Source organism: Lepidochelys kempii, chromosome 10 (genome assembly GCF_965140265.1).
Source record: "Lepidochelys kempii isolate rLepKem1 chromosome 10, rLepKem1.hap2, whole genome shotgun sequence".
Classification (NCBI taxonomy): domain Eukaryota; kingdom Metazoa; phylum Chordata; order Testudines; family Cheloniidae; genus Lepidochelys; species Lepidochelys kempii.
This window is the reverse complement of record NC_133265.1, coordinates 51119919-51395324: the sequence shown is the minus strand read 5'-3', so window position 1 is coordinate 51395324 and position 275406 is coordinate 51119919. Positions and strand designations below refer to the sequence as shown.

Genomic DNA, 275406 nt, shown 5'->3' with positions numbered 1-275406 from the left:
TTTTCCAAAGCTATCTTCACATCCTGCATTCTGTTACTGTTGATATCACCACCATGTTCCCTGACTCTCAGGCTTTTAATATGGGGGTCATGATCTTCGACTCTTCCCTCTCATTCTCCCCTTAAATCTAGGCAGTGTCCATTCCTCCACAATGTTTCAAAAGATCCATCCCTTCCACTTCTTGCTGACAGCTAGCATTCTCATCCATGCCCTAATAATCTTCTGTCTGGATTACCGCAGCCTCCTCCTGCCTCACATCCTCTATACCCACATGACCCCCGCACAAAACATGTAGCCACAATGCCTTCAAGCTTGTCATTCTGACAATTTACTTAATTCTGCACAGGCTCCCCATTCCATGTTATATCACATGGAAGTTTTCCCCTCCCCCCTTACTTTAATCTGCCCCTTCCTGATTTTTACCTGTTTCTATCTCTTATCATGTGGCCACTTGGCCCCTTCTACTTCATCAATGACTACAGACATGAAATGACATTTCTTCCACAAGCATCTTGGTGCCTGCTTTCACCCCTTACATGGAATGAAGTCCCTAATCTGATCTGCAGGTCACTACTCTCCCCTCATTTAAATCCCTGCAGCAGACTCACCTTCTCCAAGATGTGAGGCAGGATGGTCTTACAGTTAAGGAACTGGACTGGGGCTTTGGAAACCTGGCTTCAGTTCCTAGTTGTGTTGCAGAGTTCCTGGGTGACCCAGAGCAAGTCACTGAGGACTGACTTAGCTCCCACTGATTTCATTAGGAATTGCAGCTGCTTAGTGCCCCTGAAAATCAGGTTCTTAATCTGTGCCTCAGTAAAATAGGGATAACACTAGTACCTTTCTCACACTCTTTGGCTGTCTTGTCTATTTAGATTATAATCTCTTTAGGGCAGGAGCTGTCTCTTATTACATATTTGTACAGCACCTAGCACAATGGGGTCTTGATCTGATTTGAGGTCTATAGGGGCTATTGCAATACACGTGATACTAGTTCTGCTCAAGAAGTGATTCAGTGTAACCGGGTCAACCACCTCCCAGGCACCCAGTCATACCCCTGCAGTGCCCTGCTAACAATTTCTCCTATACATTGCATCTTAAACTCCACACAGGCTTTTCTTGTTCATTCACTATCCTGTTTCAGGAGTCCAAGTTTATTCACATAAATAAAGCTCCAAAATAAAACTTAAAAGTCCCCCCAAAACACCCCATTGGCTTTACCCTCTTGTCAGGTCACTCCCAGGCTTTTCCCATGTGGGGCCTTTCCTGGTTGAAGCCTCAAGTTTCTAGCTGTAGCTCCAGCTTCCAAACCCCCTAGTATTAAGGTCTCCCTGCAGAAGCCTTTCTTGCTTTCCCCCTTGCAGCGCAGCCACCTGCTTCCCTTTATTGGGAGTTACCTGATTCAACCCTGGTGGCCTATTTAGTAAACCAGGTTTGCTAGCCCCAGGCCTTCCAGCCCTTAAGGGGCAAGCCACCATGTTACACTCAATATTAATATATATATTCAGAACATGTATTTGAATCTCAAAGATGAACACATACCTACACTGGGTATCCCCACTGCCTACTGCTGTAACTCTCATTGTTCACCTTCTTCATCCTCTTTATACCGTGTGCCACTTTCACATCTGTAGTATAGACTGTGAGCTCTTTGGCAGGAACTGTTTTGTTTGATGTGGTCTGTGAAGCATTTAGTACAATTATGAGTGCTACTTAAAAATGTAATTATAATAAGCAGACTGGTTCTGTACAATCCAGTGTCCTTCAGAGCCCTTTACTTACTAGCTCAATTCTCAGGTCTGTTAATTTCCTTTTCAAAAAGAAAGAAAGTGGGTGTATTTTGGCATCTCTGCTTTGGTCTTGGACGAAATCAAGAGGCACATTCAAATTCTGGAAAGTTCAGATCTGGATTTATCAGTTGACTAATAAAAATATCAGATACTAGCACTATGTGTTAAAGCATGAGGGCAAAATTCTCCTATCATATCCATATTATGGATGTACATATTTGGTATGATATGGGCCAAATCTGGCATTACATTACACCAGTGACACTATATTGGTTGCACAAATATAGCAGACTTGTATTTGAGCCACACTGCATGCATAACACCACTGATATCTGTACTCTGGAAAAAGGTCCGCAGTGCAGATGATTGAGGAAAAATTCCCTCAGACTTTTAATTAAGATCTACGATTTTCCTGTCATCTGTTCAGAACTGCTTGGGGAAAGTTCCGAGCAATTTGGGTGATTGAAGTCGACTGCTGCTTATTGTATGTGTTTTCCCCCAAACTGCTGTTGCTATATCAGCACTCACATGTATAGCAATCTCCTTTTCATTATCAGCCCCTTTCTAGGACTGTAGAAAATAGCAAATATGTAAAGTGTCCGCATAAACAGGGCAACTAATTATATTCCTAACTGCAAATATTGTAAATGGTGAGGGTAGCTATCTGGGGAGTGCCATCTAAAACATAAGTAACTGTTATGCTGCTTGTCATTTGTGGAACCTGTCTTGCTGCCCTAGTGCTCTGAATTCTCTGTTTAAATCAATGGGATATTAAGGCCTCATATTTAGTGCACACAGCAAGTGTTGTAGGCAGTCTATCTGGAATGTTTTAAGGGCATCAATCAGTTAATTTAAATATTTGCTACACAGCTACCCAGTCTCAATACTGCTGCCTGTTGGCATTTCCTGGAAGTGGGATAGGTGCATAAAGCCAACTATCCACCTCTCCCCTGTATCCAATGCTCTCTCTGTACTCCCAGCCCTCCTGGCTGTTTATTAGGAAATACATTGTTTGCAGCGAGGGTTAATTCCCCTTAACAAGTGGGGGAAGTGGTCTGGGTCTGGTAAGTCAAGACAACACTGTATCTCTTTTATTAAGATCTCAGTCTTTAAAAGCTCTCATTGAAAAGACAATTTACCTTGAGAGAATTATACTGTTCAGTACTAACAAGTAACATGGGGTATGGGTTTTGGGGGGTAGGGAGATGGAGGTGAGGAGGATGGTGAGAGCAGAACTTTTCTGAAATGAGGATGAGTCAGAGATGATAATGATGACGAACATGATCTGCTCACTGCCAGTACAGTATACTGGGTCAAGTCCTTCAGTCCTTATTCAGACAAAACTCCCACTGAAATCAATGAAAATTTTATGCAAGGAGGGACCAGAAGATGCAGGATGTGGCTCACTGCTGCTCAGCTCATGGTTCAAAAGATCTCTTGTGAATAATAAACTGTAATAGTGGGATCAAATTTGATTAGAAATACACTGAAGGGAGAACATGTCTCAGATTCTAATAACTTACTGTATGCAACTCAAGTCTTTCTTCCAAAACTCGTAAGAAATATTGTTTTGTTTACCTGGGAAAAATCCATTCAACAAAAAGCACTTCTTCATAATGGAAAAATAATGTACAGACAGACATTTATTAACTGTGCAGCCAGTATCACACAACAATGAGCAGCAGTCACCTAAGAGCTGTGAATCACAAGAAAGCATTACCACTGCTCAACATGAGCTCTTCACCCACATTCTAGAAATTATCTCAGCATCAGTGTTTATATAGAACAACAAAGACTCACTAAAGCATTAGGATACAAACAATAGCATTAATTTTGTGATATGCAATGAGAAAATACAAAGAAATGCCAAGTGAAGGCTGATGCTTTGTGGTTATCACACCCTGTTTTCCCCAACTATTGCAACCCTTATGAGATGGAATAACAATGGGCCATATCCTGCAATCATTGTTCATCCTTACTCAGGCCAAACTCCCACTAAAGTAAAGGTACAATGCAAGAACTGTACAGTTATTAAAGGTGATCTGCAAAGAAAATAAATATAGGCATTTGCCCTTTTTGTTTCTTTGTGGTGCATAAAGATCTGAAGTTTTAATGCTGCTTATTTTACATTAAAAATATCATGGCTTGATTTGTTTTAATTCTGCTAGAAAATTCCTTGGAAGACAAAAGAGCTGGAGTGAGCTTTTTCCAACCCTCAGAAGTAATACCGTCTGGCACAGAGTATCCATATAGGACCTGCAGACCCACAGTAAAGTGTTAAACAACAGAGAAGAACTGGCAAGAAGGGGCCTTATCCTTTGTGGCCTTGCACCTTTTGTCATCATTTACTCCAATGCAAAATGGATGTAAAATGCTACCAAATTAGAATGGTACCATTTTTCTCTCACTTTGCACTGTTGTAAATGACTACAGAAGGTAGAAGGCCATGGAGAATCAGGTTAAAGGTTTCAGAATCAACAGCTGGAAAAATCAAGTTGCTTGTGTTGGAAGCACAGTGGCTCCCTGGAAGGAGAATTTGGAAGAGTCTGCCTAGAAATTAGGTTTCAGAGCAGCAGCCATGTTAGTCTATATACGCAAAAAGAAAAGGAGGACTTGTGGCACCTGAGAGACTAACAAATTTATTTGAGCATAAGCTTTCGTGAGCTACAGCTCACTTCATTGGATGCATGAAATTAGCACCATGTGAAGGTTTGATGGGGATTGGGTATGTAAGAGAAGACCCAGAAACTGAGAAGAGACAGAAAAGCAGGTAGAGGCAAAAAGGAAGAAAGCCAAGCAGTAGGTTGTGAGCATAGTGGAAAGAAATAGTGTGTGCTTTTGGGTCTGTTGGCTAAAGAGGCTGTAAGCCAGGAAACTGCTCCTTTTGTTCTTGGTTCCGTCTGCATTCAGACACAGAACTTTGTACACTCTTTGTAAATAAATACAACCGCATCAAAGAACAACCTGACTATCACCAATTTCTACTCCCATCTGGAACATCGCAGAGCCCTGAAATCAGAGAAGCCACTCTGCTTGAAAAGGGACAACAAAACATTGTGATACATTGATGTGATTATATATACTCTGTGAGATCAAGTTATTGTTGTTATTAATACTCAGCCAATCACTTTTAAAGATTAGCAATTTTTACCTGGTTTATCAGCATTCCAAATCAAAAGTTGTGAAAAACAGACGGCAAGAATTTACAGTGCTTTAGAAAGCAACCTGTTTTCACTGGAGCAGTGTGCTCTCCTCTCTCTACTGTTTCTCACACAGAGAAATCCCTGCTGATTGAATGAGAATACTGCCTAAAAATCTGATGTAAAGCAATGATTGTTTAGATTATGTAACCATATGAAAGAAACATGAACACAACAGAGTTCTAAACATGCTTCTGCTGATAGCAGTGGCATTACAACGAGGGTGAGGTTTTCACCCACACACACACCCTTTGTGTAAGGAAACCCTGATACCTGTAGATCCAGCCATGGGAAAATTCCTCTTGTGAAGATACCGCAGAAAATAGGCAAGGGCTGTCCTCAGAGGACCTCTTTGCAAGCTCTCGCATAGAGGGAGTGAGGCTGGGGGAAAGAGATGTGTCTGGAGCAGGACTGCAGCATGGAGTACTATGGTTTTCTGGGCAGTGTTTTGACCCATAGGACAGCTCCAGGGAGGCTCCTGCAACTGCAACTATGATAAGTAAGCCCTTTTGATGGTTTACAGTCAGGGCTGCTGTGGCCACCAGATCGCCCAGGTTTGGGGGGGTGCAAAGCCAGGCAGGTAAAGTCACCTTATCTTCTCCTCCCAATGGGGTGTGAATTCTTTGCAGCATCTCTTAGAACCCCAGCACAGAGTCTCATTCCCAAGTTTCACTAGGTATAAGATTGGGCCCTGTTCCCAAGAACTTTTAGTTGGAGTCACAGGAGATTATGGGCCTGATACACTACTGCCCTGCCCCTTATATAGTCCTTTGTACCTGTGCAGAATAGGTGTAAACATGCTCCCAAATTGTACTTGTAGTGTTTCACACCCACTTTGCACAGATATTAATGACTATGCACAGTCCAGGCAGGTCAGAATCAGACCCTATGCAAGTGTTTATACGGTCAACTGTCCTCCAGGCTTGTTGGAGGGTTCATACCTGTTGATTTGTAGAGCTGCCTCATTTCTAGAGTTCTGGCAGAAACATGGGCCAGATCCTGGACCGAGACTGAACTGTACAGAGCACAGTTAGGGGGTGATGTGCAAAGATGGATTAGAGCTCTACTCTACAACCCCGGATCCTGATATTGCTGTGTACTGGGTCAGCCCCTTTTAACCCAGGCAGTACATAGTGAAGGAGAAGTTGCAGCTGCTTTGTAACCTCTTCCCCAGTGGATTTTCTGTTCTGGGGACCCCAGACATAGATTTATGCTGGCAGAGGCTGATATAAACTCTAGAAGAATTTGACCCTTGTGTTCCTAGGGAAGATCTTATTTGGGGCTTGGCAGTAGGCAAAGGGACAGAATAACTAGTCCTGCTGTGTAGCATTGCATAGAGAAATGTAAAGTCTCAGAGCTCTGTTCCATGCAGCAATCTGCATTATGTATTAGGGAACAATAATAAAAGGCATCCCAGAAGACCCACATACAGTGTTAAGGCCAAAATTCTCAAAAGCTACATGCACTATCAGTTGTCTCTGGTTTTGGGTTCACAAGTTAAGACAATTCTGGTTTGATTTTCAGAGGTGCTGGGCACCCATAGCGCCCAATGACTTCATCTGGGATTGTGGGTGCTCTGCACTTCTGAATAATCAATCAGTCCCAGATAGCTCAAGTTTGGCATCCAAAGGTCAGTGACCACTTTTATAAATTTGGGCAAGTTTTTAAACTTAAAACTGCAGGAAAACATCTGATGATGAAAGAGCTGATGACATTAGCTCTAAACAAAGTCCAGATCATTTTTTTCACAGAAATGCAAATTAACACCTACCAGTTTGACATTCCTATTTTTAACAGTTTGCAAATGAACGAACAAAAGCGTTTGTTCCCTCATGCAAAGTGTAAACGGCTCTAGTCAAATGAGAATATTATTTCTTTCCACTTATAAAAAGAAATGGTAAAAGGTCCTCTTGTCGAAGGTTTTAAAAATATTTTTATTTACCCAAGGGAATGGAATATTGAAAGACCAGCATGTTCAGTTCCTACATTAAAATGGCCATACTGGGTCAGATCAATGGTCCATCTAGTCCAGTAACCTGTCTCCCAACAGTGGCCAGCACCAGATGCTTCAGAAGGAATGACCAGAACAGGGCAATAATTGAGTGATCGATCCCTGTCATCCAATCCCAGCTTCTGGCAGCCAGTGGTTTTGGGACACCGAAAGCATGGGGTTGCATCCCTGACCATCTTGGCTAATAAGCATTGATGGACCTATCCTCTAACAATTTATCTAATTATTTTTTTAACCGAGTTATACTTTTGGCCTTCACAACATTGCCTTACACCGAGTTCCATAGGTTAACCGCGTATTGTGTGAAGAAGTATTTCCTTATGTTTATTTTAAACGTGCTGCCCATTAATTTCATTGGGTGACCCTGGTTTTTCTATTCACTGTCTCCACGCCATTCATGAAGTTATAGACCTCTATCATATCCCTCCTTAGTCATCTCTTTTCTAAAATGAACAATCCCAGTCTTTTTAATCTCACTTTATATGGAAGCTGTTCCATCCCCTAATAATTTTCGTTGCTCTTCTCTGTACCTTTTCCAGTTCTAATATATCTTTTTTAAGATGAAGAGAACAGAACTGCATGTAGTATTCAAGGTGTGGGCATTCCATGGATCTTATTTATCCCTTTCCTAATGGTTCCTAACATTGTTAGCCTTTTTGACTGCCAGTCAAATTGATCAAATGTTTTCAGAGCACTATCCACAATGACTCCAAGATCTCTCTCGAGTGGTAACCGCTAATTTAGAGCACATTTTGTATGTGTAGTTGGGATTATGTTTTCCAATATGCATTACTTTGCACTTATCAACACAGAATTTCATCTGCCATTTTGTTGCCCAGTCACCCAGTTTTGTAAGATCCCTTGTAACTCAAAAATGACAACAACGACTTAAGTAGATACATATTTAAAGCCCCTACTGTGATTAGTAGTGAAGGAGAACAGATCAGCTCAATCTAATTTCTTAGTTAGATATGTATTTAGATAGGTTTTTAAGATGCTGTCTTATATAACATTTTGTGCAGGTAACGTGGAAGTGAAATACTGACAAAGACAGACTGAAATGGCTGTTTGATGTGGACAGAATACGGACATCAGGATGTGCCACATAGTTCTGAAAAGCAGCTCATGTGAATGCATAGGAGCCTCTATTCTAAGTGTTTACCCCCCCAAGAGAAAATTTTGACAGGTTTCTAGTCTGTGTTCGCAAAAAGAAAAGGAATACTTGTGGCACCTTAGAGACTAACAAATTTATTTGAGCATAGGCTTTCATGAGCTACAGCTCACTTCATCAGATGCATGCAGTGGAAAATACAGTGGGGAGATTTGCAACTCACTTTATTAATTTACATTGTTTCAAAATTAAAACCAAGTAGGATTTATTCAAGTATGCATCTTAAATGGGTATATATCACTGTTTAACTCCACACTGACTATTCTGGAGGAGTCAGCCTTCTGTAAAAACTATGTGCTGTGCCCAATCCAGGCTGCTGCTGGCCCTGACATAGCAAGAGGGAAAACACTGCAAGCATTTAGCCCCTTTCTATGCAAGTGAGAATATTATACACATATGGTTATATTAACAGAGCTGCTCCAAATAGAAGGCCATGCATTTTGGAAGCAAAATGTCAGGAACATATGCTGTATATACCAATGCTATACTTGTCACCAGTATGCCATATTAGTCAGCAAGAGGATGGCATTACACCTGCACAGGCAGGAAGCCCCTCTCTATAGTTGTTTGGATGACTGGCTCACTAACGTATCTCACATGAAAAGTGTACACACTGGCATTTCTGAATCTTGGCATTTTGCTCTCCCTAAATGGGCCATCATAATCTTGAGGCTCATTTTTATGTGAGCTCTCACAGCTACCTCTTTCACCCTAACTTCCTTTCTTTGGAGAAGTCAAGCTCCAGATAGTTTGCCTCTCCCCCGGGGGATGCTGCAACAGCGGAGGTCAGCTGAAATGCTTTCACTTTCTCCCCACTCTAAGTATAAACTAGAGGGTCTAATTGTAGGACATTCTTGGTAAGAGGGTTTTGGTTCTGGAATCTGCTTCCTTTCCTGTAAGAGTCCTGACTCAGTCACCTTTAGGACACTCTGCAAGACCTTTCCAGGGCCAAGGAAGGTCTGCTGGAGCAAGGGAATGGTACTATGAGTGGGAGATGCTGTTTGAGATTGGGAACTCATTTTATTGAAACTGGTTTAGATAAATTATGTGTACCTCACAGGCAAATGCCTGTCTTGAAATATGGTGGTGTGAGCACCAAAGCAGTTCTGTTAATGTGTGTCATGCTGCAGCATCATGAGTGGATAAAAATATCCAATTCTTGAGTGACGGTCATTGCCACAGATAATGCTGTTGTAAGGCGCAGGGCCGGAAGATGAAGCCAGCACACTATTGGTGCTTGAGGCCTGGTGCACTTTCCTCTTCACTCTCCTCTCTCTCAACCACCTCTCTTCAGCCTCTTTGATTCCCTGGTGCAGCGCAGCCCTGCAACGTAGCCAGTTGCTAGCTGCATCTTCCATCTTTGCAGTACCAGCTTTAAAGTTTTCAAGTTCCTCTTGCAAATGCCCTTGACATTGAGCCTTGGTTGGCACAGTGGCCTTGGAGCATCCACTAGTTCTCCATACAGGAGATCCTTTGGAATGCATCCATCGTCCATCTGGTTCAGATGACCAAGCCTACAGAGACATCTGTGTTTGAGAAGAGTGATTAGACTTGGCAACTTTTCTTTCTCAGATACTTTGATGTCAGGAAATTGCGTTTCCCACTTGATATTTAAAATTAGAAAGACCGAGGGTATGGAAGATGTTTAGCCTTCTCTCCTACCTGCTGCAAGTGGTCCAGGTCTTGCCACTATACAGTAGCATGCTCACAATGCATGTATGGTAGACCTGTATCTTGGGAATTGGTGTCAATTTCCTGTTATCCCATACATGCCTTGTCAGGTGGCTGAATGTGGTAGCTATTAGCCAGGATGGGCATGGAGGGTGTCCCTCGACTCTATTTGCCAGAAGCTAGGAGTGGATGATGGGGGATGGATCCCTTGATGATTACTTGTTCTGTTCATTCCCTCTGGATCACCTGGCATTGGCCACCATCAGAAGACAGGATACCTGGCTAGATGGATCTTTTGTCTGACCCAGCATGGCATTTCTTAAGTTTGTATGTTAGCTCCCTTTCCAATGTGAGAATTATGCTAGTCATCTAGAGATAAGGTATCCAGTACAGTTGATCATAGATAGCAGAAATTGTGCTACTGAAACTTCAGGGAAAGACAATACATCTTGTGCCATAATCATTGTCTTCTTTAGACTGATGGTTACTCCAAATTCATCAACAACTATCACAAAGCTATTGCAAAGTTTCTGGAGCTGCTCTCACAAGCACTGTGCTGTCAGAAAAAGAAGTTCTCTTAACAGCAAATGTTTGACTTTACTTTTTGCTCTTAGACATGCAATGTTGAAGAGTTTTCCATCTGATCTTGCACAGAAATGTACAACTTCAGTGCTAAATGAGAAAGCATGATGAAGCACCAGAAAGAGTACACAAAAAGAGTGCTGGTGCCAAAACACATCCCTGTTTGACACCGCTGCAGATTTTAGAGCTGTCAGATTGATCACCATTTTATTGGAATGTAGCCTTTATCATGGAAGGATTGAATCAGACTGAGGAGGACTGAGGGGCAGCCAGTTCCCTCTAGCAACTGGAAAAGTCCCTTTCTGCTGACAAGGTCAAAAGTCCGAGATCTATGAAGGCCAGGCAGAGAGGTTTTCCTTGTTCTTGACACTTTTCTTGCAATTGCCTTAATTTGAAGCCCATCTTGATAACTGATCTGTTGGCACGGAAGCTGCACTGACTCTATATATATACACATATGTTCAGCCAGAACTTGCAGTCTTGAGAATGACCTGTGCAAATGCCTTGCCCACAACATTAAAGAGAGAAATTCTTCTGTAGTTGTTACAGTCACTCCAATCTCCTTTGTTTTTATACAGCATTATGATGTTGGCATCCTTCATGTCTTGTGATATCCCTTCTTTTCTCCAGCAGGCAAGCAAAACATTGTGTGATACTGAAGCACAACCTGTCGCCCTTGTTTCAGTACTTCAGCTGGAATTCCATTGTTTCCTGCCGCTTTTTCTGGTGCTAAAGAGGTGATTGCCTTTTCAAGATCATGTATAGATAGCTCTATATCAAGCTCTTCAATTTTCTGGAGCCTGGAGATTGCAGCTGGAGCCTCCCCACCTCTCCCCCGGGGCTCACAGCTGGAGTCCCCCAGCTCCAGGGTCAACAGCCAGAGAACAAATGTTAAATAGCAGCACTGTGAAACTATCCATTTCACTGCTGGTAGGCTCCCTGCTGTAAAATTAAGCCTGGCCAGGCTCATAGTTCAGGCTGTCAGCCCAGGCAGGGAGGGCTCCTGCTGTGAGCCCTGCACCTGGCTGACAGCTTAGGCTGTCAGCTTAAGGTGGTGGTAGGGAGCTCCCTCTGTGAGCCCACGGGGCTCTTGCTGTGAGCCCTGCTGCTGCCTCCCAATGATGGATTGCAAGGGGGGCGGGGAGGGAAACCTGGACCTTATGTCAGCCTAACTCTGTAGTGTAGACCAGGCCTCAGGTGATTCCAAAGTAAGGACAGCCTAAACACTCCTGTGTGCTGTTCAGCTCACTCAGGGGTATATTGAACTCAGACATTTGGTTATATCTAAACCAGGGTAGTCAACAGGCGGCCCATGGTCCAAATCCGGACTGCCAGAGGCTTTTCAGTGGGGGGTGGGGCATGCCAGAACCCGGGGCTTCCAGCCCCACAGGAAGCATAGTGAGACTCAGGGTTTCAGCCTCACCTGGAATGCCAGGGCTTGGGGCTTCAGCCCCTCCCAGACATGCCAGAGGTTGGGGCTTCAGCTTGGAGCTTCAGCTGAAGCCTGCAGCCTGGCATCTCATGTGGGAATGAAGCTCCAAGCCCCAGTGTTCCCTGGCACACCCGGTGAAGCTCTATTTAGAGAGGGTGGGGGAATACCTGCCCTCCCTGAGCTACGAGTCAGCCCAGAGCATCTGCCAGGGCTCCATTTAGAGAGAGCAGCGGGAGGGGCACCTGTACCCTGAGTTACATGTCAGCCCAGGCGCCACCTCCCCCAATCCTGCCAGCATGCAGCCAGGTACTCCTCTACCTGCATTAGCCCCACCCGCACTAACTGCCCATGGCCCCCCAGAGTTTCATGGTCCCATCAAAAGCCTTTGGCAGCCTGGATTTGGCCTGCGGTCCACCTATTGACTACCTCTGGAATAGGCAGTGGGTATATTACACAGCATCTTATGTGTTCATTGAACAGGGGCACTTGGGGTGTGAAAAAATGTTCTTCTGGAGTCCAGACCTTGACCAAGAAATCTGGATCTTGACAAAAAATAATTGACTGCCCAGATCTAAATGCTAACCCACTTCTATAAAAAGAGGTGAGTAGATAGATACACTGTAATGAATATGGATATTTGTGTAAGGATCAGCAACTCCCCATACATTTGTGTAACAAAAATATAGTTGTAAAGAGCAAATAATAAAGAGATAATATATACACATGATAGAAATGTTTAGAATTTAAACTAGCATTCTTGCAGCATTCAACCAGTGTGGACTGGTCTCCTGTTTATTTTTTTTTTCTTATTGATGTTTGTAAGCCCATCAGTATGCCTAAGCGTAACTATATAGGTCTCCATTTAACAGAGTTAATATCTGTGTTAATCTGCATAAAGCTTTCTGCTAGATCTTCTTTACTGTACATATTCCATAACTGATTTTAAAAAATTGTTTGGAGCAGTTTAGATGTTTACATTCCTTTACAATATGCCTAAATTATAATAAAGTAGGTTCCTCAGTGACTATGGTTTAGAAGTTCCAATATTTAACATGATTTAGTTAATCCACTCAAAAGGCAAAACACCTTTTTGTAAAAGTGTCAGGGGAAAGTTTTCCCGTCAGACCTGTGGTATATCTAGATTGGTGTTACTGCAATACAAATAATAATTTTCTGCTTCCTGTTACATACCCAAAGCTTGCACTGACATCAGTTTTGTTCCAGAATACAGAGAAATATTGCATATTGGGATCAAATTCTATTATATGGATCAGAAAGGAAGATTTTGCATTAAAGTTCTTGCACAAGGGGAAAGCACCATATAGCCTTTGCAACAATGACAGCATTGAGCATATGTTATCTGGTTAATGAGCCAAAGGGAAGAGTGTACAATAAGCAAATGAGATGTCATATTCCCCATAATAAAGACAGTAGTGGAGGTTTACACGTAGCATTGCTCTCTTTTTTCTCCCTTCAAATGCTTCAGATTCAACCTCAAGACAGCATGGAGAATAAACAGCTGCAATTACTCTTAGGAAGGGAAACTAACCCAGCAACTGAAAACCAGTCCTTTGAGATGCTAAAAGATCTAGCATTGAAGTGGTTTATGGAGACACAGGTTCCTCTTATATTACAGAATGGTATTTTACCTGAGTGGTTCTATGGATTCATTACAAGAAAGTAAGACAGCCTATACCTTACTGTATAGCATAAAGTAGATTAAATAAATATGCTTGTCAAGTGCCTCTGTCTTCACAAATCCTCTCATATTTCAGACTAGGTTTTAGCTTACTTTGCAAAAAAACAACAAGTCACCAACCTCTGCTTACTTTAAAGTCATTGTTCTTCTAGTGAGAAGTGTTTAGCAGGATGGCATTCATATAGAGAAAGCAGGTTTTAAACCATGTCACTGTGTTTCATCACCTACATGTTGGTGTTTGGCATGTGTTCTGGAGAGGCGAGAATGCCTGAATGCAGTTTTGCATCAGCTTGTAATGTATTGTACAGTCTCTAGTCATCCAGGTATCAGTTTTAGAAATGGATTAAAATTATATGAATTATCAGACTGTTAAAATCAATCTTAATTTTTCTAACCAGAAACTTTAAAAATGAATGTTTTTGTTTGATGGTGGTATGAGAAGTGCTTTTCCGGCTGGAAATAACTGTAATGTCCATTGACTTGAACAAGTGTCTTTAGTGTGGCAATACACTGCATTTTGTGTCCCTAGGCGTCACTAGGAATTTTAGTGTACTACCTTGAAATTAATTGTAATCCACTCTTTTTCAACAGGCAGAGTGAAGAGCTGCTTAAAGACAAAGATGTTGGCTGTTTTCTTATCAGATTAAGTGACAGAACAATTGGTTACATTCTGTCATATAGGTAAGAACATGGAACATAAAGCTGCTGACATTTGATTGGGAAATGTCACCATTTATAATTTGCTCTTCTTTTTACATACACCCTTCTTTGATTCATGAACCCTTTACACCTTTGAGTTTGCTTCCTGACCTGCTCAGGTGATTAGTTTATACCTTGAGTCATGAGGAATGAGGATCCTCTCTCTTACACTTTCTAGCTAAATATCCCAAAAGAATAAAGAGGTCAGTAATCTACACAATGGCATGAAGTGTCATATTTATAGCTATTGGGAAACCAAGAAGAAATATATTACCAAAGTCTATGGTAATGATTTTATCTTTTGGATTTTTTTATTCCCTAAGAGCCCAGTCCTGAAGTTCTCACCCCATTAAATGAGTAGGGACTTCAAGACTGGGCCCTTTATTGGGCTAAAAAACCAAGGCCTATTTTAAACTGATCATTCTGGTGAAGAAAGGATCATGAAACCCAATTACGAGGGAAAACTTTCATGGGCTAAAACCCACTTCATCAGATACATGGAGTGAAAAATACAGTAAGCAGAATATATATTGTAGCACATGAAAAGATGGGAGTTGCCTTACCAAGTTGGGGGGTCAGTGCTAACGAGCCAATTCATTTAAGGTGGAAGTGGCCTATTCTCAACAGTTGACAAGAAAGGCTGAATACCAAGGGAGGGAAAATTACTTTTGTAGTGCAAACGAGGCCAATGCAATCAAGGTGACCCATTTCCAGCAGTTGACAAGCAGTTGCCATCATGTGCCAACAATGCCACTCTGCCATGTACATTGGCCAAACTGGACAGTCTTTACGCAATATAATAAATGGACACAAATCAGACATCAAGAATTGTAACATTCAAAAACCAGCAGGAGAGTACTTCAATCTCCCTGGACGCTCAACAACAGACTTAAAAGTGGCAATTCTTCAACAAAAAAACTTCAAAAAAAGACTCCAACGACAAACTGCAGAACTGGAATTAATTTGCAAACTGGATACCATCAAATTAGGCCTTAATAAAGACTGGGAGTGGATGGGTAACTACAAAAAGTAATTTTCCTGTCTGCTGATTCTCAGCCCTTCTTATCAACTGTTGGAAACGGGCCACCTTGATTGCATTAGCCTTGTTAGCAGTACAAAAGTAATTTTCCCTCCCTTGGTATTCACCCCTTGTCAACTGTTGAGAATAGGCCACTTCCACCTTAAATGAATTGGCTTGTTAGCATTGACCCCCCACTTGGTAAGGCAACTCCCATCTTTTCATGTGGTATAATATACATTCTGCTTAGTGTATTTTTCATGCCAAGCATCTGATGAAGTGGGTTTTAGCCCACGAAAACTTATGTCCAAATAAATTTGTTAGTCTCTAAGGTGCCACAAGGACTCCTTGTTGTTTTTGCTGATACAGACTAACACGGCTATCACTCTGAAATCAATTATCAGGAAGGGTCTGCCTATCTGATCAGTATAGGAGATGGGGAGAGGCACATGCAAAACACTTCTGCTGTCCTTTCACAGTTGTTAGATATTGTGTGTGCAGCAGCAGCAACATGACTCATTGTGGTCAAATGCAAAACTGCTTTTCGGTTCAACCAGCACGTCATGGGAGTTTCTCCTCTCCTTTTCTCACACTGACACCCTACCTCAGAACTCAGACAACATCTCCTCTTCCTCATTAGACTCACCATGAATTCACACTGCTTTTCAGCTAACAGGTTGGTGCTGAACCTCATACTGCTGTTTACCAAAAGGTGTTGGTGCTTAGCTCAATAGCTGGTCACTGGTGATGATTTTTTCCTAGGTTTGCTGCTGATGCAATGGATTTTCAATCAAGTTCATGGGTAATGTGAGATGGTGCCAGAAATCTGTCATCAGCTGCTCCTGTGGAAAAAACCAACACCACATTTTTACCTTGTAAAAAGCCTTTGAAAAAAAATCTCAATTTACACATTTTCGGTAGAAATTTGTTGGAGTGTGACCACTAAATTCTTCAAATATTCTGCCTGCACTGAACATGTTTCATCGCAGGGCTTCAGGGTCTGAGCTGGACTTTCCCTGCAACAGCCACTCCTGCCTGCCTGCAGCCACAGTGGCCCCAGGCACCAGAACTGAGAGCAGGGAGACTGCCTCTCCTGGGCTCAAAATGCTCCCCTCAGTGGTGCCCAGGCAGGGAGAAGGAGACGGAGAAATAGCCTGACTGTACTGGGTTGGAGAGGAGCAGAGTGGGAGGTGGGCAGGAGCCAGGATTGGGCGTAGTGGATAGGAGCAGAGTAGGAGAGATGGCAGGAGCCAGAGGGTTGGATAGGAGCAGAAGAGGAGGAGGAGGGCAGGAGCCAAGATTTGGCATGATGGATAGGAGCAGAGGGGGAAGGAGGCCAGGAGTGGGTGTGGTGGATAAGAGTAGAGGGAGACAGGGCAGGAGCTGGGATTAGGGGTGGATAGGAGCAAAGGGGAACAGAGACAGGCTGGGGCACTGGGACAGAAGGTCTGTCCACTAAAGCACATTCCCCTCCAGGGCCTGGCATGGAGCCCATTATTCCTGGATCTCACCATTCCTCCATGGTCAGCAAGTATCTGTGAAATCCACTGCCAGAGTAAGTTTCTCATCCCTTACTAGTGGCTGGTCCACATGGAGAATAACAGCCTACTAATGCTACAAGTTACAATCTTGCTGAGGACCCAATTTGAAGTCAATATGGTTCCACATGATGGAATTTCTATTTTTTTTTCCAGTTTTTTTTAAATGTAGGAAATTACATTTAAAAACTACACTAAAAGAATATTATGGTTGAAAGTCAAGCATTCAAAAGTTAGGACATTCGAGAATTAAGACTGTCCATGCAACAATAGGCCAAATCCAACCCTTTCATTCAAAATCTCTTCCTTTATAGTGTTTCAAATAAAATGGAAGCTGGTTCCAAACACCCTCAGGTTTGGGTTTTGCAAACCTGAACCATGAGTGCAAACACAGAACAGTCTTCTCAGCCTGTTTGTTGTGCTTGCTATTTAAGTCTAAACTATGTATTTCAATTGCAGAGGAAAAGATCGATGTCGGCATTTCGTCATTAATCACCTACGGAATGGACATTATGTAGTATCAGGGGATACCTGTACCCATGAAAGCCTCGCAGAGCTGATAAGCTATTACCAGACTTCAGAAATCAACCCTTTTGGAGAAAATCTTACAACAGTTTGTGCTCAGGTATGTTCAACTCTTCAGAATTCACTTAGTTCCTGATGAAAGGAGATCAAACGTAGTAACTATTGCCTTTTGCTCAGGCTAAATATCAGAGAATCATAGGACTGGAAGGGACCTCGAGAGGTCTTCTAGTTCAGTCCCCTGCACTCAAGGCAGGACTGAGTGTTATCTAGACTATCCCTGACAGGTGTTTGTCTAATCTGCCCTTTAAAAATTTCCAATGATGGAAATTCTACAACCTTCCTAGGCAAGTTATTCCAGTGCTTAGCTACTCTGACAATTAGGAAGTTTTTCCTAAATGTCCAACCTAAACTGCCCTTGCTGCAATTTAAGCCCATTGCTTCTTGTCCTAGCCTCAGAGGTTATTGAGAACAATTTTTCTCCCTCCTCCTTCTGAAGAATCTTTCATGGACTTGAAAACTGTTATCATGTCCCTCCCCCCGTCAGTCTTCTCCTCTTCAGACTAAACAAATCCAATTTTTTCAACCTTCCTTCACAGGTCATGTTTTCCAGACCTTAATAATTTTTGTTGCTTTTCTCTGGACTTTCTCCAATTTGTCCACATTTTTTCTGAAATGTGGCATCCAGAACTGGACACAATGCTTCAGTTGAGGCCTAATCAGTGTAGAGTAGAGCAGAAGAATTTTACTTCTTATGTCTTGCTTACAACACTCCTTCTAATACATGCCAGAATTATCTTTGCTTTTTTTGCAACAGTGTCACACTGTTGACTCAAATTTAGCTTGTGATCCACTATGACCCCAGGTCCCGTTCTGCAGTACTCCATCTGAGGCAGTCATTTCCCATTTTGTACGTGTTCAACTGATTACTCCAACTAGGAAGGAACACTTTGCATTTGTCCTTACTGAATTTCATCCTATTTACTTCAGACCATTTCAACAGTTTGTCCAGACCATGCTGAATTTTAATCCTGTCCTCCAAAGCACTTGCAAACCAGACCTGATCCCTGTGGGACCCCACTTGATATGCCCTTCCAGCTTGACTGTGACCCACTGATAACTACTCTCTGGGAATGGTTTTCCAACCAATTATACATCCATCTTATAGTAGCTCAATCTAGGTTGTATTTCCCTAGTTTCTTTATGAGACTGTCATGCGAGACAGTATCAACAGCCCTACTAAAGTTAAGATATACTACATCTCCCACTTCCCGCCCACATCCACAAGGCTTGTTACCTTGTCAAAGAAAGCTACTAGGTTGGTTTGATATGATTTGTTGTTGGCGAATCCAAGCTGACTGTTATCACCTTATTATCTTCTAGATGTTTGCAAATTGATTGCTTAGCTATTTGCTGCATTATTTTTCTGGGTACTGAAGTTAAGCTGACTAGTCTGTAATTCCCTGGTTGTCCTTATTCCCCTTTTTATAGATGGACACTATATTTGCCCTCTTCCAGTCCTCTGGAATCTCTCCCATCTTCCATGAGTTTTCAAAGATAATCACTAATGGCTCAGATAGCTCCTTTCTCAGCTCAAGTATCCTATGATTTATTTCATCAGGCCCTCATGCCTTGAAGACATCTAATTTGTCTAAATAATTTTTAACTTATTTCTCTAATTTACCCTCTCATCTTACCTCATTTTCACTGGCATTTACTATGTTAGGTATCCAGTCGCTACTGTTTGTTGAAAAAAAAGTCATTTAGCACTCCTGCCATTTCAACAGCTTGTTATTGCTTTTCCCCTCACTGAGTAATGGAGCTATGCTATTCTTGGTCTTCCTCTTGCTCCTAATGTATTCGTAGAATGTTTTCTTGTTATCCTTTATATCTCTAGCTAGTTTAATCTCATTTTGTGCCTTGGCCTTTCTAAATTAGTCTCTACATACTTGTATGATTTGTTTATATTCATCCTTTGCAATTTGACTTAGTTTCCACTTTTTGTGGGACTCTTTTTTGAGTTTCAGATCATTGAAGATATCCTGGTTAAGCCAGGGTAGTCTCTTGCCACACTTCCTATCTTTCCTTCGCAGTGGAATTGTTTGCTCGTGCCCTTAATAATGAAACTCTGAAAAACTGCCAACTCTCTTGAACTGTTTTTCCCCCTTAGACTTGCTTCCCATGGGATCAACTCCCTGAGTTTGCGAAAGTCGCTTTTTTGAAATCCATTATCTTTATTGTGCTGTTTTCCCTCTTACCATTCCTTAGAATCATGAACTCTATCATTTCATGATCACTTTCACCCAAGCTGCCTTCCACTTTCAAATTCTCAACCAGTTCCTCATTTGTCAAAATCAAATCTAGAACAACCTCTCCCTAGTAGCTTTCTCCACCTTCTGAAATAAAAAATTGTCTCCAATACATTCCAAGAACTTGTTGGATAATCTGTGCCCTGCTCTGTCATTTTTCCAAAGAGATGTCTGGGTAGTTGAAATCCACCATCAACAGCAAGTCCTGGGCTTTAGATGATTTTTTTTTTTTAAAAACAATTAAGAGCCTCATCCACTTCTTCTTCTTCCTTGTTAGGTGAGCTGTAGTAGACCCCGACCACATCACCACCCTAGGTTTTTACCCCTTTAATCCATACTCAGAGACTTTCAACAAGTCTGTCTCTTATTTCCATCTCAACCTCACTCCAAATGTGTACACATTTTTGATATACGAGGCAACACCTCCTCCCTTTTTTCCCTGCCTGTCCTTCCTGAGCAAGCTGTACCCTTCTGTACCAATATTATCTCCCCAAGTCTCTGTGATGCCAGCTATGTCATAGTTAGGTTTATTTACTAGCATTTCTAGTTCTTCCTGCTTATTCCCCATACTTCTCGTATCAAATCTAAGGTACTGATTTGATCCCCCCACCATTGTTTTCTCTTGTTGCCCCCATGTCTTCCCACCTATGTGCAGGAAGCAAAAAAAGTGTTCTCAGCCTGGTAAGCTGTCTTAGGTATTGATGCCAAATTAGACAAGCAGATAGAACTTGAAATGTGTGAAAGAATGCATTGGACACAATATCTTCAAGGAGCAGCTGTTGTAGAAGGATGGGGCTGCACAACTCGGATTAGATCAGGGAGCTGCAGGCTTTAGCCAACACCAGACTCTGGTTTTTGTTGTGTTAGAATTATGTAACATGAAAAATAAAATTAAAATACAAAGAACATGTCATACTACAGGATGGATTTGAGACCCATCATCAGAAAGAATTTCCACAGTGATTTCAGATGCCAGAACTTCACACACCCAGCCAGTAAAAATAAATGGCCTGAAGCCAGCAGTAGACCTAAATTTGCTTAGGGACCAGGCTAAGAGTCAGCTGTGCCCGTTATGTATGATTGCAGTGGATGCAGACAGAATGGGTGGTATCAAGAAAATTGCCTTATTAGGTGTTGCTGGCACCGAGGTCCCAGGTATTCTTAACAGCTTCCAACTCTGGCCCCTGGACAGTACTGATAGAGTGATCTGGATAGGATTTTAGCAGTATGGTTTGAAGTTTGTGTACCTAGAAAGAATGAAATATTTCTCTTCCATATGAAAGTACACTACAGACTTGAAGCTCTAGGATCAGGCCTGCAATTTTGGCCCCTTAAGATATTTAGATTTGAGACAGAGGGTGATAAGTTGCAGCAATGTAAAGGTGCATGAGCTACTACTGAGGGAATTCTGTGCCAAAAAATTAAAAGTTCTGCACCAAAAATAAAAATTGTGCACACAATATTTTAAAATTCAAATTTTATTTGTCAATAAATAAATGTGGCTCCAGCATGGCAGTGGGGATCACAGGCCAGTGGTTGCTTTGAGGTGGGAGATCACCCTGAAGCCCCCACCTCCTGCAGTACAGGGGATTGGCAGTGAAGTCAAGGTTGCAAAGATTTTCCATAGTTGTGTCTATGAAATGCCATTTATCATAAATGGATCACAAATCCCCCTTAACTCTCTCAGAGAAGGGTCTATGAGAAGCCCCACCCAGAACTGAAAGCCTGCTACTGAAGCTCCAGAAATATGACTACACTATGGAATTTACTTAGCAAGTTGTTTAATTGTAGCTGACACTTTGTCCATCACCTGGCATGAGATCCATTGAAGCCAGTCAAGCAAGTAAATCTGACAACATGGAAAAGTACTCAGGTGCCGTGCCACACATGGGAAAAGTTACACGGTATTACAAACCACAGGATGAGACACGACAGTCCATGCGCCATGCTGAACATTCCAGAGGGGAAAAATAGTTCATGGCCAACCACTGTATATAGTGCAGGCATGATCTCTCAATGATCGATTGTGTTCTTCTTAGAAAGGGTTTCATGATTCCATTTGTACTCAAAAAATATGAAGGCTCATTCATGAAGGTGTATAGAAATGGAAAATGCAAAAGGAGGGCATGAGAAGCAATATATTGGCCAGGAGTAAGCATAGTTGTCACTTGCATAGTAAATGACTGTGGCACATGCCAAATATACAGATCATCCCTACCTTAAAAAAATTATAGGCACATCAGCTGGAGTCTGGGATGCAGGGGATATTTTAATCCTAGAGGACAGATAATACTTAATTGGCATTGATGCCTATTCAAGCTATGTAGACGTAGCTCAGCTAAAGGAGGCTACATCAGTCCAGATGATCTTAAAGCTTAGAGTTATTTTGTTAGATCTGGGATTTCTAAATAGTGAAAACTAACCGATCTCAGTTTGCCAGCAAAGATTTTAAGGCCGTCTCAGAAGATTTGGGATTTCATCATATAACCTGCAGTCCTACATATCCTCAGCATAATGAACTGGCAGAATAGGGAATTAATTTTTTTAAGAAGCTGTTAAAGACTAGACATACAATGGAAGTTTCTCTCATTGTGCTAAATTACTTAGCAACACTGTTAAAAAGTAACATGCTAAATTACTGCTGGGATATCAGATCTGGTTACGGCTCAAAGAGAAAAACAAACGAGAGTTAATAAAAAGGAAAACAAAGAATATCACTGACAAAACTGCTGTATATCCAAGGATGTTTAAACCAGAAGAAAATTAGAATTTGGACTGATGGCAGCTGAGGAGACGGGTGAGGGTAGACACCTGCTTGCCCCAAGATCATATTAGATTAAGTGAGAGGACACTTGCTGAAACAAACACCTGTTGCTGCTTCCAGAGATCCACTGAACAAATGACTTACCGAGTTTACACAGAAGAATGTGTCTGAACTCACCCATCACACTATCTGTAGACTTGTCTGGGGCCATGCACATCTGCACAGAAATGATGCAACAGATTGAGAACCACCATCTGGCACAGAGCCACTGGGCTCATTTACTAATGATGTTGGCTATATCAAGGCCACAACGGAAGCAGCAGCTATATCTTCAGTATAGTCAGCTGACTGGCCTGTTGCCACTTCCATAAAAAACTCACTGAACATTGCCGATTCTTTGAGGAATAGTTTGATGGAGAAAGAACAGAAGTTTATTTACTAATAAAGGCAAGGATAAATTAAGTAGCTGTTATTATGTAATCACATGGGTATGGCTAAAGAGTTGGGGGGGGGGTCAAGGCAGATGAGGCAGCTGCAGGCTTTGGTTGCTGTTGTGTTAGAGTTCTGTAATGTTTCAAGAAAAGAATGTTAAAATATAAGCACTGTTGCTTTAGTGCAGAGACCACCACAATGTCTCAATGATCAGAGGCCCATCAGGAAACATAACCAAGTCAAACTGAAATGAAAGTGGCAAAATTGTATAAACACACCTGTGTAATTTTTCCTTCTCTTTTCACCGTGGATGTTGCTGCTAATTTAGCACGGTCAAAGCCTCTTGCCCATCTAAGTCCATAGGTAGTTATCAGACATGGAGACTAGATACACTTTAGTCCCAGTTCTGCTCTCATTTTCACCAGTGTAAATCATAAATAGCTCCACTGAAGTCAAGGGAGTTGCTAAAAATTTGCACTATCATACTTGAGAGCAGAATTTGGCCTTTTTTGGCTGTAATTTTAGATTACCTGCACATCTTATTTCTCCAGCACAAAACAAAAAGAAGAAACATCCCCCAGTGCAAATAGGTGCATCTGAGATCTAGTCTACTAGGAGTGCTATATCAGCGCAGCTGCACCAATGCGGCTATGCTGCTGCACCATATCTGGTGAAGACACTATGCCAATGGGAGACTTCTCTCCCGTCAGCATAACTACCATGAGAGGTGGTAGCTATGTTGGCGGGAGAAGCTGTCCCGCCAACATAGCGCTGTCCACAACTGTGCTTGAATTGGTGTAATTTATGGCACACAGAGGGATGGCTTATTCACACCCTTGAGTGACCTATGTTGCACCAACATAAGTGGTAGTGTGTACAATTCTTGACACTTTGATTCTTGAAGTATCCCACCTTAACTACTGTCAGAGATAGGGTACCAGACTAGATGGACTATGGGTCTGTTCTGGTACAGCAATTTGATGTTCCTAACACTCCTTGTGGAGTATTATATAAAGCTATTTAAGAAGGTATTGCCTTATGCAGAATGAATAATTCAAGATTGCTAACTGAACTTATTGATATTATTAAAAAGTAAAGATTTCATGCTATTGCTCTTTCAGGAAAGGCATGAACATCCCAGTTACCACCATAGTACTTATTCACATGTTTTAGTAACTACTAATTTTTTCCCCCACAGCCTATTGAGAATAGTTTATATGATGAGATCGCTTTGGATCAGCAAACCTCTTCAAAGCAAAGTAAATCAAACAGTGGCGAAGTCAATCCCTTGCTGAAAAGGCAAGCGTCTGGCAGCTCACAAACCACTGTGCTAATGAAGGAAGCCACCTCTGTACCTCCAAAGTCAAAGACAGAGCACAAGAACTTATCAGGAGAAAGAAAGAACTTTAACCCCCAGGTAGGTTTTATGCAGAATGCAAAAGTAACAGCCCACTGTTGGGGACTTGTCTGAAGCAGAAAACAGGTATCTTGAATTAGTGTTGTTAGGGTGACCTGCTGTGCTGTGACCATGTTCCAGAAAGTGCCGTACCAGTTTGGTGGTGTTTCAGAATCAGAAATACAGATTCAGTAACATTGCCCTTGGAATTATTTTCTGCCAACATAAGAATGGTCATACTGTGTCAGACCAAAAGTCCATCTAGCCCAGTATCTGGTCTTCCGACAGTGGCCAGTGCCAGGTGCTTCAGAGGGAATGAACAGGACAGGTAATCAAGTCATCCATCCCCTGTCACCCATTCTCAGCTTCTGCCAGAGGTGACCTTACTAGACAAAGGAAATGTAATCATATTTTTGGCCACTAGTGAAGAGTGAAATTCACTCCATGCAGAGGTCCAGGTACAAGGCCTGGACACTCAAAATAGAGCGCTAAGTGGGACTTAAGTGCATAGGCCTTGTACTGGCCTTTCATACAGTGAGGAAATTTAATCCTATAAACACATATCCCCTGTTTTTCCCAGAAGTGTCACAGGAAAGCAATAAGGAGTCCAGTGGCATCTTAAAGGCTAACATATTTATTTGGACATAAGGTTTTGTGGGCTAGAACCCGCTTCATGGGATGCATGGAGTGAAAATTACAGATGCTGGCATTATTATACTGACACAAGAAGAGAAGGGAGTTACCTCACAAGTGGAGAACCAGTGTTGACAGGCCAATTCAATCAGGGTGGATAGTCGACACCTCCTCATCTATTATTAGGAGCGCACTACAATCCACCCTGATTGAATTGGCCTGTCAACACTGGTTCTCCACTTGTGAGGTAACTCCCTTCTCTTCTTGTGTCAGTATAATAATGCCCACATCTGTAATTTTCACTCCATGCATCCCATGAAGAGGGTTCTAGCCCACAAAACCTTATGCCCAAATAAGTCTTAGTCTTTAAGGTGCCACCAGACTCATTGTTTTTGTGGATACAGACTAACCCTTCTGATAGGAAAGCAGTGATGCAGAAAGATCTAATAGTGATTGTGGACAGGTTACATATTAATTTTTGCAATGTGACTTGGCATCAAAAAAGCCAGTGCAATCTTGGGCTGCATAAGCAAATGCATCAAATCAGAGCAAGGAGGTGATTGTCTCTTCTCCTGTATGACTCTGGTGATCCCTTACCTAGAGCAGGACATTTGGTTCTGTGGTTCTCCACAGTGCACTAAGACCCATGTCTGAGCTCACCTTCTGCCAAAAAAAGGAGGTAAAGAGCTGCTGAACAGCTGCTGCTTTTCAAGGGTGAGGAACTGACTTCTGAAGACAGGCCCAAATTCCTGCTGGTTGAGATTTTCAGAGAAATACTGAAGAGAATGTAACCATACATTCTCCTTGAAAATTAATGGGCTAAGTTCCCTATGTTTCTTTGAAAATCTCAACCACTGTCTTTATTCTGAATCAGGCCAAATTCCCCATTGCTTCAATAAGAGTTCGAGTAAGGAGTTGGATCTAAGTAAGGATGTAGTAAGTGCTACAGGATTTGTAAAATACCTAAGGATTCTTTGATTTCTGTAAAGTTGCCTGGGAGTAACCACGGTCTGAATGTATCACCACCTTTTGTGGATGCATTGTATTTTACAAACATTACTGACCCCTGAAAATTGTGTTCCTCTCTTTCCTACCCCCACCCCCTCATATCAGGATCCAGACATAGCCCCACCACTGCCGGATAGGATCAGCTTGCTTATGCAGGAGACATTCAAGCTAGACTTAAACGATCAAGGAAACACTATATATGCAGAGCTGAACAAACATCATCTGAAGAACGGAGGCCTTAGTTTGGAGACCCACTCTGCCACTGACAAAGTCCTCATTGAGAAACCAGCCTGTTCATCACAAGGAGACACCCAGCAAAAACCAGGAGAACCAGACCAAGCAAACTACTCTCCTTGCAAAAAAATCAGCTCGGTGTATGCTTTGGCTAAGCAAGCCGAACGTTTCTATGACAAAAAAATTGACCTTATAAAGCTATCGCCTCCAGAAACTGTTTATTCTGAAGTTAAGCTTGAGCAAGGTAAAAGCCATTCCACACTTCCTTGGGGTCAAAATGTCCATTCTCTATCACTTTGTCCATCAACTTCTGCAGACACAAAGAAGTTGACATTAAGTACTCCTGCTTCAACACCCCCTAAGTTGTCTCCTAAGTTACCTATTAAAGCTAGGACCTCTGTGGAGTCCCAAAGTTCAGAAGAGCTATTTGCACCCTATGCAACCTTCCTCCAAAGCAATGAAAGGCTTAGAAAACCAAACAAGATCCTTTGTGATTCACCTACACATAGCACATATGGGCAGATTGAGAAGGTGAAAACTTGTAAGCCTTTTGCTTCTGGCTCTGATAGTGGGAACAATACTTATGAACAGATTCCTGTTGGACAGCCAAAGTCATCTACTCATGACCAAGCTTCTGAGAGACATTCTAAGTCTCCTCTAGTACAACTCAATGATACTTATGATGAGGTGTCTTCTTTGACCATAGGATCCTCCAGAACAGAGAAGTGTACTGAAAATACGTATGAAAAGATCCCCGAGAATCTCCAGAAAGGCTCATCTGCAAAGCAAATTCCTGCTACTGATAACACATATGAGCAAATTTCCCTAGATCTTGTGAAGGGAGCAGAAGCAAAACCAAACCAGAAGGTACAGTACAGTTAATTGACTTTAAAAATAAAACCTGAGTACCATTCAGAATCATTCAAAAGGATCAGATCCTGTTTTCCTCAGGCAAATTTCTAAAGTCCTAAACTTCTAGGCACTTAAGACATGATTTCAGTTGTTTAAAGGATACTATTCAGGACAGAAAGCTCAAAGTTATAAACATCTTTAGCTTGTTATTAGATATCAAAAGCAAGAAAAAAAAGTCAGGCATCAGGATGACCAAAGATGAACATTTCTTGTAATTATAGCTTGCTGCTATAGACAGTATTCCTAGTACAGGGCAAGATAAAGGCAGAGAAATCACCATACATCCTGAAAACAGAACTTTTTGGCAGGGAGATGCATTAGGCTGTAGAATATTCTCGAGAGAGGTAGTGGACCTTAGTTTGGACATACAAAACTACAGTGGTCAAGGCATTAACTAAACTACTGTATAAAACACAGTCAGGACTGGATGGACCAGATGGGTCTAATAGAACTTTTTCATCTCAGACATGATTCTATGGTTAAGTAGATAAAAGTACATTTAAATGTTTAACATCTGGAGGTGGTTTGTTCCAGTCACTGAATCTGTATTTGCTAGTTTTCAAGTATTAATGACCGTAAATATACAGAATATTCAACTGTGCTTCAGAGACTTGGGAACTATTTCTTTCCATCTAAAAAACGTGTTCTTTTTTATTGGCAGATGGACAAGCGAAGAAGATTTTTTTTTTTCTAACAAGAAGAATAAATTCTGAAGGAGGAGTTTTAAATTTGTTCCATTTAGCCTAGACTAAAGATCATAGAAAAATATGCAGACAAATTCATCCCTTGTGTAATTTCCCCAATGGCTGTGGTAAACCAGGGACATGTTTAGCCTGTACTGTCTATAATAGCACAAACAGAGATAATGCTGGAAAATGAATACCTGTTTGTCAAATAGTTATAAAGGCCCCAGCTCATAGAAATCTGCACAACTTCAATTTTCTTTTCACTTGAACCATGTGAATTTAGGACCAAATTCAGGCACTGACCTAGAGTCCTAAGCCCAGGAGCATGAAACATGGTGGAAGTTGGCCACCCCATGCCAATTCTCCCCCAAGCTTGTGGGGAAGCAATCCCTCCATCACAGAGGGTTTTAAATTGGAATAGGGGAGACACACAGATTGTGTGGATCAGCTGAAAGTTTGTATCCATCTTGCCTTGTGTGTCCCTGGTTGGGTAGAGAAACAGGGATAGCACTGTTTTGATATCTGTTTAAGGAACCACTTTAGAGCTATTCAGCTAGGAAGCCATCCTGGACCTGCAGTGCAACAACTTTATTGAACATACAAATTCATGAACAATATTGCAGACCCTGTTGTAATAAGAACTACTGGCATATATGAACTTGTGTTCCCTGTCTGTAGAAACTTGTAACCCTTATTCTTAGCCTATAAGCTCTTTAGAAGCAAGGACTGTCAGTGCTTTTGTTCTTTGCACAGTGCCTAAAACAATGGGGTCCTGGTCTTTGACTGGGGCTCCACAATTCACATCACACCCACCTTTTTATTAGGGTGGTCAAGAGATTAAATAAGTGGTATTCTATTATTGTTTAACCACATGATTAATTTTTAAAATTTTTTGGATGCTTTCTATATTTTCAATTATATTGATTTCAATTAACAACAGCGCTCACTTGGCAGCGCTCACTTTATATTTTTGATTAAAAGTGTTTGCACTGTAAAAAGACAAAAGAAATAGTATGTTTCAATTCACCCAACACAAGTACTGTAGTGCAATTGAGTGCAGTTATGTAACAAAAAAAATCTACATTTTTAAGTTGCATTTTCAGGACAAAGACTGCATTACAGTACTTGGAGGTGAACTGAAAAATACTATTTTTTCTGTTTATCATTTTTACAGTGCAAATGTGTAATCAAAATATACACTGATTTCAATTACACCACAGAATACAAGATATATGAAAATGTAGAAAAACATCCAAAATATTTAATAAATTTCAATTGGTAGTCTCTTGTTTAACCATGTGATTAAAACTACAATTAATGTTTCAGAGTTAATCACATGAGTTAACTACAATTGACAGCCCTTTCTATATACAACTCTCGACAGAAGTAATTGAGTAATGCTACTAAATTATTTCAATATGGTATTTTTCCATTTTTAAAAAATCCTCAGCCTGATTCTAATCAGACATCAGTTTTACATTGGTTAAACTCCATTTGCGCAAGTTATTCCTGATTTGCAGAGATGTAAGTAAAAGCAGGATAAAGCCCTTTGAACTTGAGTTAATGTAGTTATTTTGAAATCATCACACTGAATGTTGATGACAGAGCAATACTTTCATACTTTTTGTTTAGGACTTAGAATTAAATGCCTCAGATATGCATAACTGTAACAGTCCCACCTCACCACTGTAGCACTTCCTGCTGGTCAGTCTGGGAATTAGCTCAGTCTTTTCACAGGGCACCCACCTCTGGTAGTGTCTCACCACCATCACTTCTGCTTCAGACACACATCATCTCAAGGATCGCAACATTCTCTTCCATTCTCCCCCACTTCCTGGGGAACAGTAGTCTTCTGTCAAGCCACTCACCTCCATGGCCAACTGCAGCCAAGGTTCTAGCTACTTGCTAGAGTGGCAAACTGCAGCCCTTCACTGGCCACTCCTCCCAGTGGCAAGTGTGGGGGGCAGAGAGGGGAAGAACTCCCTCCATGCATTTCCCTTGGCCACTTCCATATAGCCCTAGCACCTTCTCTGCCTCTGTATCAGGGCTTCAGTCTTTCCACCAGTCAAACTAAAGTACCCTCTTACTCCCCCCACAATTCCCTCAGCCCTTCAGGAACCCAGTCCTTTCTCCCTGGGCTCCTAAGAGGGAACTGCCCCCTTTGTCCTGCAGCTCTCTTTATATATGGGCCTGCTCTGCCCTGATTGGCTGCTCATTGCAGCCCCTCTCTGATTGGCTGTCTGCTGTGCTGCCTCTCCAGGACTGCTTTTAACCCTTTCTCCACCAGTATGGGACAGACACCGTATCACAGTAACTAAAAATAAATTATGCTGCTATTTGTAGCTTATTTGGAAATGTGCCCTCTTTCCTGCATGTATCTTTTCAATCAGAGTTATAAAGATTGAATCTTGCAAAGATCTGAACACCCCCAAAACTTTGTGAGATTCAAAATCCAGATCTAAGCTTTGTACCTTGGGCTTGTCCATCATAACAACCCATCAGAATCTTTGCCCAAAAGTAAAAGCAAAAGTTTGCATCTCTCTGAACTTCTTCATTTCAGCAGGGACTGGAGGGAGAAATATCATGAAAAGATACATCAATTCTCATCCAGTCTAGAAGCACTGGGAATCTTGCAAGAAAGCATGTTCTTGTATAATTTCTGGCCAGTCTGATGTATTGACCACATTTGTTCAAAGACATAGCAAAGCCAAACTCTCATCCCTTTCTTGATGTTTTCTCAAGCTTGCCTACAACTATTTTTTATATTTTTGAAGATATATTTTACAATCTCAAAACTCACAGCTAGAAGACTCAGAAGAGTTCAGGTTATGAGTCACTACTATGCCTTGCAGATGGCTATAAACCATAACTGAAAACAGCAAAAGGTCAGAGGTTAATTTTCATCCAACAAGAATCATTAAACTAAACAAAGTCCGGGTCTTAAATATATACGTGAATTTAATCATAAAGACATACATACACAGTCAGCATCATCTACAGAATGCTTAAGAGTAAAGGGGATATTCAGAGAATTAAAAACAACACTAGGTGGGGGAAAAAAATCCCTTGCAAGAAAAAAATGCTCTAAAAATCTTGATTAAAAATGATAACCCCAGCTGACTTTTCTTCCTGTACTTATAATGGCTTTTTAAACTGAAAAAGAGTTTAGAAATTGGCTGCCTCAGCAGCCATGGAGGTGATTAAGGGTCCTAGGTGGAGGCAGAATAAATCTGTCATGCAGAGACCAGGGAAGTGTTCTTGACTCTACTCCTCAGCAGACAATGCATCATTTCCCCTCCTCAGTGTGATGGAAGATGGAGATTAATTAGAAGCCAAAGCCCCAAACACAGAAGTCACATTATTTGTAATAATGACTCGATTACAGTCTGCAGCAACAGATTAGCTAGTAATTCAGAAATTCCACTCCCTCTACATTTTCCCCAAGGTGAAGGGGATAGGGGGAAGAGAGGATGTTTTGCAATGGTTAGAGCTGAGGGACAGAGAGTCAGGATTCTGGGTTTCTAAGTGCCAACAGCCCCCTGTGAGGTGCTGAGCACCTTCAACTCCCAATGAAGGACTTTGCAAGAGCTCAGCACCTTGCAATATCAGACCCTTAATCTCACAGTCTCCGTTTAGCCATCAGTTTAGTACATCACTTATACACTTTAATGCTAACAGTATTCCCACCAATTCACCTATCATAATGGCTACAAAAGTAGATATTCTTTTAGATTTCCTAACTCCAACCTCAGGGATGCAAGAGGCTGCTCCCACTGTTTTTTCATCTTTAAACCCATCAGTATATATTGGCAACGCAAAAGTGACTCCATTTACCATATGTAAACTCATAAACCAAGGGTATCGGAGCCTTCCCAAAAGTGGGGGGCTAGGGGGCCTGCCCCCCTGAGACCCCTTCCCTCCCTGAGGCCCCGCCAAGCTGGAAACCAGAGCGAGACTGGGGAGCCCACCTGGGGTGAGGCTGAAAGCAGCCCCCTGCCTGTGTCCCCATCCCCCAGGGCAGGTGGAGGGACCCAGGCTCCCCACAGCTGCCCTCTTGGCTCTCCCTGACTTGGCTCCAGCTGAAGGTGGAACCTTGGAACCACAACCTGGCCATGATAAGAGCCGTTGCTAGCTTTTGTGACTGTATTATGAATCTTGCCATATTTGGTATTTTTCTTAAAGCCCCAGTTCTTGTGTGTCCTCTGATGATGTAAGAATTTTTGCTTTCATTTAAAAACCTGTTTCTAGCCCCCATGATTGTAGAGAAAAGCTTGAAAATGTTAAGGCTAAAAGCTCAGAAGGGAAAAAAAGAATCCAACATTCTTTTTTTTTTTAATCTCATAATTTTTTAAAGCTAAATCTGATTCACGACCTTTGAATGTTTGAGCTTGGCCATATTGTACTAAGGAAGTGGAAAATAATATCTGAAATCTTTTTGTGTAGTAGCTGGCTGCTAACAAAATACTTGTATTCATTTAACTTGGGTTGCATATGCTGGATGGGCCAAGAATTTGTTGGAGGGGAATCATAGAATCATACAAATGTTGGGCTGCAAGGATGTCATGAGATCATCAAGTCCAGCCCGCTGCACTATTAAAGGCCTGATGTATTTTTGTAAAGTATTCTTATTAGTCATGGCTTTAAAATTGAAACTGGACAAGTTGGCAGTGTTTGCTTGAACCACCTAACCTCTGAGCCAATGTTCGTTCTGCGGGGGAAAGGGTTAAGTGGATCCTGATGACTCATTGAGGCAGGTGACTCATTACCCCACTGTATATAAGGGAGGAGGAAGTGGCTGTCAGAGGAGAGAGGATTTAAAGTATAAACTGATCAGGCCTGAAATCAGAATCCTAGGAGTAGCCAAACCTAAGGAGATAGTTGAGATGAACTATGTGTTACTAATTTCTTAATAAAGTCAAGCCAGAGGAAAAATGTGGAGTTTTGACTCTATACCATGCGTGGACTTTGTTTTAGGGCAAGCTGGGAAAGACATTTGCTCACAGGGAAAATAAAAAGCTGTCAGCTGATGGAATGCAGATACTACTTGTCTTCTCAGCTCTTTGGGGCAGGGATTATCATTTTGTTCTGTGTTTGTACAATGGGGCACCCGGTGCTGGCCTGTGACTGGAACTCCTAGGTGCTACTGCAGTACACATAATAAATCAAAATAAAATATATAAACATACAGACAATGGATCTGAGTCTCCTCTAACTTATATAACTTTTACACTAGTACCAATCCATTGAGTTCAGGGGAGTTACTCGTGGGCTACATCAGAATGATCAGAATCAGACCCAAAAGCAAATTCCCTTTGTAGCGCCTGAAAAACATAATGTGGCCCAGAAAGACAAGGATATTAACGCCAGACCTATTCCACTAACTCAATCCTCTGACTGGCTCTAAAGAAATGAGAGTAACTAATGAGTAAACCTCTAAAGCAGCAAATAAGAGGCTGAAATTCTCAAAAGGCTGGGTTTCTAGTTGGGGTGCATTTGTTGATGACAATTTCAAAATATTGTTCATTATTTTATATATTTCCTAGTGAATATTTTATCAGCACACTTTTAGTAAATGCTCATTCTGTAATGCCAAAGGATAGGGAAATGCTGGCAAGAAGCATGCAGCCGCTATATGTACAAGATGTACTCATCTCAACCAGGGGCATGATGGTAAATGCTAGACAAGTTCACTGTAGAATGTTACAGGAAATGAGAATACAATGCATACTCAAAGAACAGTGCTCTTCATAAAAACCGCAGTGCTCATTGCTGTGGGCAGCGTACACTCAAGAAAACTCAACTGGAAAGGTGCACCAGGCACAATGAGGTTAGACAGCTCCGGTTTCAGTTTCATTTCACACACACTCAGGGCTTTATTCTGTCTTCCCTTTACCAACATTGATTAACACCTTAGTCTGCAACTGATCCAGTGAAACAAATGGGACTTCTTGTACAGAACGATGCTACTCTTTGTGAGTAAAAGGGAAACATAACTGGGCCCCCAATGGGCAAAATTCAGAGGTTTTGTGTACATCTCAATAAGGTAGCTGAAATTGGTATAACTTAAAGAGAGAGCATAGTAGAAAAAGCCACTAACAGAAAATTATTAATTTAATAGCCTCCCTGCTACCAAGAAATGTATGGCTGGAGTTTGGAAAAGGCCTCGGCACCATTTCATCAGACATATCAGTCTCCAGATGGCACATGCCCGATTCAGAGTGGCCTGCGTACAGGAGCCAGAACACTGTGCTAGGCATGATGCACATTTGTTTTGTGCTGTGTGGTACTCGCAGAGCACATGAGCGCAGCTCAGCAGGAACATCTCTCTGTGCTGAGTCCTGGGCTTCAGGACCAAGTGCAATGTTCCTGGGAGAAAAGGGTGATGATTTGGTGACTCACTTGTCATAACTATTAACATTATAAACCTGAATGCCTAATGATACCAGAAATTATGGGGTTCAATAGAAAGTTTGTTATTTTCTTCTGAAGGAAGGGATGTGATTAAATGTGAGCAGGCCATAACAAAGAAGTGTGCTTTGAACAGATTGAGTGAATTCTTTCATTGTAACTATGTGACAGATTTAGGGTACCAGGCCTCAGCAGTGCTGGCTCATGGGGTATTCAGTAACTCTCCTTATTCATTTTTCATGTATAGGGTTCACACTTTGGCAGTTTTGCTTTGACTTTTGAAGGTGCTGGCTGGAGAAGCCAAAGGGGAACTTGGCTGAAACTGCTGAGTCTCATGTGGATACCAATTGATACTGGAAATCCCTTGCCCAGTGAGTAGAATGTGAGTTGCCTGAAATCCAGTCCCACCTTACCTAAAAATGGTCCAAGTTTACCAGACTGGTTGTGAACCACAAAAGTTCACTGCTCCCCTCAGTTCTAGTGCCTACTACTATCCAAACCTTCTCTTAACATATTTTCTAAATATAAGTCTAGCGTCTTTACTTCTCTTCTTGCACCTCACCCACTGAACAGTGCAATGAGACAATAATGAAGGTTGCTTGGCATTGCCTCGTTTCATACCCTCTTTGAGGGGGGAATCCGTACCAATGTTCTACAGAAAATAGAGCCCATTTGTCATCTGCCCTCTTTGGTTCACCATATGCTTGAATAAAGCAAGATATCACTTGATTATCTGTTCTGTTCACTCCCTCTGCAGCACCTGGCATTGGCCACTGTTGGAAGACAGGATAGTGACCTTTGGCCTGACCCAGTATGGCCATTCTTATGTTTGATGTCTATGTCTTCTTATGCCCACTAAGACCTTTGAATCATGCACAGAGTGTTTAATAAATCTGAGTCCTGGAGGAAAGGAGATGGAGCATGGGTCCCTGATCTTGGTGTAGTGTCAATTGACATTTTCATCATGCAAATCTAAGGGAAGACCATTTGTATAATGACTGACTATGGTACAATCAAAGATTTTCAGTTCCTCCTCCTGCCCATGAACAGTTTCAGTGATGAAGTAATTAACCCCGAGAGGTCCAAATCAGATCATTCTGAAACTTGTAAGTGAAATATTTTTAATGACAACTTACTTTTCAGTAATGACAACTTCCTAAAAGTACCAGGGGGTTTGAATCCATATCTATGTTTTTTAAATTTCAGAATCACAATTAATAAGGTGGTAATAAAGGATAGGAGAGGCTGCATTATATATTCTTTTAATCTAGTGCATTTCTGAAATCTGCTTTTAACTTTTCACACTATATACAGTCTCTCTCATTTCTCCTCTCTTCTTCTATTTCCACATAGCACTTTCTTTTTTACATATCACAGGCACATGACCACCACTCTGGCAATTGTGAAATCCAGATGGGGGATTACCAAATTACACTTCATCTTTAAACTACAGGAGTAGAAAATTTTCTTTGTAAATAAACTTGATGGATGTTAGTATTTTGAATAATGATAGAAACAGGATAGCAAAAGATTCTTAGGAATTTAGAAACACATGCATCAGTGCTTAATGCTCTGGACTTTGTGAAAATATCTTCCACTGGAGCTGAAAGACCGGGGAATAGTGAGAGAGGGACTCTGGTGGTGGTTTGATGGGTGGGACACATTCCATTTTTATTATATTCATGTTGCTGCCGGGATAGTGTTATTATCTGTGGGTAATTGCCAGAGTCTGTTTATGTATGAAAGTAATTTTAAGAGCTTGTCAAAGGTGCCCAGAGCTAGGGTTGGGTGCTCTTATGTCAGGTAGCATGAACAGACAAAATAGATTGTGCTTTCTGCTGTTCCAGGAAAGTAAAGCTCCACCTGTCTTTAATTCTCATTAACAGGTTCAACTAACCCCCAAGGCTTTTGAAATTAATTCCATCAGTTTAGAAGGCTTATCGTTCCAACAGTTTCCAGTCTGTCATTAATCCTTAACCACACATTACTCAGTAACATTGGCCACTGTGACTCAGGAAGTACAAGACCCAGGAGTGTGAATGCTCCAGGCTGCTTGCACCTTCTCCCTAAGACCTGGCTCTATGCTTTTTCCATTGATTGGTATATGGAAGGTGCAGCCTTTCAACCCTGCACCCGCATCTAACAGGGAGAGTCATCTTCAAAGAGACGTTTCTCCTTCCACTGCATCGTTTTGTTTATGTCTCGAAGTGGCTTGTTTCCTTACTTAGTAGGGAACAAGGCTGTAAACATCGGCTGATGATTATCAAAATTGGTAACATCCATACATCATAATACATCAAGAGTCTAATAACCTCTCTTGTATGAAAAAATCCTCTATTAGCCAGTTGCCTCTCCCAACCCTTTTCTCTCTGAAAGTTAGCTCAGTTACAAATTCCCTCTGGCTGGGCATGGACCTTCTCTGAGCAATTGCTTTTTATTCATCTCGATGGAGAATTATTTGCTTGGAAACTATTCCAGACTTTTCCATTACTCTGTTGGGCCCAATGCTGCAAGGTGCTGAGCATCTTTTCCAAGATGCTGAGCACTTGTAGCTCCTGCTGAAGTCTTTTTTGTTTTAATTCACTCCCCCACATAGCAGCTGACATGCATTTTAGCACATTTACTATTGTTTACTCCCACTTTTCTTTGTTCCCTGTCACCCTCTAGCTTTCTTTTCCTTACAGAGGAGAAACCACTGGATCTATTTCAAACTGATAAGAGGGAGGAACTCCCTGAGTATGTGAGTGTAATAGAGAAGCTTAGAAGTAGTGGCTATGAACTACAATACAATATGAATGCAGAATAGTGAGGAAGGGGTTCCCTAGAGGCAGCGTGGTGAGGAAGGGGTTCCCCGGAGGCAATGTGGTGAGGAATGGGTTCCCAGGAGGCAGTGTGGCAAGGAAGGGGTTCCCAGGAGACAGCGTGGTAAGGAATGGTTCACAGGAGGTGGCATAGCCAGGAATGGGTTAATAGGCGGCAGTGTAGCAAGGAATGGGTTCACAGGAGGCAGCATAGCCAGGAATGGGTTAATAAGTGAATGGGTTCACAGGACAAAACAGAACCAGGGGATTGGATTTCAGCAAAACAAATATTGAGAAATTAGGATTGGGGCCCTGTCCAAAACCCACTGAGTCACTGGTAAGACTCTTTGGCTCTATGAGGAGTTGGACCAGGGCCCTTGGGTGTAAATATAATGGGAGGAATGACTAAAATCCATCTGTCTAGCAAAGGCTGCCAAATCCTAAAATGGAGCATGAGTGCTGTGGAGGCTAATGTGCCCCCCCTCAAGCTTATGGGGGGCAGGGCAGCTGTTCCAGGGGAGTCATTCAGAATGAGGACAGGTAGAAGGATCATGGACATCCCGCCACAGGTTCTCTCTGCTAGTAGAGTGCAGCTTTAAGTTCAGGACAGGTGTCTTTTGGAACTTTGCTAGGGGAGAGTGCCCAAGAGACATGGTGCCTTGGCCCAAACCCTCCTTGCCCAGTATTGCTCACGCTTTGGGCTGTCCTAAGTAGCTCCAGTTGCTTTGTGTCCTCCCCTGCAGGTGGACGTTCCATCACTGGGAACCTGCAGCCTGGAATCCACCATCAAGGCCAGCCAGAATGAAGGCACAACATATTAATTTTCAAAAGGGGAAAGGAAAGGGATGCCTGCCAATGTTTGCCTCATAAGCCTGACTTCTGGTTCTAGAAAAATGACAGGATAATTATTCAAAGAAAAATGACCCACTCGACACCTGGAGAATAGTGGAACTGTAAGCAGCACTGGGTTTCTGCAGTGTTAATCTTCCCAGATGACATTGATCACTGTCTTTGATAGAACAATTAAATCAGTGGCCAAAATGAAAGCAGCAAATGTAATGGGTCCAACTGAGGCTGGCATTTGTGTCGGGGGAAGAGGGAGGAGCACTTCCTATACTCTGAGGGCAGGGATTGCTCCCACCTTGACCCTCCTCCCCCTGGAGGGGACTTGGGGGAAGCAGGCTGCACCACCTAAAGACGGTGTAGGCTATGTGCAAGCCCCTGTGCACTGAGAAGCTTGTGCCTGAAATGCAGCTCCCTACCTGAATACAGCTCGGTATCAGCCCCAGCATGTTTCAGGGCCTAACTGGCCCAATTTGGCTCAATGTGTTTTGACTTCAGTGATGCCTTTGTTACACTATCTCCCAAAAACTCACTCTCAGAACTAGTCCCAATTGGCTCAGGTAGGGGTACAGTCACATGGATTAGTTACTGGTGCAGAGGCCAAAGATAAATTGTGGGGAGGGGCTTAGTGGGTAGTACAGGGAGCGGGGCTGGTCCTGGTCCTGTCTAATATCTTCTTTCATGATCTGGAAGAAGGAGTTAGCGACACATTTGTATAATCTACAGAAGATACTAAAATGCACTCACTCATGCTGGCTTTCAATTGGGCAGTTCCACTCTGTCCTTTACTGTTAGTGTTATGGTGGCTGGTGGTGTCTCCTTCACTGAAGAGTTATTATTTATTATTTGTATTGTGGTAACACCTAGGAGCCCCAGGCATGGCCCAGGACCCATTGTGCTAGGCACTGTACAAATACAGAACAAAAGGATAGGCCCTGTCCCAAAGAGCTGATAATCATTTAATATTTGTGGTTCTGTTTTAGAACAAACTCCTGTGACAGTGTTTGAAGCACTGTCATAGCAGGCAGCTCTTATTTTCATAAACACATGATGGAAAAGCCCTACTTGCCCATCTTCTGCCCTAGTGGGATTGTTCCCTGCAGTCCACTGTCCATTACATTATTGCATGTCCCAAACGATGGGGCTTCCATCACTTTGCCTAGGAGACCATTTCTCAGTCTAACAGATGGCCCTGCTAGAAACTCTCTCCTGATATTCAGCCTTAATTGAGTCTGATGAATTTAATAACTATGAAAATTTTTTCCTACATCCTAAATGGTTGGATTGGCTTCTATAACAGAAAGGGAATGAAAGTGCTAGATTGAGAATAAGGGGTCCAGGATGGAGTAGATAGATCCCATGCTGGCACTGAGAGCATTGAGGAGAGCTTGTGGATTCAGTCAGCCCCATCCTGCTACACCTGCAACAAATGACTGCCATGGAGAGAGGAGTTAAAAGAAGGAGACCTAGTCCAGTTCAGGGCCGACCAGGAAGGAGAGCAGAGCTCTGCTTCTTCCTTGACGAGGGAAGCCTGGTTCCAGACAAGAGCCTGAGCCAACGTGGTACCTGAATGAACCTCCCCGTGGATGGCATGTGTAGGCCAAAGAAGACTGACTAAAAGGATTAACTGCATAGTGACAAGCCCTGAGTAGAAGGGCAAGGTCCTCTTGACTAATCCTCGGGTGACCCTGATTTTAAGTTCACTGTTATCCTTTTATTTTGGACTCTGCTACCCTGGAAGGGGTAGGATTCAAACATGCCATAGCTGGAGGGGCAGCATCCAACAATAAGGAGCTGCAGCTGGGTGCACAAGGGAGTGTGTGTGTGGGGGGGGTTGCCTAGGCAACCTGCTTACAGGGCTCGATCCTAATATCATTATTTTATTGTAGCCACAGACACACACACATAGATGACAGGTTCCTGCTCCAAATAAACTTACAATGTAAACAACAGATTTACTATTGTCTTCCATGTGACTAATTTCATGAGTCATATGAGTAAAGATTGCACAATCAGGCCCTCAGTCTTTTCTGACAAAGAAACAATTAAGATTTTTGAAACTCCTATAAAATCACAACTGGAAACAATCAGCCACCGAAGTGGACATTTCAATTATGCAGACACCATAAAGGCAGCCAGTCGGGCCCAAAATATTTACATGCAAAAGCATACCCGAATGAAAGATAGGATTGCCTAGAGGTTACAGTGTGAGATTGGGAGGCCAGACGCTTGTGTTCTGTTTCTGGCAACCCCTGACTTGCTAAGTAGCTTTGGGCAACTCACTGTCTCCATTTACCCATACATAAAACGTGTATAACAAGCAGCTATTTATTTATGTTGAGGGGAATATCTGGATCTATTGACCAGATATTGATTGAGGAAAACATGAACACAGTGGTCCAGACTGATCCCCAGTGTATTCTGTGGAGCTCCTGAACTAACATAATGTTGGCTTGTCACTAGTCTCACAAACATGGGGCATGTCGAGAAGGGGGTGGCAGTAGTGAATTTGCCAGGAGCTCCCTCTTCGGCTTCCTCTTCTTCCAGACTGTGGAAAGGTTAGGAGCTCTTTTAGAGATAAGAACGGAAGAAAGATAGGCACTTTACCCTGTAATACTGATACCCTTTAAATTCCAACCAGAGCAGTCTCCTCCTCTTCCCCACTGGAGGGAATTTGATAGTCACTTAGTGTAATTTATCTCTCTCCATGAATACTGCGTGCACACACATAAGTGGAACCAAATTCAGAGAGGAAAAGCAGGACATTTGCTCAGCCCTGCTTCACTGTGCCCTTCCTTTCTGTCTCTATCATACATATTTTGAAGGGCAGCACCAATAATCATAATCCTGTTATCTTTTAATGCCTTCCTTATCTCATCATCAAATTTCATTCCACTGTCTGTCCTGCAGAGAAGGTGCATAGTGCACTAACATTATAAGTCCTCTAATCCTTCTGTTATTTCAATCCAAATTGATTCATTATGGCTCTCTTGCGCTGACAAGTGCAATTCCTTCCACTATACATTTTCACTGACATACAAAACTACACCTCCGGCTTCCTTTCTCCTCTGTTATTCCAGGATATCAGGTGGCATTGAAATCTGAATTCATTCAGGTCTTTCATGCTACTGTGACTCTTGCTTTGTGCATAACACTATAAGAATTTTTAACTTATATTTCAGAGTTTCAAATATTTTACTTGCAATATTACTCTAGCCAGAATCTAGAAAAGCAAAAATATTGCATGAGGTTCTGGCTACTCAGGGGACAGGTAATGTGATATGGACCCTTTCATCAAGAAGACCCCAATTCTGGAAAGCATTCCTATTCAGGACAGTACTTATGCATGTATAACTTTAAGCATGTGCTTAAGTCCCACTGAAATAAAAATTTTGCAGATGACACAAACTTATTTAGGTCAGTGACGACTGTGAGGCACTTCAGAGGGACTTAATGCAGTTGGTGAACAAGCAACACAAAGCAGATAAAATTCAATGCACAGGATAATGCACATCTAAAAGATTAATCTGAATTACTCCTTCACATTAGCAGGCTCTATATTAACCGTAACAGTGCAGGACAAAGACATGTGGATCATTATAGACAGCTTAATTAAGACCTGTACTCAATGTGCAGCAGTGTTCAAAGGTAACCAAGATATTACGATTTGTAAAGAACAGTATAGAAAATATTGAAAATATTATGCAAATCAATGGTTTGCTCACACCTGGAATAATATGTTTTGTTTCAGTCACCATATCTTCAAAGGATATAGCAGAAATAAAAAGGGTCAGAGAGAGATGACAAAAACTATGAGAGGCTTGCAAAGATTTGTGTATGAGGAAAGACTGAAAGACTCAGACTTTAGAGAGGAAATAAGTAAGAGGGGACATGATAAATACATACAAAATAACAAATGGTGCAGAGAAGAAAAAATGGGTGCTTGTACTTACCCTTTCTCATAATAAAAGAATCAGGGGACATCCAATGAGAGTGAAAGTTAACATATTTAAATTGGTAAAATTACACACACATACACTGGCATAATTAACCTGTAGAATGCACTGCCACTAGATATTATTGTGGCCAAGAACTTAATAAGATTCAACAATAAATTATATATTTACAGTAACTCCTCACTTAATGTCATCCCGGTTAACATTGTTTCATTGTGACGTCGCTGATCTGTTAGACTCATTTAAAGTTGCGTAATGTTTGCTTATAACATTGTTTGGCCATGGGGGTTTGGAACCAGGCTGGGCCGACAGCCCCCCATCAGCTGCCCTCCACCCCCATCCCCACCAGTGCCTCCCGCTCGGCGGTGGCCCCACGGATCAGCAACTCCCACATCCCTCCACGTGCCTCCTGCCTGCAGCAATTAGCTGTTTCAGGAGGCTGGTGGGGAGGGGGAGGAGCGAGGACAGGGTGCGCTTGGCGGGAGGCGGTGGAACAGGGCCGGGAAGAGGCAAGGTGGGGGTGGAGTGGGGCGGGGTCTTGGGGGAAGGGGAGGAGTGGGGGTGGGCCTGGGGCAGAGCTGGGGGTTGAGCACCCCCCCAGCACTTTGGAAAGAACAGCAAGAGGAGCAGTCGGATGATCCACCCTCTTTCACCCTCTGACTCCACCACCTCAACCAAGCTTCACAATCATCATTGCTGAGTACAGTATTACATTGTTTTAAATTGTTTAAAAATTATACTGTATATGTATATAATGTCTTTTATCTGGCAAAAAAAAAATTCCCTGGAACCTAACCCTCCCCCTCATTTACATTAATTCTATGTATGGATAATCGTATGATATAAATCCTCATGTATTGGGGCATAACCCAACCTCTAAATGTCAGAAGGTTAGAAAAATACTTCTCCTGTGGACAAATTTTTCTATAAAATTGTCTAGTATAAGTTTTCTTGCACTTGCCTTCAAAGCACCTGGTACTGGCCAGTATCAAGAGGCAAGATACTTGACTAGGTGGAGCACAGACCTAATCAGGTACAGTATTCCTATGTAACTCTCTGTAGTACTGTGTCTCTGCTGAAACAACAATTTTCCTCTTTTAATGTAGTCTCATACAGACCACAGGGACATCATACATGTCAGAGGAATGTTTAAATAATGACCCGCTAGAAGAATTCTGTTCTGAGAAAGGACAGGCGATAGTGTTATGATGCCATCCAGTGGTAGTGTGTCATCAATGCTTCTAGCATGCATAATGACATGATGAGCCAGCCAACAGGAAGTGGGAGTATGAGCCTGGTTCCGGATGACAGGAGCCATGTGTAGGATATAGTCCTGGAGTTCCAAGAAGTGTCAGAGAAGTCAGATGACTGTAGCATCATACACCTGCTGACACAGAGGAAATTGTGACTATCAAGCAGCAGAAGAACATACAGCAGCAAATGTCTAAATAAAAGAAATAAGAAGAGGCAAAGCAGGAATGGAAGCACTGCAGCAGAGGATCATCTGCTTTCCTCAGGCCAGGCACAGAGGTTAACCTCAGGTATATTGATGTAAATCTGAATTTATTCCAATGGAGTTACTCTATACCACTATACCAGAGATCATGCTCCTAACTCACTTAGGTATTTTTGAACATTTTACCCCCCACCTCTCTTCTTTAAGGAGCTCTTTAGGTCAATATGCAACAGAAATTTCGGACAGTCACACATTCCCTGAAAGATTTAAGATTACACTGATTGGAGGAAAATACTGACAGAAAAGGGAATTAATGTTCATATTATAGCTCAGGACAAAAATCCTCAAAGCATGATAAATCAGTCAGCTGTTTTAATTGTAGTTGACTTTGATACAGAAGCCATGTAAATGACAGAGCCCTTCTATTGACTGTTAGAACAGGTATACAAGTATGATTGTCGTCATGCTCCAGTACCTAACCAATAGTGGAATTTAAAAAAGGAATGACAAAGCTGATTTTCAGGAGGGATAGGAGAGAGAAATACAGAGCTGCATTCATGCATTTTATGAGAAAAATTGCATAGCTGGTTTAAAAAATGTCTTTTTTGTGTCCTTGGTACTGGTGCTGTGCTTCTTGGGGCTACAGATGACAGTATTCTTCTATCCAACAGTATCCGCCCAAGACATGAGAAAAGGAAAGACCTACTTGAAGAACAAAGACACAAGTTAAAGTTGGTCTTGGGAAGAAGTGAATCACTTATGCAGATGTCGTACAAAAGGCAGATACTTCAAGCTTCATACGGGACATGACAACCCATAAACTATTGGTTGCGGGTTAAGCACCAAACCCAGCAACCTGGCATTTCTCTGGCTTAGATGGCAAACCCAGTATGTGGGTGTCTTCAACACCCTGAACTTGACCTTGACTGCAAATTTTAATCAAATGATTTCCATGCATGATCCCCAGCTGTGTAACACAATGGTGGAGGCATCTTGTTATTTTAAGGCCAGTGCTTTCTTTCAGTTAATAACCTCTGGGAAAGTCACTGTAGCTTATATCTGTCTTTCTTTTTTGCTTTGAAGAACAATATTAAATTTTCATAAATATAAAAACTACAGGGAAATACATTTAATAGTATTCTCTTTGTTTAAAAAAACTCAGTCAACCACGCTTTTCCAGAATGCCATTGTTGGACAACACTGAAGATAAAAACGTAGACATCCCAAAGGTCTTGTAGATCAGTGATGAGTCTTTCCCCCATGGGCCAGAATGATTCCAGTCCTTGTTGCCAAGTTCTAAGAAGCCATAATAAGAGGACAAAAGCCCCCAAAGTGCCTGAGATTCAGAGAGGCAGGACTGATGTCAAGTCATTTCTGATAATAGTGGCTTACACCAACATCTTCAGATTCTTATGTGGAAGGTACTGCAAAGAAAAAAGAGATTAAGATGTATCAACACATGTTGTTATATAAGATATTTTTTCAAAGAGCCCATTTTAATGGAGAAAAGTGGGAAGGGATGGATCTGATCACTGGTCCATCATGCCCTTTATCCAAATATGGATGTTTCAGAAGAAGGTGAACTGTGCCAACCACACAGTGCTGTATGTGAAAGGGAAATCCCTTCCTGACTCTGTGGTAATCAGTTTATACCATGAAGCATAAGGTTGGATTATACTTCTCTTAGAATGCCCAACAACTAAAGGGATCAGGTACCAAATGATGAATGGATGCCAGGATTAAGAAGTGTATGCCATGTTGAAAGTTTCTACTGGTTTGAGAAATATTCCCTATACTTAAAATAGGGCGTTTTACTGTAAGCTCTAATATCTTCAATTGTTTTAGAAATGACCCTCATAGAAAGATAGTGAGAAGCAGTGCTGGCCACAAAACTATTCAACCCTTTTTAAAATCCAGACACAGTATTTGACTTGCCAACCTTCTGCATCAGGGAGTTCCCTTTCCAGTTTCAATCAGTGTGTGACAGGAAGGTAATTCACAGCACAAAACAATAGTTTATCTAAATAAATATATGGAGATATACCTGTCTCATAGAACTGGAAGGGACCTTAGAAGGTCATCAAGTCCAGTCCCCTGCTTTCACAGCAGGACCAAGTAATATCCCTTATTTTTGCCCCAGATACCTAAATGGCCCCTTCAAGGATTGAACTCACAAGCCTGGGTTTAGCAGGCTAATGCTCAAACTATTAAGCTATCCCTCCCTCCTAAATATAGTCCTGGGGAAGGAAGCTGAGATTCAGATCTGAACTCTTTCAAAACTTGGACCTGTCTATATACAGAAGGAGTTTGACCTCTCAGAGATCGGCCCAAGTAGAAAGCTTAGCCTTGGATATTGAGAGTTCAGTGGCAGAAGGTTTTGAGATCTGCTGTTTCAGTTTGGATCTAACTCGTTGTTGAGCCTCAGATGAGGGGTGTCCATATGCAAATTGCATGCATTTAATTGTAGTGGCTAATTTACTTCTTCAAAAAAGTACTTAAGCATGTGCTGAAGTCCTATTTTGCTCAAACAGGTGCTAAAGTGCTTTGCTGAACTGGGGCCTTGGTCATTAATGACTGCCAGCATGGAGACCCAGAACACCGCAGTACGGCACTATTTTTCTACCTGCTGGTAGGAGGATCTTCTAGGAAAAGCTGTGTCGGATGTTACATTGCCTTTCCTCTTTCTGCAGGTCAGTCAAGAAACCATGGGACGGATTCATCCCAGGTACAATTTCACTAAGCCACTGGAGATATGGCAGGGAAAACTGTTCCCTGTTCTCTTCTCTGCTTCGTGTTGTGTGCGTGTTTGAGGCTGGTGGGAATGTTCTGGCAGTTCTGCTGAATGTGGAGAAGTTTTTATTTGGGGCAATCTCAGGAGGTCATTATTGGTTAGATCCTTTAGGTGACTAATATTCAGCATTGGGTGGGTCTGGTATTGTCTACTGTGGCTAGACTACAGGACAGCATGTTAACTTATTTGCCACTAAACAGTACACAACTCCACAAACCAAGAAGCTACCAGAGCTATAGTGGAGCCATAGTCTGGTCCATCACTGTGTCTAGCTTTTTGATGGCATAGTTAATAAAGAGGTTCAAGAGGTGCTCTGTCTTGTTCAACCCCCTGTCCTTTTTCAACAGAGGGCCACAGACTGTGTGGGTTGGGAGTGGGATGGGAAGGGACAAGATTTTGAGAGGCATAGAGTCATGCTCTGCAGGGTCTCCTTGTACACTGCATTGCTCCTCGTTCCCTGTCAATCATGCATGGGCCAGGGGAGGTGCAGGAACAGAGCTGGTGGATTCACCACTACACTAGGAAGCTTCTGCAGCCTCAGGACAGTAGTAATAATAACTAACGCTTATATGGCACTTTTTATCTGCAGATCTCCAAGCACTTTACCAAGGAGGTCAGTATCATTACTCCCATTTTACAGATGGGGAAATTGAGGCACAGAGAAGTGACATGCTTAAGGTCACCCAGAAGGCCGGTGACACCCAGGTCTCCTGACTCCCAGTCCAGTGCTTTTATACACTAGGCTACACTGTTTAGTAATGGCCATGAAATGGCCTGGAAAAAGATTCTTTCTCTTCGCCTCCACAGAGAAACCCAACTACTCAAAATGTGTGTTAAATGTCAGTACTTGGGGCATAGTGATGCTATTCTCAGGAGGGAGAGTACTGCCCTTTAAAAAGGTTTTCACCATGTTATCATGGATGAACAACTCTGGAAGCCTAACTTGACAGGGACACATTTACAGAGGTGGGATGGATAGAAAGCAACACACAGCACAAGTTCAAACTCAAAACCCTCAATGTACCTCAATAAAAAAAAATTAGATGCATTTCCTAGTAGTAGTGTCATATTTTCCTTTCTCTTTGCAATAAAGCTAAGTATACACAGGGTGGTAATATGTCTTTAAAAACACAATCAGAGCAGCTTCAGTTATGGAGTAACATAGCAGTAGCGATTTAGTTCAATATTGTCACAACTATGATTTCTAGAGCCCCTTTCCAGTGTACTGCAGTTGACCTCCAGGAGTTCTTCAAAACCACTAACCCAAGGCTCAGTCTACCGAGCTGTTCTTTAGAAATTTTAATTAAAGAGACTTTTCGTTCTGGTTCTGGCTGTAAACCAGACTACAGAGCTATGCACATGAATGGATGACAAGGTCAGCCAGGTTAGAATGCTTCTCTGATGCTGGAAGATTTCATTAGTCTCTCAGCAAGGAACACTGCGATGTCTTAACACTGTCTTGTGTGTGTAAGTCCAAATCCTGCCTTCAGATACACTCATATAAATCTGGAAAAACTCAGCTGATTTCAGTGGTTTTGATCTGGATTTATACCAGTGAAACAGAGAAGAATTTATTCCAGAATACAGTGTATACAATAAAGTAACTGATTCATTCATAATTATGGTGTTGTGGAGGGTGGAGTTACAAACCAAGACCTATGGAATTCAGGGGCATCTTATATTCAAGCTCTGATTCAGAAATTTGCAATGGCTTCAATCTTTGTGCTATACTGAATCAAGACCCTAGAACTGGATTTGAATGTTGCCACCTTAATTTATCTCGAACAGAGAGATGAGAAGAATGGAAACTTATTCTGGAGTTCATATGACATCAGCAGAATATAAGCAAGGTACTGAGACCTGAGGTTGATGGAGCCTTAGCATCATGCTCAAGTTCTGAAATGACATGTGGACTTCCATTCCCTGGGATGGTTAAGATCCAGGGCTGGACTCTGCATTAGTACTTGCTAGTTATCTGTAGGACAAGTCCTGTCCTGTCAAGTCCTGTTTTTTTTGTGTTTTTTGTGGGGTTTTTTTTGGGGGGGGGGAGGGGGAGGAGGGAAGGAGGGAATGTCCATATTCCCAGAAATATCTGTTCAGTGAGCCAAGTTCAGTCCTGGAATAAGACAGATGGAACTGCACTGACCTCACTGGGGGAAGGCCTGTTAATAGCAGTGCTTAATTTGGCCGAGTAGGTCCTATGCAGCTGCAGAACATTTCTGGATCCCTGAAAGGCCAGTTGAGACATGTCTGTTTGTGTTTCCATGAGGACTGCGTGATTGGGACCTTTGGGTCTATCATCAGCCCTGTATTTGAAGTGTATTGAGTGGTTCATCCCCGCTGGTAGCGAGAGAGTAGAGTTAAGTAGCAAGGCTTAGTACAGAAGTCAGTTGCCAGCGAACTCAGCCGGTGAATAGGAGCAGCAAACAGGGGAATTTAGAGAATGTGAAAGGTTTTCTTTCTCGGTACAGTTCTACATTCAGTACTGTGATGGAAACAATGGAACAACCTCAGGTCTCAGTACCTTGCTTATATTCTGCTGATGTCATATGAACTCCAGAATAAGTCTGCATTCTTCTCATCTCTCTGTTTGAGATAAATTAAGGTGGCAACATTCAAATCCAGTTCTAGGGTCATGTGAAGGTTCTGGAAACAAAGCGCTGGCTATAAGGGGGAAAGTTTTGATTTGGTGGAACATTACCCATAGAAGATGGACCAGAAGGGGCTGTATAGTTTGGATGGCCTACATTCAGAAGAAGAACCAACCATCTAGAGCAGGGGTTCTCAAACTGGGGGTTGGGACCCCTCAGGGGATCGCGAGGTCATCACATGGGGGGTCGTGAGCTGTCAACCTCCACCCCAAACCCCGCTTGCCTCCAGCATTTATAATGGTGTTAAATATATTAAAAAGTGTGTTTAGTTTATTAGGGGGTGTTGCAATGTGGTTGCGATGTGAAAGGGGCTTGCCAGTAAAAAAGTTTGAGACCCACTGTTCTAGAGCAGTGGTCTCCAAAGTGGGGTGCGTGCACCCCAGGGGGTGTGCAAGACTATCCCTGGGGGTGCGGCAGGAGGAGCGCCGCTGAAGGAGCACTGCTGGCACGGCGGCAGCAGTGCTCCCGGACCTTTGATTCTTCAGCGGCATGGCTCTCCCCGCTCCGTCTTCGGCAGCACGCCGCTGGCAGCTCTTTTTTTTTTTTTTTTTTGGTGCTTCCCTAAAGCTGGCCCTGGGGGTGCGCGATCCAAAAAGTTTGGAAACCACTGTTCTAGAGGACAGTCTGGGTAGAATATCCAGGAGGGCATTAAACTAACAACAAAACAGGAGGATGAAAAGTAGGAACAAATGAAAGCTCATGTGGTAGAAAATCCTGATGTCAAGAACAAAATTAATCAACCACTGAAGAGAAGAAATTTTTTATATGGCCTATATCCCAAAGCCAGAAGCCTGGGCAATAAACAAGAGGAATTGGAATTGCTCATTTATGAGCATTAATTTGATCTAGTTGGTATTACTGAAACTGGGTGGAAAGAGTCATATGAGTGGAATAAAGGGGACAGGAAGTGGCACTCATAAAAAATGTTATTACCTGTTTCCAAGTCACTGACAACTCAGAAGCAAATAATCTTGTGCTTCATATAAAAAACAAGATGGGATACTAGTTGGTGTCTGCTGCTGAGCACCAAATCACAATAGGGAACAGGATGACTGGCTCTTTAAGCACCTATCTAAAATGTGTAGGAAAACAAAGTTGCATTATCATGGAGGACTTTAACCTGAATGATATGTGCTGGAGGTCTCAGGCTGCCAGTACAATTCCCTCCCCCTCCCCCAACCTGGAATATTATAGATGACAATTTTTTAACTCCAAAAGTGTTGCATCCAACATGGGAGAGAATTCAACATTAAACCTCTTGACAGATAAAGAGGAAGTGATCACAGAATTAAAAGTTAGTGCTTGCTTAGGTGAAAGTGATCATGACTTGATTACATTTATTATGTGCAAACAGAATAAATCCCCAACCAGTAATATATATACTTGGTACTTTAAATCAGTGTCTCTCAATCTTTCCAGACTACTGAACCCCTTTCAGAAGTCTGATTTGTTTTGCATACCCACAAGTTTCACCTCACTTAAAAGCTACTTGCTTACAAAATCAGACATAAAAATACAAAAGTGTCACCACACACTATTACTGAAAAATTGCTTACTTTCTCATTTCTACCATATAATTATAAAATAAATCAGTTGGTATATAAATATTGTACTTACATTTCAGTACATAGATCAGTATAAACAAGTCATTGTCTGTATGACATTTTAATTTATGCGTACCCCTAGTAGAGAACTGTCGCTATAAAAGGGCAAATTTCACAAAGCTGAAAATAATTATGAGCCAAATCAAATGGGAGAAAGAATTTAAACAGAAAAATATGAATGATAATTGAGAGCTGTTTAAGAACATTTTACTAGATACTCAAAAAGCCACAATTCCAGAATTGGGAAAAAAGGCCATAATAATTAAAAAACAGGCTGGCTTAGAGGTAGTGAAAGCAAAAATAAAAATTAAAAACAATATAACAAATGAAAAAAGAAGTTGATAGCAATGAATAAAATTATAAGATAGAAACTGTAGAAAACCAATAAGGGATGCAAAAGGACACAGGGACACAGGGAGAATCTATTGCCAACAGAGTTAAGGACAGTCAGAAGGAAATTTTCAGTGTATCATGTAGCATGAATAAATGGAACCCTAACAATGGTATTGGTCCATTGCTAGCTGGAACTAGTAGAACTGACAATTGTAATGCAGAAAAGGCAGAAATGTTCAATAAATATTTATATTCTAACTAGAATATTTGAGAAAAAGCCAGATGATATATTCATATCAATTGAAGATGAAATATTTTCCACTCCAACAGTAGCTAAGGAAATGCTAGACAGTAACTATTAAAGTTAGACATTTTCAAATCAGCAGGTCCAGTTAAGCTGCATCCAAGAGTTTTTAAATGAGCTGGCTCAGGAGCAAGCTGGACCACTAATGTTGATTTTTAATATCTCTTAAAACTGGGGAAGTTCCAGAGGATTGGAAGAAAGCTAATGTTTTGACAAATAGCTTCAAAGGGTAACCAAGGTGACTTGAATTATTATAGATCTATCAGACTACATTGATCCCAAGTAAAATAATTGAATGGCTGATATGGGACTCAATTAACAAAGAATGAAAGGAGAGCAATATAATGAATGCCAATCAACATGGGTTTATGGAAAATAGATCATGTCAACCTAGCTTGATATCATAGTTGATAAGATTACAACCTAGGTTGACAAAGGTAATAGTGTTGACAGAAGCTGGTCCAATAAATGATACTTCATCCACCATGTCTGTCTAGATGCGTCTAGTAAGGCATTTGACTTGGTGCCACTGAAGCTAAACAAATTCAGACTAGAAGTAAAGAGCAGATTTTTAACAGTTAGGGTAAGGAACCACTGGGACAATTTATCAAGGGCTATGGTGGATTCCAGAATTTTTAAAATCAAGATTGGATGTTTTCTAAAAGGGATGCTCTAGCTCAATTACAGCTCTTGGATTTGAAGCAGGAATTAATCCAAGGAAGCCCCATGGGTGTTATGCAGTAGCTCTGATTAGATGATCAAAATGGTCTCTTCTGGCTTTAAAAATCTAAATCGATGGCACAGGCAGATATGGTGCACCACAATCTGGACCGTTAGCCTGGAGATTGTAAGATACGGATTGCATTTGTCAAAGAGCTTCCCAGTTATTGGGTTTTAAAAAAAGGGGTGTTAAACCAGTTTCAGTTAAACCTCTAGGGCTAGCGTGTCTAGTAACTCCCCTAACCCCAATCGCCTTTAGCACTCTAAAATCCAAGTGCCCAGAACCTGCAGTTTCCATGAACAAAAAACCCCATCTATTGCTTGTGAAATCATTTTTGTTAGGGCTGGTCAAAAATTTTCCATTACTACTGTTTTTGATGGAAAACAGGGTTTTTGAGTAAACTAAATTTTGCACTGAAAGTATCTGGTTTCCAGGGGAAAATCTCAACTTTTGTCAATAAAACAAAAACCAAAAAGTTTTTGATTTTAGAGTTTTTGGGTTTTTTTAAATGACAATAGTGTTTCCTCCCCCATTTTTTCAAACTTTTCTGCAGTAGCCCTCCTACTCCCCCAGGTACCTGACTAGCTTTAGTCTTAGGTCTTAAGATCTGAAAAATCTGCATTGTGGGGAGATCCTGTGAGATGCTAAGTGCCTCTTGTGAGGTGGCTTCAATAGAAGCTTAGAGCCCTCAACCTCAAACTGGATTGGGCCCAAGGTGCAGACTGTTTGCTTCCAATGGATGAAGGCAGATGATGAAGGTTCAGAGATGGTACATCTCCCATCAGGATATATACTTTTTATCCTTTCTATTGTTTCCCTGTCCGGTTTTGGCAGCTCTGGAGTGTTGCTAATGTCATGTTTTTCTCAAGACCTGTTTCAAATTGCTACACTGTGTATCATCCTCAGGCCTTAAAATAAGTTTAAGCTTCCATGATGATTTATAAAACAATTTCCTGTGGAAAACGTAACCAGTCTTGTAGAACAGAACACTTATCCAGTGCCAGTTCAGAGTGCTAATGCTTCCATTAAGCGACAAGCAGGCTCTTAATAATAACATTTTTGAGTGAAATAAACCCAGTGGGATCAAATTTTCTGAACTAGCAACTGTCACTATCATTTACAACTTATTCAGCTTCTGGGATAGTAGCCAAGAATGCATATTTCCTCTGCCCTGGTCAGTGATTATAGCTGACTTTTCTCAAAGTATTTAAAAAAAAAGCATTTCCTCAACACAGGAGTGCAAATCAGGCAAAAACATTTTACTGCATCTTCATTTCCTTGACAGCAATACAAAGCTTGGCAGACTGTCTCTAGGAGATTAAACCCACTCAGTATCATTAAATAAAGGTTTGCAAAGGGAGAAATGAGAGAGAAAAAAGTCACTATTCTATGAGTGAACTACAGCAGGTATCAGGACAAATGCTGGGCCAAAGATAATGACTGTACTATACGTACAAGTGCATAGCTGTGTGACATGGCTTAAAAAATCCATGGTTGGTTGTACATGCAAGAGCAAATATGTAAAAACAGCTTTCTCTATCTGAATATGAAACTGGCCTTCATCATTTTCCTAACAGGCAGCATGGGGATGATATAACCATCACTTTTATAATTATGCATTTGGCTTCATTTTAATGATAATGATGCTTTGTACTTAGCACCTTTCATAGGAGGTTCTCAAAGTGTTTCACAAGTAGGGTCCCCATTTTTCAGAACAAGGAAGAGAGACAGAAATTATGAGACTTACCACAGGCCACACAATGAACCAGTGGAAGTGTCAGGAACAGAACCCAGGAGTCTTGAGTTTCTGACTCTAATCACCTGAAGGATTTGCTTTCATGGGGGACGGGAGGAGAGATAGGAGGAGGGGTCCTTTGTCACTGACACCAGATCAATAGATGAAACTAGTATAACCAGCATTTTCAAAAGGGATCAGATATTAGGTGCCAAACTTGAAATACCTTGTGCTAGATATTCAGAGATGCTGAATGCCCATAGACTCAGTGGAAGTCACTGAAAACTGGAGGCACTTAGGACCTCTGAACATCAGGTTCAAGAAGGACCATGTTGGATCATATTAAAGAAGTTCTGTATTAAAATCACAAATAAGTTTGATTCCCCAGAGTTTAAATTCCAGGATATTACTAATTAAGAGGTCTCTTGGTTTTTGGTATTGTTTCTCTCCCTCTATGTGTGAAACTTGCAAGCTGCTAATTGTGTTAGTACATTCTAAGACAGAGTCTGTTCTCAAAGCAATTCACAGAGAGAGAGACTCAAAGCAATACTCTAACAACAGAAACAGCACCCAGAGACTCCCCGCCCTTTTGTTGTATTAACCATTGTGATTAAAATAGAGATAGAGGATGTATGTGGATGGATGCTTGGTGTGGATAATAACTGAATGATCAGGGAGGTGCCAGCCTAAGAATCCAGTGTCCATCGGCTGAAGAAGGCGTCAAGTGGAAATAACCAGAGGACCCCCCCCCGGAGGGCAGACTGGAATCCACCCAACAGCCTCAAGAATGGGAGAACCAAAGAACAAGATAACATCTTGGAGCTGTCAGGAATGTGCTATCTGCTGATTGATTCAGCAACAGCATGATGAAGCAATTCCCATAGACTGGCATAGGAAGAAATTCCTATAAAAATAGACTCTAAAAAGTGAGAACTTTGGGGTCTGATTCTGCAAACCAACTTCCAGGAGCATCAGATGAGCATCTGACAAGGCCCTGCTCCCTCCTCATGTCCAGGCCACCTGGCCAGTGGCTTGGCATGAGCAACTCTAAGGCTGGTAACTATGATAACAACCTTGCAGAACCTGTGTGTGTGTGTGTGTGTTTGTATGAATGAATGTGTGACTAAATATGAGATTGAATGGCATGTTATAGCTATAACTAACTGCTTACTATGATTCTTTCTGTATTCACAATAAATGTGGTATTTTGCCTTTTTCCCTTTAATAAGATCCTGCTGGTTTTTATTTTATTGGTACAACATTTTGGTGGAGAATTGCGAAAGGGGGAATATTGGTAAAAAACCTCAGTTATTGTAAATATTGGTGTGCACACCGCCAGCTCTATTGAGCTAGGCATTTCTATTAGGTTAACCAGACCTGCTGGCCTCCGAGAAGGTAGCAGGGAACCTGCTGGCCTCCGAGAAGGTAGCAGGAAAAACAGATTAAACCAGACCTGCTGGCCTCCGAGAAGGTAGCAGGAAAAACAGATTAAACCAGACCTGCTGGCCTCCGAGAAGGTAGCAGGGGACCTGCTGGCCTCCGAGAAGGTAGCAGGAAAAACAGATTAAACCAGACCTGCTGGCCTCCGAGAAGGTAGCAGGGGACCTGCTGGCCTCCGAGAAGGTAGTAGGGAAAACAGATTAAACCAGACCTGCTGGCCTCCGAGAAGGTAGTAGGGAAAACAGATTAAACCAGACCTGCTGGCCTCCGAGAAGGTAGCAGGGAAAACAGATTAAACCAGACCTGCTGGCCTCCGAGAAGGTAGCAGGGGACCTGCTGGCCTCCGAGAAGGTAGCAGGGAAGAACAGGTTAACCGGACCTGCTGGCCTCCGAGAAGGTAGCAGGGAGAAACAGGTTAACCAGACCTGCTGGCCTCCGAGAAGGTAGCAGGGAGAAATAGGTTAACTGGACCTGCTGGCCTCTGGGAAGGTAGCAGGGGACCTGCTGGCCTCCGGGAAGGTAGCAGGGGAAAAACGCATAGATTAAGCTATGATTTCAGAATCTAGGCTGTGTCACTTGCTAAGTAATACCAGCAGTGACAAAGAGATTGAAATATCCATGTTAAGATGTTTAAAAGAAAACAGGGTAAGCCAGTACTAGAGGGAGGAATGGAGTCAGAAGGAACTCCAACCTCACCTTTTGTTAAAGAAATTACACCTTTTAAACAAATCCTTCAAAAATTTGGGCACAGTCCTTGGACTAAACAAGCCCTAGCTGATGTCTGCACTATTTCGGACCTAGAGGATAGATTGGCTCAGTATATCCTCATATACAAACCTTCTAGTGCTGCCAAAAGAGATGCAGCAGCAATTTGGTTGTTGTGGGAGGCATGTAAGGATTCTTCCCTCCGCTTGTCTTCATGTAAAGAGGAAAAGGCACAAATGGAAAAGGGAGCAGACAATTGGAAGGTGCTGGCTACAAATACCCAAAGCCAGCTGAAAATAGTGAAAGAGGCACTCCAGGAATACAAAAAGAGTGAAAAAGTTAACTCTGCAGAGGCTGGAGGGAGGCAGGTAAAGGGGTAGAAGGTCCTATGTACGGCACCCCCAGGCATAATTACAAAGAGAAAAGAGAGTAAAAAAAAAAAAAAAAAGTTAACTCTGCAGAGGCTGGAGGGAATTAAGCAGTTAAACTTTGTATTTCACCCAAACAACTTTTAACCGAAAATGTTAAAAAGGAAAAGTGTTAGAGCATTCTTGGTTTCTTTGCAGCCATTCTGAAAGAAAAATGGGCCCTTTTCCAAAGGAATGTCTGTAAATTAGCCAGGCAAAAATAAACTATCTGATTAAAATCATTTGACTGGACAATTTAGTCAAATTTGCTAAAAGAACATAAGAGGGTTCTATTGGAACTTAACTGCCTCAAATGTATAAAGGGAATGTAAGATGTAAAAAACAGAGCAGTGTGGAAGGGATGTTAAGGAAAAGAAAATGTGTATGTATCTGTCTGTGTGTGTGTAAATATGTAAAGTTCTAAGGACCAGTTAGTTTTGTTTTTGTTTTAAATAATGCCACTAAAAATCCATTTGACTCTTTAATTCAAAGTTGCAAAACTGACAGACCTTTTTGCTAGACACAGGTAATTAGTGTTGTTTGGCTTTGGGATTTGGCATTTAACCCTTAAAAGGTAACTCAATGCTTTACAAAATTTAAAATGTTTTTAAGTTGTGGCTGCAGCAGGGCAGTCAAAATCAGGAGAATATAAAAAAAAATTTTGGATTCTTTTTGTTTGTTTGTTTTTGTAACAAAATAGCAGATGAGAGTTGTAGTAAAAAAAAAAAAATTAAAAAAAAGACAGTGCCTCTCTGAAGCAACAGCAGGGGTGAAGTGCACAAAACAAAAAGAAGCAATGTTAGAAACACTGAGTCTTAAAATGGCTCTGAGTAATCAGACTGTCACTTTGATAAAGGTACATGAAAACTCTGTAAGCAAAAAAAAGAAATAGTGACACCTTATGTAAAAATGGATCTGGATAATGTTATAGAAGTTAAACTATGGAAGGAATGTGCATTTGCCCCAGAACATGTGCAGGATATATTGTAGAAGGGGCAAAAGAAATGCAAACATACCATGCTACTTAATTAAAATGCTATTAGGGCTCCAAAGGGAGCCACAATAGGTTGGGTTTTCTTTTTCAGATTGCTGTGTGTTTTGGAAGCAGAAGTTAAAAGTAATCAAAACTCTGGTGAAAGTTGATTGTGTCCCTTTTAAGACAGAGTCTCTGAGCTGCTGATGGCTTTAAATCCAAAAGCAGGAAGTTTCTGTGAAAATGCAAATTATCTAAATGATAAAGGAAGGAAAGAACTAGCAGCACAAAGGAGCTGCAGATAAAGGACATACCTGGTCAGCAAACAAATTGTCTAAATAAAAGGCATGGGATAACAAGATAATTTTAATAAATTTAATGATAATAAGTATCCCTGTAACAACATATAGTGTGTATGATTTTTGGAAAAATCCTTTAAGGTCGTATGGTAATGATGCTTCTCAGTTATTACCTGTAAATAAAACTTAAAGCTTAACACAGCAGGAAAAACATTATAAACTTGGTCTGCTGTATAAGAAGGAAAACTCAGGGATTTAATGACTAAACAGTGGGATAATTTCCCCATAACCCTTAAAAGATAAAAGCCTTTGAAACCTGGCCTGCCTATAGAACAAAAACAGGAAAATATGGGGGCAATTTCTCTGTTTTGCCTGCAATCAGCAAGGGTATTTGTAAAAGAAATATTTTAAGCAATAATCTGCCACCCCAAAAGGGGTAGAAACATGTTCTTTTTGTCTTTCAGAAAATCAGGAAAAGCTGCCAGCTGAAAAGCAACCCAATACCATGAATCTACTGTCACAATAGAAATTGTGTTCTGTGTTCTATGTTTTGTCTTGTGTTTTGTGTTGTTGCTAGCACTGTTGTGTGTTTAAAAAAAAAAATACTGAAGACCTGCAGGAACTTAAAAATAAATTAAGCTTTCTGTCCCAGCTACAGGACAGCCTGATACAAAAACAAGTACATGCCAATGTAGACTTGGTCCAAATTGGTCTGGGTAACCTAAAAGGCCGATGGAATCTTTAGTAATGGCTTAATACTACCACGTGGCTTATCCATAAGAAAAAAAATATATTAGAAATAGGATACTACACAGCCATAGCTATGGGATGCACTGAAATGCAGATACTTGCACTAGCTACTTTGGAACACAAAATGTTCTGGGTCATATTGGGAAATATTAAGGGTTTGATGCATTTGTCAAAAAAGAAAGAGATCATTGTTTGACACTTATCAATATGAATGGATGCAACATGTTTCCACTATTGTAAACCAGACTTGTTAATGGGAGAAATTGTTGTCAAAATTGCACACCAACAGTCCCTGGAGGCAAAGGTATTGAAGGTTAACCCACTCCCCATATTACACATGGGATCCTTTTGGCTACCCTGGACCTCGAGCCAGTGGGCTGGGGAGGGAGGGAAGCTATTGGACACTAGAGGTTGTACCGAATGGACTCCTCAAAAGTGGGTGTGCCTCACCTTGCCTGTTGCCCCAGAACCTTGTAGTAAAGATACATCACTAGGATCATGTATGTGGCATGAATTGGAATCACAAACTCAAATTGCCTCACAGTACTTTCTCTTGAATAGGCTACATAGAAAGTGACACTGACGATTATAAATCTTAGTGTCAAAAGGGGGATTATGTTGGATCATATTAAAGAAGTTCTGTATTAAAATCACAAATAAGTTTGATTCCCCAGAGTTTAAATTCCAGGATATTACTAATTAAGAGGTCTCTTGGTTTTTGGTATTGTTTCTCTCCCTCTATGTGTGAAACTTGCAAGCTGCTAATTGTGTTAGTACATTCTAAGACAGAGTCTGTTCTCAAAGCAATTCACAGAGAGAGAGACTCAAAGCAATACTCTAACAACAGAAACAGCACCCAGAGACTCCCCGCCCTTTTGTTGTATTAACCATTGTGATTAAAATAGAGATAGAGGATGTATGTGGATGGATGCTTGGTGTGGATAATAACTGAATGATCAGGGAGGTGCCAGCCTAAGAATCCAGTGTCCATCGGCTGAAGAAGGCGTCAAGTGGAAATAACCAGAGGACCCCCCCCGGAGGGCAGACTGGAATCCACCCAACAGCCTCAAGAATGGGAGAACCAAAGAACAAGATAACATCTTGGAGCTGTCAGGAATGTGCTATCTGCTGATTGATTCAGCAACAGCATGATGAAGCAATTCCCATAGACTGGCATAGGAAGAAATTCCTATAAAAATAGACTCTAAAAAGTGAGAACTTTGGGGTCTGATTCTGCAAACCAACTTCCAGGAGCATCAGATGAGCATCTGACAAGGCCCTGCTCCCTCCTCATGTCCAGGCCACCTGGCCAGTGGCTTGGCATGAGCAACTCTAAGGCTGGTAACTATGATAACAACCTTGCAGAACCTGTGTGTGTGTGTGTGTGTTTGTATGAATGAATGTGTGACTAAATATGAGATTGAATGGCATGTTATAGCTATAACTAACTGCTTACTATGATTCTTTCTGTATTCACAATAAATGTGGTATTTTGCCTTTTTCCCTTTAATAAGATCCTGCTGGTTTTTATTTTATTGGTACAACAACCACAATTTTCAGAAGTGGCCATGGATTTTGGGTGCCTCCATTATTGGGATCCTTTGGACCTAATTTTCAGAGATGCTGACCACCCAAAACTACAGCGGAAGTCAATGGGTGCTCAGACATCTCTAAAAAAAAGGGCTAATGTGTGTCTCAAATTGGGTATCAGAAAATGGAGGCACACAAAATCAGTGGTATCTTTAAAAATGTGGCTGTATCTGTACATGATTGGGTAGGTATTTCCTCCATAGATCTGGAGACCTTCACAGGAGCATTTTTATAAAGAGAAAAAATATTTTACTACCACACTCCAATATTATGAAGATAGTTGCCACTTACAGGACCATTACTGCCTTTGGCACTGGATAGACAAGAGAACCAGAGGCCATAAATGGAGCTTGAGATAAATTCAGTCCAGACACAGGAAATGTTGTTCCATTCAGTGAGCAGTAAATGTTTGGAATGGCCAATCAAGATTGTTCCACCAGAAATAATTGAGATCAATGAATAAGCAAACTTATTTAATGTTGGGGAAAATCGAAGGCAATGCTTCTTAGGGCAAATTGCTGTCTTTCCTGTGTGTTAGCCCACACAGAGAGAAATGCCTCACTGTCGTAGGTGTATTGTTACCTAAGTGATTAGTCAGAGTGTTTTTTTACATGGATTTAGGGTTTGGACTGTAACTTGATAATCCAATCCAAGTAATAGGCTGCACATAGTTGAGCTGCCTGTGACAGGATGACTGGCCCCTTGAAGAGGGAGCAGGGCCCATACACCTATGACTGTTCAGCTGACCCCAGTTAGGTTTAAAAGAGTACATCTGGGCCTAGTGAGGCCCGGTGAGTTAGAGCCAGGGAGCTGCAAGAACCAGGAGCAACAGGAAGGCCAGCCAGCAGAATCCCCTGGAGGGGAGGCAAGACTCCAGGTATGGCAGTGGGTTCTCTATGAGCTGGGGAGAAGGCCAGCTTGTTAAATGTGATGGGAACTGTGGGCAGAAAATTGGCTTCTGGAACTGAGGGGAGATTGAAGCCTTTGCACACTGACTGATGCCCCACCCAGTTTGGGTGACCAGGCAAGGTGGAGGAGGCGATATAACTGTTGATAAGGACACAGTGGCAGCAGAAACAGCCCCAGCCCAGGCTGCTGCAGTTAATGGAGAGCCTGCAGAAACACCAGGAGGCACATTTGCCATTCTACAGCAGTGGCAAGAGGCTCATTTCTAGCAATAAGAATGGTTACAGAAGTGACTGGCCCAAGAGACTCTGGGGAATTTGGTTGGTATTAGAGAGAATAGCTTAGGGTTGCAAACTGTCTAATTGCACAAAACCGAACACACTAGCCATGCCCCCTTCCCTGAGGCCATGCCCCCTTCCCTGAGGCCCTGCCCCTCCGCTCACTACATTTCCTCTCCCTCTGGCTTGCTCTCCCGCACCCACTTTCACTGGGCTGGGTTAGGGGGTTGAGGTGTGGGAGGGGGTGAGGGCTCTAACTGGGGGTGTGGGCTCCAGGGTGGGGCCAGAAATGAGGGGTTCAGGGTTTGGGATGGAGCTTTGGCCTGGGGATGAGGGATTTGGGGTGCAGGAGGGGGCTCCAGGCCGGGAGATGGGATAGAGGGGTTCAGGGTGTGGGGGGGGTTCTGGGGAGGGGAGTTGGGGTGCAGAGGGGCTGTGGGCTCCATCTGCAGGTGCTGGCTCTGGGGTGGGGTTGGGGATGAGGGGTTTGGGGTCTAGGAGGGGGCTCTGGGTTTGGGGGGCCTCAGGGCTGGGGCAGGGGATTGGGGTGTGGGCTTACCTCCGGCGGCTCTCGGTCAGTGGCGCAGCGTGGAGCCAGGACAGGTAGGGACTAGCCTTAGCTCCGCAGCACTGCCAACTGGACTTTAATGGCCCGGTTGGCAGTGCTGACTGGAGCTGCCAGGGACCCTTTTCGACCGGGTGTTCCGGTCAAAAACCGGACACCTGGTCACCCTACGTACCTTCGAGTTAGTGCCCAGTGCAGTGGATTGGGAAGAATTCACTGGGTCATCCCTCATAGCACGGTTTGACAGGTGAGGGGCTGGCAGCCTACCAAGCACTGAGCAATAAGCAGGCGTTCCTATCCTGTGGTGAAGGCTGCTATCTTAGACAGATTGATACTGACCCTGGAGACATACCAGCACTATTTTTGGGCTGAGTCATTCCCGTGGAGGGCATGAACATGGGTAGTGGACCTGGCTGCCCAATGGTTATGCCCAGAGACTAGTTCCATAGAGAAAATTATGGACTGAGTGGTCCTGGAGACATTTTTGAAGGCCTTTCCAGTGGGATCCCAGAGCTGGGTAAGGTGGTTCCAGACTGGTTTAGTGGGCGAGGCACTCAAAAGAAGCCTTCTTTGAAGCCAAAGAAGCTGAACAGTGTGGCAAAGTAGGGGTGGCCTACTTTGGGGTGAAAACTCGTGGCGAACCAGGGAAGTCCCGGATGACTGGAAAAAGGCTAATGTAGTGCCAATCTTTAAAAAAGGGAAGAAGGAGGATCCTGGGAACTACAGGCCAGTCAGCCTCACCTCAGTCCCTGGAAAAATCATGGAGCAGGTCCTCAAAGAATCAATCCTGAAGCACTTGCATGAGAGGAAAGTGATCAGGAACAGCCAGCATGGATTCACCAAGGGAAGGTCATGCCTGACTAATCTAATCGCCTTTTATGATGAGATTACTAGTTCTGTGGATGAAGGGAAAGCAGTGGATGTATTGTTTCTTGACTTTAGCAAAGCTTTTGACACGGTCTCCCACAGTATTCTTGTCAGCAAGTTAAGGAAGTATGGGCTGGATGAATGCACTATAAGGTGAGTAGAAAGCTGGCTAGATTGTCGGGCTCAACGGGTAGTGATCAATGGCTCCATGTCTAGTTGGCAGCCGGTATCAAGTGGAGTGCCCCAAGGGTCGGTCCTGGGGCCAGTTTTATTCAATATCTTCATAAATGATCTGGAGGATGGTGTGGATTGCACTCTCAACAAATTTGCGGATGATACTAAACTGGGAGGAGTGGTAGATACGCTGGAGGGGAGGGATAGGATACAGAAGGACCTAGACAAATTGGAGGATTGGGCCAAAAGAAATCTGATGAGGTTCAACAAGGATAAGTGCAGGGTCCTGCACTTAGGATGGAAGAATCCAATGCACCGCTACAGACTAGGGACCGAATGGCTAGCAGCAGTTCTGCGGAAAGGGACCTAGGGGTGACAGTGGACGAGAAGCTGGATATGAGTCAGCAGTGTGCCCTTGTTGCCAAGAAGGCCAATGGCATTTTGGGATGTATAAGTAGGGGCATAGCGAGCAGATCGAGGGACGTGATTGTTCCCCTCTATTCGACATTGGTGAGGCCTCATCTGGAGTACTGTGTCCAGTTTTGGGCCCCACACTACAAGAAGAATGTGGATGAATTGGAGGGAGTCCAGCGAAGGGCAACAAAAAATGATTAGGGGTCTAGAACACATGACTTATGAGGAGAGGCTGAGGGAACTGGGATTGTTTAGTCTGCGGAAGAGAAGAATGAGGGGGGATTTGATAGCTGCTTTCAACTACCTGAAAGGGGGTTCCAAAGAGGATGGCTCTAGACTGTTCTCAGTGGTAGCAGATGACAGAACGAGGAGTAATGGTCTCAAGTTGCAGTGGGGGAGGTTTAGATTGGATATTAGGAAAAACTTTTTCACTAAGAGGGTGGTGAAACACTGGAATGCGTTACCTAGGGAGGTGGTAGAATCTCCTTCCTTAGAGGTTTTTAAGGTCAGGCTTGACAAAGCCCTGGCTGGGATGATTTAACTGGGAATTGGTCCTGCTTTGAGCAGGGGGTTGGACTAGATGACCTTCAGGGGTCCCTTCCAACCCTGATATTCTATGATTCTATGGCCCATCCAGGGAGACAAGAGAATCAGAGCCAAGGAGCTGCAAGAAGCAAGTGCAGCAGGAATTCCCTTGCAGAGGTTGCCAGATTCTCTGGGGAAGCAAGGTGGTGGAAACCTGCTGGGGAAAAAGGGCCCCCAAGGAAAAAGCCCTGGTTAGCAGTGTTCAGTAAGCAGAGCATGGAAGATTCCTGCATGACGCCCTGAAGCAGAGAGGACTGAGAAAAGAGGGATAATCCCCTGGGAATGGTAGCCCAGATTCAGCTGAGAAACTGATTTTGTTCATTTAGCCTATATTAGGAAAATAAAACTGCCTGGGGGAAAACTGTGTGTGGGAGTGGATCCTATGTGAGCTGGGGAGAAGGCTAGCTTGTTACACTGCCCCACAAACAGAGCAGGGTCCCAGTTTCCCCCTCTGTACCCATTCAGTTATGCTAGTCAGTCTGTTGAAAGGGTGGAGTCTTGGCTTTGCCCATTCTCCACCCCTGCCTGCCCACTCTCTGCCCATGTGTGTGGGAGAGGTACCGGCAACCCTATGGTTTCTCCTTACCACGCGGAGTTCATGATTGAGCCCTTGGAGATTGCAAACAATGGCAGAGCAAAAACACTGGAAGCTTTGTAATCAGACCGCAGATGTAAGAATTGCAAGCTTCTGCCGCACTGCTATCGAATAGCAGGCTCCAGCCCAGGTTCTGAAGGGACCATCAGAGAGAGCTGTTTAGTCTCAGTGATCCATTCAGTTCTTGGTCTCCCTATTGTGATGGTAGTTTGTGAAGTAGATCCCTACCCCATTGGGGGTTGAACCTGAATGCCTCATATTAAAAATATTTGCACAGATTTTCAAAACCAAGGGTAAACAACTGAAAACACAGAGTTCAGTATAAGACTCAAGTATGACCAGGATACAGAGCACAAAGGAGGCAGGTAATAAAGACCTCTAATAAATGCCTTCTGTAGTATAAACAGATCAGGTACAGACCCTGAGAACCAGGCAAGACAATAAAAGAAGTAATGAAGGTAACAAAGGGATATACAGAGGCATCCGAATGGTAACTTAGAAAAGGCAAGCCACAACAATGCCAATTTCTCTCTCTTTAAGGGGCAAATGATACCTTCCACAAAATGTGCATTGAAAAAATGACAAGGGCCATACTCAGTGGTTAGCTGGAGCTGGTTTGCACCGGTTTGCGTGAACTGGTGTTTAAATTTTGAAGACTGTTTAGAACCGGTTGTTAAAGGGGTGGGCAAACCATCCTGTCCGTCCCGTCTGAGCTCTCGGCTGGGGAGGCTGCCCTGTGAATTTTTACTCACCCGGCGGCACTCCGAGCCTTCGGCAGCACTTCGGCAGCGGATCCTTCAGTGCCGCCGAGGACCCGGAGCTACTGAAGTACATGCTGCTGAAGTGCCGCCAAAGGCTCGGAGCGACTGAAGGAACTGGTTCTTCAGCTTCTGGCAGCTCATCACTGGCGATGTTAATCTGAGATACATATGACTGAGTATGTAGAATAGCAGCCTTAGGCCCAAAAGCAATCAAGGATTTTTTTGAGACCTTCTGTGTAGTGATGATACACTCATGCCACAATATATACAGTACAAGAAGTGTCAGTGAAGTATTGCACCATGGTTTGGTGACAGCAGAGAAGGAGGAGCAGCTGGCCACCCAATGTTTTATAAGATCTTATACAGTGTCAAAGAACCAGTCCAATGGAATGCTACTGTATTGTACACAGAAGGTGCAGCAGGTGTCGTCTGTTAAATAAAAAGCTTCCTTACCACTGAAAACCTAGAATAGAACTTGATCTTTAGTCAATGAAATGGAAGTCGCCAGTCAACTTACTATCCACCCTGTCTATCATTAGTATACAAATTCTGAGTACTAGTCCCTATTCAATGCACATCTACATTTATTGTGAGATTCAGAATGATTGGTCATTGCATTTCAATAGGAGCTCCAAGGTGAGACTGGGGAGGATGTGTAGTTTGGGACAGAGGTGCACTAACAGGAGAGGGTAGGATCAGTTGGCCAACATGTGCCTGCAGTATGCTTTGCTGTGATTAGTAATAATATAATTCCCTTATTTCAGTGGATAATTAAACATGCCAAATCCAGCTACAAAAAATAATGCAAACAGGCAGTAAGGTAGGCACAGCTGTTAAAAACAATACTAAAGATGCATCATACTCCTGTTCCCACAGTCTTAAAAACATAGCCAGATGAATTTCATGGGGTGTGAATGCTCAACTTCCACCTTTGAACATGCCCATCAATGTGTGTTCCAGGTTCCATTTAAAACAGAAGGAAACTATTTTCCAGTTCGGATGCAGACCGGACAGCAGACGTCTCATGAACCCCTATCCTATGCTGGATTCATCCTCATGTCTGAATCCTGAAACTTTCAACCATCTCTGTTGATAGTGTAACCAAAGACTTGTGAAGCTGCTGAATGTCTCTTAATGATCAAACAATAAATCAGCAGATAAAGGCGACTCATCAAGTTCAGAATGCAGCCTGGCTTGCTTAGAAGAGGCTCCTGGGAACTGTCTGTTTCATTTCCTGTAGCCATTACATGGTGGCTCTAAGAGAAACCACGGAGAAAACACAGCATGCAGCCTCCTCTTGGCCCTGAGGCTGCACAGGCATTTGTACCAGTGTTGCACAACAGAGGATTGAAATGTGGAAGAGATCAGTTGCAAGGCTCAGGGTCAGAAGCTATGAGCCAGATGGCTTTCAGTGAGAGACTGGAAGGAAGCCCATCACTTCAGGGCATGCCTTATCAGGAGCACTTCAGTCTGAGCACATCAAGACTCTTTCTACAGACTCTTCCCTGGGAAAAGAGAGGATCCTGTGTCTCACTCAACCTGCAATCAAAGCACAACCAGAGGGGCAGCATTAAGTCATCTTTATGCTCCCCGGAGGCCAGATGGGGCCAGCCTTGCCCTGGAATAGATTTACAGCTGGCTGCCTATGGCTCTGTGAGGCCATCGTGGTAGCAGCGGATCACTGGGGCAGAAGTGGTTATTAAAGTGGGGGTTGAGATGGAAAGGAGGAGGATTGCTAACATAGTCCTTTGAGTCATCCGTATTGTCAGAGATCCCTTGTTCTCTGCTAGCTTTCTCTTTATATCTCCTGTGTAACTGTTTACCAGGTCTTCCATCCATATGCTCTCTCACCTACGTCCACAGTTCAAGTCCCCCCACTCACTCCCTTGCCACCGTCCCAAAATGTCACAAGTTGTGGGGGAAAAAAAGAAAGGGTGCAGGGACTCTGTGGCTGCAGTGACAAACATTCCACTGCCTCATCCTCTCTCAGGAGCTGCTGAGTTCCTGCGATTGTATAGCATCCTCAGCTGCCTTTGAGTTCTAGGACAGCAGTTTGCAAGTCTCCTCTGCACAGCCATAAAGAAAGGGGTGGCACTATCAGCCTATAAAACTACAGCCTCTACAGAGCTCTCATGCCTACCCACATCCCTTGCAGCTGATCCATTCTCTCTACCAGGTTTCCATGTATAGTTGCAGCATTTTCTACTATAAGGAAAAAAACAACAAATCTACATGGAGAAATTTAAAAGGTGTTTGTTTTTTTTAAAACTGATTTAAAAATTAGAATGCTGCCTATTATTTCAGAGGACATGCTCAACTGCCTGAGGCTCTGGTACTACAACTGCTGAAACTGACTCACTTGACTAATCAAAAAAAGAAAAGGAGTACTTGTGGCACCTTAGAGACTAACCAATTTATTAGAACATAAGCTTTCGTGAGCTACAGCTCACTTCATCAGATGCATATCGTGGAAACTGACTAATCAAGTGATGTCTGACATGGAGCCTTTAATATATAGGAAACTCTCTCACTGACACTGTGGCAGCTCCTCTTGAGTTGGTACACTGTCAATGACCTTCTTCAAGTGATGTCCCTGTGGGCATGCAGCACTCAGTTCCCACTCAGCATCAGTGGAATATAAAATTTCATTGCAATGTGACATTTTTCAAATTTTGTGTGCTGAATAAATGCATGTAACTGCTGTGTGTCCTCCTGGCTACTTACAAGTCATAAAATTAGCCAGTGGTACCAAGATTAACAGTCCAAATTTGGTTTGACCTGTTTTTATCTCTTTACAATACAAGTGTTTGTAAAGTCCATGTAATTCTCTAGACATACATTTTCTCCCCAAGTTCCCTTGTTCTGTTCTTTTTAAAATCAATGCCACCAGTCCAGTGCATGCTAACTAAATGCTCTATGTCTGAACAAAGAGTTGTGGGGAAAACATCTCAGTTTCAAGTTAACAAGGGGCAATTTTTAGGGACAGATGAGCCCACGCCTCAAGTTCTGAGCCAGAACAAAACAGAGGGAGACTTTGAATCTGGAAGTTTGGTTATACAAATAGAGTCTGGATCTAAATCTGATCTTCCTCAAAATTTGAGGTATTTAGGTTTGTGGTCTTATAGAATCATAGAATATCAGGGTTGGAAGGGACCCCAGAAGGTCATCTAGTCCAACCCCCTGCTCAAAGCAGGACCAATTCCCAGTTAAATCATCTTAGTTCAGTCCCCTCTGAAACATTACTGGTATAATTCAGTCCTCCCTGCACAAAACCTGAGGAACTAGGGAAGGTTGGAATTTACCCATCTATAGGCATTTGGGGTCACAGAAGTGCAGATCCTATGGCTCTATTTCTAACCTGCACCCCCCCCTGCCCCACAGGCCTTTTTAGCAGTGATTATTTGTGTAGAGGACACTTGAATGGATGCTCCACTCACACCCTCTCTCTGATATGCAGCCACACAAAGGTAGGTGGTGAATTTCACAGGTTAAACAATAGTCATCATGGAAATTTCTATAGATGAAATCTAGTTTTTAAAAATCCGTTTTAATATACTCAGTGTAAATTCATGGCTGATGGGAACTAGTGAATTGAAAATAGATCTCTCTCCTTCACTAACTATACAAGAGACTCCTGTACTGGAGTGGACACCATCCTTCTGTACCATAGTACCTGCTGTGACACTGTAAGCAAAGCATAAAATCTTTGCATGATAATGAAGTATTCCCCTTCCATTATCAGGGAAGATAATGCAATTGAAATGCATGAGACTTTCCAATGACTGGAGAGTATGGCAAATGAAATGTAATGTGGATAAATGTAAAGTAATGCACATTTGGAAAAAAAAAACCCAGCTATACATACAATATGATGGGGGCTAATTTAGCTACAACTAATCAGGAGAAAGATCTTGGAGTCATCATGGATAGTTCTCTGAAGACGTCCACGCAGTGTGAAGCGGCAGTCAAAAAAGCAAACAGGATGTTAGGAATCATTAAAAAAGGGACAGAGAATAAGACAGAGAATATCTTATTGCCCTTATATAAATCCATGGTACACCCACATCTTGAATACCGCATACAGATGTGGTCCCCTTATCTCAAAAAAGATATACTGGCATTAGAAAAGGTTCAGAAAAGGGGCAACTAAAATGATTAGGGGTTTGGAACGGGTCCCCTATGAGGAGAGATTAAAGAGGCTAGGACTTTTCAGCTTGGAAAAGAGGAGACTAACAGGGGATATGATAGAGGTCTATAAAATCATGAGTGGTGTGGAGAAAGTGAATAAGGAAAAGTTATTTACTTGTTCCCATAATATAAGAACTAGGGGCCACCAAATGAAATTAATGGGCAGCAGGTTTAAAACAAATAAAAGGAAGTTCTTTTTCACTCAGCGCACAGTCAACCTGTGGAACTCCTTGCCTGAGGAGGTTGTGAGGGCTAGGACTGTAACAGGGTTTAAAACAGAACTAGATAAATTCATGGAGGTTAAGTCCATTAATGGCTATTAGCCAGGATGGGTAAGGAATGGTGTCCCTAGCCTCTGTTTGTCAGAGGGTGGAGGTGGATGGCATCAAGAGAGATCACTTGATCATTGTCTGTTAGGTTCACTCCCTCTGGGGCACCTGGCATTGGCCACTGTCGGTAGACAGGATACTGGGCTGAATGAACCTTTGGTCTGACCCAGTATGGCCATTCTTATGTTCTTATGAGAGGATTTCCTGATCAGTGGACTATCTGCCTGTGGTAGCTATAATGTGGTTATGACTATAGTATCTAGGTACCATGCTAGGCTGAAAGGCTATGTAGAATATTTTATTAATATGTACAAGTGGAAGCTCTGCCTTTTCACAAGGTTCCTTTAAATATGAAACGTGCAAGGGAAAACACGCATGGTTTTTAGAAGTCCAATATGTTGGAAAAATTGGTATGTGTGGGCTGAATAATTGATTTTGATTCTGGTTTTAAGCTCAACTTTCCCTTCTTTGCTTAGAGGGCATCTTTCTTGCTCAGTAATAGGCCCAAGTAGCATTTAGAAAACAAAAGAAAATCAATCGCCAAAAAAACAAAACAAAAAACCAAACTAACTGCAGATTCAGAAAAGATTGCAGTATTTAGTTAGTTTAATTAGTTCTGTATTACCAGTATGAATTATACAGTTGCTATAGTCTCTGGCTTTAATTTCATGAGGACAAATTACCCAGTGTTTTCATGTGTATTCATAAATTATGACTAAGGCTACGATTTAGTCACGGGTATTTTTAGTAAAAGTCATGGACAGGTAAACAAAAAGTCATGACCTGTCCATGATTTTTACTAAAAATACCCATGACTAAATCTTACCTACTGGGAGCGGGGTGCTCCTGAAGACTCTGCGGAGGAGAGAAGGGGGGAAGACAGAGTAGGGCGATGCTTCTGCAGGGGCGCAGCCAGGGGCCCCCCCGCTGCCACTGGAGGGGGTGTGGCCTGGGGCCCTCTGCTGCTGCAAGGGGCGGCCTGGGGCCCTGTTGCTGCTGTAGGGCAGGGGAGCGGCCCGGGGCCAGGCGGGGGGTAGCCCAGGGCCCTGCCACCGCTGGTCCGGGCAGAGGGCGTCCTGTGGCCCTGCTGCCGCCAGTCCGGGCAGGAGGTGGCCTCACAGCCCCACCACTGCTGGTCCAGGCAGGGGGCATCCCAGCATCCCACTGGTCTGGGCAGGGGGCGGCCCAGGGTCCCACCGCCACCAGTCCCAGACTGCTGCTCCAGGGCAGTGCAGGGGACCAGCTGCCTGGGACTGCCAGAACAGCAGCCGGTGAGGCTGGCCCCAAGGCTTTACCAGCTGCTGGGGTGGTCCTGGGGTCAGCTGCACCAGTGCTGCAAAATTCACTGAGGTCATGGAAAATCACAGAAGCCGTGACTTCCGTGACCTCTGTGAATGATTCGCAGCCTTACTTGTACTATATACCCCTCACTAAATCTTGGTGTTCTGGGAAGATCTGGGGGCACCCGCTGGTGCTGGGGGGGCTCAGGGCGCCTGCTGGTGCTCATGGGGTGGTTCCAGGGAGACTTCTGGTGCTGGAGGGAAGCTAGGTGCCCACTGGTGCTGGGGGGCGGCCTGGGACTGCCATTACTGCTTCTGGTGCTTCTGGCAGGGGTGACCCAGGACCACCGCTTCTGCTTGGGGGCAGGGGGTGGCCCAGGACTACCGCTCTAGCTGTGGGGGCTGGAGCAGCTGGCCCCAGGGCTGTCCAAGCTGCTCAGGCAGCCCTGGGGTCAGGCACACCAGCAGGCTGCAGAAATCACGGAGGTCCCAGAAAGTCACAGAATGCGCAGCTTTAATCATGACTTATATTCAATAAATTATGCCAGTGAATATAATTCCTAATTCCATTAGGTGCTGGGCATTCTTATCTCCTCATGACTACAGTGGGAGTTGAGGGGTATCAACTTTTTTGGCCTTTTGTTAGCCAGCCTTCCCTCTCCAAAAAGTCTGGTCTTTTCTTATCAGAGTAAGCGCTGCCCTTTCAGATCCCAGAGTATGTTGTTCAGATAATACACCATTTTGCAGGCCCAGTGGGCTTGGCAATGCTGAGAAGAGATCCCTCTGTTAAACAAATGAGTTCCATTTCATTTTAAAGGCTACTGTGCTCAGAGCAGGATTTAGACAAAATGTCTGTACTCTGCTAGCGCTCTCACTGTTGATTCCACTGGGGAAGCAGCAGTGGTACTGGTGCACAGTAGGGAAATATCTTTTATGCATAGGTTTTATGGTCCCCCTGTTATCAGAGAGGACCAGCATGTTGTAAAAGAGTTAATAAATTGAGGGACCTCTGGATAGGAGATCATTCTCTGCTAAAGGGCTTACAGTCTTGTGTCTCTGGGCTCACATTAGCTGTGCCAGCAGTGACAGATCCACCTCCAGAGTGGGGGAGAGGGAGGAAAAGAAAGGAAAGGAAAAGAAGAAAAAGGTCAGTGTAACTCTTCTGCAGGGAGAGGAAACAGTCTGAGTTCCTCACCTGCCAGTACTAGAGCAGGCCCAGAACAAGCTGGGGCTGAACACAGAGAGAGCAGAGAAGGCTTGAAGAAGGGCTTTGAGAGCAGGAAAAGCTCCAGCCTAGAGAAGAGGTGACAAGGACAAAAAGAGGGAGAATACAGAAAAATGAACTGCAGCATGGAGCCCTAGAGAGAGCCCATGGAGAGCTGCAGCATGGAGCCCTAGAAACAGAAAAGGGGGGCCATCTCTACAGGAATAGAAAGACAGATCAAACTACCTTAAAGGATAGAAGCAGCATAAATAGAGTCTGAAGAGGAATAAGGACAATGGAGCTAATAGCTTCCATAACAACTTCAGATGCTGTAACTGCTGATAAATCAGTACAGCCAAAATGGATACGCCATTCTGAGCGGTTTCATGTGGCATCAGAATGTGTAAACAAGAAAGGGCCATGACAGACAGGGTTACAGAGTTGCCAATTCCCCGATTGTGACAGTGCTGAAAGTGATGAAAACGAATCCAGAAAAAGGAAAAATCCACAGCAGATTGGACAACCGAGCTGCCAATGGCTGATTATGGCAATATTGAAAAAAGGTAAAAAAGAGCCAGAGAAAGTGATGCCCATGATAGTCATGACTGTGGAGTAGCAGATATTGGTGCATGGTACTGGTCAGAATGAAGTTTCTGCTCCTCTGCTGCTACATCCTACTGAGGAGCAGTTCAATGAAGATCATAGACCACTATTGGGTTAATCAGCAAGTTTAACAGTTCAGTGGTTAAAAGTAGGAACTTTGATGCCAGCCATACTACAGGGGAACCTTCATATTCAGAACCTCAGAAAAGAGTGAATTTAGGGATTCTCCCAGTTAGGCATCTACTCCTGATGGAAGATACCACTTGGGCTGCTTCCAGCCGACAATTTTTTATAACCAGTACTGGAATTTCAAATGGTGCTGTATAGTAGAAATCTATCAGGAGGAAGGGAAGGTGATCTCATACATGGCTGTTGCTGGAGTGGAAATCTGGTTTGCCTGTATGTCTGGAGCTACACTCCACATATTCCACAATGAAACACTTAATCATCTCCAGGACATTAACATTGCCATTCCTGTATACAATATGTCATGAGGACAGCAATGTGTTTCTGTGACTGTTTTACTGTGCTATGGATCATGTTATTTGGAACAAATCTGGGCATTTTAGTAGCACTTCCAGTTCCTTGTTAGCAGAGAATTCCAAGAGGAACTGGAAGGGACTGATATCCATTTATGAACATAATGGCTAAATTAAATTCCTTATAATGGCTACAGCTTTAAGCAACAAAAACAAATCCAGAAACAGTCTGCCCTCTAATTCAGGATCTAAAGATGACGACGAAAAATTGTCCTGCACAATGAAAGACCAAGTTCCCTTAAGTAATACAATTGTGCTAGGAGTTTCCACAGAGGTCCATTACACAAAGAAGGAACTTGTCTACATCATCTGGGTCTCTAACATTGTCTCATGGATCAAATACCCTAGAACACAAGTGTCACAGGGTGAACTGGCCCTTTAAGGGGATTGGGGGAATCAGCCTCACCTGTGGCAGGTGTAGCTTACCTCCCCAGCTGGAGGGAATGAGAGAGCACAAGGGTCATGTAACTAGGAATCAGGTCTGCTGGGAGATAGGACAGACTGTGGTCATGCAGAGAGAACGGAGCTGGAAGTGAGCAAACAGCGAGCCAGGGAGAAGGCCAGTCTAAGTATACAGGAAGAGTCTGAGAAAGGAAAGACAGAGCTACAGGGCTCAGCTGTTTGGAGTCTCAGGGGCGGGAACCCATAGCAAAGGATTGGCATAGGTTCCCCTCATGCAGCTGCCTTGTGAGATGGTACAGCCGTCCCTGCCAACAATGGGATGGGGATGAAGGAATTGATTGGAGCTCAGGAGAGCGAGAAGCTGAGACCTGGGGAAGGGACTGTTGTGAAACAGGATAGACCCTGAGAGGAAGGCTGTGCCAAGCATGATGCTGGGACAGAAGATCTGGGATGGCCTTGTGATTAACTCCAGAAGGGATGGGCATTTGAAACTTAGCCAAGGGAAACTGAGGCAGAGGATGGGCCCAAAGCCAGATTGGGTAGGTACCTGATACAACAGGCCTGAGGACAGGCCCACTGACAGGAGGGGGGAAAGGGGACAATTGCCCAGGGGCCCGGGCAATTTAAAAGGACCTGGGAGCCTCTGGCTGCCACCACCACTGGCAGCACAGTGGGGCTAAGGCAAGCTTCCTGCCCGCCCTTGCTCTGCACCGCTCCTGGAAGCGGCTGGCACATTCCTGTGGCCCCTGGAGAGGGGGGTCTCTGTGCGCTGCCCCTGCCCCGACCGCCAACTTCGCAGCTTCCATTGGCCACAGTCCCCGGCCAATGGGAGCTGCGGGGGCGGTGCCTGCAGGCAGCAATGCACGGAGACCCCCCAGGCATCTCTGCCTAGGAGCCTCTGCCAGAGGGGTGTGCCAGTCATTTTCGGGAGCCACCTGAGGTAAGCACCGACCCCTTGATCCCCTCCTGCACCCTAATCCCCTGCCCCAAGCTAGAGCCAGCACCCGAACTCCCTCCCAGAGCCTGCACCCCACACTCCCTCCTGCACTCAAATTCCCTCCCAGAGCCTGACCCCACACCTCCTCTCACACCCCAACCCCCTGCCTCAGCCTGGTGAAAATGAGTGAGGGTTGGGGAGAGTGAGCAGTGGAGGGAGGGGGTATGGAGTGAGCAGCGGACAGGACAGGGGCATGGTCTCAGGGAAGGGATGGGGCGGGGCAAGAGTCTTTAGGTTTGCGTGCTTAGACAGTTGGCAACCCTACTGAGCGGGCATATGGAAGCCCTGGTTGTGCTGGAATAGCTCGCTGGGCACCAGCAGCGCAGTTGGCAGCTTGCTGGGCACCAGCCAGCGCAGGCACAGCACTGCCCAAATGTCAGGCAGACGCGGTTTGTGCGTACGTAGGGGCCCATTCATTGTTCTGCCCTGGGGCCCGGAATTGCTGTCAGCAGGCCTGCCTGAGGACAGTATCACTTGAGCTTTTAAAAGATCAAAACGTCTAAGAAAATACCTAAGAAGATCAAATGCAGAGATAATCAAAACTCATTGAGTTCTTGGTCTTCAAATAGTCAGTAAAGTAAGGGATTTCTGGGTAGAGGTCATCCCTTAGTTTGCAGCTGAAGGACTTGGGTTCAGATCCTCAAAAGGTATTAGTGCGTCTAACTCCCATTGAAATTAATAGGAGTTTGGCTTCTAAATAGTGCTGAGGATCTGAGCCCAGGGGTCTGGTGTCTTTCCGCTTACACTACACTTTAGGAGATCTTCCAGAATAATTAATAATAATAATTAATAATATTAAAAAGTAGAGAGAAGACATTGATCTGGGAGAAAGTGCAGAGACCTTGGCTGAACACCAGGGCAGAAGAGTAAATAAAAAACCCTAAGCATTGCTGCTTGCCTGTCCTCAAAAGAGGATAAATTGTAACTCAGCCTTAGAGCCTGTCAAATGTTACTCCAGCATGTCAACATTTGTCAAGGCCATCATCTTTCCAACTGGAACAAAATATGTAAACAAAGAACATTTGATACTTTTTAAGGCAATTCTGATACCTGAGAAAGTCTGGTGCTTTGGAAATCATATTTTCAAAGTCTGCAAATGCTAATTTCCCATCACCATCCATATCAGCTTCTTCTATCACCTTCTCACAAACTAGAGTGATTTCTTCTGCTGTTAGCTCTTCTCGTGTCAGCTTGTTGAGGGTTTTTTCAAGGTCAGATTTACAAATGAAGTTATCTGTGTTAAAATCTAAACAAGAAGAGGAAGAAAGAAAAGAAGATTGTCAATACCTCTCTCCAGATTTTGTTAGAGTAAATTAATGTGTACAAAAGAAAATAGTTTAAACAAATGTTTATGTCTGTCTTCAACCGCAGCAAACTTGGGACCAATTTCTCTCACAACAGGTAACTCCCATTTATTTCAACAGGACTTGATTCTGTACGGTACAAGCAAACACTAGGCCAGCATTCAGAAGATCCCATACTTGCTTGACCAAATACGGAGCATTTCCATCTAACTCAAATCCAAAGCTCTTGGTCAACATCTGGATTCTCCCAAATACACTTGACCCAGTTTCTGTGGCAAGTGACAGCCTGCATATCTGTTTAGTAGAGCTTATATTCTCTGTAGGTCAACCATAATCAGGCAACGTAATCACATCCATACTTGTAGCCTGAACTTCCAGAGGAGGTCATGGCATGGAGCAACTCACAGAATCAAGGCCTGATCAAGAACACAGCAGTCTGCTTCCCCACCCATAAAACAAATACTTGGGAGGATCAATTAAGGTTTAGAAAGTGCTTTGAAGACAAAGCACTCTATCTGCAGAGTACTATTTTTAGTGTTACCATTCAATCCGGGTTTCTGCTAACATTGACATTTTGAGACACCAACCACAGAAGTGATGGGGGAAACAGTAAATTACAGTACTGCTCCATACAACGGTACTAACATACAAACAGCTAATAAGTTGCCAATAAATCTCCATGGAGTACTTCCATGGTCACATGAGCGCAGAACTTAGTTGTCCACTGAGCAGCAATATTCCAAGCCTGATGGAACTGTCAGATTTGCAGCCTTGTATGCCTCAAGATTTAGTAGGTTGTCTGGCAAGAAAATGTACACATAGCAGGTTTGTTTCCTGCTTGCTTTTTTATAATGGGTTATAGCTAAGCGGTTGCCTTTCTTTGCTCTCACTAAGGAAACCCTAAGCAGCAAAGCAGGCTGTTCACAAGGTGATGGCTGTTTTTCTTGGCTTGGCAGAAGTATGCTCCAGCAGGGGGTTGGTGAATATATGCATAGTATTAGCTGGGGAAATGGTGTGTGTGCAGCTACATGGCATTGTGACAAATGTCTCTCGATAGATTAGTGAGTTCCCCCCCCTTTAACCCGTAATCTTTGAAAGCAGCTGTGTGAGATGATCTGACTGGCTAGTGGCCACCCCACTGATTAGATAATAAAACAATAACCAGCAATTATACAGGCTTCTCCATCCATAGATCCCAATGTGCTTAACAACAAGGTCATTACCATTTCCAGCATCTGATGAAAGACATACAACAGGGAAGTGACTTGCCCAGCATCACAACACAGATCAGTGGCAGAGTCAGAAACAGAACTCAGGCCTCATGTCTTATGGCACACGCATATGGCACTAGCTAAGTAATCACCAGCCCTTATATAGCCAACAATACTCTGACTCTCACCAGAGAAGATAATGGCTGATGTAGGGAACTCGGGTGGCAACACATCCTAAAGGAGTGTAATGGGACTGGAAAGTTTCCTGCAAAGACTCCATCTTTCTATTTTTTTACCTGGTGCCTTGCTCTGTTTTTTATATTTGCTAATATCAAAATACCAGCATCAAAAACACAACTGTTGTGAGCAAATCACGAGTTTTCTGTTTTATACATTTCAGCTGATGTCACAATCCATTTCTTGGTGGAGATTATGAAAAGACACTAGGGTGATCAGGTGTCCCGATTTTATAGGGACAGTCCTGATTTTTGGGTCTTTTTCTTGTATAAGCTCCTATTACCCCTCACCCCTTTCCTGATTTTTCACACTTGTTGCCTGATCACCCTAAGGGATACTCAATTTAGAAACATTTCACCCATCGATTTTGCAATAACAGGTTTCAGAATCTCACACATGCTTTCATTGTCACTGCCGACTGTTCCATTTTACATGGGTATGGATGTAACACACACTGACAAGAAGGTTACACAGACATCTACCAATAATGCAAAAGGGCAGTATTTACAGACCAGCATTTGGTGATTAAATATCTCTATCTAAGGTATTTTGCAATTACTTCTGCAAATGTATAACAGAATGCCTGTTAAAAGACCATTGTGAGCTTTTTTTTCCTAATCAGCCTTTGAAAATAGGTTGAATTAGCATAAGTTAATTTAATTATAAATTCAAGAGGATATTTAGCATGCTGTATTGAAGGATTATAGAATAGTGATTCAGTAGGTATGAATTTATATGTAAGGTCTGTGGCAAGTGGCAGCTGATTTTATGCTACAGAAAACATTATGGGAGGCTTGGTTTTGCTCTAATTGATTGGAAAAATATGCTTTCAGCAACCCTGAAAGCAGTTGTTACTTTAAACTAGATACTTTAAACATAGCCTAAATGATCACCGTGGTCCCTTTCTGGTCTTGGAATCCATGAACTGTTCTCAATGTCCATTGAAGGTAGGAGAAAAAAATGGGCTTAATCTGGAGCAAGGGAGATTTAGGTTAGATATTAGGAAAAATTCTAATGATAAGAGTAGTTAAACTCTGGAATAAGTTTCCATGGGAGGTTGTGGAATTCCCATTACTGGAGGTTAAGAACAAGTTAGACAAACACCTGGTTAGGGATGGTTTAGGTTTACTTGGTCCTGCCTCAGTGCAGGGGACTGGATTCTATGACTTTGAGGTCTTTTTCTGCCCTACATTTCCATGATTCTATTAATCTAAACGGTTATGAGTAAGGCTGTAAGAAAGGTCTGACGTTTGTTTCTTCAAAAGTTGCGGTCACAGTTTGTTCAAGTTGAGGTTTCAGTGCAGTCATGCCAAAACTGCAACTCCACCTGCCATAAATATAAAGGGAAGGGTAACCACCTTTCTGTATACAGTGCTATAAAATCCCTCCTGGCCAGAAGCAAAGTCCTTTTACCTGTAAAGGGTTAAGAAGCTCAGGTAACCTGGCTGTCACCTGACCCAAAATGACCAATGAGGGGACAAGATACTTTCAAATCTGGAGCGGGGGGGAAAGGCTTTTGTTTGTCTGTGTGATACCTTTGCTGGTAACAGATCAAGGATGCAAGCCTTCCAACTCCTGTAAAGTTAGTAAGTAATCTAGCTAGAAAATGCGTTAGATTTTCTTTGTTTTGGCTTGTGAAATTCGCTGTGCTGAAGGAAATGTGTATTCCTGGTTTTGTGTCTTTTTGTAACTTAAGGTTTTGCCTAGAGGGATTCTCTATGTTTTGAATCTGACTGCCTGTAAGATTTTCTTCCATTCTGATCTTACAGAGTTGTTCTCTTATCTTTTTTTGTTCTTCTAATAAAGTTTAAGTTTTAAGAATCTGATTGGTTTTTTTGGGTCTTAAAAATCCAAGGCTGGTTTGTGCTCATCTCAAGCCTCCCCAGGAAAGGGGGTGTAAGGGCTTGGGGGGATATTTTGGGGAAATAGGAACTCCAAGTGGTCCTTTCCCTGTTCTTTGTCTAAATCACTTGGTGGTGGCAGCATACAGTTCAAAGACAAGTTGAAATTTGTGCCTTGGGAAAATTTTTAACCTAAGCTGGTAAAAATAAGCTTAGGGGATTTTTCATGCAGGTCCCCACATCTGTACCCTAGAGTTCAGAGTAGGGAGGGAACCCTGACACCACCCAACAGATGTTAGAGACTTTGGGAACAGGCTGGTCTAAGGAGAGGAAGTCATAAGGGAAAACAAGGAGCCATAAGCAGAAGGCTCAGAAGGGGAGGGTCTCGTGTATAGCTGCTGGAGATATTGCTTTTTGAGACCTTCTTAGTAAGTGAGACCCCAGGAGGGGAGACCTTGCTTTGAACTTGGAAAGGTGTGATCCATTTCAAAGACAGGGCAAGCTAAAGCAGAAATTTTGTACTGACAGTGGGGAGTAAAGATATGCTGTGTTGGCCACCTTTGCATCTACCTTTTTTCATTTGTGCTCAATGCTTCTTGGCTGGACCCCGGAATTTAGACACTAATCTCTAGCTAATAAAGAACTTTCAACCATTTGATTATTATAGAAATTAGCAGTTTGTTGCCTGAGCTCTGTTATTACTATTTTGCAAACATCCTGGAAAGCACATGAAGTGGATTTCTCCCAGGAAATTGTTGTGCAAAGATGCAACAACAAGAATATTTTCTACAAAAATGTTGCCAAAGTGCTAATATAAAAAGATTCGCTTCACGTTTTCAGAAACATTAGTGCTTCATTTAGCATTCTTCCATGTGTCTAAAATTAGAAACACAAAATGAGAATTTCCTATGAGCAAGAGAGAAATTCAGAAAGTATCTTTGTGTGAACATCATGCTCTCTGATGATCCTCTGGTTTCTAGAATTTAATTGATATTGGAAGTCTGAAACAATCTTATTTATCATCTTTGCTGTTGTCACAATGACATACCACAAGATCTTTTGACTTTTCAGTGGACTAAATAATACAGTATATCTAGAGGGGAAAATCCCTGAATTACACTAAAATAATCTCAAATACCAAAACATCTCTTCCTAGGGTTTGATCCTACATGTGCTTAACTTCAAGAATATAAGTAGTTCTGTGGATTTTACAGCTAAGTGCATGTTTGCTGATTGGCCAGAATGCTCAGCACCTTGCAGAACTAAGACATTTTGCTTTTTGGCTAAGCACAGAGCTGATAGTGAACATCTCTCCTAGGTAGACAGTCAATCTGAATTAATGGAGCCATTTATCTACAGCGTCCCCACACATTACCATAGATCTTAAAGGCATAGATTGCTTTGAGCTCTCTGGGAGCCATTTCACTGAGCACAGAGAACATGTCCACGAAGTCATTGAAGCTGAGGTTCCCGTCTCCATCCTCTGAGAAAGCCTCCACAATCCTCTCCTTGAAGGGGTTCTCCTGCATAAAACACATAGGCTCATTTTTAAAACCTGGGACTTCACGAAAGCAGCAAGCACAGCAGTCACATAGTGCAGCCTCCAGACTCCCCCCTGCAAACTGCAGCCTGGGAGGTAAAATAGGCTGGTGTGGAGAATAGGATGGGGGCAAGGCAGGTAAACAGCCACACAGATACACTGATCTGGGTGCCAAATCCTGCTTACCTTACTCCTGAAAATAGTCCCAGTGAAATCAGTGGAGCTACTTGTGTGAATCAGGCAAGGAAAATTTGGCCCTGGATGAATTAACTAAAATAATCGGGAATTGTAAAGATTGTATGCAAATTGTTTAGTTTTTAAAAATCTAGATACAGTAAAAGCTGTGTTATCCAGCACTTTATCAACCAGAAAGCTCTATACCAGCATTTCTAATATCTCCCAATACAAATCTTCAATCTAGTAACCGGGACTAGTATACTGCCTGGGAGGTTAGGCAGTTGCACTTTCCTTTTATGCAAAAGAGATGGAAGACAAGTAATCAGGGATTTATTCAAAAAAGCCGCTTCCAGGGTGTGTCATAGGCACAGGTGCCAGAACTAAGGGTGCTGGGGATGCTGCAGCACACCCTGGCTTGAAGTGATTTCCATTATATACAGGGCTTAACGTCTGATTCAATGGCTCTCAGCACTCCTGCTATAAAAATTGTTCCAGCACTCCTGGTCATAGGGTCATTACAGATCAGATTCAGCCCAGTCTCCTACACCTTCTACATCTACTATGATCACTGATGTTGATAATGATGACCCTGAGGCACTGGAAGATCCTGATGTGCCTTCTGAATCATCAAAGAAAGATTAAATTATGTTCAATGTAGTTTTAGTGTTGTGTATTTTTAGTGACCTGGGTGTACGCCATGCGCTGCACATAGTGATATGTGGTATCATAAGATAACCCTACTGGATAGAAAATTTTACCCATATACACCTAAGTGCTTCAAGAAACCAACCACTCTGCAGTGCAGTATTACTACTGGATTGGTGAGTACCTGTATATTATTTTATACATTATTCATTTTATTGTATTCTAGTTCTTTGAAAATTGGTATTCCATTGGTAAGTATAACTCTTAGTAAACCAGAATTTTTGACTAACCGACACCCCCATCCCCCCAACATGCTGGATAACAAAGCTTTTACTGTATAACAAAAACCCAACACTGTAACAGATACTAAAACACTTCTATAAGATCACTCCCATGCCTACCAGCATGTGTCAGCTGGTCATTGTTGACTTAAGAGTCAATGTCACTCCCAGAAGTATGGCTTTTTATAGGGGGTAATTTCAAAACTGACTCTGACTTTGAAATAGTGCTGCTCAGCGCGTGGGTCACAGTCAAATGAATGACCTTATATTTCACTAAATTGGGCCTTGACTACACTACCACTTATGTCAGCAAAACTTATGTCACTCATGGGTGTGGGAACCCCCCAAGTGACATAGTTTTGCTGGCATAAGTGGTAATGTGCACAATGCTATGTCAGTGGGAGAGCTTCTCCCGCCAGCATAGCTAGTGCCACTCGTGGTGGTGGTTTTATTATATTGACGGGAGAGCTCTCTCCCATCAGCACAGAATGGCAACATGAGCGATCTTATGATGGTGCAGCTGCATCAGTACAGCTGTGTCACTGTAAGCTTGCTAATGTAGGTATGGCCTTGGTATCTCTGTGGTCAAAAAGAAAAGGAGTACTTGTGGCACCTTAGAGACTAACCAATTTATTTGAGCATGAGCTTTCGTGAGCTACAGCTCAAAGAACTTCAAAGTTTGCCAAGTCAGGCATTTTAGTGTATATATATTGCTGAGTGTATATTTTCAAACAAATCACATGAATATATTTATGTATCTTTGTAAGTGGAAAATGAAAGTGACCAAGATGGGCTGTATCATTTTAAAAAAAAAATCGTATTGCCTCTAAGTTCCAGGCAGCAAATGAATTGAACAGAAAGTCTACAAGGAAAAATATGAATCCATACCACCCTTTTTATTCAAAAAAGAAACAGAATCATAGACGTGTAGGGCTGGAAGGAAGCTCAAAAAGTCATTGAGTCCAGCCCCTGCACTGAGGCAGGACCTAGTAGCTCTAGACCATCCCTGACAAGTGTTTGTACAATTGTTCTTAAAAACCTCCAATGATGGGGATTCCTCAACCTCCCTATGAATCTGTTTCCAAAGTTTAACTACCCTTATATTTAGAAAGTTTTTTCTAATATCTAGTGTAAATCTCCCTTGCTGCAGATTAAGTCCATTACTTCTTGTCTCCCTTTAGTTGACATGGAGAACAATTGAGCACAGTTCTCTTTATAACAGCCCTTAATGTATGTGAAGAACGTTATCAGTAGGGCCCTACCAAATTCACGGCCATGAAAAACGCATCACCAGCCGTGAAATCTGGTGTCCCGCTGTGAAATCTAGTCTTTCGTGTGCTTTTACCCTATATTATATAGATTTCACAGGGAGACCAGCGTTTCTCAAACTGGGGATCCTGACCCAAAAGGGAATTGCAGGAGGGTTGCAAGGTTATTTGGGGGTGGGGGAGCAGTATTGCCACCCTTACTTCTGTGCTGCCTTCAGAGCTGGGCAGCTGGAGAGCAGCAGCTGCTGGATGGGATCCTGGCTCTGAAGGAAGGGTAGCAGTACCGCCACCCCCCCTACAATAACCTTGTAACCCGCCCACAACTCCTTTTTGGGTCAGGACCCCTACAATTACAGTACTGTGAAATTTTAGATAGCTGAAATCATGACATTTACGATTTTTAAAATCTTATGACCATGAAATTGACCAAAATGGACCATGAATTTGGTAGGGACCTAGTTATCAGGTCCCCCCTCAATCTTGTTTTCTCAAGACTAAACGCATTCATTTTTTTAACTTTTCCTCATAGGTCAGGTTTTCTAAACCTTTTATCATTTTTTGTTGCTCTGCTCTGGACTCAAATTTGTCCACATCTCTTCTAAAGCATTGTGCCCAGAATTGGACACAGTACTCAAACTGAGTGCCAAATGTCAAGTGGAGTGGGACAATTACCTCCCATGTCTTACATACAACACTCCTGTTAATATACCCCAGAATGATATTAGCCTGTTTCGCAACTGCGTCATATTGAACTAACACTATAAGTTTTACAAGAAAATAAACAGTACATTTTGGAAATCAAATATATATAAAAAGGGACGCTCCAGATTGGTAAATTTGAATTACAGCCTACTACTTTGTTATGAACTTGCACAGATTTTTTTAGAATCCATGTGGTCCAAAAAGGACAGTAGTATTGTACAGTCATGGGCCAAATATACTACTGGTACCACACTTCCATAGTACCCTATTTCTTTAGGAGCAATTCATTATATGATGTATCTGGCTTTCATACCTTTTTTTCCTAAGCCAAACAAAAAATACGATGCCAGCAGCAGCCCTACCTTCCTAAATCACTCCACAACCCCCAGCTCAGTGCTTATATACAATGGAGCAAAATCAAATATGGGGAAAAAGACACAATAACACAAGTCATGACAAATGGCAAATAAAAATTAGTAGCACATTAGGGAAGAAATCTTGTGTGTCATTTTTAAAAACTCAGTGACATTATTTGAACGGTAACAATCGTTCTGTTGATGTTGCTCTCCTGCCAAGACCGAATCACTATGCATTTCTACGGCAATGAGTTTAAGCAATCCCAGCGGCCTTCAAAGGAAAACACTGCAGGCACACAATTGTGGCATTCTGCTGTAAATGATTGATTCCCACTTTATATGAAGTTGACTGCATCTGAAGAAGTGGGTTTTTTACCCATGAAAGCTTATGCCCAAATAAATCTGTTAGTCTTTAAGGTGCCACCAGACTCCTTATTGTTTTTTTTTTGGATACAGACTAACACGGCTGCCCCTCTGATACTTCATTACAACTGGATCTTATGTAAGTACAATTTACGGTCTGACACATCAGAGGGAGCATTTGTAATGAACTAGTGCTGGAGAGATACAGGTACCATTAACATCAGTGAAGATCAAACCTTGGACCTCCGGCAGCACAAGTGAAAGACATGGTCATACTTACAGAATAAGTTTACTGCATAAGACTACCAATTTAACATGTCAGACACTTAGAAAAGACAAATAATCCAAGCATGGATTAATGGGGCCTCAGTATGTTTCTTAAATAATTCTGTATATTCGTCCAATCAATCTTTTAAATTTGAGTAAAAAAAATTAAATCTTTCTTATCTATTTCTTTCCTTTACCTTCCCCATATTACATATACAAGGAGGTAGAGCTTTAGCTTGCACAATGGAAAGTATTAGTTACTTTAACAGATACTTCTCAAATCCTTTATGTAATTCCATTACCTCTGCTCTAAAGAGCACAGATTAAGGTTTCATAATATTTAAAGGAAAAAGCATTTTCACATAAACTGTGGGATTGTGTTCCTTCCTAGCTTCTTGTGTTCCCTTCAGCATTAATTGTTTAAAAAAGAGCCACTGTAAAATTCAAAACCTGGGTTTAGCTTGTTAAAAAAGCTTTTTATGTCCTCTCACAATACAAATTAAGGGAGAGAGAGAAGCAGGAAAGAACTGTTAATGCTGAGAATTTTGCAATCTAATAGACTGCTTGAACATTGGTCTGGTGGGTTGAAATCATCAGAACCCCTTTGGATGGGCTTATTACATTTGTCATTAATCTTCTGATTTTTGGACATGCTACAATGTATATTATGAAACGCAGTCCTGGAATACAATGCACCAAGGCAGCACCTGGCTATTACAGTATGTGTAATTAATTATATGTAAGCTTTTCTGCTGTTCTAGTTATGAATCCTGACATGCAATTTGTTGTTTACTCCTCTGTTATTTTTCTCCAAAGCCTTTTATAAAACATTCATGTTCTGCTTTAATCCCATCCATTTTGTATTTATCTGTGGTTCGATCAGTGAATTCAGAATACTGTGTACTGTGAGCATGAGCTGATTGCGTGTTGGAAATATGAGGTTACTAGGCACAGATAAGTAAAGTAATACTCAGGGCTGTGAACAGGTCAAGATAACCAAGCAGGAGTGGCTTGGTTGTTATTAAGAAATGCCTTTATATCAAAACAAATCTTGAGACTATTCTCCCTTCAGTGTTTGCACATAAATCCCCTTTGACTTTAATGGAGGAGTTTCACTGCATCAACAAGACAATAATATGCTATGTGGACTATTGAGGTTGTGTTAGGATGTTTTAAACAGAAATGGACTTGGCCTGAACTGGTCAGAATGAGAAGTTCCCCAAAATTTGGGGTGTTTTGGTGTGGGCCCAGCTCTACTTTTAGCTTGAGATGTTCATATCATGGATGGATGCTTTAAACAGGTAAAATGTTCACTAGCAGATGTGACCCATCGTCTGCTGATTAAAAAAAGTTGTATAACCAAGGGCAGGGGAGATAATTATTTTTAAAACTTCTGGGTCCATCCTGTCTGTCTTTCTAGGTATGCATAAGGGAGTTTTATAGTCTACAATGTGCAATATGACGGCAATCAGTGTTGACATATTAAAAGCAATGCACATTGGAAAGAAAATTTTAAGTAGATGTCATTGAGGCCAATAACTTAGCAAAATTAAAAAAAGGATTTATATGGATAACAAATATCCAGAGTTAAAACATACACCTTTTCAATTAACAGTATCAGCTCAGGGACCTGGACATCACTGTAGACAGCTCAATTAAGGTGTTAGCTCAATGCGGACCTGTGGTCAAAATATCAAATAAGATGCTAGTATGCATAAGAAATGGGATAGAGAAAGAAGGCATTATAAATGTTTTTGTGTTATGTAAATCGATGGTGCAGATTCATCTGGAATGCTTAAGACCCATATACTAATGCCAAGAGGAGTCATACTTGTAGACAAGGGCACTATGACTAAGATTTTCAGAAATCTAGGAATTACATCCCCATCTCACACTGATACGAGCTGGACTCTTAACATCCTTCGATGTAGAGAGTCCCAGCCTCTATGGCCCTAGGTCTCATTGACCCTTTTTTTGCTTTTATACTAAATCTCCTGTGTTTCAGCTTTGACATTGCTATTCAAAGACTTGCCACTCTGTGACTAGAGAGCACATATTTTAGGAATGGTTTATGTGAGCACTTGGCCTATAATATAGTATGGAAGAGAAGAAATGTCTTGACCCCACTTGTGTCTACAATAATAAGTGCAATAATTGATGTAGAAGCAGGAGAAAAGTATCTCTGTAGCCTTTAAAAAGGACCCTTATCTACTGACATCCCTCAAAATACTAATTTGCTCATGTGGATATGGATTCTAGTAAAGCACTTGACTAGAAAGGGAAAAGTGGAATTGCTAGAGCCTGATGATTAATTCTTAAGTAATTGGACAAATTTCACCTCTGGTCATGTATTGCTATTGAGCAAACTGCAATTTTTTCAGCTGTATTCACTTATCAAAATGAATTTACCACATATTTGCTGCAAATAATTATTTTCTGTAGTTTGTTTTACCAGTTTTCTGAGAGACATAAATGAATATTTACCAAATATTGTTTGTGGTCTTACCTAATTCTAGTAATTTTCTTTACACTTTAAGGTTCTCTAGGGAGGGAACTTGGGACAAATTCTGCCCTAAGAATACCTGTACCTCCAAATTGATTTCAATATGGGTAGGTGTGTAACTAGCAGAACTCAGTCCTTTGTCATTTTATTTTTGCCTGTAAAGCACAATACACCTGCATGATGCTAAATAAAGATAATAATATCCTAGTCGCCTGAGTGACACATGGAACAATATAGTGCATGCATACCTTTGCCAGACTAAAGTCTCTTTTGTTTCTACTTTCCTCTTTTATAGATCTGGATGATCAACTGTCTGTTTGATTATCAACCAAGCTACCTCCCCTACATAATGAAAAAGAAATGCCAAAATTTGAGACTGAGCTCTTCACAGAGTTCTTAGATGCTAGCTAAGATCATGTTAGGTATCAGGTTAATATCTGATAAGTTCTTTAGCTAAGGCAGGGGAATAGATGCAATGATCTAATAGACTTTTTCTATTGCTAACTCCAATGACCTATTTTAGCCCAATGTGCAATCATTTCACCATAGGAGCAAACAAAAGACATTGGGGACTATTGTATCCATAGCTCAACACAGTGTCTTTCCAGATCAAGAATTGCTCCAGTTCTCTGGCACCCTAACACTCTGCTCAAAAATCCAGCTCATGACCAGCTAAGGGCTTTTCCTTATTGTCTGTGCTGCTTTATCCAGTGGCAGTTCTTGGGTTTCTGTTTTACTACCTGCCACATTTCAGAAAGGAGCAAAATGTTTAAAGATGCGAATGATCCATGGACAGAGCACACAAGCCACATCAACACCAAGAGCTCAGACGAAGAATCAAAGGTGTAAAAATGGCATTGAGCAATCCTGCACTGCAACCCCCCCGTCAGCGAATGGTGCAGGGGACCGTGGAGCCAACACAGAGGGATGTGGAGGTCCAACCACCCTCAGTGGAATGGTCCAACGAGGATGCTGTAGGACTCCCGTGTGGATGTTTCTGCAGGAGCAGGTTGATAGTATTGCCAGGGCCTAAGGCAGTGTGGACAGCAGGTGGAACAAAAATATAAGCGAACTCCAGAAAGCGAAGTTGCCAGTGGCTTTTCAGCCAGGAAGCTCCCGTCGGGCATGGTTTGTATAGGACAAGATGATCATGTTGGATGCGGCCATGCGGTCGTAAAGGAAGACCTCAACTCGGCATGTGTCAGCTGAATGTCAAAAACCCTCGAGGTCCAGGCTATTAGTAGTGCTGCCCATTTAGAACCAAAAAAAAAGCCCCCTGGTATATTAGCACTGTGTTTACGTAATGGAACTGTTAAAATCTAGAGAATCTAGAACCTAATTTAACAGCTGTTGAAGTGGGATAAATTGGCACAGCTCTATGACTTCAATAGAACAACACAGATTTACATCAGCTGAGCATCTGGCCTAATACGTTTGTTTATTTTCCTGTCCCAACACTGAAACCTCCTCAGGCAATAGAAGCTCTTCTGTCACTTTATCATTCATTAATGCATGATTCCTGGCAGATTAAGGTTTGTGACTGTCAGCAAACTTTCTCTCCTTGAGTCATGGAAGTTGCATTTAAATTCAGCCTGGCTCAACCATTAGCGTGTGTAGTAGTGATCTGTCTTCCTCTACATCTAATTCCCTCTGAATCTAATTTAGAAAAGTGCATTATTGATTCTATCTATTTATCAGATCCTGCGGCTGTGGTGCTGAGCTCAGTCTTGGAAGTAACTACAAATGATACAAAAAGAAAAAAAATTGCAGGAGAAAAGCCAGGTATACTGGAAATCTCTCAAATTTACTTAGAATTCAATAGATATTTTTTGTTTGTTTCTTTTTAGAGAGACTCCGATGTTCGCTTTATCTTCAACTCTATGATGCTGAAAAGCTACTGATGGGAAAGACCACTACAGCAATCTCTTTGGCATTACGTTTGGAAAAGTTGCAAATGCAGAGCTAGATTATGCATCTTTTCTTTGCGCATAAATCAAAGGGACCACAGCTGTTAGACTGTAAGCTCTTTGGGCAGGGACTATTTTTGTTCTATTTGTATGGCCCCTAGCACAATGGGATCCTGGTCCAAGACTGGGGCTCCTACATGCTGCCACAATACAAATAAATACAAATAATTTTTAAGACGGCCCTAGCAAAAATAGGAAATCAAATCCCCTCCTTCAAACCAAATTCCTCGCGGGAAGCAAATTCACCAGCCACTGAAATAAAGGTAATCGCATTACAAATAGTCTGAGAGTCAGTTTCTCAATCAACAAAAATTTGCAAGCTGACAGCAATCTTTTCAAGAAATCTACAAACTCTGATGAAACTGAAAAACAAACTGTTGTGTAATAACCAGAAATTTGACACTGAGTTTTGTCCTACTGTTTTCACAAAACCAAGTTCCAAGATTTTCATCCCGTTCCTTTCCCCTATAAACCCCTTCTCAAAGCCAACCAAGAAGCCTTAAAGGTTTTGCATATTCTCACTGAGAAGACCAGATAGATTCTGCTGAATTTAAAGATAGTTATGAGAACTCTGGCCCATAAAGAAATACAGTATAACACTATTACATCCTATTCTTTTCTAGGCAGCCTGCCTCAATCTTAGGAGGGGAAGTCTTATTCCTGCATCTCAAAATCTGATCACATTTTAAAAAGAAACTTCTGCTTTGTGCTTCATTAGTAATTTAGGAATAAGTATGCTCTATTGCAACTATACCTAATCTATGGATATTCTCTCAAAGTAGGTAGCTTCCTAAAGACTTCATCATTTGGGGCCTGTCACTGGATGCACCACTCACAGTTGAGCTGGTGACTCCTCCTGGTCACTCTGGGGATTAGTTCTCAAGGCCAACATCCCCATCTCATATGACTGGCATCATATGGGAGCAGCACTGAGGTTTCTCAGTTGTCCTAACAACTTACTTCTTGTAGGGCCACTAACCACCATTTGACAGTTACAATTTTTGTTGGTGCCATCCAGTTCTGGATTCATATCATTGAACTAAAGCCAAAGGGTTTCATATCCCATTACCAATACCCAGAGGTCTTCAGTTACCCCACTTCTTCCATTTTGGTGCTTATGTAAAATGAAAAGTGTGGTGACTCTTCATATACACTCCACAAGCCCTTAGATACTGCCATGATGGGTGACCTGCCAGTATGACAGATTAGAGAGATACATTTCATATCTATGTAAAATGTCCTTGCAGGGGATGGATGAGTCAAAGAAACAGTTTCTAAATCAAACAGCCCTGAGTGATGACTGGATTTCTAACGGGCGTAATTCAGTTTGCATGCAATGTTTCTGAAAAAGCAGCAGCAGGTAGAAGGCTAAATACAACTGGGGACATATTTCCATTCTGCAAAAGTATGTTAAATGTGAAGAACATGCTGCTTTACCCTCCTATTTACCAAGTATGTGAGCTGGTTAGTTTCTTCAGATAAACCATGTTTCACTTTGTGTCAATGTAGATATGGCAAGTGGCACTGTCTGGTGTATAACATAGTGTCCCAAACAACAATACTTTGCACTTGTGTGTAGCACTATTCATCCAATAATCTGACAGCAGTTCAGAGCAGTGAGTAAGTATTATTCCCATTTTACAGATAAGTATACTTATCTGGTGTACACAGATATACAGGGGCCAAATCCTTGGTCCCACTCTAGTTGCCTTGCACCACCTGAGAGACACACAACAACTGGAAACTCAGTGCATCTGGCCCCCTCGTTATTCCCCCAGCATCAGGAATACCCTAGGAATAACAGAGCCACCAGAGAGGTGTTATGCCATCCACCCTTGCAGCCAGAGGGGGAAGGTTGTGTGGACAGGTTACTTTTGTAAATTAAAATTAAAGCAACCTGGGTGTTGCTCTAAGTTACACTAGGGGTTGGCTGCAGGGCGGGGGAGCAGCAAAAGGAGACTTGAAACCACCTTTGTTTTGCCTCCCCTCTCAGCTGCACTGCATGTATCTTGTCACAACTGAGGATCTAGCCCAAAGATGTAGTTGGTTCTGCAGGGTGCTGGCACTTCTGATCATCAGGCAATTGATTTAAGCGCTGAAATATGGATTTAGGAGCCTAACTTTAGGCATTGAAGTCAGACAGTCTTAGTCAATATGTCTAAAGTTATCCATTAAAAAACTGAGACATCTAAAATTAAAGGCCATATTTTAAGAATGTGGCTATTAATCTCTGTGCCTGTGAAAAAGGTGGGAAGGGTTATTCCTATAACACATGCTTTGAGATCTATGAAAAGTATTTTAGAGATTTAATAACAGGATATTTTACGTAAAAGGACGTAGGTGACTGATTAAAAGGTTTCTGAAATAAATATTTACTGCTCCAAAATAGTCTATTCATATTATGAGCTATTAAAATGTTCTTTACTGTGACAAATGATATAATTAACAATTCAACATTATGTTTTAAAACATATCATTTCACAGAATGTTTCAGAAGAATAATGGTTCTTGGAATATTGCAGATATTATAGGTTTGTAAATAAGTAATAAACCTTGAATTGCCCTCATTTTGTCTTCTGTTCCTACTGTCATGCTATATATCATGGTGAACATGGTAGGGAATCGTTTTGTATTCCTTGATTATCCACATGTTGTCTCACATTGTTAAAATATCGCTCATATTCTGAAGAGATGAGTTGTGAGGTGCCAGGGAATGTTTGTTTGGATACATAGCATTATCATGGCAACCAAGGGTACAGGCTTCCCGTATAGCTGGTATGCTTAATTAGTAAAAACCATTCTGGGGCTGGATACTGATCTGGGTGGAATTGAGTTGCCTACCTTCATGAGCTAGGGGCTGAACAGCTGTACTTTAGGGTAGAAAGTCCATTTGTCCTAATTTTAGAGTAATGAGTTAAATCACACATTGTGACTTTGATACAATATAAGGTAGATAACCATTAATGTCAAAAAAGTGAGGTGTGATCAAATTTAATAACATAGGAATAACATACGAATCTAGTTAAGGAAATGACCCTACCAAAATATTAATAATATAACATATTTAATATTAAATTTGAATATCAGTATGTTATAATGCTGGTGACAGTGGTATTTATGATACTGATGGCATTCAAAAGTTTGATTCACATGAGGGTTTTTTTCTGCACTTTTTGGTAAAGTGTTTGTTACATTTTTGTAACAACTTTTGAAAGCGTGCTGCATCTTTTTGTACCCTCTCTATGCCTTTTAAAGGGTTAGCGCATAATGAGAATTTATAAATACTACAGGACTCATGTTTTGATCTTGCCAAAGAAATCAAAGTATCCCAGCACAAAAGAACCCTTGGTTAACCTCCAATTTTCTTCCTGAATCCCACTTCTGAGGGATTTTTTAGGCCCCCAGCAAATCATAATTATGCCAGAAGTTCTCAAAAAATTCTTCAAAGATCTTTTTATATAATAAATCCTTACGGGCTGAAAGCCCTTCATTTCTCTATTTACATTAAACAAATTATGTATTTCTAGATCTGGTCAAGTCCTCTTCAATAAATACATTTTTCTGAGTCAAATGGGCTCCTGGGAACATGTAGGATGTTGCCCCAGCCCTGAGCGTGCACCAGACATGGTAGGGGGACGAACAATGCTGAACTTCAGTTTGAGTTTGGCTTTAAATGCCTTTCAATGCATGCTGACTTCAGGACTGTACATTTATTTTTTCAGAAAAATACTGCATTTGCTTTTGCTTCCATTCAGGTGCTGATTGCTGTGCTACATTATGGAGATTTTTTAAACCATTGAAATGAAGATCACCAGTTACAACATTTTTGCACTATTCCCTTAAATATTTGGGTGACACTGCCAATGATGGTAGCAGTGAGTGGACTGTGGTTTTTGCATGATAGTACATAGAAACTCTATTAACCTATTTTATATTACACAGAAAAACTAACAAACGTATTATGTCATAACTGGTACAATTCAATACTTTGCTTCAAAAGGTTAAATGGTATCTAACAATCCATACTTGTCCTGTTAAACTATGGTACATTTAGTTGCTGTACTGGATAAAGGATAGATGTGCGGACTCATATTTCTCACTCCAAATTTTTGCATGTTGTGAACCACATTTTGATTTTCTTATGGACACCCTCTCCTCCCACTAAGATGATGTGATATCCCTGTAGCAACACAAGCTCTTGCTTATATGGAAAAGTAATATGGGGAGTAGTTAGTGTGTTTTCAGCTTCTTTTTTAGGCAAGTTAGCCTCAGGAAACAAGGAAGAGGAACCAGCACCTGTGATAAGCCAGCTCTCTGAAGACCACCAGCAAGTTCTCCACAGATCACAGTGAAAGACTTCCTGACTCAGTGGTCTGAGCAAAGAGCTAGGAGCCAGGAACTCCTGGGGGCCCTATCAGTTGTTTGCACACTGCTTCCATCAATTTCAACAGGAGTTGCATACATACAGCTGATGTTATGATGAGATACCCCCCAACACCTTTCAAGTATTGGTCCTGGCTCCCTTGGTGATGGGGAAGTCTGTACTTCATGTAGTTACATAAATCACTCCAGTGGCTGACATTGGTTTTGCCTGGAATAGGAAGGGGAGGAACTCAGTTTCTCGCATTACTTATCACTCAACCATGGTACTTCACTTCCTTGAAGCAAATTTAACATGATGCCATTTTTAAGCAGTTAGAAGCAATACCTTTAGTTCAGGCATGTTAATTATAAGCTGTATAGGTAGTTTAACATCTGGATCCTTGGTGTAGTCCATGGGCACAATGTTCGGTGCCATTTCATGGTATCGGCCATGCAACCTGCAAACAAGCAAAAAAGAAGCCATTCCATTCAGTAAACAGGCTCACATTGTTTTGCTGCTCTAGGCCCCATTTACTTTTATTAAAACACGAGTCTTGCCACTTGAGTCACAGCATTTAAGGCCAGAAGGGATCAACTAGTCTGACCTCTTGTGTATCACAGAGTACACCAACAACACCCAGCACACTAAATCCAACAATAGAAATGAGACCAACAGAAATGAGACCCACCAGAGACTAAACTATCATGCGCCATAGGCAGAGAATGGGAGGGACCAAAGTGCACCAGTGCTCGAGGCCCCTACAATGGCAGTGAATTAATTAAATGAGATATACCCAGATAATCCTGTCAAGCGACCTACTCCCACACGCTGCAGCAAAAGGCAAAAAAACCCCAAGGTCACTACCAATCTGACCTGAGGGGAAATTCCTTCCTAATCCCACATATCGCGATCAGTTAGACCTTGAGCATATGAGCAAGAACTAGCCAACCAAGCACCTGATAGAGAGAAAGCTAGGTGCCACCGCAGAGCCCTAGCCCACCCTGCCCACTGTCCCATCTCCAGCCACTGCCATCCCAGATGAGACAGAGGAAGGAGATAAAAAACTTCCCAGAATACACTGGGGGAGGGAGGGCAATCTCTTCCTCATTCCTGCCAGTGGCTGGCTCAAACCCTGAAGCATGAGCTTTAGGAATATAAGATAAAAACCAAAAGTGAGCCCCATGGCTGTTGATCCCTGCACCTCACCATCACAAGCAATCCATCATACAGTTGCACTCAAATTTGTCCAGCTCTTTCTCAAAAATAATTAAGTCGTTTGACCCACAACTCCTGTGAGAAGGCTGTTCGAGAACTTCACTCCTCTGATAGTTAGAAATATTCTTCTAATTTCCAGCCTGAATTTGGTCATGACCTCTCTCACTTCCAACTGATAAGCCCTCAGCTTGTAGCAGAAATTCTTATTATTAGACCCTAAGTGGATGACCTTGCACTTTGTACTAATGAATTTCCGCCCATTGTTGTTAGTCGAGTCTTCAAGTTCATCCAAATCTTCCTGCATAATATTCCAGTCCACCTCTGTATGGACGATACCTCCCAGGTTTGCATCAGCAGCAAATTTCAGAGCACACTCCTACTTCTTCTGCCAAGGTCATTAATAAAAATACTGAATAAGACTGTTCCCAAGACTGATCCTTGAGGAATTCCACTTGTAACCTCTCTCTGATACAATAATTCACCTTTCAGCACAACCTGTTGTTTTCTTCTCTTTAGCCAATTCCTTATCCACCTTACAATGTTTGTACTGACCCCACCTTCCCTAATTGAATTAAATTAATTTAATTGAATTAATTGACATTAGGTACTGTGTCAAATGCTTTACTGAAGTCCAAATATATTAGATCTACTGAGCTTCCCTTATCAAAAAAATCATTTATTTTCTCAAAGAGGGAAATCGGATTAGTCTGGCATGATCTACCTTTGGTAAACCCGTATTGCAATACATCTCCTTTACTGTTTAGATCTATGAATTTAATTATTCTTGCTTTCATAATTTTCTCTAAACCCTTGCATACTACTAAGAGAGCATGATACAGTACCTGACATGCAAACAGCAAGTAATGTCCATTAGACCCCTATTAGGGTGCAAAGCAGGAGTGGCATTCACAGGTGTCAGTATACAATAAGCTAGGTATGAAACTGGTGAGTCCGTGGGTGCGTGAGACCCAGTTTATATAATATGTCCACACAGCAAATGTGGCCCAGGGCAATTCATTAGAGTATTTGCTGTGCAGCTATGCAAGAACAGGATCACCTAGGGTATGTTTACGCAATTGATCTGCAGTGATGCAAGAACAGGGTCATCTGGAATATGTCTAGATTGCTTCTGGGAGCAAGACGCCCAGCCCAGCTCCACAAACTTATGCTAGCAGGGCTTACGCTGATGTTGTAGCTGGGGGCTGGAGCTTGGGCTGTCAAGCCTGAGACAGCGGTGTTCCAGTCTGAGCTGCAACACCAAAGCAATGTCTATACAGCTATTTTTAGCATCCTAGTGCGAGCCCCCCTAACCCTAGTCTGTGGATCCAGGCTGGGAGGCTTGCCCCGGGTGCAGCATAGACATACCCCTCGAGGGCCAATGACTGGGGCAAAAAGGTATTTAAAAGACACAGAATACATGACTGCACTTGTAGTCACCCCGGCAAATACCGGAGAAAGCACTTGTCAGTATCCCAGTATCCACCTGCAATAATTCAGAGGAGCCCTGGTCTCGCACCAGTGCTGCACCTTATTATTAGTATTGTGGTAGTACCTATAAGCCCCACTCTGGGATCAGGCCCCACTGTACTAGGTGCTGTACACAAAGTCCCTGTCCCAAAGAGCTTACAGATTAATGAAGATGAGAGAGAACAGGTGCATACAAACACACACAGGGGAACAAAGAGTCAGTTATAATTAGTGTAATAAGCAGTGGGCACAGTGCACCAGCTGCCTTAATCATTGCCAGCAGCATGGCATAAATGTGTTTTAAGGACAGGTTTAGAGGAGGATAATGTAGTAGCTTTGCCACTGACATTGATTTGCTATATGTTCTAGTGAGATAAAGGAAACTTAACCTTGGGCTGTACTGGAAAATACAATAAGGTTGCTCATGTGGAAGTATAACATTGTATAAGTATAACGTTGTATAAGGGGACATGCTGGATACATTGTATATGAGAGGGCATGCCAAAACATGTTACAAAGTATCTGAGGGAGCACACATAGGGACAGTTAGCTTTTGAATGGAGAAGCAATTAAGATAGAGCCAGCACGTCTAAGAAGCAGGCATCAGAATGGAAGGTGTGAAGGGCAATTAGTTAAGTTAACTGGAAGCTGTTAAAGGAGATTGTTAAGGGTGGCAGGTAATTGAAGATACGTGACTGGTCTCAGGGATCTCGAAGGGTGGTGACTAAAATCTTTTTCTTCTTTTGTCTGTAACTTCTCTGTAACTTCTTCTCCAAAAAACTGTATAAATTAAGAGACACAAGCCCCACTCGGGGGGCTCACTTCTAAATGTATTAGCAGAGCAGCTTTGCTAATAAAACAGAGTGGTCTGATAAACTGTGAGTCTTAGTCAAACTTTGACACTCAGTAGCTACTGAGAGCATGTATTCAGTTAACAACGCCAAAGGCTCTTTACTATTGACCTGCCGTCTGATCCTGCACACCCTCACTCATCGCTTCAGACTGGATGATCACAATGTTCCCTTCTGGCCTTGTAATCTATGAATAGGTAGCTCCACTAAGTTTAATGGCATTATACACCTGAGTAAGGACTAGTCTCATGGGAAGATAAGGACAAGTCTCATTCTCTTTGCAGGATTTGGCCCCTAGTTTGGATCAGTATCAATGATCTACAAGTGAAAGATTGCATTACAGTACCAATTCCATATGCCATCTAGTCAAGTGCCCCTTGAAATGATTTTATACAGCTATTTGTGCCTAAATATTTTACATAACCTAGCTATACAGCAAGAAATATCTGAAGGGTCTCACACAGGCTGATCTGCATCAACATTGTAATTTGTCAGCTGTCTCTCTGCAGTTCTCCTCAGCTGCATTCAGTGCGGTTCACAGTACAGCTGCGTCAAGCTGTGATGTGCTTTTTAGTGTCATAGAGAGGCCAGACTGTTTTACAAACGTTTCCAAGAGCAAAATGTTAAGAGAAGTCAATTTCCCCACAGCTATCAAATACAGTTAATCACTTCTAGCTCCCTTAAAAATCTCATTTATGCTTCTAAGATTCCATGTGTAACGTTTTGGCTAAAGTCATTTTTTATGCATTTAGTAGAAAAATGAAAGTCATATTTTTCCTTTACAGGTTCAATTTATTGGAAGGTTTCTATAGGATGTTCTCAGTACTATATGACAGTATGATATAGCCTATCTATGTGCATTTACAGATGTAATTTCATCAAGGGAATCTAGGTACATTATATACAAAGCATTTATAAACCACTGCCGGATTAGCTTGCTGATAATCACCAAACCCCAGAGGACAGAATTATACATCTTGGCTTGGAGACTTGGCTATGGCTAAGGATCATAAAATGTACCTCAGGAGGGGGTACTGCAAAGATGCCTGACCTGTCTATGCATCTCTTTGCTCGCCGTGTGTAACACAGAGCAGCCTAAGAGCTGCTCTAAATTACATTGGCTGCCAAAAGGCACAAGGGCCTGATACAGACACCAAAGTTTGCTGGAGTATAAGGAAGCTCCAGCCACGTCTCCTTTCTCCTCCAGTTATACCTGCTGCACCAGGAGCAGGAGAAGGGGAGGTAGCATAGAAGCCTCTACACTAGCTCTGTGTCATAAACTCATAGATTTTAAGGCCAGTAGGGAGCAGCAGATCATCTGATCTGACCTCTTGTATATCACAGATCATAGAATTTTACCCAGCAACGCCTATATCGAGCCCAATAACTTGTGTTTGACTCACTGAGGGGCCCCTACACCGGGTCAATCCCCATGAAGCTGCACTATTGTGCATAGTTATTTAAAAACAATAATAGCTACTGAGAAGATACTTATTGTCTCCCAGTCTATAGGCTTGTTTAAGCAATCCAAAGGGTGCAAACATCAAAGAACCACAGGCTTGACCATCATATTCAGAAGCACACCAGAAGGTTCTCTAAGCTTATTTGAATCAGCTTCTGGCTCATATAACCATCAGCACCTATTGAAATAACATTTCTTTATCACCATTTATTAATTTTGTTAATTTCAGTTTAGATAACATTTTCTTCAGTCTCTAAGGTGCCACAAGTACTCCTATTCAAGGTAGAGTGGCCTGTTAACACCTCTGCAGTCATAGGACAAAAAGAGGGGGTTAATGGGTTACAGATTGTTGTAATAAACCATAAATCCAGTGTCTGTTCAGGGTATGATTTTTAGAGTCTAGCAGAGAAATGAATTTAAGCTCCCAAGTTTGTCTTTTTAAAGTGCTGTGAAGGTTTCCTTCAAGGATGAAGACTGATGGGTCACATAGAGACAGCAGTGTACTGAGCCCTTGCACAACAGAATTAATTCAAACAGCCAGTAATTCAAGCAGCAAGACCCCACTAAAACCTCTTCCTCCCGAGGCCTCAGCCTGCCCTCAACACCGCAGCCAACAGATATGCTTTATATAAGAACTGAGCTGTTTCACCCCAAGATGAGGGACCACATTCTGGAGTCAAGGGGTCTTCATGGAAAATATCCTGCTGACAGCTCTTTCTGGAGTTCCCCTCTCACTGCAGCTGTGGCAGTATCTTAAAGAGCAGATTGAGCTGAACATAAAAGGAGTGTCCAAGTCTTGCTACCATTTTTTGCCTGCATCTTAGGAAAATAATGTCTTCAACTATGATGCACAGCAAGAATTGTGCCATACAGGAAATTAAATATCCCAGTGACCTCATCACATTTCAGCAGCACTTGGTATCACACAGGTAGTTTGCTGACTCTGTCCAATATGCAATTTCATAAATACTGTGCACTTTGATATAAAGCAGCCATTTCTCACTTTAAACAGCTCTCTAAACAGCATTTGCAAGGGCTTCTCTAAATGCCCTGGGAAAAGCAGTTGAAAACAAAACCTCCAAACCAATATTAATTTTTAGGATTAATTAATCTTTTAACCTTTTTTAGCCTTCAGAGACTGGAATGGTGTTTCATTCTACAAAAATATGGTATTCCCTTCCCTCCAAGCCTCCCTACATGTATTGTCAATGGGATAGCTGGGCATCATTCTGGACTCCATTCCAAAGCACACCTACAATGAAGTGTTCCTATTCATATTGCTTAGATTTCCTCTTCTCCGTTTCTCTCTTTAGTCCCCTCCTATCTGGCTTCCATGCTGTCCATCCACCAGAACTTCCCTCAATACAGCCACTAATGTGACCTCCTAGGTAGCCATAGAAAAGTAGCATTTCCCCATAGGTCTTTTCAGGATGCTTTGCTGGAATCAGAGCAACAGTTTGTGTTTCATAGATTTTCCCCCGGGAGAGAACCATTAGAATCATAGTTTGACCTGCACAACACAGAGCATAGAATTTCACCCAGTCTTGAGTGAAATTTTGATAGAGATACAAAGGCGTCTTGTGCTGCTCACCAAATTAACTGGTGTCACAATGATTGATGTCCCCCGTGCAAGTAACATTCTGCTAGGAACAGCACACTGGGCAGGTATGTGAGAGATGGCAACGATGTATCCCAGCTGTTGTGGACTAGTGTTTGTGTGCAGTATCTGACTTTTTAAAATAAGAGCAATGGATGAGGGCTCAATGAGTGGTTGGTGGGAAGGGTTAGGAGGACAGCAGCAGTTGGAATAGCCATTATTTTTGCTCAGTATAAAGACCGAGACTCAGTCTTTTTGTGACACATACAAAGCACAAAGTAAACACAGCCCAAGAGTAATAAAAGGACCTTTCCTGCTAATGAACCCTCTATCCTGTCCAGAGAAACCAAATCAATCCATTTATATAGAAATGGGTCCAAATTCTGATGTGGCTCATCAACGTGATATGTGAGTTTCAAATGGAAAATAAGATATGGTGTTGTTAATCTCATCCCATTCAGAAAAGCGACTGGGTTTCATATTAGATTACAGAACTACTTTTGTTGTCCCACAGGATACCAAGCAACTTGTGTCTTCCAGTGTAAGGCCAACAGTTGTTCTCATCTTATTTACCATGGACACTTTCACGTAATTAGCTTCCTTGTAAAGCACTTTGGGAAGTAAAATTGTGCAAGAGCGGTGTGCCTCCTTGACCAATGCATCCTGTCTCCTTGTTTGTGCTTTTCTCATTACTTAAACATTTAGCTGTTGCAACTGTATAAAGGAAAATGATATTCCTGCAGCACATTTGCATCTCTTTGTGGCATTTCAGCAGTCCACAAATGTTAGGAGGCATCACCAAGGGAACGTTACAAGCAGTGTTCCTTGGCAGACTATTAAAATGATTAAGCTACACAACAAGGCAGAAAGACATAGAAAGTAGTATGTTCCGTGTGGTTAGCTTATCAGAGATTGTAAATAAAACCCATTCCACTTTGCCCTACTGCAGGGAAGCATGACCAGAATTTTAGAATTGGACAACACTTCTGATCAGAGAACTAAGTTCGGTTTTTAGAATCAGAAGAAAAATGCATATTCTTAGGTAGAAAAACACAGCACCATGTACCTGAATATCTGTCCTTCCTATACTTGGTAATAATGCACCTATGTGTTTTACCTGGAAGTTTCTCTATGAAAACACACAAAGGTTTATTTTTAAAGAAAGTTGAACTAACAACAGGAGCTTATCAGAGCCCTTCTGCAAATGCTAGCTGTGAAAGCTGGGACGGGCAGGGTGCTCTATAAATGGTTTAATAATTAACCGTCATTTTGACTGAGCTGCTCACCCATCTGATTGTCCTCCCTCCTCCCATCCTCCCATCAAAACACCAGGGAGTTAGAGACAAGAGAGGAATTGTGAGGTAAAGGGAAGAAAGGGTTCAAATGCCACCATCCCAATGGTAGAAAAATCATTTTATTCTCTATTGCTTGCTTTGTTTCTTTGTTACCTCAGAGCAGATCTCTCCCTTCTTGGGCCCATCCATCTACTAGCTAATGGACCAGTACCTCAGGTTTTACCAGCTGAGAATTGGGCCCATTGGCTTTAGTTCTAGCTCACTCACAGTTGAAGGGAGAGGCAAGTCTGACAATCTAAACTGAAACTCAGAGTCACAAACTTCTCCCATTCAGCCCTAAATTCTATCTCTTCTCTCACCCAGGTAATTGTCTGATCACCTGGCTTTTTATCTCACTGCCATGATGTTTTTACTAAAACATATCTATTGATTTTTTTCTATGCTTTTTCATATACTGTTTATTCCGGCATTGATCCTCGAGCACGGAGAGCTGGGAATATATCCGTTGAAGTGGAATAGGATTTCCAGCTACTTCCTGTAAATAATTAACCTTTTAGACAAAAAACAAAGGCTGTTCCTGTTCTTTTCTGGAGTCTGACAGACAGGACGTATTGACAGGTTTCTGAGAATCTTTGGAGATGGGACCAAGTGAATGAATAGCCTGCTGCAATGATATTCATGGCTGAACTGTACAAACAATTGCTTTACTGTAAAACATTTCATTCAGGATAATGGATGACTGCACAAAGTACAGGAGAAGAGGGAGCAGAATTTTAGCTAGAGTAACAGTCCCAGTTGTGATTAAACACTGTGAGCTGAATAAACAGTTAAGGCAGGATAATGCCATTGTGCACAGGCTGAGAATGCACAATTTGAGTGGAACATTTTCCCTATAGCAGCGGTTCTCAACATGGGTCGCAAACCCCTTTGAAAGGGGTTGCCAGGGCTGGCTTAGATTTGCTGTGGCTTGGGGCTGAAGCCTGAGCCCCACTGGCCAGGGCTGAAGCCAAAGCCCAAGGGCTTCAGCCCTGGGTGACAGGGCTCAGGTTGCAGGCCCCCTGCCTGGGGTAGAAGCCCTTGAGCTTCAGCTTTGGCACCCCGTACTCAGAGCGGTGGGGCTGAAGCTTTGGCTCCCCCACCTAGAGCACTGGGGCTTGGGTGGGCTCAGGCTTCGATCCCCCTCCTGGGGTTGTGAAGTAATTTTTGTTGTCAGAAGGGGGTGCAATGAAGTTTGAGAACCCCTGCCCTATAGGAAAAGGTAATCTCAGTTTCTCAGGGCAGTTGCCTTGGCTTGGGGAGGTAAGGAAGAGATTGCAGGAGGCTCCTTGAGGTACCCACTGCATCCTTATGGGATGCAATCTCTGCTGAAACTGGACTGTGTCCACAGACACACCCATCTAAGCTCCTGCTAGAATGTGGAGACTGATGCGAGGGGGAGAGAACGCAGACCTCTAAAAAGTGTAGGAAGGTCCATTCCTGAACATGTGACCTGCTTTACTCCACCAGTTTTGTCTCTGCACCTACCCTATGTACACCTATGTAGTCAACTCTGCACCTCTCCATTAGAGCCACTGGTTCATATTTTAGCTGATATCTGGAATTAAAGTTGCATTCTGGTGTGTATTTAGGGAAATAGGAGGTGGTTTATGTGGTGCTGGCAGCTGGCTAGCTCAGGTCAAGACCTCAAAGAAGTGTTAAGTGTACCAGTTCATTGGTGGGTGAATTTCAAAAGAATGTTAAAAGGTACTATTGTATATATAGGCAATTCACTCTTTAGAATAGATGTTAATTGTATTTGTCTTCATCTACCTGCATTCTGTTTAACGTATATTAATGTAACTCAAGTAAGCTGTTGTTGCTATATCCTTTTTCTGTGTCCTGTAACTCTGTAATTACCTTTACATTATGTATGCAACGCTACTTAATTAACAGGTTTCAGAGTAACAGCCGTGTTAGTCTGTATTCGCAAAAAGAAAAGGAGTACTTGTGGCACCTTAGAGACTAACCAATTTATTTGAGCATAAGCTTTCATGAGCTACAGCTCACTTCATCGGATGCATCACGAAAGCTTATGCTCAAATAAATTGGTTAGTCTCTAAGGTGCCACAAGTACTCCTTTTCTTTTTACTTAATTAACATTAGGTCAAAAGGCCTGTAGTTAAATGTTTAGTTGTGAAGTTATTTGATTTGTAAAATCTAATGAAGAATTGTTCCTGGCCGTCACATTGTGTTTCCTTTATCTCTAAATAGCCTATCAACTGGAACTGAAGCCTTAGAACTTTGAATGATAAGGTTGTTGACGTCTAAGCATGGGTCATTATATGAAAAACAAAGGAAGATCCACAGACTTTATCTTCCTTTAGTCAACAAAGCAAGGCCCAGGAGGTGATGAAAACACTTTCTAAAGACTGTTTTCAACTATAAAAAGGCACAGTGGGAATGATTCTGCATCTCTAATTCATCTGAATTCTGTCAGGGGGCATTCCAAGATACCAGACAGAGGTCCCCAAAAGACATTTTGGGAAGCCCTGAGGAATTTACAAAAAGACTCTAAGAGACTGGCAGATTACTACATCTCTCCTATCATTTTGGACTTATAAACTTTAACTCACCTGTTACATATTTTATTTGCTTTAACCTTGTAGTAACTCATTTATTTTCCTAGCTAATAAATCTTTAGTTTATGAAAGAAATTGGCTACAGTGTGTCTTTGGTGTGAGATCCAGAAGCATCCAATGACCTGGGGTGACTGACTGATTCTTTGGGGTTAGAAGAACCTAGTGTATGTGATTTTGAGTTTTAATAATCTTTTATCACAAAGTCCAGTTTGTTGGGGTGATAAAGAGCAGCTAGAGAGCATAAGGGGACTGTCTGTGACTCCATGGTAAAATTAATACTGTATAGTGAGCCACAAGTACACTTTTGTTACTGGCCAAGTCAGGGCTGGCTCCACGGTTTTTGCCACCCCAAGCAGTGAAAAAAACTGCCACCGCGGATGGCAAAAGGGAGAAGCTGCCGCCGATTTGCCGCCGCAGCCGGAGGAACTGCCGCCCCTTTCTAACTGCCGCCCCAAGCACCTGCTTGGAACGCTGGTGCCTGGAGCCGGCCCTGGGCCGAGTGAAACCTAATGATAGAATGTACCAGCAGTCTGGGAGTGTCTGCCCTGGTTTCTGACAGTCTGACTAGAGTTTGGCACTCTTAGCTGCGAGCCACTCCAGGCACCATGACAATTACTGTAGTCTTTTCAGGATTCAAATGCCACAGGTCAATTGGGCTTTAAGATCAGAACCCAACACTAATTAAAGTTTAAAGTTTTATATTGAGAGTTTTAAGGGTTAAAGATTAGTTACAATGGGTGAATCACAAACATATGAGGGTCTTGACAGAAAAGACCTTAAGCAATTGTGCTTTTTAAGAAAAATACCCCTCAGATTAGGAGCTGAGAGCGTTGCTCGTGGACTATGACCAAAACGCAGGGACTCAGCCCCTTCTCCCCCATGTCCCAGATGCAGAAGTGATCCAGATGCAGATCCTGGTAGATGAGAAATGACACAATCAGGAAATGATGGAACTCCGAATAAAGGAGAAGAAAGATACAAGAAAGATCTAGCATAGCACATCTGTTTCTGTGTTTGTCTAATATAAATAGCAAGTGTCTAACCCATCCCAGGATAACAATTCACCATTAAGTAAAGGATCTTTTAGAGGAAGAGAGGGCAGCTGCTCAGTCACGATCAAGGATACTGTATGTCTTTTCCATTCATTTTTATTTCCCTCTCTATATATTACTATCTTATTCTAGCATAGGCCTGCTTCTGTTGCCAAAATAGGGCACATATTAGGTACCACCTAGCTTTATTCAAGCTGCAAAGATGAACTCCATTTTCAAAATCCCCAGCAAACTTGTGTTGTTGAGCAGACCAGTTACTCTCTAAAAGGCTATTTCTGGTAATCACACACTGCTTTATGGGAGCTGAGTGTTGTATCGTCAATCTCTACAATTGACATTAATGGAGAACTGGCAGACAGAGTACAGTGTATGAAGGAGTAGAATAGCTTTGATTATGCAGCATGGCATCATTAGATAGTCATTCAGGAATGTGCTTTAGTAACAAGCTGCAGTTTACCTGGGTTACTGCACTAGCTTTTCACCTCTGCAGACTTGGATTCAGATTTGATTTTGACAAGGGAGCTGAATGCATTTCTAATCAATCTTACACAGTGTAAAGACCAAAGTATAGAGGGGCTATTTCCTAAACTGAATACTTGCTTCATTTTAGGGCCATAATCCTCCTATTTTTATGAAGCAGATAATCACAGTCAGTCAGTCATGCAACAGCCACTATTTGGAACAAGTATAGTTCTCAGTGCTGAGAGTCAGATTCAGCTACCAATTCCCAAAAGTTGCAGTGAATGGCACTGCATGGAATATTATCTGCTGAGAGTCATCTCTTGCTGAAAACTATTATTAATCACAAATTAATACAGAACATCACTCGTCCTCTATGCTAAAGGCTAGCAGCTCTAACACTTGCTGTGTTCTTACAGGAGCAGAAGACACTTCATCTTTCATCTGATGACCTCTGGTCATACCAGCCTGAGTTGGATCAGTGACCTGGAGACGAAGGTCTCTCTTGCATTACCTAGATTTGGAGCTCTCCATGCCCTTCAAAGGAGGAGGGGTATTTGGAAATAACTTAAAATTGCTTTAATTACTCTGGTCCTTTCCCCTTTCATGAAAAACTCCATATCTTGTCAGAAGGGGGCAGTGTGGGGTTTGCCCCCTAGAAAAGGTTTCAGGGTCTGTCCCAACCCTTGGGATCTGGAGGGAAATTGGGGCCAACCACGTGGAAGCCCCCTTCATTCTAGCCCCCAACAGCTCCCACTCCCCTTGCAACATGGCTCCATTGGCTGCAGCAGTCCTGCACGCTATAGTATCTTCTCCAGGGAATCTCCAAGGGACCAGAGAGGGATAAGCATCCATCTACTCTGTACTCTGACCTGTTCAGTCTTGACCCTGTGGAGATCATAGAATCATAGAATATCAGGGTTGGAAGGGACCCCAGAAGGTCATCTAGTCCAACCCCCTGCTCGAAGCAGGACCAAAACCCAGTTAAATCATCCCAGCCAGGGCTTTGTCAAGCCTGACCTTAAAAACCTCTAAGGAAGGAGATTCTACCACCTCCCTAGGTAACGCATTCCAGTGTTTCACCACCCTCCTAGTGAAAAAGTTTTTCCTAATATCCAATCTAAACCTCCCCCACTGCAACTTGAGACCATTACTCCTCGTTCTGTCATCTGCTACCATTGAGAACAGTCTAGAGCCATCCTCTTTGGAACCCCCTTTCAGGTAGTTGAAAGCAGCTATCAAATCCCCCCTCATTCTTCTCTTCTGCAGACTAAACAATCCCAGCTCCCTCAGCCTCTCCTCAGAAGTCATGTGTTCTTGACCCCTAATCATTTTTGTTGCCCTTCGCTGGACTCTCTCCAATTTATCCACATCCTTCTTGTAGTGGGGGGCCCAAAACTGGATACAGTACTCCAGATGAGGCCTCACCAATGTCGAATAGAGGGGAACGATCACGTCCCTCGATCTGCTGGCTATGCCCCTACTTATACATCCCAAAATGCCATTGGCCTTCTTGGCAACAAGGGCACACTGCTGACTCATATCCAGCTTCTCATCCACTGTCACCCCTAGGTCCTTTTCCGCAGAACTGCTGCCTAGCCATTCGGCCCCTAGTCTGTAGCGGTGCATTGGGTTCTTCCGTCCTAAGTGCAGGACCCTGCACTTATCCTTGTTGAACCTCATCAGATTTCTTTTGGCCCAATCCTCCAATTTGTCTAGGTCCTTCTGTATCCTATCCCTCCCCTCCAGCGTATCTACCACTCCTCCCAGTTTAGTATCATCCGCAAATTTGCTGAGAGTGCAATCTACACCATCCTCCAGATCATTTATGAAGATATTGAACAAAACCGGCCCCAGGACCGACCCCTGGGGCACTCCACTTGACACCGGCTGCCAACTAGACATGGAGCCATTGATCACTACCCGTTGAGCCCAACAATCTAGCCAGCTTTCTACCCACCTTATAGTGCATTCATCCAGAGATCCCAGACGCAATATGTGTTCTGGTGGCTGAGGGGGGAAAGGAAGAAGTTGGTGCTGTGGAGGTGATTGGGTCCTCCCTTCTGCATAGAAGGGAGCAGACCCATTGAGGGTTCTCTTCTGGCGACAGATCTCAGGAAGGGAGCATCCCAGGCCTCTGACCTCACATGTGTGGACTTAGAGAGCCTATTATTTCAGTAAAATGGCCAAGTGGATTTCCAAGCTCTCACAACTGCAGTGACTGTTTTCATTTGCTGTCAAATTTTTATCGGAGCGAGGCTCAGATTTTCCCAAGGCAAGACCCAAAGGCAAACTCTTCTTTGGCCTGGTACCCATAAATCACCACCAAGCTAGGCAATGACAACACACTATAGCTGGCTACACTGCCTTTGTGATAAGAACTCCACACACAGAGGAATGCTGGAAACAAAAGATAAAAGCTGATAATGGCTCATTGATTAAAAATAAGTAGAAGCTTTAGTGGCCATTTGACCCTAATACATTAAATATCTCATTAACTCTGCAGTGCTTTCACAATATCATAAGCTAGCAGTAGAGGCAAGGTAAGAATAGATTGCACATATTTATTCAGCAATATTATATATTCTCTTATACATCAGGAATTTATTCAAACACATTTGATAGTGTGAATCATTTAAATAAAAAGAAAAGGAGTACTTGTGGCACCTTAGAGACTAACAAATTTATTTGAGCATAAGCTTTCGTGAGCTACAGCTCACTTCATCGGATGCATTCCACTGAAAGCTTATGCTCAAATAAATTGGTTAGTCTCTAAGGTGCCACAAGTACTCCTTTTCTTTTTGCGAATACAGACTAACACGAATGCTACTCTGAAACCTGTCATTTAAATAAAAACATCCGAAGTTGAATTCTAGATTACTTTGCATATTTATAGAAAATTACATGCAAAATGGCTTTACTAGATTTCAGTGACAATGGCGTGTCTTGGAAAGAACTATCAGTATCAAGTGAAATGCTGATTAAAGTCACATCTTCTCATTATAAACCAGTTCACCATTCACTAGTGACTCGTATCAGCCCATCACCAACCCAAGATAATGCAACAAAATCAGCATAGCTCCTCTCAATACCATTTTCTTCCAGTGCAAAATATGGCTTCTAGCTTATGAAAAAAACATTTCAGAGATGGATTGTGCTCAAGTGAGAGTGTGCCATTCAAAACACTCATTTTTACACATTATTTTCACTCCATTTGTATTATTAGTAATTAATTTAACATATGAACTAGCTGTTTACTTCTGAGGCAGGTTTCTCTGTGCATTAGCTACCCTATGCGGGCAAAGAAATTCTGTGTTTTACTTTAGGGTCCAATCCTGCAAGGTGTTATGCACCCTCACAGTTCCCACTGAAGTCCTTATGTGGTCAGGTTAAATCACAGCAGCAGCCAAGTCCACTCCTGATGTAAGCAGGCACTATTCCACTGGCATCCATGAAGTTGTGCTGCTTCACTCCAGTAGTGAATTTTACCATAGGTCAGTATTGTCTATCAGACAAGACAAAGAAAGATCTCAGCCCTGGTCTACACTACAGGGTTAGGTCGAATTTAGCTGCGTTAGGTCGATTTTAAAATGAATGAGTCTACACAACCAATCCTGTTCCATTGACCTAAAGGGCTCTTAAAATTGACTTCTGTATTCCTCCCCGGTGAGGGGAGTATCACTAAAATTGACCTTGCTGGGTTGAATTTGGGATACTGCAGATGCAATTTGATGGTACTGGCCTCTGGGAGCTATCCCAGAGTGCTCCAATGTGACCACTCTGGACAGCACTTTGAACTCTTATGCACTAGCCAGGTACACAGGAAAAGCCCCAGGAAATTTTGAATTTCATTTCCTGTTTGGTCAGCATGGCAAGCTCAGCAGCAAAGGTGACCATGCAGTTCCCCCAGAATTGCAAATGAGCTCCAGCATGGACTGAAAGGGAGACACTGGATCTGATTGCTGTATGTGGAGAAGAATCTGTGCAGGCTGAACTCTGATCAAAAAGAAGAAATGCTAATATATATGCCAAAGTCGTACAGGGCATGGTGGAGAGAGGCTACAACAGGGACACACAGCAGTGCCGCGCAAAAATTAAGGAGCTCAGGCAAGCCTACTAAAAGACAAAGGAGGCAAATGGTCGCTCCAGGTCAGAGCCCCATACATGCCGCTTCTATGATCAGCTGCATTCTAGGGGGGACCCTACCACTACCCCACCACTGTCCGTGGACACCTGCAAGGGGGGAGTCTCACGCAACAGGGAGGAGGATTTTGTGGAGGAGGTAGAGGAGGAGAATGCTCAGCAGGCAAGCGGTGAATCCGTTCTCCCTAGCAGCAAGGACCTTTTCATCACCCTGGAGCCAATACCCTCTCAAGGCGGGATCCCTGACCCTGAAGCCGGAGAAGGCAACTCTGGTTAGTGCACATTTGTAACTACAGTATAGGGTTTAAAAGCAATAGTGTTTAATGTTTGATTTGCCCTGAAGAATTGGAATGCATTCGCAGCCAGTACAGCTACTGGGAAAGTCTGTTAACATGCTTTTAAAGGAGCAGGAATCCTCCAGGGACATCTCCATGAAGCTCTCCTGGAGGTACTCTGAAAGCCTTTGCAGAAGGGGAGCCCTGAGGAGGGCTACCTTATTTCATCCTCCACGGTAGGACACTTTACCACGCCAAGCCAGTAGCAAGTAGTCTGGAATCACTGCAGCACAAAGCATGGCAATGATTGGTCTTGGGTTTTGGACGCATTCAAGCAACATTCGGTCTTTATCTTTCTGTGTTAGCCTTAGGAGAGTGATATCATTCATGGTCACCTGGTTGAAATAGGGGAATTTTTGTAAGGGAACAGTAAAAGGACCCCGTTCATGCTGGGTTGTTTGTGTTTGGCTAAAAGGGATCATCCCGGAGAATAGCCACTAAGCGGGGGGTGGGGGGAGGTGTGTGCTGCACATCCACCTGAAAACCGCAGCCCCTCCTTTTAAATGTGAAACCCAGCTGGCATTGCTTGCTATGGGAAAGGATAGCGCTGCAGTTTGAAACCATTCCCACATGTTATGAAGGTGTAAGAAGCCAACCCCTCATACCCTTTGGCTTATCATGGCTGCCTGGAAACCGAATTCTGTTGCCCAGCCATTTGTGATGTGTCACCATACCGGCAGGCGCTCAATATAAAAGGCAAAATGCAGCCTTGTACCTAAAGCACATGTGCTGTCTGCTGTGAATTGCTTGATTCACTGTGAAAGAGTTTCCCTTTTGTTCTCAGAAATGTATCATCTTAAATTTTACTCTCCCTTTTTATCTCCCCCCAGGTGCAAATGTTTCTATGCTCCCCCTATCATCTCCGTCCCTGAGGTTACCGCAGATTAGAAGGTGAAAAAAACAAACTCGCGATGACATGTTTTCTGAGTTCATGCAGTCCTCCCACACTGATAGGGCACAGCTTAGTGCATGGAGGCACTCAGTGGCAGAGGCCAGGAAAGCATTAAGTGAGCATGAAGAGTAGAGGCAGGAGGTGATCCTGAGGCTAATGGGGGAGCAAACGGACATGATGAAGCACCTGTTGAGCTGCAGGAAAGCCAACAAGAGCACGGACCCCCGCTGCATCCATTGTATAACCGCCTGCCCTCCTCTCCAAGTTCCATATCCTCCTCCCCAGATGCCCAAGAATGCGGGGGGGGGTGGGAGAGCCTCCGGGCACCCAGCCACTTCACTCCAGAGGATGGCTCAAGCAACAGAAGGCTGTCATTCAAACAGTTCTGATTTGTAGTGTGGCTACAATAAGCAATGTGGCCTTGTCCTTCCCTTCTCCTGCACCCCACCCCATTCAGGCTACCTTGTCAGTTATCTCACTTTTATTTTAATTAATAAAGAAAGAATGCATGGTTTCAAAACAATAGTTACTTTATTTCCTTTGCCAGCTATGATTGAAGTGGGGAGGGTGGTTGGCTTACAGAGAATTAAAATCAACAAAGGGGGCGGGTTTACAGCAAGGAGAAACACACACAACTGTCACACCATAGCCTGGCCAGTCACGAAACTGGTTTTCAAAGCCTCTCTGATGCGCAGTGCGCCTAGCTGTGCTCTTCTAATCGCCCTGGTGTCTGGCTGCTCCAAATCGGCCACCAGGCGATTTGCCTCAATCTCCCACCCTCCCATAAATGTCTCCTCCTTACTCTCACAGACATTATGGAGCACACAGCAAGCAGCAATAACAATGGAAATGTTGGTTGTGCTGAGATCTAACCTAGTCAGCAAACAGCGCTAGCAACCTTTTAAACATCCAAAGGCACATTCTACCACCATTCTGCTCTTGCTCAGCCTATAGTTGAACTGCTCCTTACTACTGTCCAGGCTGCCTGTGTACGGCTTCATGAGCCATGGCATTAAGGGGTAGGCTGGGTCCCCAAAGATAACTATTGGCATTTCAACATTCCCAATGGTAATTTTCTGGTCTGGGAAGTAAGTCCTTTCTTGCAACTGCTCAAACAGCCCAGAGTTCCTAAAGATGCGAGCATCATGCACCTTTCCTGGCCATCCCACGCTGATGTCGGTGAAACGTCCCTTGTGATCCACCAGTGCTTGCAGCACCATTGAGAAGTAGTCCTTGCGGTTTACGTACTGGTTGGCAAGGTGGTCTGGTGCCAAGATAGGGATATATGTTCTAACGCCCCACCACAGTTAGGGAACCCCATTGCAGCAAAGCCATCCAGTATGACCTGCACATTTCCCAGAGTCACTACCCTTGATAGCAGAACATCAGTGATTGCATTGGCTACTTGGATCACAGCAGTCCCCACAGTAGACTTTCCCACTCCAAATTGAATCCTGGACTGACCGGTAGCAGTCAGGCGTTGAAGCTTTCACAGGGCTATCGCCACTCACTTCTCAACTGTCAGGGCAGCTCTCATCTTGGTATTCCTGTGCTTCAGGGCAGGGGAAAGCAACTCACAAAGTTGAAGGAAAGTGGCCTTACGCAAACAAAAGTGGCCTTTTGCAGCCACTGTGAATCATCCCATACCTGCAACACTGTGCAGTCCCACCAGTCTGTGCTTGTTTGCTGGGCCCAGAATCAGCGTTCCACTGTATCAAGCAGCCCCACTGCCACCATGATGTCCCAAATGCCACAGCCTGTGCTTTCAGGAACGTCTGTGTCCATGCCCTCATCACAATCATCCTCGTGCTGGCATCTCTTAGCCCAGTTCTGCACATACTCCAGGATAATGCGCGAGGTGTTTACAATGCTCACAACAGCAGCGGTGAGCTAAGTGGGCTCCAAGCTTGCCATGGTGTGGCGTCTGCACAGGTAACCCAGGAAAAAAGGTGCAAAACGATTGTCTGCCGTTGCTTGCATGGAGGGAAGGAGGGGCAACTGACAACATGTACCCAAAACCACCCTCAACAATGTTTTTGCCCCATTAGGCATTGGGAGCTTAACCCAGAATTCCAATGGGCAGTGGAGACTGCAGGAACTGTGGGATAGCTACCCACAGTGCACAGCTCTGTATGTCGATCCTAGCCATGGTATTGAGGACGCACTCCGCTGACTTCATGCTCTTAGTGGGGACATACACAATCGACTGTATAAAACTGATTTCTAAAAATCGACTTCTATAAAATTGACCTAACTTCGTAGTCTAGACATACCCTCAGTGAAGGCTTAAACCCTGAAGGAAACAGAAAATATGCATTGCTACATGGCTATTTGAGACTAGGGTATGAAGTGCAACTATGGAAGAGTTGGTCACTATAAGCCTGATCCTTTGGTCTTGCTGAAGTCAGTGGAGTTATAGCTGCTTATGCCAGTGGTGAATTTAATTTGTGCATATAAAAAATTTTAACTACTTCTAGAAAACTGGAGGTAAGAATGAAGTCTCCAAGTTCTAGATCATTGTCAGGAAGTTAATCTCCTTCCAATACAACAGGCATATGAATGGGGAAAATATTGGCCAAGGAGTTTGGACAGAAAAGATAATGGAACTGGTAGCTAACTATTCCTTTGTAGCACTGTTTTAAAGTGGAGGGAAAGATACACACTGTAGTGGTCTGAGCACAAAAAAACTGAGAGCCAGGGAATCTAGTGTTCAGAACCAGGATCTGACCTCAACTCTTTCCCAAGGCCTAGAGAAATTCACTGGAGTGTGCAATATATAGGAAGCCTTGTGTAGGGGACAGTGTGGAGCTCCACTGCCCTAGGGGAAGCTCAGAAGAGGGTGGCAGAGTAATGGCCTGGGTTGGCATAAGCTGCACAGACTGTACTCACCATCTTTTGTAGCGGCAGCAGGTCCAAAGCAGTGGTTTGTTGCTCTTCTTGGCATTCTCAGCTATTCAGTACAATCAAAGTGATGGGTTTATTGGGACACTAATAGGTGCACAAGCTGAGCACAGAGTGGCCTAGATGGAACACTCAAGAGCACACAGGCAGCTTCTCTCCAAGGTTCTTCAAGAGGTTCAGATAAGATGTTGCAGCCAAGGTGCCCAGGCAAACGGGATTAGCCTGGGAAACATCATTTACCTGACTTGGTGTTAGGCCCAGAGGAAATGAAGGAAGGGGGAAACTGCGCTCAGGAAGGGGTAGGTGTAGGGCATACATTAGTGTGGCCTGTAGCCCAATTTTTATCCATATGTGAAGCCCTCAATTCCACAGATCAGTAGCAGACAGTACTGTGGATACTAGCCGTAGCCCAAACCCCAGGCTGGCCTCTCCAAATCCCCAGAGCCCTGGTTGGTTAGAGAGCTGGCAGAAAATCCTGCCCTATTTCTTGCTCCTAGTCCTCCTCTGATTAGAGGGTGGGACTGTCATTTGAGAATGGACTGCATGGGCTGGAGGAGAGGGCATGTGCTTCTGCTGCCTGGACATAGCAAGCCAAGAGTCTGAGCTCAGAGCTGGACAGGCAGGCCCAAGGAGCACAATTTGAATGTGGTCCCTAGGAGCCTGCACTGAACCACAAATCAGCCACAGCCAAAAGCGAAAGAGGCACCTTAACCTGGGACTAAGGAGCCAGGGCTGGAGGGGCTGTCAAGATTGTGACTGATGGAAATAAAGTTCCTTTTAGGCATGTGGGAATTATGTCCTGCTCCCACCGATGATTCTGTGCAATGTCACAGGGGTTCTGTATCTGGTATTACAGGCTCTGGATAGATCTGTGGATTGGAGCAACTCCTGGGTGAAGTCCTGCCTCCTCAATGGTTGTAAGTAGGGCTGTCAATTAATCACAGTTAACTCACGTGATTAACTCAGAAAAATTAATTGTGAGTTGTCAAGGTTCCTTCCCCACTCTGAACTCTAGGATACAGATGTGGGGACCTGCATGAAAACCTCCTAAGCTTACTTTTACCAGCTTAGGTTAAAACTTCCCCAAGGTACAAAATTATTTTACTCTTGGATTTCCACTGCTACCACCAAACTTTATCTGGGTTTACTGGGAAAACGTAGTTTGGACACGTCTTTCCCCCCAAAATCCTCCCAACCCTTGCACCCCACTTCCTGGGGAAGGTTTGGTAAAAATCCTCACCAATTTGCATAGGTGACCACAGACCCAAACCCTTGGATCTTAGAACAATGAAAAAACATTCAGTTTTCTTACAAGAAGACTTTTAATAGAAGTAAAGGAATCACCTCTGTAAAATCAGCATAGTAGATACCTTACAGGGTAATTAGATTAAAAACATAGAGAATCCCTCTAGGCAAAACCTTAAGTTACAAAAAAGACACACAGACAGGAATAGTTATTCTATTCAGCACAGCTCTTTTCTCAGCCATTTAAAGAAATCATAATCTAACACATACCTAGCTAGATTACTTACTAAAAGTTCTAAGACTCCATTCCTGTTCTGTCCCCGGCAAAAGCAGCATACAGACAGACACAGACCCTTTGTTTCTCTTCCTCCTCCCAGCTTTTGAAAGTATCTTGTCTCCTCATTGGTCATTTTGGTCCTGTGCCAGCGAGGTTACCTTTAGCTTCTTAACCCTTTACAGGTAAGAGGATTTTTCCTCTGGCCAGGAGGGATTTTAAAGGGGTTTACCCTTCCCTTTATATTTATGACATGAGTAAAAAAAATTATCGCGATTAATCGCACTTATAACAATAGAACACCAACTGAAATGTATTAAATATTTTGGATGTTTTTCTACATTTTCCATATTGATTCAATTACAACACAGAATACAAAGTGCACAGTGCTCACTTTATATTTTTATTTTTGATTATAAATATATGCACTGTAAAAATGATAAAAGAAATAGTATTTTTCAATTCACCTTATACAAGTACTGAAGTGCAATCTCTTTATCGTGAAAGTATAACTTACAAATGCAGATATTTTTGGTTACATAACTGCACTCAAAAACAAAACAGTGTAAAACTTTAGAGCCTACAAGACCACACAGTCCTACTTCTTATTCTGCCAATTGCTAAGACAAACAAGTTTGTTTACAGTGACAGGAGATACTGCTGCCTGCTTCTTATTAACTATGTCACCTGAAAGTGAGAACAGGCATTCGCATGGCAGTTTTGTAGCCAGCGTTGCAACATATTTATATGCCAGATATGCTAAACATTTGTATGCCCTGTCATGCTTCAGCCACCATTCCAGAGGACATGTTTCCATTTTGATGATGCTCATTAAAAAAATAACATGTCAATTAAATTTGTGACTGTACTCCTTGGGGAGAGAACTGTATGACTCTTGCTCTATTTTACTCACCTTCTGCATATATTTCATGTTATAGCAATCACAGATGATGACCCAGCACATGTTCGTTTTAAGAACACTTTCATAGCAGATTTGACAAAACGCAAAGAAGATACCGATGTGAGATTTCTAAAAATAGCTACAGCACTCAACCCAAGGTTTAAGAATCTGAAGTGCCATCCAAAATCTGAGAGGGACGAGGTGTGGAGCATGCTTTTAGAAGTCTTAAAAGAGAAATTTCAGAGTAACAGCCGTGTTAGTCTGTATTTGCAAAAAGAAAAGGAGTACTTGTGGCACCTTAGAGACTAACCAATTTATTTGAGCATAAGCTTTCGTGAGCTCACGAAAGCTTATGCTCAAATAAATTGGTTAGTCTCTAAGGTGCCACAAGTACTCCTTTTCTTTTTAAAAGAGAAACACTCTGATGCGGAAACTACAGAACCCGAACCACCAAAAAAGAAAATCAACCTTCTGCTGGTGGCATCTGACCCAGATGATGAAAATGAACATGCATCAATCTGCAGTGCTTTGGATCGTTATCAAGCAGAACCCATCATCAGCATGGAAGCATGTCCTCTGGAATGGTGGTTGAAGCATGAAGAGATATATGAATCTTTAGTGCATCTAGCACATAAATATCTTGCAACACCAGCTACAACAGTACCATGCGAATGCCTGTTCTCACTTTCAGGTGACATTGTAAACAAGAAGCAGGGAGCATTATTTCCTGCAAATTCTAACCAACCTTATTTGTCTGAGTGATTGGCTGACCGAAAAGTAGGACTGGGTGGACTTGTAGGCACTAAAGTTTTACATTGTTTTATTTTTGAATGCAGTGGTTTTTTTTGTACATAATTCTATATTTGTAAATTCAACTTTCATGATAAAGAGATTGCACTACAGTATTTGTATGAGGTGAATTGAAAAATATTTTTTTTTGTTTTTTACGGTGCAAATATTTGTAATAAAAAATAAATATAAAGTGAGCACTGTACACTTTGTATTCTGTGCTGTAATTGAAATTAATATATTTTAAAATGTAGTAAACTTCCAAAAATGTTTTAAATAAATGGTATTCTATTGTTGTTTAAGAGCGCCATTAATTGTGATTAATTTTTTTAATTGCTTGACAGCCCTAGTTGTAAGAGTTAGGGACAACCTAGCAGAGAAGGGCGCTCCCACCACACACCTGAAGCAGTCTCATAGCAGGAAACATGGGGCAACTGCTACATCTGGACCTCAGGGTGACAATAGGGAGAAACCGAGACCAGAGACTACAGGACTGAACCCCGGCCAGTGGGACCTGCAGCTCAGTACTTAATTGTTCTCTAATAGAGGGATGGAAGGCTAGAAAAATTAGTGAGGAGGGGGATTGTACCCACAGGGGCATTTTAGAAGTTTAGGAAGTTTGTATGATATCAATCACTATGCTGATGTATTATGGATCCAGACTCTCTTGCATCCTGATTTAAATCTTCTCTACATTGAATAGAAATACACTGGAGAACTTCTTATTGTTTTTAAAAATTAGGTTTACAATAAAATAGTATAAGAAAGGGAAAGGAAAGAGAAGGGGCAGGTAGATGGGCATGTAGCCAATTTTTTAGTAGACATGTCAAATGTAGCTTGATTCCTTCTATAAATTCAGTAAGTAAATTGTAGAGCCACTCAAACCAATGTTAAATATTCTCTCACCAGCCTCACCAACACTTCCACTTCAAACCACACACTGAATCATAGAATCATAGAATATCAGGGTTGGAAGGGACCTCAGGAGGTCATCTAGTCCAACCCCCTGCTCAAAGCAGGACCAATCCCCAATTAAATCATCCCAGCCAGGGCTTTGTCAAGCCTGACCTTAAAAACTTCTAAGGAAGGAGATTCCACCACCTCCCTAGGTAACGCATTCCAGTGTTTCACCACCCTCCTAGTGAAAAAGTTTTTCCTAATATCCAACCTAAACCTCCCCCACTGCAACTTGAGACCATTACTCCTTGTCCTGTCATCTTCTACCACTGAGAATAGTCTAGAACCATCCTCTTTGGAACCACCTCTCAGGTAGTTGAAAGCAGCTATCCAATCCCCCCTCATTCTTCTCTTCTGCAGACTAAACAATCCCAGTTCCCTCAGCCTCTCCTCATAAGTCATGTGTTCCAGACCCCTAATCATTTTTGTTGCCCTTCGCTGGACTCTCTCCAATTTATCCACATCCTTCTTGTAGCGTGGGGCCCAAAACTGGACACAGTACTCCAGATGAGGCCTCACCAATGTCGAATAGAGGGGAACGATCACGTCCCTCGATCTGCTGGCTATGCCCCTACTTATACATCCCAAAATGCCATTGGCCTTCTTGGCAACAAGGGCACACTGTTGACTCATATCCAGCTTCTCGTCCACTGTCACCCCTAGGTCCTTTTCCGCAGAACTGCTGCCTAGCCATTCGGTCCCTAGTCTGTAGCGGTGCATTGGGTTCTTCCGTCCTAAGTGCAGGACCCTGCACTTATCCTTGTTGAACCTCATCAGATTTCTTTTGGCCCAATCCTCCAATTTGTCTAGGTCCCTTTGTATCCTATCCCTACCTGCCACCGTATCTACCACTCCTCCCAGTTTAGTATCATCCACCAATTTGCTGAGAGTGCAATCCACACCATCCTCCAGATCATTTATGAAGATATTGAACAAAATCGGCCCCAGGACCGACCCTTGGGGCACTCCACTTGACACCGGCTGCCAATGAGACATGGAGCCATTGATCACTATCCGTTGAGCCCGACAATCTAGCCAACTTTCTACCCACCTTATAGTGCATTCATCCAGCCCGTACTTCTTTAACTTGCTGACAAGAATACTGTGGGAGACCGTGTCAAAAGCTTTGCTAAAGTCAAGAAACAATACATCCACTGCTTTCCCTTCATCCACAGAACCAGTAATCTCATCATAGAAGGCGATTAGATTAGTCAGGCATGACCTTCCCTTGGTGAATCCATGCTGACTGTTCCTGGTCACTTTCCTCTCGTGTAAGTGCTTCAGGATAGATTCTGGGCTACTTGTGTTGACACGCTCCTGAGCCAGCCATGATGACCATTTTGTTTTAGAATAATTAAACTACTGTGAACATTGTGTTCATGCATTAGGGAGGATTTGTTCTTTATCTTTCAGCGAATGTAGTGTGGCTATTCCCAACCTTACAGTTACAGTTACAGTTATACTTATTCACAGCACTGTTTAAGACTCTCATATTCCTCTTGCCACAATGCACCCTGCCCACACTCCCCATCTTGCCACTGTGTCTCAACTCTGACATCTAGGAACCACCCCTGGAAAGCAGAACAGTTCAGTCCCTGTCTCAGCTGAGACTGCCAGGAAAGGTGCATCCCAACTGGAATATTAAAGGGAAAAGTTTTGCCAAAAGACGCACCTGAATGGGGATGCAGAGGATGAAAACGTGTATGGAAGCCACATTTTCCATGCATCAGGGAACTAGAAACATTAGTTAAAAACTAGAACCACCAAAAACTAGAGCCAGCACTACGGACTTTTCAGGTTATATGCTATTCTCATGTGAGTTAGAAAGATCTACAATCTACTAACAGAGCTTCGTCAAAATCAGTCTGTTAGGCACAATCTCATGAGTTTCCCCATAAACTGAACATACAGGGGGTTTCTCCCCTTAATTGTGTGGATCTCGAGCACCCCATGTGGGGCGATGGTGTAAGAATGTGTGTATAGAACAAGAGCCATTGTACTATTTCAGCTCTGCATTTTTCGCATTGCAGCTTGCTATAGTAAGAGCTGCGTGCTCCCTCATCAGTAGTTTGCTGCATTTGCTCCCTTTACATGGAGGATTTCCAGCCCCTTAGATGGGGGTCGCTGCTGGTATGGCCAGGATGACTCCTAGGCAGATTTCTGCTTGGAAATCCACTCTAAGCTGAAGAAAGCATGCTATGTTGAGCAGCTACTTCCCATCGGTGCACATATCTTTCACCCCCTGGGAGGCAGGAACAGAAGGGATCCTGTAGTATACAGGGCAGAGAAGAGAATGCACCAGTTTCTCCCTCCTTTGCAGCCTTTAAAGCTTGTTGGGTGCATTTGCCCACCCCCTCTGCAGCATGCTGTTTGGCACCATGTTCCCCCACTAATTTGCTGGCCAGGCTCAGTCCATCTCAAGAATTATAACTTTTATTTACAAAGTTGCTGTGTTCTGGCTGGGAGAGCCAAGCATTCTTGAACACCTGTACTTGCAGGGTTGGGTATTTGCCAAATTATACCAGTCTAGAGGGAGAAATAGAAACAGACGGGCTTGCCAACAAAAACATTATTACCGGAATAAAAACTTGTCTGCTGGAAAATTAGATTGACAAAACACATAACAGAAATACCATAGCTCGCCGGCTGCCTTACAGGGGACAATTTAACCATTTGCCACCATGAGCAATTACAGGAGAGACAGGTTGTGCACATATCTTCACTGCTGTGCTGAGCTGCACAGAATCTGTGTGGTTCTGAGGCAAGAAGACAATAAAAAGGTCCAAACACACCCATGTTCCTACCGGGTTCTGTGTAACTGTTTCCATTTTGATCACGACCAAGGATTGAGCTAGGGCAGGGATCAGCAACCTTTGACATGCAGCCCACCAGGGTAAGCCCCCTGGCAGGCCGGGCCAGTTTGTTTACCTGCCGTGTCCGCAGGTTCAGCCGATCACAGCTCCCACTGGCTGCAGTTCGCCACTCCAGGCCAATGGGGGCTGCAGGAAGCAGGGTGGGCTGAGGGACGTGCTGGCTGCCGCTTCCCGGAGAACTCATTGGCTTGGAGTGGTGAACCGCGGCCAGTGGGAGCTGTGATCGGCCGAACCTGCGGATGCAGCAGGTAAACAAACTGGCCCGGTCCTCCAGAGGGGCTTACCCCTGGGGGCCACGTGCCAAAGGTTGCCGATCCCTGATCTAGACTTTAAATCGTTCTCCACAGTTTATAGGTCTGGGGGAAGTAAGTGTGCTCAGTCATCTTTCAGTGGAAAATGTGCATTTAGTATAATTTAAGTAAAAGTGCGATTGGAGAACTGAGACATACTCAGTGATTACAACACCTAACAGTTGTATTCAAAGAGTTTCCATCCAAAGACCTCAGAGCACTTTGCAATTCATAGTTAATTCAACCTCACACTGCCCTGGGAGGCAAGTAAGTATATATATCCCCATTGTACAGATGGCAAAACTATGGCAGAAAGAAAGATGGTGTCAGTTGCCCAAGATCATACACTAGCAACAGGAAGTTAACTGACTCCCACTCTGATCTATTCTGCAGATAATACTCTGCACTCAATGAAGACAGTTATTCAGTAAATAAAATGCCACTGATTGGGTTACTGTTTGTCAGATAATGTATGTTGGTTATAGATAAAGTTTCTCAGAACCATCACACTAGTAGTAGGAGGAAACATGAGGATCTGAAGAAGCCTCCATTCCTTCCTTCCTCCTTCCCATGATTTTCAGCCTTTGATAGTGCTATTCCCATGTTTTTGTTGTTCTAGACATTGTGCATCAGACACGAGCATCTTTTCAGCCCATGGAATAACCCATTTTCACTAGGTTTAGCCCCAACTTTAACCCCAAGAATGTCTATTTTCACAAGACTTTTTTATTATGTAATGCAAGGATCTGAGATTCACACTCTGCTTTCTCTCTCTCATGGAAATGTGCTCTTTTCTCTCTCTTTGGCCCAGATCCTGCAAGGGGGTTTTTTAGACAGGGGTTCCCTCACTCCCCACATGGAGTCCTATCCGAGGATCAGCTCCTTGTTTTCTTTATGTAACCAAAGTCATCGAGGCTGTAAGAGTATGTTTTGGTCTGTGTATCTAGGGAAACATAACAGCCTGGTATGAAAAATTGCTTCCTCACAACTGTTATGATACTCAGGATATATTAGGGTTTTGAGGCAGTCAGACTGTGATGTATCACAATAGATAATTGCCACAGGACAATGCAGCGAGTTGAATTTCATAATAAATTGTTACCATTTCTGTTGTCATTAGTGCCATCTCTTATCCCCAGGTGTCTTACTGAATTGATAAGAGCACGCCAAGACAGTGCTCTGTTTACATTTCTGTACAGTTTTTTTTTCTGTTTTCTAGAAACATCTATTTCCCTGTTTTATTGAGGGGTTCTAAGTTAAATACATTTGCAACATTCAGTACATCCCTTTCCCAGTTCTTTAATCACTCCACTTGTAAGGCCAGGTTCACTCTTGCTGGTGAATTCCACCTCCTTGAGTTAGCTAGGCTCCATGCACCCGAAAGAGTATTCACCTAAAGGGAGAGCAGGGAGTAGTACTATGTGCAATTCATGTTACAGCAGAGCCTAAAGGCTTCAAAAAAGATCAGGTCCCTACTGCACTGTATATACAGACAGCAAGAGACTCTCCCTGCTCTGCAGCGGTGCTGGAACAATTTGTATAGAGGGGGTGCTGAGAGCCATTGAACCGAACTGTAAACCCTGGATATGATGGAAATCACTTCAAGCCAGGGGGTCGGCAGCACCATCAGTACCCCTAGTTACTAGCACCTATGTCTGCAGAGTTTGCAATCTAAATAGAGAAGCCAGACAGAGCGAGTATTATCTATCCCCGTATCTATAGGTGGAGAATAGAAGCAAAGAGAGATTCAGTGACCTGTTCAAGGTCACACACGACATCTATGGCAGACACAAGGATTGACTTCCTTAGTCTCAGTTCAGTGATCTTCGCTATGAGATAATCCATCCTCGCTAACTCCTGACACCTTCCCGTAGGTTCTCTGCCAGGCAGGTAACTTTATCTGTGGCTGGGACTGCCCAGGAGCTCCAGTGGAAAGTGTTGAGAAGTGGTGCCCCAGCCTCATCCGTTGTCCTGACCTGACCTTGTCTCTTGTCCTGCCCAAGCAGTTACTGTGAACTTAAGGCCTTCTCCTCCAATTCCTTTACTCCTACCACTGCTTGGAATGATCTTGGTGAAACTGCGGAGGGATGCATCAAGGAGCCTATGAATGAGCCAATCTTGTTCCTTCTTACCAGCCATTGCTTCATCACCCACAGTTCTAACAGCTCAGCAACTGGTTTAACTCCACAGTCCGAACAGCAGAGAAACTGTAGAGCTTGAACTGGTTTTGATGAAGCCAGAAGTAGGGCCCAGAGTACCCCGCACTTTCTCTCCAGGCACCCTATTTTGGGTTATGCGTGTGCAAGAGGGGTGGTGTGAATTTGGCCCATCGCAAGTTGTTGCATGAATGAAACTGGAAAGCACGTTGAATCCTCTTGTATGGAGTAAATGCAAGCATAGCCATGACAGCTTACTGCAAGTTAGCCTAGCAGGCAAGCAAGGGAGCTGATTCCTGAGCATTCCCAAAGACTTTCACATGGACAAATTCAGCTGCTAGTTTATATTCAATTTTAAAAAGAAGTCATGTTGGTGTCACCATTGGCATAAATGATAGGATTCTGGAAACAGAGAGGAACTGAACCCAATGCAACCAGAATGAAAACTAAGCAAGGACATCAATGGTACTGCAGAATCCATTAGCCATTTCAGCAGAAAGAAAAAACCTCCATTAGCTGATTCAGTAAGAGTCTTATTGATTATAAGCCCTAGATTTGAAGGGAGAACTTTACACCCTAGTGTACTATCCAGATAGGAGAAGATTCACCAATAGGCATAGAAGGCCCTGTTCTCCACTGTACAAGAGTAGACAGCTCCCTATTGTTGGGAGTGAAGGTGTATTTAAGCCTGACAGAAGCCTGTTGTGATTTAACAGGTTTACAATTTGACCATATGTAGTGGGCTAGGGTGACCATATTTCCCTATGCTGAATATGGGACACCTGGTAAAATTTCTCATATTCAAGCAAGTTCAATGGCTATCAGAGCTATGCAGTAAAAACATTCAGATTAACATCAAGTTGACTGAGCCTCTGTTAAAAAGAAATACTGCATAGTTGGATTCGTTTTACTTACCTTTTTATCTTTAAAGCTTTAGGATTCACATGGGGAGACAGGACACGCACGCTCCCCTACACTCTCTCACACAGGGGTTGGGGGGGTGACCGACCGATCAGACCCACCCTGCCTGGTGCTCTCCGCCCTCCATGCCTGGCTGGGCCCCCGGGATGGACCCACCTCTCCTGGTACCTGGCGCCGTGTCTTCCCAAGGCAACACGTCTTCCGCTGCTCCCCAGATTTCTGCCACAATTCATATCAGAATGTGGCCAGCAGCAGCATTTTGGCACTGTGGGGGAGGGAAGGGATGGGAGCTGCTTCCAGCCATGGGGCGGGAGGGGGAAGGGAAGGGATGACCTAGCCCGTGTCTTTGCAGAATTCATCTCTTCCCACCCATCCCCCACTCCCCTGTGGCTGGAAGCAGTTTGTCCCTTCCTGCCCATGCAGTATCAGGAGGCAGCTAACACCTCCAGGCTGCTGCAGGCCACCGACAGAACCCAGCTGCCACCTGTTCCCCAACTACAGCATGGGCAGGAAGGGGTTAATCCCTAAGGATGCATTTTGTGCACCAGGGCCCAGGGAACCTGACTGCAGGGGCTTCAGCAAACCCAGCCAGAGAGGTGGCTCAGCAGGGGAGGGTGCCTAGGGAACGGAGCAGGTGAAAAGGGTGCTAAGCCCCTGCCCAGGGGGCTGCTGTGGAGCCTGCAGGGTCGTGGCATGAACAGGCGGGAAATCACTTCCCCCCCTGCCACTCCAGAGCTTAGCTGAGGGGCGGAGAGGCTTCCCTGTGCCAGTGCTGTGCTGGGCTTTAGCATACGCAGGGCTTGGCTCCTCCTGGCCAGAGCCCCAGTCCCAAGGGTCTTGGGCTTTCCAAGGGCGCCAGCCCAGCCAGAGGCAGTGAGGGAAGGAAGGAGCCTGCCAGCCAGGCTGTTGGTGAGCTTAGCACTCCAACTAGGGGCTGGTTCTCCGCACAGAGCTGGGCGCAGGCTGCACCCTGCCAGTGGGGATATGGAGGAGCAGCGGGGCTGTGGGCTGTGAAGGGGCAAAGCAGGGACACGACAGCAAGAGGGGGAGCACGTAAAGGGACAATAGGTGGGCAACAGAGGCAACATATAACTAGCCACCCCCTGGCACTACCAACACTCATCGGCCACCGCAGCTCACAGCCAGTGCCGTCCAGAAATGGGATGGGGGGCAGGGTCCTGCTGGCTGAGAGCCGGCATGCAGCAGGGGCTGCACTGATGGAACAGCAGGGGGAGCAGCCAGCCCCACACGCTGCAGCTTTGCCCCGCCATCAGCATTGCACACCCATCCCCAATCACTGGACCCTGCCACTCACTGCTGGTGGGCAGGCAGCTGGCGAGCAAAGATCCGCCCAGCAGCAGGTCCCAGCAGCAGGACCCACCAGTACTCACTGTGGGAGACAGAAAATACGGGACAATTTGCCCGTTTCTAAGAAAAAGTTGGGACACCTGCAGGAGGGCTTAAATATGGGACTGTCCCTTTAAAAATGAGACGTCTGGTCACCCTAAGTGTGGCGCATGTGTAAGAAATTGCAGAGTAATCAAGTCTGTGAGGAAAACAGAAGATGCAAGCAACTACAGAGCTAGAAAAGACCGGCATAAAGTTGGAAGTTGGCACAATAATTTTACTGACAGGGCTAGAGAACTGATAGAGAAATGAGAAACTAATACATATGTATTAAAAAAAAGCTATATAAAATCAGCTTAATAAAGGGAAGCAGAAGCTGTTAATTGTCCAGTGCTGGAGAGACAATGGTGAGATCGTCCTGATATGCTCCCAATTGTAATGAACTGATCCCTGCCTGTGGTGTTCTGCCTTAACAAAGATTTGTTAGACCCATCTGCTGAGTGGTGAATTTCAATCCAACACCTATCAGGTGCACTTTGCACCCCATGTCAGTGGCTTAGCTGGGTTCCACACAAGCTCCACTGGGGGGAGGAGGGAAAGAGTTTGGGCAAAGGGAAGGGGTGTAGCCAGTGGTCCACCATAAAAGCAGATCTGATGTCCACAAACCATTATCTAGTGGATGCCTAAGAATCAGAGCTCCTATTCCAGCCTGGGGATTTTAGGGGCTGCAGAGCCTATGGATCTAGGTGATAGGTATTTTAGAAATAATTCAACCTAGCTACTATAAAGCCCTTTCCATTTATATAATTCAAAGCACTTTACAAAGAAGTACACGATTCATTATTTCCATTTTAAAGATGAAAAGCATAGTGATAAAGTGCCTTGCCCAAGGTCATATAAGCAAGTCAGTGGTAAAGCAGGGAGCAGAACCGCCATCTTCTGATTCCCATCTAGTATTCTGCCACTAGATTAGATTGCTTCCTCATACCCTGCCCTGGGGTTCGGAGATGAATTCTATCCCCCAATCTGCGTGTAGATCCCTGAACAGAGCGCCTGTTTCTGTTGGAGCAGTGACTCATAAGCTCCATGAGCCCCTCTATACCATATCACAATATGTCTTACAGGGGGAAATACTACTAGGTATTTTTCTTCAAGAATAAGTGCCAAAATTATAAAAGTTTGAAAAAGGAAAATGTAATATAATGTTTCCAGAAGTGGGCCACTTGGAATACTGTGGACTATGCCCAAATCAGAGGGGAAGAAGATCTTTTGCCCCAGAGATCCCCTAGGGGTGATGGAGTAAAAAGAAAGAACTTGTGGCTCTTATTTACAAAATTAAACACCTAGTTATTGCCATCAATACCAAGGGCCCCATATTCAGTGAGGTCCTATCTTGTTGATACTGCACACACACAACCCTTCCTCCCCCAGAGTACTGATACATAAACTGCTGCCTGTCAGCTTTTTGTAGGAGTCTGTTCTTCATCTTCATCCATTATCTGTGACTATGTATTACTAATGTGCTATTAGATCACCATATATTTTTGCAGTGCAAGAACTTGTATGTCATTTTTCCTCATTATAGTTTTCAAATTAGTAGCAGAATAAGAAGCAATACAGGCCACAGATTTCTTCAGGGTCAATTATCCTTGATAAATTAGCCCTGAATTTTTAACCATAGCACTGTCCAGAGCAGATTGAGTAATTTGCTACACAAAGCTGTACATGTGATATTGACAACATACAGTGCTAAGACTTATGTGCCTTTATACATGTTGTGAGAGAAAATAATTCTGAAGCCCATAGATTGTTTCCATATAATAATATACAAATCCCAACTTTGGGGTTCCCTAATATTAAGGAAGGACTCTGAGCACTATGCTATTTTAAAACAATTTTCCTTCCCTGTACTACTGACATCTTACCTTATTCTAGATGAAAGGATTTTAAAGATCTATTTTAGTTCTCACTGCTTGTTTAATTTTTGCATTTCACTGAGCTTGGACAATGAAGAAAAACTAATAAAAAAGACTGGACATTTATATGGCTAAGGATGTCCAGAGTTATAATAAGGATATTTAAAAGACCAAGAGTTTTGGGAGGGATATCCGTGTTGCTAACTCATGATTGTATCAAGAGTCTCACAATATTTGTTGATTTTCTTAAAGCCCCAGCTCCTGGAGTCATGTTATTACATGAGCATCTCAGCTTTCATTTTAAAAACAGTTACTAGCCCTCATGGTTGTGGAAAAAGCATGAAAATGTAAATTCTAAAGGCTCAGAAACCAGAAACCAAATTAAAAGCACCCAAAAAACCTTATTTTTAGAAATCAAATGATCTTTTAGGCCCTAACTCATGATTTTTCAATGTTTGGGGCTGGCAATATTGGAATATAAATCCATGCTTCAGATCGCAAACCATCCCTGTTAGACTAAATTAGGCTGACCAGATAGCAAGTGTGAAAAATCGGGACGGGGGGTGGGGCATAATAGGAGCCTATATAAGAAAAAGCTCCAAATATCAGGACTGTCCCTATAAAATCGGGACACCTGGTCACCCTAGACTAAATGCAGGTTACAGCTAGTGAAATTGTAGGGACTGTGCTATGAAGGAGGTCACTCTAAATGGTCATAATGGTCTCTTTTGGCCTTGAAATCTACAAGCATCTAAGTAATGTTTTATTTCCCAATCTCCTTTCCCTGGGGCCAAGTTATTCCATAGCTACCCACTGCGGGGTTTATTGCACCTGCCTCAGCAACAGCGGACACCGGCACTGTTGGACACAAGATATTGAACTAGAGAGATCACTGGTCTGATTTGTTATGGCAATTCCAATGTTCCTAATATCATTACTATGTATCATTTGTGTCGCTGTAGTATTTAGGAGCACCACTCAGAGAACAGGATCCCTTGTGCCAAGTGCTGTATAAACAGAACAAAACAAAACAAACAGACAAACAAAAGACTGGCCCCTGCCCAAAGAGCTTACTATCTAATCAAATACAATGTTTTTGTTACTCATATATTCAAAAGTGGCAACTAACTTTGAATTCTTCATAAGTCTCAGTTTTAGGTTCCATGCTCTAGCACAAGGCTTCATCATTTGGGAAGCAGACACCTCTGAGAAATGGTTTTGGTTTTAGTTTTTTTAAGAAGACAAAAGTTTTCCATTGGAATTTCAAAAATCACACCCATATTCCTAGTGCTCTTACATTTGGTAAAGGTTTGTTGACACAAAATCTAAATTTTGGACCACATATGTTACTGGATATGTTGCTGTAAGCTAAACATAAACATGTTGCATAACCATCTCTGTTACAGAGGGGGAAATAGAGCACACCCCCGGGTTTACTCACGCTAGTTTAGTCACGCTAGTTTAGTCGTATTGAGAAAACTCCACAAAAGAGAAGAGAGCGCAAAGGATTTTTCACAAAACTAACCATGACAACTGTGCTTTTGTGGTTGTCTTTTACCTGCCTCACTGAGTCTTTTTGTGTGTGCCTACCTCCCAGGTAAATAGCCTGGATTAAACAAAACATAAAACTGAAACAGAGCCTACATTTTACAGGATCATCACATACCCTAATACTAACCAACCCTGTGAGCACACAACAAAGTAGAGAGAAAGAAACTTAGGGAATTAACTCTTTGCCTGCTAGCTTCTTAGAAGGAGAGATAGGAGACCCATTGGTACTGTGCCTCCCTAAGCCAAGGAGACACTTGATTTTTGTTCCATGTAACTTTGGTGGCTCTTCTGCCTCTGTAATGCTAGGAACATTGAAATGAACTGCTCCTGTGTCTCAGCTGACGAGAGACCACTATTAAAAACTTGACTTTTGTATAATAAACCTGTGCGGTGCTATTCCCCTGATGCAGTCTCTTAAATCCTGATTCTGCAAACACTTATGCACATGCTTAAACTTTAAGCCTGAGTAGTTCCATTGACATCAGAGGCACTGCTTGCCTGCTTTATGCCCCCATAACAAAGTGATTTGATCCTGACGTTACAACAGCACAGTCTGAACTGTAGGTTAAAACAATATAGCTGAGTAATTGGATGAATCAGGGAAGTGATAATGGCAAAGAGAACCTGTTTCCTTGGGTCGCTCATTCATATCTGCTCCAAGTCAGCAGTGACCAATAGTCCCTACCAGTTGTAAAGGTTGTTCTACTGTTTATGTGAAATAAATTGATGGTCTCAGACCAGTTCTCTGTCATAGTGCACATGCTCCAGATCATACAAAACACCATTACATTTGCATTCCTTCTATCAGTCTCAGTGAACGGGCCAATGATTAAATGGGTATAATTCCAGATCCTCAAAGATATTTAGGTATATAACTCCATTGACTTCAATAGGAGTTAGGTGCCTAAATACCTTTGAAAATCTGAGCCATAGTCCCTGGGTTCCCGTCTAGGTCAGTGATCAGGGATCAGGCACATTAACAGGGCAGCATGGGGAAGCTTGCATTGCTGCTGTCTGCTCTCTAACTGTGGACAAAGACCTCCTGTCCCCAGAGCCGTCAGTCCATCACCGTCCACAAGCTAAATTCACTAAATGAAATACTGTAGGGAAAAGTCTCCAAACAAAACTTCTGCTTTAACAAAAGTGACGCAATTCATCGGCCTTGGCTTCAATCTATCTCTAGGTTGTACACTGAAATATATGTTTGCATATATAAAAAAGTTTTTGAGACAAACAATGACCACAATAAGCAGAAACCTATTTTACCTTCTACAAATGATCTTTTAGATTTTCCTTCTGTCAGATGGCTTAGGAAGATCAAACACACTAGCTAATACTTCCCAGCTTGTGAGACTAAGATCACAAAATGTTAACAGGGATCGTTGTGAAGGGGCCTTGCTAAAATCAAAGGCTAAGTAATTTTAAAAAAATCAAGATGATTAAGATTCCCAGGAAGTAGAATATTATTAATTCAGAGTCATCGGGAGGAAACCTCCTGAGCCTAGAAACTGACAACCGCACAAATCCATTGCATGATGAGACCCAGCCAGTGTAATAGGGACTAGAGACCTAGACAATGCCATAAGGCAACCAATCTGGCAGTGAGCCAAAGAGATAAAAACACTAATATGTGGGAAGATCCTGTTGAACAAATTACTTCATTGCCGCTATAGAGATTCATCACCACTGACAAGTGCCTGTCAATGCAGTTAGATCGGCTGTGGTTTCAATCAGCCAGCTGGAGTAGGACAACATTAATCAGTTAGGCTTACTTTCATAGAAACAAAGGATGGATTCAATTGCTCGCCACGTCAGAAAGTAGCACATAAAATGGACACGTGCTTGGTAATCAATAATAACCCAGAGAATTGCTCAAATGAGCTTGTAAATCATATAAGCATCTGAACCTATTCCATGTTAACTATTTCTGCAGCTGTTTAGTTGCTATTGCAGAAACATTTTCTTTGTACAGACACCTATCAGGAGTTTTAACTAGGGTTTCCCCTACAATAACATATTAATCATGATCTCTACTTGGAAATTTGCTCTCTTATATTGTCTCTTTCAAATCCAGTTAAATGTCATTAGCGTCTCAGTCATTACTGTGCTTGTTCAAATTTCATGAACCCATTTATTACACAGACTTGTGCCATGCGGAGCAATGACACCACACAAGTTGTTCTAAATTATGTATAATAGCTACAATTTGCCAGTTTTTAGATTACTGTGATTACCCTGGGATGGCTATAGATGGCATAGTTTAGAACAGCCCATAGGCTGCTCTAATTTATGCTGGGGGTCATTTTGACCCCACAATAGCCCAGAATTGGAAGCACAAAGGTGGCCTTCCCTTCCCACACTGCAGTGAGTCTAGACTTGGCACAGCTGAGATTCTAGCCGAGAGTACAGACAGCTGAAGTAAGCTGGTCACTGGTGCAGGGCTGTGAGGGGGCTGGGTATAAAGCAGTTTTTCTCTGATAAGAAAAAAAATTCTTCTGCATGTTCAGCTTTAGCAGTTTGGGAATAAGAACTTTAATGAAGAAAATTAAATCCTTACTTCCTTTCTTTGCTGGGATTCCACATTTTTGAGCCTACATTTGTTTTTTCCAAATATTAAATTCTTGCCACAAATTTAGTCGACACATTAGTACTGATTGTCACCCGAGACATATTCAGCCAGGCCTCCAATGCAGGTGTTCTGAATTCTTCATTGGTCTGTAATTTTTTCTCTCTGGACTGCCTATCCTGCATATTTCAGAGTAGCAGCCATGTTAGTATGCATCTGCAAAAAGAACAGGAGTATTTGTGGCACCTTAGAGACTAACAAATTAATTAGAGCATAAGCTTTCGTGGGCTACAGCCCACTTCATTGGATGCATAGAATGGAACATATAGTAAGAAGATATATACGTACAGAGAAGGTGGAAGTTGCCATACAAACTGTAAGAGGCTAATTAATTAATATAAGTTATTATCAGCAGGAGAATCATAGAATATCAGGGTTGGAAGTGACCTCAGGAGGTCATCTAGTCCAACCCCCTGCTCAAAAGCAGGACCAATCCCCAATTAAATCATCCCAGCCAGGGCTTTGTCAAGCCTGACCTTAAAAACTTCTAAGGAAGGAGATTCCACCACCTCCCTAGGCAACGCATTCCAGTGTTTCACCACCCTCCTAGTGAAAAAGTTTTTCCTAATATCCAACCTAAACCTCCCCCACTGCAACTTGAGACCATTACTCTTTGTCCTGTCATCTTCTACCACTGAGAATAGTCTAGAACCATCCTCTCTGGAACCACCTCTCAGGTAGTTGAAAGCAGCTATCAAATCCCCCCTCATTCTTCTCTTCTGCAGAATAAACAATCCTAGTTCCCTCAGCCTCTCCTCATAAGTCATGTGTTCCAGACCCCTAATCATTTTTGTTGCCCTTCGCTGGACTCTCTCCAATTTATCCACATCCTTCTTGTAGCGTGGGGCCCAAAACTGGACACAGTACTCCAGATGAGGCCTCACCAATGTCGAATAGAGGGGAACGATCACGTCCCTCGATCTGCTCGCTATGCCCCTACTTATACATCCCAAAATGCCATTGGCCTTCTTGGCAACAAGGGCACACTGCTGACTCATATCCAGCTTCTCGTCCACTGTCACCCATAGGTCCTTTTCCGCAGAACTGCTGCCTAGCCATTCGGTCCCTAGTCTGTAGCTGTGCATTGGGTTCTTCCGTCCTAAGTGCAGGACCCTGCACTTATCCTTATTGAACCTCATCAGATTTCTTTTGGCCCAATCCTCCAATTTGTCTAGGTCCCTCTGTATCCTATCCCTGCCCTCCAGCGTATCTACCACTCCTCCCAGTTTAGTATCATCCGCAAATTTGCTGAGAGTGCAATCCACACCATCCTCCAGATCATTTATGAAGATATTGAACAAAACCGGCCCCAGGACCGACCCTTGGGGCACTCCACTTGACACCGGCTGCCAATGAGACATGGAGCCATTGATCACTATCCGTTGAGCCCGACAATCTAGCCAACTTTCTACCCACCTTATAGTGCATTCATCCAGCCCGTACTTCTTTAATTTGCTGACAAGAATACTGTGGGAGACCGTGTCAAAAGCTTTGCTAAAGTCAAGAAACAATACATCCACTGCTTTCCCTTCATCCACAGAACCAGTAATCTCATCATAGAAGGCGATTAGATTAGTCAGGCATGACCTTCCCTTGGTGAATCCATGCTGACTGTTCCTGATCCAGAAAATAATTTTTGTAGTGATAATCAAGATGGCCCATTTAGACAGTTGACAAGAAGGCGTGAGGATACTTAACATAGGGAAATAGATTCAATATGTGTAATGATCCAGCCACTCCCAGACTCTATTCAAACCCAAGTTAATGGTATCTAGTTTGCATATTAATTCAAGCTCAGCAGTTTCTCACTGGAGTCTGTTTTTGAAGCTTTTCTGTTGCAAAATTGCCACCCTTAAATCTTTTACTGAGTGGCCGGAGAGGCTGAAGTGTTCTCCTACCGGTTTTTGAATGTTATGATTCCTGATGTCAGATTTGTGTCCATTTATTCTTTTGCGTAGAGACAGTCCGATTTGGCCAATGTACAAGGCAGAGGGGCATTGCTGGCACATGATGGCATATATCACATTGGTAGATGTGCAGGTGAATGAGCCCTGATGGCGTGGCTAATGTGATCAGGTCCTATGATGGTGTCACTTGAATAAATATGTGGACAGAGTTGGCATTGGGCTTTGTTGTAAGGATAGGTTCCTGGGTTATTTTTTTTTATTGTCTGGTGTGTGGTTGCTGGAGAGTATTTGCTTCAGGTTGGGGGGCTGTCTGTAAGAGAGGACTGGTCTGTCTCCCAAGATCTGTGAGAGTGAGGGATCATTTTTCAGGATAGGTTGTAAATCTTTGATGATACGCTGGAGAGGTTTTAGTTGGGAGCTGAAGGTGACAGCTAGTGGCATTCTGTTACTTTCTTTGTTGGGCCTGTCCTGTAGTAAGTGACTTCTGGGTACGCTTCTGGCTCTGTCAATCTGTTTTTTCACTTCAGCAGGTGGGTATTGTAGTTTTAAGAATGCTTGATAAAGATCTTGTAGGTGTTTGTCTCTGTCTGAGGGGTTGGAGCAAATGCAGTTGTATCGTAGAGCTTGGCTGTAGACAATGGATTGTGTGGTGTGTCCTGGATGGAAGCTGGAGGCATGTAGGTAAGTATAGCAGCCAGTAGGTTTCCGGTATAGGGTGGTGTTTATGTGACCATCACTTATTAGCACAGTAGTGTCCAGGAAATGGACCACTCGTGTGGATTGGTCTAGGCTGAGGCTGATGGTGGGATGGAAATTGTTGAAATCATGGTGGAATTCCTCAAGGGCTTCTTTTCCCTAGGTCCAGATGATGAAGATGTCGTCAATGTAGCACAAGTAGAGTAGGGGCATTAGGGGACGAGAGCTAAGGAAGCATTGTTCTAACTCAGCAATACAAATTTTGGCATACTGTGGGGCCATGTGGGTACCCACAGCAGTGCCACTGACTTGAAGGTATATATTGTCCCCAAATGTGAAATAGTTGTGGGTGAGGACAAAGTCACAAAGGTCAGCCACCAGGTTTGCCGTGACATTATTAGCCTCTTACAGTTTGTATGGCAACTTCCACCTTCTCTGTATGTATATATATATATCTTCTTACTATATGTTCCATTCTATGCATCCAATGAAATGGGCTGTAGCCCACGAAAGCTTATGCTCTAATATATTTGTTAGTGTCTTAAGTGCCACAAGTACTCCTAACCTGCATACTGTATGTTTAGCAGAAATTCATCCCATCTCTAACTGTGATGAAGTCAATGATTCTCTCAGGCTGTTGGTTCTATTACTGAGTGTTTCCAGCATGCCCTTAGAAATGAACTAATAGGAGAGAGAGAGAAATTACTCCAGAGAGAAAGGCTCTGAAATGACTCCAGAGAGAAAGGCATTGAATCAGGCTTGGCAAATCACCACATCTAAAAAAGGTTCAAACATTCTGACCTTCTGTTAACATGTCTCTATGAAATTGGAACTCACAGCCAACCAGAACCTTGACCGTAAACCACTTAATTTTGTGTCACCTAAGAGTGCATGAGAAGGATGCCTGCTGTAAGAAACTTTAGCTTATATGTCGAAGACTCTAACTTATTAAAGAGTTTTATAACCTTCTCCCAGATCAATATTTCTTAATAGATTCTCCTCAGAAATTAAGTCAGATTTTCTGGCCTTTTGTTCTCCAGATCCTATCCACATACCACTTTCTTCAACATGGGAATGATCAAAAGCATTCTCCACCCTTGTGCTGCTGAGAATGCTCTTGAGATTAAAGCCCAGGAGTGGAAATCAAGAGAGCTGTGTGTTAGTCCTAACTCATTCCTAACTACAGACTCCCTGTCCTATCTACAGATTCGGTCCTAACTACAGACTTCCTGTATGAAACATGGCAAGTCGCTTATCTTCTCTGTCCTTAAGTTTCCCCTATCTAAAATGGAGATCATCATAATTACTTCCCTCACAGGAGTGCAGTCCAGTTACAATTAATTCATTAATGTTTATAAAGTGCTTTGAGTTCCACAGAGGAAAGGGGCTTTAGAAGTTCATTTTAAAGATGTGTATAAAAGTGTGTGTGTGTGTGCATATGAAAATCAAAATAACCTGTGCAATAGGAGTGCAACATCAGCTGATTTTTACAGAGCTCTGGATGGATACACTGCTGCCATTCAGCATAAACAGGCTGAATTGTCACAGGAAACTGTATGCTTTCTCCCAGTATCAAACTCCCAGGAATATCACTGAACAATTTCTAAAAGTTATATTACCATTTGTCCATTAGTTTGGTGCCCACTTCACTCTTCTGTACCAATTATGACAAATTCTGTTATTGTCTAAGTTGCTGTTCTTCAGCAGAACTGAGAGTCCTGCAGCCTTGACTGGACATATAATTATCATTCATTTTTATTTTATCTGCATGGCTTTTTGTCAGGTACACTGAACACAGAAATGACATGTCTTTCCAGCTGTAATGATAACATATCATTCCTGGGGGTACACAACTGGGGAGGAGCGCTTTGTCAAAGAAGTTACAGCCAGGCCTACAACAAACCACAAACTGTGGGATAATTTTTAGCCACAGCCTTTGGTAGGGAATGGTTCAGAGCTGCCTAACCACAGCAGGAACTCCTGGGGGGTGTGTGACATTGCACTCCATATGTTTATGGAAATATGCTTATGAGTGTGAATATAAGGTAACTGGAATATGCTTTATGCAAAAGGTCTCCTGTAAGGTATCATTACAAAGCTTATAATCTACTGAGTGTGTTCATCCTATTTGTATGAATGTATCATTCTTGTATCCGAAGATAGAAATATGAAGTATTACTCTGAAATCCTTTGTAATTATGCAAAGTGTGGGCCATTAATAGTGGTTTAGAATCTTGATCGCTCCCATCGACCAGGACAATTGGTTGTAAATGGCTCTGTTTACTTGTAAGCCTTCCTGCATATGTGGGTGCCAGCCAGTGAGTAATGAAGTCTCACAGGACATGTGAACATGTCACATGACACTGGAATCCATCTTAAACCTGGTGCTTTTCCATTTAGAAGGAAGGGTAGGTACCTAGAGAGAGACAAAGGATTCCCACCTTGTGCCAAAGATATAAAAGGGGGTGGAACAGAACAAAGGGGGCTGTAGTCATGAGAAACCCCTAGTTACCACCTGAGCTGGAACTAACAAGAACTGTACCGGGGAAAGGATTGGGCCCAGAATAAGAAGGAGTCTAGTCTGTGAAAGAAGCTTATTGGAATATCTCTGAGGGTGAGATTTACCTGTATTCAGTTTCTTAAATGTATTAGGTTTAGACTTGCGTATTTTGTTTTATTTTGCTTGGTAATTTACTTTGTTCTGTCTGTTATTACTTGAAACCACTTAAATCCTACTTTTTATACTTAATAAAATCACGTTTGTTTATTAATGAACCCAGAGTAAGTGATTAATACCTGGGGGAGAAAACAGCTGTGTATATCTCTCTATCAGTGTTATAGAGGGTGGACAGTTTATGAGTTTACCCTGTATAAGCTTTATACAGAGTAAAATGAATTTATTTGGGGTTTGGATCCCATTGGGAGCTGGGTATCTGGGTGCTGGAGACAGGAAACCTGCTGAGCAGTTTTAAAGTCTGCAGGTTTGGGGGTGTAGTTCAGACCCTGGGTCTGTGTTGCAGCGGAGTAGCGTGTCTGGCTCAACAAGACAGGGTTCTGGAGTCCCAAGCTGGCAGGGAAAATTGGCTCAGAGGTAATTTCAGCACATCAGGTGACAGTCCCAAGGGGGTCTCTGTGACCAAGTCACAGTATGCACCTGAGAAAGGTTCAATGTCTGGGGGCTTAAGGTGAGAGGGTAGCAGCTGCTTCACATACATTTGAAGAGGTTAGTGCCTGTCTTGGTGCTGGCTTGGAACAGCTTTTCACACCTTGTGTTCAGGGACTGGGTTTGTCTGGCCCTTGCACCCATTCCCACCCTTGCACACATGCTCAGAGTTAGCACAATCTAGCCAATTCACATCACAGAAATGCTCTCTCACAGCCCGGCAGTATTTTAGATAATAAATTACAGATAGTAGAGACCTGGGACACATTCAGCCCCCGCATAAGTGGATGCATCTCTCAGTGGCTTTGAGGAAGCCCAGGACAAGACGGCATCCTTTCCTCTGTGCACAGTGAGATAATCCAAGTTATTGGCTTAAACTCACCTCCACTTTCCCAATAACTGTGTACTCACCATGGAGCCATTTAGTCTTTTGTGGACAGAACTCATTGAACATTTGACTCACAGAGTTTTACAGACACAAAGGCAAAGGCAAATAATGTTTTCCACACAGACCACATTTATTCCTGAGCTCAACACAGCTCCTAACATTTGCAAAGACAAAAACCTTTTACCTGCCATTTCTCACAGATGATCGATCGCAGTATGGCTCAATCCTGCACTACTGATGCAGGCAAAACACCTCCACTGAAGTCAATGAGATTTTTGCCCGCTTCAGAAGGATGGGATTAGGCCCTAGTATCTTCATGAAAATTAAGCTGTCCATAAACCAACACATTTTAATGTTACTGCAATTTCGGCCCCATCTGTCCTGCTCACGCAAAACTTTCACTAACAAGAAAGGATGGGGCCTTTAATGGTTTAACTGAGCAGGTGTGCAAGGGTATAGCAAATACAAAGTTCTTTTAGATGACAGTACAAGTTGGCAGGCATTCAACAGAGGAATGACTTCCCTGAGTTTCCCTGCCAGGATACTACAAGAGTTGGTTTTTTGCTCTCGCCTGTCTTGCCAATGTAACAGTATTACAAAAAGAACAGTAGCAGAACTGATTCCCTAGCTAGTAGAGTATTGGTGAGTTCATACATTTGCGTATTATAGGTACATTTTAGGACCAAATCCTGTGCTCATTTACTCACATGAATAATCCCATTGTCTTTACTGAGTTTCCTCACATGAGTGAGGAGAGCATAATTTGGCCCTTTCCATACAAATTATGAAGGAAGAATGGAGTATGATCTGCTTACCGAAGGATTTCTTTCCGAGTGAAGAAGGTACAATCCTGTTAAAAAAGAAAACACGTTATTGTACTAGAGAGATACAGCTATCAATTGTAAGAAAATGGCTTCTACATTCATGGAAAGAAGATAAGTTTATGCACAGAATCACTACAAAAGGTTTTCTTCCCCCTTCTCCTCCCCCCACTCTCCTGCTGGTATTAGCTCATCTTAAGTGATCACTCTCCTTACAGTGTGTATGATAACACTCATTGTTTCATGTTCTCTGTGTATATAAATCTCCCCACTGTATTTTCCACTGAATGCACCCAATGAAGTGAGCTGTAGCTCACGAAAGCTTATGCTCAAATAAATTTGTTAGTCTCTAAGGTGCCACAAGTACTCCTTTTCTTTTTGCGAATACAGACTAACACAGCTGCTACTCTGAAACCTGTCATTATGCAATACACTGCATTTAGCCGTATGCAGTGGAAATCTATCAACTTCATGAAAAACTCGTACAGATACAGACAGACATCATCTTCCTTTCCAAATGCAAACAAATGGACATCATACCAAAAGGACTGAAGGTAAAAAATCCATTACAATCTACATACCACACAGACTATGCTGACAGCTTGTGCCACACGCTCTCAAAGAAACTGCGGAACCACCTGATCAACATCCTCTACAGCAAACAGGGAAAGATTAAGAATGAGCTCTCAAAACTGGATACTCTCATAAAAAACCAACCTTCCACACAAACTTCCTCGTGGCTGGACTTTACAAAAACTAGACAAGCCATTTACAACACACACTTTGCTTCTCTGCAAAAGAAAAAGGACACTAAACTATCTAAACTACTACATGCCACAAGGGGCCACAGCAATGGTTCCCTTAACCCACCCAGCAATATTGTTAATCTATCCAACTATACTCTTAGCCCAGCGGAAGAATTTGTCCTATCTCGGGGCCTCTCCTTCTGCCCCTCCACCCCCATGAATATGATACAGTTCTGTGGTGACCTAGAATCGTATTTTCGACGTCTCCGACTCAAGGAATATTTCCAACACACCTCTGAACAACATACTAACCCACAGAAACCTTCCTACCAATATTACAAAAAGAAGGATTCTGGGTGGACTCCTCCTGAAGGTCGAAACAACAGACTGGACTTCTACATAGAGTGCTTCCGCCGACGTGCACGGGCTGAAATTGTGGAAAAGCAGCATCACTTGCCCCATAACCTCAGCCGTGCAGAACACAATGCCATCCACAGCCTCAGAAACAACTCTGACATCATAATCAAAAAGGCTGACAAAGGAGGTGCTGTTGTCATCATGAATAGGTCGGAATATGAACGAGAGGCTGTTAGGCAGCTCTCCAACACCACTTTCTACAAGCCATTACCCTCTGATCCCACTGAGGGTTACCAAAAGAAACTACACCATTTGCTCAAGAAACTCCCTGAAAAAGCTCAAGAACAAATCCACACAGACACATCCCTGGAACTCCGACCTGGGGTATTCTATCTGCTACCCAAGATCCATAAACCTGGAAATCCTGGACACCCTATCATCTCAGGCATTGGCACCCTGACAGCAGGATTGCCTGGCTATGTAGACTCCCTCCTCAGGCCCTACGCTACCAGCACTCCCAGCTATCTTCGAGACACCACTGACTTCCTGAGGAAACTACAATCCATCAGTGATCTTCCTGAAAACACCATCCTGGCCACTATGGATGTAGAAGCCCTCTACACCAACATTCCACACAAAGATGGACTACAAGTCGTCATGAACAGTGTCCTCGATAATGTCACGGCAAACCTGGTGGCTGAACTTTGTGACTTTGTCCTCACCCATAACTGTTTCACATTTGGGGACAATATATACCTTCAAGTCAGTGACACTTCTATGGGTACCCACATGGCCCCACAGTATGCCAACATTTTTATGGATGACTTAGAACAATGCTTCTTCAGCTCTCGTCCCCTAATACCCCTACTCTACTTGCACTATATTGATGACATCTTCATCATCTGGACCCATGGAAAAGAAGCCCTTGAGGAATTCCACCATGATTTCAACAATTTCCATCCCACCATCAACCTGAGCCTGGACCAGTCCACACAAGAGATCCGCTTCCTGGACACTAAGGTGCTAATAAGCGATGGTCACATAAACACCACCCTATACCGGAAACCTACTGACCGCTATTCCTACCTACATTCCTCCAGCTTTCACCCGGATCACACCACACGATCCATTGTCTACAGCCAAGCTCAACGATACAACAGCATTTGCTCCAACCCCTCAGACAGAGACAAACACCTACAAGATCTCTATCAGGCATTCTTACAACTACAATACCCACCTGCTGAAGTGAAAAAACAGATTGACAGAGCCAGAAGAGTACCCAGAAGTCACCAACAAAGAAAATAACAGAACGCCACTAGCCATCACCTTCAGCCCCAAACTAAAACCTCTCCAATGCATCATCAAGGATCTACAACCTATCCTGAAGGATGACCCATCACTCTCACAGATCTTGGGGGACAGGCCAGTCCTTGCTTACAGACAGCCCCCCAACCTGAAGCAAATACTCACCAGCAACCACACAACAGAACCACTAACCCAGGAACCTATCCTTGCAACAAAACCTGTTGCCAACTGTGCCCACATATCTATTCAGGGGACACCATCATAGGGCCTAATCACATCAGCCACACTATCAGAGGCTCGTTCACCTGCACATCTACCAATGTGATATATGCCCTCATGTGCCAGCAATGCCCCTCCGCCATGTACGTTGGTCAAACTGAACAGTCTCTACGTAAAAGAATAAATGGACATAAATCAGATGTCAAGAATTATAACATTCAAAACCCAGTCAGAGAACACTTCAATCTCTCTGGTCACTCGATTACAGACCTAAAAGTCGCAATATTACAACAAAAAGTCTTCAAAAATCAGAATCCAGCGAGAGACTGCTGAATTGGAATTAATTTGCAAACTGGATACAATTAACTTAGGCTTGAATAAAGACTGGGAGTGGATGGGTCATTACACAAAGTAAAACTATTTCCCCATGTTTATTCCCCCCTGCCCTGCAAGTGTTCCTCAGACATTCTTGTCAACTGCTGGAAATGGCCCACCTTGATTATCACTACAAAAGGTTTTCTCACCCCGCCCACCCCCCGCTCTCCTGCTGGTATTAGCTCATCGTAAGTGATCACTCTCCTTACAGTGTGTATGGTAACACGCATGGTTTCATGTTCTCTGTGTATATAACTCTCCCCACTGTATTTTCCACTGAATGCATCCGATGAAGGGAGCTGTAGCTCACGAAAGCTTAAATTTGTTAGTCTCTAAGGTGCCACAAGTCCTCCTTTTCTTTTTAATGAGGTGTCAGGAAATGTAGGCTGTAAAATAACTGACCTATAACTGAGGATATGACTGTCAGAAGGGTTTTATTTATTGATGGACTGAAACATCAGAAAACATATCATGTCTGCTATACATGCTATGTGTGGCATTGCTCAGGCTAGCCCCAGAATTGTGAGATGACCAGACTAGAAAGGGGACTAAGGCCAATAAGAAGAGCTCTGTGCCAAAAACATGCAGTAAATGGACTTGGGGGAATCTGTCTTTTAACTTTTAAAATTTTACTGCAAAATATATACAGCAATCTAAATAGCAAACTATTATTATTAATACTTATTTATATTGTGGTAGTACTTAAGAGCCCCAGTGATGGATCAGGACTCCATTGTCGTAGGCACTGTACAAACACAGAACAAAAAGAAGAGCCCCCTCCAATGAGCTTACAAATTAATCCAGTTTCCCAATGGTATTAGGAGAGACAAGCCATTGCATAGCTGGAAATAATTTACTAAAGTTCAAAACAGAGCTGGCTGACTACGACCAAGCACAGCACCCAGACCTCATGGCGATTCTGAGTGCTGTCTGGTTCAACCATGTCTGTTTCTTTTTTTAGTCACTGTTTACAAACATTCGTATGAATGGGGTTGTTGTTTTTTCTGAGGATTGGCACTTCCGACCATACCGCAAAAAGCTCATCATCATTATTGCTTCTAGTTGATGCCCTTGGTGGAGGTCTCAGTAATGGCTAACAACTGACCAGACCATGGAAAATTCACACCTAGATCAGCAAGCTCCCCAGGGATTCAGTCCTGTGAGGTTCTGAGCACTCTGGCCTGGATCTATCAATACACTTGCTAAGCACGCGTCTAAGTGTTTTACTGGATTGAGGCCAGACTGCTCAGCACCTTGCAGGATCCAACATGAGGTGAAGGATGAGCTACATTGTCAGGCACTGTGGGGAAGCATAACCTGCCACTGTCCATACTGCAGTATGCAGTTCTGTGGATAAAGAGAAAATTCCTCTTCACCAGCTCTGTTAATCCAGCGCCTTCCTCCAGCATAGACTCATAGCAAATTCATTGAGACCACGTTTCCCTAGTTTGCTTATGAGAATGTTATGTGGGACTGTCAAAAGCCTTACTAAAATCAAAATATATCACATCTACAAAATATATCACAGCTTCCCTTCATCCACAAGGCCAGCAACCCTGTCAAAGGAGGATATTAGGTTGGTTTGGCATGATTTGTTCTTGATAAATCCATGCTGGCTGTTCACTATTCGACTCTAGGTGCTTACAAATTTATTGTTTATTAATGTGTTCCAGTATCTTTCCAGGTATCAAAATTAGGCTGATTGGTCTATAATGTTATTCACTTGGAGAAAATCCCACCCCAGCCTCCACAGCTGGGAAGGGTTCCCTGGTAGCAGAATTGGCACGGTTCTCCTGGACAAGAGGTTAGGGGCAATGTTTGGGGAGCAAACACAGGGAATGGGCATCCTCTGGTCTTCCAGTCTGTTGCCAAGGCACGTGAAGGGAGCTGAGCCTCAGCAGCGCAGCTCCATGGCCTGGCAGGAGGATACCTCCTGCTCCACCCCACCATACTCCTGTGCCCAGCACTTGCCCAGTTTAATCAGGCTGGCACGAGGATTTGGCCCTTAATTATTTTCCTTTTAATGTAAATAATGTAAAAATATATTGCATTTTCCACAGTCAGTTAGTGACAAGGTAATAATGTTTGACCTGTTAGATGTCCTGATTAGAGCAGGTGGGGGAAGCAAATACTCTTGCTCTTTAGATCTCTGAAGAAAAATCATTTAATTCCTGCACTGAGAATCATTTTGGCCAACTGCCTGTTCCTTCCAGGAAGGGCAAAACAGATCCATCATAGCTGGTTGAAGCAGCATCCTCTAGGTTGTCTCAGGTTTCCAGATAGGCGATCACGCCTGCTCCCATCAATTATTAAGTTGTCTTGCTCCTCTCTATATGAAGTGGTAGGAGAGGCCGCTCCTCCTTTCGCATATTGTGTAACAGAATATTGTTACAGGGGCACAATCGGAGGGCTCCTTGTGAGCTGCTGACAGTGATGTCACATTGTCTGGAACTGCACAAAGTGAAATAAGAGCCAGCTGGTTAAGTCTTCATTAATTCCAGCACATGTAACACCTACTGTCAAGGTATCGTTTAAAGACACTTCATTTACCAACGAATGGCTGGTGTAGTTTGACAAATAAATGTGATGCTGTCACTAGCAATCTTCCTGTAATTATATAGACTCAGGAAAGCAATGGAAACTGTTATTTAATGAGTGAGCTAATGTGGGATTTATGTGCAAGTGGATGAAAAAGACAAAATTACCTTTTAAGAATGAGTTAAGCTGCTCTACATTCTAGAAATAAACACATTTAAAGAAGATTTGGAAACACAGTGGTGGACCAGCTATTTTATAACAGTTTCTTTTTGAGCGTGGTGACAGAAAAAAGCATGGTTGAATCATGTTAGGGAGTCATGTTTTAATCCTGCTAGAGCCAAAGGCTAAAACATAGTGACATAGGACATAGGATTGGAAGGGACTTCCAGGGTCATCATGTTGAGTCCTCTACTATTGTAGGCAACCCTGTCACATAATCCTGCTCACTAATTTATCAAGTTCAATCTTAAAACTAGTTAGGATGTTTGCCCCCACTACTCCTGTTGGGAAGCTCTTCCAGAACCTCACTCTTCTGATGGTTAGAAACCTTATTTTAATTCGCACCCTGAATTTATTCATGGCCAGTTTATATCCATTTGTTCTTGTGCCATCAGTGTCCTTTAGTTTACATATCTCTTCTCACTCCCTGGTGTTTACACCCCTCCCCACACACACACAACGTATTTATAGACAGTAATCATATCCCCTCTCAGCCTTCAATTTGCTAGGCTAAACATGCCAAGCTCTTTTAGTCTCCTTTCCTAAGATAGGCTCTCCATTCCCCTGGGTCCTTTCCATAAGTGAATCTCAACCTTTGCCAGGCTGTGACCCCAGGTTAAAAAGAAAAATATTTCAGGACTCCCCAACTGGCTATCCAGAGGTGGTGGTGCTGATCCCCAGATTGAGAACCCATCCTTTACATGGCTCTCCACAGTGGACCCAGGAAAAAAACCATCCCTGGTTATAAAAAGGGTGGGCCATGACAATGTCCCTCAGCCAATTCTGAACGTGATTATTTTTATAATACCAATGGGGTCTTACAGTGGTATAGAGAGGCAAGGTGGGTGAGGTAAAATCTTTTATTGGACCAACTTCTGTTGGAGACAGAGACAAGCTTTTGAGCTACAGGGAGCTCTTCTTCAGGTTTGGGAAATGTACTTAGAGCATCACAGCTATATACAAGGTAGAACAGATTGTTTAGCATATGTAGTTAACATATTTCAAGGGACCATTCAAGGTGAAGTGACCCATTAACATCTCACCAGTCATGGGAGGGAGGGAAGGGGGAAAAAGGCAGTGGGGGGGGGGTTAAGTGCTTTACAGATTATTGTAAGAAGCCATAAATCCAGTGACTCTGTTCAGTCCATGATTTTTAGTATCTAGCAAAGTTGTGAATTTAAGCTCTCAGGCTTGTCCTTTGAAGGTGTGCAGGTTTCCTTTGAGGATGAGGACTGAGAGGTCAGACATAGAGTGATCACTTTGTGAAAAGTGTTCACCCACAAGCGATAAGATATTTTTGTCCTTTATCATTTTTCTATGTAAGTTCATTCAAGAGTGATTGTCTTGTTTCAACCAGATAGTTGTTATTGGGGCATTTAGTGAATTGGAAGAAATACACCATGTTGTTAGATGTTTGGCTGTGTGTGCTCCCTCTGTGTGCCGTCCCAGCTCTGTGCTGGTAGCTGGCACAGCAGACCTTTAGTGAACCACCCAAGGACCACAAGATCTGTTAAGGTATGAAGGCACTTGGTCAGGTTTATTGTCAACGAAGCACAGTCCTAGCTCCCCAGATCAATGCCTATAGTTATACTAGCACATGTATGCCCGTGACAATGGAAACAGCTCAGTGAATGGTGGGACTTTCCATTCCCCCCTCAGCTGGCCACAGACACTCCCTCTGAGGTACCTCTTTATACACCGATACAAACAAGTTACTTATTGCCCCTCTGATGGGGCTAGGTGCCACCCATTACCTTGTATTTGTTGGTTCAATCAAAAACATCTATATCCATCACGCTGTCCTCCTGACCTTATCTTTAGGATGGGTCAGCCTGTTCCTGTTATCTTTGGGAAATGTGTTGGTATTGAAGTGTTCTGGTACCATCCTCTGGAATGTGTGTGCATGTGTATTCTTGTGCCTAGCACTACTTAGGAAAGAGCATTGGCCTGCTAAACCTAGGGTTGTGAGTTCAATCCTTGAGGAGGCCATTTGGGGCAAAAATTGGGGATTGGTCCTGCTTTGAGCAGGGGGTTGGACTAGATGACCTCCTGAGGTCCCTTCCAATCCTGATATTCTATGATATGTGTGTTTTTGCAATATTGGCCCTGTTCTCGCCAGGTTCTGTGAGCAAGCCCTGCCTCTAGTCATAGCCTGACTTTGCTTTAAATTAGCAAAGCTTTGACCACTATTTTAGTCCAGGCCTCAGGCCTCATACTAGGCCTCTGATACAAGGGCTTATGTTTCAGGCCCTCTTCCTACTACACACCACATTCTGTGATATGCATCTGTAGACTCATGGATCTTAAAGGTGTGCTGTGGGGGGTATTGCATCATCATAGCAGTGGAGATATGGCTACAGGTTTTGTATCTGTTCTTCTGTCAGGGTCTGGTGCCAGTTTCAGTTCGTGAGTCTTGGTCTGTGGGGAGCTTGCTTCTAGAGATGAGCCTGGAGAGGTTGGAGGGATTATTTGAAGACCAGAAGAGGGGGTTTAGGAAAGATGTCTTTTAGGATGTGGTCCCCATCAAGTGTGGGTTGTAATTGTTTGATGATATACCGTATAGGTTCCAGGTGACAACAAAAGGTGTGCGACTGGAGGGACTTTTATTTTTGTATTGAAGCAGGTTCTCTCAGGGTATTTGTGTGCCTGTTCTATGATGTGATGACCTATTTCTCTGGTGGAGTGTCCTTGTTGGGTGAAGGTGTTTTTAGGTGAACTAAGATGTATATTCCAGACCTTCTTGTTGGAGCATATTCTGTGGTACTTGAGTGCCTGGCTGTAGAGAACAGATTTCTTGGTGTGTTTGGGGTGGTTACTGGATCTGTGAAGGTAGGTGTGATGATCCGTGGGTTTCTTGTATATAGTTGTCTGTAGGGTTCCATTACTGAAGCTGATCATGGAGTCCAGGAAGTTGATGCTGATGTGAGAATGTTCTAGAGAAATTTTAATGGCTGGGTGGTGGTGGTGGTGGTTGAAGTTGTGGTGGAAATCTATGAAGGAGTGTAGGTTGTCTGTCCAGAGGATGAAAATGCCATCAATGTAACCATCAGGAATTAAGGCCTGTAGCAAAACTAGTCTCCAGGCAGCCTCATCAGTACAGCTGGCCTGCAACACCAGTCTGATTAGCCATGCAACCTGATTGGCTGCTGAGGCCAGCAGGGTGGCTCTTAAGCCAGCAAGAGCAGCAGCTTGCTACCTTCTCAACACTTATGCCCACCACTGTACCTGCTCCTGTGCTACCTTGCTCCTGCTGCTCCTGCCTTGCACCTAATCTTGCCATGGTCCTGTCCCTGCCTTGAGCCTTTCCTTGCCTAATACTCTACTTGCTCCACTTTCTGACCTCAGGTTTTGACCCCTGGCTCTGGCTCCTGACTATGGACTCTGGCTTTGACAAGTTGCAAAGTGTGGATAAGATTAAAACTACCCCAAAGTTTAGGCATGTTGATAGCTGCAGTTTTGGTTTGTTCCATCACAGAAACTTCAAGGATGTTCGCATCCTGGATTTTGGTTCAAGCTTCTCTCTAGTAACAAAGGCATCATCCCTTTATATAGGCACTTTAAGTAACATGCTGTCTATAAACTCATTTCAGGACTGCATGTTCAAATGTAAGCCCAAGGTCTAAAAAGTGTTTTGCATTTGAGAAGATTGGCTGATCCCACCTGGCATATAGTAAATAATTTTATTACATTTTGTAGTGGCTGGAACTCTGGCAATTTAATTCCAATTTAATTAAAGACTTTTGGCCAGGATAAACATGGAGGTGAATCATCTGATTTTCATCTGGCAATTTCATTCATACAGAAGATTATATAATGAGAAAGAATAAGTAGTAAACTAGCACTTTATATTACCTCCTTTATAGTGGAGGGTGGATGGGGCTGGGAGAGATATGGGTTTAGTGGTCTATGTATTAGATTGGCACTACCTATCCTCCCTCAAACTAGAAGTTCAAATCCCAGTAGAATCACCCCATCTTTCTAAGAGATAGAACATTTACTACCATGTACATTACTGCATGTGAGTCTTCCTGATCAGACCTTAACAACCACACACCTGTCTATGCTGCATGGGTATTGATGCTCCCATGGCATTTTTCATAAAAGCAGGGGCCAGATCCTCAGCTGGTGTAAATGTCCATAGTAAACCAAGTTAAAACAATTTGCGCAAACTGAGGATTTGCCCTCAAGAGTTTATCCCCATGACCCCAGCCAAAATATTCCCTTCCTTTTTGATCCCCACTGTTATACAGATGGCTGAACTACCTTCAACCTACTAGAGGTGCTCTCTGTGTGTGAAAGCTTCTGGAACTAAGATCCTGCTCTCCAAGTAGGAAATGCACAATGTTACATGTTTTAGCCACTGAGATAATGTCTCCTCCTTTTATGTAGATCTAACGTTCCATTTATGATGTGCCAATGCCCTTAAAAATAAAAGCTAATTAGATGTCTGTTGAAGGGTCATTGATGTCCTTAGAAGTTAGATGTCATATAAGCAAAGGTGTACTTTATCTACTAATGCACCTTCACCATTAAATTTCTTTTTTCTGTTTACCTGACTGGGGCAGTAGAAATATAATGAGCTTCTTTTGGTCATAAACCAACCACAGTCCAATTAACTCTTCAGGATTCTCCTTCCCTCATACCCCATCACCTTTACACTGAACACTAGGCCTAAATGTCAAGAGTCTGAGTCTGTTCAAATGTGCTCAGAATCTAAAATTTGTTCCAAGTAGTATTATGTGTTGCCTTAATTAGCAAGGGTGAAGTACTGGCTTTTCAGCATAGGCGATCAATTCTTAAATTTAACCCTAATTTGGATGATTTTTTAAAGAGGTTTTTTGAGGGCAGAAGATTAAGAGAAAGGGGGGAGGGGCTCTCTTCCATTCTCATGGGAGGATTAATAGCCATCTTGTGCTTTAAGGGATAAATTACAGCCACCCTTTTCTGGGTGCACAAGGTTGAGACAAGGTTGCAGCAGGAAGTTGAATTGCAGTAGAGCAATAGTCCTGAGGTCAGAGAGGTGCCTTTTGCTGCCCCTATGAAAATCTATCTAGATTTAGCCAAAATCTAAGCCACAGAAAATCATCATTTGTGCATATGCATATGCACAAGTTTCTGGTACAATTTGATCTCCTACCTGGCTGTACTGTACATGTTCTCAGGCCATAATGAGCATCCCACAGCTCTTCAAAGTGAACACAGAATTCTAAATGCTCAGAACACTGGCAAAAGGGTGCCTGCTCCTACTGTTCTCACCAAAATGCCCTTTGGCCTAGGAAAAAGTGCATAGACTGAGAGCCAGGCAGCCAAGAGCTCCAATCCCACCCTCTGCACTATACAACCCTTACTACTGGGCAAGGCCTCATTCCCCTATGCAATGAGGGAACCAAGTATCATTTCCACAATTTTATAGATTAGCTCTGGCAGAGCTAGGATTAGAAACAAGATCTCTAATATAGCACACCAAACTCTCATTCATTAAGCCAGAGGTTCTCAACCAGGGGTACGTGTACCCCCAGGGATATGCAGAGGTCTTCCAGGGGATACATCACCTCATCTAGATATTTGCCTAGTTTTACAACAGGCTAAATAAAAAGCACTAGTGAAGTCAGTACAAACTAAAATTTCATACAGCCGATGACTTGTTTATATTGCTCTATGGACTATACACTGAAATGTAAGTACAATATTTATATTCCAATTGATTTATTTTATAATTATATAGTAAAAATGAGAAAGTAAGCCATTTTTCAGTAATAGTGTTTTGTGACACTTTTGTATTTTTATGTCTGATTTTGTAAGCAAGTAGTTTTTAAGTGAGATGAAACTTAGGGATATGCAAGACAAACCATACTCCTAACTGGGGTACATTGGTCTGGAAAGGTTGAGAGCCACTGCATTGAGCCATACTGCTTCTCAAAAAGAATATGCCAAATCTATAGGCTTGGATATGATTTCAGTAAAATTGGGCTACTTCTGCATACTTACTTTTATGATACCTACAGATTAAAAAAAAAAAAAAATACCCCAGAGTCCTAACTTTAGTCCCTTGCTCTAAATGCTGGAACATATTTTTCTTGTGGAACTATAAATAGAACTCAGGAGTTCTAAATTTCAATCCCCTAGTCTCATCATTAGAACATGCTCTCCTCCTAGAACAAGACAGAGTACCCAGGAATAAGCATAACCCTATAAGCATATATATATATATATATATATATATATATATATATATATATATATATATATATATAGTCTGACTCCAGTGAAGACACTGGAACTCCTCACATGCTTATTTTAGGGCTTATCTAAAATAGGGCTATTCTAAAATAACTCCATGTGTGGATACTCTTATTCCAGAATAAGAGTGCCCTTTTCCAAATTAGCTGTAAAAAGTGGAAGTGTTCTGGAATAGCTACTCTGCTTTAAATTCAAACCCTACCTTATTCTGGAAGAGCTTGCATGTGTAGACAACTGCCCACAAATGGTCTGAATGAAATCATGGGGGCACCCACAAAGTCATGTCAGGTACGTAATACTCAGTGTGAGTAAGGGTGACCAAATCTGGCTGTTAGACACAGAGAATGGGATTTTCAAAGCCACCAGGAGTTTAATTTGAATGGAAATTGCGTGTTCACTGCTCCTTAAGAAGCTTTTAAAAGCTCAATCTTAAAATACACTGTTAGAGAAATGTTTCTTTTCTATTGATTAATGTTTACTCTTTTCTCCTCCAGACATTACTTCTATTTTGCATTTGTATGTTAAAATGATTTCACTAACCTGAGCATAGGGAAATGGCAGTAGAAAGCAGAGAGCCCTGGTAGGATTTGTTTTCCTACTAGTATATAGTTTTTAACTGACATAAAGTTCTGCTGGGAAACCAATCTGTGCAAAAGCCCATTTCCTTTGAATTTCCAAAGCTTTTCAATGTGCTTATTTAAAGAGCTGTCAACTGGTGCGCTACACTAAGGGAATAAAGGCTGCCAAATGATAGGAGAAGGTATTAGATTTGTAGCTTTGTAGAATTTTGATGGTTAATTTGCCTCCATCTTTCACTAAAATAAGAGATGGAGAGGGTTTAAATATGATCAAGTCTCACTACATAGCTCTCTTACAAACAGTTTCAGTCAAATATTCATCTCCAGACTTACAAAAACCTCTCCTTAAAATACATTATATAGTGTAATGACACAAGGATCATCTTGTGGATGATTGAACCCAAAATTTCTGGGTCTAAATGCAAGAGCTAAAAGACCAACTCCTCAAGCCTATATGGTATAGATCTATTGAAGTACCATGTATAAAAAGGCCATGTCTCGGTTGCCAAGGAGTCATTCAGATGCCACTGTGATGAGTATGGTACAAATGCCTAGACAGATATAAGCGGGCAGGGGGAAGCTACCTAATTCCAATTACCAAAAGTGCAAAATAAGGATTGATCAAACTGCAAGGTCCATTTTAAACGTTTTTACATTTCATGAGTAATGTTTTTAATTCACAATCCTGATGTTGCTGAGGTGAGTTCTCTTTCATAAAGACCATCTGTGAGTTACATGCACACAGGTGCATATCAAGTGTACTCTAATCTATATACACCATATACTATAAGGAATTGGTCCTTTAGCAAAAATGATCGAGGCTCTTTTAATTTAGATCTGGAAGTCCTAGACTCAATGGATTTGGCATCCTAGCTCTCTTAGGCCCCTTTGAATTTCCCACCCATTGTTTCCAAACAATGGAAAGTCCATATTTTAAACAGCTGTGGGCCCAGTGCTCTATGCTCCCCTTCCTCCAGCACAACAGAGACACCCTTGAAGAATTTCAATGGTGGAAAGGGGGCAGGTGGGTTAGCAGGTCTCCAGCCTATTCTCCACCTCCCCAAACCTACACAACATCACATGTAAGTTACTGCAGCCAGGGGGCCACTGCTAAGTACATGACAGAAAAACACCATAACTTACTACATACTCTTGGTCACATCTTGTCCTACTTATGCTGGTGTAAATCTTCAGCTTCAATGGTATTACTCTGGAGTATGCAGGGAGTTATGTCACCTCTTCCTCATCTCTGTGGAACACTCCACATGGCTCCTGTGGTTCAGGGGTCTAGGGTCAGCAGGAAGCCAGGGTGAAGAGTGGGAGAACACATGCAGTGTGGAAGAAAGAGACTTGGTGCAGATGCCCCAGGGCTATAATGGTGCTTCCAAAATCCTTACATATCTAGAGGATCCAAACATTGATCCCTGAATCTGCCCTCAAAGAAGAATGGAAAGGAAGCTCTGAGGTGGGTATCACAGAAGTCCTTCACCCACAGATGGGAATAACCAGCACAGGGGGATTTTAGCTTTTTTGCTTGAGTAAACTGGAAACTGCAATTAACTTACCCAAGTTGGGATATTCAAAGAAAAAGGCTGAAACTCCATCCTTAGGCTAAATCTTGTTTGCCTTACTCATGCAGGTAGCCCTGCTACCCTCAATGGGGCTGCTTGTGTGAGATAAGCAGGATAGGGTCTCCTGCTCCTTCACTTATGCTGCCATCAATGTACAATAATTGATGCTCCAGAGAAGGCAAATAAGCAGTAAAACACTTTGCCTACTTTGCCACTTTGCCTGCACAGTGTATGTGGGTAATATTCCTTCCTGACCCATGGGGTGATTAGCTGATGTCCTGAAGCATGAAATTCAATTGCCCTTATCTTAACATGCATAAAAACAAATGTTATTACTGGTCATAAAATTATCCAGCCCTTTTAAAAATCCAGTGACTCTAATTAATTTTATGACCTCCTGCAGAAGAGAAATTCCATAGGCTAACTCAACCCATTGTGCCTAGCTACTGCAAGGGTCTGAGATAAATTTCCCGATGTTATGAAAGGTATGGGCTGCAAATTCAAGATGAAGTGTAATGAATTAAGGATGGCATTTCAGCTCTAACATTTGCCAGCTTGTGCCAAGATGTTAATGTTAATTACATTCAGATCTTGTTTTGTTTTACTGCAGCTGGGTCTCCGCTCTGTGTTCACTTTTATTGGTAGTAGGAATATAGACATTTGGGTGTTTTACAGATCTCTGATTTCCCTCTCCACAACATGTTGAGCATTGCTATAAACATAACCTTGGTTAAGCTTGCGGAGGTTACAGAATGTACTACAATAACCGATGGCAGGTTGGGGTGAGATCAGCAACTAAGTAAGGTTAAATGAGCCTTTCCCGCATGCTGCTTGTGATCACTATATGAACATGACAAAGCACATGTCTGTGACATTATGAAAGGGAGGAATCCAGTCAGCATATTGGATCGTGTGTGAATGTATTTATTCTTATATTGTATTATGAAACTATCCTGTTTTCATCATAGGAGAGCTGTTTTAAGGTGAGAAGTAACAGGCAAAGTATAGAAGAGCATTGCCTTTTGCCTACTTCAGTATTTGTTAAATATTAAGAAATCTGAGAATGTCCCCATCTGGGGTTGTTCTAAATAAATCTTAAATAAATAAGTTAAATAAATAAACTTGTGCCACAGGTGCCACAAGTACTCCTTTTCTTTTTGCGAATACAGACTAACACGGCTGTTACTCTGAAACCTAAATAAATCTAGTTTCTGAAATTAGGCATTCCATTTTAAAGCCTGATTCAAAGCCCACTGAGGCTAGTGAAAAGACTATTGACTTTAGATCAGGTCCTGGGTCAGGAGAGAAGCTGAATGTTGCAATGTTATTTACTGCACTATTCACTCTACTGTCATTTAATGCTTTGTGGAAGAGAACAGAGCAGCCAGCCCCCTATACCTCTCGGGATAGTTATATAGCTCCCTCTTTTCTCTGCTTTCTCCTATTTTACATTTTGTCATCTTTTATTCTCTTGGATTTGTGCAAGATGCCAGCTACTGCAGGCAGCTCCCCACCCTGCTTCAGGCACCTCTGCAGTGTGCTGAGATGTTGAGAATGGAGATGGGGAAAGACTTTGGTGGGCAGAGAAAAAATGCAACAGAGGTGACATGTTGTATTCAAAGAGATATAAAAAACCTGTCACTTCTGGAGAGTGCTGTTCCCAAAATGCAGATCTCTCTTTGTCAGGGGGAGAAGGACAATCTCCACCCAGAAGTGTGAGCAAACCTAGGGCAACCATATCTAATGGATTGAAACTGAAACACCTCTCTACGTCTTTGAAGAGCAGTGAGTGCAGTACATAGTTGTTAGGAGACATGAAACTGACCTGTCTATAAATTTCCTTGCCACTGAAGGGATCAGGGACATGAAGTGCAAGTGTGTCTGATTGATACAATCTCTTCTATAAAACATGCTAAATGCAAGGATCACTCTAAAACCTCCCATTTATCACAGTGGTCACAAACTTTAATCTCTGTTTCCTCGTCTTCCGTGTCTGGGATTTGATTCCCCTTCCTGGTGGAGGGGAAGAGTTCTTTTTGCACCAGGATAGGGGACTGGACTTATTTGCATGCGCAAACACACACTAATTATCTAATTAACAGGTATAAGAGGTGAGGGAGAGAGACAGTAAAGTATAAACATGTCCCTACAAGCTAAGTTGGATCATACATCAAAAACCAGAGCAGCATATTCAGATCACCCCCTTAATGCAAACTTAGGAATCTTACCTGATAGGCATCTAGCTGTTCATCAGTAAATATCGTTTGCTTATTACCCATCTTAAATGAGGAATTCTCCCTTTGTGCAAATGCATCACATAAGAAGTTGCAAGAGTTCTCTGTACTGTAGGCATTTAGAGCATATACACTTCGTGATCGTGCTGAAGAAATCCCCAAGCCCGCATTGAACTGCACTTGCCTGCACCTGTCCGGCTAGCAAGGAGCAATGAAGTCGTTTCTGGGAACCTTGGCAAAGGCTGCTTTTTGATGTGCCAGGAGGGATAAGGTTAAAATCCCAGGCAGGTATCACCCAGAAATGGTGGTGCCATCGTCCTTTCCCCTGTTTTCCTCGAGTACAGTACAGGGCTTGTGTGGCGTGAAAACTGATGAGGAACATCCAGTGTCAGAAGGAAACGAGCTCTCTGCTGCCCCAGTCTCTGTCTCCGCGGCACTCCCTCTCTGTAACTTCCCGGTGTGAGAGTAGCTCTGCACCACTAGGTGTCGCCCGACAATCCATTTATCTTCCGCAGGAGGCTAGCAAGAGAGGCTGGCTGGGTTGCTCCAGTCCATCAGGGACAGGACCCCAATGTGGATTTTTATTGCGGGGAAATGTATTGCTGCCATGCGCTGGGTTCAGCTAAAAGCCAAGGGAAATACAGGAACAAGGTGTAATGAGGAACATGAGGGGCTGCAGGCAACATGCTGAGCGTGCCAGTAAGAACAATAACCCGAGGTAAAAAAAACCCCATGGCCATGTTATTGTAAGTGGAATGGGCTTCCGGACAAACTACAACTGGCTTTTCTGAGACTGCCGTTGAACAATGACGCCCCTGGACGCTCCAGCAGCATGGCATTTTCCTTTCCCCCACCCCCCTCCCACCACACACACACACATATATACACCCACACTCTATCAGAGACCATAATCCAGCCTGCTTCAAATCAATCTTAATAACTGAATGAAGACTGTATAGAGACAATGTGGATGAGGCATTATTTTGTATTGGACCAACTTCTGATGGAGAGGGTGACAGGCTTTCCAGTTTCTCCCTGAAGAAGCGCTCTGTGTAAGCTGAAAAGCCTGTCTCTCTAACCAACAGAAGTTGATCCAATAAAAAATATTAATCTAATATCCTGGAACCTACACAGCTACACCACCACTGCATACAATAATTTGCATAGACAGGCAGCAATGCCTAGTGGTTTGAACAAGGCACCAGGGCTGACCCTAGACCACATGGCGCCCCCTCCATTTGTTAAACTTTTGGATACCTTACTTTTGTTGCATTTATAGCCCATTTCATGACTTTGATGCATGATTTGCATGCATGATTTATCCCTTTCACATAAGACAATAAATTTGCATGCAAATCATGCATCAAAGTCATTAAACAAAAACCCCGAGCCCAATGCCCCTGAAGCCTGGCACCAAAGGCAGTTGCCTGGGTTGGCTGCCCCTAAATCTGGCCCTGCAAGGCACTAAGGGAACCAAGGTATCTGAAGTCAGAGTCTCCCCCCACTCAGGTACAAATCCCAGTTTATCCCTGGTTCAGGGTGTGACCTGTGGCACATCACCTATGCTCATACAACATTTGGCAGCCAGGAAAGCTATCAGGGCTGCTCTAATCTGCTCTGGAAGGGGAAGGCATTGCCCCGTGTGCTCACCCCCCAATGTTGGGGAAAGCATGTTGCATCCCCTACTGCCTCTGAGCACAGTACCAATACAGCACAGAGAAAATCAGGGCCTTGGTGGATAGCGAACAGAATTTCTCTGTCTGGTGGCCTTATGTGAAATCCTGGTCACTCCTTAATGGACACCAGTTCATAGAAAAAAGGCATCTTGGCAGTGACAGCAGAAGCCAAGGACTGAATTCATTATGGAGGCTGAACCCTTCTCTCACCCTTGCAGAATTCCCTCCAGGTCGTGGTTGAAATACACTGGTTAGGCAGTGGGGAGCAGGTTGCACACATACTTCCTTTACTACATTTATTTTATTGGTCAATATAAAACCTCAGTCTCCAAGGCTATTAATCCAGCACCTTTACCCAGCACTGCAATTCACTAAACTATATTTAACAGATAGCAGTGAGAGCACATTGCATATCATGACGTCTGACTTCATGGGCCCAATATTAACAATGTTCCTGACCCAGACCCCTCCTAGAGCTCTTCCCCTCCCTGTGGAGACCCATTTACCCAGGCCTGACAGCTGGGCTGGGTGCTGGAAATAAGATTTGCCTTGGTATATAGCAACTGGAAATGGGAAACTATCTATAATAGTAGTATTGAAAGTAAATGTATCAAATCTGTAGTAAACAAGCTCTGGGAGCTACTGAACCATATGATGTTCCAAGGCAGACAATTAATTCAGATCATAATGAGTAGGAATACAAGATTAGATTCACTGGAATACAGTATCAGTCTATTACGGTGCTCTAAAGGTATAAGACATTACAGCATTTTTACAAGTTAATGGTTTGAGTTTAGCAGATGGCAATGCATTTGCCAAAACTTATTAATGAGAGAACGAAACAACAGTGGCAGACATCTGAATTTTAATACTGAAAACATAGCAGTCTTATGATCAACAATATATAGTTGGGTTGTTTGAAAATATTAAAGGAAGAAGCTAGAATAACATGACCTATTCTCTGACCTAATGTAAGTGCTGAGTTAAGTGCTGCTGCTATCTGGCATGTGATAAAGACCCACTAGAAGATCAGAGGGTTGAACCTGCTGCACCTGGTATATAGCCAAACTGACCTTTATTTTTCTGACTGAAAATTATTTTTATTTCTTCAAGGTGCAATGAGATCAAGTCCTCCTTCTGTCCCAAAAAAATCACCAGTATCAACAATAAATGGCAAGAACAAAGATTGTAAAATACATTGTCGGGGTGGCCTAGCTTTAAGCCACATCAGTAAATTGAAGTTGTGGGTGCTCAGCATTTTTTAAAAGCAGGCCCTAAGAGACTCTAGCTGCCTCAAGTTGGGCAACCAAAAATTAAGGCACCTAAATTTGGTGAATACTTCTGAAAATCTGGGTCAGTTTAATCTGAATCTCTGTACCTCAGGTTTCCCCTTCTATAAAATGGGGAAAATTATACTTACCTTATAAATATCTTTGAGAACTATGGATGAAAGCACTAAGTATCTCCAAGTATACCTGTTAACCTCATATCTAAACATCCTGGTTGAAGTATTAGCAAGAAAAGTGTCTGTTAATCAGATAGTGTTTTATGGAGGCCGGGAAGAATTTGTTAGTAGGTGCCGCTTGCCAAATGATAATGTCTGTTCTCTACCTGGTCTCATTCAGAGGTCTCAGAATAACAGCTGTGTTAGTCTGTATTCGCAAAAAGAAAAGGAGTACTTGTGGCACCTTAGAGACTAACCAATTTATTTGAGCATAAGCTTTCGTGAGCTACAGCTCACTTCATTGGATGTCTGTATTCAGAGGTCTGTATTATGCTTGTAAACTAGTGGGCATTTCTCACATATGTTTGGAAAAGTTGTAAAACTGGCTCTGGTTGAGAATTATATTTTGAGGATAAATAGCAACCAATATAGCCAACTCTGACCTTCTATAACAGTTTGTGAAAGGAGATCCAGGAGAGGAAGTAACTAGGAGGACAGCCATTTTAGATTTGATTCTGATCAACAGGGAGGAACTGGTAGCAAATCTGAAGGTGGAAGACAATTTGGGTGAACTGATCATAAAATGTTAGATTTCATGATTGTAAGGAAGGGAAGGAGTGAGAGCAGCAGAATAAGGAAAATGGATTTCAAAAAGTCAGACTTTAACAAACTCAGAGAGCTGGCAGTTTCTCAAGGAGATAATATTAAAGGCATAACTGCAAACTATCTTGATGTGAAGGAAAGATAGGACAAATAGTAAGTGACCAATATGGCTCCATCAGAAGCTCTTTTATAACCTGAAAGTCGAAAGGGAATCCAACAAAAAATGGAAACAAGGACAAATTGCCAAGGAAGACTACAAAAGAATAGCACAAGTGTGTAGGAACAAAATCTGAATGGCTACCTCGCAAGGGACATAAAAGGTAGTTAAGAGGAATAAATACGTTAGGAGAAGAGGAAAAAAAAGGAAAATATAGGTCCTCTACTTAGCAGGGAAGGAGAGCTAATAACTGATGACATCAAGAAAGCTAAGGTGTTTAATGCCTATTTTGTTTCAGCTTTCACTAATAACATTAACAGTGACTAGATACTCAAGACAATGAATATCAACAACAGGGAGAAGGAATTCAAGCCAAAATAGGGAAAGAACAGGTTAAAGACTATTTAGATAACTTAGATGTATTCAAGTTGGCAGGGCCTGATGGAATTCATCCTAGAGTACTTCCTTAATTAGCTAAAAACAATCTCAGAACCACCAGCAGTTATCTTTGAGAACTTTGGAAGGTGGATGAGGTCTCAGAAGACTGGCGAAGAGCAAACATAATACCTATCTTTCAAAAGGGTAGGAAAGAGGACCCTTTCAATTATCAACCAGTCATCTTAACTTCAATACCTGGAAAGATACTGGAACAAATGAATAAATGAATAAATAGAATAGAGCTATGAAGAATAGCCAGTATGGATTTGTCAAGAACAAATCATACCAAACCAACCTAATTTCCTTCCTTTACAGGGTTACTGGCCTAATGAATAGACTGGCGAAGAGCAAACATAATACCTATCTTTCAAAAGGGTAGGAAAGAGGACCCTTTCAATTATCAACCAGTCATCTTAACTTCAATACCTGGAAAGATACTGGAACAAATGAATAAATGAATAAATAGAATAGAGCTATGAAGAATAGCCAGTATAGATTTGTCAAGAACAAATCATACCAAACCAACCTAATTTCCTTCCTTTACAGGGTTACTGGCCTAATGAATAGGGAGGAAGCGGTAAATGTTATATATCTTGTTTTTGACAGTCCCACATGGCATTCTTATACACAAATCATGGAAATGTGGTCTAGATGAAATTACTATAAGGTGGGTACACAACTGATTGAAAGACAGTACTTAAAGAGTAGTTATCAATAATTCACTGTCAAACAGGGAGGGTAGATCCTGTGTGGGCCCATCCTGGCTCTAGTACTATTCAATATTTTCATTAATGACTTGGATAATGGAGTAGGCTTATAAAATCTGCAGATGACACCAAGATGGGAGGGCTTTGGAGGACAGGATTAGAATTCAAAACAACATTGAGAAATTGGAGAATTGGTCTGAACTCAACAAGATGAAATTCAATAAAGACAAGTGCAAAGTACTTCACTTAGGAAGGAAAAATCAAATGTACAACTAGAAAATGGGGAATTAATGGCTAGGTAGTAGTACTGCTGAAAATGATCTGGGGATTATAGTGGATCACAAATGCAATACAAGTCAACCATGTGATGCAGCTGCAAAAAAGGCTGATATCATTCTGGGTGTATTAATAGGAGTGTTGATTGTAAATCACAGCAGGTAATTGACTTTTGTTTCATTTTTCCCCAAAAAGGTTAGTAATGATTATATATCTAACACAGTGAATGCCAGTGAAAATGAGGCTAAAATAGGATCTGACGCTAAAATAGGGAAAGAACAAGTTAACATTTAGACAAGTTCATAGGCGCCAACTCCGTGGGTGCTCTGCGGCTGGAGCACCCATGGGGGAAAAATTGGTGGGTGCTCTGCCAAGCTCCCCACCCCGCCTCAGCTCATCTCACCTCTGCCTCCTCCCCTGAGTGCACCACATCCCCGCTTCTCCTCCCAGCGCTTGCCACCACAAAACAGCTTGTTTCACGGTGTAACAAGCTGTGAGAGGGAGGGGGGAGGAGTGGGAACACAGCATGCTCAGGGGAGGAGGCAGGGAAGAGGCAGGGCTGGGGCGGGGATTTGGGGAAGGAGTCCAATAGGGTCAGGGAGGGGGCGGGGACTTTGGGGAAGGGGCTGGAATGGAGGTGGGAGGGGGCAGGGCAGGGGTGGATTCAGGGCGGGAGCAGCAGGGGGGAGGTCGAGCACCCACCAGCGCCAGCAGATGTCAGCACCTATGGACAAGTTAGATGTCTTTAAGTCAGCAGTGCCTGATGAAATACATCCTAGAATACTCAAGGAGCTGACTGAGGAGATATTATCTTTGAAAACTCATGGAAGATGGGAGAGATTCCAGAGTAATGGAAGAGGGTAAATATAGTGTCAATCTATAAAAAAGGGGAATAAGGACAACCTGGGGAATTGCAGATCAGTCAGCTTAACTTCAGTACCCGGAAAGATAATGGAGCAAATAATCAAGCAATCATTTTGCAAACACTTTTAGAAGATAATAAGGTGAGAAGTAACAGTCAGCATGGATTTGTCAAGAATCAACCATGTCAAACCAACTTAATGGCTTTCTCTGACAGGGTAACAAGCCTTGTGGTTGGGAATGGTATATCTTGACTTTAGTAAGGCTTTTGATACTGTCTCCCATGATCTTCTCATAAAAAAATTAGGGAAATACAGCTTCGATGGAGCGACTATAAAGTGGATGCACAACCGATTGGAAAACTATTTCTAGAGAGTAGTTATCAGTGGTTAATAGTCAAGCTGGAATGGCATATTGAGTGGAGCCCCGCAGGAATCGGTTCTGGTCTAGTTCTGTGCAATATCTTCATCAATGATTTAGATAATGACAGAGTAAACGTATAAAGTTTGCAGATGATACCAAACTGGGAGGGGTTGCAAGTGCTTTGGAGGATAGAATTAAAATTCACCATGATATGGAAAAACTGAAGAAATTGTCTGAAGTAAACAGGAAGAAATTCAATAAGGACAATTGCAAAGTACTCCACTTAGGAAGGAACAATCAGTTGCACACATACAAAATGGGAAATGACTGTCTAGGAAGGAGTATTGCAAAAAGGGATCTGAGAGTTACAGTGGATCACAAGCTAAATGAGAGTCAACAGTGTAACACTGTTGCAAAAAAAGTGAACATAATTCTGGAATGTATTAGCAGGAGTGTTGTAAGCAGGACATAAGAAGTAAGTCTTCCACTTTTCTCAGCTGGAATATTGTGTCCGGTTCTGGGCACCACATTTCAGGAAAGGTGTGGACAAATTGAGAAAATCCAGGGAAGAGCAACAAAAATGATTAAAGGTCTAAAAACATGACCAATGAGGAAAGGTTAAAAAAACAGTATGTTTAGTTTTGAGAAAAGATGACTGAGGGGGAACTTGATAACAGTCTTCAAATATGTTAAGGGCTGTTATAAAGAGGACAAAGATCAATTGTTCTCCAGGTCCACTGAAAGTAGGACAAGAAGTAATGGGCTTAATCTGCAGCAAGGGAGATTTAGGTTAGATAACAGGAAAAAACTTTTAAACTAGATGGGTAGTTAAACTCTGGCTTCCAAGAGAGGCTGTGGAATCTCCACCTTCAGAAGTTTTTAAAAACAGGTTGGACAAACACTTGTCAGGGTTGCTCTAGGTTTACTTGGTACTGTCACATCAGGGGGCTGAACTTGATGTCTTCTTGAGATCCCTTCCAGTCCTATATATCTGATTCTGTGATCAAGGACTTTTTAGCTGAGAAAAGGAACTGGCCAAAGCTGCCTTGTCTCCTCTGCTATCTACAGAGGTTTAATTATTATTTCTTGATTCTTAAATAGCACATTTTGTAATTATCATAGTGCCGTGTGGAATGACAGATTAAGTATTGGTACATACATGGATCACTTTATCTACTGAAGAAATGCATCCATCTCTAAGGTGTAACATAGCAGCTTTTATACTATCAGCAACACTCACACAGCAGCCTTAGATACAGAAAGTGAAGAAGACCACTGCATCTAGTTAAAGCAAAGGAATTTGTGCCAGAACACAGGCAGAATGTAACAATCCAGACTGAAATTTGTTCAGGATACTAGGTCTTACATACTCATGTTACAAAAAGTGCAATAGGATCCTAAATGGCCAAGATTTTGCTTAGATGTACAACTCAAAAGATGGCAGCCATTAGCAGCAAAAGGCCACCTTGGAGGGATTTTTCTTAGGGTTTTCTGTAGCCCCATCACCACTATAATTATGTGCTTTTGGATACTGGTCCAATTTGGGCTCAGCAAGAAGAATGCAACCCATTGAATCAACAACTTCACTTTCTGAAGAACCTTGGTGGGTTCCCATTTATCTACTAAATAGCCTGATCCTTCTTAGTCTGTAAGATCTAACAAGACAGCAACCTGAGACATTATGACTATGCCTAATTAGGGGCTTGCCCCTTAAAATAAAACAATGTCTCCAGGATTAATAATGGAACAAATTGTCACAAATTGGAAAGTCCATTATGAAAAATGTATATATTTGTAGCCAAGTTGGTTATTTGGTGCAATAATGATATATATATATAGTTATTTGCTGAAATATATCCAGCAAATCCTAGCCCTTTTTGAAGAGCAGATTTTTTATTTTTACCAATTTGTTCTCATACAGATCATGTACTGCTTTTGCAGTGCAAGTTTGAAACCTTAATTACGGGAACTTCATGATTTCCTTTTAGGTTACAAAGATATTCTAGGCTATAACTATAGTCTTTGGGTCAATAGGTACAGCAGCCAATGATGGCCATTTAAGGTAGGACTGAGGTCCCAGTCCAGCAGATACTTATGCATATGCTTAACTTAGTATAAATTGTCTTATTGACTGTAGAGGGACTATACTCACATGCTTAAAACTAAAGAATGTTTTAAAGCTATCCTAAATACATGAGATCCTGTACCACTGAAATGGATGGGAATTTGCTATTGATTTCAGTGACAGCAGTGTAGCTAGCATTGAGATGGCTTGTGTTAGACAGAAATCCTCAAACAAGACACGTATTTCAAGCTGTCTGCCTATGCAGAAGATCAGACTAGATTTAAAGGGACAATTCCATCCCCAGTGCAACTACAAGGAAGTAACTGGAATTACACCAGGGACAGACTGGACCCAGTGTCTTTTAATCTTGTGATTACTTGGGCTGAGAGGATTATTATAGTTAAAATAGTGATGTCCTCATTTGCTCACTTCTTACCTGGCTTAATATGCCTGATTCATGTTTTTAAAAGCTTAGGACAATTAGCAGCTAGAGTAAGCATTATCATCAGAAGAAGGAAACTACAGGAGATATTTACTGCTCCAATTTCTCCCCAGTATAGGGGCAACGTTAGTACATAGCCAAATGACTGATAAATGATCTGGGAGGCTACTGAGGACTTTGCAGCCAAACACGGAAATAAGATGTGAGATGTTCCATTGTCTGTGCATTTAAGGAGAGAAAGGATCTAATCCTGCTCCCCTTGAAGTCAATGGGAGTGCTTGCCTTTGACTCCAGTGGGATCAACATAAAGTTATAATGGAAGTTTGAGAATCCTAGCAAAAAACTAATGCCATGGATTCTCATTCTCCATTGTGCTGAAAAGTGTGTATATAATCCACTGGTCTGTGTGTGTTACCCGTCCCTCTCTGTGCCCGTTGCACCACAGAGGGTGTATCATGTAACACACACTGACCAGTGGGTTACCTATGGCATTCAAATACAGTGCACCAGAAGAGGTAGCAAAAGCTCACAGATGGCTTTTTTGCCATAGACAGGTTCCCCTTAGTGGTAGCTCGTTAGCTACAGAAGTCACTGGCTGAATCCCTGGTGTATCAGCCAGAATGGTAACAGGCATGTAAGTGGGGGGCTTGTCCACTATTTAAACTGCTCTGGACCTCAGGTGCTTGGCACAAGCTTCCTCAGACATGAGTAAGTATGGAGCTCACTAGTCAGTGTGGTTTAGGTATCATATCCCGTTGATTATTCAGAGAGGAGGAAGGGTAACACATACTGACCAGTGGATTACATATACAGATCAGTTTCCTATTCTACATGACAGGTATATTCCTATCTGCTACTGGGCAGCACTTAAGGCTTGTGTACATGACAAGTGATAGAGACTCTTTGGAGCCCTCATGCACTCCCATTCCAATTTCCACAATAAAGTAAAATATTAGCATAGAAGCCAGGATAAAAGGACTCCAAGGGAAGCTAGGCCCCAGGGGAATTCCCTGCAAACCCAAGGAAACTTGATAGAGAACATCTGAATCCTTTGGTTTACAGTACACTGTCACAAAGGGCTTCCAAAGGGATGTCAGGCTCTAAGGAATGGGGTTAACTCTCTGTATTTTTGCAGGAAGTTTAAGGAGACCTTCTTGTGATGGGTTTGCTCACAGAGACCCCCTTGGGACTGACACCTGATGTGCTGAAATGACCTCTGAGCCCATTTTCCCTGCCAGCCTGGGACTTCCAGAACCTTGTCTTGTTGAGCCAGACACTCTAGTCTGCTGCAACACAGACCCAGGGTCTGGTCCACACCCCCAAAGCTGCAGACTTAACTGAAAACAGCTCAGCAGTTTACCTGTCTCCAGCACCCAATTCCCAATGGAATCCAAATCCCAAATAAATTCGTTTTATTGTGTATAAAGCTTACACAGGGTAAACTCATAAATTGTCCACTCTCTATAACACTGATAAAGAGATATGCACAGCTGTTTGCTCCCTCAGGTATTAATCACTTACTCTGGGTTTATTAATAAACAAAAGTGATTTTATTAAGTATAAAAAGTAGGATTTACGTGGTTTCAAGTAATAACAGACAAAAAGTAAGTCACCAAGAAAAATAAAACAAAACACGCCAGTCTAAGCCTAATGCATTAAGAAACTGATTAGAGGTAATATCTCACCGTCAAAGATGTTCCAATAAGCTTTTCTCACAGACTAGACTCCTTCCTAGTCTGGGCCCAATCCTTTCCCCTGGTACAGTCCTTGTAAGTTCCAGCAGACATCTCAGGTGGGAAGCAGGGGTGTTCTCATGACTGGCAGTCCCTTTTGTCCTGCTCCACCCCCATTTATAGCTTTGGCACAAGGCAGGAATCTTGTCTCTCTGGGTCCCCACCCCTCCTTCTAAATGGAAAAGTACCAGATTTAGGATGGATTCCAGGGATATGAACTTGTCTTCTAAGGGTGCAAAGAATGTGGTCCTTGAATCAAGTACAGAACTGGCAAAAGGGGTGCAATTCTATTGACTTCAGTGCAGTTGCCCCACATACAGCAGGCATGAATTTGGTCCTTAGGTGAAGGATGTTCCAATAGTTCTCTGCCTTCAGATGAAATGCATCCTGGGGTTAATTCATGAAAGTTAGAGAAACTGTATCTCTAGGGCTTCTTTCCCCAGTCTGAAGAGTCTCTTCATGTATGCAATAATAAAATAATAATATGTAGATAATTATTTAAACAAAAGAACACACAAACCACAGAAGTGGTGAGGTCCTATTGTATTAGCCATCTCTTCTCAAGTATCCTATAATACTGCCACCTGTTTCATCACTGCATAGTTATTTTGCTACATTAACTGGGTAGGTTTTACAGACTTTGGCATAAGGCACAAACTTCTTATCACTCCCTCTGTCTGTATGTACCTAAGAGTGCTTTAATTGGTCATTTGGACTATTATGCAACATTTATCTCTATTTGTAATATGAGATACTACATGAAATCAACACACTTTTATGTACATAAGGCTGAGTCTGCATAGTGTTATCAATACATGTCTTTCATCACACACTTTATTTCAGTTTACTATCTTTAAAACATTTGTCAAGTAAATTTAAACTATCTAGCAAGGTAAAGTTTATCAACTACAATCAAACTTGGAAAGTGCCTTCAGCAAACTTAACTGAAAAGAATGGGTACATACAATAATCAACTTACTAACATTTATACTGCAGAGTACAGAGCATTAGTCATCTGTTTTAAAAGTTTCACTCATTCATTCAGGGAACAGAAAATATACTACTTGTCTGCACACATACCGTGAATAGCAGATAACTAAAGTTAATAGCAAGTAATTCATGTTCTCTGATTGTACGGTGCCTACAATTGAGTCCCGCACCATGATCAGCGCTCCTAGATGATACCACAATACAGTTAATAAATAATAGTAAAATAATTTAAGCAAACAGTTACAAATAACCTAGAATTTGAAAATTATTCATCCAAACTATTCAGTAAATACTAACAAATTCTGATGACAGTTGCAAAAGTTAGGATCTGTTTGTGATTGATTTGCAAATCCATCAAACTCTGGCAAACCTTGATGCTCTTCAGTCTCACTCTTGTTACATTATAGTTGGTCTTTTAACAGCCTGTATAAGACAAAGCCATGCTGGGGTGCACTGGCTTGTGGGTACTGGAGGGAACACACTGAGCAGTGCCTTTTGCTACACCTTTAGAAAAGGTGTAGCCATTTACAATTTGAGTTAATTACATATATCATGCACCCCTAGCTAGAGCTAAAACTTGAGGTTCTTTTTCATAGTCTAAGGCCTTGTCCTCACTAAAGAAAAAAAAATGTTTTTAAATTGAATTAGCTAATCTGGTAAAATTAGCAAGGACAAGACAGTTTGTAGTTTTCACACAAGTTAGCAGGTCAACCATAGGCTCCCTCATAGTCTTTATAACTTGATCTACTACTAACTTGTCTAAACAAACTGCCTTATCTTCAGTAAGATTTTCCAACCTGTTAGCTAATTCAAGGTAAGATCACATCTTTGTTCCTAGTGAAAATGCACCCCTTCAGCTTTAATTCCTTAATAACCATGTGCATAGTTTAACCTGGTCCCTTCTATTACACTATATTAACATAAAATTGCAGGTTACAACAACAGCTTTTCCATCTTCAATTATGCTGATGTATTCTCAGTTTTCTCACAAGCTTAGTTTTATCATGCAATTTTCCCTGACAAACACATAAAAGAAAAAACCAGGAGAAGGAAAAATAAGGCTTCCTTTTCATGGTAAGAGATACCATGAGCTACCATGATTGGACAAAGTCTCTTTCTCTCTCTCTCTCTCCTGGCAACAGAAATCAGTAGAAGTGTCAGATGAGCAGGTGAAGTCAAATCCAGGTGCATCTAAGCTATGTTGTTAAATGTGAAAACCTCAGAACCTGAGGTACTATAGGATATAGGGCCATTAGACCCACTATTCCATGAATTTCTCTCCCATCCTTCTCTTCCTTGCTGAATTAGCTCTTCCATGTAAGGTTTCACCCTGGTGACAAATTCTGTTAGGTGGCCCCCCGAAAGAATAGTTTTGATTGAGAGAGACATTTTGTATATTTATCCTGTCTCTACTTTACCACAGGAGAAACAGATCACAGACAAGTTTGATATTCTTTGATGAACAGATGGCATTGGGGTGATAACATGAAACATTACAGTTCAGCTAGGGATGACTCTCCACTGACGCACTGTCCACTAGCACAATTTACAGGGCAGCTAGAAGACCTGAAATATGTACAGTATATCTGGTAATGATTACGGGATTTAAGAACTAAATTACACTTCTCATACTATGAAGCAGGGGTTCTCAAACTTCATTGCACCGCAACCCCCTTCTGTCAATAAAAATTACTACACAACCCCAAAGGGGTGGGGGGGACTGAAGCCTGAGCCCACCCTCATTCCCTCCGTCCTGTGGGGAGTGGGGCAAAGCCAAAGCCCCACCAGGCCAGGTGGAGGGTCCAAAGCTGAAGCCCAAGGACTTCAGCCCAAGGACTTCAGCCCAAGGCAAGGGGCCTGTAACCTGAGCCCCACTACACAGGGCTGAAGCCCTTGGGCTTTGGCCCCAGGCGGTGGAACTCGGGCTTCAGCACCGGGCCGCAGCAAGTCTAAGCCAGCCTTGGCGACCCCATTAAAATGGGATCGTGACCCACTTTGGGGGCCTGACCCACATTTTGAAAACTGCTGCTATAAAGGACACTACTAGTAAGAATGCATAAACAAAAAAATTCTGGAGAGACAAAGCAAGATCTAGTGGATGCACTGAAGAAAAATAGTGTTCTCTCTTTTTAAAAAGCTGAAAAGGAACAGATGGCATTTTACTATGTATTAATGCACAGTAAGGAGAAAGAATAAAAGGAGACATAGGTGTGAGCTTTGTCTGGTGGTTAAAAGAAGACTGGAGTGGAAGGGGGGACACCCAAAACCCTATTCTTCCATTACAGCATCCACTCCAATCTTACTAAAGTCATACTGACTTACTGAAGTCAATGGGAGCTACTTGTATCCTGTGGCAGAGGAGAATAGGGTCCTTAGGTTCTACTCCTGTCTGTCTATGTGACATTGGGGAAATTCAGTTAACCTCTTTAGGCCTCAGTTTACCTAGTTGTCACTTCTCTATGCTGCTATTTGCCTAGCAGTAATTTGGGGATAATGTTTATCTCCCACAAACAGCTTTTGTGGGGCTTAATTTATTAAAGTTTATAAAGTGATTAGGAGTGTCTCAGAAGGTGCTACAGAACGGCAAAGCATTATTATTATTTTTGTACAATACATTATACAATGTCAAAGTTTGCTTGCATTCATTAAATTATATCATAAAGTAATTTTAGAAACGGTGTGTGCACAATCAGAAGCATTATTATCAAGGGTCTTTCAGTCTTCTAGGATTTAGATACCAAAACAGACTTTTATGACTACATCATCAGTTGTGGAGCGATTTCCTTGGAGAAAACTGAAAAAAAGGACAGTAAAATTTGTAAGTGAGCAGAAACAGAGGATAAGTGAAACAAGAATCTTCCCAGCAACTACTGGGGGGGTTGCCATTGATCTCAGTGGAGCCAGGACTTCTCCATGAATGATTTATTTGAGCATAAGCTTTTGTGAGCTACAGCTCACTTCATTGGATGCATACTGTGGAAACTGCAGAAGACATTATATACACAGAGACCATGAAACAATACCTCCTCCCACCCCACTCTCCTGCTGGTAATAGCTTATCTAAAGTGATCACTCTCCTTACAATGTGTATGATAATCAAGTTGGGCCATTTCCAGCACAAATCCAGGTTTTCTCACCCTCCGCCTTCCCCCCCCCCCCCAAACTCACTCTTCTGCTGGTAATAGCCCATCCAAACTGACCACTCTCCTTACAATGTGTATGATAATCAAGTTGGGCCATTTCCAGCATAAATCCAGGTTTTCTCATCCTCCGCCCCCCTCACTCACAAACTCACTCTCCTGCTGGTAATAGCCCATCCAAAGTGACCACTCTCCTTACAATGTGTATGAAAATCAAGGTGGGCCATTTCCAGCACAAAACCAGGTTTTCTCACCCCCCCCCCCCCAAACACACACACACACAAACTCACTCTCCTGCTGGTAATAGCTCATCCAAACTGACCACTCTCCTTACAATGTGTATGATAATCAAGGTGGGCCATTTCCAGCATAAATCCAAGTTTAACCAGAACATCTGGGGAGGAGGGGGAGAGGAAAAAACAAGGGGAAATAGGCTACCTTGCATAATGACTTAGCCACTCCCAGTCTCTATTTAAGCCTAAATTAATAGTATCCAATTTGCAAATGAATTCCAATTCAGCAGTTTCTCGCTGGAGTCTGGATTTGAAGTTTTTTTGTTTTAAGATAGCGACCTTCATGTCTGTAATTGCGTGACCAGAGAGATTGAAGTGCTAATAAACAATGGTCACATAAACACCACCCTATACTGGAAACCTACTGACAGCTATTCCTACCTACATGCCTCCAGCTTTCACCCTGACCACACCACACAGTTCATCGTCTACAGCCAAGTTCTGCGATACAACCGCATTTGCTCCAACCCCTCAGACAGAGACAAACACCTACAAGATCTCTATCAAGCATTCTTACAACTACAATACCCACCTGCGGAAGTGAAGAAACAGATTGATAGAGCCAGAAGAGTTCCCAGAAGTCACCTACTACAGGACAGGCCTAACAAAGAAAATAACAGAATGCCACTAGCCGTCACCTTCAGTCCCCAAATAAAACCCCTCCAATGCATTATTAAGGATCTACAACCTATCCTGAAGGATGACCCAACACTCTCACAAAGCTTGGGAGACAGGCCAGTCCTTGCCTACAGACAGCCCCCCAACCTGAAGCAAATACTCACCAACAACCACATACCACACAACAGAACCACTAACCCAGGAACCTATCCTTGCAACAAAGCCCGTTGCCAACTGTGCCCACATATCTATTCAGGGGACACCATCAAAGGGCCTAATAACATCAGCCACGCTATCAGAGGCTCATTCACCTGCACATCCACCAATGTGATATATGCCATCATGTGCCAGCAATGCCCCTCTGCCATGTACATTGGTCAAACTGGACAGTCTCTACGTAAAAGAATGGACACAAATCAGATGTCAAGAATTATAACATTCATAAACCAGTCAGAGAACACTTTAATCTCTCTGGTCACGCAATTACAGACATGAAGGTCGCTATCTTAAAACAAAAAAACTTCAAATCCAAACTCCAGCGAGAAACTGCTGAATTGGAATTCATTTGCAAATTGGATACTATTAATTTAGGCTTAAATAGAGACTGGGAGTGGCTAAGTCATTATGCAAGGTAGCCTATTTCCCCTTGTTTTTTCCTCTCCCCCTCCCCCCCCAGACGTTCTGGTTAAACTTGGATTTGTGCTGGAAGTGGCCCACCTTGATTATCATGCACACTGTAGGGAGAGTGGTCACTTTGGATAAGCTATTACCAGCAGGAGAGAGAGTTTGTGTGTGTGTGTTTGGGGGGGAGGTGAGAAAACCTGGATTTGTGCTGGAAATGGCCCACCTTGATTTTCATACACATTGTAAGGAGAGTGGTCACTTTGGATGGGCTGTTACCAGCAGGAGAGTGAGTTTGTGTGTGTGTGGGGGGGGGGGGGGGGGGGGGCGCGGAGGGTGAGAAAACCTGGATTTGTGCTGGAAATGGCCCAACTTGATTATCATACACATTGTAAGGAGAGTGATCACTTTAGATAAGCTATTACCAGCAGGAGAGTGGGGTGGGAGGAGGTATTGTTTCATGGTCTCTGTGTATATAATGTCTTCTGCAGTTTCCACAGTATGCATCCGATGAAGTGAGCTGTAGCTCACGAAAGCTTATGCTCAAATAAATTGGTTAGTCGCTAAGGTGCCACAAGTATTCCTTTTCTTTTTGCGAATACAGACTAACACGGCTGTTACTCTGAAACTTCTCCCTGAATGTTTACGGTGAAAATTAAACTCATTGGAGAGGGGAAAAAATACTATCTAAAATGAGATGCAGAGACACACTTATGCTACAAATGGCACACAAAAAGCAGGCTTTAAATACACATGATCCCAGAAAACAAACTCAAAAATATGTAAAAGAAATGCTAAAATATCAAGGAATGCTTCACAGAACTGAATCCTGGTTAAAGGTACAGAAGGAGAATCTGAAAGAAAAAAATCTTGCACTGACATTGTCTTTTGAAAATCCTTGCGATATAGTCCTTATATAGCTATTGTAAATAACGGATGAATGAGACTACGAAAGGTACTACACAAGCAATGCAAAAATCATCACTTCTAAAACAAAGACATAAGATAACTGACTGAATCCACAAAAGAAACTGAAGAAAATAAGCAGCTTCTCACTCTGCCCTACATTGATAAAGGCAACAGCCATACATGCTTCTCGCACACTGCCATTACAATGTGCTTCAACATTGATTGGAGAAACCATGTCAAAGAGTGAAAGGCTAATTCGAGCTCCATTCAGATACTTGACCTTTCTGATGAGACTGCTACCAAAGGTTAAAATTGTGATGGCTATGTCTGAAAGTGGAGACCTTTCCACTGGAAATTGTACTGCAACCTTCAAATCCATTTCACATAGGCAGGGTGCTTACCAAACAGGCATCACATGAGAACAACTTTCTGTGACTACTGATCTAGGCTGCATTTAAACCAGTGACCTGCAGGTGAAAGACCCTGTTCCATTACCAATCCCCTGAGCCCTGCTTAAATCAAAAAGAAAGAAGCCAAAATTTAGAAATTTAATCCCAGAAAACTCTCCTGAATTATGTAAAAGTGTTTTACTATTGTAGTACTTAACATACTTGTATAAGGAGATCCAGGTCTCCCACTCCCGACCAACGATACAAAAGTAATGAAACTTTATTTTGCTGTTTGAAATTTAGAAATTCACTGAAAGCAATCAGCACAAGAATTTTATAGGAATAGCATGATGCCTCTTTACATGTACTAGGGAACAGGGTAAAAAAGGTCCTAATTCACCAAAGTCAGGGTGTGACATTCCTCAGGGTGCAATCTGAACTGCTAGACTGCTGTGTCCCCTGAGCTCTCCAACCTGTGATGCCTTTTACTCTGCTCTGCTGGTTAACAGCAACCGCTCCAGGTTCTGCTCACACCCAGCCACTAGCATCTGAAATCACTCTAGCCGAACACATGAATGCTATGCCCAGCCATCCATAAATTACATACAAGGTGACATGTGTATATTCTCAGTCCCAACCTTGTCCCCCAGAAATGTGCGCCTTGTACTGTCCAGTGCACTACTGAACAATGCAAGCTCATAATAAGTCTGTTATTTCAACAAAGGAAAATTATATGTACCAGCTTTGTTGACCTGAATAAAGATTCCCAAACACTTCAGCCAAAACAATCTTAGATTTTTATTTAGATATTATCTAATATTTGTATTAGATAAAACAATAAAACACGTTTATTAGTTAGAGAAAGAGACTCTAGTGATTACAAGCGATAAGGCATAAAAGTTAGCATTTGTTACAAAAGAAATAAAAGGATAAACACACAAACTAATTCCCAAACTTAACCATGGCTAAGAGATTTAAATGCAAAAAAGGAGTTTTTTGCCCTAAAAGCTTACAGCAGTCTGTACTGGCTGGGAAACCTTCAGGCAAGGACCACTCCCCAAGTTCAATGATGCTTCTTTTGTCTTTCAAGCGATCTTGCTGCCGTGAGTAGAGATGGAGGGGAAGAGGTGAGGATTACCTCCCACCTGAGTGCAAATAGTCTCCCATGTACATGAGGTTTGAAGAATTTCTGGGATGAAATGTAAATTCTTTGTTATACCTTCCCTCCCGCCCCCCACTGGTGGATGACCAGTTAAGCAGGTAATGGCTCTTTAACACCTTGCTGGCATGCTAGTTTGTCTTTGTCTCTAAGAAAATAGTTTGTGGGCGTTACCCAGAATTACAGCATATTTCAGTAATAATCATAGCAAAATCTCATAATTTGACATACAGTGATATTACACACATTTCAGCAGGATAATAATATTCAGCAGATAATGAGTTTTTAAATACCACCTCACAATGCATACTTTGTACACAATATATAATAACTATATAAAAATGGTGAACATAGCGTACAGGGTGTCACACAAGGATGTAGCCTATCAAGACAGCAGCTAGTGAGGAAAAATCCCAATGTACCAAACTTCTCAGATGTGGCCAGTTCATGGTTCTGTTGGAGGGAGGCTTGCCAATAATTTCAGTCAGACTAGGATCTGACGCATAGTCTGAGTTTAAGTTAGCAGTAACCAGCTACCATAGTGAAAAAGAATATATTACAGATTCAGAACTGAAATCATGGGCCAAATATTTATTCACAATTTTAGAAACCATTATGGATTTTAAGGCCATAAGGGGCCATGATGATCATCTAGTCTGAGCTCCTGCATAACAGAGGCCATAGAATTTCACTCAGTAATTCTTATATTAAATATCTAGAAACATCTTGCTTCTCTCAGTATTCTCTCTCCTGACTGGTTGCTTTGTTTGCTTCTTCCACTCTCTACAAAGGGTTTTATTTTCTAGCTGTCTTCCACATCTGGAACTTTCTCTGACCCAAAGTCTCCCTTTCCTCCTTGCAATCCATCCATAAAATTCACTTCTCTTTTAAAGCTCTCTTATGTTAATCTACTTATTGATGTCTCCTTGTGTTGTTTCCCTGCCTCCTTGTCTTTTACAAGGTTTATAAAGCACTATGTACACTTTAAGGTGCTCTATAAATAATAAATTAATGATTGATGTAAAGCAGGGGTGGGCAAACTTTTTGGCCTGAGGACCACACTGGGGTTCCGAAACTGTAAGATGAGCCAGGTAGGGAAGGCTGTGCTTCCCCAAACAGCCTGGTCCCGCCCCCATCCGCCCCCTCCCACTTCCTGCCCCCTGACTGCCCCCCTCAGAACCTTCAACCCATCCAACCCCCTCTGCTCCTTATCCCCTGACCGGCCATCCCGGGACCCCCGCCCCTAACCGCCCCCCCAAGGCTCCACCCCCATTGTCACGGAGTCCCTGGGCGATGCTCTGGAACTGCTCCCTACGAAGCCGGTCAGGACTCTGGGGAAGTCGCCTTTCTGTGAGCAGCCTGTCTGCAGGACACACAGCTCACCCAGCTTCCACCTTCCTGGGTCTGACCTCGGAGCATTCAGCATCCTCTGCCCCTCCGTGCGCTTCCCACAGCGAGTCCGCCCAGGTGGGCTCCTGGGGAAGCCAGAGGGTCCTGCACCCCAACTTCGCAGTCAGACATGACTCTCAACCAGACAGTAAAACAGAGGTTTATTAAATGACAGGAACATGGTCTAAAACAGAGCTTGCAGGTGCAGAGAATGGGACCTCTCGGCTGGGTCCATTTTGGGGGACAGTGAGTCAGACAACCACATCTGCACTTCACTACATGTCCCAGCCAGCCCCAAACTGAAACTCCCTCCAGCCCCTCCTCCTCTGTGCTTTGTTCCTTTCCCCGGGCCAGGAGGTCACCTGATTCCTTTGTTCTCCAACCCTTCAGCTCTCACCTTGCAGGGGGGATGGGCCCAGGCCATCAGTTGCCAGGAAACAGGGTGTTGGCCATTCTCTGTGTCCAGACCCCTGCACACACCTGCCCTGTAGGGCTCTACAATGATCATACACCCTTACCCCATCCCCTAGATACTTAAGAACTGCATAGGAGAAACTGAGGCACCCCCACAATATTCAGAGGAAACAGTCCCACTTCGTCACACCCATCCAACCACCCCATCCCCCAACTCTCCGACCCCTATGCACACCCCAGCCCCCTGACAGGCACCCAGGACTCCCACACCTATCCAACCCCCCTGTTCCCCATCCCCTGACAGCCCCACCGAACCTCTGCCCCATCCAACCGCCCCCTGCTCCCTGTCCCCTAAGTGCCCCCCGGGACTCTCTGCCCCTTATCCAACCCCCACGCTCCCTGCCCCCTTACCACGCTGCTCAGAGCAGCAGGAGCTCGCAGCTCCACCCCCTGGCCAGAGCCAGCCACGCTGCAGTGCTGCCCAGCAGGAGCAGCAAGCTAGAGCACTGGCAGGGCTGCGAGCTGAGGCGGAATGGGAGGGGGATGGGGGGAAGGGGCCGGGGGCTAGTCTCCCCTGCCAGGAGCTCAAGGGCAGGGCAGGACAGTCCCACGGGTCGGATGTGGCCCGCGGACCATAGTTTGCCCACCTCTGATGTAAAGTATGCAAACAAAATAAGCTAGGCAACCTCCCACTAGGAAGATTTCAGACTGAATCTGCTGTGGAAAATGCTTCATTGCTACAGCATGTGCTACATAGTGGGTATAAGATCCCAGGCTTCATCCTGCTTAGTGGCCATATACAGCAACTAACTTTCCAGTCATATGGCACTGTGTACTCTATATATCTAAGGAGAGAACCAAGTCCTTACTGGGTGTCACGTACGAAAAAAAAATCTAATGGTTATGAAAAGGAAGTCTAGCTACATTTGTTATTCTCCTTATACGGATGGAAAATATTTACTACGTAAACTCTACTGCAGTTTCAATGATTTGGAACTTGTATATTGGCCTTATATGCTAAACAGATATCGAGTAAGTAGAATGGTAGATTTTGTGCCAAGCTTTTTGGCTTTCACAGTAATTCTCATCTGATCTAATAAAATTCACTACATTATCCTGGAAGATGTGGGCTGTGACTGCACTTCATTAAGCCTAATTCAACCACAATATTTAATGTAAAATGTAACATTATGTTTTGTCCCTAGGGCCAAACACTGTCTTGTGCAAAATATCCTTTAAAAAATTACAGATAAAGTCAATGGTTGTCCAAAGCAGACTGAATTTGTTAGAATCATAAATTCCCCAGCTAATGATGCCCTGAATGCAATGGTCATTAGAAGACACTATAGCTGTCTCTCCACTGGGATTTTTTTCCCCCAGGGAAACTCCTTCCACTGTTGCACAGCACTGCCATTGGTGTGGCAACACCAATGCCAGCAAGTGTGGGAGTACAAGGGCATATGAGCTGCTGGAGCTTTTTCCGCTATGTTGTTTAGCCCTGCTCAGAACAGATATGCTGTTTTACACTAGAACTCCTGCTGTTGATGCCATTGCAAGAGCTCCCCAACAAGAGCTGCCAACATAATAAGGCCTTATGGTCAATTCTGCTCCTAGTAAAATGCATCGTTGTCAAAAAAACAATTGGATGCACACTGAAAATAATAAAATTAACATGTAAAAGCCTGTTTTGTTAGCAGGAAACTATTTGGATCCCTACCGCTGCTCTGCACCTGAGAGAGAGTAGCAACTGGCTTTCTTTCCCCATGAAGGCGGGTGAAACCACAACGATATGTTTGAAGACAGAACCCCTTTTGGGAGTGTGAATGAATAGAAAAAACACAAATAGCCCTACTTCTTGCAGGGATCAGCAAATTTAGGACAGAACTTCAAGGCCGATTCCTTAAGCACATGTAGGATGGGGTGGGGGAAAAAAGAATTAAAAATGCTGATAGTCTTCCCTAGGGTGACCAGATGTCCCGGTTTTACAGGGACAGTCCCATTTTTTGGGACTTTTTCTTATATAGGCGCCTATTACGCTCCCACCCCTGTCCCATTTTTTCACAGTTGCTATCTAGTCACCCTAGTCTTGCCAAGCCCAAGCATTTAAAAATCATGAATTGGACCCCAAAAATATGAGATTTTTAAAAAATAATACATTTTAGGTTCTTTTTGTTTGCTTGCTGGTTTTTGAGCATTTAGGATGCATTCTGATAATGTTTTCAGGCTTTTCTCTCAACCTTTGGGGCTAAATACATTAAATGAAGGCTGAGATTCTCACATAGTCACATGGCTCCAGGACTTGGGGCTTTGAGAAAATAACCAAATATCATGAAGTCTTTATAAAATTCCAAGCAGTGTGAACATTATTAGATCAGGGACTATGTTACGCATTGTTTATACACATTGTAAAAATTGGCCCCTGGCCCAAATAGCTTACAGGTGCGAAGGGACCCTGACCTGGCTGTAGAATCAGGGTGGGGGGATGGATCCTGGTCTCACCCTGATCCCCGCACCAGGGCAGGGCCTCTTCACACAGCTGTTCATGTTCCAAGTGGTGGATCCCAGGCTCAGTTCCTTGCCAGGGGTCAATGTGGGGTGGACCAGGAGGCAGGCAGGGGCTCCTAATCATTACATGTTGTCCATACAGTACCACCCCATTTTTCCTGCTAGCTGGCAGGAAAGCTAACTCCCTACAAGCAGCTGAATTTGCCCCATGCAGTGATTCTTTCAACAACAGCAAGGCAGAAGGTGGAATCCCCCCTCCTGACTCCCCACTGTCTGAAAAAACACCCCACATCATTAGACTAATTTAACAATTTCCATATAGTCTGTCAAATGGTGATTTAAACAGAACCTTATCCATGGTTAAACCCTAGCTCAGGGCCTTTCACAGGGACCATGTGCAAGGCTGAGTAGTGCTGCTATCTGATATGCCCAACAACCACCATTCAAACCCCAAGTTAGGCCCCTTAATATTGAGAGTGTCTTAAAAATTATGAAGTTTAAAAAATACATTTGGATTGTTTTTGTGTGCTGTCTGGATTGGGACCCTGTAGGACTTATGTTTTCAAACTTTTCTCACACCCAGGAAGGCTTGAAACTCACTTTTTTGTTGTTTTAAATGAAAGCGGAGATTTTGTGGTAATAAGCTGACTCCAGGAGACAAAGACCAGCTGTTGTGAGGCTTGCAATAAAGTCACAGCAGATGGCAACGTAGCAAATCCCTGAGCCTGGCCCTGGTCTCTCACAGCCCATAGCAGTCCGGCACCGCCTGGGCCCGCTCCCTGCCCGTGCGGGCCCCGCTCCACGGGGCAGAGGCTCTCTGACTGTAGCTGCACCTTGCGCGGGGGGAGGAGGTCGCGGGTGCTACTTGACAAAGCTCCCTGCGCAGAGCCCCCGCGGCGGTTGCTGCGGGCTAGGGCCGCCATTCTCTACGGCCAGGCCGCTGAACGTCTCTTGCCCACCCCGTGCGAACCGGCTGCTGCTGATGCGGGAGAACACCCTGCGCTCCCACCCCTGGTTACCCCCACGGCCCGCCTCACGAGTGCCTCCGGAGCCCTGTCCCCTCAGCCCCCAGCCTCGCTCTGGGCCCCTCGCCCTGCCTAGGCGATGCGGGGGGTGGGACTGATGCCCTGGGTCAGGGGAGAGCAGGCCCAGCAGCCCTGCCCCGAGCCCTTATTTCTTTGTACTGCGGCGGCTGAGGCCCGGGTGCGCAGGAATGGCGGGAACACCCAACCTCCCCCGGCTCTGCGAGAGGCGTTGGCCGGAGAGGCCGCAGGCAGCGTCACTAGCCCTACCCGAGCATCATCCATTGTCTGACTGACAGCCTCGCTCTAGGCGGGCGCAGTTGCGCTGGGCGGGTCAAGTGGCGGCTGGTGGGCGTGTCCTCCGGGGCGGGGCCGGTGCTATTGCGCGTGCCGGTTCTGGCCGCTGGCTGCGGGAGCGAGCGTGAGAGGGGCCGGGTCTGTCAGCGCAGCCGGAGAACGGAGTAGGAGTCGCCATGGCCGCCACCGCATGGATGCCCACGGTAAGCGGGTCCCCTGTGCTTGCCCTTGCCGGGGTCTGGCCCTTCCCCCCCGCGGGGGCTGGGATCCCGGGGAGGGACCGCCGCCCTATTGCGTCCCGAGGCTCCCCTGGCTGCTGCCGGGCGCGGGGGGCCTTGTCCGGGTGTCGGGGGGCGCGGCCCAGTGCCCGCGCTGCGCTGCTCCTCCGCCCGCTGCCCCCAGGTGACCGCAGTTGGGGGAACCGGGCCCCAGGCCTGTTCGTGCCCTTGACTCCCCGGTGCAGGGAGCTGGGAAGCCGCAGGCCCGGCGGATGGGAGGGGGAAACGGGCCTGGCTGCTCAGTGGGGTGCACGGTTCTGAGGAGTCAAATGCCACTGCCCTTGGTTCAGTCTAGGCAGACCCTGTTTAGTGCCTTTGAATCCCCTCGCCGCTCCTCTGGATGGAGGGAGCTAGGACAGTGGTGACCTTTCCTTCCTGTCCTGTAACGCCTCCCCCTGAGGACAGAGGGAGCCAGGCAACTACCCCGGCTGCTTGCTTCCCCACAACTGCAGATCTTAAAATATCCAACTTACTGTAATTTCATAATTATTTTAGCACTGGGAAGAACATTCTTACTTTCCTGTTGAGCTGGATTTGCTTTCCTTACGCCTCCTGTTTGTATCTTACAGTACTTACATTTGTAAGACATTTGTTCTCAAGTTACTGACATTAGTATTTTCCATTCTTTATCTACTACATGCCAAGGTCCTATTCTGTACTCTTTGTGTCCATTAGCTAATGGTTTTCTGAGAGGCTGCCACACTTGGATTGTGTGGGGTTTCTTGAGCATGGTGGTGTTGTCCATGGACACACACTTGGTTCTTACCAAGGTTAAATGTTTTGAGGGCTCCTGTACCTAGGAAAATTGCACATTCTGATTATTTCTTGTAAATGTGCATACATTGGTGTTTGCACATAACAGAGCAGTAAAATCCTTATTCTTCAAACTAGCAGCAATGCAAATAGAGTTCACCTTACCCCTGCTGTCCCTCATATTTTAGCAATAAAACAGGAGATAATTAACTTTTCCTGAAGCTCAGTAATGTGCATTTTTGAATGCATTTACTGTTACTTGTGTTTTTGAATAAGCTACTAACAACTTGCTCCCATATACTCCTTTTATTTAATATTTTATAGTTAGACTAAAAATGGATCCTAATGATAGGATCACTTTCACAATGAATTAATGGTATCTCTTTCATTCTGGAGTCTGGAAAAAACAAGCTTCTTAATACTTTGTATTTATATTCTAACTAGCAGTCCTCTGCACTCGTGTCCACCAACACTTTGTTTTTTGAAAATGGTAGTTATTCTGGAAGTTGTTCCACAGACATGGTCAATTGTGTTGGATAAACAAGAATAAAATTCTTCTGCTCTGCTTGAAAGATGCCTAGCCTATACTTAATAGCATCCACTTACTGTCCACAACATAGTGAACAATACTTTTCAGTATTTTCCAGCGAACAATAAACTTTTACTTTCAGACCTGCACTCGACATAGCATATGTCAAATCATTGAAAAATTCAACCTCTTTGAGCCCTCTGTTAAATTTTTACTAATTTGGACAAAAACAGTTTTGATTCATTGAAACCTAATTAAGGCCATAACAGAGCAATCTGATCATCTAGTCAAAGGCCCTACATAACACAGGCTATAGAATTTCAGTGTTTGAATCCTATATCAAGCTCATAACTTCCAGTAAACACAGGTCTGATTCCCAGTCCCCTGTTCCAACCACTATACTACACTAGCAGTCTGTAATACAGTCCCCTGTCTATAATTTTCACTTGTCTCCAGAGTTATCCCTTGGTACCACAGGCAAGAACTATGCCATGAAGACCCCCAGGTGTTTATGTAGCTAAGCCAGTTCACCTTTTCTGTTGTGTCTGCTTCTCTCTCAAGTGTGTAGCTTGTTATGATATGCAGCGCTTGCTGTTATGACATTGTACGTTTCATGTTCAGTTACAGGTCAGAATGAATCTTAGCTGTAATTAACTTTTCTACAGCATTCATTACAATATCCTAGATGAGAACTACATAATTTCTAATCATCTTGCCTACACTCTGTCCTCCTTGTCATACAGTTATGTTAATGCCAACTCCGCATAAGTGTCAAAGACCTATGGTGGGAGGTTACAGTAGTAAGTTTCAGGTGAAATGTGTCCGACTGTCCTTTATCCAGCCCTTCCAACTGGTACTTACTTCAGTATGACATGATGTATCTATAGTTTAGTCTGCCCATATACAACTTTTTACTGTATATGGTAGAATGGGTTATAATAAACTAGTTGGTTTTCAAACTAAAAGCATCTCTTTAGTATACACCCTTCTTAAGAATTGTCTAAATATCATTGCATCAGGTACTTTACTAGTAATATCACCACATTTAAAACAGACTAGTAGTTAAAATTCCACCATATTCATGAATGCAATCCAGATATGAAAATGCCAAGAGTGGTATTTACAGAAGGTAAATCTGCCATGGGCTTCAATGGTAGTAAGACCAATGCTGAGTGCTTTTGAAAATCCTATCCCAGGTATTTAAGTGCCATGAAAGCTGCTACTAATCAAATCTTGCAGCAAAATCCTTGGAGTAAATTTTCAATACTTGTAAAGACAGTGTTTTCATATTTCATGACTTGTTCTGTTTGTCACAAATTTGCTGTAAGTTTCTGTGCAGCTTTATATCAGCTCTCCATGTTCAGCTTCTTGTCTTATTGTGTCCTTGTACTTTCCTGTCTGTATCCATCTGTTGTCTCTTTGGGGCAGGGATCATCTTTTTATTCTGTGTGTGCACAGTACCTAGCACAATGGGGTCTTGGTACTTAACTGGAGCTATTGGGTAATACAGCCATAAACGTAAAAAAGTTAGTCAACCATTAGCCATATAACTGGACCCAAAGATGCAATAATTTTAAAGTGTAATATCTGTGTGTGTTCCCTTCATTTCCATGGCTTTCATGGACTGTGCCTCTACAAATTTTTGTTCCTATAATAAAACATTTCTTTCTCACCACTTATTGGACACAAGGACAAATATTTAACGGAGACTCCAAAGTTCTCTTATTTTAGACTTCAAAATCCACATAGTGTTTGTGGTGGAATTTACTCTTTTCCTAACATTCAGTCAATATATTACAAGCTCATTGTCAAAATTCATAAAGAATGGAAGAAATGTTTGTTGGTAGCAGAGTGTACATTTAAAACTCTTGAAAGTACAAGACAGAATAATTAAAATGTTTGCAAACTGAAAGTTTTGGTCATCTGAAGAAAATATTTATATACTAAATGTATGACAACTAATGTTAGCAAAGATATTCCTAGTATAAAATGTGACCTGAAATAAGTGTACTATAAAATGAAAACCTGCTGCAGTATTAGAAATTAATATTGTCTTGCTTTCTGTTCACACACTAAAATATCTTTAAAAACAACGAGGAGTTCTTGTGGCATTTAGGGACTAACACATTTATTTGGGCATACGCTTTTGTGGGCTATAACCCACTTCATCAGATGTATGGAGTGGAAAATACAATAAGCAGGGATAAATATACAGCACATGAAAAGATGGAAGTTGCCTTACCAAGTGGGGGGTCAGTGCTAATTAGGGGAATTCAATGAGGGTAGATGTGGCTTATTCCCAACAGTTGACAAGGTGTGAATATCAACAGAGGGAAAATTATTTTTTGTAGTGACCCAGCCACTCCCCGTCTTTATTCAGGCTTAATTTGATGGTGTCAAGTTTGCAAATTAATTCCAGTTCTGCAGTTTTATGTGCTGTATATTTATCCCTGCTTACTGTATTTTCCACTCCATGCATCTGATGAAGTGGGTTATAGCCCACGAAAGCTTATGCCCAGATACATTTGTTAGTCTCTAAGGTACCACAAGGACTCCTCATTGTTTTTACTGATACAGACTAACATGGCTACCACTCTGAAATAACTTTGTTTTTACAGGTATCTCGGTTGCTGGGAGTTTTCAAAAACCAAAAACAGGTGACCAGATGTTTTAGTAGTGCTGTGAGTATAATAGTATTTTTTTTTCTTTTGAGAAGTTTCTCAATAAAAGTACAGGGCAACTTACTGAATAAGATAGGGTTGCTATATTACCTGTCCACACACTTTTAAAGATAAGCTGCAAGTACAATGGCCATATGCTCTTATGCCATGTTGGATTTCTATTGACTAACTTTAGCACCAATATCTTTTGACAATTTCACATTCAAAAGAATCATATATTCTTAGACAAATAATTTGAATAACCGCTTATGAAAAATTATAGCAATTGCATCAAAAAATCACATAATTGGGTCACATTAATAGGATAGTGATTGGCTTAGAAATCAACCCATCTGAAACTGCTACAGAAACTTCAATGGCAACGTTGTTGAGAAGCTTCTAAGCATCTTTTTATTTTGCAAACTTTTCTATAAGCAGTAGACTTACTTGCTGTTTAGCAAATGTCTTGTAGCTTTATTCAAATCTATACCTATGAAGTCTTTAAAGAATTCTGTAAACACTTTTATACCAGTATTAACACTGACATTTTAAAACTGCTGCTTTTAGAATATCTAGACACCTGTCCTTTTGAAGTCCCTCTGTAATGCTTCATTTTAGCTTACAATATGATTGTGTGATTTTTCTCTTGAGCGTGTTTTTGTAAGTGATTTGTTTATATTTGGGTTTCTTACCCTCTGTGTGTATGTACAAAATGCACACAAGCATGCTCTTGAAGCCTCATTTAAAGAGGGTTTTGAAGAATGCTCTGACTGATGTATGTATCAAGGCTACGCCTACTCTTTTTATGGGTGGTGTGCATTTCAGGAGAGAATGGCTTTTAATGCTATCATTATAGCTCTGCACTGTGAGTTATAAAACATTTGGGAAAAAGAGAAACCAAGAAGTTGTCCATGGCTTGTATATTAGTGAAATAATTAAGAATGGGTGTTGCACCTCAGGCTCCAGGTACACTAGAGTTAGCATTTCAGACTTAATGCAGGATCTTACATCCTACTTTTGAGTGTACTATAGCCACACATTGCTATGTAACCAGTTATATCAGTGGGGGAGAAAGAAAACACAAGCATAACAGCTGAGCAGTCAGCCTAAGTGTCAGAGGACATGGCAATTCTTGAAGACATTCAAATAATTATGTATTTAACATTTCTGATGAGCCTTATAAATAGCAGTCCCCACATCCCCATTAGTTTGTTTCCTTTCTCTGAATCTCCACTTTCTCTTTTCTTTATAGATAACCTTAATGACTGTTTCATTCAAAAGAAATTCAGATACTCAGCATTTCAATGTATATTTTGTATCTTGTGTGGCCAATTGTGAAACATCTTTTGTGTTTTCACAGTGATCCTAATCAGGGCTTTTTCAGATAACATTGTATCTGGGGCTGCTTTTATTGATATTAAAAGACTCCTATGGATGTTGGTCTGAAAACTAAACGCCTATTTCTAAGATTCAAAATGAATAGTAAAAGTAAACCTGGAGTAGCAGTTCTTAGATCTTTAAACCAAGTTTGATCATGTACTTCCCTAGACACCTGATGAGTCCAAGCTGTGCAGTCAGTTTCCTCTGCTTCAGGGATGACATCAGAAACAAAGTGCTGGGGAAACTCAGCAGAAGTTATGGTGGAAAAATAACTTCATTTTGCTAAAAATAAGTTAGCCAAATAAGTGAAGCTTTTTTAAAATGAATGTTGGACTTCACAAAATTAAGAAAATAACCTTCAAACAAAATCTTCTCTAGGAATAAGTTAGCATGACTGGAGCCTGTTGTAGTGTAGGATAGGTCCTAGTATACATGACATAACTGGATAATGCTGTGTCCTGTACAAAGTGCTAGGAAGAAATAAATACCTGTATTGTACTGGGGAGGAATGTGAATAGCAAGGCTGCTTTTCAATTAGGTTAGCCACTTCTTCTGTATTTCAGAAAGACTGAGGCACCAGGTGGATTCTTTGGAACACTATGCAAGCTGTTTGTCTGGGAAACAGACTTCCTGCTTGCACTCCTCTCTAGTGCAGTGCCTTCTTTAAAGTGACTTTGGGAATTGAGTGATTGTTTTCTGTTCTAGCAACTAGCTTGATTTTCACCAAAACACTTGTAAATGCTCTGATGAATGCAATGTTCCTGAGGTCTACTATCTGACTTCTTGCATAGGTACAGACAGTAACTTTAATCCCAGGAGATGGCATAGGACCGGAGATTTCTGCTGCTGTTATGAAGATTTTTGATGCTGCTAAAGTAAGCAATTCATTTGCCTTGTTAGTGTACATTACAACTTGAAGTGAGTGTTTGCATAGGGATTTTACTTGTGACTTCTGTTTAAGTTTGTGGGGGTTCCACTTTGGAATTTTTCACCGAATTGTCAAGTGTCTGGGTTGTATCTCTAGCCAGAAAAAGAAAAAATACTGAAGCTCTGTATATAACATAACGGAGTGGTTAGGGTTGCAGTATCAGGACAGAGCCTGTACTTCTTGGGCAAAGGAATGGGAAGCTCACAGCAAATACTGTGTTTTTAATTCTTAGAAATTTAAGCTACAGTATTTTGTGTGAAATAATTATCTAATTGAGTAAATATGTAGCAACTGATCGAAAGGTGTTTTTTTGTCCACTTTGATTTGTGGATACAAGTAAAAGAAAAACGTACATTAAAAACATTGGCTTGTTCTTAGCAATGTATCTGAAATTAATCCACTATTGCTTTAAACTAGGGCTATCAATTAATTGCAGTTAAGTCATGCGATTAACTCAAAAAAATTAACTGTGATTAAAAAAATTAATCGCGATTAATCACACTGTTAAAACAATAGAATACCAACTGAAATTTATTACATATCTTGGATGTTTTTCTACATTTTCAAATATCTATTTCAATTACAACACAGAATACAAAGTATACAGTGCTCACTTTATATTTATTACAAATATTTGCACTGTAAAAATAAAGAAATAGTATTTTTCAATTCATCTCATACACGTATTGTTGTGCAATTTCTTTATCATGAAAGTGCAACTTACAAATGTAGGTTTGTTACATAACTGCACTCAAAAACAAAACAATGTAAAACTTCAGGGCCTACAAGTCCACTCAGTCCTACTCCTTGTTCAGCCAATTGCTAAGAGAGATAAGTTTGTTTACATTTACAAGAGATAATGCTGCCCACTTAATTACAATGCCACCTGAAAGTGAGAACAGGCATTTGCATGGCACTGTTGTAGCTGATATTGCAAGACATTTATGTGCCAGATGTGCTAAAGAATCATATGCCTCTTCATGCTTTGGCCATTGTTCCAGAGGGCATGCTTCCATGCCGATGACACTTGTTTTAAAAAAAATAAAATAAAATGCATTAATTAAACTTGTGACTGAACTCCTTGAGAGAGAATTGTATGTCTCCTGCTCTGATTTACCCACATTCTGCCATATATTTCATGTTATAGCAGTCTTGGATGATGACCCAGCACATGTTCGTTTTAAGAACAATTTCACTGCAAATTTGACAAAATGCAAAGAAGATACCAATGTAAAATTTCTAAAGATAGCTACAGCACTCAACCCAAGATTTAAGAATCTGAAGTGCCTTCCAAAATCTGAGAGGGATGAGGTGTGGAGCATGCTTTCTGAAGTCTTAAAAGAGCAACACTCTGATGTGGAAACTACAGATACCCAAACCACCAAAAAACAAAATAAACGTTCTGCTGGTGGCATCTGAATCATGGTTATGAAAATGAACATGCATTGGTCTACACTCCTTTGAATGGTTATCAAGCAGAACCAGTCATCAACATGGACGCATGTCCCCCGGAAATGGTGGTTGAAGCATGAAGGCACATATGAATCTTTAGTGCATATAGCATGTAAATATCTTGCGACACTAGGTACAACAGTGCCATGTAAACACCTGTTCTCACTTTCAGGTAACATTGTAAACAAGAAGCAGGCAGCATTATCTTCTGCAAATGTAAACACACCTGTTTGAGCAATTGGCTGAACAAGAAGTAGGACTGATTGGACTTGCAGGCACTAAAGTTTTACAGTGTTTTATTTTTGAATGCAGGGGTTTTTTTGTACATAATTTTACATTTGTAAGTTCAACTTTCATGATAAAGAGACTGCACTACAGTATTTGTATGAGGTGAATTGAAAAATACAATTTGTTTTTTACAGTACAAATATTTGTTATCAAAAATAAAGTGAGCACTGTACACTTTGTATTCTGTGTTGTAATTGAAATAAATATATTTGAAAATGTAGAAAACATCCAAAAATCTTTAAATAAATGGTATTCTATTATTAACAGAGCGATTAATTGCGATTAATTTTTTTAATTGCTTGACAGCCCTACTTTAAAACTATTTACCTTTGCAATATGGAAACCTAACATGTCCAAAGATTGATATAGTACATATGCAGAGAACTTACTCAGAATTTAAGAGAAGATGCATACAAAATCAAAATGTACCTCTTCTGAAATAACCTTGGTAAGTTAAAATGGTTTCCCATCATTGGTACCAAAAAGGAGTTTATCCTTAAAATTCTTCTTCCCACTACAAGATAGCTTTTTCCACAGTTGGCTTAGATTAACTACTTTTAATTATAGGGGGTATAACTTTATATTAAAGAGCTCATGCATAGTTCAGTTTTGAGAGGCAGGGAATAGACTTATCACTGTTGTATTTAACACCTGAGAGAGATGGAAAGGGAATGTTTAGTTTGGATTACTCCTGATAGGAAATCAACTCATTCAAGATTTAAAAAAAAGCATGTTAACATTTACTGGAAATTCTCTAATTTGTTCAGTTTCAAAGATGGTAGTTATTTAAGGAGCATAGAATACAGTTATATTGTTCTTCTCTTACACTCCTTCCTGAAAAAAATTAACATGTGGCAACCTTTCGTAACAGGGAGATTCCCTAGGTAAATGAAAAATTAAGACACTGGTGATGAGTGGGACTGACTGGAACATTCACAGCATTCTATTTCGGCATGCAGCCCAGTCAAATCTGTTCCTGTCTGTTAAACAGGATCAACAAGAGCAGCTAATTACAAAGTTGAATTTTAAAAGTCTTTTAAAATTCATTTTGTATTTCTTGAAAATAACATGAGATAGATCACCATACGGAAACCACAAGCTTGAAAGTGTAGATAGCATGGTGCAAGTAGTTCTAATGATATAAGTCTGGAAAAATATTATAGTAGGCATCTCATAGTGCCTTAGTAGTTAGTTACATTCTCCTTTAAAGAGTTAGGCATGTGAAAACAGGAGGTTATAAACAGTTCTCTGTGGGCTGAAATATCCTGTGCTTGTCAGCTCTGAGATAAATTACTTTGGGAGGTTTGAGCAAAATCAAATCCAAAGGGATTTTGCTGAAACCTCCCAAAGTAATTATATGCACACACACGCTTACAAAATTCCTAATTCAGAAGATAATGTGGAACAAATGTGTTTAGGTTCCTATTCAGTGGGAAGAGAGAAATGTTACAGCTATCCAGGGACCAGGAGGAAGGTGGATGATTCCTCTAGATGCCAAAGAATCCATGGATAAAAACAAGATGGGACTGAAAGGTACTGCAGAGGTTAATGTTGAGCTATTAAAAGCAACTGTTGCTTGTATTGTGTGTGTGGGGTGTTCTTGGAAGTATGTGTGGCGATGTAAAAGACAAAGTACTCTACACCGTACTAGAATGGCTAATTCTAGGGTACAAACTGCATGACAGCAGTCATATGAAACTTCAAAGCATGACCTTTATTTCAACTTTTAGTGTAGCTTTCTTATTTAATGAGTGGATATTCCTAGCCAGAATCAGCCAGTGTGTAGGTAAGTATCCTTGGAGTTTCCCCGTGTGAGACCTATCCACACCATTTCATAAATGGCATTGCATTTCAGTGAATGAATATAGCAATTGGGGTGTGTTGAAGGGTTGACTCACTGGTGGCATTACCCTTCGTGACTGGGCATAGTGTACCAGGCTTTCTTCCTCTGGTGCCCCCTGCCAACAGCTGCTCCAACTCGAGTGGTCTGCCGCTTCTCATGACTTAGTCCTGTGACCAGGTCACTTATAGTGCACCTTCCAGAGGAACAGTCCAACAAACAAAAGTCCAGTGTCCTTCCATCAGGTCTTTCTCCCCCCAGCTCTGGGCCCTGAGGTCCTTACGCTCATCTCAGGGTTTCAAAAGTCCATATTCCCTTAAGGGGGCTTGACACCACCTTCCCTTGCAGCTGGTAGGGGAACCCAGGCACCTTTGGGTTCCAGCTCAGGGACTGTTTAGTGAGCAGGCAAGGTCTGTCAGTTCTGACCTGCCACCTCCCTGGGTTTCTTTCTGCCTCAACCTGTCAACAGCCCCTTCCTGGGCCCCTTGGTACCTGTATTTGTCTCAGGTGCCACACCTTTTCCATCTCCCTAAGCTCCATGACCTTGCAAGGTGCACCTTTTTTTAGGGCCATGGCTCATAGGGGTCCCTCGCTTGGAGTCCCCCAACAAATCTCAACTGAAAAAATAAATGTAAGCCAACTTTTGCCCTCCTCGAGCTTGACCTTTTTATTCAGTTTTCCCTGTACTCCATTCCCCAGTTAAATGCCTCCCAGGGGTCTGTTCTGGGAAATCTAGTCCCTGCCTTTTTATCAGAGTTGCTCCACCCTAGTGGCTGCACCATGTCTCTCCTTGTCCTTTACCAGATGTTCTTAGGAGAGGATCCCAAGACCATCTGTTCCCCCAGGTCTCCTCTTCCCTCTACTGCCCTGAAGTCCTTCCCTGGCCCATCAGACCTCTCTATATCTCCGAGACGGATTTCTAAGTTCTGCCCTGTAGCCCTCTTCTGTTCTGGTCTTCCTCTTTATATTAACCATTCATCTCTTTCCCATCTGGAACTCATCTTTCATTGAACCTGACCCACCCTGCAGGTACATTGATTAAGCCCTCTTTGGTTAATGCTTTTAGTCTCAGTGGAGGTATACCCCCCCTTACAGGGTGACATTTTGTGAAAGCCCAAACGAAGGCGCATGCCACATGTCAGTCAGAGCTCTGTGGAGGCCCGAAAGCTTGTCTCTCTCCCCACCAAAAGTTGGTCCACTAAAAGATGTTACCTTGCCCACCTCTTCAGTCTTTAGTGTCAGACTTTTCATGGGTTCACTAGGAGGACTATTAGAGATGGGAATATTATTATTAATAGAACCCTGAACTGGAGCCCATATCTAAAACAGCACAAACCGGTTCCCCTGCTGCTGGAATACTTCGTAGCCAGAATGTGATTCCTTCTTATTCTCACTGAGTAACACCTTACTCCCCAAGTAGTCCTATTGAATTCAGTGAGAATGCTTGTGGTGTTAATTGCTACTCAACATGAATAGAGGGGTCACAAAGTGGCTCTTAAACAGTAGAATAACTTCACTCTTTAATGGTCTACAGGGAGAGTTCTTCACCCTTTCAGCTCTAGTCAACACAAGACCCTAACAAGGGAACCTAGGTCTCCCATGAGACTGTGCCTAGACCTATCTCCCGGATGGTTGTAGTGAATTTAAACTCTAAATTGGTGCTTTTCTCTCACTCATTCCTGTTGTATATTATAGGACCTTTAAAAACACCCATAGCTGCTGGGCACCCTTCGATGAATCTGCTGTTGCGTAAAACCTTTGATCTTTATGCAAATATTCGTCCCTGTGTCTCGATTGAAGGATACAAAACACCTTACACAGATGTAAATATTGTCACAATTCGAGAGAACACAGAAGGAGAATACAGTGGAATTGAGCATGTGGTATGTTATTGGGAAACAGTTAATTTTCTGGCAGGGTTTTCTCTTCTCTGCAAATTGCAAACTTGTATGTCAAAATTAGGAAATTTGTTTTTTTTTTTAAATTAACTCTGATTCAGAATTTATTTTTAATGTGAAATGCCTTGTGTACAGTGCTTTTCAGATACTTGCCCATCAGAATTATATGATGCTGTTCCAAATCTCCACACTATCAACTCCTGCTTTATAAATCAGCTTAAGTTTTAACTTGTGATAACTGTCTGTTTTTCAGATTGTTGATGGTGTTGTACAGAGTATCAAACTCATCACAGAAGAAGCAAGCAAACGTATTGCTGAATTTGCTTTTGAGTACGCCAGAAACAATCATAGAAGCTATGTTACTGCAGTGCACAAAGCAAACATTATGTATGTTGACATCATAAAGTAACAAACTCTTACGAATGGATTTAAAAACTATGGATTTTGCAGTTTTCAAGATGCAAAGTAACTTGTGAAATCTCCCTCTGTTGTGTAACACCCATTAATGCTAGTGGGGAAAACCATAAGCAACATGGGGAAAATTGACCCAGTGTTGGTGGGACTGCATTAGTTACATACTCAAATCACTGACAAGTTAGTATGCTCCTTCTCTCTGTACTCTTACCTATTTTAATAGTAAACTTAAGAATAAAAAACACAAAAGTGAAACTTGCACATATAGGCCTGGTCTACACTTAAAAATTAGATCAACCTAGCTATGTTGCTCACGGCTGTGAAAAATTTCACCCTGTGCAACGTAGTTAGGCCAGCCTAACCCCCAGTAGAGGATGTGGTTAAGTTCACAGCAGAATTCTTCCATTGTCGTAGCTACCACCTCTTGGAGAGGTGGATTACCTACTGCAATGGAAAAACCCCTTCCATAGGAAGCATCTGGGCTACAGTGGCACAACTACAATGTTGTAGACTGTGACTTTCACCCAAGGATTTCAAAGCACTTCACAATAAGCCTCAGAATTGAGCCACAGTATGTATGGAATTGCATGACACTTCTTTGCCTGTTTTTATATACTCAGGCTTTAATTACAAAAGTGTCACTTTTGTTGGTCTTAGTAGTGCATACCATAGATAGATATTAAAGTGTTCTGGTCAAAAAACACTTGCATAGTACAAAATGTGCTTGTTGGGAGGATGTACTTTTCCAGATCTGATTTCTGGTTTACTTTGTCAGTCTCACTTCTGTCTTTAATGCAATTGACAAGTGCAGTTTAACTCACTGAGGTGTCAGTTCAGATCAGTTTTGTGGGTTCTGACAACATAGCTCTCATTCTGTAAAGTAAGCATTGAGAAGTTCGACGTATATATTAAAATAAAACAAACCTTTGCTGTCCAAAGATAAGGACAAAGACTTTGCTCTGAACATATGGTAAATTGTAAGAAGGTTTTTAATGCAATGAAATCAGAAAAGTTAATGTATGAAGTAATTTTTTGCTCTATTGCTAAATTAGACTTTTAGGGCCAGATCTTGGCTTCTGGTGAGGCTGGTTTGTCATGACATAAAACAGCCTTATAGTTGCTTTAACCAGGCAGCTGGGAATTCCCCCCCCCCCCTTGTGAGGGGAATCCCCAAGTGGTCTAAGGCTGGCAGAGCCAATTCTGCGCCATCCTTTTCATACATGCACATTGGGGGAGTGTTGGATGCAGGAGTGGGCCATGGTCAAACATACTTCTCTCTGGCAATTTCCTGCCCCTGGGGGGCCATTACAGGCCAGCCCAAATTAGAAATTGCCCTAATTTGCTCCAACAGTTGAATCAGCTCTTGGCTGATCCCACAAACCAGGAGGTGAAAAGTCACCTTTGGGTTCCCCAGTGTATCTCCAGTGAGAATCTGGCCTATATTTTTCTATTTATTTGTTTCCAGAGGTGCATCCATACTTACCTTGATGCAGTTGCTTTTTAAAACTTGTTTACTCAGTCATGCTCTGTAACATTCTTCTCTTTGTCTAATTGCAGGCGAATGTCCGATGGGCTTTTTCTGAGAAAATGCAGGGAAGCTGCAGAAAACTATAAAGATATTAAATTTAATGAAATGTACCTTGATACTGTGTGTCTGAATGTGAGTACCTAATCTATTATATCCAGCTTTTTATAGTTATAAAACATGACCTTAAAATTAAAACAGTTTTCTTCCTAGATGGTACAGGATCCATCACAGTTTGATGTGCTTGTTATGCCAAACCTGTACGGTGACATCCTGAGGTAAGCAGAAGTGAGCTGGTTATAATTTAACCCTTAAAATACCATCACTTTCAAGATTACCATTCAGATTAAATGTTAGGCAAGTGGGTGTCTGTTTTCAGCATCCAGAAGGTTAAAACATAACCCTTTCAGATTCTCAATCCTAGAAAAAAAAAAGCCGCAATTGAGAACCAAACACAGAATATCTTAGTATCGAGGGAGCTGTATGATGAGGCTGTGCTTCATGGCATCAGAAGGGATGGTGTTTGTCCATATACCATGTAAATGTGATTCAGATATAAAAATGGAAGGATGTGTGTGAAATGAACATCTGTAAAATACTTACTAAGGTACCTTCAGTTACTGTTTCTCAGACAACTTTGTTTTTGAAGAATATTGTCAGTAGCACTCTGCCGTCAAAACAATTAATTTGACTTGTGAAGTCAACTGCCAGACCCATTTGCCATAAAACATTTACTTAATTGAATTTGATACTGTTCTAATCACGTAGCAAAAACTAGTGTCTTTAATCTGGAGTCTTAAATGTGTGTGCATATAACTAAGAATTTGGTCCTTGCTTCTCTTGTATCATCCAGGAAATCCTAAAATGTTGTTTCTTATTTTGATTCAGGCCAAACTTTAAAAGAGTACCTTTCTATGGTTCTGGATGTTAGAATGTATTTTTAATATGTGATCCTAATACAAATAAATAACTGCAGTCACCCCAAAACCAGGAAGGTGGTGGAGAGGGAGGAAACCCACTCCAGTTACAGCCTGCAGTGCACACTCCCACCCCAAAAGCCTTGGAAAAGAGAGAGGTTTAGTACAGAATAGCTTTCTTCCAGTTGTGGGTGGAATATGTACTCATGTGCATGCACTTTAGAACTACAGATTTTCTATACTACAACTGACATACAGTAAAGTGCAAAACACTGAATGGAGGATTTTAAACTCCTTACCAATCATTAGATAAGATAAATAAATGAAAATTATTTTAAAAACAATGTGTGTATGTAAAATACATGGAGATAAAGTCCTAGGATTGCAGGGATTTCTCAGATTGTTGCTATTTGAGTTGCATGTGGCTTCATAGCCTTGTATTGGTTCTCTTCTAAAAGGTTAAGAAAGGAGTCTCATGGGCTCAGATTCATACAGGTGTTTAGGCTCCTAACTTCCATTGAAATCAATGGAAGTCAGAAGCCTATATACCGTTGTGGTTGTGGGCCATGATGTCTTGATTGTTGGGTGGCTGTTGCCTCGGGAAGAACAGAAATACCCACACAGGTGGCAGTAGCCCGATTTCTCGGAATTGGTATCAGGTTTTAAACTAAGGGTCCCTCCATGGATCCTAGTACTGCTCTGACTGTAGTTTTGCTTTAGCTGTGTAGATGAATGAATTCCTTAATTTACAATGTTTATTACAGGCATTTTTGCATTTTAAATAGGTTTAATTCTTTTTGTGGCTCTTGGCATCCCCCTGCAATGACGAAGTGGCTTTTGGCTGTTGCAGTTGAGTAAATCTGGTATAAATACCATTGTGAACTAATTCATTGTAGAATCATCTTTCACATTCTGTACAGATAATAGGGAAAAGACCGCTTAGCTCAACAAGCAGCTCTCCTTTTGGTACCCAGAAGCACACCATTCTTCCTTTGCTACTGTATTCCCTAATCACCTTCTGGTTGAACAAAATATAGAGCTCAAACTAACTATGTGCTTTAACAGCTGGTAGTGTTTTCTCTGTAGTTGCTGTTGAAAGTTCTGCCTGATAGCTCCGCTTATTTTTCTGATGTTTAGCTGGCATCCTAGTTTGATTCTCCTCCACATTGTTGCTTATGTTCTTTTTCCCTAGTATAGATTTCCCCGCCAATTTGAGTTCTAATGACAGTTCCTTAAAACATTTTACATTTGTGCTCAGTTTTGATAAAGGAGAGTTTCTTCATAAAGGTAGGTGGCCCCAACACACTCCCTTCCCTGTAAACTGCCTCTCTGCTCTTATGGCTTTTTGAAAGTGCCTTATGACATACTGCCCAAAATGTTCTACTCTCTGAACAGATATTGGATGACATTCCCTACCTTGAAGTGTGTAATGCCCAAAGTGACAAACAAAGGATGGAGGAGGGGGATACAAAATACAAGCAAAGCTATTCCCTTTATTTTAAATTTAAAAAACGGTTATATAGACTGGTTTTAGAGTAGCAGCCGTGTTAGTCTGTATTCGCAAAAAAAAGGAGTACTTGTGGCACCTTAGAGACTAACAAATTTATTTGAGCGTAAGCTTTTGTGAGCTACAGCTTGCTTCATCGGATGCATTCCCCACTTCCTGTTTGTTCAGCACTTATTGGGTGGCTGATTTCTTGTAGGCATTGGTATAAAAGTGGGTTTTGAATAGTTTTCTAAATATCAACATTTGATGATGCTTGTTTAATGTCTTCCCCTTTCAGGAAGGTGTTATGGGCACTTGTTGGCTTAGTCCTTGCTCATATTGATCTTGGAGGTAGTCCCGCTAAAGTCAGATTTTTTGTGTTGCTTTCTTTAATTCTTTCACAGATCATGTAGGCTGTTCGGTAATGAAGTAGCAAAGCAATCTTGTGTCACTTAACACCTGTTTCCTTCAGTTTTGCATAATAGTTGTTAGTAATTCAGATTTCTTGTGAGCAAAGTTCTGGCCTCGTTATAGGCAGCTCTTATAGGAAATATCTAATTTCTTGGGGAAAATGTTGGATTATACATTGAAGGACCTCCAAATAATTACATAAAACCCCTCAACTGATATTTCTCTGATTTTTTTTTTTTTATTTGTATTGGTATCATGTAGGGGGGTTGGGTACCTTTTTTTATTGTGCTGATTGGCTGTCCAAACTTTCTTCTGCTGTATGCAAATTTATAGTATTTTCCACCTTGCCCTATGATTTTGGTAAGCTCGATCCTGGAATTTGAAGTTCCCCTGTCATTTTTCTCATTAAACTGTTTTTGTTGGTCTAGTAGTCCTGCTCATCTTCAAACATGCTGCTGTAGTATAGCTAACTTATTACATGTTCTTTTTGCCACAGGGTTAAACACATTAACCGCTGGCTGTGTTGGCAGCTAAATTTTGTTTTATTAATATGGAATAAACTATTACAATAATCTCTTTATACCTTTTTGGTAGGAGGTTGTACCTTTGTAACTTATATGAAGAATTTTTTCTTCCAGTGACTTGTGTGCTGGATTGATTGGGGGCCTTGGAGTAACACCAAGCGGAAACATTGGAGCTAATGGAATCGCAATCTTTGAATCTGTAAGATCTCTTTTGCAAGAGGAAATTTTAATAACTAACTTTGCCTAGAAAGCTAAAGCTACAAGATATCCTGTAGCCATTACTGAAATACATTCTCTGCAAAATGTCTGACTGCTTTAATTGTGAAGCTTACTTAAATTCTGCATAAAAGGAAATGTTACTTTTAAAATGATTAGTTATTTCAATTGGCTTTTAACAGTCAAGGAAATAACACAGTCAGTGCGGTGTTTTAAACGAAGATTTCAAATTTAAGAGTTTCACAGTAATTGTAATATTTATTAACCTATTTTAGAAAGGATCTTGAATAATTTTTAGTTGTCAGGGACATCATCTTTTAGGATATCCATGTCCTCTGGATTTTTAGGGGAAAGACTTTGAAAAGTACAGAGGAGTTAGGTGTCCAATTCCCATTTGCTTGCACTGGGAATTGGAAACCAGAATTAATTCCCCTTTCTTGATCTTTGAAACTCTTTCCCCACCCCCACCTTAAACTATTATGGTTTTGTATACTTATTGGATGAATACGCTTTGTTCAAAAGAATTAATATAGTAAGTTATTTCAAATTTAACTCAGATTAATTTTTCAATTGTCTAAATTACTTTAGATAACAAAACAGACACTAGATGCTTGATATATTGACTTCATAATATAGATAATTTCATTTTCATCTGTAGGTTCATGGAACAGCACCAGACATTGCAGGAAAAGATTTAGCAAATCCAACTGCCCTTCTTCTGAGTGCTGTGATGATGCTGCGTCACATGGGACTACACGAATATGCCACAAAAATCGAGACTGCATGTTTTGAAACAATTAAAGCTAGAAAGGTATTCTCAGGGTTTACAGACAAAGTATTGACCTTATCACTTTTCATACCTCTACAATAATTAATATAGAACACCAAAGCCTAACCTGCAGATTATGAGGAGGATGCAGAGGCTCACTGTCTCAGCAGGAGTGGGCACACTGCCTTGGGAAATGCTGGGGGACTTGTAGATTCAGCTCTCTGAAAAGAGCACTAGCACCTCCTGAGTGTGTCTCCAACCTCATGTTGGGACAGACTCTGCTTATGAAGTCCTAGAGCTGAGATTGGGCCTGGCTCCTGTATGCACAACGGAGGAGTCTGCTTAGTTGGCCCCCATGGAATCTAAATTTTAAAATACAAATTCTTTCTGTGTGTATATTTGGTGCTCAAGAAGGTGAAGGAACTGATTTTCCTATCTCTAGTTGAATCTAGTGTCTGTATGTCATGTAAAGGCTTCATCACATAACTTTCCCAAAACATTTCGTTCCTGACCTATACCACCTTTGTTCCCATTCTGGACTCAGGCCTTTTCTAAACTTCTTCCCTGCAACCTCATTGACTTAGTAGTGTTACATGGGTGTAAACGAGGCCAGAATTGGACACACAAGCTAGATTTTGCTCAGTTGTGTGCATGGTTTCTCTTATGCAGTTAGTATCTAAGATTTGGAGGCCACCAAATAGATTTTCACTTGTAACTTGAGTAAAATTTGAATTCATGTTTCCAGAAGTTGAGCCTTACCAACTCTCTTCACTGCCATCTTGGCTTTCATCTTTTTAAAATGTAGGTGGGTGGATTCTAAAGATTGTGCTTTAAAAAAGGAACATTACTTAGCCACACTGGTGAAATTCTTTGGTCCAGGAGCATGGGAGGGTGCTTTGCAATTCCTCGTAAGTGGATTTTTATGCAAATATTGAACAAGATAAAATGAACATCTTTTCATTTTATAACTGACCTATTTGTGGTGGCTGCCATACTGTACATATACACTTAAAAATCCAATTTAAATTACAAGTAAATACGAAGTGCTTCAGAAAAGCTCCAGATATACTGTCTGGAGTGGAAGTCCTTTATCTGTAGATCAGTAACACAATGGTTGACAGAACAAGTATTAGTTTGCTACTGGCTCACTATGTGATGGATATCTCTGCTCACAATGCAGAGAACTCATCTTTCATTTAAAAATTGTATAGTGAAAATGACAAAAGACAAAACACAAATTATAAATTGTCATCTCTTATGCCTGCATGTCCTTCCATACACACTCTTAAGATCTTGCTGTATGTCTGAGACATTAGTCTCTATCATGCAAATTGCCCCATTATCATGCCTTATCAAAGGAGCCAGATAATGCTATTATCCCATATTTTGCCATCACAAGAGTAGTAAGACTAAAAATTTGAACATATGTCCATTGTACCTATTCAGCAGCTTTTCCCATCATTTAACTTTTTGCATTCTTCCCCTCCCCAATTATAGATCTTGCTCCTTGTAAGTTGGCTTGGCCATCCCTCCGAGTCTGCCTCTGAGGAAGACCACGCCTCCATGCAGTCTGGTCTGCTAGAGTACTCTCAAAAATAAGGAAAGGGGGAATTAGTGGTACTCAGTAGGCCACAGCCTTCAAGCAGGACAGGGCCACAAGCAGTCTGGGCTCTGGCCTGCAGTCAGACAGAGCTGTAGCACCAAGCATAGTCTATGGGGCTCAGACAGGGGCGAGCCTGAGGAGCGCCGGCCTTCTGGCTTAAGGAGAGGGAGTACTGCCCACCCCAGGGGTAGGGAGATGCGGGTCTGCCCAGCTGCACTGCATCCCAGCCCAGAGTCAGTGGGGAATCCACCCGAAACATGCTCACCGTGCTTCTAGCAGTACCACTGCCAGACAATAGTCTGGTTCCCCACGGCTGCTTCCTACTCTCACCCTTGGTAGTAGCTCCTCAGCATCGGGTGTGGCAGGGCTCTCTGGAAGCTTGTGCATGTCCTCAGAGTAGCAGCAATTCTCCTTAGCATCCCTCTCCAGCAGCGAGGAAGAAGTGTCTGTCTCTCTCAGCAGTTCCTTCTCAACTGAGTTGCTAAACTAGCTTTTTATACTTCCTCTTCCTGTCCCGCCCCTCTGCTTCCGACGTATGGGGTGTGGCCCTCCTGGTTCCACCCACCAGGCGGCTTGCTGCATTCCCTCCACATCCGCGTCTGAAGGAAGCCACGCCTCCTTGCCTCCTCAAGGACTATTAACATGCTAAGTTTCAACTTCTATATTTATGCTGCTGTTGTGTGGTTGTTATTTATAAATAAATAAAATCCTCCAGAAGTTTCATTGTGTAAGAATTACTCATCTTTGCCCTAAACCTAAGCTCCCAAAAAAACTTCAGAAAGCTAACTCCTGGAAATATGAAGTTATAATAGTTGGGAGCTGTTTTACTGTGCAGCTAGGAAACCAGAGGACTTACAACAGTTTTAGCTAAATATGTTTAGGCAGTATAATTCCAGCTAAATTATGAATAAAGATAAAATCACTAATCATAGAACCACAGGGTTAGAAGGAACGGCAAGGGTCATCTAGTCTAACCCCCTGCTAAGGTGCAGGATTTGTTGTGTCTAAACCATCCAAGACAAATGGCTATCCAGCATAATGATGGTGCTAAAGTCTTAACATGTGATAACCTACTACTGTGATGAAAACTTGCTGTTTGAATTTGCCTTCTGTACATGCTGCAATTTGCAAGCTCATTTCTATTAAAATTGTTGCAGTACAGAGAACCTTGGACAGTTAACATTGTTCCCTTGCATACATAATACCACATACTCTGTGTTCAGAATGTAAAATTAATTTAGAAGCTGCAATACTCAGATTACATTTTTTTAATTAAAATGTCTATTTTTTTCTCTCTCAGGTCCTAACAAAAGATTTGGGAGGTAATGCCAAGTGTTCGGACTACACAGCAGAGATCTGTCGCAGAGTACAGGATATTGACTAAAGTTTCCTCATATCACTAATGTTGCAATCACTCCAAATGGACACATTACAAATACATTATATAGTCATCTGCAATTCGTATACATTTGGTTTGCTTATCTCGAGAGAGAGCAAAGTTTTTAGATGGGGCCATTTTGTTAATAAATTTAGCCCAAATGGATACAAATAACATTTGTGCCTGCTTTCAGTGGACTTTTTCCAAGTGCTTTGTTTTATTTATTACTCGTCTCTGGTGACATTTTTTTGTATAAGTGGATTCCTTTATTGTATCACTTGGAATTGTTTACCATTTTACATTTCAATTAAGTGGTTTTTACTTCTCAAAAGACTTGCTGTAAATATCGAGATGACTGAATTATCATGATTATAAAAGCACCTTTTAAAGAAAGCTTAAAATCTATTTTATTGGTCTTAGAATGGAATAAAATAGGCTTTTCGGCCTTAAAATAGCACAAGAAGACACTTTTGTAAACAAACGGGTATGAAACTTACTAGGAATGTTGTATCAAAAGCAATGAAGAGACACTTTCAGGTGCTGTGATGTTCCAAGAAAAACAAAGTTCTCTAAATGCATGAATAAAGACTTAAAACCCTACAGATATTTAATCTCTCTTAAAATATGTTTCTGTATAAAAATCAAGGCATCAAAACAGATGTGAGAAATAATGCTAGTAAAGTAAAATCTTACAAACCTACGTATCCAAATATTCTTGTAAGGTGGCTCTGAGAGGAAGACTATTACTTATTTTACAATAGAGTTCTCCTAATGAGTAGATGATAAAATTCCTTGAATTCCACTCTGTAGTGTCAGGTGGAAATATAAATTTTCTGTAGCTTTGTACTACAGTTTTTCTGTTATACTTTGTTTTTATGTATTGCATTGTCTGTTCTGATGTTTAAATGTACTGATTAGTAACTTCCTCAAATTCTGAATGTAACCGACGAGATAACAAGGGATTGCTACAGAGCTTGAAACTGAGTATCCTCTTGTACAGTGATCTATAATTTTGGTTCTGTTGCTTAATATTTCTGGAACCTATAATCTGTCTTCACTATATGGGTGGATATGAGGTTTCCAGGCATTTGCTCACTAAGCCTAGCAAAGACCATGAAGTTAAGTCCTCTTCTCATCTCCATATAGTGATATAATGGACACACGTGACAGATACTGACCTAAATGTCTTAGAATACTCAATCCCTACAACCTTTAACATACATATAAGTCATATTTCCTGGTTATGGTTCTGATCTGTACCCCAACTGTATTCAGCTTAATTCTGTCTATAGGTCCTATGCCACTAATTTCACTTATTTCCTTATTCAGTGTGGTGGTTTCCAAAGCAAAACCGAGCAATGCAAAGTCACTTCATTTTCCCCTGCAAAATAAGCATCCCAGCTTTTGTTATACTTCTGCTATCCTATGGCAGGGATAGGGACAAAGATTTTTTTTTCCTTGTGTATTCATAACTGCTTCTAGTGATAAAGGTAATTTTTCTTCTCTTGGATGTACCACAGCAGAGGTTGAGCTTGATTTGAATGTGCATGGTGTGGTTGCTATTCTCTTGATTCATTTGTATTATGCTAAGTAAGCAACTGAGTTACGTTTACGCACAAAGTGAGAAAATAAAGACTTCCCAAAGTCATACCATTTGTTGTGTTTTTTATAAGCCTAGGCTGCTGACTTGTTTAATGCTTTGAGTAGATACATCTTATTGCAAATATCAGTTATGTATAGAGGAGGTACAGTTGAGCATGTTTTCTTACTTGCTGTAACATGATTTTCAGTAAAGGACAAACTTTTTGTAGAACTTCCACTTCATATGGTGCTATCCTCCATTTGATAAGGACCAGATATCAAAATCAGGCTCTTTAAACAATTTGGTTTGGTGGGGAGGAGGTGGTGTACCACAGGTTTGTAAAGATCTAATATATAAATAAGATTTCAAACTCTTAACAAGCGTGTGTTTAAAGCAAATGTTGTTGTTGGGACATAGTAGCCAAACACACACACCTCAAAATCCTAGCAGTAAGCATTTTGCAAAGTGCTGCAAATAGATGGAAAACTTCAAGATGACTGGTATTACAGTTAGTTTTCCGGCTTGTTATCAGCACAGGATTGATTGATTTAAATCACTGATTTTAATTGTTTTGCGTTAGTACTTCAGTTATAAGAAAGGGTGATTCTTGTTGGTAACCATTAAAACAATCATTCGCAATTAAATAGAACCTTTTACTCTAAACTTCCTTCTTTTTGCTAAGCAGGAGGATACACTAGCTGTACACTTAAGCAATTACATAGTTTAATTTAATCAGATTCTTAAATTTTTACTTGCAATTTGTGTCAAGATTTATTTAGATGGAAATCCAAATTCAATTAATTGCACAAACAGCATTTACATTTTTTTTTATTAAACTACATTATGTGCTGGGTACAAACTTTTTCTCTCGTCAAAACATGTTTTGCATTTAAAATGAACTGATTTATTAAACAAAGGAGGTATCTGTAATAAGTGAATTGAACTGATTGTTTCTAGTCACTATGTCCATGAAGATTTTAGTACTAGTAAAGCTCATCCTCTTACAGCTAGTTGTTAGATTGGAAGAGGAAAACAAGCTCTTCTTTTTTTCCAACTTCCAATTGGTTTCTTAACTTTGAATGAACTAGTCATTGAACTGAACTAGCTGAATAAACAGAAATGAAGAAAATATTCCCTCTACACCTGCAGAAAAGATTACTGCTGTCAAAAGCTGGTTGAGTATTTTAACAAATTAGTTCCAAGTGCATAGTCAGAAATTCCCACCAATTCAGTGCTTTGATTGTCTTTAAAACTCAACAGCAAATGTACTGCTTTATTTTTAATTTAAATGATTAAAAGATAAGTTTAGGCTTTTAGAGACTGTCACTTTAAATTTAATTTTAAATAGTTTTGTTTAAATAAACCTGCATTTAAATATTTTTTTAAAATCATGACTTTTATCCATTCTGAATCAGGGCCCCTGCATTGAGTGAGACATCCTTTGACCTGGTCTAGATTTTGATCTTGAGCTGCTATTTCTGTTCATGCCCACCAACTCATCACTTGACTCTTTGGGAAATGCTAAACTGAAGTGTCTTTCAGCATGAACCAAAGATTGAAAAAATCTTCATTGTCTTTTTTTGGGATGGTCAATCCAGAACTCACTTGACAAGCTACAAGGCTGGAAAGAGGAATTAATTAGGCCACAATATGTAGCATTTCTTTTGGTACAAGATTATTTAGATGCTCTTCACTGAAAACATTATAGAGCTGTTGATGTTTTAATTTCAGTTAGTATCAATAGCCATTGAGCCCCATGAGGATGTAACAGTTTCATTAAACAGTGCCACTTGATTAGTTATGTCTACCAAACATTTGAATTATAATCAATTTAGCCTATTACAGAACTATAAAAACTGTAAGGAAATATCCATCAGGGTGTTGCTTAGTCTTCTCTTATTCTTTTACCCCCCCCCCATAAGAATACGAGCTACATCCTTACAATAAACAGTTAAACCCACATTAGTATGTCATTAAGTTTAACTCATTTAAGACCAAAAGTAAAATATTCACGACGGGCAATATAAATACTTATCTGTAGCAAGAAATTTTATTACTTTGCAGGCTGAATTACAACTAGATCTTTATATGGATGTTTCTCTTCTAATGCCTGTTGCATAGGGTGCAAAACAAATGGTAGGTGTGCTAGCCTAAAAAAGTAAATCCTCAAATGCATTTGTTGGGAGCTGTTTCCGGCAACACAGAGTTGGTGAATTTGTTTTGCTTCATGGGAAACTTGCAGACAATACTTGGCACGAAGACTAGCTTTATTCTTTGTAAAATGAATCAATTTCATCTTTGTATTTTTCAAGCACAGCAAGTCGTTTTAATTTCATCGTAGGACCTAAAACAAAAAACATACCACCAAAAAACAAACCAAAGTTGATTACAAGAGGAGAGAGAAATTACAGCAAAGTTTCCTAGCTGGAGGGTCAACAAGCCCTAGTACATCATTCCTGCAAAGGGACTGACTAGTAGATGTTCCTGTTGCTTCAAGGGCTGATCTCTCATAGGAACTGTAGAATAGCTGGGGCAGAAACAAAGTAGTTCAGTCCAAATGATTTGTGGACAAAGCAATGTCAGGCTTCATGACCAGAGGTAACAAAATAGCTACTGCCCAGTTTAGTAATACTTTAAGAGAACTAATCAAGCTTTCTCCCTTAATGTCCTTAGTTAAAGAGCCCTCTCTTATGGCAGGTCTACACTATTGCTTAAGTAAATCTAACTTGCGTTCCTCGGGGTGTGAAAAACACCCCCCCCCCAAGCAATGAAAGTAACAGCAACCTAAGTGTTGTTCACACCAGCGCTATGTTGGCAGGAGACGCTCTCCCACTGACATAGCTTCTGCCTCTCCTGGAGGTGGATAATTATGCCGATAGGAGAGAATTCTCATCGGCATAGAGCACCTTCACCAGACACACTACAGCAATGCAGTTACACCGATATAGCACTTCTGGTGTAGACCTGCCCTTAGCAGGGTTGTGTCTACTTGTTACAAGAGCCCTGGACTTGACATAACCTGCAGCCACCTGTGCACTTAGCCACCATGGGCTGGAAGCGAGGACCCCACATCGCGAGAAAGAATTTGGCCTTGCTTAGGCAGACAAAAACATCTGCTCAGCTGTAGTATTAAAGGATAGCTGACCTTGGTCTGGGTGCCTACCTGTACGTTTTTTTGCTAGAGTTGCTTTACTGATAAGAAGAAATTGAGATTTCTTTGCTGTTGCTAGGGAAATGGTCAGCCCATTAGGGGTTATTTTGAGTTATGCTTTGTTTTGAATTACGTATAAAAGAATTTAGTTAGTGTGTGTACTTTGGAGTAGTTCTTCTGAGAGGATTTCTATGAGCTTGCAGTCTGACAGCTATCTCCCCAGCGCGTAGGAGGAAGGCCAGCCACCAGAAACCTGCTGCTGTCACTGGATACTGCCTCAGACTTCGGGTAACTCTATTCCGGGGTGCTCTAAGTTATTTCTATTTTAGATGTGTGCTTTGTACTCAATAAAAACAAGGATTTTTGGGTAGAAGCACTCATGTATACCCGTCATTTATCAGAGGGAGGTGCTGTTCCCCCCCAATTTGTTTCCTGATATCACCTGGAAAACAGAGATTAGTTACCATAGGTTTGGGTTCAAATAACCTAGAGTAACATACTCACAGGGTCCTCCCAAAAATTGCATCTTACTTTCTGTGAGGTTGTGTTTTGCTTACTTTTCTCTCTATCCCCTCTCCCCCAATCTCATGTGATATGCACTAAAGACAAAATCATTATAATACTGAACGGAGCAAGGAATGTAATAACTCAGCATTACTGTAGCCAGGGCTGAAATAGGAGTTGGGAGATATATGCTTACTCCACTCACGGAGACTATAGGGGATAACTGAGTCAGAATGGATGGAGAGAAGAAACTAAGTATGCCCTCAGCTACACTAGTCAGCAGGGTGGAAGGAAGCAGATGCAGCCATAGAGGATACTGCTACCAAAAAAGGATCCACTCTCACACACATGGATGCATGCTAAGAGTATAATTGGTGTAGCTAATCATTTGATGGTATCAGTACAGAGCCTTGAAGGAGAAGCTTAATTTCAACCTGAGACAGAATGAGTCAAGAAGCTATTGGAGGGATTTAAGTCAGTGGGATGAGATGTAGTAGACAGGGAAGGTAACTATAGCTATGGTGTGGATGGATTTGAGTGGAAAGAAATAAGTCATCAGGGCTGTAGAAATGCACGCATTATTTCCCAAACAACTGCAACAACCTCCAGTAGGCCCTAGTGGATGGGCCCCACAATTCATTTATGCCCAAGACACTTTATTTTAAAAAAATCAGCTTCTTGGAAAAAAGTCATATCTATCTACTTGGTAAACATGAACCGCATTCCTATAAAGGACACCCCATTGTTATAACCCTATAAGGTTAGAGGAAGGACGACATGCTGTCTGCATTATTAAAGAAATAGAATGTAATGGATACCACACTGTTATTTTTCCGACATCTCAGTTCAGCCACAAACTAGAATACAGAATTTTTCTGTTCTGAAATAATGTTGTGAATGAAGGAATCAAGGCCTCAAACTTTTCATCCACTAGCACAGTTCAAATTCACTTGATCGGAAATCATTCTGGTATTGAATAACTGGCATGTGACTTTGGCACTTTTGAAAATTTTACCGCTAGACAGTATTATCCAAGATGCTGCTCAAGGCTAAGATTATAACCTGGAAGAAACTAACACTGACAGAAACAGACCCCCCACATGTATATTAACCTCCCACCTTTGACATGGTCCCTTTCTTCCTTTACTAGATCTTCTGTGTATTTGGCAACAGTGTAAATCTTTCATACAATATGTGACACACGGCCAGAAAGGGTAAGCATCCTGCAGGATAAATGACCCAAATTCAACCTTTAGAGACATGTTAGAAAAGTATGTAAATGGTAATTAGGGCCATTGTATGTCACATAGGCTAGAACTTTGAAATGTAAACCTGTATTATTAGCAATTAGAGGTGATACTAATTGTATGTGTGTACTTATATCTTGTTTGAGGTTAACATGTAACCAAACGGTTCCTGTCTATGCTGTATTCTGTTAATTCAGAGATCAAAAGGAGATCTTAACATTTAAATGAACTGTAAAAATAATAATATTACTGTATTCATCTCTCTGTGAATGTTGGAAAACAGGCAATTGCTTTATGTTAATCCATGTAGCTAATTACCGGTGATGCTTAGGAAATAGGTCTACTTCAAAGTCTCTCTGATTGCCTATTGTTCGCTTAAGGACTCCATGCTGTAAAGAGAAGGCCTGAAACTGTATAAAGATGTCTGGGGTCCTGATCATTTTTATCTCAGATCTGCTTGATGCTTTATGTGGGGAAGCTTGAGTCATAAATCATCTCCAGTCCTGCCTGGATCACCCTGAATATGAACATTGGACTAATTCTGAACTACAACGCTCACCATCTCTACTATAAAACTGATCTCAGAATGGTACTCATGTCTGCATGTATACTGATCTTTTAACCAATATGTTCTTTTTTAATAGATTTGAGTTTAGTTAATAAGGATTGGCTGTAAGCGTGTCCTTACACACTTACTGGAATATTCATTAATCTGGGAGGTAATGTGTCTGATCTTTTGGGATTGGTAGAATTTTCTTATATGATGAATAAGATTTTCAGTAATCCTCATCATATTTGACTTGGGTGTCTGGGTGGAGGCTGAGTTACTTTAAGGGAACTGTATCATTGGCTTCTGGGTAACCAGTGAGGTATTATAGAAGCTGTTTTGTGCTGACTTGGTAAATCTAAGTATTGGAATATCCACCAGCTTTGGGGATTGCCTGCCCCATTCTTTGCAGTTTGCCTGAATTGAGTTACCTCAGTGTGGCTCCCCTAGGATCCTGGGCACACAATACATCTTTAAATACCTACAGGGGTCCGCATAAATATTCTGTATTCCATTAGTTAGAAGTTAAAGTTGGTGAAGCAAGAAACTAGAACATCTTTCACCAACATATATTTATTTATTTAATTATTGCTCATAATTTTCCCTCCCCACAAAAGACAGGCCTTGGCTGCCAAATGACCTTGATTTCCTGGTTAATTTTTAAGCAAGGGTTACAATAAGATTTTGTTTTCTCTGATTAAACTGACTTCATTTTACCTTCTTCTAAAAAGAGAAAAAGCTGTGGACACAATTAACAATTATTAAATAGGTTGGCATATAGATTATATAATTTTTTTTGTATTTTTGATTCTTTCTCTGGCACCAAAATTGTAGGACTTCTTGAATTTCTTAATTTAAAAAAAAATTGATCAAGGATAACTTACCAGTATGTTATATTAAGGTTTTTATGAAGCTCCCATATTTCACAAACCATGGGTTAAATTTCAAATTGTAATATGAATTGATTTTATCCTGGAGTGGTTGACATCCCTAAGATTGTATCAATATCATTGTTCTGTAATCTGACAGTGTGAATTGCTATCAGAGAATTGTCACTTGTTTCGGAAGAGCTATATAACTCCCATCTCCACCATTCCTGAGAAATAGAAATCCCAATCTTACAGTACTCCACACCCCTCCTGTATTCACTTAGTATCTCAGTATAGATTAGTATGCAGAGGTCTCACCAAATTCTCCACCAGAAATGGAGAAATCCCTTTCCAGGACTGTCCATTTCTGAATATGCTGAACACTGGCAGTGGACTTCATGTTGACTCTGTCGATTCCTTCTTGAATGGCCTGGTAAACAGCCTGATCTCTTGTTGCCACAATCTCTGACACTTTAGTGGCTTTGCTGCCAATTTTCTGGCAGAATTCTCTGGCTTGCTCTGTCAGATTGTCAGTAGGATCGGATGTATCTGGGTCCAGAGCACTCTACAATATCAAGTGACAGAGTTTCAGTATTAATGGCTGGCTCCAATAGGGCACTAAGTGTCCTCAATCCCCACTCAAACCAGTGGGATTTGAGGGCAGCTCAGAGTATCAAAACTTAAGTGAAACAGTCCAAACTGCAGTCCTAAGTCTACAAAATGGGACCATTTGTGGACTCTTGCTAGATGAGAGATAGTTTGTCAATTTGGCCACACAACGCAAACAGGCTGGCTAATATGTGATCGTCATGTATGTGACATGATCACATTTGAAACATGTCAAAATATTTAACATAGAAAAAGCTCTGTATATACTCTGAATAAGTTTAGCACTGTGGGTATGTCTACACTGCATTAAAAGACCTGGCCAGAGTTAGCTGACTCAGGCTTGCGGGGCTCAGGATGCAGCACTTTGAAACTTCAGTGTAGACATTTGGGCTTGGGCTGGAGCCCAGCTTTGACACCCTATAAGGGAGAGGGAATCTCAGACTCTGGGCTTGAGCCCAAGCCCAAACCTCTACACTGCTATTTTTAACCCTGCAGCCCAAGCCCTGGAGCCCAAGTCAGCTGATCTAGGCTCTCAGACTGGGTGCTGTGGGCTTTTTATCACATTGTAGACATACCCTGTGTTTTTCCAAATCAATTGCATTGTTATTTCAAGAAATGTATTCAAGATGCTGTTTATAAAAATGGCTTACTGAAAATTGTATAGTTCTGTTTGATCTCTCGAGACAGAGCTGCTGTTTAAAATTAGAAAAAATATATATTTTTTACACTTGGTGGTGGGGAGGAATCAGTGACAGAGATAATAAATATAAAGGGTGACTAACCCTGGGACACCCGAGACAAGAAATTTTATATAATAATATACTGGGCCCTTTTTTTCATTCTGTTACTATAATATTTGCATTTTAACAAAGGACAATCTTTCAGTTGGGCTTGATCCTGTAGCTCAGCTATTCATAATCTTGTTCCTAAATTCATTCTTTGATTTCTTCCCAAAAGGAACAAATAGGTGGAAAATAGGGTCTGTTAGAAAGTAAACATTCTCTGTCTTAAGCATAAATTGTAATGAGAAAACATGGCCAGAAAAGCCTTTTGTGTAAGTAGCTATGAAACTGTGTAGCCTTTTGTTTTTTATGTATTGAGACTTTAAAATTCTAAGGACTCTGCCTGTGCAGAGTGACAACAGCCCATTATAGAGAAGGCAAATGCTGAACTCTCATGGAGACCTCACTTCTGCTCTTCCAGGTTTTTCTTAATGCAAGTGAATTTGAATTTTAGACTGAAAGTAAGTCTTGTTTTGTTTATGGAAGAATATTAGAAATGAATGTGAAGTATTTTTTCTGCTATACAGCATAAGGGCCAAATCCTGCTTGCTCACAGCAAATCTACCAGCGTGAGTAAAGCCAGCAGACTTTGTAATTTGAACATTTTTCCCAATGTGGAACCACACACACTTGCTATTTTTCAAACCAGAAAAATATCCAGGAAGTTTCAAGTCTTTTCACCCCTAGACTTCAGGCTTCATTAAACTAACAAGGTATCTAGAAGATTTTAGATCTCAGGAGTTTAGTGGGGTGTGATTTTGTCAAAATCAGCAGTAAGAGTAGTTTACCTTTAAGGTCAGCAACATTGATAAGAACTTCTTTTGATCTCCAATCAACATAGCATTGCTAACAATGGGCAGTTCCTTTTTGACCTCATCTTCAATTGGGATCGGAGGCACATTTTCACCTCCAGCTGTAATAATTAACTCTAGGCATAAAAAGAAACTTATTAGTTGAATTCAAATAATTTCCTCACAGCTGCCTAAGAGGTGGGCTGAACCATTTATCACATTCCTGCTAATAGAAGATAATAGGAATACCAATAGCTTTCAAAGAGAACAAAACTTGTTTAGCTGTGAAAATTAACCTTCCTGAAAGCCAGATATATCCTTTGCAATATCCCTAGAGGGCACTCTCTCTCCCTCTGTAACAAACACAAACACACACTATTGTGCATACAAAGCAAAACCCTTTATACCAGACTGCAGATAACCTAAACTCTTGGTTAACTGAAGATTAATTATGACTCTCGAGGTGTTACTGATAACCTGGGATTTTCAGCAGTTAGGCTCCCTTCAGTGCTATCTGGCATTCATTCTCTTTGTGCTCTAGTGTTGCGAAACTGCGAAAATCCCTTTCACAGCTGGCACCATAATAAAAAGCAACCTTAAAACCACCCAGAGGGGGCAGGTCAGCACAAGCAAGCACATGGAGATGGATCTTTAGAAGACGCAGATCGGCACGGAACAGCCAGGGAGTAACTGGGGCAGTCCAGAGTAGGGCTGGATGAATAATAGATTTCTTGGTTTGCTGCCAATAAAATAAATAATAATTAATAATTGTTTGGGGTCAAATGAACCACTGAATTCCTTGAAATTTTCAGCGAATCAAGAAGTCACAATGTCATTCCATTCTGAGCATTTTGTTTCCTTCAAAATCAAAATGTTTTGTTTTGTTTTTTGACCATTTTAAAATGTTTTTGATTAGTTTTATTTAAAAAACAAAGGACATTTTAAAGTGAAGAGTCATTTCAAATTTTAAAAAATGATTTAAAAAAAGTCTGTGACATGGCCAGAAAGGGTTAAGTAGCTTGCAGGCTAAATGACCCAGGGTCAACCTTTTGAGACATGTTAGGTAGGCTGGAACTTTGAAATGCAAACCTGTATTGTTAGAAAATTAGAGGTGATACTAATTGTATGTGTTTACTTATATCTTGTTAGATGTTAGACATGTAAACAGACAGTTCCTGTCTATCACTATAGCTACTGATTCAGAGATCAAAAGGGAATGTTAACATTTAGATGAAATCTTGGGTGAAATAATGTCATTGTCTATATGTCTCTTTAAAGTTTGTGGTAAACAGTATATGAACTGTTTAATGGATAAATTACCTTATTTCAGAGTAACAGCCGTGTTAGTCTGTATTCGCAAAAAGAAAAGGAGTACTTGTGGCACCTTAGAGACTAACCAATTTATTTCAGCATAAGCTTTTGTGAGCTACACCTCACTTCATCGGATGCATACTGTGGAAAGTACAGAAGATCTTTTTATACACACAAAGCATGAAAAAATACCTCCCCCCACCCCACTCTCCTGTTGGTAATAGCTTATCTAAAGTGACCACTCTCCTTACAATGTGTATGATAATCAAGGTGGGCCATTTCCAGCACAAATCCAGGGTTTAATAAGAACGTCTGGGGGGGGTAAGGAAAAAACAAGGGGAAATAGGTTACCTTGCATAATGACTTAGCCACTCCTAGTCTCTATTCAAGCCTAAGTTAATTGTATCCAATTTGCAAATGAATTCCAATTCAACAGTCTCTCGCTGGAGTCTGGTTTTGAAGTTTTTTTTGTTGTAATATCGCAACTTTCACGTCTGTAATCGCATGACCAGAGAGATTGAAGTGTTCTCCGACTGGTTTATGAATGTTATAACTCTTGACATCTGATTTGTGTCCATTTATTCTTTTACGTAGAGACTGTCCCGTTTGACCAATGTACATGGCAGAGGGGCATTGCTGGCACATGAGGGCATATATCACATTGGTGGATGTGCAGGTGAACGAGCCTCTGATAGTGTGGCTGATGTTATTAGGCCCTGTGATGATGTCCCCTGAATAGATATGTGGGCACAGTTGGCAACGGGCTTTGTTGCAAGGATAGGTTCCTGGGTTAGTGGTTCTGTTGTGTAGTATGTGGTTGCTGGTGAGTATTTGCTTCAGGCTGGGGGGCTGTCTGTAGGCAAGGACAGGCCTGTCTCCCAAGATTTGTGAGAGTGTTGGGTCATCCTTCAGGATAGGTTGTAGATCCTTAATAATGCATTGGAGGGGTTTTAGTTGGGGGCTGAAGGTGACGGCTAGTGGCGTTCTGTTATTTTCTTTGTTAGGCCTGTCCTGTAGTAGGTGACTTCTGGGAACTCTTCTGGCTCTATCAACCTGTTTCTTCACTTCCGCAGGTGGGTATTGTAGTTGTAAGAATGCTTGATAGAGATCTTGTAGGTGTTTGTCTCTGTCTGAGGGGTTGGAGCAAATGCGGTTGTATCGCAGAGCTTGGCTGTAGACAATGGATCGTGTGGTGTGGTCAGGGTGAAAGCTGGAGGCATGTAGGTAGGAACAGCGGTCAGTAGGTTTCTGGTATAGGGTGGTGTTTATGTGACCATCGTTTATTAGCACTGTAGTGTCCAGGAAGTGGATCTCTTGTGTGGACTGGACCAGGCTGAGGTTGATGGTGGGATGGAAATTGTTGAAATCATGGTGGAATTCCTCAAGGGCTTCTTTTCCATGGGTCCAGATGATGAAGATGTCATCAATATAGCGCAAGTAGAGTAGGGGCATTAGGGGACGAGAGCTGAGGAAGCGTTTGTTCTAAGTCAGCCATAAAAATGTTGGCGTACTGTGGGGCCACCCGCGTGGGGGTGGGGGGGGAGAGAAAACCAGGATTTGTGCTGGAAATGGCTCAACTTGATTATCATACACATTGTAAGGAGAGTGATCACTTTAGATAAGCTATTACCAGCAGGAGAGTGGGGTAGGGGGAGGTATTTTTTCATGCTTTGTGTGTATAAAAAGATCTTCTGTACTTTCCACAGTATGCATCCGATGAAGTGAGCTGTAGCTCACGAAAGCTTATGCTCAAATAAATTGGTTAGTCTCTAAGGTGCCACAAGTACTCCTTTTCTTTTTGCAAATTACCTTATGTTAATCCATGTAGTTGATTACATGATGTTTGGGAAACAGAAAGTTACATCAAAAGCCTATTGTTCACCAGCAACTACACACCACACCACAGAAACACTAACCCAGGAACCAATCCCTGTAACAAACCCCGTTGCCTTCTCTGTCCCCATATCTACTCTAGTGACACCATCAGAGGACCCAACCACAGCAGCCACACCATTAGAGGCTCATTCACCTGCATATCTACTAATGGAATATATGCCATCATGTGCCAGCAATGCCCCTCTGCCATGTACATTGGCCAAACCAGACAATCTCTACGTAAAAGGATAAATGGACACAAATCATACATCAGGAATGGTACATCCAAAACCCAGTAGGAGAGCTCTCAATAACAGATTTAAAAGTATCCATTCTTCAACAAAAAAAACTTCAAAAACAGACTTCAACTAGAAACTGCTGAGCTACAATTCGTTTGCAAACATAACACCATCTATTTGTGCTTGAACAGGGATGGGGAGTGGTTGGCTCACTACAAAAGCAATTTTCCCTCTCTTGGTATTGACACTTCCTCATCAGTTATTGGGAGTTGACCACATCCACTTTGACTAAATTGGCCTTCAGCATTGGTTCTCCACTTGTAAGGTAACTCCCTTCTCTTTATGTGCCAATATATATTTATGCCTGTTTCTGTAATTTTCATTCCATGCATCTGAAGAAGTGGATTTTCTACCTATGAAAGCTAATGCACAAATAAATCTGGTAGTCTTTAAGGTGCCACCGGACTCCTCACTGTTTTTGTGGATACAGACTAACATGGCTACCCCTCTGATACTTGTCTATTAAAGTAAAATTCTTTGACTATTACAATTCTCAATACATTGCACCATCCCATAAGCAAACAACGAGGGCTCCACTGCATTAAACTTGTGTCCTCTGCCTGTGCCTAAAATAAATTGTCATTTTAAATACATAAAACATTTTAAGAAATAATGTACTCATAGATTCATAGATACTAAGGTCAGAAGGGACCATTATGATCATCTAGTCTGACCTCCTGCACAATGCAGGCCACAGAATCTCACCCACCCACTCCTGCAAAAAACCTCTCACCTATGTCTGAGCTATTGAAATCCTCAATTCGTGGTTTAAAGACTTCAAGGAGCAGAGAATCCTCCAGCAAATGACCCGTGCCCCATGCTGCAGAGGAAGGCGAAAAACCTCCAGGGCCTCTTCCCATCTGCCCTAGAGGAAAATTCCTTTCCGACCCCAAATATGGCGATCAGCTAAACCCTGAGCATATGGGCAAGATTCACCAGCCAGATACTACAGAAAATTCTTTCCTGGGTAACTCAGATCCCATCCCATCTAACATCCCATCACAGGCCATGAGGCCTATTTACCGTGCACTCAGTACAGAAGAGTGCAGACAAATGGACTTCAGTGTACTATTGTAACTGAAAGCCCTACATTAAGGGACCTGATCCTGGAAACACTTTTATGGAAATGCTCAACTTTACTTATGTACTTCCATGGAAGTCAGTAGTACTACTGCTGCACGTGAAGGTAAGCACCTGTAAGTATTTGCTGAATCCATTTCTTAGTTGACAGTAGCATATTCAGTATTAACTAAGAGGCTTCTTGTCTGTATTTTAATTTGGTTCTTTGCCAAAATTTGTGGTATTGAATACAATAAGATGATAGAAACTTGACTAACTGTTTCAGTGGAATTATGTTTTTGGAGATTATCAGAATTTGCATATTGAGTAGATATTAAGTCTGGTAAACAGATGAGTCTAAGAAGGAAACAGAGGAAATGAGAAGGAAAGAAAAGGTTATGGAAAACTGACGTGTCTTATTTCTTACAAGAAACATTAGATTGTCTGACTTGTGTGCTGTGTTATGGTAAAACTACCATTTGGCAGTGAGTTGTGAGATAGGGAGAAAGTAGAATAGAGAGGAGAAAGAGGTTACCTCTGATATTCAGTGTTTACTTTTAAACCAGCTTATTGCTCCTTACACACCCCCTCTGAGATATCCTATACTTCATGGATCAGCATTTGTTTCAAACTCCCTAACTGTGATAATCTGTTGTCTCAGTGATACAAAAATAGTTATCTTTATAGTTATCAGTTTTTTAAAAACGTGAAGGGGGAAAAGCTTAACAAAGGTAGCACATTCAGTAGCTTAGTACCTGATCCCATTTGCTACTGAGCTTTATTCAATTCAGGTTTCAGAGTAACAGCCGTGTTAGTCTGTATTCGCAAAAATAAAAGGAGTACTTGTGGCACCTTAGAGACTAACCAATTTATTTGAGCATAAGCTTTCGTGAGCTACAGCATCCGATGAAGTGAGCTGTAGCTCACGAAAGCTTAAGCTCAAATAAATTGGTTAGTCTCTAAGGTGCCACAAGTACTCCTTTTCTTTACTCAATTCAGTGGCACTTGAGGGAACTCAGGGGAAATAGTTACTCACAGGTTTGGGTCCTAATTTCACTAGTGTTCAGTAACAGCTTTGGAGGCTATAGGGCAGGGAAAGTATATAATAGGCCCATGTGTGTTTTATATACAATAGCCAGTCAGCTAAATCCACATAAATTGGCACAGTCAATACTCCACAATTATTTTCCTGGATAATATGATGTGTGTACAGAATTATTTTATGAAGTACAATTTATATTTCTAGGATGAGAGACTACACTATGCTTTATCATATCTTAAATATATGGTCACCCCTCCACAAATCAGATGTTGGTCTAAACCTTAAAGATTTCTTCCTCCTCAACTTTTCCAAACCCACCAGAGCCCCTGTAATTTTATAACTGCTGCTGCCCCACCCGCAATGAGGTTCCATTAAGGGGGTTCTCTTATCTAGCTATCTCTGACATGTGACTATTCAAATCTTAAGAGCTACTCTGGGTCAGAGATATCACAAAACATCATCATTTGTCCCTCCCATCCTTGATGCATTGAAAGTCCTGCCAGAACTCATGAGAACTGAAGACACCAGCCAGACCTGCTGAGATGGATTTCTGCAAATGGAGGAGACCTGTTCAAGGCTCAAGGATGCGGGGGCGGGGGGGAGGGCAGAGATTTATCTGACCTTCCAATATATTTTAAATGGTTTAGACTTGGACTTGAAGTTTGCCTGGAAATTCAGGCAGTATTTATTTTATCCAAACTGGCTCACTTAGCCTTAATTTATCTTTCATTTACAGTATTTATTCTTTTAAAAAATGGCACTCCCATCACTGAAGGTATAAGTGCAATGCAAACATTAACATAATCGAACTGGGCCACTTTGTTAAAGAATAACATGGGAGGAAAGGAAAAGTAACCAGAAAAGGGAAAGACAGAGAATTAAGGGAGGCCAAAATGATCACATTCAGTGCAGGCTAATTTTACTGTCTAATAAAGCCCACTAGGATTGACTGCACATGGTAATGTTATCCTGTTACAAATTCACCAGCAAGTGCAGCTACTTCCCTCATGATTCATCTTGTTTTCAGGGCTTACAGTTACTCATTACACAAGGTAGTTTAGGAAGCATCTGAACTGTGACAAAATATCACCCTTCTGAGTATGTATCTTGGAAGTGAGCTTCCAGGCAAACAAATTACCAAAACCTTCCCTGGACAACATTTCAAGCAAAATACTGTCACCAGACCCAAATATTCCTCTTTGTTTTAACTTATCCTTCTACCTTCAAAAACTAAGAGGATATTGTTCAAATGGTCTGGAAATGCGGAGCTTACAGCCATCTCAGATGTCCAGTTCCCACATGGCAGTAAGAGTACAGTGAGTTTTCCTATTTCATTAGGCACCCTCTTCTAGCATGTAGCCCCATGATTCATGACTTAATACAAAACATAGTGATTGTCTAACATTATTGTCTGAATATTTTGATCAGTCAGTAAGGCAAAGGACTTAGCAAGATTCAAAGCGGGATTGAACATTTACATGGATAACAAAACATCCAGAATTATTGTTAATGCTAACAAAGTGAATATTGGAAGGGAGATAAAACCTCATGTTGCAATGCTTAAGCCAATCTCTAAGGATGAGACCTTCATGGGAGCAGATTCTCTCACATCTACTTATTGTGAGGGCTCCTCTGAAGCACTTGGAGTTGGAGACACTCAACCAGGTGAACCACAAGTCTGATCCAATAAGGTATTCCTATGTGCTTATCTGTTGTATGACTGAACAACACTGAATAGTTACTTTAAAAAGTTGGGAGGAGACTGCTTTTTACCTTTAATTCTTCCAGTAACATAGAGGAAGCCGTCCTTGTCTAGTCTTCCTAGGTCTCCAGAATGCAACCACCCATCATCATCAATAGCTTCTTTAGTTTTATCCTCCATATTTAAATAACCCATGAAAACAGTTCTTCCCCAGAAACAAATTTCTCCATTGCCATCTGCATCCTCATTCACCAGTTTCACTTTGCAGCCAGGCACTGCTTTGCCACAGCTACAAGGGAACAAGAAGGAAAAGATTCATAAGGAATGCTAGAAAAGCCAGATAAAATATAGAGCCAACCTTTATAATATCTCATCTCTAAATCCTTGAGAAGGTATAAACAAACACATTCCCATCGTTGTTAGAAAGTTACAGGCCAGAATTTCAGCTGATGTAAAGCAGCAGTGTAAGTGGAGTTCTGCACATTTATACCAGCTGAGGATTTTGCCCTGTGTTGCTACTCAAGTGGACCTTTTGTTTCTTTTGGAGCATTAAAACACTTCTCTGTTTTAAATTTCGTATTTGCACATTATTCCCTCTTAAGTAGGCCAGCCCTTTGGTTTAATAGTTGTGCTCTGCACAGTGTGCAAGAGACCGGGTTTGACTGACACCGTGGGTCAAAGCGTGGTGGAAGCAAGATGCTCAGCTTCTGGCATGAAGACTGTCTTGAGCTGGAACACAGAGCCTTGAAGATGGGGAAGTTAAAGGAAAGAACAAAGAGAACCTACATCTCCCAAGTCTCAGTCCAGCACTGTATCCACTAGACAACACCGCCTCTCAAGTTCAAGTCTCAAGGGACATGAATCTAAATTTTACAGCAAAGCAACCTGAAAATACAGTAGCAGCTTTTCATACATTAAAAATAGAGCATTTTATTGAATTAAATATATATATATATATATCAAATATATATATTTGATATTCAATTCATTCTGTCTTTTCCCAATTTTCTGTTTTCAATTTGTTGCAGATTTTTGTAGTAAAAATGCATAAATATGTGGTAGAAATTGACATGGGTGAAAGTAGAAGTTTTAGCAGCTGGGTCCAGTGCAATAAGGGCTTTTGCCACCTAAGTAGATGCGGGAGCCAACTTGGGACAGTGGGATAGAGCACAGTCAAAGTGAAGACAAAGATAAAGACTTGGCAAATTCACAGAATAATGTGAAATTCTGTATCACGACTTAATTACCCAGAAACTGCCATAAAAACAAGAAGGTGAAAGAGGGAGTGGGAAAGAAAAACAGTGGGAACAGGAGACATCATGGGCATTCTCACGTTGGCAGGATTGTTTGGTTCCTGCATGTAAAAGGTTCTGTAAAATTACCTGTGACGTCTGTAAACATATGGCCCAGACATGCAGTGCGGGCCTGTAGTCTCGCTCATCCCATATGCCTGGTACAAGGGGATGTTCAGACTCAAGAAGAAATCCAGAGTTTCTGTAGTGACAGGAGCAGCACCAGAGAAATGCTTCTGACAGTGGGAAAATCCCAGAGCACTGCGGATTTTTGCATGTACTAAGTAGTCTGCTAATCTTGTTCGAAAGGGCTTTAAATCACTGCTGAGTGGAAAAAACACAGAGAAAGACAGGGGAATTCAGAGGAAATGTAAATAATTTCCAAAACAAACCAACTTTGTGTTTCAATTACACATTCATCATTCGGGTTTGGATGTCTAGGCACATTATTTCCCATTTGTATCATTTACAGAATGTCCTTCCCTGAATAAAGAAAAGGAGTACTTGTGGCACCTTAGAGACTAACCAATTTATTTGAGCATAAGCTTTCGTGAGCTACAGCTCACTTCATCGGATATCCGATGAAGTGAGCTGTAGCTCACGAAAGCTTATGCTCAAATAAATTGGTTAGTCTCTAAGGTGCCACAAGTACTCCTTTTCTTTTTGCAAATACAGGCTGTTACTCTGAAACCTTCCCTGAATACTAACTCCAAATACCAGGGATGCCCCAGTTTTGCAGGCTCATGAAGGATTGGTGAAATGCATTGTGGAGATCACTATTTTCACTATTCCTTGATTCTTTATCACTTAAATATGAGCTAGTTCCACCAAAATCTACAATCATTATGATAACAAGAGCCTCATTGTCTGGGCAATTTGATAAACCTATCTGGGAAACTGAAAAGTCATACAAGTAAATCAGTACAGACATGCAATGTTTTTTGGAATCTCTATGGGTATGTGTACACAGCAAAGAAAAACCCACGGCTGGCCCATGACAGCCAACTTGGCCTTGTGGGGCTCGGGCTGAGAGGCTGTTTCATTGCTGTGTAGACTTCCAGGCTCCGGCTGGAGCCTGAGCTCTGGGACCTTCCCACCCCATAGTGTCTTAGAGCCTAGGCCCTAGCCTGAGCTCCGAAGTCTACACAGCAATGAAACAGTCCCACAGCTGAGCCCCATGAGCCTGAGTTGGCTGGCCTGGGCCAGCTGCGAATTTTTCTTTATTGTGTAGACATACGCTATAGGATCTTCTCCCCTGCTGTACATAAATTCATAGTCAAGTGCTATCATGCCACAGGCCTCTATAAAACTGTTTCTTTTTGGTGAGGGAATGGAGTGATTAATCCTGAGGGCGCTGTAGATAACATAAGAACCTAGGAACAGCCATATTGGGTCAGACTTAAGCCAAAAGATGACTTTGACTCCTTCAGGGAACTGATGGGCAGGATCCCCTGGGAGGCTAATATGAGGGGGAAAGGAGTCTAGGAGAGCTGGCTGTATTTTAAAGAAGCCTTATTGAGAGCGCAAGAACAAACTATCCCGATGTGCAGAAAGAATAGTAAATATAGCAGGCGACCAGCTTGGCTTAACAGAGAAATCTTCGGTGAGCTAAAACACAAAAAGGAAGCTTACAAGAAGTGGAAACTTGAACAGATCACTAGGGAGGAGTATAAAAATATTGCTCGAGCATGCAGGGGTATAATCAGGAAGGCCAAACCACAATTGGAGTTGCAGCTAGCAAGGGATGTGAAGCATAACAAGAAGGGTTTCTACAGGTGAGTTAGCAACAAGAAGAAGGTCAGGGAAAGTGTGGGACCCTTACTGAATGGGGGAAGCAAACTAGTGACAGATGATGTGGAAAAAGCTGAAGTACTCAATGCTTTTTTTGCCTCAGTCTTCACAGACAAGGTCAGCTCCCAGACTGCTGAACTGGGCAGCACAGTATGGGGAGGAGGTGAGCAGCCCTCAGTGGTGAAAGAACAGGTTAAGGACTATTTAGAAAAGCTGAACATGCACAAGTCCATGGGGCCAGATCTAATGCATCTGAGGGAGTTGGCTGATGCGATTGCAGAGCCATTGGCTATTATCTTGTCATGCCTCACCAACCTCAGGGGCAGCTTTACCAATTTTGCCGCCCCAAGCAGTTGCCACCAAATTGCCACCGCCCCCAGGAAAGCAGCGGAGCTGCCGCACAAAAGCCGCCGCGGGAAACGGACTGCTGCCCCATTCTCATTGCCGCCCCAAGCGCCGGTTTGGAAAGCTGGTGCCTGGTGCCTGGAGCTGGCCCTGCCAACCTGACTGCCTTCTATGACGAGATAACTGGCTCTGTGGATATGGGGAAAGTGATGGATGTGACATATCTTGACTTTAGCAAAGCTTTTGATACGGTCTCCCACAATATTCTTGCCAACAAGTTAAAAAAGTACGGATTAGATGAACGGACTATAAGGTGGATAGAAAGCTGGCTAGATCATCAGGCTCAGTGGGTGGTGATCAATGGCTCGATGTCTAGTTGGCAACTGGTATCAAGCGGAGTGCCCCAGTGGTCCCGGGGCCGGTTTTGTTTAACATCTTCATTAATGATCTAGATGATGGGATGGAGTGCACCCTCAGCAAGTTTGTGGATGACTAAGCTGGGGGGGAGAGGTAGATACGCTGGAGGGTAGGCCAAAAGAAATCTGATGAGGTTCAACAAGGACAAGTGCAGAGTCCTGCACTTAGGACGGAAGAATCCTATGCAGTGCTACAGAGTGGAGACCGACTGGCTAAGCAGCAGAAAAGGACTTGGGGATTACAGTAGACAACACTGTGCCCTTGTTGCCAAGAAGGCTAATGGCATATTGGGCTGCATTAGTAGGAGCATTGCCAGCAGATCAAGGGAAGTGATTATTCCTGTCTATTCAACACTGGTGAGGCCACATCTGGTATATTGCATCCAGTTTTGGACCTCCCACTACAGAAAGGATATGGACAAATTGGAGAGAGTCCAGCGGAAGGCAACGAAAATGATTAGGGGGCTGGGGCACATGACTTATGAGGAGAGGCTGAGGGAACTGGGCTTAGTTAGTCTGCAGAAGAGAAGAGTGAGGAGGGATTTGATAGCAACCTTCAACTACCTGAAAGGGGTTCCAAGAGGATGGAGCTTGGCTTTTCTCAGTGGTGGCAGATGACAAAACAAGGAACAATGGTCTCAAGTTGCAGTGGGGGAGGTCTAGGTTGGATATTAGGAAAAACTATTTCACTAGGAGGGTGGTGAAGCACTGGAATGGGTTACCGAGGGAGGTGGTGGAATCTCCATCCTTAGAGGTTTTTAAGGCTCGGCTTGCCAAAGCCCTGGCTAGAATAATTTAGTTGGGGTTGGTCCTGCTTTGAGCAGGGGCTTGGGCTAGATGACCTCCTGAGCTCTCTTCCAACCCTAATCTGCTATGATTCCACCAAGCCCGGTATCCTGTCTTCCAGAGGCAATGAACAGAACAGGCAATCATCAAGTGATTCATCGCTTGTCATCCACTCCCAGCTTCTGGCAAACAAACGCTAGGGACACCCAGAGCATAGTGTTGCATCCCTGACCATTTTGGCCAATGACCATTGATGGACTTATCCTCCATGAACTTATCTAATTTTTTTTTAATTGCATTATAGTTTTGGCCTTCACAACATCACCTGGCAATGAGTTTAATGACCTTGGGAAATCAGATAAAAATGCATTGATACACTTGGAATGGATGCCAAAGCCTGCAACAAAGGTGGAGAAAATCTCCAGTGGAAAACTATAGTAAAGCCCAGGGCAGAAATCCATCTATCTTTAAAAATCCAGTCAAAACTAGATACCCCAGCAGAACCCGAGATCAGTTTTACGAGATGCTGCTGAACATCTCTTCCCCCCACTGATTTCTACCAAAATATAAAACTACAGTGCTGAATGCCAATTACCAGGTAAAATATCTGTGCTAGTGAGAACAGAAAGGCAATCCCCATGAAGTCAGTGGGGCTACTTGGGGATAATTGAGGGCAGATAGGATTCTTTGGGCATAGCTAAAGTAGTATTTGTTACTAAGTGTACCTTCCTGAGCAGCTTAGGTTCCTCTCTAAGCTAATGGACATGGCCCATGATAACACTTTCTTTTTCATAAATCCCGACTGAGCAGACGTGTCCTTTAATTTCTCCATGATTTTCTCCCATACTCGTGGAACTCCCATATGAGATGTTGGCTGTGCTTCTTTCAGTGTATTGACCAAGCTGCCCTGTTAAAATAAGAGAATATATTGCGAAAGTCAGGATTGGTGTTATGGAGGGTTTTTTCTTCCTAATGAACTACGTCTTGCAGCACTTATATGTATAATATCATTGAAGTCAGAGCCTATTATTTCAGCTAGATCTCCAGGTGAACTAGAACAGTGCTTGACACAACTGTGTATGTGCTGGGGGAGCGCACAGGTGGCTTTACTCCTCCTTTCTGTCCCCCCTGATCCTGCCTACCTGGAACATTGCTTACACTCCCTCCTGTGCCAGGGGAATCCTCAAGCTGCTGCCTTAAAAAGAGCTTGGGTTCTGGCTATATTATTTTTTCATTTTATAATGTAATGAACTAACTTTGTGTACAGAGAGGGTAAGAGATCCACTATTGCTATCAGTTAGAGGAGCTCTTTAGCTAAAGTGATAGAGGCCTGTGGTTTTGGAGCTGACGGAACACAGTTCTAGGCATGGCTCTGGGTTAGGGTAAAATGGGGCCTTAGGTCACTGGAGTATTGGCTCTACATCTCCCATTCAATTCACTTTTCCAGAATGGTTACACAAAACTTGCAATTATCGCCTGCATCTCCTTAAAACCAAATGCTCTACTTAGTGCTTCTGCTGGTGAAAAAATTACCTTAAATGTATATGTAAAGTACTACAGGTACCTTTAAAGCATCTGGCTCAGCGAAGTAAACTTGCTCTCCCCACTTGATTCCAGTCCAGAGGTCATATATCTGAGCAGCTATGTGGCTGAGCGGGAGGTAACTGACTATAATCTCCTGTTGGATTTCTGCTGGTTGCATATCCCCAGCTCTGCTGGCGTGTGCTGCTGTCCAGGTTATCTGTTCACATAAATAACAAGATGTTAATAGAAAAGGAGTACTTATGGCACCTTAGAGACTAACAAATTTATCTGAGCATAAGCTTTCGTGAGCTACAGCTCACTTCATCGGATGCATTCAGTGGAAAATACCTGAATGCATCTGATGAAGTGAGCTGTAGCTCACGAAAAGTTATGCTCAAATAAATTTGTTCGTCTCTAAGATGCCACAAGTACTCCTTTTCTTTTTGCGAATACAGACTAACACGGCTGCTACTCTGAAACCTGTCAAGATGTTAAATATTATTTTAATACAATTTAAGCAGCCAGTCCTGTTATGTTAGTAAACTATGACTCTGTCTGTATAATACACATGTGTTGTTAGAGATATCACTACCTTTAACAACCTATTTAGAGCAAATGAACTGCAAGGAATATAATGAATTGGTGGCAGTCTGTTTTCCCCCTGCTGCACTGTAAGCACTACAATTCCTGCCTTACATACACAATGGGTATTGTTGACACAATTAACCTCACCAGAGGGCCTATGGACTGAACAGACAAAGGAACTGAACTACACCTTCACAGAATCATAGAAATGTAGGACTGGAAGGGACCTTAATAGATCATCTACTCCAGTCCCCTGCACTGAGACAGGACTAAATATTATCTAGACTATCTCTGACAGGTGTTTGTCTAACCTGTTCTTAAAAACCTCCAATGACAGAGATTTTACAACCTCTGTAGGTAATTTGTTCCTGTGCTTAACTATCCTGATGGTTAGGAAGTTTTTCCTAATATTTAATCTAAATCTCCCTTGCTGCAATTTCAGCCCATTATTTTTTATCCTGTCTTCAGTAGTTAAGGAGAACAATTTATTACCCTTCCCTTTATAACAAGCTTTTATGTATTTGAAGACTGTTATGTCTCCCCTCTGTCTTCTCTTTTCCAGACTAAACAAACCCAATTTTTTCAATCTCTCCTCGTAGGTCAGCTTTTCTAGACCTTTAATCATTTTTGTTATTCTCCTCTGAAGTTTCTTGAGTTTGTCCTCATCTTTCCCACAGTGTGGTGCCCAGAACTGGCCACAATACTCCAGTTGAGGCCTTATCGGTGCTGAGTAGAGCAGAAGAATTACTTTTCGTGTCCTGCTTTCAACATTCTTGCTAGACATCCCAGAGTGGTGTTTGCTTTTTTTGCAACAGTATTACATTGTTGACTCATATTTAGTTTGTGATCCACTATAGCCACCAGATCCTTTTCTGCAATACTTCTTTCTAGACAATCATTTCCCATTTTGTACTTGTGCACTTGATTATTCGTTCCTAAGTGTACTACTTTGCATTTGTCCTTATTGAATTTCACCTATTTATTTTAGACCATTTCCCCATTTCACTCCTAAAGATGGCCCTTCCCAGTCAGGCTTGAGGAACACTGGGAGATCCATGAGGGGAAGCTTGCACTGTTTCTGCTTGTGCTGCTGCCCCATAGGCATTGACTTTGTGGGTTCTCCAGGGCTGGAGCACCCACAGGAAAAAATGGTGGCTGCTGAGCACCCACCGGCAGCCCCCCTATCAGCTCCCCCTTACCGCCTCTCGCCCGTTGGCAGGCCCCATGGATCAGCGCCTCCCCCTCTATCTCTACACCTCCCACCCACCGCAGTCAGCTGTTTCACAGCATGCAGGAGGCTGGGGGGAAGGCGTGAGGATGCGGCGCGCTCAGGGAGGGGGCAGAACTAGGTGCGAAGAGGTGGGGGTGGGAAGAGGTGGGGTGGAGCAGGGGCGGGAAGAGGCGGGATGGGGTGGGGCCTTGAAGGAAGGGATGGAGTAGGGATGGGGCTTGGGGCAGAGCTGAGGGTCCAGCACCCCCCAGCATTTTGAAAAGTTGGTGCCTGTGTGTTGCCCTGCTCTGGGTAAAGAGGACTCCCGTGTCCAGGAAGGTTAGTCTGTCACCTTTCATCAGCACAGCATTTCTAGGATGTCATTTGAAACAAAACAGCAATAAATACTATAGAACACTGAGTTCGCATGACAGAAGGGGTAATTTGCTTACACAAATTCATTCAGGATCACCAGTGGTATTTATCATTAGGAATACTAGCCATGGTGTATAGGTTCAGGGAGGCTGCCCTAGGTGCAGAAGGCAATATTGGGCAAGCGCTTGTGGAAAAAGAGTACAAAGAGGCTTGACAAGATGTTTTCTAAATATGTAGCTGCATTATCAGCTTAGCATCCAAAAATCCCTCAACACGCAGTTATGTTCACACGTCAGATCAGGGTGGGGATGAAAGGGATGAAAGCCTGACCCAGCACAGGTTTAGAATAAGGGCAGAGGAAAACTTCTTTTGACTAAAGAAGGCAGCAGTACAGTTACAGGCAAAGGATGTTTTCCACTGTGTTGATCAGCATAAAAATAGCCTGCTTGTGCACAGTAGCCAGAAATAGTTTGACAGCAAAATAAAATCTGTACCAGATTCCTTTGAGACAGAAGAACACAGGATTTGCCATGCCAGATCAGACCTTTGGTCCATCATGTCCAGCATATCCTACTTCCAGATATTGCTCTGCCTACTCCCTACTTTAGGGTGAATTGCTTTCATTATCAGATCCTGTGCTCCATCAAGAGCAGAAGGTGCAATTCCAGCCAGCTCTTTTATGGGCTACACGAGTGTTCACGCAAGTTCCTTAATCCTTTCCCGCACTGCATAGCCATGTAAGAGCCAACCACATTCTAGCCCGTGGTAAGCAGACTTTTGTGTAAAGTCTCTTTTCCGCTTGGCTTTTTGACTCTCTTTGGCACTATAGAGTTGGCTGTTTGCAGCAACATAGACACGGATTTTGTGAATAAGAGGGCTGTAGAATATACAAAACTTTTCCTATTCTTTACTAAATTAGGAGGAACTAAAATGAATGTAACTTGGAAAGGTAATAATGTTACAGATAAAGGGCCAAGTTTAATAAAACCTTGCAAAAACTTCTAATATCAGGCTGCTGTGACATTGGCTGCCTAAGGTGTATGATTCTTTTGAAGATGATCTTGAGAGGTCATTTGAAGATATTTGTGCTAACAGTGTTTTATCACACAATCAACTGCATGAACCAGAGAAAGTCATTTATAAACTCAGCTATGAGAAGAGCTTGTAGTTTCTCAGAAATATATAGTTTGGATATAATTTCTTTTGCTATTCCGTCCTTAAAACAGAGTGCCACAGTGCTTGGAGACTCCACCATGATCCCATTTTGTTCTAAAGCACAGAAATAAACACCCTCATGCTTTGAAAAGCTTTATCATAAAGCTGTGTCTAGAGTACATACATTGTCATGACTCAACATGGCTCCTTTTGGCTTCCCAGTTGTTCCAGAAGTGTACACTAGCACACAACATTGATTTGGCTTTTGAGAGCTAATAATGTCATTGAGTGTAGCATCTGGTATCTCATTTCCCAACTCCATAAATTCTTCCATCTACAAAATGAAATGGGGAAAAAACAATTCAAGGAGTCAGCTAATAGAAAGCGTGGAAATTGCAATATTTTAAGAGTCTGGAAAAAGGACAGAAAAATTAAGATGGGCCTGGTTCTTCTGACCTTTCTTAGGCAATACTCCCATTCAGGTAAATTGGAATTTCGCCTGTCTGAGGGGTCTAAGCCCAATATAGGACCACAGTTTTGATCTGTATGTCACACAGTCCCTTCTCCACAAGTTATCCCAAAAGTTTTGCATCAGCACCCCAACATACAGCTATTAAAAGTGGAGTGTGCAAAGGCAGTGAAGTTTTATTAATTCTTTAGGTGACTACTTAGGGAATAACATTCCTTTTCACTTTTCTAGTCACATGGGCTGAAAATGTGATTCAGAGCTCACGTTAGAAATGGTTTTGATTCATATTTAAAGTAAATTGTATCACAGCTTATAGTTAAAATACTAAGTAAACTGTCCAATTTTGTTGGATTTCCAATAGATTATTTCTTGTCTAGTCTATATGCAAAGAACTTTGAGATGCTAGAATGAAAGGCTCTATGTAAAAGCCAAGTATTCTTATTATTTAAATGTGTGAACAATGGCCTTAGTTCTCCACTATCTAGGGAAGATGAGCAGATGCAGGAAGCTGGCTGAAGCTCTCTGATTCAGGGCCATCCAGTCCCTGAACAAGGCAGAGCATGAGCGGTTCTACTCTAATTTATGCTGCAAGCATATGGTCCCTTTGTGCAACACAAAATTGCCTTAGCAGAATGGAGAATCTGGGCCAATATGTTCTATTGATTACTATCAGATATGTGTCGGCACAATGCATTTATATGGGTCTGAATGTAACATATACACATTAAGATCCCATTATTTCAATGTTAATAGGTGACGGAGTGGGGTAGTCACAGCATGTGGGAAAGAAAACCAAAAAGGGTTATTTTCCCACTGAAAGACTGGATTATTCATATAATGTTTACACAGCTGTATATGAGCAGTGACTGAGGGAAGCACCCCAGTTCTATACCTGGCAAGGAATCTCCCCACTACTGACTTACGGGCAAAACTTGGACACTGCACCAAGCTTGTAATCAGCAACTGGGCTTTAGGGTGGCAGTGGCAAGGGAGAATTTACATAGTTGAGAAGGATGGATCCTTCCCCTCAGGATGCACTCTGTGATCAGTACCTCAGCATTTAACCTGTAGTATTCTTCATGGCAGGGGAGCTGCCCCTCCATGGGAGAGTCTGTCTTGGGATTCCTTTTTAGTCACTGACACACCACTCATGCCCCATCCCTCCTCCAAACTCCCACCTGTAAAAGCATGCAGGAGCCCACCACAGACAACAGTTTCACGGCATATAGAGGGTGTGGACACCTTCATGGTTTCCTCACATCCTGCTTCTCCCCACATAGTGGATTGCATCAATGCCACAGCAACTGGCAATGGTGTGGGGTCCGGATTTGTTCCTATATGACTTGACTCTTCATGCCTTGTATTCTTGACCTTACTCTCTTTCACACCACAAGGCATTAATCTCTGTGCGCCTGTTGCCTAGGCTTTGTTTACTTGAACAGCACCTGCACTAGGATAGTGTTTCCATTCCACAGAGACTGAAGGGTAAAGTCACACAGATTTATGGAAATACACTGTCCAGAGGACTAGGAGTCTGTCGTAGCTGCAGCAACTGCTCATTACTGTACAATTATCTCAACTATCAATCTGTTACACACAAACCTTCTCCTATCAATAGCCTGTGTTTTATGTGACTGGGTTTTTATCAAAACTAATACACAACTATCTCTACCATTGGTGATTCGATCTCTGAGTGTCTCTGTATGGAATACAAATATGGCAACTGCCAATTCTTATCATCACAACTGATGTAACAATTATGCTCTCTCACTGAAAAAAGGTGGCAGATCGGTCACTACATCAGTAGCATTTTCAGTTACATTTTGTCCTCCACTATTAGAAAATATAAACTTCAGGTCATTTATCTCTTTCAAAGTTCTCAGACACTTGGAACTCAGTGTGAGTTCATCTCTACTGTTTACTGTTATTTAATAACAAATGTATATGATTAAATAAGCTCTTCTTTACACAGCAAATTAATTTTTCTTATTATTGCTCTGCATTTTGTATATCACACTCTTGATATCTATGTGTCTTTGTATAGTTAAGTGTTTTATAATATGAAAAGCAATACAGAGAGAAGGAACAATGTTGGCACAAAATATGTTAAACATTTTCTCCTCACTTCTGTTACCAGTAAAATACTTTCAGTTTTGATATCTGAAGCCTTAAGAGATTTGCTTACTATTCACTCTCTACTAAATGCTGTGTAGTCTTTTTGCAATTCTTTCAGCATGGGCAATGAAACTAAGCAGGGGATTTACACTGTTAATTCACAGTCAGTTCCAAGCAGAATGCTGATTTCAATGTTCACATTAGAAAATTGTCTTCAGTGACATTTAAAAAATAAATAATGAAAATTCTTCTACACATGTTAGGTTTTGTAAAACCCTATTTTTTAAACCTAAATTTTGGGCCTATAGTTGACAATGAGTCTGATCCTTAATCTTGTCCCTAATCTTGCTGTCTAAGGACTGCATGAGCTAAAGAAGACCCTGAATACACTAGAACTAGTGTTTTATTCTTTGCATATGTAATAGTTGCTTGTATTCAACAGTTGCTTATGGATAGAAATATTTGCTACAAATACAAAGATTAGCAGAATAGGAGGTTCCATAGACAACAAAATATTGACAATGGATTGTGAGAGCACAAGCATTTTCTAGTTCCCAGATCCAGCATAATTTACCACAATTCACTAGAGCTGGGCAGACAATGTATTAACAAAACAACAACAACAACAACAAAAGTTCTGCGAGTATAGTCTCACCAGAAGTCTGGTAAATATTATGTTAATCCAATCTAGTAACTGAAACATAACACATGACCAAGCCAGCCAACCAATGTAGCTCTAATTTTGAATATCAACTATCAAACAAACGGAAGAGTAAATTAAATTAATGAAAAATTACACTGAAGTATTTTGAAGAGCAAACATATTTGAAAACATTGTTATCCTCTGGCAGACATTCCACAGACAGAAAAGAAGGTGAAATACATCAAATGAATGAATTGTTACACCACTCTAAAATTCACATACCGTATATAAATTGGGATGTCTCTCTGATAAAGAGTCATTGTATAGCACAACTGCTTTTAAGTATGGTAGACGACTCCAGATCTGTTGGGGTTTAAAAAAAAAACAGCATATTAATTTATTATTCACTTGTTTCTGATTTAATTAAAAATGTCTATCAAAAGATTCCAAAAATTGAATTAGATTGATATCCACAAAAACCCTCAAACCCACCATAAATAATACAGTACTCTTCTCTAAAGCTACTCAGACCCAGTTCATCCCAACACCCCTGGGGAAACACACAGGCCTTGCAGCATGCTCTGGAGGAGACTATACCCATGCTATGTTGGACCAAGGTGCTCCAACTAAGGTTCCTCCTGAGTTGAGGACCTTAATTTAAAATGACCTGCCACCAGCCTCTTTGCATTTAAACCAGTGAGAGTAATGCTTTTAGGGTGGGATGTGAGAGGATTACAGCTGCTGTGGTTATCACATGAAGACAGAGATGGTCTCTAAAGTAGCCAAGCCTTGGTTAAGTTTTTTATAATGTTCTGCCTCATTTTAAACATTTTATATATAAACATATATAATTTAAAAAAATAAAAGCAATTTGGCAATTTCAAAGAAATAGAAAACATTGAAAGAGTGCTATTGTATCTGAACACTTAGCTGGTGTTTAGCCTGTAAAAATGTTAGGTTAGTTTCACCACTAGATACCAGTGCTGCTGCTTTCACTTCCCCTGTTGTAGTTTTGCCTATCCTTGCCAGAAGCATTTAATTGCATCATGGTGCACTAACAGCCAAAGTCGCACCTACATTATTGACCTGAACCATGGATAGCTGAACTGGTGAAACTGTACCTGTGTGGATAGCAATGGTTAGGCCTCCAAACTAACCATGTATTACTAGCATGATAAACCCACAGGCTTAAAAACAAGACATCTGTATTATGTTTGAGGCAGATTTCTCCTGGAAAAGCACCACAGAAAATGTTCAGCTGGATAAAACAGGGTTGGCCACAGGCTTCCTTTTAACTTTCTAGATAAAAACGTGTATAGACAAAAAGAAACAAGCATCAGGATTCAGATACCTTTCTCACTTGCTTTTGACAGTATAGCATGGTATTCAACTAGTGTAAATGGTATTCAAACTAGAGTGTCTGTCTGGATGTACGCCCTGTTTAGGAGTATCTTATCTCCCGAAATGTACAAAATATACCTAGTAGTTGGTGCAATCTGCTGCGTTCCAAAATAATAATAAAAAAAAAGACTCCTCAGAAGTATGTTTGACAAGCCCGAGGAATATGTTATCTCTGGCCAGAGGGACTTTATTGGAGTATCCAGAGAAGGGGCAAACTCCATCAGAGGCAGAGCAATCAACACACTTTTTCATTTTCAGCAAGGACTTCAAGGACACCTCTCCTCCTCCATCCCCGAGAGCCTTCTCGAACATACCACTGAAAGAAACACCTGACCTAATGTGTTCACTTGGGCTCAATCCAAAGACTGCTGAAGTCAGTGGAAAGATCACATTGTCTTCCTGGGGCACTGGATCAGGCCCCATATGGAGAAGCAGCATGGTCCCATTTGTAGCATCCAATAAGTTTTGCCAAAATTGTGACACATTCCTTTTAAATAAAGAGCTTCCCACTCTGTCCATGTGTTTATATCATGTTAGTCACCATGATATTGGACTGCAGTTCATACCTGCCTCAATAGTTAACATTAATAGCAGGAAGAGATGATGTTCTGGAGAGGGAAGATTCAGTCTCTAAACATCAATATCTTTAATACTTAGCTGGATGTCTGTTATAAAATGGATGCACTTAAAAGTTTCCTCTGGTATGATAGCCCCTCTTTAACCATTATTTCATTTGCTCATTGGAGACCAACTGGGTATACCACCGAATTCAATGGAAACTGAAGCTGGCTCAGTCTAAATGGAGTAAATTCACTGGGATTGAATGAAAGCCCTGTTCTGTTTCATTGCTCTGCAATGTGCAGGTTGTAATTCCAATTACAGTGAGGTAAACCTCCAATGATAGTTAAGTCGTGCTGGGAAATAGTAACTGCTCTGTAAGAAGTCACCACTGTGATTCCTGAAATCCAGATCCAAATAACATGAAATGCGTCAGCCCATAAAAGGTCACCATGTTAATCAGAACTCAGCATTATTACACTAGTTAATCCTATAGTGAAATCGTTATTGCAATGAATTTTTGCCATCCTAATCACTTGCATTGAAGCAGACTGTGATATCCCACTCAGAATTAAGATATGATGCTCATCATCAGAAAATGGCTTGTCAGACAACACTAATAAACTGGCTACTGTGCTATGTACTGGATAGAATGAGAACTGCTCAGTTGTGTGTTACAGGCACTGTATTTTTTTAATAGCTATGGAGATTATCCTTTAGCTCAAATATCTCAAGTATCTCAGAGGCCTGTGATTTCAGGACAAAGAAATATTAGTTCTGTCTCTAGTTTTGTGAGACGTTCCAAAATACCATTTTACAGCTAAAATATCTGATATTTGGGCTTTCACAGCATCATGAGCAGTGGAATTACATCTCAGAAGTTATAAAAGCAACCCCCATACCTGCATTATCTTGTCCAATTGTTTTTGATTTTCCACCACAATGATATTGGCTTTGCAGTCATAAGCAATGTAGTGGCAGGCCTCAGGAGAGTTGGTTGTATAGATGCCTGTGACAATTCCTCTGTTAAAAAAAAACGTGAATTTGAGGGCTAAGCAGGAAAACACTGAGTACGATACACTTTTCCCTTGATACTACAGTTCAGACACGCCGACTTCCCCAGTTTCCGGAGATGCTTGACCCCCGTTTTGCCCCAGGCGTTGCCCCCACTCCACCCTTCCCCAAAAAACTCTCACCCCCGCCCCGCCTCTTCCCGCCCCTACTTCGCCCCTGCTCCTCCCCCCAGCACCTCCTGCACACCATTGAACAGTTGATTGTGGTGGGCGGGAGGTGCTGGAGGGGGACGGGAAAGAGCTGATTGGCGGGGCCACCAGTGGGCAGGAGGCTGGGGGATGCAGGGGGAGGAGCTGCTTAGCGGGACCCACTAGGAGACAGGAGGGCTTGGGGGAGGGAGAGGAGCTGATCGGCCGGGCCCGCCAGCTGGCAGGAGGGCTGGGGGGAGAGGGGAAGTAACTGATATGCCGGGCTGCCGGTGCATGCTGAGCATCCACAATTTTTTTTTCTGTGGGTGCTTCAGTCCTGGAGCACCCCTGGAGTCGGCACCTTTGCTACAGTTGTTCAAAAGGGAAGAAGAATTTGAGATTGGATGAAACCCAGTGGAGTGCATAAGGGAAGGGTACACACAGTGTGCAGCATAGATGTGGCTGTCAGGCATGCCCCAGGTATTCTGCACAGCTAACAGTAACAGACACAAGAAAAGAGTCTGAAAAACAGCAACATTATGTGGTAGTGTGAATATCTGAAGCACCCAAGGCTTTGTCTAAGCTAGAGAAATTCATAATTGAAGCAATAATAGTGGAGGCTGTAGCGTAGGACTCAGCACTTTTACCCTACATGTTGCCTAGAGTAGCCTTAGACCATGCAATGGAAAAATGCCTAAGTCCTCTTTACAGAACATCCTCCAGTATTTCTGCCACTGATGGAGCTGCACTGATGGTGAATTACCAGTTTGAATTTTGCTGGCGTAAATGCACCCTCAGAGAGACCAAACCGAGAAATTGATTATTGGAATTAGACAGACAGACACTGTGACAGACAGAATTTGGCTGGTTAATACTTTGCTTGTCACTTCATCAATGTCATATTCTGCACTGGAACCAGGCCAGGGATCAGTTCATGGGCAGGCTCAGACGCACTGACAGGAAATTGGTAGGCTTTGGTCCATATCGCTCAAGGAACAGAGATAAGAGACAGTACAGTATCTTCTGTGTCTACTGCAGTTGGGGCTTTAGCAAAGAGGCTCATTTTGTGAGGTTTTGGATTGCTTTATTTTAGATACAGGGAAAGTAACAGGTCCCCACCATGTGACTGAACATACTTATGAGAAGGTAATCTTTTCAAATGAAACAATACTACTGGTCATAGTTTACGGGGTCTTTAACTCAACCCTAGAGGCACTGTGAGCCACAATAGCTCCAACATGTTTAGGGGCTATAAGAGAAAAGAGGTGGTTTATTTGGAGTGCACAAGGAGAATGAAATGTGGTTTCTCTTCTCTCCCTTTCTACAGGAGGGGATGGTCAGACTCTACAGAAGCAAATGCTACACTGGAAAACATTCATTCCTAGGCCTAGCACCGATCCAAAACTTACCCAGCAAAAATAGCTCCAACAGCTGACACGAACCATTCTGGAGAGTTAAATCCAAGTATTGCTACGCTGTGGAATCGTTCAAGACCAAGCTTAAAACAAAAGAGCAAACACTGGGATATGTAATGCAGGCATATTAGAGAGAAAGATATAGTCAACACACAAAAAAATAGATTTGGCTTCTTTATTATTTATGCATTTAAAAATGTACCCATCCATAGCTCTAGGCATAAGTGCAAAATGTATTAATAGACCATATATACAATAAAAATGGAATCACTGTCTGCAATTAACACTCCCTAAGTTCATGCAAACATAAGACTCTCCCATCCTTCACACCCAACTTCCCAGTCCAGCCCAGTCCCTCCAAGAAGGTCTGAAAAACAGAAGGGCTTTGCACCATGAACTGAAGTTCAACAAATATTAGACTTATCCCGTACTCAGAATCTTTACTAAATCCTTTTCACCTTGCCAGGTTAGATTTGTTTAATTATACTTACGGCCAGATTGTGGACTTAGTACATAGCCCCGAATGAGGAGTGTTGCAGAGCTGTATGGCCCTGGGGCATCTCTGTGAAGGATTATACTTCAAGTTCCCTAGGGAACAGGGAGAAATATGCATGCTGCCCTTAAGGATGTTCTCCCTGCATGCCCAGCCCACTCTGTTGGCTTGTGCAAGGTGGGCCATGAATCAGACCTCTCTATGACCCTCTATGTAATTTGCATCCCCAAGGAGCAAGTCCCCATTCTCAGGAGCACCAGGTCTGAGATTGTGCCCTTTTCCTACCTAGGGCCATACACGAGGAGAAGGCTCTGTGTGCCCTCCCTCCTGTGGCCATAAGGGATCAGAGCACAACCTAGTTGTTCATGTAGCGCTGCTCTGTTACTGTCTATAGTGACAGATGCCAACTTTTGTTGGCATTATTTTCTTTTGAACTCTTTCTGAAAAATATGCACTAGTTTCTAGAACATAATGAAAACTAACTAACATACTTGACATTTTAGCATCCAAAGATAATCTAAAGACCATGCCAACACTCTGCATCACAGACTCTAAAAAAATAGTCAGCCAAGACTCCTGTATTGCTCCTTTTCTTTTTACTCTTGTCTCCCTGATTGCAACTGCTTTCACAAGCAGAGTCTCACCTATTGACTTTGCCACTGTTTCTGCCAACACCTTTGCAAGAACAGGCATCAGTGCCATCTGCTACCATTGAAATATTAGTATCTGTCTGATATACAACTAAAATAGTATAATAAATATAACTATAACAATAATAATATATTAAATAGAAATATTTACTAATTTGCCTCTCATTGCCTTGGTCAATCATAAAAAAGAAAATTGCTAGCCAATTCAGAGATTTAAGAGACATAACTTGTTGGGGCCATCAAATATATGGTCCTTAAAAGGAAGGTAAATCCCAGGGGGCATTCCAGGATGAAACTCATCCTCTACTACGGGTTGAGGGGGTCTCATTAATATTTGAATGGTACAGTTACTAGAGATTTACTTCAATAAAGGCTGTTATGCAGAACACGCGACTGCTACTCTTCATAAGGACTGAAAACCCACAGGAATGTTTTCATGCTATGACCTGTAATAAAAAAACCTGCATAACGAGTATGGGTTTGGATTGTTGTTTTTTTAAACATTTACCTTCAAAAAGCTTTTGGCTGCTTTCCAGGAAAGATTGTAATACTCTGCAAATGTGATCTTTTCCCATTTTCCATTCTTTTTGCTGGCCATAGCATTGAGAGGCCCATATTTATCCACAGTCTCTTTGAACATCTGATGAACTGTTATTGGAGTTTGTGAACATGAGTGATCTATTCTCAGCTTGACCACACTATCAGCAAATGTAGTCCATAAAGGCTCTGAAAGGCAAGTTATTATCGAGATAGTAGATCAGTGAAAAAAATAGTGTGTGATCGTGTAATTAAAGACTACTATTATAATGCATATGCATGAAGGATCAAATTAAGGTTGCATGGGCAACTTTAATTCTGGCATTTCTAAACTTCTGCATGCTTGACTTTGCAACCTTAAAGTTCTTTTAACAGAGGGTATATTTTTTAAAAGTATAATTTCCTAATTTTTTAGAAAACTTAAAAATTGGAAAAAAAAAGTCATAATGTAGAACCATATTCACCCTCCACCTGATTCATCAGCAGAGTTGCGATCTTTAGAGCCACAGCACAGTCCATTACGACATATGCTAATGCAGTAACTGGTAGCAGCAGATGGCTGTACGTGAACATGAAACTAGAAGGGGATGGACACACACTTTGGATTTAACTACACAGGGTTCAGTCAAAGCTTTTTGACAAGCGTCAGGTAACTCGCAGAACGTAAGTCACACCTATAGTGCGCACACAGAACATCTGTTCCATTTTCAATTCACATGGTGTGAATACATGGCAGTGGTTTGCTGAGAACCGAGGGCATAAAGTTTTCGGTGAGTATCCCATGGTCCTTTATTTTGCAGCTGACCAACATGCATCCTAGAATTGTTTTTGCTGTGATTTGTGGGAAGCCAGGTGATTTCACGTTTTTTTTTAAATCCCATGTTTCCACTGTCTTCCCCCCATACATCCTTTCTGGGCAATTTCACACCATTTTTGAATTGCTGTCTTCTGGCATGGACCCAACAATGCTCCGTACTGCTATGGTGACAAGCACAAATATGCAGAGGCTAGTTGGGCTGTATTACAGCAGCCATAGCCAGATGACTTCAGCAGCAGACTTTGCCCAACACACCACTGAGCAGATGATGTGGGAGCAGGAGACTATTCTGTGGCAGACGCAGCAGCTCCTCCAGCTGCAGAAGAACACCTTGAGGCAATTGCAGCAGGATGAAGAAGAAGAGGACAATGCCAAGTCGTTGGAATTAGAGCACTGGTTCCTGGATCTGCCATGTGGCATTCAGCGCTGTTTCAGGGCCTGGGAAACCAGCATGGATTGGTGGGAGAGGATCGTTTTGCAGACCTGGGACAACCAGCTGTAGCGAGAGAACTTCAGAGTGGGAAGGACTACCTTTTCTGTGATCTGTGCAGAACTGACCCAAAGCTGCAGCTACAAGCACTGTAGTACCAATATGCAGTGTGCCATACCCATAGAGAAGCAGGTCACCATTGCCATCTGGAAACTGGCCACCCCAGAATGCTACCGATCTGTAGCCAGCCAACTTTGCATGGGGAGATCAACTGCTGGAGCCACTCTCATGCAGGCCCTATGCCACTGATAAGGTGCTGTCCAGCCAGGTCATAAACTGGGTAGTGCTCCAGAGATTATTGATGGCTTTGCATGGGGCAACTGATAGAACCTATGTGCCTATAATTTGACACACACACCCCAGCATGCCCCCTCCCCTCAGGATGCAGAATTTATAAACAAGAAAGGGGTATTTAACCCTGGTGCTTCAAGACCTGGTTGGCCACCGCAGTAGGTTTACAGACATAAGTGCAGGCTGGAAGGGTCCACAGTGCTAGGATCTTTCAGAACGCCGTTCTATTTAAATTAATGGGAAAAGGACTGTTTTTCCCTGAGGACTACTGTGGACATTAATGGCGTAGACGTAGGTCCAGTTATTCTGGGAGACCTGACTTATCCTCTGATGCCCATTATGGTCCTTTGGATGATAATTTAAGTGAACTAGAACATACTGTCATCAATGAAATATAGTCTGTGGATACTCATACCTCGATGCCTCTGTCATGCAGTCTGGAGTGGCTCACAGCTGTGAGTGCCTACCTCAGGGCAGAGTGTCAGAAAACAGGGCAGACACCCCAAATTGGTGGTGTATTCTATAATTAGATTTTACCAAGCCAGTAACAACTGTGAACTTCTGGATCACAGTTCCAATCTTACCATGGAGTCAAAGACACTACCCTTAGATGCCCCAGTCTATCTTTCCACTATTTTTCCATTGAGACAAATGGAACTTAGTGATAAATGGTCACTTACACCAAAGATCACACCACATTTAGGTTTCTCCCAGTTCCAAGAGACCAGTCACTTACCTCAGATCAACTGGTACTCTAGATCTTACAATAAAGACAGTATATGTAGCCAATCCCATAAAAAACTATCTAAAGGTTTATTAACTAGGAAAAAGAAATAAGGAAGTTATTTACAGGTTAAGAGTAACAGCCGTGTTAGTCTGTATTCACAAAAAGAAAAGGAGTACTTGTGGCACCTTAGAGACTAACCAATTTATTTGAGCATAAGCTTTCGTGAGCTACAGCATCTGATGAAGTGAGCTGTAGCTCACAAAAGCTTTATGCTCAAATAAATTGGTTAGTCTCTAAGGTGCCACAAGTACTCCTTTTCTTTTTACAGGTTAAAGCAACCAAACATATACACACAAATAAGTTATCTAAATCCTAAGAGTGCCAGAGTTTTAGTGATCTATCAATTCAAAGTCTCTTTCAGGGTGGACCCAAGAGGCAGCCCCAGGGGATCTCTGTCTTCAGTTTGGTGTTTCTAAACCTGTCAGAGTTCAAACAGCCAAAAAGATGGAAAATGTTCATGTGACTTTGTTTTATTTTTCATTCAGCTTCTAAGACACAGGGCAAGTTTCCTTGCACATAGTATTTCCTGATGCAATAGGGCCATTAACCAATCTTTTTTATTGTGATGTTCCTTGATGGCCCAACTGATTTTGATAGTCCTTTGGGATAGGCAGGGAACAAGTCCTGTGCCTGGATTCACAAGTTCAGAGCAAACATTCTCAAAGACATAAAGCAAAACGTACATGTTTTCTTATAGCATGGAATACCCACATTGCATGTGAGATTAATACAGGCAGCAACTTACAATCATTTCATAGAATCATAGAATCATAGAATATCAGGGTTGGAAGGGACCCCAGAAGGTCATCTAGTCCAACCCCCTGCTCAAAGCAGGACCAATTCCCAGTTAAATCATCCCAGCCAGAGCTTTGTCAAGCCTGACCTTAAAAACCTCTAAGGAAGGAGATTCTACCACCTCCCTAGGTAACGCATTCCAGTGTTTCACCACCCTCTTAGTGAAAAAGTTTTTCCTAATATCCAATCTAAACCTCCCCCACTGCAACTTGAGACCATTACTCCTCGTTCTGTCATCTGCTACCATTGAGAACAGTTTAGAGCCATCCTCTTTGGAACCCCCTTTCAGGTAGTTGAAAGCAGCTATCAAATCCCCCCTCATTCTTCTCTTCTGCAGGCTAAACAATCCCAGCTCCCTCAGCCTCTCCTCATAACTCATGTGTTCCAGAACCCTAATCATTTTTGTTGCCCTTCGCTGGACTCTCTCCAATTTATCCACATCCTTCTTGAAGTGTGGGGCCCAAAACTGGACACAGTACTCCAGATGAGGCCTCACCAATGTCGAATAGAGGGGAACGATCACGTCCCTCGATCTGCTCGCTATGCCCCTACTTATACATCCCAAAATGCCATTGGCCTTCTTGGCAACAAGGGCACACTGCTGACTCATATCCAGCTTCTCGTCCACTATCACCCCTAGGTCCTTTTCCGCAGAACTGCTGCCTAGCCATTCGGTCCCTAGTCTGTAGCTGTGCATTGGGTTCTTCCGTCCTAAGTGCAGGACCCTGCACTTATCCTTATTGAACCTCATCAGATTTCTTTTGGCCCAATCCTCCAATTTGTCTAGGTCCTTCTCTATCCTATCCCTCCCCTCCAGCGTATCTACCACTCCTCCCAGTTTAGTATCATCCGCAAATTTGCTGAGAGTGCAATCCACACCATCCTCCAGATCATTTATGAAGATATTGAACAAAACCGGCCCCAGGACTGACCCTTGGGGCACTCCACTTGATACCAGCTGCCAACTAGACATGGAGCCATTGATCACTACCCGTTGAGCCCGACAATCTAGCCAGCTTTCTACCCACCTTATAGTCCAAATACTAAATACATTCTTATAAGGTTAATACCTATTTTGAGCAAAATTAACATACAGGCAAACTGATCTGGTTTCCAGCTGTGAGTTTGTTAGGTCTTAGCTAATGCCTGCAGTCTGGCTGGCAGGTAGCCTGCCAGCATCACAGCCTCCTCATCAGAAGCTATTTCATGTCAGTTAGAATTGGAGTCAACTCTGAGAGGAAGTATCTGATATTCATTTTCTTTTTTATATACTATCAAACAAGATTCAGAGAATGGAAGTCAGTCTGATCTCTTCTTAATACTATGTTATGTTTGGCATAGGCCAGTAAACAGTAGGTTGCTATTTGGTATGAATTATTATAAATGCTTACAGCAATTTTTGTTATAAATACTTCAAAACAAACAAAATAAACAAAATAAGCTCTTTGCACATGCCAGAGCTTTAATGCTTTTTCAGTCTGATTGCTTTACAAGGAAGCAAAGGAGAAAGCAAACTTTAAGCTAGCTTGCATGACTTGCTATGAAACTTTGAGCTTTTTTTACAATATTGCCTCATAACAAAATATTAAGCTTCAGGACTAGAAAAAAAAAAGGAATTTATTATCTGATCTATCTTGGCATCTGGAAAACTGCCAGATGGTGGAACAGCCCAGCACATGCACAAGTAAGCAGGGCCTTTCAGTTTCCTGACAGCAGGATATATTCCCACTCCCGTGCTCCAACTGCTGTCATTGAATAATCTATTTTTTTATTTTCACATCAAATCTCACTTGGGGTTGCCAAAGAACTGACCTATCCTTTTCATGGGAAAGTCACAGATCTAGCAGTTGATGGGTCAGGGGAAAGGGAGGAAAAAGATTAAGGTGTGACTGTGTTCTTCCATAGCTCTTGCACATATGCCAAAATTGAAGCTGACAAGAAGTCAATTTCACAGTCTGGACATGATGGCTTCCGAAACGACATTTGTGTACCCAGCCAGATATGTCCAAAAATGGGTGGAAAAGCGATCCAGAGCAGCATAAAGACTCCATAAAGCTGGGATAGTTGGTATCCTGAGTATTCCATAGCAAAAGGGGATTCCCCAGGTGCGGCAGAGTCAGAGTGGAAGGCATAGTCTGGGGAAAGAGGATGTGGCCAGAGAGCAGCTGCACTCTACTGCTAGGGAAGTTGGGAGCAACTCAGAGCAGTCCTGAGTCCTGGAGCTGCTCTAAATTGTGCCTCCACCAAACCAGCCTTCAAAATGCCTTAAGATAGGGAAAAATGTGGGACAAAGATCCAAAATGAGGGGCACATAAAATTATTCTTGCAAAAACTTAAAATGTTGAAGGATTCATCCCTTTAGTGTAAACAGGCTATAACTTCAGTTCCATGATTCTTTAGTTCCGATGTAAATAACTTTCAGCAATAAAAGTGAGGGTACACCAGATAGGTATGCAGCATAGCTAGCTTGGGAACTAAAATGATCAATGCCTCTTGAAATAAGGTACAACTGAGATATATGGATTGAGGAGTCACAAAGGTAGCATAAAACCGACTTTGCTCCCTTGGTTCCATGCTGAGCCCAGCTTAATCAGACCAGAGGATACAGCCTAGCTGTAGAGAATTATAAAAATTACAGATAAAGGTAAAAGTAGAGAATAAAGACAGACTGCACAGGAAATTAAGTTAATGAGACTTTTCAAGTTCACAAGAAGTGAAGGAGGATGTGGGGTCTCAAAGAGAAGTCAGCAATCACTGATTGAAAAGTGTTAAACATTGCTTAAAAAGTTAGTCATTTGCTACCCTGTCTCACGTATTGGCTCCAAATAAAGAGTAAAGCAGAATGAAAACTGAAATAAGCTGTGGCAGATAGCAGACAAAGGACCACTGCATAACAACACAACACAACAATACAGCATTTCTTGATTAGAAATTTGCTCTCGTTCTAAGAAGAAAAGCTTGTAAGACTATGTGGAACAGTACCAGCTGGTAACCCCTGCCAAAATATTTAACTAGCTTATCCCACATTAATCATAAGGCAGCACCACACAACTGTGTCATTTCAATTTACCTAAGAACATAAGAACAGCTATACAGAGTCAGACCAGTGGTCCATCTAACCCAGTATCCTGTCTTCCAACAGTGGACAGTGCAAGGTGCTTCAAAGGGAATAAATAGAATAGGCAACCATCGAGTGATCCATTCCCTGTCATCCACTCCCCGCTTCTGGCAATCAGAGGCTAGGGGCACCCAGAGAATGGGGTTGCATCCCTGACCATCTTGGCTAATAGCTATTGATGGACCTATCCTCCATGACCCTATCTAATTCTTTTTTTAACCCCGTTATACTTTTGGCCTTCACAACATCCCCTGGCAATAAGTTCCACAGGTTGACTGTATATTGTGTGAAGAAGTATTTCCTTTTGTTTGTTTTAAACCTGCTGCCTCTTAATTTCATTGGATGACCCCCTGGCTCTTGTATTATGTTAAGGGGTAATAACACTTCCTTATTCACTTTCTCCACATCATTCAAGCTTTTGTAGACCTCTATCATATCCCCTCTTAACTGTCTGTTTTCCAAGCTGAAAAGTCCCAGTCTTTTTAATCTCTCCTCATACAGAAGCTGTTCCATACCCTTAATTATTTTTCTGCCCTTCTTTGTACCTTTTTCAATTCTAATATATCTTTTTTGAGATGGAGTGACCAAAAATCATTGGAGATTTTTAAAAGCAGGTTAGACAAACACCTGTCAGGAATGGTCTAGAATGATAGCTTAGTCCTGCCATGAGTGCAGGGGACTGGACTAGATGACCTCTCGAGGTCCCTTCCAGTCCTATGGTTCTATGAAAACGACACACAGTATTGAAGGTGTGGGATTACCATGGATTTATATAGTGGCATTATGATATTTTCTGTTTTATCATCTATCCCTTTCTAACATTCTGTTAGATTTTTTGACTGCTGTACCACACTGAGTGGATGTTTTCAAATAACTATCCACAATGACTCCAAGATCTCTTTCCTGATTAGTTGTAGCTAAATTAGCCCCCATCATTTTGTATGTAGAGTTGGGATTATGTTTTCCAATGTGCATTACTTTGCATTTATCAGCATTGAATTCCATCTGCCATTTTGTTGCCCAGTCACCCAGTTTTGTGAGATCCCTTTGTAACTCTTTGCAGTCTGCTTTGGATTTAACTATCTTGAGTAATTTTGTAATTTCTGCAAATTTTGCCACTTCTTTGTTTGCCCCTTTTTCCAGATCATTTATGAATATGTTGAATAGCACTGGTCCCAGTACAGGTCCATGTGGGACAACACTATTTACCTCTCTCTATTCTGAAAACTGACCGTTTATTCCTATCCTTTGTTTCCTTTTAACCTGTTACTGATGTATGAGGACCTTCCCTCTTAACCCATAACTGCTTACTTTGCTTAAAAGCCTTTGGCAAGGGACCTTGTTAAAGGCTTTCTGAAACTCCAAGTACACTGTTTCCACTGGATCACCTTTATACATGTTTGTTGACCCCCTTGAAGAATTCTAATAGATTGGTGAGGCATGATTTCCCTTTACAAAAACCGTGTTGACTCTTCCTCAACAAATTGTGTTTATCTGTGTGTCTGATAATTCTGTTCATTACTATAGATTTAACCAATTTGCCTGGTTCTGAAATTAGGTTTACTGGCCTGTATTTGCTAGGATCACCTCTGGAGCCCTTTTTAAAAATTAGCATCACATTAGCTATCCACCAGTTATGTGGCACAGAGTCCAATTTAAATGATAAGTTACATACCACAGCTAGTAGTTCTGCAACTTTATACTTGAGTTCCTTCAGAACTCTTGAGTGAATACCATCTGGTCTTGGTGACTTATTGCTGTTTAATTTATCAGTTTATTCCAAAGCCTCCTCTACTGACACCTCAGTCTAGGACAGTTCCTCAGATCTGTCACCTAACAAGAATGGCTCAGGTGTGGGAATCTCCCTCATATCCTCTGAAGTGAAGACCAATGCAAATAATTCATTTAGCTTCTCCTCAATGGCCTAATCTTCCTTTAATGCTCCTTTAGCACCTTGATCATCCAGGCTTTGTTTGGCAGGCTTGTTTGGCAGGCTTCCTGTTTCTGATGTACTTAAAAAAATTTGCTATTAGTTTTTGAGTCTTTAGCTAGTTGCTCTTCAAATTCTTTTTTGGCCTGCCTAATTATACTTTTACACTTGACTTGCCAGAGTTTATACACCTTTCTACTTTCCTCTGTAGGATTTAACTTCCAGTTTTTAAAGGATGCCTTTTGGTCTCTAACCACTTCTTTTGCTTTGTTATTTAACGATGGTGGCACTTTTTTGTCCTCTTACTATGTTTTTACCCCAAATTAAATTGAGTCACTACTATGGAGCTTTTAAAAAGTTTCCATGCAGCTTGCAGGTGTTTCATTTTTGGGACTGTACCTTTTAATTTCTGTTTAACAAGCTTCCTCATTTTTGTGTAATTCCACTTTCTGAAGTTAAATTCTACTATGGTGGGCTTCTTTGGTGTCCCTCTTCTCCATAAGGATGTTAAATTTAATTATATTATGGTCGTTATTACCAAGTGGTTCAGCTATATTCACCTCTTGGACCAGATCCTGTGCTCCACTTAGGACTAAATCAAGAATTGCCTCTCCCCTTGTGGGTTCCAGGACTAGCTACTCCAAGAAGCAGTCATTTATGGTGTCAAGAAACTTTATCTCTGCATCCCGTTCTGAGGTGACACGTATCCAGTCAATATGGGGATAGCTGAAATCCCCCTTTATTATTGAGTTTTTATTTTTATAGCCTCTCCAATCTCCCAGAGCATTTCACAATTGCCATCACCATCCTGGTCATGTGGTGGGAGTATATTCCTACTTCTGTAGTCTTATTATTCAAGCACGAGAATTTCTATCCAGAGAGATTTAATAGTACTGTTTGATTCATTTAAGATTTTTATTATATTTGACTCTATGCTTTCTTTCACATATAGTGTCACTCCCCCACCAGCATGACCTACTCTGTCATTGCTATAGATTTTGTATCCTGGTATTACCATGTCCCATTGCTTATCATCATTCCACCAAGTTTCTGTGGTGCCTATTATATTAATATCCTCACTCCTTTTACTGTTTCCTTCGCTCTCTCTCTCTCGCTCTCTCTGTCTCATGTCCTTAGCTAGCTAGTACATGATACTAATCTCTAAGAAAGAGAGCTCGTATGTCTAGTTTTTAGAATAGGGGAAGGACATCTGAGTTCTATTCCCAGCTCTGTCACAGACACACTGTATGACCTTGAGCAAGTTGTTTAACCTTTATGTGCCTTAGTTTCCCCATCTGTAAACTGAGGATAATAATCATTACACCTCAGAGATGTTGAGATTTAATTAATTAAAGCTTGTAATGTGCTTTGAGATCACTGAGTAAAAGGCACCAGAAAAACTGAAATTAGTAATCAAGATGAAGATTGATGTCAAAAATTTCAACTGTAATGAAAAATGGAAAATCAAGGAGAATAATGACCAATACTATCCCCAAGGATACATCTACCACAGGCTATAATAAAATAAAAAATATGATTATATCAAGTTGTTATAGCGTGTCTGGACTCATAGGTTCTCTTTCAGTTCTGCCAACTAACTCACTGTATGACCTTGGGTTTAACCTCTTTGTGGTTTGGTATAGCTGTAGAATGAAGATAATATTATTTGCCTACCTCAAAAATGCATGGATGCACAATAGAAGTACAAATTATTATTACTAGGTTGTCCCTTACAGCCCAGAAAAGTTCGTCTTCAATTATTTATTTATATTTTATGCTGTCTCTCTTGCAAAGTCTAGTGTTGCCTGAGACATAATTGTGAATCTGTGCTCTGGCAATGTTTATTTTCAGTCTGATGTAGCAAGTTAGTATGCACTGTTTTTTGCACTATCTGCTGTATAAATATCAACAGAATAGGAAGGGTTATTCAAAGACAAGACTGGAAATTCAAATTAACATTACTTTGAATAAACATGACTCCAGTAGATTTGTGCCTCCACCCTTCACTTGGGACACTTTCCAGAGATGGCTAGCAGGCAGCTCTATGAAGCAATGTTCCCAAGACCAATATAAGAGCAGAAGGAAATAGGCGGAAGTCAGTCATAGCACAACAATTCCAGTGTCCTCTGTCAAACTCTTTTTAAAGCAGCCAGCACTATTAGACATTTTATGGGTATACGTTACAAAACCAAATATTTAAAAATTGTGTGGAGAGTCCTCTATTAGAGCTTGCTGTAGAAGTGCCATAATCTGGAAAGTGTCTCTATTCCTGGAGTCACCGAATCATAAAATGGTGTCAATCATTGCTGATACCTGCTACAGATTAAGCATGATTTGCAGAATGCTTAAACTCTTAGTGACTTCCAACATAATACCCATGCTCTTTGAATGGATTGGATGACACGTAAAACCTAAGAACATCTTGACATCCTGCAAGGCCAGAACAATCCTGACCCAGGAAGCTTCAGGAAGCAGTTAGCTTGATGAATCATCTGCTCAAGCAGGACATTCTAAATCAATAAAAAGAACAGGAGTACTTGTGGCACCTTAGAGACTAACAAATTTATTTGAGCATAAGCTTTCGTGGGCTACAGCCCACTTCATCGGCTGCATTCAGTGGAACATACAGGAGGATGATTTTATATACACAGAGAACATGAAACAATGGGTGTTACCATGCACACTATAACGAGAGTGATCACTTAAGGTGAGCTGTTACCAGCAGGAGAGAAAAAAACCTTTTGTAGTGATAATCAAGATGGGCCATTTCCAGCAGTTGACAAGAACGTGTGAGGAACAGTAGGGGGGAAAAAAACACACAAAGTAAAACTATTTCCCCGTGTTTAATGACACATCCACTCCCAGTCTTTATTCAAGCCTAATTTAATAGTGTCCAGTTTGCAAATTAATTCCAATTCAGCAGTTTCTCGTTGGAGTCTGTTTCTGAAGTTTTTTTGTTGTAATATTGCGACTTTTAGGTCTATAGTCGTCTGATTTGTGTCCATTTATTCTTTTATGTAGAGATTGTCCAGTTTGGCCATTGTGCCAGCAATGCCCCTCTGCCATGTACATTGGCCAAATCAGACGTCAAGAATTATAACATTCAAAAACCAGTCAGAGAACACTTCAATCTCTCTGGTCAGGCTGAATTGGAATTAATTTGCAAACTGGACACCATTAAATTAGGCCTGAATAAAGACTGGGAGTGGATGTGTCATTAGACAAAGTAAAATTATTTCTCTGTGTTTGTTTTCCCCTCCTACTGTTCCTCACACGTTCTTGTCAACTGCTGGAAATGGCCCATCTTGATTATCACTACAAAAGGTTTTTTTTTCTCTCCTGTTGGTAATAGCTCACCTTAAATGATTGCTCTCGTTATAGTGTGCATGGTAACACCTATTGTTTCATGTTCTCTGTGTATATAAAATCGTCCTACTGTATTTTCCACTGCATGCATCCGATTAAATTGGCTGTAGCCCACGAAAGCTTATGCTCAAATGAATTTGTTAGTCTCGAAGGTGCCACAAATACTCCTGTTCTTTTTGTGCGTACAGACTAACACGGCTGCTACTCTGAAATCTAAATCAATAAACGCTCTTGTCCTATATATTTGAACCATCAAGGAGAACACTGAAAGATACAACCTCATGTCTATGTTGACAAGATGCAAGACTCAGGGTTTCTTCTCCACCAGTCATAATATTTATTGTTATTTCTCTTATCTCTTGGAGTTGGTCACTTAGGAAGTTGTTGATTATGCAATTATGGGTCTCCTGCTGCTACATATCACAAGCACATAGGAGGAAGAACAACTGTATTGTGTTCTAGTTTTCAAGCAGGTGAAGAAGAGCTGGACTTCTAGAGCAGATTGACTCCTTGTTGGAAGAAACATTAGGCAATACAGAGCCAGAATATGTTTTTTCTAATCTACTGTATTCATGGAGATAGCAAAAGCACATCTTTAAGGGAAGAGAACATGTTAGCAACACTTCTAGATCCGTGTCTCAAAAGAAAACTCCAAATTTCTACTCACTGCAGATGTGGTATATAGCTCAACAGTTCTCCAGAAACAAGTGTTAAATATCACATTACTCTCTTTATTATCCACACCAACTAAAATGTACTTCAGAATATTCCTGGGACTCATTTTGCTCTTACTTGTACAAGTTTTACACTGGCTTTGGTGGGGTTACTTCTGATTCACACCAGCATAACTGAGAACAGAATCAGGCTCACTGAGATTAGGCTGAGTCACTGCAGTGCTATGACATATTCTGAGGATCTGGAGACTGGAAACCAGGTCTGCAGAGCCTGGGGTAACTAATATTTCCACAGTACCACCAAGAGGCCATGGTCAGGGAGCACTGTGGAGAATAGGTGCTGCAGGAAATACCACCTATGAGATCCAGAGTGTCTGTATCCTGCTGCCTTCTGATTGGACAAGTGCCTCCACTTAACCCCAGGAGTTGGCCCAGGAAGTTGTTTGGGTAACCACACAGATCTTGGCCTGCTACAACGTCAGACTTTGCCTTGTCTCCTGATCTCTGACTCCAGAGTGACTTCAACCCAGATTCCTGCCTTTTGATTCTAACCTGGTACTACCTCTGATCTCCAGCCATAGGTGACTGGTAACGGCTGGGTGGGTGGTTGGGCACAATGGCAGACCCTCCCTCCCCTTCTCACCAGAGCCATGGTCCGCTTCCTGCTGACTACCAAGGTACCCTTCAGCAACACCCTCTTGACCATGGCACCCCCCCGACCACCGCCTCTTTGGTGGTTGCCCACCCTTAAGACCAGCCCTGCTTATCTCTCTTAGGGAAAATGGCACCCTGGGTGAACTTATATTTTGGTGCCCTGGCCCCTGCTGCCTCCCCCAGTCCCCCATCCATCCCCTGCATTGCCCCTGGCCCTTGCTGCCTCCCCTGGTCCCTTACCCATCCCCCCCAATCACCCCTGGCCCCCCTTTGCCTCCCTGGGCTCCCCACCCACCTCCCTATTGCCCCAGCCCCTGCTGACTCTCCCAGACCACCCACCTATTGATCCTGGCCCCTACTACCTCCCTGGGCTCCCCACCCCAGCCCTAGCTCCCCTGGGCCCTGCTGCCAACCCTCTCCCATTGCCCCAAGTGACACCTTGAGTTTCCTTCCGTTCACCCCAAGCAGGTAACTGCAGCTGCAGACTTCCCCGTGCCCCCTCTGGCACAGAGCTGTGCTGTCAGTCCAGCCTCACTTCTCTGCTCTGGGTGACAACTAGTAGGGCTCAGCAGGAGCACTTACTGCTGGTGCCTTTCCCAGACACGTCCCTTCAGCAGTACTCTGCCCAACTCCCATCCTGGCAGAAATCTGGGGGCGGTGTGAGATGCCATATCCCCCCTCTGCATGTGTTGCCTATGCCAGTCTCTGACCCTGACCTGACTAACCCAGACTCTTGTTTATGGAACTTGGCCTTGCAATTCCTCCAACTCTGGCCTGGTGAATCCTGTCCCTGGTGGGTAGGCCTCAGGCCAGCTCTGACCACTAGACATGACTGCCTACATCCCAGTCCCTTACACGTGTATACAGCTATATGAACTTGAATACCCTTTCAGTGTCTAATGTGACTGCTTGTAGAAAAAGAAACTGAAAATAGCTCTGCATCCTGGAAAATAAACCAAAGGATTCTAAAGGCGCTGATTATTCTGTTTCCTAGAGGGCTTTGTAAGAGCAGCAGCAAATGAAAAGAACTTTTCTGCTCCCACATAGCAGAAGCACGTGCTAACGTTGAAAGAGCCTGGGAAGGAACTACTGGCTAAAGGCTGAATAAGATGATTATTCACTTTCAGAAAAGCAAAATAAGTACCATGCATAGTTGAACTACTTGGTTTGAGCATTGGCCTGCTAAACCGAGGGTTGTGAGTTCAATCCTTGAGGGGGCCATTTGGGATCTGGGGCAAAAATTGGGGGTTGGTCCTGCTTTGAGCAGGGGGTTGGACTAGATGACCACCTGAGGTCCCTTCCAACCGTGGTATTCTATGATTCCATACTATGCATAGTTTCAGAGTAACAGCCGTGTTAGTCTGTATTCACAAAAAGAAAAGGAGTACTTGTGGCACCTTAGAGACTAACCAATTTATTTGAGCATGAGCTTTTATGAGCTACAGTGAGTATGCATCTGATGAAGTGGGCTGTAGCTCACGAAAGCTTATGCTCAAATAAATTGGTTAGTCTCTAAGGTGCCACAAGTACTCCTGTTCTTTAGGCATAGTTTGAAGATCAAATTGTATTAGAGGTATAGACGGGTGATGAACTCAGAGCACTAACTGAAACCAATGTGGAACTAAAAAATGACCCTTTCATACTGTTTTTTTTTAAATGCACTATGACGTAGCAAATTGTATATGTAGACACACTGAGTCCATCAGCAAAGTAAATGACCATTTCATCTCAACGGGGTTTGCACAACTAAGTGCATCCTAAAATTCCTTGGTGTAGTAGATGGCAAGGTTTGTGTCCCCTCTTCTTGTAGCTCTGATTGCTCCTGCCCCCTTTGGCACTTTTCTGTGTCACTTTATCCCTACTGAAGCATGACACTGATTAAAGATTACTTGTCTGGATTCTGGGGACAGCTGGCTGAATCATTCACTGCATATTAGAACTGGTCAGAATTTTTTTTCCCCCCTGAGGAAGGATTTTTTCCCCCAAAGTATTGAGAACCAAAATATTTTGATTCAGACATGCCTTTTAGGAACTGCAGTTTGGGTGCCTCATGGCCCCCTCCCCCAATTCTTCTCTGTGGGCCGAGCTCCCTGCTTGGATTAAATTTCCTGGATGTACTGTGGTCTCTCCCTCTGGTGGGGAGGCAGTGCTTCATGGAAGCCTGAGCCTAGAGGAGAATGGGAGACATAAGGCAAATGAACAGCAGCTCTCAAGGCACCACAGTGGCAGATCCAAATACAAATATTTCAGTTTTCAAGCAGTGGGTTTTTCAACAACAAACAACAACCACCAATTTCCCATGGAAAGCAGATGCTTTTTATGAAAAAAATTTGTTTAGCTGAAAACCCAGTTCTCCAGGGAAAAACAGTTTAAATAAAACAAATTTGAGTAGCTGTCTAAATTATTTATTTTCTGAACAGCTTAGCTGACTTTGTTTACAAGTCATTCAAGAACTGATCCTGGTTTATACAAACATAGGTATCATTCACAAATTTTGCTAAATAGTTTATATGAATTTATGACAGCCTATGGGCTTTCTGTAAACTGTTTACTGACTATTTGCTATTCACTTTTCATGGTGTATGACTGAACTCCTATGACACATAGTATTGTTTCCACTGCCTGATTGAATGGCTGAAAATTTTTTAAACAATAACAAATAGAAAATAATGCAATTTCTGGTACAAATTTTCAGCCATCCAATGGCTGAGTGTCTGCATGCTGGTGAATAACTATAAGCCCCCCCAAGAAAAATAAGGGAGTGAATCCTCCATGTTTATTCACAAAAATATTTACAAATCACTTTAACTCTGGGATGTAAATGATTCTAGGGTGCAGAATTCTGACATTCAAGTGAGACAGATTCTGGGATGGATATAAGACCCAAAGGTGACTATTGCACATGGTTCAGCAGAAACAATTGGTAGACTGAGAAATTGAGTGTGGGACTGACCAATGGAGGAGCGATCACAACAGTTCCAAGCTCTATTCTGGGATATCCCATTAAATGCATTACCCTGAACAGTTGCTTAGTTAGCCTATGCCTAAAACCAATCCCGATGTACCTTGTAAAACATTACCATTCATGATAAACCTGATGATTCTGCAAAGTGCTAAGGATACTTGACTCTAATGGGACATGACCGTGCTCAGCACTTTCAGGAGGTGCTCCTCATCAGCCAGGATTCCTCACTGTTCTGAAGTCCTCTCATTTTTGCTAAGAGTACAGTCATGTGAATCTCTAAGACTGCAAGAACTCCAGCTTAACCAATGTTCTTTCCTCCTGACACGTCTCGCCTCTGAAAATCAGTCCACTTATTGATTTTATTGCCTACAAATGGAGTTACGTGCTTAAGTTTAAGGAAAGGAGTTTGAAAGTCTGGGACTTTGACTTCTCCCTCAACCTTCCTCTTATGTAGAATAATGGAGATGATAAATCACGATTATTAGGCCTTTGAGTTCCATGTGAATCTGAATAAATAGCAGATGTCATTGAGCAGCAATAAAATAAAATATTTTCCTCTGTGTTTACTCTTTCCATAGGCTCCAGAAACAGTAGAAGGATTTTAAAAGGTGTGGGGAAAGACCACACATATGCAAATAAACAGCTGACGCACAAATACTAGATCCCCATGCACATGCTTGTCAATTAGTGAAAAGCCTTTAAGATGAAAAGCACTGCATATATCATAGTACTTTGTACATTTATATATGTGTGGAAGGATTAGATTTTTATCCATAAATGTTACACACAAACCAATGACAAAATATTTTCATCAATGATCACTGAAATTTACAGATAGGCAAAGAAAGAAATGCTGCTTGAGAACATATCTGAGTCTGATTTAAGGCTATTTGTATTGTAACGGTTATAAAGCTTTAACTTTTTGAATCGCACCATCCCCCCCTTAGTTCCTGCAACTGTGAAAATAGAAAAAAAATGCTTAAAAATAAACATTGACATTTCTATTGAAATTACACTAGAACATCAGAGTTATGAACTGACTGGTCAACCATACACCTTATTTGGAAGCAGTAGTACACAATCAGCCAGCAGAGACCAAAAAAAGCAAATACAGTACAGTACTGTCTTAAACATAAACTACTAAAACAATAAGGGAAAGCAGCATTTTTCTCCTGGATAGAAAAGTTTCAGAGCTGTATTTAGTCAATGTCCAGTTGTAAGCTTTTGAAAGAACAACCATAACATTTTGTTCAGAGTTATGAACATTTCAGTTATGAACAACCTCCATTCCCAAAGTTCTACTGTATACAAGAATAAAAATCTAATTCTGCCAAACCCATATTTATAGCATCTTTAATCCAAGGATTTCAGAGCATGTTACAAGCTTTAATTAAGTTGGACTTATGACATACCTGTGGAGTAAGAATTATCCCCATTTTATGGTGCGGGAAACCGAGGCCCAAGAGAGCAGTAAGAACAGGATCGGGCTGTTCAAGTCAATACACATTTTAGTATGGACTTGAATAGGAGCAGTATCTGGCCCAGGGGAATTGGGAAGGGATGCAAATAAGTTAAAAACAAATCTTATAATATTATATTAGTCAATTTGGATGGCTTCTTACAACTGAGGTAAATCAGTAGTAACTCCACTAAAGTCAGTTATGTTGCACCAATGTAAAACTGGCATTCATGAGAGGAGAATCAGACCAATTATGTTAGAATTGGACCCCATTCTCATTCTACTTACGTAAGTTTTAAACCAGTAAGCAACTCTCACTGACTTCAGTGGAGTTACTTGGATTTATATCGGTTCAGTGGATATCAAAATCTGGGCCTGGCCCCATACTGTAGACAGGATAGAGTGGATCTGCTGGCTCAGTAATAAAAAATGAATCCATCTTTTAATCAGCAGTTTTATCCCTCAAGGTTATATTTCTAAACTTCAGTGTCCACCGATTACAACAAAAGAAAAACTCTCTACTAAAAAACAAACAGGATTCCCTCCTACTGTCTAGAACTAGGTTGTATACCTAGAGAGTAACAACTGGGTGTGGTGCTCTCCCTTCTTAAAGGCTTTCTTCTCGGACCAGGTGACTGTCATTATAGTTATTTCCTATATAACTTCTGAGAACATTCTTGAGCATTCAGTCCCCAACTTTCCCTTGTGACTCAGCACTTGTACTTGTGTATGATCTCAAAACACAAAGTTTGTTATCTGTCAAGCAGAAAGTTAACATGGACTCTGGACCCTGCTACAGGTTCATTGACACAAAATGGCAAAACAAAGTTAACAAAAACTTACATAAGGCCCTGATTCAGTAAAGTATTTGGACAACTCGTGCTTAAAGTCAGGTGCATGTCAAGTACTTAGCCGAATCAGAGCCTTAGTAACTATCAATACATGTAATGTGTCCCCCAAAAGGTCCTATCAAATATTTCTGAACTCTGAACATTGGACAATTAGCGACCACATTTGACTATTCTAATTTGTAATTGGCTTTACAGAATGAATCTGCCAGCTGTCCATGCCTTTGTTAAATAAAAACCCTTTTCTGTGAGCCTAGAATGGCTTTTCTGTAGCTAAAAATCTGCTTACAAGATTCCTGTGGAGCACCTCCATTTCTTCATCTTACAGTCTACTGTTATTGCCTAATACATACAATTCTGTAAGGGTTCCTATTATTTCAAAACTTGTGAACAGGCTTCAGCGGCAAAGCTAACAGGGGACCCTTGTGAGATTCTGCCTACAATTAGATTAATTTTTTCACTTTTATGTAGTAATTCTCCCAAAGCCAGACAAAGGCCACTCTGCAGCCTGGTGAAATTGGTCAGGTCACATGGGTTTACACAAACCTCCCAGCAGTTTTGAGTCACCCTGATTTACCACAGTTAAAGTTTTATTTTCATTCTTCATCACTCCTCACCATCCCATCAGCCATGCATGTGACACCCAGCCATGAACTGCATTCAGTACAATCTGCAAGACTATACAAAGGCCAAATGAACACACTAGTAGGAGATTACTAGAAAAGGATCCCTTAAATATGGGGCAGCTACCACTACCCATAATATGCTATTAATGCAAATTTCTCTCTTAATTCAGGTTTCTTCCCTGTTTAATAAATCATGCAGAATATCATGACTTCTCCAGTCACTACTATCACTGGAACAAATGAAACAAGCAGTAATGTCCCAAGTTTTCAAACAAATGTCCTTTATTTGCTTACCTGGGGGTTCTTTGCCTTTATCTTGGATCTTCTCAGAATAAGTTAGTGATTCTTTTGAGATTTTCTGTTTATCTGTCAGTGTTCTAAGACAAAAGACACAGTTATAAAAAAGTTATCTATAGAGTAACTTTAAAAGTCAGCTAGTAAATACTACATAAGGGAGAGATTATATGGCTCCTGGGAATGGGGAGCCTTTTCACCTCTTGGTCACTGTTTCTAATATGACCACACTAGTGACTGAAAGCATTTCTTATCTGATGGCTGATACTCTCATTTCACATGGTTTAGATTATGAAATCTCAGTCCAAATCTACTGAATAAAGTTAATATCATTTCACATGGTTTAGATTATGAAATCTCAGTCCAAATCTACTGAATAAAGTTAATATCATTTCACATGGTTTAGATTATGAAATCTCAGTCCAAATCTACTGAATAAAGTTAATATCAAATACATCATTACGCTGGGCACTAATTGACCTGTTGTTGGCAGTCACAGCAGAACGGACATGAATTGTACAAGTATAAATTGTGAGCATGTTGGTAATACAGTATGTGGAAGATTTCACTGCTGATATCTGTACTATATCTGTTAAAGGGATTAAAAACAAGTTGCAGAGACTCTTAGTTCCAAATACTATTAATCTAGCACCTGGTACAAACAATTAAAAAAAAAACAACTTTGTCAACGCAACAGAATCTTTATCACAAGGATGAAATTCACCCCTCCACAGAAGTTTGTTGCAGGGTTGCAAACAACGTATACTCTATACTTGCCTTTGCACACACGTAAAACACAATGGCCACTGGAACAAAAACCAGCTGGCTACTTCAAGTATTAAGGGTTGTTTGAGCCTTTAAGTCCCTGCTCCAGGAGGCTGACTCAGGCACAATGAGACGGGTCCTCTATTGCATCACACTTGTGCATCCACCTAGCACAAACATCAAGGACTACACAATGCTATAGAATCAGAATTCTCCCATCATTACACCAGTGATAGCATTGTAAATGAGTGGAGGCTTTGAATTTGGGAGCTTTTTATGCCCATGTTGCACAGGTGTAAATGATGGCACAAGCTGCAAGGCACTGGAGAATCAAGCCCATTGCATCACACTTGGAGAAGTTGCAGCATCTGCTCTCCTGTGTGCCTAGCCAGATCTGCTGGCTGGCATAGTTGGTATAGTGCAGTACTTTGTAAAAATTGATGTGATCAACAATGCTCATATTTATACTTTAAAAAAAAACACCGACAATCCAAATTGGGAGCAAAAAGCTTTGGTGTCCAATGATTCATGAACATTACTAAAATGGTTTTAGAAACATTAGAATAATGCCAGTATTACTTTTCTCCTACTGCCAGATATTCCAGGCAGCAGTGCAGGATTCCCATCACTGAGAAAGAGCTTATGTAGTAGCTCAACCTCAGCAGCCTGCAGAGTCTCCATGAGCAGACCTCTTAATGGTCAATGAGTGGAGCCTTTAGAAAAGTGTTTCTCAAATTCAGCCACCAGTGGTTTTTCTGCAGTCACAGATTTCTGGGTGGTGATTTGCAAGGGCAAAGCAATGGCTCCTCCTTCAGGGCCACAAGCAGGGGTTGGCCCCTGCTCCCCTCTGGAGCCACAAACACCAGAGGAGCAGGCAGCTGGTGTGAATTCCCCACCTTCCTGGGACAGTGAACTCGGGCTTCAGCTCTGTGGTGGTAGGCTCTGGGTGTGGAGCCCTGGCCACATGGTGGCAGAAGCCACAGTGCTGGCCCTGGGGTCACCCCTCCCAGCATCACCTCTGGCCCCTGTTGCCTCCTTCAGGCACAGGCCCCATCCACAACCATGGGATCCCAGGATCCGGTCGTGGAGCTTCAGGCTCTGGACCCCAACCACAGGTACCAGCCCTTGGCTCACCACCCCACCCCATCACTCCTAGCCCTCGCTGCCTCCTCTGACCCTTCATTCATCCCCCCATGACCCTGCTGCCTCCCTACCCACCTCCCCATCCAGGGCTTAATTTGTCCCCACCTTGATGGGGCTGAGTAAGTCTGCTTGTGAAAATGGATATTTGTATGTTTGTTAATATCTCTCTTCACAGCAGACTTAGTAGCTAGATGGGAGGCTGTGAAAAGGAACATACAAATATCAATTTTCACAGCAGCAGACTTACCAGCTAGCAAGTTTTAAAAAAGCAACCAAAAAAGCAAAAAAAAAAACAACAACAAAAGACAAGAATGTGCAATGCACCTTATTTGTGTTTCTATTCTGTTTAGGTTCAGTGAAGACTAAAGATAACTGCATATTTTTATTATTAAGCCTTCAAAAAATACCCTACATAAATAAATTATAATGATTTGGACACGTATATGTATGCCTATTTATTTGTTTTTCCTAAAGTTAATTAAGAATTTTAGGAAAAATTGTCAGAGCTGCCACCAGCAAGAGTTGGTGGCTGCATTTTGAGGCCACCAAAAAATTTGTTGTGAGAACCCCTGCTTTAGAAGTGACTGACTACACAATGTAATATTACAGAGAATTTTTTAAATACCTTTGTGTATTTCCGATTTTATTAATATTTCAAATTCTAAACTGAACTGTGTTACTAAGAATCTCTTAACCCTACTCCATTCTTACCCTCTGGACAGAGCCACGAGGAGAGCATGGAGGGAAACACAGGCTAGTTTTTTTTTTTTTTAAAGGAGTAGCAAAAACCCATTCCTCTGTATATGCACGCACACACACACACACACACACACACACACGCCCTGAAAGCGGTATGAACTGTACAGGCTTAGCACCTCCCTCCACCACTGCAGAAACACTGGAAGCACTCTCTACCCCACACAACATAATAATTTTGTTTTAAAAGTCAAATGACCCCAAAAAAACCCAACAATGCATGAGTGGCACCTTAGAGACTGACCAATTTGAGCATAAGCTTTCGTGAGCTACAGCTCACTTCATCGGATGCATACTGTGGAAAGTACAGAAGATCTTTTTATACACAGAAACCATGAAAAAATGGGTGTTTACCACTACAAAAGGTTCTCTCCCCCCACCCCACTCTCCTGCTGGTAATAGCTTATCTAAAGCGATCACTCTCCTTACAATGTGTATGATAATCGAGGTGGGCCATTTCCAGCACAAATCCAGGGTTTAACAAGAATGTCGGGGGGGTGGGGGAAGAGGGTAGGAAAAAAACAAGGGAAATAGGTTACCTTGCACAATGACTTAGCCACTTCCAGTCTCTATTCAAGCCTAAGTTAATAGTATCCAATTTGCAAATGAATTCCAATTCAACAGTCTCTCGCTGGAGTCTGGTTTTGAAGTTTTTCTGTTGTAATATTGCAACTTTCATGTCTGTAATCGCATGACCAGAGAGATTGAAGTGTTCTCCGACTGGTTTATGAATGTTATAATTCTTGACATCTGATTGGTGTCCATTTATTCTTTTATGTAGAGACTGTCCAGTCTGACCAATGTACATGGCAGAGGAGCATTGCTGGCACATGATAGCATATATCACATTGGTGAACGTGCAGGTGAACGAGCCTCTGATAGTGTGGCTGATGTTATTAGGCCCTGTGATGGTGTCCCCTGAATAGATGTGGGCAGTTGGCAACGGGCTTTGTTGCAAGGATAGGTTCCTGGGTTAGTGGTTCTGTGTGTGATATGTGATTGCTGGTGAGTATTTGCTTCAGGTTGGGGGACTATCTGTAGGCAAGGACTGGCCTGTCTCCCAAGATTTGTGAGATAACTTGATTATCATACACATTGTAAGGAGAGTGATCACTTTAGATAAGCTATTACCAGCAGGAGAGTGGGGTGGGGGGGAGAGAAAGCCTTTTGTAGTGGTAAACACCCATTTTTTCATGGTTTGGGTGTATAAAAAGATCTTCTGTACTTTCCACAGTATGCATCCGATGAAGTGAGCTGTAGCTCACGAAAGCTTATGCTCAAATAAATTGGTTAGTCTCTAAGGTGCCACAAGTACTCCTTTTCTTTTTGCGAATATAGACTAACACGGCTGGTACTCTGAAACTTATCCTTGTACTAGTGTAGGGATTTTTTTTTGTTTGTTTTGTATTAAATTACATTACCCTGAAGATGGGTTAAGATGGAATGTGCGAACCTCTAGTGTGGGGTGTCTGTCTCCCAGTTAACAAATTTCTTCTATCACTCACGTGTTTCTTCTAGAAGTGATTCCGTTTGCTCCTCCTGGGGGCAGCTGCTTCTCCACTCTGAAAGATTTGCTTGTGTTTTCCCCACATCAGGTTCCACAGTGTGCAGCAGCTTTCATTTACTCAGCAGCTCTTGCTGCTAGCTCATTTAAGGTCTCACTCTACAATCTGCTTTCCTAAAGGCAGTAAGCTTTTGACTACTGATTGCTATTTATTGTTAACAGTAGGTGTACCTCCTCTGCATTAATCACTCCACTCCCTTATCATACCTGAATTATTGTGCAATGTCTACTTGTTTGTCTTTAGTAATTTAGGACTGAATCCTGCAAGCTTTTACTTATGCAAATAGTTTCTTCATATGTGAATTCCTGTTGCCTTCAGTGGCGCTCCTGGCATAAATGAACATGTGTTTATAATTTGCCTAGTAATGAATTAAACTAAATTAGACAATATGCCATTTTTATCCACTACAGAACTTTTTGATCAAACATGGCTTTCCTATCCAACTGCTTACTTCTCTTGAGGACAATCTGAAATACTAAGTCTCTCAAACTGTTCAAAAACCAAAATGATTTAAGAGACCAATACTAGAATACATGAAAAAGATGCTCTCATAAACCCAATTTCCCTGGCCAGTGTGTCCTAACACAGCAAAAGATCAATTGTTAAGAAGATATCATTGAACATCAGTTAAGCTCCTAGTATATACATTCCCCAACATTTATTTTCTAAGTACATTCCACTATTCACAGTCCAATAGATTCAGGTAGAATATCTGGGGCCAAACCTGCAAGGTCTGTAGTGCCTCCCACTAGATAGGGCTGAGCAAATAATTGATTTTTTGGTTCGGTGGTTGAACAGAAAAATTAAAAAGAAAATTTTTGGTTAGTTTCAAACCAAAACTAGATTTAAAGAAAAACTTTGGAGAAACAAAACCAAAAAATATTTGGGTCAAACAAAACGTTCTGATTGATTTTAAATTGACATTGTCAAAGAAGTCCATTTAGAAAAATGTTTGGGGGGGGAACCAACCTTTTGACATTTCTGAAATTTTTCTTCCCAGTTTTTTTCAGCCAAAAATATTTGCCAAATTTGACCCAAAATGCGGATAAGATTCAATGCCCCTCAAAATGCATGTAATAAGGCAGGCCTGCCTGAAGTGTCCTGTTGTGGCAGAACAAAGGACTTCCTTAGTTGCCTTTTCTTCAGAGTCCCCACTAACTCCACAACAGCTCTCTTGTCTCAATACTTTCCCTCTTTGGGACCAGCTTATTACTAAAAGTCCCAGACATAGTCCATTTCTCACACCCAGTTTATGCAGTCCTTAAAATCCCACAATCTTTACACTATTGATAAAGCCAGGGCTGACCTCAGAGAAAAATGGCATCCTGGGCGAACTTGCATTTTGGTGCACCAGCCCCCTCTGCCTTCCCAGGTTCCCCACCTACCCCACCCCCCATCATCCCTAGCCCCCACTACCTCCCTGAATTCCCCACCCACCCACCCTGCTCCCGTTGTCTCCCTAGGCTCCCCGCCCATCCTCTCCACTCATCCCCCCCATTGCCTTCAACCCCTGCTGCCTCCTTCAGTCCCCCAGCCACTGCCCCTGGCCCCACACATCATCCCTGCTCCCCACCCATCCCCCCTGGCCCAAGATAACTCCCTGGATCCCAGTGATTAATTTGTAATGCAAGAGGTGCCAGGGCTCAGGAAGTTCCTCTGGCCACTGAGTGATGTGTAACTGACATGGCAAGCCCAGAGGTGCTGGGGCTGACTGCCAAGCCTAGAGGTGCCAGGGCTCAGCCCTGGAACAAATTAAGCTCTGTGGGCTCCCCACCCATCCCCTCCCTAACCTCCACAGCCTCCTTGGGCTCCCCAACCCTCTATTGTCCCCAGGCCCCACTGCTTCCCCTGCCCCATTGCCCTAAGCTCCCTTCCACATCCTTGCAACCAAGGTCCACCCCAATCTTGCTTCTGGACCACAGCACTACCTGACCATTGTGCCCAGGACAGCCACCCACCCATAAGGCCAGCCCTGGACGAAGCACCTAGCATGCTCCAGCATCTTCCACCACAGGTGGGCACTTCTGGTCCTGATTGAAAGATAGGAGAGGACCAAAGAAGTGCTGAAACCATTTTTTCTAGCTGGGGTGCTGAGAGCCATTAAACCAAACTGTAAACCCTGTATATAATGGAACCACTTCAAGCCAGGGGGTCCTGCAGGACAACCACCTCAGGCCTTCCAGATGCATCACAACCCTGCTGTTCCCAGCAGGAATGACCACAGCCTCTCTGCTGGAGTTCATTCTCACCAGGGGAGCATCCCTCACCCTCCCTGGCCTTCAGCTCTCCAGCATGGGATTTATCCACTGATGTCTCCTTCACTGGTCTCTGCCATCAGCCCTCTCTGGCACTCAGCTTTGGCTCTCCAGCTTAGAAGTCAGCAGGCAACTTCCTCTGCTGCTCTCTGGCCTTCAGCCATCTCCAGCCCTAGTTGGCCAGCCCCTGGTTAAGAGGGATCCACCAGCAAACCCCTCTGCTGCTCTTCTACCTTCAGCTTTCCCCCAGGAGCCTCCTGCAGCTTCTTTCTATAGTTTCCTGGCTCTCACTTGCTAATCTCTCACCCCATTGAAGCTCTCATGTGCACTTCTCTAGACTGAACCCTCCACTATCTCTTTCCCCATTTTTATGGCTCAGATGCCATCCCTTGAAACCCAACTGGGAAGCAGTTGATGAGTCAAAAGGCCAGTGCTACCCTGTGACAATGCATTTTTTGGTGAAATTGCTATTCACCAAAAAAGTTTCACCCAACTTTACTACTAGGTACTAAACATTCTCAACTGCCACTGAGACAGGATTGAGCCCTTAGGTACATTAAATAAATATGCAAACATGCGGATATCTTTAATTTATATTATATTAAGGGCTCAATTGTGCCCTCCTTATGCAGGTGCAAGTAGTGCAAGGTGCAATTCCAGGAAGAAATGTGGCTGAATCATCTTGAATTCTTTTTGGTAATTCCTGTTGTAATGTTAGCCCCTCCTGCAAGGGCTGTGGTTTAAAGACCACAAGTTTGCAGTAAGAATTCTAAACACTCAAGACAGCGGAGTCACCCTAGCTTTACATCAATGCAAGATGAGAATATGGCCCTGAAGCTCCCGAGTTGTATAACCCCTGTGTCTCATCACAGGGTATACAGAAATATGTGAAGAAGAAAAAAAACCCGCCATCACTAAAATGAGTTTTAGTACCAGATAATGCACCCACTTGGGCCAGTGACTGAACTCAATGGACATAAATAATGTTGTGATGGGTTTGGTCACACAGAGTCCCCCTTGGAACTGTCACCTGAAGTGCTGAGATTACCTCTGAGCACATTTCCCCTGCCAGCTTGGGACTCCAAAACCCTGTCATGTTGAGCCAGACACGCTAGCCTGCTGAAACACAGACCCAGGTGTGGTCCATGCCTGCAAAGCTGCAGGCTTTAAGTGAAAACAGATCAGAAGGTCACCTAGCTCCAGCACCCAGTTCCCAATGGGATCCAAACCCCAAATAAATCCGTTTTACTCTGTATAAAGCTTATACAGGGTAAACTCAAATTGTCCACCCTCTATAATACTGGTAGAGATGCACAGCTGTTTGCTCCCCCAGATATTAATCTCTTACTCTGGGTTCATTAACAAACAAAAACGTGATTTTATTAAATATAAAAAGTAGGATTTAAGTGGTTTCAAGTAATGACAGAACAAAGTAAGTCACCAAGCAAAATAAAGCAAAAACATGCAAGTCTAAGCCTAATACATTAAGAAACTGATTACAGATAATATCTCACCCTCAGAGATGTTCCAATAAGCTTCTTTCACAGACTAGACTCCTTCCTAGTCTGGGCCCAATCCTTTCCCCTGGTACAGTCCTTGTTAGTTCCAGCAGACATCTTAGGTGGAAAGCAGGGGTGTTCTCAAGACTCGCAGCCACCTCTGTCCTGCTTCACCCCTTTTTATGGTTTTGTCACAAGGCGGCAATCTTTTGTCTCTCTGGGTCCCCACCCCTCCTAAATGGAAAAGTACCAGATTTAGGATGGATTCCAGTATGAGGTGACATGATCACATGTCCTGTGAGACTCCAGCCTCCATTCTTCCTGGGCTGGCCCCCCCATGTACACTGGAAGGTTTGTAAGTAAACAGAGCCGTTTACAACCAATTGTCCTGGTCAATGGGAGCCATCAAGATTTAAACCACCATTAATGGGCCAGCCTTTGCATAATTACAATAGAGTTACAATAGTAACTCTAAGGTGCCACAAGTCCTCCTTTTCTTAATAGAACCTCAGTTATACTTCATATTTTTAGCTTCAGATCCAAGAATAATACCTATATACAAATAGGAGGAATACATTCAGTAGATTATAACCTTTGTTATGATACCTTACAAGAGACCTTTTGCATAAAGCATATTCCAGTTACATCATATTCACACTCATAAGCATATTTCCATAAAACACAGGGAGTGCAATGTCACAAATGTAACGGAGGAAACCACGTTGGCCACAAGATAAATTATAAGAAATCCAGGCTACCTTTCTATGGAGGAGACAAAATTATGCTAAACAGATTTCTCTCACACTTGCACTAGTCCAAATAGCCACACCTACTAATCCTGTCAACAGGCTCAGCTTATTTACAAGCTAGTAGTAGTAGCTATTTATCGCTGACTGTGCAAACTTGTTTTTCATAAATACTGAAACAAACTTTCTCAAACTACTAATGTAATGTAAAAAGAAAAGGAGTACTTGTGGCACCTTAGAGACTAACAAATTTGAGCATAAGCTTTCGTCAGCTACAGCTCACTTCATCGGATGCAATGTAAAAGCTACATTAAGCTTAAAGAACAAAATAAAATAAAAAAATTACTGCCTACTAAAGTTCACAAGTAGCTAATAGCTTTTATAAAAGGGAGGCTGCTAATCACAGGCATAGTTTGACTTCTATATTTGGGGGGGGCCAGGAGCCACCCCTCCCCAGCCACCCTGCTCTGAAGGGCAGCAGAAATTCAGAGCTGGGTAGCTGGAAAGTGGTGGCTGCTGGCTGGGATGTTCATGTGTTTGTGGCATGGGAGGATTATATTTTTAATCCCACTCCCAGCCCCATCCGCCCACCCAATACCCACTCCCACCCATTCCCGGATTGTTTCTTGAATTTTTATCCTGCTCCTGCTATTATGGCAGCAGGTCCTGCAAGACCCATGGGATCCCAGTCCCACTGCAGGGCTCTACCTCACATTAGGAATCAAATCGGAATTGTAAACTACTAAAACAAAAATTGTATATAGTTTGGGGGTGGGGGGGACAACACCTCTACATACAAATCTATGCTCCTGCTGCCAACAATAGCCTATCCTGAAGTGGAAACAGCTATCTTGATTTGCAAGAAAAGGACCAAAAATCTCTTTTTTAGTCACTAAAAATAAGTTGATTCTTTTCCTTTTAGTTTGGTAAGTAGACAAATTTAGTACATTATTAAAAACTATATGAGAGCATGGAAAAGAAATAAGGCTTTACTCGGACGATAAAGTGTATGACACAACTCTAGAATGATCTTGTAATAGACTGGCTTGCTCCCCTCTGACCTATGCAGCAGAAATCCAGCTCTCCAGTGATGAATTCTATCCAACTCAGCCTCATTGTACTCTCTACAAATGGCTATACAGAAGTTATTATAATACTTTTTCTCTCTTCCCCATCCATTTTCAAGTAACTGCAGCCCAGTTTCCAGACTCAAAAACATGTCACAGAAGGTATTTTTCCCTCCACAAATTCTGCACTTTCATCTTCCTTAATATCAGAGTTCTGGATACCATATAAGCCTAGAATCCTGTGTCCAGCACACACACAGAGCTATGCATATAATTTAACTGCCCAAACTCAAGCCTATATATAGGTGGCACTGTTTGATGGGATCAAAGTACTATGCCAGTTTCTTTATAAGTGTCACCACAGAAGCATATGTATCTCAAGTATTTGAGACGACTATCTCCAGTCCTTGAAACTCCAGTGTCACCAATATCCTTTTAACAGAAGAAAAAAAAACAAAACAAAACAAAACTAAAAATCAAGCAAAACTCCCCTTTACTAAAATGAAAGCAAAATTTGAGAGGCTTAAACTGCCCCCCTAAAGTCCAAAAGTCACAGATCAGCATCTTTTTCTCTTGATTCATCATCTCCTTTAGCATATATTTATTGACCACTGTGAACAAAATTTCTTTGCTTATGTATCAACATCCCGGACATCTGCTGAGTAAAAGTATGCAAAGATTGAACAAGAGTCTTTATCTGTAATTTGCAGAAAGCACAGATTTTATGAGTAACCTATAATATGGATATTTACACAAAGTGTCAAACCTCTGATTTTTATTTTTGGACAAAATATAATTTAAGAGAGAAATTCCTGTTTTAGCTACGTTAAGATTCGAGAAGAAGTCAATTCAATTGAAGAGGTTATCAATATTATTCATCAGCGCAAAAGGCTAATGTATACATTTGCCCTTATGAGAATGTATAATACTTTCTGAATACATATTATCCTTGATACAAGAAGGCACTAGCCTGAAAATGGCCCAAATTAACGAAATTACCTTTGATCGTAAAGCAAGTCTACCTGGACACACAAGTTATCATCTAGAGTTTTACACTTATGTAAAGTGGATGACAGGAAATATAAAATCCAATTTCATTTTTACAGAAAAGGTGAGGCCGTTGTTCTAATAAGATGTACTGCTGGAACTCACATTCATGGTGTTCTCACCACTTTATTTTAAGCCTTTAACGGTTACAGTAATGGACTTTACAGAAAATACTAAAATTGTAATAATATGAACACTATGTTAAGAAAACATCTATAGTGTGGTTTGTGCTTATATTACATACCTCCCAACCTTTCCAATCCAAGCAGGATTTGGTCACTGTCAATCCCTGTGGTCCCATCTCCACTGCAGCCCCTGGTCCCAGTGCCTCCTTTATCATGCCCATGCCACAGTCAGCCTCCACCTTCCAGCCCAAGCAGGTGCAATGTCATTTCCCATTCCTGAGCTCCCTACAGCCATTGAACATGCCCAAGGAGGCTGAACATGCCCAGGAGCAGCTGAAACTGCTGCCCTCTCTAGCTCTGCCCCTGCCAATGATGCACACCATATGTACGGCTATGGGTGCCACTGAATGCAGGAAATGATCTACTTCAACTAGGACATGGGGTTTAGTGGGTCAAAGTGGGACAGTCTCATGGAACCCAAAACTGTTGGTAGACATTACTAATAATTATTACACACATTTCCAAAGAGTCTGGAGAAAGAGAAGGGGTCACTGGGAAGAGCCTCATTACAGTAATAGTAACAGTTGTAATTATTCCCTTCTGCTCTGATCAGACAGGAAAAGAGGTACTGACTAATAATAGTTGGAATAGTCCACCATCTTTAGTGGGACACAACAAACTTCTAGTAAATGTCACTCATTTCACAATCTTCTCTTAAATTAAGTTTCAAATTTCCCCATGAAATCATAGTAACAAGTCATAAAACAGAGACTGGTGAACTAAAATTAATAAACCTGAGGTAAAATTCTTAGGATGCCCTTGTCTCTTTTCTCGTATGCAATTTCCCATCCAAGAGATGGATCAGTCTGTCTGCTCCTGTTCTACTGCAGGCAGTGATCTAGGTGCCAGTCTACTAAAAATCCCATGACTTGTGATCAATTTGCAAGAGTTGGCAACGTGCCTTCCCCTGGCTGCTCGGAGGGGACTTCCTTTACCTGCCTCCACCTCCATGCTATGAAACCTGGCATCCAATCCCTTTTATTTCTCACCTCCCTCATCGTTCTCTGCACAACTTCTCAGCCTCCTTCCTGCCCCACATACCCCTGCATCATTCTGCTGCAACCCCTAAATCTGCCTCTTGCTCTTCCCAGTGACCCCTTCCCCTCATTCACTTTTCAGTGGCTCTGCACCTCTTCACAGTCCATGTCCTGTCTAGCCCCCTAAAATACACAGGGACAGCCATTTTACCTGGTAGCATAGCTTCAATCTCGCTGAAAACAGCAAGAGGTGACAGACAACTTTATTAAGGGCAGCCTCACTTCCGCAAGCTGATAACCAGCTGGGAAATGGTGGCCATCTTGCTGGCTTCAGCCCCATTGACAGTAATAGGAGGTGGTAGCCATTTTGAATATGTGAAAATTCATGAGTTAGCAACCTTTCTTCATGTTTTTACATGAAAAGGTTAAAAAAATCCCAAAATTGCTAGAGTTGTGACCAAAACAAAACCAAAACAAGAACTGGCAATACTGCATCCTGTTAGTCACACATCATAACCCTCAGAAAATCATACAGTTACCCATCCACTCTGTGGTCGCTCACAGAGGCCCCAGTTCAGCAAAGCACTTAAGTACATACTTACATTTAAGTATGTACTTAAGTCCCATTGACTGTAATGTTAAACATGAACTTAACTGCATTGCTGAATACAAACCAAAATCAGGGCTCATTCATCTAAACAGGCAAGAGGGGAAAGGCCTAGTTCAGGTTATCCACAGTCACAATCTGGATATTTCCAAAAGTCCATATTTACATTTCACATAACTTTCTGATTTGAATAGGTCTACACTCCTAAATATGGACTTCTCACAGCCCAGAGTGGAATAGGGGGGATTCAAAATATTCCCAGCTGCTAGTATATAAATCAAAGATACATGAAAATGGTACAGGAGCACAGTTAAGGGTTTCTGGACTGTCTTACCTGTGCATTTCCAGGCACTTGGGAGTTGGGTTTAACCTCATTAAATGGTCAAAAAGTCAGAAGATTTTCAGTGCAAGGTTCTAATAACGATTCTTTTAACAAATTAATTATACAAACTTATTTCCATTTTACTGAAATTTTTGATCTGGGAATTTCACATAGAATTATATACTTTTGTCTAGCAGTTAGCCATGAATTTCTGCAGTTGACCGTCTGAATCATAATTCAGTTTTTAGAACTGCTAGACTAAGCTATTGCTTGTGGAGAAGTTTTTTGTTTTGTTTTTTTACAATGCAATGTACTGAGTTGCTTTCCATTGCCAGAAGTCAGCACTAGATGACAGGATATGGATCACTCAATAATTGACCTGTTCTGTTCATTCTTTCTGAAGCATCTGGCACTGGCGTGTCAGAAGACAGGATACTGGTCTGACCCAGGATGGCTGTTATGTTTTTATGCACCGAGTTATATTTTCTGGATTTTGGGCCATTTGTTTGGTACATTTGTAATAGACCTGCACCTATGGTTTATTTACTGAATCCTAAGTCCTCTGCATCTTGATGGAACATAGGTAAATATTTTGAATGTAATAAAGATGACTTTTCGCAAAAAGTCTTTAATGTTTAATATGAAATAAGGTTTTAAACACATTGCACCAATAGGTTGGCTAATAAGGAGTGTATTGAGAATGGTGTGTCTGGATGGTGATTTCATCCACCCTTGAGACTAAGTCCTTCATGTGATACGTCTAATACCAGCTTGGAATATTTAAGTCCACTGATAGGTTCCTAACCTGAATTTCCTTCAAATTATATTTAATCAAGTGCTTGTTTCCATGGCAGATTGGGGTGAAATTCTGTCCCTATTAAGTCAATGCCAAAACTTCCACTGACCTCAACAGAGTCAGGATTCTACCTTATTCACTTATGTACAAATTTAAAAACACAAGTTACATTAAGCTACCCACAGCAGGTACTCCGATATCAACTGTGAAATAGAGAGAACCACTACTTCTGCCTCTAGAAATATTAGCAGTCATGTATTCCAGATGAAAAATAAAGAACTTAAGGGGTGGGAAGAAAAATAAACCTTAAAAGGGAAATACAAATGAATCTTATTGAAACAAAGTTTTAAGGTGCTGATAATGATTTGTCAGTGCTTAGTGTAAGTCTAGAATAAGGTGTCTATCAGGAACCAAGCTCTTTCATGTATTGGGAAAAAAAATCGAGACTTAATTTCGAGATTCTGAAATTAATTGATATTGGCTGTTGCCCACCCTGAGCAGGCTGCCAGTTCTACAGTACTATTTGCCTTGCTTTACATACATGTATGCTGAAGGAGAAGAAAAAAAAAATCACATTACGCTGAGAGTGACTGCTGCCCTAAGGTTGAAGTAACTTTTAAGCCATTTTTCAACTCCATACTCTTTTTTTACAGAACTGTTTTCAATTTTTGTAGAACTACAAATCTTCACATCAGTATTCAGATCACTGTTTCCCCATCCCCCAAAATCACTGCTACACCCATTTCTGGATTTAACGGTTTCTGTCTTATGCAGTGAACACTATGCCACTGGACACAGGTGTTCAAATAAAAAAAACTGTGCAAACTGACTATTTTTATAAATAAACGCACAGAATACTATAAAGGGACAGTCTGTGATCCAGAGATCCAGAACAGAATTGGTAAAATTTTGATAATTATTTCACTGTGGATAGGACATAGTCTGAACTGAATAATGCTAGTAGCAATAAAATTCAGACAGTCTATGGATTAGCAAAGGAGATTGTCAATTCAGAATCATTGGCACAGTTTTCTTTGCTTTCTAGTTTCAACAAAGGACTTTTGTCATTCTGCATTAAATAGTAAAGTTAACATTAAGTGAATATGGTTCACATTGACTTTAGCAGGAGCAGAATCAGGTCCTTAGTTTTAGGGTTTGTGAAATAAAGATTGTTTGTTAGTATAAATTCTCAAAGTTACTTTACCTGGTTTCGTGGCTTTCTGCCATTTCATTTTCATCTTGCAATTTTTTCTTAAGGGTCTCTTCGCTGCCAGCCATTCTGACAAACTCTCCACAACAAATATGCTAAAAATTTGTCTGGATCAGGCATAAATAAGCTCCTGAGACCATTTAAGAAACTAACAGAAACAGGATACTTGTTCAAATAAAGACGTAATGCAAGAGGAGGAGACTAAAGCTCCATTTCTCTCCGATTTTAACATGCTTGAAATGTCACAGAGCCTGCCAGTTGCTTACTGTTAAAAGTTTTTTATTCAGTTTTCTGTAATTATACATGAGAAGAATTTCAATGAGACCATAGTTCTTTAAGATGCAAATTTTCTCTTTTGCTGGGATATCTAACCCCAATCAGTCCACAGCTTACAACAACCGAAGCAATTCTGATTCTCTTATTAATTCTAGTTTCAAAATAGAGCATCCAAGTAAACTATTTTCTCCAAAAAATGTAGATTAATTAAATTAGGATATGACTCCGACAAGTCAATGACACATATGAAACCCATTCCTTTAAATGGCTGAGTGCCAACAGCTCCCTTTTACTTCAATTCACAGGACCAGGACTACCATATATATTGAAAAGGATCTGCTCACCACTTAACTAATAGCCTGCCAGAATTTAAGAAAAAACTGTTTTGCCACTTGGGGAATAAATGTATATGAACACTTTCCTAAATTTATATTATCCCCTTTGCTAGAAGTGTATTATTGCTGAAATATATCCCCAGTATATTGACAATGCAGCACAGTATTCAATAAGTATCATTCTATCGAGTGCAATTTGAAATCGGCGGGGAAAAAGAGAAAACCTTGGAGGTAGGTCCCAAGAGTTCTCATCCTAACCACCCCCAGATACGTTTGAAAATATGTAATAGCACAATATGAAACATTACAAAGGCAAAAAAGTGTATATTTATGGGGCCCAGGATTCAAGAATAAGCATTTTTGTCAAGGGTGATTAAAATCAGAGTCAGAGAAATCTCCCTACTTCTTCCTTCAGTTTGGTGACAATTTTCAAAAGGGTTCCTTCAGGGCTCTAGAAAGCCCACTTAAATTTATTACTGGTTTTCCCAATCATTACAAGGAAAATGTGTTGGTTTCAGCTTGGATAACTTTTACTGTAGAATGTAACAAAGCAGCAGGCCATCGCAGACCAAGTGGGCCCTTTTGCTTTTTTTTTTTTTTTTGGGTGTTCAGTTTATTAGAAGCCCAAAGTCAAGAGGAATAAATTCCAGACATTTATTCTCCTCTAATCATATTTTTTTTCCCTCTCTTTCTCTTATCACCTAAAATTTTTTACCTTCTACTGAAAGTGAAGGAGTCCAGCTAGAAGATCACTGGCTTCTGTGGGTGGGTGCTGTCTGTGGTTTTGGGTGGTTCAATGACAGGAGTGGACCTCATGGAGGGAGCATGAGTTCTGATGAGAATGCTCTGAAACCTGTCCTCTGAATGAGTGCTCCATCTTAAATTAAAAAAAAAAAAGCCACTTCAGAGATCTGGTCTTTAAAATATTTTACTTCAGGTCAAAGAAATAACAAGGGAAAACTCAATAACCATCCCTAAATTAACCTGAAAGTACTGTACTTGGGAAGCAAGCTAGTGACTGGTAGGGGTGCAAGGAGCCACAGACCCTTTAAATACTTGTTCTTTTCCCAAGCTCAAGCAGTGAGAAGAAGCACAGTGACAAAGGTAGCTAAACCATTACAGTAGAGAGGATTTGTTTGCTTGAGAGGTATTTGGTAGAGAAAACTTGTTTTTCTATGGGAAAGATGATTGGACTGTATAGCTTTATAGTAACCTCTTTGCAAATTTCTTGCAGCCTCCAGCTAGAGAGGGACCTGTGTCAGAACTGCCAGGCAGCCAGCTGAGGCAGGGGCAGATATAAGCTGGAACAGGTTGGCTAGCATGGAAAAAGGAACAGGCTAGAGAGTAAGAACAGGCTGAATTCAGCATGAGCAATGGCGAGCTGGAGCAGTCCGTCAGAACTGCTGGGCAATATGAACGCTCCCAGCCAAGAAGTCACATTTCAGTAGCCTGAAGAGACTGTTTCCCTTGGGATCACCTGCCCTGCTAGGGAACTGGGTGAACCCTGGTTGAATGGGGAGGGGCCTATCACAAGAGCTGCAGGTAATTGCCTCTAATGACACATCACACTCTCTGGCTCAGGGATGACTCTGAGACGTAAGCAGGTTTAAGCTGAGAGGTAACGGATTCGTCAGGTTTAAGAAGGCAGGCTCAAAGATAAGAGGTTTAAGAATCTCATGGCTTGTCTATACTTACAGGGCTGCAGCAGCACAGCTGTAACACTTAGTGAATATGCTACCTATACCGACAGCACAGCTTCTCCCATGAGCGTAGGTATTCCACCTCCCTGAGAGGCGGTAGATAAGTCAACAGGAGAAGACCTCCCTTTGACATAACACTGTTTACACTGGGAGTTAGGTCAGTATAACGGTGTCGCTCAGCGGTGTTAATTTTCCACACCCCGAGCAACATAGTAATACCAATGAAGTTTGTAGTGTAGACCACAGCTCAGGCTCAGAGGTAACTCGTCACATCCTGACAGCCTAATTGCAGTGTCATGAACAATACAAATCTGTACTTAATTTGCCAGTGCAGTTCCTACACCACATTTCTACCTCCTCTTCCAGTTGTACTAAAAAATACTTCCTTACAAACAAGGGTAACTTGAAGCATTCAAGAAGGAAGGACCTGCACCTTCACTCTTTACATGCAACAGTCTAAGTTATGTGACTAGCTTGGTCATTTTGTTGTATACCAGAATCTGTCGATCTTAGGAATTTCCAAGGCACTTATTTTATCAACATGATCTCTAAACATCAGAGATCAGAATAAAATGAGAGCTACGCTATATGCATCAAGTGGATGATACACTCTTGGACTGCTTCATGTACACCTATGAAAGCTATAAAGAGGAACATTTGGGGAGACTGAAGCTATGTTCCCATCTCCACTGAAACACAAACTGGACTCAAAGAGCTTTTCAGAGGAGCAATGTGATAAAAAAATATGATAGTTTTGCTTAAAAAAATTATAGGATTCTCTCTCCTAAATAGGGATAGTTAACACATACATTTATGTAATTTGCATGAAACTGCTGATGGCTGCATGCTCTCCGATTCCTGTTCTTGATAGGCCAGTGTTGTCTATGAACTGCAGTAACTTGCAATTACTATGTACAGGCAACAGAGGATACTAACTCAGAATGTTCTTGCTGTTTCACTGTGCTAATACCAGCACTCTGAGCCCCCTGGTCCCTTCTCCATGTTAAAAATCCCAGTTAATATTCTGTGGCATCAGTCTATATTATTTTAGCATGAATGCACAAAGGATTAAACAATGCACAAAGGATTCATAGTGGCTAAATTTTCTGCTGTTTGAAAACAGTAGCAAACAGATTTAACAAATAAAAACCACGGATTATATTCATCCTGGCATAACAGTAAAATATTGCTAATTTCACTGGAGTTATGCCAGGACTGAGTCTGGTTCTTATAGATTTTAAAGGATTACCATGATAAATATTATTGTACATAGATGTCATTGTAGACATTTTAATTTAAAATAAAATTAATCTGTACAACATGAATAATCACTCATTAACCAAATTACATTTTACAAAGATGTTTAAACATGTTGGGCTATATTCCCAACTGGCATGGCCTGGAGCCATGGCTGAAAATTGTCCATTAAATATATGGATTTGTGCAGAATTTTTAAATATATTTTGGGTTTTAGTTTGTTATAAAATAAAAGCACTAACCCTGGGCTCTAGACACTTTTGCCCAAAATTAAAAATACAATCAAGTCAAAAGTAAAAGTCAGTAAATACTCCTCACCTGGAAAACTTTAAAGCTCCCTGTAGCAAGATCTTAGTTGGTCCGCCAAACCGCTGGGGGGGCGGTGGAGAGCTACTGCCTCACCAAAAGGCCTTGATCACACCTCTCCGTCGATGAGAAATTAGCAGAGGGAGGTGTGCCGTCACAGTTGGCACAACACAGAAGTCCTGTCCAGAGTCAGTGGCACACCCCACAGGCAGGGGAGCGCCAGCAAGAGTCTGTGACGCACCCCTCAGGCAGGGGAGCGCCGGCAGAGTCCTTAACTCTTTATCAGGGTTCTGCCACCCTGAGGTGGGGTAGCAGAACACAGGCCCACCTGACTCCACTGCATTCCAGCCTAGGGCCCTGATAGTGGCGGGAGGAGAGTGTCCCACCACTGGGTGAGCAGGGATCCATCCGCAACATGCTGATCAAACACTAACTCACCACACTGTCCAGTTCCACCCCGGGCTACTTCCTACCCAGTCTCTCAAGTGGGTCCCTCTGGTTCCTCCAACTTGTCAGGGTATTCAGCTGCCAGTAGCCCCAGCTCACGCTCAGCATTGGGCTCACTCTGGCTTGGGTTGCTGCCTGGCTCCTCCAGCTCCTTTGTGGCCAGCAGTCCTGGTAGCCCAAGTCCTTCCTCTGGGTCAATTTTCCCCTGGTTCAGCAGCAGGGTCTACAGGGAGCAGCCTGTGTCTACCCCCCCCATGTCTGGCCCC

General features: G+C 42.0%; 3 protein-coding genes across 8 annotated transcripts; 1 reads left to right on the top strand and 2 right to left on the bottom strand.

Annotated features, from left to right (window-relative positions):
• Positions 1–43525: 43525 nt before the first annotated feature.
• On the bottom strand, positions 43526–179171 carry CIB2 (calcium and integrin binding family member 2). Of its 3 annotated transcripts, none has more exons than XM_073303557.1 (6): positions 178466–179171; positions 138286–138320; positions 93529–93640; positions 80127–80274; positions 75209–75404; positions 43526–44592 (listed from the first exon to the last, which is right to left on the bottom strand). In XM_073303557.1, exons 3-6 carry the CDS (start codon positions 93616–93618, stop codon positions 44571–44573), a joined length of 456 nt encoding a protein of 151 aa, XP_073159658.1. In that variant the 5' UTR covers positions 93619–93640; positions 138286–138320; positions 178466–179171; the 3' UTR covers positions 43526–44570. The 3 variants fall into 3 exon arrangements, with proteins under 3 accessions (XP_073159658.1, XP_073159657.1, XP_073159656.1); XM_073303556.1 differs by lacking the exon at positions 178466–179171 and adding an exon at positions 154668–154994; XM_073303555.1 differs by lacking the exons at positions 80127–80274; positions 93529–93640.
• A 97-nt stretch (positions 179172–179268) lies between these two features.
• IDH3A (isocitrate dehydrogenase (NAD(+)) 3 catalytic subunit alpha) lies at positions 179269–202081 on the top strand. Of its 2 annotated transcripts, none has more exons than XM_073303554.1 (11): positions 179269–179387; positions 183363–183401; positions 185576–185659; positions 188871–188985; positions 190988–191175; positions 191444–191577; positions 193162–193264; positions 193343–193407; positions 196582–196666; positions 197342–197494; positions 200356–202081. In XM_073303554.1, the coding sequence occupies exons 1-11, from the start codon at positions 179361–179363 to the stop codon at positions 200437–200439; spliced, it is 1077 nt and encodes a 358-aa protein (XP_073159655.1). In that variant the 5' UTR covers positions 179269–179360; the 3' UTR covers positions 200440–202081. The 2 variants fall into 2 exon arrangements, with proteins under 2 accessions (XP_073159655.1, XP_073159654.1); XM_073303553.1 differs by having other exon boundaries at positions 179270–179387; positions 183363–183425.
• An 8-nt stretch (positions 202082–202089) lies between these two features.
• Positions 202090–271027, bottom strand: ACSBG1 (acyl-CoA synthetase bubblegum family member 1). 3 transcript variants are annotated; one of them, XM_073303550.1, is made up of 14 exons: positions 270814–271027; positions 255880–255962; positions 236737–236954; positions 235080–235168; positions 233371–233491; positions 230792–230872; positions 227467–227616; positions 223998–224174; positions 223159–223340; positions 219186–219419; positions 217875–218092; positions 210513–210652; positions 208652–208898; positions 202090–204359 (listed from the first exon to the last, which is right to left on the bottom strand). In XM_073303550.1, exons 1-14 carry the CDS (start codon positions 270885–270887, stop codon positions 204283–204285), a joined length of 2091 nt encoding a protein of 696 aa, XP_073159651.1. In that variant the 5' UTR covers positions 270888–271027; the 3' UTR covers positions 202090–204282. The 3 variants fall into 3 exon arrangements, with proteins under 3 accessions (XP_073159651.1, XP_073159652.1, XP_073159653.1); XM_073303551.1 differs by having other exon boundaries at positions 219186–219416; XM_073303552.1 differs by lacking the exon at positions 270814–271027 and adding an exon at positions 256080–256144.
• Between the last annotated feature and the right edge of the window lie 4379 nt (positions 271028–275406).

Coding starts and splice junctions, on each gene's coding strand:
- CIB2 (XM_073303555.1), bottom strand. CDS start 178,788: ATGGCGGCCCTAGCCCGCAGCAACCGCCGCGGGGGCTCTGCGCAGGGA. Junction 138,321..178,465: donor TCATTTAAAACAACAAAAAA/GTGAGTTTCAAG, acceptor CTTTTTTAACAG/GATTGTACCTTCTTCACTCG. Junction 44,593..75,208: donor AAAGCACCAGACTTTCTCAG/GTATCAGAATTG, acceptor TTTTCTTTGCAG/TACCTTCCACATAAGAATCT.
- IDH3A (XM_073303553.1), top strand. CDS start 179,361: ATGGCCGCCACCGCATGGATGCCCACG. Junction 191,176..191,443: donor ACAGTGGAATTGAGCATGTG/GTATGTTATTGG, acceptor TCTGTTTTTCAG/ATTGTTGATGGTGTTGTACA. Junction 193,265..193,342: donor TTGATACTGTGTGTCTGAAT/GTGAGTACCTAA, acceptor TTTTCTTCCTAG/ATGGTACAGGATCCATCACA.
- ACSBG1 (XM_073303550.1), bottom strand. CDS start 270,887: ATGGCTGGCAGCGAAGAGACCCTTAAGAAAAAATTGCAAGATGAAAAT. Junction 236,955..255,879: donor TAAAGGCAAAGAACCCCCAG/GTAAGCAAATAA, acceptor CTTGCCTTTCAG/AGCCTTTATGGACTACATTT. Junction 233,492..235,079: donor GTTGGAGCTATTTTTGCTGG/GTAAGTTTTGGA, acceptor TTTTTTTAACAG/AGGAATTGTCACAGGCATCT.